The sequence below is a fragment of the Neodiprion lecontei genome, chromosome 4, assembly GCF_021901455.1.
Source record: "Neodiprion lecontei isolate iyNeoLeco1 chromosome 4, iyNeoLeco1.1, whole genome shotgun sequence".
Lineage (NCBI taxonomy): Eukaryota > Metazoa > Arthropoda > Insecta > Hymenoptera > Diprionidae > Neodiprion > Neodiprion lecontei.
Window position 1 is genome coordinate 25341665 of NC_060263.1, and position 204069 is coordinate 25545733.

The 204069-nt window shown below is 37.0% G+C and overlaps 7 protein-coding genes and 2 long non-coding RNA genes across 20 annotated transcripts; 7 read left to right on the forward strand and 2 right to left on the reverse strand.

Annotated features, from left to right (window-relative positions):
* Positions 1 to 739: 739 nt before the first annotated feature.
* On the forward strand, positions 740 to 15937 carry LOC107220888 (mitochondrial folate transporter/carrier). Its single transcript, XM_015659661.2, has 6 exons — positions 740 to 1155; positions 3998 to 4151; positions 5962 to 6214; positions 7418 to 7531; positions 8817 to 8962; positions 14653 to 15937. The coding sequence occupies exons 1-6, from the start codon at positions 1002 to 1004 to the stop codon at positions 14852 to 14854; spliced, it is 1023 nt and encodes a 340-aa protein (XP_015515147.1). The 5' UTR covers positions 740 to 1001; the 3' UTR covers positions 14855 to 15937.
* Positions 15938 to 18873: 2936 nt separating this feature from the next.
* LOC107220889 (ras-related protein Rab-32) lies at positions 18874 to 53198 on the forward strand. Of its 7 annotated transcripts, none has more exons than XM_046736717.1 (6): positions 38512 to 39367; positions 40303 to 40740; positions 41618 to 42195; positions 47665 to 47893; positions 50173 to 50498; positions 51495 to 53198. In XM_046736717.1, the coding sequence occupies exons 1-6, from the start codon at positions 39037 to 39039 to the stop codon at positions 51606 to 51608; spliced, it is 2016 nt and encodes a 671-aa protein (XP_046592673.1). In that variant the 5' UTR covers positions 38512 to 39036; the 3' UTR covers positions 51609 to 53198. The 7 variants fall into 7 exon arrangements, with proteins under 7 accessions (XP_015515148.1, XP_046592677.1, XP_046592673.1 ...); XM_046736718.1 differs by having other exon boundaries at positions 41621 to 42195; XM_046736720.1 differs by having other exon boundaries at positions 39122 to 39367; positions 40407 to 40740.
* LOC124293886 lies at positions 19634 to 19978 on the reverse strand. Its single transcript, XR_006903760.1, has 2 exons — positions 19934 to 19978; positions 19634 to 19733 (listed from the first exon to the last, which is right to left on the reverse strand). It is a non-coding gene; the product is annotated as an uncharacterized LOC124293886 (long non-coding RNA).
* On the reverse strand, positions 45934 to 47071 carry LOC124293885. Its single transcript, XR_006903759.1, has 3 exons — positions 46751 to 47071; positions 46406 to 46508; positions 45934 to 46255 (listed from the first exon to the last, which is right to left on the reverse strand). It is a non-coding gene; the product is annotated as an uncharacterized LOC124293885 (long non-coding RNA).
* A 127-nt stretch (positions 53199 to 53325) lies between the features above and the next one.
* Positions 53326 to 61070, forward strand: LOC124294021 (protein scarlet-like). The gene is made up of 11 exons (XM_046737523.1): positions 53326 to 54523; positions 55235 to 55283; positions 56344 to 56524; positions 56593 to 56791; positions 57864 to 58056; positions 58322 to 58534; positions 59017 to 59122; positions 59231 to 59452; positions 59926 to 60167; positions 60413 to 60513; positions 60617 to 61070. Exons 1-11 carry the CDS (start codon positions 54241 to 54243, stop codon positions 60796 to 60798), a joined length of 1971 nt encoding a protein of 656 aa, XP_046593479.1. The 5' UTR covers positions 53326 to 54240; the 3' UTR covers positions 60799 to 61070.
* Positions 61071 to 61136: 66 nt separating this feature from the next.
* On the forward strand, positions 61137 to 63746 carry LOC107220885. Its single transcript, XM_015659657.2, has 3 exons — positions 61137 to 61592; positions 62326 to 62716; positions 63450 to 63746. Exons 1-3 carry the CDS (start codon positions 61308 to 61310, stop codon positions 63692 to 63694), a joined length of 921 nt encoding a protein of 306 aa, XP_015515143.2. The 5' UTR covers positions 61137 to 61307; the 3' UTR covers positions 63695 to 63746.
* A 1773-nt stretch (positions 63747 to 65519) lies between these two features.
* On the forward strand, positions 65520 to 68147 carry LOC124293978 (ATPase inhibitor mai-2, mitochondrial-like). Of its 3 annotated transcripts, none has more exons than XM_046737156.1 (4): positions 66021 to 66049; positions 66130 to 66195; positions 66545 to 66677; positions 67621 to 68147. In XM_046737156.1, the coding sequence occupies exons 1-4, from the start codon at positions 66036 to 66038 to the stop codon at positions 67747 to 67749; spliced, it is 342 nt and encodes a 113-aa protein (XP_046593112.1). In that variant the 5' UTR covers positions 66021 to 66035; the 3' UTR covers positions 67750 to 68147. The 3 variants fall into 3 exon arrangements, with proteins under 3 accessions (XP_046593114.1, XP_046593112.1, XP_046593113.1); XM_046737157.1 differs by having other exon boundaries at positions 66025 to 66049; positions 66130 to 66190; XM_046737158.1 differs by lacking the exons at positions 66021 to 66049; positions 66130 to 66195 and adding an exon at positions 65520 to 65681.
* A 524-nt stretch (positions 68148 to 68671) lies between these two features.
* On the forward strand, positions 68672 to 170570 carry LOC107220886 (syndecan). Of its 3 annotated transcripts, XM_015659658.2 has the most exons (5): positions 68672 to 68915; positions 161328 to 161526; positions 164823 to 164911; positions 166142 to 166307; positions 167384 to 170570. In XM_015659658.2, the coding sequence occupies exons 1-5, from the start codon at positions 68841 to 68843 to the stop codon at positions 167563 to 167565; spliced, it is 711 nt and encodes a 236-aa protein (XP_015515144.2). In that variant the 5' UTR covers positions 68672 to 68840; the 3' UTR covers positions 167566 to 170570. The 3 variants fall into 3 exon arrangements, with proteins under 3 accessions (XP_015515144.2, XP_046592250.1, XP_046592251.1); XM_046736294.1 differs by lacking the exon at positions 161328 to 161526; XM_046736295.1 differs by lacking the exons at positions 68672 to 68915; positions 161328 to 161526 and adding an exon at positions 163671 to 163800.
* A 2490-nt stretch (positions 170571 to 173060) lies between these two features.
* Positions 173061 to 194399, forward strand: LOC107220887 (LHFPL tetraspan subfamily member 2a protein). 2 transcript variants are annotated; one of them, XM_046736296.1, is made up of 5 exons: positions 173061 to 173197; positions 191303 to 191512; positions 191599 to 191829; positions 192612 to 192725; positions 193790 to 194399. In XM_046736296.1, exons 2-5 carry the CDS (start codon positions 191383 to 191385, stop codon positions 193930 to 193932), a joined length of 618 nt encoding a protein of 205 aa, XP_046592252.1. In that variant the 5' UTR covers positions 173061 to 173197; positions 191303 to 191382; the 3' UTR covers positions 193933 to 194399. The 2 variants fall into 2 exon arrangements, with proteins under 2 accessions (XP_046592252.1, XP_015515145.1); XM_015659659.2 differs by lacking the exon at positions 173061 to 173197 and adding an exon at positions 173514 to 175295 and having other exon boundaries at positions 193790 to 194398.
* Positions 194400 to 204069: the final 9670 nt, after the last annotated feature.

Consider the following 204069-nt stretch of genomic DNA (forward strand, 5'->3'; position numbering starts at 1 on the left):
TATGAATATCAATGTTATGGAATACGTCAAGCGCGTGTCGAATAGAATCCCATTTCGAAATGAATAATTCTTCTATTTTCATATTATAGCCATATTATTGTAGATAATTTAGTTTGTCTCCTGGAAAATTATCAAATTTACAGTATGCATGACGTATTAATCGTAAATGGATCACATATATTAATATCGTACATGGACCGCATATACATATACACGTTTTGGTCTCTGCATTATTATGACATCTGATCATCATTATATATCATCCATGTATACATACTTTTCCCGGGTATCTATACTTTGATTACATCACGTTTTTGCTACGAATATTGGATGAAATTGATTCTCATTATTAATTTCTTGAATCGCTGACGATTCGGTAACGTTATAAGTCGGTAAATACGCACAAGCTAAATATTGACTTGGGCATACCTTACGAAGATTGTGTTACTCGGAGGTTATTGCAACCAACATCACGTGATCGGTAACCCTCTGATGCTCTGCAATAAGTTCCCAACTCTGCTGCTGGAATACCGCAGAGAGCGCCAGCGAGCGACGAATTTCGGTTTTCACACCAAAGCCCATAAGGGTAACTGCCTTTATAGTCTTCAGTCAACGACTCCGGTCTCCGTGCCACTCACTCTGAACTCAATTTGTCCAAGAACGTCTCCCCTTGCCGACGTCACACGACCGTCGTATCCGCATGCGCGGAACGTCTGCGCGTCGATGTGTGCAATGGAAGTGAAAACTCTGTTTCAGTATGGCGGCGTGTAAGCGCAAGGAAGCATCGTATTTTGTTACGTAAGCCATATACCTCGTGATATATCAGTTTCTCGATTGTTTCGAGAATAACGGTGACTACGACGAGTCAAAAGAAATGTTCCGAGGCGGACGGTGGTGTTGTCATTGCTGGAAACAATGATTGTGATACGACTGTTGGAAATCTGCGACCCGAACACGATAGAATCGAGAATTCAGTAACGCACGAAGAGTCCACACGCAACATGTCTACGATAAAAACCACAGGGACGGGAACCACGCGAGTTCTCCCGGTGTTCAGTCATGTCAAATATGAACATCTGATCGCTGGTCTGTCCGGCGGGGTCTTGTCGACCTTGATGCTGCATCCCTTGGACCTGATAAAAATCAGATTTGCCGGTAAGTAGACGACAATTTAACACCGCCAGAGCAAGTGTCGAACCTTCGGACTCGTTCAGCTGTCATTGCTTCGAGTGTCCCCTTGCGGTGCACGTGGTCTGTACCCTCGAACCTCACCGAAACGTCATGCCGGAACGGTTTTGAGCGTTCTTTTTGCCAATTTATGAATTTATGAATTTTTGAAATTGGTTATTTTTTTTTCTCGCCGATAAGATTTCCTGCATAATATGATGCAACACGTCTACTGAGTTACCACGTGTATGCAAAGTAGGTATGCGTAGCTATCGCATCGCCGGTTCGTGTCTCTTTCGTATATATAATATTCATAGTTAATTAGCGATCGGCGTCGTCAGGCTACAATTCATCGCTCTTTGTCCCGTTAGCGAGTTATCACTGAGCAAGCAACGCGCGTCATGGCAGACATTGATACTTTCCTAGTACTGTTACCATTCAGGGTTCGTACGCACAGGGAAAATAACACTTGAACTGTTTTCTATTAGGCATGCATTTTGTTTCTTTATCCATCCGTACATGAAGAACAAAAGATATGAACAGCTTATCCTGAATTCCCTAGCCTGAAATTTTCTAAATACATAGTTCTTAAATTTACATGGTTGAAATGAGTGACGTTAACCTAACAAAACATTGAGTTAAAATTACTGTTTCACAAATTTAAAATGCCTTTAAATAACATATGTTTGTGGAATATGAGCTTTGTTTGCATATTTTACGCCTTAATGATTTGTAGACAAACATAAAATTTGTGAACTAGCGATTTGCAATGAAAATACATCGTTACGTCAGTCTTACAAACTTCAACCCTGACGAAATTTTTCACGTAAATTTTGTTGGACACTTACTAACATAAACATCATTGATCCATGTTTGTGGCTAATCCAACGATTAAACACATTGTACATATTTCACAGTCCAGTTGATCTGTTGTTCTTGTGCCAATATAGATTGTGCCACAATAGAAACTTATATTTCAAAGTACATATGAATCATTCATACACTGCAAATTCTGTCTATGTACGAAGTTCAAGTTGATAATAATAAGCAACGAAACAGTGAATTAAAAATCATTGTTTTGTAGTTTCAGAATAATTTTAAAGGAGTTGGTTTTCCAAAATATTGTTTGTCATCTTATTTATTAATATATATTTGAAACCAAATATCTTTAATTTTTCCTCACAACAAGTTGATATGTCAAAACAAAACTGTCTAATTCGAGTTAAAGAAGGTCCGTTACATATGCGATTAAAACTTTTCCTTGTACGATTTTCAAAAATAACTCAGCTTGTGAAGGTTTACACTCACATCTTCAATCTCACACGTTCTAATGCAACTGGTAAAATTTCTCATGTTTCTGGTAAGGGGCCAGCACATTTTACGACGGATATTGCCTCTTATATATTACCAAGCTGTTCTTTACTTCTACTAATTGCACCTCTGTAATTTACAAAATCGTTTACCTCAGCATCTGATTGTGTTTGTTTTTTCTTTTTTTGCGTACTATATTTTGGATTGTGTGGCTTTACCTTATATCCAACTATCAATGAATCTCGCCGACAAACTTACGCCATTATCGTGACTACTCTCCAATACTTTAATTCATAATCAGTAGGAATGTTTTTTTAGGTGTATCTTTATAGGTAAAAAGCGAGTTGAATAGTGTAACGGTAATCTTTGGTACTCTATAATTAATTGAAAAATTCAGTACAGAATGTTCAACAAGCTTTCACCTCGTAACATTCGTGTTTTCAAAATTTTGGCTGTGACAATTTTTGAATAAATAAAGCTGCTGGCTTTAGTCCATGCTGGCATAATATAATGCAGGAGAAGAAAAATAGCAATCTGATCACGAAAGTGAATACATCAGATTTTCGTCCTAATTCGTTGTTCATAAAATGTACAAAATTATGGATAATAAATGTTTCAAAAATATATCTTCCGCAATATGGAAGAGATATATATTTCATTAAAACAATTAGTTATATTCACCGTATTACTGATCTACAAGCCCAGATTAAGGCTGATCACATTCTTTTCTTTTTTTTTTCTTTTGTTAATGTTACAGCCGTATCATAGAAAATAAATTTTCAATTTACATATTTCCAAAACAAAGAAACAGCACAAATTTTTCATGCTTATTTTTTCACAAATTATTACTTCAGATAAATTAATATGAATCTGGCATTGATGCGATTTTTTTTAAAACCATTATGATATGTTCCAATGAACATGTGGTAAAATCCCAACGTTTTCTTCAGTTTGATGATGTATTGTATACCGGATGAAAAACTGAGTTTCAGATTAGAAAATTCAGAAGATTCAAGTTTGTGATGTTGACTTAACGAAATATTAGATCAAAAGTGACTATTTTTTTCCAACACATCAGTATGTCTTTTTGTATCATGGATCAATGAATTTTTCAGACACTCCTCAAGATTGATTTTTTCTAATAATCCATGAATGCAATGACATTGTCCGATATCAAATTACAAAAATTCCACCCACATCGCGAATCCAGTTTGACGGGTCAAAATAACAATGTTAATTAAACTTATAACGATTCCCTATTTTTGTATAGAATAATCTTCCAAACAAAAGTCTTAGGTTTTAGGGGAGCGACATGAGATGATGCTACGCTGCTATCAACAACTTTCAATTTTAACGCGTCTCAGTGTCAATGATGAAATGTTGTAAAATGTAAGGCTTATGTATCAATAAGTCATAACTTAGCTGTTCAACAGTTCTCGACATGCGCTCTGGTCGCAAATCATAATATGAACACCAGATTCCGTACTTTTATTACAAGACTAATGTTTTCCATTTGCAGTTAACGATGGCATCACACATTCTACTCCACAGTACAGTGGTCTTCGGGGTGCCTTTGTAGAAATCCACAGGACAGAGGGACTGAGAGGCCTCTACAGAGGGGTAGTACCAAATATTCTGGGCTCAGGCAGCTCTTGGGGATTCTATTTTTTCTTGTAAGTGGTCAAATTGTTTGCCTTTTCTCTACTGCCAATAGTTATTCATGATTTCCTTCTTTGCTATACGTAAAAATAAAAAAAGGAAGAAATTCTTGTACAACTGTGTGTACAATTTCCCTGAATTTCAAGAAACTTTTCATCGTTACGTAGCTTCCTAGTGTCAACTTCACAGAGATAACACTAACTTGCTTGGTTGTGTAAAAATAGAATATTGTAATTGTGTTGTGAATATCAGCAGCAACATAAAAAAGATAACGAGTTCTTTAAAGTTTGTTCTACACCGGGTAAAAAATTAAATCTGTTTTACTTTCAAACTGATCTTCTACGACAAAGCAATCCCGTTTCGGTTAGATCTAATGGAATAACCAACAATACATCTCCATGTGTTTATCTGCGTAAAATCTAATCAGCCAATATCTTCTTCGTTGTCCTGTATTTAACTATACACTTTTAGGACATTACACTCCCATATTCTATTCAGTATAATTCTATAAATAGTATGAGAAAGTGTAGTGAGTAATAGAGTTGAAAGGAAAATTTACAACGGTCATAACTCTGTGATATCTCGTGGAACGTATCAAGAAGTTTTGAGCATGGGATCATGTGACCGATTTAGGAGCAACTACTTATATCATTACCTTTTGTATTGTCATCATCAAAGATTTATCTTCTTTTTTTTTTTTATTTGCATATCTAATATTCCAAACAACATTTTTATGGAGAAATTTTCTTTCTCCTGATTCAATTATATTTTTGTCATTTCCAATCAAATTTCGCCGATATCCGCCTATGAGCATTAAATTCTTTAACATTGGTATGAAAAAAACTATTGCCGTCAATGTTCTTATCATTTATTACAACTTATTTAATAAATGTAACAATACAGTAGAGAGCATAAAAGTCTGTATTCAGTAATAATAATTCTCCCATTCTCATCTGCAGTTGTACGAATTAATTATACATAATTAATTAATTTTATATCAGATTCACTTTCCCAATTTTTTCAACTTCCTTTATTTTTTCTTAGGTTTCTGACCCTTGTGATCGTGTGATCTCTATCTGGCCAAATTTTTTTCAACTGACCAGTAACTAATAAGAGCCCTAAATCTTGTATGTATTTAACTCGTAACAGTGAGGCGTCATCCCATTTTCAAACTAATTCGAACCGATTATTTATAAAATCCCTCAATGACATGATGCACAGAAAAAAATTTATTGACCCAACCAATTCAGTAATTGCCTTGTGCGTTATTAAAAATCGATTCCATTAAAAAATACTTAAATCATCTCTACTGGGCATTACCAGGAACTATGATGGGCTTAGTTCAATGAACTTGTATTTGATTCATTGCCATACACATTTTGTAGATCACTGAGCAACTACTGAATCAAAAACAGCACATGATTCCTTGTAATCATTATTCGGTTTTGTATTTACCTATTTATTTTTTAAGATAATATTTTTAATTTAGGGAATGTATATGTAAACATTATTTGTGTTCAACTTTTTGCACTATCTGATCTACAGTATAATATACGGGAGTATAATAAGCAGTGTATTAATCGCATATTGGTTGTTTGTAAATAGTGTACACTGTGATGCTAGCAACTTAAAAATATTTACCATCTCTAGAAATGAGATGATTGATTAATTGTTGATCAATTTTTGAAACACTTTTGTAGTAACTACATCTTGCTAAATCCATGAACCCGGTTAAGGGAAAGTAAAATGAATGCACCTATAATTATAGTGTTGCACGATTGTCGTTTCATTCCTCGTGCTAATATCTATTTCCATTTTTTATAGCTATAACACAATAAAAACATGGATTCAAGGTGGAAATGCAAAGAAGCCTGTGGGCCCAGTAATGCACATGTTGGCTGCAGCCGACGCTGGGATTATGACACTGTTAATAACGAATCCAATCTGGGTAGTTAAGACGCGGCTTTGCCTTCAATATACAAGTGATGTAAATCTTGCAGAAAGCAAAAGGTACTCCGGCTTGGTTGATGCTCTCACCAAAATATATAAAACAGAGGGTATTCGAGGACTCTACAAGGTAATTTTCACTGTGTAAAATAAAAAAGTAAAAGACAAAGAGCCCTTTTGTATGAAACTAGAATGAAGTATAATACAGTACAAAATATTTCTTGCACTGATCAACCATTCTCGTAACCGTCAATGTGTCTTTTGCAAGCACATTTATTCTTAAAGGGGTGGTCGTCCTTTCACACTTAATTTTCAAGTTAATTCTGAATAACTGCTATAGATACAGTCGCAAATAATCACCGATTGTATGGCTGAAAGATGGTAGTTTCATCTTTATTTCAACCTCTAAAATTTTACAAATGGCTTATAGTTTTTTAACATTGCACTCATTTTATTCGAAACAATGTTATTGAACTCTTTTCGTATGGTAATTTCCAAATCGTTCATATGATTTTTATAAAATTTTTCACATTCCATTCCGATACGTTGTTTTTACGGGAACTAAAATGATCCATGCTCAAACTAGACTGGGAATTGTAGTTTACAAATGTGTTGAAATTTCATAAAAATACGGAAAACGTATCAAAAATAAAAAGTACAGTGACAATATCGAAATTTTTAATTCCAACTATAACTATAAGTGTTTTGAAATTAAGAGTATACAGATTTTTTGTTTCACATAATGAACAACATCATGAGGTGAAAGGTATAGGTTTAACAAGAATCCTGCTAGCTGTTGATGATGTCATAACTTGATAAATTGTAGACAATCTTTCTACTTTTGAAGCTTAGAATAAAGATCAAACTAGTATCTCTCAAACACGTAATTGTTAGTTATTTACGAAACTTTCTGTACGAATAGCTGTTTTTCAAAGATTATGGATCTGCTAATCAAGCACAAAAAAATTTACCACCCCCCTTGAGCAACTTCAGAATGTTGAAAAATTATCGCTTCAACTTCTTTGCGTTATTTCTTTAACGTGGTATAGATGTTTTATTTTCACAACGTTTTGCTCAATGCAACAGAGAATCTGGCCGAAACCTGACTAGGTAATAAAATTTGAGGACAACCTCAAACAATGGCGAAACATCACCATTGATGAATTTTTTTTCGATCTTATCCCAGGGAAAAGCCTTCCCCTGTAAACAGAATGGCCAAGAATTTTGTGCCTCTGAAAATGGGCTCTTTTTGCATTCAAATCTGAAATCCGAATTGCAATACTTTCTACACATTGAAATTTCTGAAATTTTAATCGCACTTCTTTTCGAATAGGGTCTTGTTCCTGGAATGTTCGGTGTCTCGCACGGCGCGCTTCAGTTTATGACGTATGAGGAAATGAAGAATAGCTATAATGACTACCGAGGATTACCCATAGACACAAAACTGGTAAGTAGTATTTGAAAAAAAAAAAAAAAATAGAATGCTGCTAGTTATCCTTCAAGTCTAAGTGTAATTTTGAAAATAGATCTACAATAGATATAGCATAAACCGCATGCATTATGTTCCTTGTTAAATTCATTTCTAAATACAGGTATTGTACGATCTGTCACCCTTTATTAACATATTACTCTGATGTGTAATCGCAAATTACGTTAGTTTTGCTAAAATTTTGTGCAGTTTAAAGCTAAGTTTGAAGTGAAACAAATCCTCGATTGTGTAGCTAATTTTCTAAGCTCTCAAATTCTGATCAAAGTAAACTGTGGCCACATATATCTAGTTGACAATTGAAACAAAAACTATTTTGCGATATGATTAATTTTTACCATGATATTGAACGGTCTATTTGGTCAGCGTGTGAAGACGCTAGCAAAGCTTCTTGCTCCGCACTTGGTCATGACAATAAGTTACTTTCAACCAAATTTCTACCCCTTACCTCCATTATTAGTTAACTGCTCTACACTCGAGAACGTAACTTTAATTTTAAGTTTTCTTTTTATCTCAATATTCATCTAAAACAGCTCAACTAAAAAAAGAACTCCCTGCAAGGAGGTATTTTAAGTAAGAATACTAAAAAATTTATACTCATTTCGGCAGAAGAAATTTTGTTTGCGAAAAAAAATTTTGAAGAAAACCCAAATTAACTTTTTCGATTTCTAAATTAGAAGACATTTCCAAACGTTCCGATCCTCTCATTTTTTATTCGCTAAATTTACAGACATGCACTATATTAAAAAGAAATACGAAAAATACCGAATTGAACTTCCCACTTGAGTCACTTGCCTATATAAGAATACATACATTCTTCAACTAAAACTCTCTGTTTTGCACTTTGACCTATTAGGTCATTTTCATACCCAAGTCAAACCTCCAAGAGAGACCCAGCCATTGATTGTAAGATCCTTATCCATATAATAGACATATATCATATAACAGCAGTACCTTGTACTCATGATAATATACTGAATTATAATAATGATAATATACAACAAATTAAAAACGGCATAACGACCACAAAGTTCATTTATGGAATCCGGAAGTAGTTTGAAATGAATTAAGAATACCATTACTGGAAATATGAAATATGAACGGGAAGAAGAGACCGACGATGAATTAGGAATAACTCAAAGCTCTTAATTATCAGCTATTATGACTGGCAACATTTCTCACGTGTATATTAATCTTAAAAAATGATTTTAATTCTGTGTTAACATTTCCTCTCATTTCTTTGCAGAGTACAACGGATTATATTGGTTTTGCCGCCTTATCAAAATTGTTCGCTGCTATGGCGACGTATCCGTATCAAGTAGTGAGGGCTCGACTTCAGGATCACCATCACGACTACAGAGGAACTTGGCATTGTATTCAACTAACATGGAGGTTAGAAAAAGCTAGGGGATTTTATAAAGGGTTTACACCCTACCTGTTACACGTTTTGCCAAACATTTGTCTGGTTATGCTGATTTATGAAAAATTTGCAAACTAAGTCCCTCACTTACACCTACGATGAGATTCAATCAGTCAAAACGATATAAGTGATTCTAGATAATTGATTTCACATATAATTTTAATGACTTTAGATAATTTTTATTATCATTTTATAAAAATGATATTAGTTAGATACAATGCAAGTGGTTGAATTTAAATTTAAATTCATTACTTGGCTTAGGAACTCTTATTTGCGCAGTAACTCGAAGTTAAGCCTTATATTTCACGTGATGTTACACATTCGTTACTTCAATCCCATGCTTGTGACAGAATAGCGAATTCGACCTACAATTCTTATGTACTTGTCCATACACGTGTACTGCAATACTATCTAGGAAAGTAATTCATTATTCTTTTACATAGGTATTGCCAAATTCTATCATGAATTCCCTTGCGAGAAATGTTACTTTTTTTTTTTTTTTTTTATTGCTAATTATGCTTTTCACTGAGAAGAAGAATACAAAATATGTCTGACAAAGAAAAGTCATGAAATTTTAAAGATTAGATTACCCAGTATTAAATTGTATAATTCTTTTCACTAGGTGGACAGTTGTGTTTTTGACGCATATGAGCGGCAAACATTGAAAGGGTTAATAACGTGTAAAATGTACGGGCAATACCTATAATAATTTATTTCATCTTATATTATGTCTAGCGGATAATGGATTGCTAAAAGATGAATCTGAATTGCAGTTATACTAGATCCTCTCTACATCTTTTTTCTTTTCTTTTTTTTCGTGATATATTTCAAATCACTTCAGTTGGCAAATGTTGGTTTCTGCTCATATGATATTTCAAGATAAGCTCATGTGAAATTGCAATAGAAATAGATCAATATTGAAGTGAACTTTCACTTCTGACTTATGTAGTATGTTTTACTGTTTCTTTTCCTTTTCTTACTCGATATCCTTTACATATATTTTACTTTTACAAGCGCAGTGATTACTTGGAAACATTTAGTCATATAATTTCTAATACGCTGAAATACAATGAACGTATATGTATTTATTTGAATGAAACTTTAAATCCAAAAGAAGACATTTGAATTGAAGTACGTTTGAAAAGGAGAGTTAAAAAAGCTGTTTGTTAGTACCTTTTTTTTTTCTATATTTGTAATTTTTTCAGTAGAAAGTATGTATGTGCCGAGACCAATGTTTTCTAAAGAACGAAAATTATTTTCAAAAATTGACACAGCCTTTTTTAATAATCCTCTTCATAATCGGTTGAGAGTGATCAAGCATTGTCAAAATATTGATGAATATTTTTTCGAGAATACGTAACAAAATTGAAGGACCTACGTCAAGGTGTGAATTAGATAATGAACTTCTCAAAGATACAGTTAATAAATGTCTAATTGGTGTTTGAAATTATGCCGCATTGATCTGTTATTGAATAGTTGAAAACTGATGATACAATTATTGTTTGTGACCACGAATGTGGTTAGGTGGTATTGAAAAAATTTCCGAGAGTAACAGTAGATTATTGCTGTGACGATAAAAAATATTCGATAAATATTTATATAACATTTGGATCAATTTATGGCACATAAAATCTCAGCAACTAATAAATCATGACAGTTTGATTATGACTGCTTGATAAGTAACAGTTATGAATATATATCGTCGCAATCTGTAAATATTAGTACAATTTATTTATGTTAGCCATGAAAATGAACATCTCTCTTTAAAACTCTTTATTCTTAGATCGCTTGGAAAACATGAAAGAAAAAAAAAAAAAAGTACCGTATAGAAAAGAATTTAAGAGACAAAATAATCTATAAGTTATTATATAATGTTAATATTATCTATACATGAATTTCTTAAACAAATATAAATATTAATCTGTATCTTGGAAGGTTTTATTTTCGAACTATTATTCATAAGATAAGCTCATAACACACTTTCGTGCCATCAAATAATTATCAACCTTGTCCATTATAAAAACCATGACCTCGACCATTGTCGAAGTCATGTGCTCAACATCTACAAAGTCTAACTAATTTTAACCAAAGCCTTGCATTGCGCTGATAGTTATCAAACTTATTTTCATGATATATCATTAATATCGATAATATTATCTTTGACATTACCAATTTAGTTGCAATTTTATTTTCTTTCTCTGTGTGCTGTATGTGATAGTCTCTTTTTGCTAACCAATTTTATTATCATTACTATGATTTTTATTGTGATTATTCTTATCACTGATCTTATTAGTAATATTCAAAATTAAGTGTCATCTTATGGTTAACTCAAAATATTCTACATTTTACTGCATTGCTTATCGTCACAACAGTTTTCTCTACTTAGCGGGATTATTCATAAACAATCTGAACATCATTTAGTTACGATTACTTTTCTATTTGTTGGGATGTTTCTTTAATGGGATAACATTCATTCCGCATGAGAACTTTTTATTTTCTTCATAATTCACGAAAGTAAATTTAAGCTGACACATCAAAGATGTCGAAAAGTATTTGAACTGCGACAAACCGTTTTTAACCACTTCTAGTGAGCACAGAGTTCCGATAATCCCTCGATTCTTAGACATCCAGTTTTCTGAAAGTCACCGTTTATGAGAATCCTGCCTATTTATGTTGGAACTAAAAGGGGATTACATTTCTTTCTCGAATTTGTACCGGGTGCGTTCCGTTTGGAATGAAAATGAACAACAGTGATATGTACGTGATAAATTTCACTCTCAGAATTTAATATTATTTTTCGAAGTAATTGCCAAAAATAAAAGTTTATTCTGTTATTCAAATAGCAATTTTTTTCTCGTTCAACAATGTTAATTTACATGCAAAACAGTACGAGTACACAAATTCAAGAACAGAACTCGATGCATTCTAAATTCGCAGACATTGCGTAAATATTAGGTTCTTGAGGTTTAACCCTTTGGAAGGGAGGGGGATTATCTTTATGTCCACTGGAAGTGATAAAAATTACAGTCAAATCAACATCGTGGACCCTAGATTGTTGACCAATAATTTGTAGGGTAATCAACGTATAAGTAATTGATTTTTTCTCTGCAGTTCAAATCCTTCATATGATATCGTATGTGCAGTAATGTGCTAACATGTCAAGACAAAATGTGTGTTTGCACATTTAGAAAGATGTCGATGAGTACTTTCCGAACTAGCTGAAAACGCCCTTAATTCAACACTTCATGGCTTTGTACCTAATTCAAGGCACTTTCTCCAATTTCATTCATTATGCCGCAGTTTCATTCGGAATGAAAAACTCACGTACATGCTCATTCGTATTACATTTTTCATTCATATACGTACTGCTTTGGAAAATGGTTGCATTCCAAATTATTTAACCGCAGGCAAGAATCGAAGGAATCTAGATCATTATACCGAAATACTAGTATTACAGTAACACGGACCGCCCAATCTCACAATACCCGAAGTCCATACAAAGTGTCATGGCTTGAACTTTTTTGTTTTATGCTGATCATGTCATTTTTCTTCTATGGGTTTATTTGATTATGTATTGCAATGGAAACTGAGATACAGGGTGCTTTGAATCCCAAAACTACATTTTCATTCGTCATTTATATTCTGATCCGTTGACAGTTTGCTTCAAAAGCGATCAGAATTTTAATAAGAATTATAAAAACGAGAATAAGCGTTACGTTTTTAATGAAGTAATCGATCTAATACTTTGATGAAAAAATTTATCGAATTAATTTTGCAATATATTTTTTATCCAGATATTGTATAATTGTAGATTGATTCGCAAAAAATTGTCTTGTATCTTTCAAACTTTGCTCCAAACAAACTGGATCTTTTTAAATAATCGATTTACAAGCTTAATTTACATTCTTAACCATACTTTCAGTACACATATTGAATGTTTCAGATAGTGAAAAACATTGAAAGACTAATTCTTCAATTTTGTTGCACCTAGGTTTATGAGTATGAAGATAACAAATTATGATTAAGAGTTTCAAGCTTTCGGATCAAATGCTTCAAATTCTAAACTGTATCACCATTCAAAAATGAAACTGATTTAACAATGAAATGTAGGTTTTAACTAAATATAATTCTTCAATGTGTACGATCATGTATGTGTCGCGAAAAAAAGAAAAGAAAAAAAATGTATCGTAAACTTAGTTGGTCTGTAATTCCTCACCAATGATGTCATGCCAGTGAAAATGTACGCACGTGAGTTTTCATTTGGACGGTGCTGCACATTTGTAAATTGCAGGTAAATTCGTCATGTTGAGAAAAAACGTATTTGCATCTGCGATCGACTATAGCTGAATCGATATCTTCCTTCATATTTTGAAAAGATTATTTATCTTTAGTGTGTAAACTTGACTTGATTCACCCGATACAATGCAATCAACTGTTCTACTCGTACGTCTAGATGTACGAACGGTAAGTGCATAGGTTAAACCTAGGTGAACCACCAGCAGTACGATTTTTAATCCAATCATGTGTTCTCAAACGACTGGTATAACGAAAACATAGCGCGTATAATAATACCGACACCGATCAGATTGTCAACTTCATTTACTGCAATTTGAATCGAACACATAACTTTTTTATTCGCTCTCAACTTTGTCACCGACTTATTACTCGCATTGCGATTACCTGACGCAGTTAACTGGAACTATTCCGATCGATTGCAGAAGAGGTTATAAAGTATTTCAGCACTGAATGCAAAGCTTTGGGACAAAATTTTGTTGGCAATGAAATAACTCTAATAACTCTTTGGTATTTTGTCACTCGAGTCGTTGGTGTGAAAGATAAGAAAACTTGCAAGATTCAGATGGTAAAAAAATTTAACTTTGTCCAAGAAAAAAAATATGTCCGAACAATTGTAGTTGTTATAATATTTTGGAAGCCAGTATAGCCGTGGTATAACGAAGGAATTGACTACGAAAAGAAAAATGTAAAATATTTGTGTCGTACTGCTTTGAAGTACCTGCAATGAAAACCACTAGCAGCAGACTTTTGCTATGTACAGATGTGTAGGTATCTCGTTATGTGTGCAGTGGATAATTCATGGAACGTAATCGTAATTTGCGATATCATTGCCATGTTTGATTTATGCAGCATGTGCTCTTGCAAACCAAACAAATTTATATCGTATCTTATTCGTGTGCTTATCTGTTGGAGATTTGTTTATTTCGTGTTTATGTTTCTTCTTTTTTTTTTTTTTTGTCTGCGGTATGTGAAGTGGCTAATATTTTATTCAAAATTTGTTTTAAATAAAATGACACCTTGACGATTACTTTGTTTATATATTGTTGAACGAGCACCAAGATGAAAATGTAAATACTCGAGAATTACATGCAATTCAAATCAAAAACGTAAATACTTATTTGAATAAAGTTTCATGATTCCGTTCCCTCGTACGTGTTACTTCTTTTTAATTCGCGTGCTTAGTGCGCCCAAGTTTTATCGCAAAATGGGGTCTGATTTGCGTCAATAATCGTACGTGAAACTAATACCAAACGTTGAGAGACGCGTTGAGATATTCTCGGCGATGTGTAAAAGAACGTAATTTTTTAAGAACCGGAATTTATTGCTGAAATCCATTAGTGAAATAAAGTATTGCTGGTGGTTACAGGGGTGAAGGTTGGCGTGGCTTTTACAAGGGGTTAGGCCCTAATCTTGTCAGAGTGACGCCCGCGACTATCATCACATTCGTCACCTATGAGAACGTTTCCTACAAACTGCTACGCGCCAAGTCATCCCGCACGGAGGATTTACCGGCAACTACCGCTGTCGCTATATTGAACACGTCAAAAACTGAGGTAACAGCGAATTGAGTCCACCTCCCCGCAGAACCGACCCATTCGGAAGTTATCCATATAATTCAAAGACTGTTCAAGATATTCGGACGGTGAAGAGCAATGACTGAAAGGTTCACCATTGCATGTTTTTATGTTCCAAAACAGACTATGTACTGAATTTCGTTACTTGCAAGTGTAACTATAAGTTGTTAATGTTAAATTTGAATTTTGTAAAGATAGGAGTATTTGAATGTTCCTGCCATTATAATCCTTTCATCAGACTCGGCATTTTATTGTAACCAGTTCGTTTAATTGAAAGATAACAACTAGTACATTATGGAAAATACAATCTTCTTTTCAAAATACTACAATGAATTGCATAGTAAATTCTTCAAAACACCCGATACACATTTTAGTTGGTAGAATTTAAATCCATGCTCGAGGTCGCGAGTAGGTCCAGGTATGTGCAAGAATTTATTGAGGACAAAATACTACATGAACAACAAATTTTCATTATCACATGCTTGGATACGTCGGCGTACTATGTTTCATTTTGCGTCTATTTTCCTTCGCATTTCCTTTGTCTTACTTTTTGGCTTGCAAGGAATATAAGCATACGAATATTTCCAAACATCTTGTATTTACTTTTAAGCTTTCGATGCGCGGGCGTATCATTCTAATCCTTCGTTCAGTGCACAAGTTGTATATTTCGTTCAATAGACGTGCATATTTCGTTTAAACGCACTCTTTAAGTATTGAACATTAATTATTGTTACAGAATCCAGTAAATTATTGTATTTATTGTATATCTACGCAATCTACTTCAATATTGTTCCGAATATAATTTGACCCCACATGTAAGTTGAGTTCGGTAATTATTATATAAATATATCTATAATAAAGCCAATTCTGCATATAATTCGGTACATATTTTCTGATTCACGTACAAGCATAAAAAATCTCGACTTATATTCGGAACGACATGGCAATAATGTTGAAAACTCAACTCTGAGGATGTGCTAGGTAGTAATAAGTAATAAAAAGCTGTAACAATCGAAAAGAACCTTGGTCAACGTGTAGCAAGGTAATGTAGTCAAAAATAAACTGTGGGAAAATGGATCGCGTCCCTCTAATTCATTTATTTTACTGCCCTGTGTCATTCTACCAGTAGAATTAGCTAATACATACATCTTCTTTTCTGCAACGGCATAGAAATACGGAAGATGAATGAATTGTAATCACATGGTGATGTAATAATTGATTTTAAGAGGCCGTAGGAATTAAAAAAGTCTGATTAACCAAATTCTTTTCTCTTCAAACCTCCGTTTTTCCATTTTCCGCGAAGGGGGAAATTATTATAATCGTTTCTAACGAATAGTTCGGTTTTCACGTTTTTTGATCCCTACAATATCCAACCTCCTATCGTTTTCAGATAAACGTTTGCGGTGTGATTGATTTTTCGACCGTAAATTTTTGTTATTAAAAAACTAGTCTCAATGAACGGATTAGTTGGCATGGAATAGCCCGTGCGTTAATTACATAAATCGTAGCAAAGTAAAGTAAAAATAATTTTATCTACTTGTGAGATGACGTAAAACTGTTAAACTTGTCACGCCACTTTCAAAGCGCAAACAAAAATCGTTCGTATTTGCACGGGTGTAAAGCGACACTGTCCTAATCCTGTTTAGTCATAAATTGAGATGCTTACGATGTCCTTTGGCTTCACCGTGAAAGTTCTTCATTCGGTCAGGACTGTCCGCCGTGCGGTTAACCTCTACCATTTCTATGCGAATACCGGTTTGCATCGCATATTGGCGATATTTCAGCAGCAGTGCTGTTCTCATGATGAAAATATTCTCGAACATTATTTGAAAGATTTCGGTAACCACAACGCGTTGCAATTGTGCAAACCGCTTTTGATTCGTACTCTTTTGCAATGAAATTTTGAAAACCAGTATATGTGTGTACAATGTACATACATACGATTAGATTTGCAGCTTGAACGGAAATCGCGGCATTATTCACGCCTATTAAGGTTGCAACGTTGACTTCTCCATTTGAATTCGTACTCGATCTTCGATGCAACAGTAATTTTATTCGTGACGGAAATTTATTTAGCTGTAGTTTTCCGATCGATGTTTGGTGACCGGCCATAAAGATAATCGGCATACACTAATGAGATTGATTTTGAGCATATAGTCTTGAGCCATTTTAATCATGTGACAAAGATGGATATCGTGGATACATTCAGTGCAGTTGGGCATTGCGAGCGAGACCGTTAAATTTCTGCCACTGAATCACAATTACAGGGGAATTTGATAAAAATATGTTTTTTTTCCAAGTATTGCGAAATATTGATACCATCAATATTGTATATTTAGAATATGTTAGCAAATACGTACATAAAGCTCTTGCACTTTGGGAAACACTGGTTTAACTTTTCATCGCCGGATTAGAAAGTTTAGAGAGACGAGCGCTTATTCTGCATGCCTAGAACTCTAGATTCTATATTACAGAAGTGAAATTATACAGGCACTAACTACTTACTTGTAAATACGTGAGAGATTTCACATACAAATAATGAACGACAAAAGGTAACGAATCTTAGTACTTAGATTAATTATCTTTTTGTGTCACGCATAATGATGCACTTTTTACCCGTTCTGGATTCTTTCGACGAAGCAAACCGTTACTCAATGTATATGCTTAATTATCGAAGCGAATGTTTGTTTACTTCTGTATTGTTTCGACGAATAATATATTACCAACATGTAAATTTAGTATAATGAAACCATCTTCCAAATTATACGATGTCTTCGCGTGACGGTGTGACGTGTTCAATCCAAGTATTCAGTAAAAATACAGTTGTCAATTTAGATTTTTTTCTCTCACCGTACTTATACCGAATTCAGAGAAACTTCAAAATTATTGGGGAAATAGTTGAAATGTTTCATACAAACAATTACCTGATTTGTCGTGTAAATAATCTACACCAACGACAAACAGATGGAGTGAAGCTTACGAATAAAATAACGCTGAGTAAATTACAAACAATTCAGAGTGCCCGCGTAAAAAAGCGACGAGGCGATGCAAATTTCTTAAACAGTATGTATAGTAAGTAATTTCTTCAAGGGTAGAAGTCTCATAAAAAATCTACGAGATGATTAGAACTAAGAAACCACGCTTCAAACTTTAATAAGAATTTTTCCGATGATATGGCATTTTTGAGTTTTGTAAAAATAACTTCAAGACATTCTTAGCATAAAACAATGATCGGTTCAAAATAATATTACGTAACAATAATTTATGTTGGAGTGAGTGAACATTCAGAATACTAATTTAAACCTGTCGAACATGACATTTCAATTTTATGGTTTTCAAAGTCTGTCACGTTAGAGAAAACCCTCATACATACAACTGTAGCATAGTTTCAAGGAATTTTGTGAATTCGTTGCAAAAAAAATATAGTATAAAGTTGGCAACAGCATCCAAAGGATTGAAAGTCCGGCGATGTTCAAGTTGGTACGAACTTTCCCATAGACAATGAATTGCCACAAAAATCATTATTCTAGATTCAAAACAAACAATGGTAAGAACATTCGAACACGATAAAATAAACCCAGTTCGATAATTATGAAAGCTTTTCTCGAATCCTCGTTATCTTACGATCAGCTTGTTCTCACTGTTATTGGCGCAAATAACATCGTTGGAGTTTTTCGCAACGGTTTTTTCCTCTTTTCGTAACTTTTGATTCAGTCCGTGAGGCCCGAACGTTCATACTTGATAATCCGATTGTGAAATAATTGAAAGTACTTAAGTCGTGCCAACCACAGTTTCGAACTGGCAAGCTTTCCAAGAATTCCATGCTCGGGTCGAGAAAAAGTGACAAAGAGTTCGGAGAGAATGTTTAATTTATTTATTATACAGGCGCTCTAGCAGCGGTGATCGATTGTTGCGGACACATCGGAAACTAAATTGAGCGCGCGTTGCGCAAGCCGGGTTTCGTAGCTAGAGCCTGCCGGCGGTGCGTAATCGCGTCATCTTACAGCCCGTCTTACGACAAGTACCGCGGCAAACAAGATGGCCGAATGGGCTCAGCTGTGGTCAGATCGACCGTGAGACGCTCGCGTTTTTCTGTGACAAAAAAGCAACGATACGAGGCAGATTTTGTCCGGGGAACAGAGGAAACACGCAGCGATAGTTCCGGTCAACAAATGGTGAGTAACGCATCGCTAGCACGGCCAATGGCCGTTCGCTTGCAGTTAAATTTGCCCCGACGCTCGATTCGCGCGCTGTTTTTGAAAGTCTAGCAGACTACAGAGAGGTTCTCATTTTCTCAACGAGGTCCCGTCCTCTTAGCGCGTTGTGCCGTACGCGCCCGAACACGTGCTTACAATTGTGCGAATGCACGTCTATGCGTCAACACTTGAAACTCGGATTTCAAACGGCGTCGAGATATTTCGTGAGCCGCGTGAATTCGTTGAATGAAAAATTGACGCCGTTTTGAAAATACATGATTTGTTGCATGCGCACCGAGGTGTAGATAGCGTTCTATGCTCGTCTGTCTTATCTAATCGTGTGAAAACAATATTGTTTCTGAAATATTCCGACGTGATGGAAGCAACGTTGGATTCGCGCCTCGTTGCATTTATCAAATGTTGGAAATATTCAGCAGGATATTTCGATTCTGGAAAGTTTCGTTCCTCTGGTTAAAACGTCAAGTAGTCATTTCTCTCACGATCACTATGACAGTGTCATCGATTTTTTGGCACGTGCGGATTTACTACGATGTCCGTCGTATTTTTTCGTCCTTGGTCGTGACCTTCGTAGAAAATCGTTGTCGGTTTTATTCGTGAAAGTAAAAGGCTACGGAGACGCGTTCCGGTTCGATACACTCCGTCGAATCCACTCGCACCTGGAATTTGAAAAATGAAACGATCGATTAAGCAAAGTAACTCGTCGTCGACGTTCGAAGCAGGTAGAAAAATTACCCTGCCGTGTTCTCTTTACGCAAATGCCGTCGAGCATCGCTCGCTTCAACGAGATACGATTGTTAAATTGTTACGTAAAATGCGAGTAAAGGTTGCAGGTAGGTAGATCGCTGAATTGACTCACCGCGCCAACTGTTATCTCCGTTGTCTCCCTGAGACTGTCACCGTTGCCTCGTGTCAACCATTTCACGCGTATCTGCGTGTAATACGTACGCTGAGAAAAATACGTAGTAATCGTGGCGTTGATATAATTGAGGTTTTATCGAGCCGAAAGAATTACTATCCACCGCAGATCGGTAAAGATGATGCGATGCGTCGTTTGATCGATCCACTTAACCGGACGCCTATTATCGATATAATTGACTTCCAAATAAGTCTGCACGTTTCATTGGCATGATTGCAGCGTGTGTACATGTGTGTGAAGTATCGTGTAATTATCGATATGAGTAGGTAAACGAATCATCGTTTCAACACACCGAACCATTTCTAATTACTCGAGTCGCAGGGGATCGGAAGGCGCCGATTCGCGGTAGTAGGTTTAGTTGCAAGGTACGGAACAGGCTGAACTGAGGTATACCTATATGAATAAGAAAGTTGTTTGTCCTGGATTGTTTTCTCAATCGCGGCTATTAATATACCCACTACCTCGTAACTCGTCGTTATAACCTTGTATAATGAGGAACTCTCTTGGATCACCCATTCGCGGATTGACGGCGTGGGTGACACATGCGTATGAAGTGCGACAAACTATATGTGTTATTATACTACTCGATATGTTAATTAGCAATAAAGATGTGTCGTGCGTACAGTCGAGACAAGTACGAAAGTAGGCGGCGGAACAACCGAATGGTTCAACCGAGGTTCAGAAGCTGTGACTAAAGTTAATCGAGGAGAATTTCATTCGAACAATGCATGCCTGTGGAAGTTGTAAAAATTTAAGATTTTTTCAATCTAGACTAAATATCACGATTACAGATTATTGTATACGCAGTGCATCATTTTTTTAAGCCAAAAATTAATCGATCCTTCTGTTGCTATGAGATATAAAATTAATTCTCTACAAGTCGTGTGACAAGGATAATCTTCCGATGATTCAGCGCCGATATATTTGCCATACTTTTATCCTTTTATTTGCATTTTGTGAGATTAGAATACGCAATCCATCAAACCGCTTGCCTCTAAATTCAGCATATCTATTGATGTAGATTATCAATGCCAATAATCTTATTTAGTTTTCAATCGTTAAAATTGCTATCCGAATGAGAGAATCTGAATAGTTAAGAGGATTCTGTAGTCAGTCGATACCGACACCGAGTAAGATGTCACACTTATTTTTACTGTCACATCGAAATGAAAATGCCTTAGATAGCGCAATTCCTTATCCTACCATGAACAGAATTGTCTAAAAACTTTTATATTTCATGCGAGAATACCGATGTAAAATATATGCCCTTAATTGGTTCTAATTCAATTATCGGAATATTTTTTGGCATAATTTTTGTGTAGAGAAAAGATTTTCTTTAGTTAACCTTTTCGTTTGGCATATCATGTAGAATCGCTACTGCTGCAACTTTTTCAGGGTAACAATGCATAATAGGCTCCGATAATAATGAGAATAAGTGACTTTTAATGCGGTTGATAAAGAACGATTGTCGCATACTCTTACAAACCATGTAACATTCCTACCGCTACTGATCGAATCATCTCATCCCTCGAATCTCGACGGTGCAACATTATTTTCTCATCATAGAATTCGGAAAAGACATTTATATTCGAAGATGATCAAAAATGTATATGGATCTCGGACTGATGCAATGATTGTATGCATACGTGAGGAACTTTTTTCCAATATGAGATGTAACAATATTTTCAGGCAATGAAGACTACGATTTAATTTGATTTTATGCATAAAAAGGGATTATCTGGGCTATTTCGTTAAACATTAAGCGCCACTTACCATGATTTGGCAACAAAAAGAACCAAAAATATCTACAAAAATAGTCTAAATTTTAGCTTTCTTTTTTACGACATCAAAATAGTGCTTTTAGTTTTCGCTTTTAGACCGTCAAATCATTTTCTTGATTGATTAATTTTATCCTGAACTGTACTGCTGATACATCCTTAAGCCTGTACAACTGCGGTTATGAGTAATATGTGCACTTATGTAGGTCTGAAATATCCATAATAAGGTTGAATTATTCAATGTCACGACATCCACTGCGAAAAATGTACGCTCGTAATAGTTTGCTTTGAATGAATGAACTATGGTCCCTTGAGGTACATTCAATACTTTGTTCAGTTACGAGAACTGCACAGTACCTACCCACCTAATTACAGTAATCCAGACTATTTACTACGCATCAAGGTGCATCATATTCACCACGGTATAATATGTACTGCATCAATACCATATCAGAGTGTTTACAAGAATTTTTTTATTCAAAATAATGTTGGTATTATTATACTTGTAACACAATCACACCATTTTCCCGATTTTTAGAACACATTAATTCTTCAAAAGTGATAAAATCTGTAAATTAAAGACGCTGATTTATAGTTGCAGTCATCAATGTCATAATCCTTCAAACACTTGTATATTATGTATAAATAAAAAGTACTACAATTTTGGCGGGGAAAATAGCTTACGAGTTTTATTGTAACCCGTTCAAAAACTATCCACAAACAAAGTGAAGAAGTTCAAAAAAAAAAAAACACATGTAGCCAATTTAATTGGCAATTCCAGATTTGAGAGAAACCAAATAAAATGTGGCTACAGCGTTAAAAACAATTAATCGGAAGTACAATTGGTCGCAGGGCGCATAGTTTAATACAGTGAGAGTTAACACGCATGTGATGGAAAAGAAATCCGAGGGCTGGTGCAATCGTTATTTATCGCGTATCGATATTTGATTTGTATTCTCTTCGATTACGCATGTGGCAACACCTGGGAACGAGCTGAAACACGTGTAAAATTTTCATTCAGACGGTACTGTACGAGTAAAAATTCACCTGCATTGTACTACACCGTGTAACCAAGTCGACAATGCTTCTGAACTTGAGGCATTCTACGCATGTGGCTGAATGAGACACAAGGTGTAGGCTGACTGTCTGTTAAGAGTCGCAACGGCGTGTCGTCAAAGATAGGCGCAGTATTCGACCCATCTCCATCCAAATGGGCTCTCAATTATATTACAATAATTTTTACAAAGTCACTTATCGCCTGGCAATATCAGTGTCAGGGCCAGAGATTATACTTTGCGCGACACAGAGACGGATTTACCAAAATGCAAATTGTCCGCGAGCCGAAGAGGAGTATTGCAAGATAAGGACTTTGCCTCCTTTGTGCACACGACACTTTGTATAACAAAAAGTGTGGTTCGCAACTTTTTTTTTTTTTTTTTTTTTTTTAACACAAAAATGAGAAGTTTTTAGTAGGTACTTTGATGCTTTTTTGTACCGTCGGAGAAACGATTAAGTACTTTGAGTACGAAATGAATCGTTTGATTTGTAACTGGATACTCGATGAATCAACTGAAATGAATTTCGAACAAAGTTAATGTGCTTCGTATAACGAAGCACAGATTTATCAACAATAATTTAATGTTTTCATAATAAATGACCAGGGGACTTACGGGAAAAAAGTATTTTCAATCAAATACACAGCGGAGTTTTGTTTTACGAACAAAATCACTTATAATTCGTAAAAATTTGATGAACGGTACCTTTTTGTTATTGAAAATTATCGCACAGCTGGGCTTTTTTTCACCGTCAAAATATTTGAGTTTAATTATTTTTATTCGGGAGATATTTTTTTTAAATCAAATTCAACTTCGTTGACTGTAATTGCAGCCTCTGAACCTCCGATGTGACGTTTCTCTCTTTCTATACTTTCACGTTTAGACTGTACGTCTGATACATCCGTAATTCCATTACCTGTTGATTAACTTATCATTCCTCTTCTGATGATTCACAACCGATAATGCCTATTGACTTCAATGAAGTAAGACATTGAACGGATTCTAATAGTCTTTAAATTCTGAAATAGGAACATACAATAAAGAGAAGGAAAATATTGCGTTGAACTTCTAAGATGAAATTTTGTTCAAACACAAAAGGGAACTTGTTCGGATTTTTTCCTCATTGTCCACTTGTATTAATCAATTGGAAAATATTCGCTTGTATTAGATTACGTTTGTATTATGTTGTAAAAACAGGAATACTATTTTAGCACTGACAGTTGAAAAAACATTCATGCTCGCTTGAAAGAATCAGTCAATTGACGTTATATAAGCTTTTTTGTCATTGTGACGTTTTTAGTATGACGGTTATTAATAAATTACAGTTTTTTAATAGCAATTCAAAAATAAAAGTGCTCGTAACAATCCATTAAAATCATACATAAATATTAAATACCGCACGTTTTTATTCATCGGAACAATGTCAAAATTTCACAGCAAATCCCTTCAATAGATGCTTGAATTGTGTAATGTGGTAAAATAATCAAGAGGGGTCAGGAAAATCGGGTATTCGTTTCAACCTGCGGAAAGCGCTATTTGCATAACCTGATTCTGGCAAAAAGTTTCGGGTATATTAATTTTTGATGTAACCGAAGTGTCATGGAACGCCTCATGTGTTTTCTAACAGATTGCACATTTACCGCGTAATAAGACGCCATTCGTTTTATTGAAATATATACGCTGTTCTCGATCTGTGTAATGATGCGATAATGCGCCTCGTAAGTTATAACTGGTTATTTGTGTCACTCGATTATACGATTTTAATTCATGAATGTCTCTAAAAATTCTGGTATAGATGGCGACGTTCATTGACACGGCGCACTCTTGACCTCTGTTCTCACTCTCGAGCTCTAATTGCTCTTTGATGTGATTCGCTAATTAAAGCGAAGCACTGTCGAATTGATACACGAAGGCTTTTTTGTGCCCATTAAATTGCTAGTCCTCCAAAATAATCACGAGTGTTTATATTTCATAACTCGATTATGATCACTTTTTATAAATATGTTACACTTGCTCGTTACATGTATGGGTATATCTGATACTTTTTCAGATGATTTATTTCAATACACGATACAATTAATTTGTGATGGTTAGTTTTGGCACATCTAATGGCAAACAATAACCATTCAAGAACGAATCATAAATTTATAATAATTTTCCTCATCAAAATCATTTCACCAGTATACATTATTTCGATTAATATTCTTCAACAAAAATAACAGTACGTCTTTTTTAAAGTTAATCCGAATATTCTAAGAGTTCACACGTGGAGTATAAAACTTTAATCGTAAATAATTAAACAATAGCGGCGAGTGGGCGAGGCGTCCTAAGAAAAATATTTATATATATATGTATATAGTTCAGGTTGATGTAAATATATTCCGAACTTCAGACACTCTGTGCGCAATAAAGTGTTCGATTGTGCAAAGTGTTTAATTTGTCAACTGTGACCTCAAATATTAAACGACGTTGTCGCTTGTTTTAAAAAATATGAAATTTGGTCGCCATGAAAAAAATGCAATTTTTATTAATTATTGGTTTAACTAGTAATCCGAATTAAAAATTATATCAGCAAAAAATGTCGAGTTTTGACAGGATTGTTTATTTTTTTATTTGATACCTTTTTCTCAAATCCCGCTTTCTGCCCGTAGACAATAGTTTTACCGAATTTCACGCGGAAAGGCTCAATTATTATTAAAAGTAACTAGAAATTCGCGACAGCATAAAAAAGACAATTTGAATCAGAAATATGTTTTAAATGTAAAGAGACAGAATGTATTGTTGAATATTTTCAAGTGCTATTTACAAACACAATTACCGTTGGAAAGCATGACAAGGTAAATTCAAGGTTAATTCAATTGCACGTATCCAAAACCCGTCCGTGTGTAGAATTGCAGTAATTGTTCTTTCATCACGAGACTTTGTGAAAGTATTTTATTTCAGACACCTTTCGATCGTAAACTTTGACTTACCGCTTATTATTTCACTCGAATTAAGCAACGGCCCGATATTTCTATACGCAATTTTACGACCCACTTTGAAGGAAAGTGATGTTGAAAATGATAAGTTTGGTCGGTGCGAGGCATTTGAAGGATAAAAATTGAAACTCCTCGCTTAGCGAGACTTTAATTTATAACTCCCAGTTTTATCTTGCCAGCGCGTTCGGAGTTCTATCAGGAACGCAATTCAACAATTTTCACATATAATTGACAAAAGCTTGACCTACGAGTATTCGGCGATTTGTTTCGTATTATTTGCGACGCTAATCTTCCGTGAAGTCGCGTATCTTCGTTTCCACTGGAATAATCTTGTAAGAATTTCTATTAACGTCGACGATTATTTTTTCGAGGATGAACTAACCTCCGAAAGATATTTCATTTTTCAGAGGCCATGTCTCAACTCCCCTGTACGTATATACTTTGGCAATTAGGTGACCTAGATTCGCTCAATTTACTCCGATAAGAACACGTATACATCAGGATTGGGTCATCGCGTTGTAAGACTGGCTTGAAATTTTTATCGTTCGTGAAAAAATGTCCGCGAAGTTTAAAAACATAACTAAAGAACGCTTCTTGCTGCCGACTGTCCGAATCTTAGACGAAAAACAAATGCGGCAATTATTCATTGGAATATGTTGGAACCGATGTTATTTCTCACGAGTGATACGGTCAGAGTGGATTCGTTTGGCCGGCCGCCAGAACAAATAATAGTTTGCCTCAACCGACTTGATGCTAGAATATTCGATCAATCTTCAACGATTTATCTTTGACATGCTACATTAATTGTAACCAAACAAGCAATGTATTTTCCCTTATTTTCACGCGGGTGGCACTTCTTCGTTACAGTGATTTATTATACGAAGTTTATATTACATGTAAGAGCAATTGACAAACACACGAATTTGATGTGTCTAGAAATTTTTAGGACGTCTACGGAGTCCAAGAAAATCTTCAATCACGTACCTATGTCAAATGTTTTTTTATCAAAAATTTTCAACTCATTTTCACGTGCTTCCGTGTTCTTGACAGTATAAAAATTTAAACACTTCAGAGTAAATTGACGTACTGAAAAAATAGTAGTGTACTATAAAATGAGTATAAATCGTTGGCAGCTGAGGCATGTTGAAGATTTTTATTTTATTTTTTTATGCTACGGCGATTGGTAACTGCAATTGATTTAACTGTATACTTTATATACGATTGTTTTAACATCTCAGCAGGTTTTTAGAGCGCAAATGTCGTATTTCATTCGCTAAACATAGGGTAGATGAAATAACACTTTATTACATGTTTCAAGTATAATAAAAATGCAAAGCTCATGAAGCTTCTAATTCGAAGGGTCGTTTTGTGTTTGATTTTCTACAATAGAGCTCTCGAAAATATTCAAATGCTCGACTGTGATCAATAAAATCATGGTAATCCAAATGCTTTTTCTATTGGACTTGCGAAAATCTGTTTAAACATAATAAATTCGAACAGGATTCTCACTTGCATTGTTATTCTATTCTATCGGAGAATGAATATGCCATTATGACAAATAATTGCAAGTGAATTTTCTGCTGCATACGCGTGTTTAAAAATTATGATCTTTGGTTATGTGACATTCGATTTGCATATAGCTTTGGCATGTTGGTGATAATAATGATGAACTTCAAATTATTATCTATTTATCCTGCGTATGACCCGTATGCATTACGAATTGACGTAAAAATAAACATGCCATGCCTGAGTGTAGGTGCGGTGCATGTGGATAAGAAATGGTGCGAACGCTCGTTAATTATATTGCTGGCTAATTAACAGCTGCTAGTTACTTATTAATCACTTTGTACTTTAATCTTCTTCTTGTATAATTTTAGCAACGTATAATTTGAATTTTTTTGTGGGCTTAACATTTTTTTTATACCCTTTAAAAGCGATATCATCAATTCGCATTATTCCACAATCTCCAAATACCTAAATAAGCGTTTTTAGAAAGCAGACTGCACATGGTCAATGTATATATATATAGGTAGCTAGATCAGTGCGCACGCGAATTTGGCCCGTTTTTTCATTCTCAAAATGTTACGAGATATATAATTTTCCACATGCAAAAAATGTGTATTTTTCGTTTACAAAAATGAATATCTTATTCGTTAAACGAGTATCGTAAATCGCCGGAAAGCTACTTACGAACGTTTATAAATCATGTTCCGAGAATTGAAGCATGTGAACGTTATCTTTGATAAAAAAAAATATGAGCAATTGGTATATTACAACTTTTCACAGCCCACGGTAATCAACAATAAAGTACCCAGGCAAATAATGACGAATAGACTCGATTCCAAGGTATTTTTCCGTTTCACTCATTATCCTGTAATTACGTCTTCGGTAAAATCTTGCACGAACCTTCATCCATCCATTTTTCAACGCGTAACGGAAGATATCGTCTTTTCTTCTGATCGTACCTTCAACAATTGCGCCTCGAATTCTGTTCGTCTTGAAAATCCATCACTTCGTTCCAGAAAATTATAGCGTCGTGGAACTGAACAAGGTCTTAGACTTGCGCGACGAGAATTGAAGCTTTTCGAAAAATACAGCACATAAATTCGAATCGTAGTTTCCGGCCATGCAGAATGAACAACACAAAAATACTCTCCGTATTTTACGGATTGCTTCATTCGTTCTTTCGGAGACCATCAGTGCCGGTGTGTCTCAGATCGTTCCGAACTGTGTGTCATCCGTCAAAACCGAATCAACTTTATAAACTTTATGGACAAAGAAGTGGAACTTTTTAGTTTATCTTTTGCGTAATGTACACCAGAGAAGTAAAGAAGATAGATGTAGAGGCACAACGACACGTGGTTATGTATTTAATGTTCTTGCGCGGGATGCGACACGTCGCGTAGACAACGAATTGAGTCACGGACTCCCTTGTAATTTCTAGGATTTTTAGTTCATTGCACTTGCGCTGATAACAGTCGGGGAGGCTGTAAAGTGTGACAAAGAAAAGTGACGGGAAATTAATCCGTAGCCTGACATGATTAAACACCGTGATGAACCTCATCGCATGGTTTTCAATTTTTGTGTAATTAATTTTCAAACTAAAATTTCGGCTACGCTTACGATTCGAACCACATCGATCGATGCATTTGATTGTCTCTTTACACATTTCTACTTTGAATAAGATTATCATAATAAAAAAATGAATAACGTTACGAACTGTAATCAATGACATTATTCACATTCAAGTTATGTTTATTGATAATTTAATGATTTTGAAATGGGTTTTCCTAGTCACCAGTTGACGATTTGGCAGAATAGTTGAGTTCTGTAATTGAAAGAAAAACTCAACTTTCTATAAGTATCGATTAAGATTTTCTTTTTCAATATGATTATAAATAATAACAGGAATCGCTGTAAATTCAAAGACGAATATACCATCCTTGAACCTCGAGTACTCAATTTTTACCTGTAAGTTAAACGCATTATTCTTTATAAATTTTTACCATTTCGTTGCTTGACGCGCTCTTTATTCGTGCGATCTTATCCTTTCTATGCCAAGAAAATTCGACTGAACTCGTATTTTGGACGTGGAATACTCTCTTCCGAAGCATGGTGGAACCGATGATTCACCTTGAAAATAAAATAGTATCATAGTTGAGTCTTTACTGACCGTGTATAATTTTACTAATTTCGTTTATTATTCGGCCTTACACATCTCTGACTGACAAAAAATCATACGAAAACTTTCTAGGCTTTGTACGAAAATAATCCCGCAAAATGCAATATCCCTGCAATTAGTGGTAATCTAATTGAGACCACCGAAAACCCTGGTGTATAGGATACGATTTGACTCAAGTCATTTAGGAAATATTCGGCGTCGTATGTTTAGGAAAAGATGGACTTTAATCCCCCGCTCGCTTCCCAACAATAACTAGGATAATTCTACTTCAATTGCATGCTTAATATATTACAAGAATAATACCATTTAAGAAACATTGTTGAACAATTAACTAATAATCTTATTAACACTCTCGGTGTAAACGGAAAGATTTCATAATATATACACAGAAACTTCTCGCCGATTATAATTATCAAGGAATAAACAATGAATTCTTCACAAAATCAAATTGAATTCTTTGTAAATAAATTTTCACTGTAATGTGAATTCGTCACAAATGTCTTGCGAATTCAATTCACGTGTCAGAGGATGTTATGTCAAGGAGCTTAATGCGAACTCTTTCTTGATTATTTCTGTAGCAAACTTGTATGTATAGTACAAAATGAGTTCACAGGAAAAAAATAAGTAAGTAAGTAAGATCTGGAATCACGTGTCGATTTGATTGTCGGCATGTGAGAAAAGACTATGATTGTACTTCTTTATGCTCTTAATAAAAAATTTAATATTTCCGTCGATATAATTCAGTCGAGACATAGTTGTTCGTTAGATTTTTGTTTTCAAGATAAACAAGTTACGAGCTTACACGAGCTTGATAATATTGTAAACCTATACGAATCGCTAAACCTCGTATATCATATTTGCGACATTTGTGCAATGTACACTTTGTGAGATGCGAGTGTCTAACAAGATTTACATGACAATAACAACGCTTTTGTTGTTGTCGGAACAATTGACGCTCTTATTGGACGATTGCGCCTCAATTCGAGTTGGCATTCCTGGTGTGTCATATTTTGGCGCAGGCCCGATGAAATTACAAACCATCCACCCGAATCCTGACTCCTGAGTCGGATTACTCAATTCATTGTCACGTACTTGTCGCCCCAAATCGGTAGACTCTGCAGACTTTTATTATAGGCGTGTTATGCGGCATATCGTGTTATATCGTACCGATTACGTAATCGGCAAATTCAGCTGTATGCGTTACGTTTCGACTTGTTACGATTCGAAAATCATACCGTGTCTCTCTTAGATGACTGTCGTGATAAAACAACCGTGATTTCACGGTCGTAGATTTGAATAACTGTAAATGAAAATCAGACGAAATACGTGCAATAATGGTTTACAATTTGAGAACATTGAATATCTTCGACAATACCGTAGATCCCACTTTTTCGGTTAATGCAACTAATTGTAAATGGCAGAGCTTCCACCTCAATTTATGGATTAACTTTTCCATGGGTTAAGCCGACAAACGAAATTGTGCGTCATATTGACTCGCGGTGGTTGTCGGTCATCGGTAAGTTGGCAAAAGAAGTGCTCCAAGCATTGTCGAATCACTGAATCAACTACGCATTCGAGATTTATTCGAGCAAGGAAATATTTCATCACAAGCGTAACCTCCGCAAACCAAGTTTGACAACTAAAGCTATAAGGTGGTCAGCGTGTATGAAAAGACAAAGAAAGATCGCGCATGCGTAGTAGACCGCTCAATCTGCCAAGTTTCACCGTATAAAGCTCCGTCGGTGCAAAAAATTTGGAAATAAAAAAATAGACGTCAGACTACACTCCGAAATTGCAGTGCACTCTAGAGAAGGTTCGCGCAGTCGTCAGATTCAGCTTGCGCCATTCGTCTCCCTTGTAGTTATTGCCATGCGTTAAGAAGGGGACGTGACTGTACGCGAGTTGAATGAAAACTCGTAATAAAAAATGGGAAAAACACGATGTACACAAAACCAGAGAGCGCGAGAAGATGTAAACACGAGCTTTCCAGTAAACGGCGTGTAACACGTTATAACATACGTATTACAAAGCCGAGTTGGTGCATTGAACTTCTCGCCCACTCTTGGCCATTCGATATAACAGTCGAGCGTCACTGTTAATTAATCGGTATATAAAATGCAGTTTTTGTCGCACGGCGTCCCGAGTCGAGCGATGCGACACTCTGACGTCAAACTGACACTCCGAGTCGACCCTTCTGCTCGCGGCTTCGAGTCATCTTCGGCTCTCTTGGCGGCGTGCACCATAGGGGGAAGAAGCGGGTGCGTGGCTGGCGCCTCAATTTTTCCATGTCGATAAAGAACTTGCGATAACGGAGCCGGCCGACCAATATATACGAGGACTTTGCACCGTCAAACCACATTCTACCAGATTCTGTGAGAATTTCGTGTCCTCAAATCGCGTGGCGCCAAAACCGCGAGAAAGATAGTAAATAAAGCAATCGTCACCCACCCACCTATCCATTCATCCGCAACAACGGGTATACGGTAAAAACGCAACAACTCTTATACCGAGAAGAGCATCGAGTGATTCGAAACTGTTCACATCTGTCGGATCGACGTTGGCTTTTTCCTAACAAGTTTCCAAATCCTCGCGAGGTTGGAAGAAAGGGAGCTACTACAGTTTTACGTTTGTGCTCCGAAACTACAGTGACGAGACGGGACGGAAGCTTGATTTAGTGAATTTCACGAGGAGTGTATATTGTTGCCAAATATTCACTCGGTACACGCTCGATACCTTGGGCAAAGTGAACGTAGTACCGATAAAGACAAGTATCGACTTGTTGAACAAATCACCTTTCTATGAAAATTCTACCGTAATCGGTGAACACGCGTCCAGGCAGTCATGAAATGGAATCTTGAAATTGTCGAACGCTGTTATATGCTGAAATTTTATTGATCGTGCTTAAGAGCCGATAAACTGAAGAAACTGTTCTCGAATTCCTTTACTTGCTTGCAAGTCCTGACTCGCGATCGGTGTGTCGAAAATGGCTTCCATGCCCTAGATGTGAGAGAAAGTATAAGACGAACACGACGACAACAACAACAACAACAATAATAATAATAATAATAATCATAATCGTAATCATAATCGTAGACATAATATTCGTTAAAAAAAAATTTGTACCAGAAGTATTAAATCACTGCTCAAGAAATTATTAAACGATAATTAACACGGCAATCGCGCTGATAACGTAGGATCGAATTTCCAAACCAGTCTTTAAGAATTGTCAAAATTGAGGAAATGCTAGGGCGTAACGTGATGCTGGTTCTACGTACCAGGCAAGAACGCACCGAGAGACGTATGAGGCACAAAAAGGAAGCTAACCCTCCGCCGATGGAACCTCCGCCGCAGCTTGTCAACAATAACCATTTGTATCTAGACCTGAACATGAACTTCAGTGAAAACAGTAAACAGGAAGACGCCAGGCGGCAGAGAAAGGTACGTCCGATGTTTAATTTTTATAAATAACGACATCCTCTTGGGGAATATTTATGGTTCGATTCGTCGTCACTTTGAGGAAAACTCGTTCTTATAATTAATTGCTCACTTGTACATGCTATCAAAGCTGCGGGGTGAACGGTTATTTGATTTTTTTACCTTATCTCTTTTTGTTTTCGTTATTAGATATAATCTGTCGCTTGAAGTAAAAAATAATTAAAAAGAAAGAAAAAAAAATTGTTTTCCCTGTAATTTTATAATTAATTGATTTATAGTAACGCTTCAAAAATATGACATTAACTTTTCACGGGTTGTGCAAGACTGTAAGAGATTAGTTAGGTTCGTCTCGTATACTTTTTAATCACTTAAGTATATGGTGCTCGTTAAAAATAATGTCAATGTACGATGTCACACTGATTGTGATTCAAACCCGTTGCGAATACAGAACCATGTCACTCGGAACGCGTATGATGTGCGATAAGACCCATGCACAGTAAACGTGGCTACAGGAAAAAAAATAATTAATTTTCACGAATTATTCGTACGACGTTTTGGGCACACCTCAATAACATTCGGAACAACTTCCCTAAGCTTGTTTTTCCCATTTTAATTCTAACTTACCCAAGAGTTTGAAATTATGCTGTTTTACACACGCGAAATCGTGAGTTTTTTCTGACTCTTGTATCCGATTTTTATTACTTCATATCACGACCGCGTGGTTTTACACCAAATTTACAACCAAATATTTTAACGACAAAAAATTAGAACAAACGGAGTAGGTACATACTTTGAAAGAAAAACATAGCGATGCTGGTGCTCAACATTTGTTTGAGATGAAGATATGTTGTTACAAGTACCAAATTTTTTATACATCAAGCCACTCATGCACTATATTTATGCTTATTAGTGCAGTAAATGCAATGTAAACAAGGAAGAATGATTCATTCGTCTGGCAGGACGAGTGCCGTTAATTTTCGTTGCTTCATGCTTCGAAATTTATACATATTATTTTTGTTATTATCTATCTTACGCTCTATTTAATCCCGTCTCAGTCTTAATCGAACCGTAATATTGATATCACTCACAGCAATATACGCACAATTAAGCGTCCCGTAATTCTCGGCAAGGTCCTCGTCTGTAATAATAATACTTATACTTCTTATCGGCATGCAAACTTTGCCAAAAGTTCTCCGTTCAGCCATTAAATTGGAAATAAAAAATTCCCCACGAAATAAAATTTTGGACACAGTTATTGCACGCAAGGTTTTCGACACACGGTCAGAAAGCCGGAGAGATGACTTAGGACTGTTCTCCGCTGTCATTCGATCCCTCAGGCAACGCGGATGAGAAGCCGCGCATAAAGGGAGGACTCAATTTTCAGGGTCTCTTCTTCACCTGCACTGAGAGAAATTTTTACTTCCGGTTACCACAAAGTCTAGCCTATCCGTTACTATTCTTTCTCATTAAGATCAGTGTTGCTATATTTTCTTGCAACTGTTGCGAAAATTTAAAGCTTCGATTGTCTCAAACCATAAATGAGTTTGGACGCTACACGCGCTTCTGTAACTTAACCACGTTCAATATTTCAAGTTTTCCCAGGTTCTTATCGAGAATTGAAATGCTTACATTACATACTGAATTATTTCGTAAAACGTCCGGCTATTGCATCAGATACAAATGTGCTTAGCGTTGTGGAATTGCAACGGAGCGCACGTGCCGATATTTTATTATCATACAAAAAAGAAATCGCACAATTTTATTGTGATAATTCGCGGGCGAGTATCGAGCGTCAAGTTTTCGGCGACCTACACGGGTCGACGTTAATTCAATTATGATCGTACTAAGCTCGTCAGAATTTTGCGGATTTTCGCCAGCTACACATATACGTCATCTTTGATTAGGTGAACAGAAATAAGCCGTATGTATAGGTATCCATTCGTGAGATATTTGATATCGGGGCGAAAAAAGATTGGCGAGTTCTGACTTGACCTTTTCAGAATCGAATGGAACTTGGTAGATTCTTTATCAACTACAATTGTCTGGAGTATTCTCAATTTTTTTTTTTTTTTTTTTTTTTTGTTTTTTGCGCAGACCAATAAGGCTTGAAACGCTCTTTAATATCATCTGAGTCTTCTTTGAATCGGTTGAGCGTTGCAGTCCGAAAATAGCTGCTGACATAAAAAGTTCCATAGGTCAATCGGTTCGTCACTTTGTTTAATTTGCAAATTTTTAATAGTTTTCTCAATATCTTATATAAATACCCTGACAAGAGCAATATGGAAACTGAAACCGTTTAGGCAATACAAATTTTTATGAACCTATAAAGATAAAGCCTATCCGCGAAATGCGCGTTGATCTTGAACTCTGATGGAGTCAAATATTCGTCGTCGTTTTACACTTTACACGAATCTTTTGTCACGTGTTCAACTCGCAAGGAAATAAAACGCGAACTTAGGAAATCAAATTTTTAAGTTTTTAATATAAGTTCAAATTTGAAACCCACGCGCACACTCTGTTTCTTATAATCTGTTTAATATAAATTTATATAAGATAATACTTATTTTACAAAAACTTTACCGTGCCTGATCTGATTGGTCGACTTGTTTGGAAATATATTTCGCGTTGACTATCGCAAATTTGAATAAAATATAGTTACAATAAATCAGTTCTCCAATCTTCAAAACGAACCTCTGACGAAATATATTGATACGAAATCAATCTTTACCCCAAGGTAGTAATTGTAGAAAAAAAAAGAAAAAATACCGTTCTATAAATATTGCAACTGACACATTTTTGTGTCTCATGACGAAATAACCTTCGCGTAATTTGTTGCTTCAAAATATGATGAAAACTGATGAAAGAATTGCGTAAGAATTCAATCACCAACTTATGAACAATCGAGAACTACCAGAAAAACAGCTTGAATGATCTCATTTGAAATGTCCCGTAGCATGACACTGATGCTGCGATACGCTACCGGTTATACTAACAATAAGTATGCTCGATGATTTCATTACGTAACTGTTTCTAAACTGCTCGTCTAATATCAAATTCTAATGCATAATTTTCCGGCTCATGACCACGGTCAGTTTTCTTGTAACATGACAGCTCCTTCATCCAGCACAGAGTACCAAGCCATTTTTGTGCCTCACGGTCATCGATCTTTACGAACTTCTATCATTCGTTGTGATTCTCGTTTACGGTTTATGCAAATATACCAATTAGCAGTTCAACCGTCACACGTTTTCGTAGAAATTTACCAGAAGCATCGCATTGTGTTTGGTTGATTTTATACGGGCGAAAAAGTTGAAAATTTCAGCTATCAAATTTTGCACAAAAGTGGTTTTAGAGTTACTTTTGTTATAACTTTTAGCACAGCAAAATTATTCCCAAGTTTATACGTCGTGTTCAACTTGTCAGCTACACGTCTTCTTGGTTTTAATCATTTTTACTTATCATCTCTCTATATCATAATTCATTGTTCACATGGCAACCTGCATATTACCTCCTTCCTGTCCTTGTATTTCCATTCGCTAGAAAACGTAATCAGCCAGGCATGGAGAATCACGTAACACTTTCCTTATGCTTGTATCTCATGCACCTCTCTAATTTTAAATCGATTATCGAACCAGTATTTACACGAAATGGTGTATTTTGGGAATCTTGAATCTTGTGTGCTCAAATTCGAAAGTATTCGTTTATCGTTAACGATGGTAGTTTGAATTATTTTTTCTCTAAAATTTTTAGCGATAGCGAAGATTTTTTATGTTGGCCATTTTTTTTCTATAATAAGCCATTTGTCAAAAAAGAATTTGAATTCGTGTTAACTGACAATTCTTTGACACGTTGCAAAATCTATTATTCGAAATGAATGGAGAAAAAACACGCTTCAGAGAATAATTTGACAGTGAAAAACCAGCCCGATTCATGTGTACCTCTCAGATGTTGATGCCAATTTATTTTTTATTACAAATTGTTGATAAATGAAGCCTATTTTGAAACGAGAGCTTGATCTTCACTAGCGCGAAGTTAGAAACTTTTACAAATACTTGATATCTCTTGACCAAATATTTATTACGCCATTAAATCGAAAAATAGGTTTTTTGGTAAAGAACTACGTTGTCTTGTCATTTTAGTAAAAAAAAATTCCAAGACTTTTTTTAAATCTTTCCACGAGAACCTGAAAGTTTCTTCTTTTAACCTCAATTGGTTTCGTTCTCGTTTCTGGGATTTCGAGTCACAATCTTTGTGAGTCTAAAAATGATGCGTAAATAAGGCATATCCATTCACTTGACAATGTGTATAAAGTTTAAGTAAATTTTTCCTCGCAATGTTGACATCCTTTTGGGTAAACAAGTATGTAATTTTAATCACGCACGAAGGTATTAAGATCAGCGTGATGAAAGTCAGCTAATCTTCTTTAAAGCATCAAATTGCACCCGCTGTAAGTCTCTTAAAGTTATTGAATTATGGTGCTAGATTATTTTTACCATCATGCGCAGTGTTGAATTTAGAATACGTGGTAGTTAGGAGCATCTCTTATTTCATCAGTTCAACCTAATTGTTTCAATGCTTGCATTAAAAATGTCATACTGTTCCAAACTTCCACAATGATATTCTCATCAGAGAAAAAAAAGTACAACCAACTTCAAATAAATAATCACTCCAGCCTCGCGTCTTCATCTTCACCATAAAACATTTAAATGACATTTGAACAATTAACGATGTTCCTACACGAATGACACTCCAATAAAGATTTGCAAAGAGCTGTTAAGAAGTGCGACGAAATCAATTTGTTCAAGTTCAATTTCTTTTATTGGAAATTGACGAGAAATGTGACTTGTTGAGAATGAAGCGCCAAAGCCAATGATAATAATATTTCTCTCGAAACTCTCATAAGAATATATACGCTAAAATCGTCATCGACATTTTTTACGTCATGTTTTTTTTTTTTGTTTTCTCCAAGGTGAATTATAATTTTTTAGTTTGATCACCAGGTTATCAATATTATTTTTTTTTAATCATAGTAACGTTAAGACATTTAATCAAAAGTGTTCTCATCCTCTGCTATAGAATTAAACACCCCCCCAAACATGCGCGACTCATCCTCAGTTCAAAATAATGACAAATATCATGAAGCCCGCGAGCTGAATTTTCCCCGTAAATCAAAATGGAACAAGCATAGATTTGCAAGATTTTGACGATTTTGACGTTGACATTTTTTCGAACGATGGCTGCCATGTTGAATGCATTCTCCTCAATCAGTTTCAAAGATACTCATATAATCATCCCTACGTCGCTGTGACTTCCATTCGCATCGTAAAATTTTACCCCCGCTCAAACCGAGCCACCGGATCGCTTCTCGGGCCGTTCTCTGTTTCTCGAGCACAACCTCCTAGGTATAGACGCAGTGATGTAACTTGCGGTGTGGTTTTCAGGGTGGGGCAAAGAGGTAAAGATACACCGTGTATCGTCGTAAATATAGGAAGGTTCGAGAGTGTAAGACCGACGAGAGGGGGGGAATCCCCGCCCGTGCGACCCTTGGTCTGTAAATTTTTATGTCAACGCATTTAGTGCATAACAAGAGTCTGCTAGTTCAGCAGTGACTTTCTGGTTCTCCACATACTTGCGGGTTGCCCGAATATTGTTTGGGAAAAGAAAAAAGAAGCACATGAGATAGAAATCGACGACCCAAAGAAACGATAATTGTGCTTTTTCATTTACCGCATCAGCGAATCGTTGGAGAATTGCAGAATTCCCTTCACGTTAGCCAGAAAAATAAAAATCTCTGGCGACGGTCGGGTCTTGACGAATCTCGGAGAAATATCACACCGATGAGAAAGATTTCCAACGAACAGTCTCGGCTGAAATTATAAAGAAAAATCGTATCAGCGATAAAAGAAATACAATAAAAATAAAAACAAGCCATGATCTGCTACTGGCGAGTAAAACCCTAGTCGCTTATTCGACAAAAAGTCCGAGTCCTCCGAAACGGCGGCTCGGAGCGTCGAAAGCATCGACCAGTTTGGCCGTTTCTAGGGTTTCCGCGAGGAAGCCAAATTCGACAAATTAAAGGCACGCCGAGCACCGTCTGCGGAGACAGTTTCTTAGGATGGATCACGGCGACAGCGCGAACGAGGGCGAAAGCTCGGTGGACACCGTCATTGCCCGGTCGTCGCTCGAGGAAGAGGATCCAAAGGAGGAACCGGAACGAGCGTCGACGGATCGCGTTGCCGTCGCGGGGGAGAGTAACTCGAGTCTGGATACAGTGGCGAGCAAGGATGAGAAGAAACGCGGCCGTTTTGGCGCCCTGAAAAAGAGCTTTCGGAAGGATGGGGGTCTTTTCAAAATCAAGAAAAAATCACCAGGGGATCGCACTTTCGGCCGAGGCTCCGACGCCTCGCTCCCGGAGCTCGCACTCAGAGACGAAGACGGTCCCAAAGGTTATCGATAATTGTGTAACACGGTAAAACTTCACTGCACCGCCGCACTCTCGTCTGATTCACTTCGAAAAATTCATGGGAATTGAATGGACTGTGAGTCGGATGGTTAATCGCTTGGTAATACCTGTAGAGTTCGATTGATTTACGACATTGCTTCTTCGACTCTCTCATGGAACAGGACTGAACAGTTGACTGTATTAACATTAGTTCAATGAACAGTAAATTTGATTGACTGGTTTGCGATCGCATATCTTGTATCAAGTATCGTCAGTTATAGACTCAGGTATTTAAGAACGCCAATTGAAAGTGGCGTTAAAAAAAGAGAACCTGAATTCGTTAACGGCTAGGATTCGTGTGCAGAGCTTTTTGCTGAGAAGAATGTTCTGATATTGTTGAAATATTCACAAGACATTTTTATAGACATACGATATTCTCAGTTGTTACAGCTGGTTTAAATCGGTTGGGTTAAAATTTTAAAGAGCAGTCTTTTACGACCCAGTAACGCTTTGATTGAGTTCGTCGTTTTCATCGGGTCTAATTCCGTTATTGCAATAAGATTTTTTTTTCATCTAAAATTATATAGAATTGGTGCACCGAATCAATGTCTACCTAGGCAACAATTTTTGACTCGACGAAAACCAAACTGACAGAGTAAATTTTCTAATAATTTCATTCACAGTCTTCGGCCACAGCCAACAAGTAAGCGTTCTCGACAGTTTATTGTTGATATGGAAAAAAAAACTTTCGTATTTCGACAGAAATAGTAGATTAAAAACATCTAGACTTGAAACAATTAATTGACAAAATTCGTAGTCATCGAGTCGTGCAGACTGTCGAACATCTCATGGCTCAGGTATTACCAAGCTAGGCAATGACGAGGAATGTAAGAATTAGTCGAATCAAACATATTTCATCTCCTGCATAACTCCGTGTAGGGGGCGTGCGAAAGAAAGTGGAAAAATTGAAGAAAGAGAAGAAGTCTAATTCACTCGTCCGTAAGCTCAGTTTGAACAAGTTCAAATTATCGGGATCGGAACAGGAAACGAGACGTACACCGGAAGGTGGGGACAGAAGCCGTTCGCAGAGCCAATCGTCCCAAGAGTCTCAGAGCCAATCGGACAGCCCTTGCAAGCTGGGCGTCACCCTACGGAAGGGGGCCGGAGACTTGGAAAAGGAAAATATCGAAAAGGAAAGGCTTGTCGCCGAGGGACACCTCCGAGAGGAGGGAGAGCAGAGATCGAAGAAGCCGACGCGATCGACGAGGCTCGATAGCCTGGAGAAACCTGTAAGCACCGTCACGGTTGTGCAGCGCAGGTCACCGTCTCTGACCATTAGAAGCATACCGAATCGAGAAGTATTGACGAAAATTTACGGTGAGCCAAAAGTTGTCGCTTTTTCATATTACACGCGTCTGCGCAAGGCCGACTTCAATCTGCAAGCACATGATATCGTTAAGCCGACTTAATTCGCTGTTATTGTTCACCTTCTTCCGGTAAGAATTATACCTATTTTCAATGCCAGAATTGAATCTTCGTTCTAGAGCAGATGTGTAAACAGTTCCTTGATCGTCTCAACGATTTCTAAGATGCATTGCTTCTTTTTTCAAATTTGGAACACAGCGTCACGGGATTTGTGAGGTTATTTGAAAAGCACTTGGAAGAGATCGAGATTTTCGGTTCGGAATGCATTTCTTTGCAAAATAATATCTGCTTTGGTTATATTGCCTTGTTATTTTTCCGGTGAAAGAATGGAATGATGTTTGAAAAATGGAGCATGAAGTTTTTAAAATTCATGTGTAAGATCGAAATCTATTTTAATTAGAAAATCGTTCGAAAGTTCAAGCTTCAATGTAGCTTCTATTAGTTTCTCCGGGTGATCAACCGTTACCTGAATTTTTATAAAAATTGAATCGCACAATTTACGTACAGCAGAAAGGACTTTGATTCAGCAGCATTACATGACAAGCTGCGTCACAGAATATTCACCTTTCAATTCTGAGCTTTTGCAATTCCAGGCACTCGTTTTAACAACCTTGTACCTAGTTTTACATCGTAAAACTTTACAACCCAACAACAAGTGCATGGTTTCGATTGCATTCAAGTCGAATGGACAAATAACCGGTTAAGGAATACAAATTTTGCTACACTTTTTTTCATTCTGCAAACTTGATTCTCTCAGCGTATGAATATTGATAACATTGCGCATCTCGGGTTCCGAGTTCTTCACTGGCTTATCATAAAAAATTCGTAGCAGAAACGCAGAGCGCTGAAAAAGTGACACAAACGAGCGACTCACCCGAGAAAACCCATCGCGTGGTTTCAACACTCCCCTACGCAATATCGAAATGGTCCGATGGTCCAGAGTACGGGAATCCTGAGATCCGGAGACCGAAGCTGTCCCTAAAATCAGACTCCGAATCGGCGATACATCCCGCGAAAACTCCACCGCTTGAGCTTCGCCGCAAGTTGTCGCTCCTCGATGAGAAGCGAGCAGTTTTTCGACGCCGAAGGTTCGACACTTCCGAAGAATCATCTGCGGACACGGTAATTCCGGCGAGAAGTCAGATCGATTCGAAGGCTCAGACTTGCACTGGGAATATCCGGGGCCCAGCGCGGCACATAAGCGTGCAAAAGTTCGACACCTTTTCAACCTTCGAAGGAACATTCGACGAGGAAACCGGCCTGGGATATCTCCAAGGAATCGAAGAGGATCGCGCGGAGAACTTCGATCAACAAGTCACGGGACGCGCGAGTCTCAGGACGATGAGCAACGCGCCGACGATTGCGGACATAATGGATAAATCTCGATCGACTAGTCAAGAAAGCGCGGTGAGATAACCAGGATTACTTTTACTCAATTATTTCTACTCCGACTGTTAAGTTCTCTTAGGATTTTCGTTTTCGTTGCTTTTAATCTCGTTTCTGTATTGGGTTGTATGATTCGATAGTGTTGGCGGTTGATTAGAGCGCACAGACCATGTTCCATTGGGAAAGTTTATGTGGAAATTTTTACACACAGAGACTCTCTCGAGTGCGTGACAATCGACTTTTGATCCAGGCTTTCATAAGCGTGTAAAATGATTTTCTGATGGCTCTACACAACCAAGTTCAAAATTAGACCCCCAATTTCGTCGAAACAGTTCATGGACCAACGTTACAGTCAATTGATGATCAACTTCGATATCCCTTAAAATACAAAAAACATTTTTTATGTCCCAGTAAAGCGCGATTTTAATCCTGGAATTTTTGTTCTATAAGCTTACCTATAAGCATTAATAGAGCAAATATTATAATCAGCAATCATACGTGTGAATATTAATACAGATATTAGAATTTTGTTTTTCGTTGTTGCAAATTTCTGGAAGTTCACTTCGTACATTTTCCTGCATCAATATTCAATGGTTTTGAATTTATCGTTGATATATATGTTGATGGAATCGAGACTTCGACCACAGATAATAGTAGCTAAATGAAAAACATTTTAGCTGTAACATTTAAGTCATTTCTCTATTAACGCGCACCAATCAACCTACAAATACATGGCGCAAATGTACCATTAAAAAAAAATCAATACTAGTTTACTTATTATTTTGGTACATTGGCTAGTGTTTGAGTAACAGAGGAGACGACTTTTTGATTGAAAAAGTCCAACGTATGACAATAACCTTCCAGGGCTGTAACCAAAACCAACCAATTTTTTTTGTGAGAATCTTTTATCTTCTTTCTCTATTCTACGATTATTCATTCAGGTAAGTGTACCAGTTATTGACTCTGTCCCAATTATCGACCTTTTCTGCTTGTATCTGTTCGATCCATGCTTCTGAAATTACCAAAAAATAAATTTGTAGTGTCTAACTCTCTAGCAATTTGTTGTAGTCATCATGAAATTCACAGTTCGTGCCGTCCATTTATAATTTTGGAAAATAAAAGGGTCAATGATTGCGTCTAAACGTGTCAATAACTGGTGCACTTACCTCACTACTTATTTCGAGCACCGCAAGCTTGCGCGTGATGCTGGAAGGCTGTCCTTAGACTTCCCAAGACTCCAGAGAAAGGTTATACCTTCTTGTAGAAAAGTCTCTATAATGTGGCGTGTCGGTTTGCGTGATTCCCGAGGGTTAACGAAACCCAACTGCTCCAGCGGGGCTTCGGGTAAAGGACCTTTGCGTGGAACACGGAATGGCGTATACCGTGACAGTTGCAGGAAACTGAACACCCAAGTGTGCATGCGCCTCGACTGTCGTCTGCTTAGACAGGCTGGCCAACTTTTTTCTAATTGGGACCTATCTATACGCGCAATCGTTTCGAGATTGTTTTCACTCGAATCCAGACCCATCAAATTTTTGCTAATCTCAAATTCTCAAGGCAACATAACTTCGAAACGCGTGCAAATTTGGACAGCTGTTAACGTCTGGCTGCAGCGTACAATCGGTTGGTCAACCTGTCAAGCGGACTGAAAATTTCGCTCAAATTAGTTGAATCTACCAATCGAATCACGTGATTTGGCGCACGCGCATTCGGGTGTTTAGTTTTCTGATAATCTCACTAAACGTACGCAGCTGTTCACCGGTACAATTGTGAGCTGGAATGAGATATCCTTCCACGTCTCAAGCTTGCGTAATTTATAATGAAAACTGACTGTTATCCCAACGTCAAGGAAATTTTTCATGCGCAATGATTATCCCACATATGGACGTATTCACTGACATACTATACGCACACCATTTATATACGCAGTCACTCGGCTACATGCTTTCGTGACACAGATCGATAGTAACTCTCTGTGGTCTGAGCTGTGGTCGACGGCTGTCGAGACGCATTCACGGGTTTCAAGTTTCACCCTGCTCGGTAAGGGTGACAGACTTCCCTACTATCGTTCACACACTCGCTCCCTCGTTCGCTCGTTATGCGTCCATGGAGTGAAGCGACTGAAAAATATACCTTGTCCGATACGATTGCCTGAAATATAGAAGGTGCAGGACGTGAAATCCTTACGACAATTGCGCCATCAGGTGTTAAACCGACGTTCACGCTTCGCGAGATATTTTGCTTCGGTCAAATCGATTGTTAATCGAAGGAAACTGACAATTTCTCACATTCGTTTAAACTGAACTGGAATCGACGTATCTTCAGCGATACCTGCACTCCTTTGCAATATTTTACCAACGGTTATGAAAAGTACCATATACACTGTGTTTTTGTTTTTTCAATAAATTAAATTAACGTATTTAATGGAATACAGATGATTACAATTAAAACAAAAAGTAGTGAAACGAAGGTTTATAAATTGCAACTAAAGTCAATCAAGCTGAATTGAAAACGACGACTCTCCCGAATGAAAGATTTATCAAATACACGAATTTCAAACTTCGGACCAATTACATTATTGTATCGTTTTACCAAAAACGTATCCGTTCGTCCAGTTTCAATGAATTCCGGGTAATTGTGCTCGTTATAAATTAATTCTCTATAAATCACGTGTAATGATTTTTTTTCTGAGACGCTTCGAAAAAACATCGTACAAAAATCATTCACACACACACACATCTCTTCTATAGATGAGTTTTAATATTACAAAATAGAGCAATAATACAAAGCTTTTGAACTCGCAAATAACTAAACTTCTTTCTGGGCACTTGTGCCGCATTGAATTTTTTTTTTCTCGTCAAAAAGAGATTATTAATCGACTTCGGTTCAATTTTCCTGATCCCGATTTCAATACTTTTTCGTTACATCGATTCTTTTACTTCAATTTACGCTCGATACTTACTTTTTTTAATCTTCACGTTGAACCGCATATCCTGAAGATTATACGTAGACGGGGGATTTTAATCTTATCGGACGCACGAACCCTCAATGGTCGTGATGTTTACACATCAGACCAGGGTGAACGACCATCGGTTGACCCATCAGCAGAAATTATTTCATTCGACACAATACTCGTCCTCATTCTGTACCAATCTACACCTACCCTCGATTCGTTAACACGTCAAACAATGGTCATAACAATTATTCTAGAGCTTTCAGCAAACGGCAGCAATACTAATCTTGTAATTTTTAATATTTCATGTTATGATCTTTTAAGATTGTTGAAATATTCCTGTGAATCTTGAACGATTTCTCATAACTACCAACGATTACTCTGATGATTACCAATGCTGAACTTTATTTGAATATTTCGAAAATTACGAAATGATTTCAAATGATATTGATCAAAAAAATTAAATAGATATCTAAAAGGAAAACGAGCTGTAGACAAACGGATCGTACGTTCGTGATTTTTTTTATGTCCATAAGGTTTTCACTATCGCAAACTTGAACAAAATTCTATTGAAATTCAAACACGTCTTAGAGAGATTCGAGACCTTTTCATATTGAAATCCGCATACTTTCGAGTAAATAGAAATAACCATCTGACATTGAAGTGTTATTGAAAAAAACCGCAATCTAAAACCTTTAAATACTTGTAAAGACAAATGAGATGCAAAAAAAAAAAAAAAACAAATTTGGAAATTGTTAGATATGCTCTTCATAATATTTATTAACTCGCTTTTGATTACGTTTGTTGTGACAGAACCCGTCAACATTCATCGAACAGTGTTTCAGATGATATGCACTAGTATCTGACTTATAAAATATACAGTCGTACTTGAAACTTTGAACAACGACGTTAAATCATTACAGACGTAGTATTTCACACTAATATTATTTTAATCTATCTACGCGTTGACTCAACCAGTTGCTGACAGGTAATTACCGATCTCAAGGTCAACACGGCACATACAGCATTATGGATGATCGAATAACACGATGAACGACAATTCTCGGATAACACGATAAGACTTATCCATTCCATGAAATTTAATCCTTCAAGTGTTCCGATGTGGTTCTGCAATAATCGATACAAATTTCATTACAGCATCACAAGTTGCTTAGATACCTACTTCGTTCAGCGAATATAAGACTATAAGACACGGATGAGTGTCACGGCACAAATTCGTTCTGACGGCGTATCCAAACGCTGAAAGATAAGACGTACCTGTACTCGTACACTCCGTGACACTTTTTCAAGGTGTTTCATTCCGCCGTTCCCCTACCGCTTCGTTATACCCGACTGTACAAAATCGTGTCTACCCTTCGCACTAGAAATTAATACCGTTCGTTGTCACTTGACAAAAAGTAACGATTTTGCAAATGGCAACCACAGGTAGTTGTGACAGGATAATCAACTTTCTTTAACAATTAACAGTCTCCTCAAAGCTAAACCCCAAGGGGTCTAAGCCTCATAAATTTAAGGCAGTATAGAATAAAAGACCGAATTATCGGCAGTGCATACCCGGTATACCTGACTCTGATTTGATTTACCTCTTTGCAATGTACTCACCGTCGGCTATTGCGGGGCAAAAATGTGTTCGCCAGTTGCGTGGCTGCCGGCGACTACCGATTTTCGCAGAGAACGCACGGTATTTTGGGATGATTGCTTGAAAGGTGGATTAGTCCGACAATTGGTGTTAATTGTCTTCATTTGAACTTGTCATTGAGAATTAGTCGTTCTCACGGTTAAAGTTTATCCTGCAGATTTTTATGTAAAAGGGTAGGTAAAAACATTTGAACAAGCGGTGAAACAATTTCTGTAAGTACCGAATCAGGACGGGTAAGTCCGGATGCAAATTTTCCGAAATTCTGTTTCAAGCAAACACCAGTAATTCCGTCGGCTTCGTTGTATCGCTCGTTGTCAGCCCGAACTGCATTGGCGCTTGTTATTACCCACTCCATTCGACCGGCGCAAAACCAATATAAAAACCAGACAGCCAACAGTGAAACGGGGTTATTAATATTCGTTATCTGACGATGCACTCGTTGCCACGTTTGGATTCATATTCAGTTGGGTGGCCGGTTGTCCACGGTAGAACCGGAGTGTCTTGTTCCTTGGTAACTTTCATACCACAAACTCTCAGATGGAACTTACTTTTTGGCGAAATTTGGCTGCTTTGGATTTTTTCAGATGGAAGGTAACGCGGTGTTCTATTTCAGTCTTTTAGCTGTAAAATCATTTAAAAAAAAAAGTGCCGTGTCAGAAAGCAATTGCCGCGTATCGCTCGAACGGTTCAGTCAGTCGGTGGATAGCGTAACCCGCAAAATATCAGTACGACGTTTATATTTATAAAGTTATAGCTGAAAAACATCAGCGGTATTTCTCTTCGCGTCGTTTAATGCTCGACTTCGTTTTCAACCTGAAGGAAATTATGACTCGCCTAACCGGAGTTAAAAATATTTGGTTATTTCCTTTTGTTGCAGACATCTCAGAACAGTGGACCGACCGCGGGTGTTGGTGAAAAGCGGGAACACCTGTACAAAATACTCGTGATAGGTGAACTGGGCGCAGGCAAGACCTCAATTATAAAAAGATACGTTCATCAATTCTTTTCTCAGCACTACAGAGCCACCATAGGGGTGGACTTTGCCCTAAAGGTTCTCAACTGGGACCAGCATACAATAATAAGGCTACAGCTCTGGGACATCGCAGGTTAGTCAAGTTCACAACGATCCCGATAAAAGAGGAATAATAGGATGCTATTATACATATTTTTTTCATGGTTGAAATAATTAATTGCTGAATCTTTATCGGCCAATCAACGCGTGTTACGCGTGAAGAATTCCATGCGGTTTCACCTAGAGTCAGATGTTGTTGCAATTTGGCCTAGAATTATTCGTAACTCGGAAAATGTACAAGCTTAGGTCGTAAGTACCTAATTCATGACTTCCGAGTCAATGAAAATATGATTTTCTGCAAAGTTTTAAAAGTTGCCTCAAACTTAAAAGTTTTCTGGCATTTAACTTTGAAACGGTAAGTGATATCAAGAAACGAGAAAAAAGGGTGGTTTTATTTGAGAGTATAACCATATAACGAAGTTACAACAAAGTTTGGAACGATCTCCGGCACTAGGTGAAACAGCACGGAATTTCCCGTATAAGTATATACGTTGAGAGAAATTTTTAGTTCCGGTTACCGCTCAGTCCTTAACTATTTTCATTTTTTACCAAAATCGAAAAATGTAGTTCTAGGTAGAAAATGAAAATTAGTTTTCTAGCTGTTACCAGAAAGTCTAGTATCCGTTGCTATTCTTTCTCATTACGATCACTGTTACTATATTTTCTCGTAACTGTTGCGAAAATTTAATGCTTGTGCAAGAATAAATTGACGTTAAAGCCTTGTTTAACTAAGAAAGTAGAGTAAACCGAACAAACTGATTTTGCGTTGCAATTACCAAAACATGATCGACAATAGCGCAAAATGGTTCGGTGTACCTCGTTTTTCGTTATTCCAACAACATTCAAACAGGTTTTTTAACGATACCGGTTTTACTGAATTCTTCTAATTACTATAACCAATGAAATTTTTCTCAGCGTGTATTGTTTATGCACACGTAATGCCTATACGAAGAATCTCACCGTCCGCACTTATCGGATTGTCCAGTCTCGCTATATATTTATGAGTAGTTCTCTGTTTGTGAGATTCACATATCGTTATCGGACACACATGCATCGACGTTTGAAATCCTCTTTAGAATTTGCATTGCAGTGTAGCAGACCGACGCATAATTTACTCTGGCCTAAAATTTTATACCGGGACATTCCAACACCTCGTCATCGCAACTGTTGGATAAGTCGTTAACGATCTTCTTACACTTTTCAAGTACTATCCTTCTTTCTTTACTACACAAATAATCCGCGAGAAAATTCACATCACCTATTAGAGATCATTGAAGGTAACACACTGACGAAAAAAAAAGTGTCAAGATCATGCCCACTTCGGCCCACTTCTGGTAACAGAAACACCGACTGGGTGTTCTACTGTATATTCATTGCATAAATAGCCTTATGTCTATTGATAGCTCCAGTCAATCAGTCTGCAAATATGAGCACGTGTCGTTTTCACGTCTGCCTAGGTGAGCAAGAATCAGACATTTCCAGTGTTGTTGCATCACGTGGATATGTTTCTCTGTACAGAAGTTATTTCACGCTCTATATTTCATCTCGATAACATCGTGAGCGAATAAATGTGGTCTAACCCTTTCAGTCACAGAAGCTAATGTAGTGAGCACCGTTTATTTATTTTATTTTTTTTTTCGTCATTTCTTTTATATTTCATGTAAAATATTGATTTTTTTTATATTTTCAGGTAAAAAATACTTAAACTTTGTAATAATTAGGATTTTTGTGAATCCATAATTGTTCGTAAATATTATGAATAAACAAATTCAAATAAAAACGTATTTTAATTAGATGGCCATTAGATTTCCACAATTCAATGCATAGGGGTAGTTTTCACCCTTCTTATGGGTGCATATAGATAGTCTTGGGGCTTGCACCAATTCATGGTTTAAAATCGTACTGTGTCAAGATAAATATTCATATAAATCTCATTCAAGATCACTGTCTAAAGCAATGCTGTTAATTCACCCCGTTTTCACCCCATTTTAAGGGTTTTTTTTTTCAATAAATTCTTACATAATATTATTATTCAGCGTCGTAAATACTGCGGTTGAAAATCTTTTACAAATTTGTAAATAAAATGAGAGGTTGTTTAATTCCAAGTTAAAATGCACAGGAAAGGTAGAATCGCACTTCCATGCCAAAAAAAGGAGAATGGCTCGAGTGAAAGGGTTAAAGTGATGTACGTTATAATTTGAGGAATCAGGAAAGATTGATAGTCGCGTATACCCTGACCACCGCAACCTAATCGCCTCGGTAGAATGACGTTCTCATATTTTACTGGGATCAAAATGAATTCGAATTTTCCAGGTCAGGAGAGATTTGGAAATATGACGAGGGTCTACTACAAAGAGGCGGTAGGTGCTTTCATAGTTTTCGACGTAACGAGAAGCGCCACCCTCGACGCGGTAGTCAAGTGGAAACAGGACCTGGATTCAAAGGTCCAGCTCCCCGATGGGTCAGCCATTCCATGTGTTCTTTTGGCCAATAAATGTGACCAGCAAAAGGAAGGCCTCGTCAATTCTCCGAATAAAATGGACGAGTATTGTAAAGATAAAAACTTTTCTGGCTGGTTTGAGACCTCGGCGAAGGAAAACATTAACATTGAGGAGGCGGCGAGGTTTCTCGTCAACAAGGTAGTGCATACAGTCTTTGCAAGCTTCTTCAAAATGAACAGTTCGATTAGTTAGGTTCCCAACAGTTGGAGTGCTTCGGGGGCAATTTTACAAAACGCGGTTCTCTTACAGAAATTTACAGTTGCGTAAAGTCTTCTGAAATTGAACCATGGTAAGAATTACAAATCGGAGAGCGTGCCTAACTGCTACTTGAACTTTCGATCTGAAAGTCTCTTTTCATTTGTGAACTGTTATTATATTGGATGAAATAATTCTAGCATAGACGATAACTTGTAGCATCAGCTGGATGCTCTTTTGGAATTTGTCGAATTTCAATTGATCGTACTTCTCGACATTGCCCTCAAAACACTTGACGCAATCAAGTGTAGACTTCCTTTTTGAAATATCAGAGACTGGAATTTCTTTGATTTCTCTCAGCAAGTGATGAACGCATAAAATAGATATTGCATTTGATCCTGCTGCTGAAAAATACTGCTGAACTATCGTTCGACGGAAGTACGTCGTTACGAAATTTATGGGCGATGACCCAATTCTGTAAAATATATCCACTACCAAGTTTAATATTTCTTCAAAAACAGTACAATCAACTCGGTACTAAAGATGCAAATAACAATTAAAAATTATTCATAGACAGTCTATAAGAACTTTGGATCTTAAACTTTCTTTTAAGGGACCTTGAGTAGGAATGATTAAAAAAATTTAAGTCGCTCACTTGTACCGACGAATAGTTACAACACTGACTATTTACTGCGATTATATTCCCAAGCAGAAATTACTTTTTTGTGTTTTCAAATCTTCAGCTGTGGAAATGCAGCTCGTTTTATCTTTAACTCGTCGAAAGCTAATCCGTTTGCAAGAATTAACGAAATATAAATAAATTTGAATGATAGACTTCTGCACTTCTACCGGATATCGAGTATTATACAAAAACTTGTCGTTGCCGCGTAATTCACCAGCTATTGAATATTGTGATTGAATTTCATTTGTTGTTGACAGATTCTTCAGAACGATCAAATCATAAAGGGAAACGGTGCGCAAGAGCAATCAGACGGCGAAAGATTCGCTCTGAATCAGTCACCGACCAACACAAAGAAGTCCTGCTCCTGCTGACATCATTTTTCACGTCTAAGGCACTACGCCGCCAGGACAGTCCTGCACTTACTTTGACCAATTGAAAGAAATTAAGCACGCCCGCTGTTTTTACGACAAGGTTCACCCTGCGGACTTCAAGCCACTCGAAGACTTAGGTTTCAGGGCTACGCGAACCAAAACTCTACCGCAAAGTCGCCCATTCATTCATTAATCCATCCAGTCGCAGACCGTCTCACGAAGTGTCGTGACGCATTTATTCCTCCCACATCTGCACACCTCCTAATACACGGACTCGCAATATAGTGATAACTTGGCGTAAACATTCCTCTCAGTGTGTAAATTTGTTACTTTCCCGCACGTGAGTATCGTTTTTATTGCACGCATATTTACATCACGATCATCCGAGTAATTTATTAAATTACTTAATTACTATTGAATAAGCGTTGAGAATTAAAAGAAATTAAATGAAATAAAATTACGAAATGCCTTAAAGTTCGGTAGAATTTTTAATCACATATTGTATTTTATGTATAGCGATTATATTCGATAATTCTCTTTGAGTAAGTTCCTTTCTCGCGTAAGTTACCCGTAAGTACGTACCGAACATTTTTATCGAATAAAGTATAATCATGGGTATTGATAAGCTGTACTAAAGAAAAGTGCCATTTCATTTGAATAAAATTCAAACGCCGTTGTACGTAACACGTAAACACACGCAAAGTTGCATAAGTACGTATTATACATTGATGTATCGCCTCTGATAACTTTCAAGACCTGTTTCGCTTCAAATACGTTAATCCGAAAAAAAGAATACCAACCACACGTTCGATCTCTATGAAAAATAATTCACCATCATTACACGGGTCTTTGCAAGCAAAAGAAGAAACGAAACCTTGAAGTAAATTTTTAACATTCTATCCATTTTAGCTCGGATGAATTCAAATAAAATTTATTAAAATTCAATTTCACCGATTTTTCAATTCGAAGCTATTCCATAGTCTGTAAGAAAGCCTACATGTATAGGCTTGTATTCGTAACGAAATACTGTCTCGAAACGTGCGTGTAAAACTCAATCCAAAATCTTGATTGGCTAACTATATGTATTCAATAAGTCAAATAAGAAATTATAGTTATGATTAGTTCGATAGCGTTCGCTTCGAGATAAGTTACGTTTTGAATATCGGCCAATTTCGATGTACAATGATAATTGTACACGCCTTCCAATATTAAAGTGCCAAAAAATTCTTTGCTCGTTGAAAGTAAATTATTGTATTAATAATTGTACATAGAAATACAAATGCATGTATATAATAAAGTATACAGAATCCGGTTGAAAAAGAATAATCATAACTAAAAATAGCAACGATGATAAAATCAGGCGTTGTAGAAGGAGAAAATTTCTCATTGACATAGACTTTGGCAAGTTTGCACTTTTATACACAACCGACTGTATAATTAATACGTAGCTTCAGGAATATGCAAACAAAGACACAAATGTTCCAACAGTATCTGTAACTCGATTATAACGGTTTACTTGTACTCCATTCTCCATTTACTTTCTTATGTATGTTTTTGACCGAGATATTATTAAATTATATTCATTTGTTATTTATCGACTCTTTCTACCCTTACTTCCTACACAACGCCTTCCCCTGCGACATCTCTTAATGTTCTGTAAAAACTTGGCGTATTTGTGAGTTGAACGGAAAGTTATCTATTTCCATGTCAGTGAAAATAATTTTGATAAATTTAGAATGGTACCAATGCTAGGATATGATTCACATAACTTTCACTATCCTGTCTACAAGGTGACCATGCTCGTTCGGCAAAATTCACTTTCTCTTTCTTTTTTTTTTTCCATACCGCAACAGCGTAGTTTTCTATTGATTTTGTTCACAATCAATTGAATTGAATGTTTCGTCAGGCCCTTTAGCTTATAACGTTCCATTTTACTGAAGTTAGCGTACGTATTGTATAAGAATATCAAAGGTTTCGTATGACTAGAACCTATACTCAGCCGAAAGATAATCACTTTTAATATTTAAAGATCGCACTTAACTAACTCTCCTGAGATTGGTGAATTGTGACAAAACAGTATAGCAGTTTTAAGAATACAAAAAACCCCGTTTCTCGGGCTGATGTGCTGCACAAAAAAAAAAAACTATAGAATATAATCTAGACTGAGAGCAATCCTTAGCTGATGTTGAAAACGAGCATTTGTTGAGTACTCTAAGTCTAGTGAATCTGAAAGCTTAAAAGAAATGTCAATATACTTGTTACACATCTATTTTATGATATTAGTTGGGATAGAATTCATTAAGGAATAATGTCAAACAGTAAGATAGTGTCGAGGCACACTTCTTCTGCTAAACGTAATGAAACTACTTTTTCATAATGTAAAAATCTTGAGTCGAGGTTTTTCGATGCCTTGGAATAGGCGTATTGACAAATAATAATTTGACTCATTACTCCCCGTTTCAATGACGAAGAAACCCTAGTTAAGATATAAGTGAAAAAGTCCATTCCAGAGTACAATGCAGTGGATGATGACAAAGTATCACAATTTATGTAACGTATACATTTCACGTACGCGGTTATTAGATAACTTGGTTAAACAGCAAAATGATAAGCACCCGGGGGAGTGAAAACGATGCGTGTACGTTGCGTTCATTGTGCCGTGAACTCTGAAGGCGACAAGACAGTGGGACCCGAATCGGATATCGTGTATCTCGGAATTCTGTGTTACAAAATGTTTCTCAAAGACGTCGAATCGGAGTCTTATTCCCCACCTCCCGAACTTCCAATATCTATTTCCTGGGAAAATATTACCGTTCATGTCCGACGCAAGCCTGATTTTTTTATCAAAAGTATCGCAAAGAAGATTTTTGGATATTCCACTCGCGATGACAAACCGGTCAAGATACTTGACTCAGGTATGATGGAACTAACTCGACTCTACTCCGTACATCATAACAGTGCCAGAAAAAATTGTACTTTACCCAATTTGAGATCACACGACACTTGGAAGACTATAGCCTTTTAAAGGCTGAAAAATTTTGAAATATTTGGCAAAGGTACCGGGAGTCTCACTAAAAATATGAAAGAATTATTTCACTACGTAAAATTTCAACATATTCAAAACTGGTCATTAATCAGCAATGCTTTTTGATAGTGTACATATTCCAATGTCTAATAGCAATAAATTTTGATTACCAACAAATGTACTGTAAAATATCTTTTTCATAAAATTAAATTATTCACCGGTTTTTTTGTTCTTCAGAAAATGAATACATTTAATATCTAGTATCAGTCGTTATGTTCTTAAGTAAATTAGAACGACTTTTATCATTTCAGAATGTTGCGAAACCTAGTTTGTATTGTATTATACCCATTCTTGGGATTGATAAGTAGATTTAATTCACTCACTGTGGACAGGTAAATTTATACTTCTACCACTGACTTCACTGATTTTCTGATTGATCGAGAAATAAAGTTTTCAATTTACAAGATTACAGTTTGACAGAACTATAGTGATTGTTGTAAATCTATAATAATATAATAGTTGAACCACTGCTTTGAATTCATTCGGCATGCCACTCATAAATATCGTTCGAACGAAATTTTAATAAACATTTTTGAAATAGTCACTGGCCATGCGGATTCTAGCAGTTTGGTAGCGGTCATGGGTCCCAGGTAAGAAATATATTTTAAATGATAAGCGTCAAATAATTTCAGTTTACCGAAGCAGATCGAACTCATTGTTAGACGAATACAGTAACATTAATAAATTCATTGTGAGACTCAATAAAGCTGTTGGATGCAAGAAGAACCGAACTCGAGTCAAGTTGTATCCGCTTATACGTACATAATCATATTTTACGGGCATTCGTACTGAAGCATATTGAATTTTAACATATTCCTCACAATGTTTTTATATTATTTCAAATATTTTCCGCGCGCATGTGCGTGACATTTGAACCGATGCGAAGACGATCACAACATGTACACGTCATACATGAACTCAGATAGCGATAACGATAAGGGTGTAAACTGTAAGTTTCTAAAATGAAAATTGAAGACATTGGACTGTCTGTTTTTATACACACAACTTTATTAGGTACTGAAATATCATGCGCACACAGATAACGAAAAAAAGACCGATTTCGATTTTCTCTGTCTTAAAATATTTTATCAAAGTGGTGCCAAATGTCGAACAGGAAAAATGTACATCACCGGCCCGGAAAATAATTCACCAATACTTTTCATAAAAAAATATACTTTATATACTTTATATATATATATAGATAGATAATAGGTGTATTTATTTACAATTGCATCGCTTCGACCATTATTTGATGATGGATGTCAACTAATTGTAGTAGCAAACAATTGTAAGCTCGGGGAACATTGTCTGTTTAAATAAATGCCCTCTATCAGTATAGTTTATGTTAAGCACAAGGCACGTGCTATATAATATATATATATGAGGTTTTAGATTTACTCGGTCTCGTAGTTTTAATGTTATTCAAACAAGAAGATAAAAAAAATTTCATACAACAATATTTTTTCTGATCTCCAAACACACCTCCTTACTTCTGGTGTAGAACGACATGAAACATCGCGGATAAAATCGAGAATAGTGGAGATTGAAACGAGTAAATTTGACACGGTGGAAAACGAAGACATATAATCCTTTTATCGTTTTGTCAAATACCCAGTGTAAACGAAGTTAATTTGTTGCTCAACCATTTAGCGGTGCAGGTAAAACGACGCTCTTGGCCGCACTGGCGAGAAAAATTGAACTGCATTCTGGGTGCATCAGACTAAATGGATGCAGCGTGTCGAGAGACTTGATGTCCAAGATAGCAGGCTTCGTACCTCAATTCTGCGCCTTGCCACCTGCACTAACAGCAATGGAATACATGATATTCACGGTACATGCCTCAGAATAAATATTGACAAGCAGAAATCGCTTAAACGTTGGGTGAATATTTGATTGCAGTGCGCTTTGAGGCTGGACAAAGGAATGTCGGCGAAGGACAGAAACACTTTGGCGGTGAACATCCTCACGGACCTCGGAATACTGAAGCATAGAGACACTCGGATCTCGAAGTTGTCAGGTGGTGAGGTGAAGAGGCTGTCGCTGGCAGTCGAAATGGTTACGAAACCGAAAATACTTTTCCTGGACGAGCCCACATCTGGTAAATATGGATCGATAATTTGATTTGATAATTATGATTGATTGGCTAACGGTTAATTGTTTGTTTTTCTAATTGCAAGACTTGGTTATGGAAAGCTTTGTCCGGGAACTCGGTGATTTTCAATTTTCATTGGCCTTACGGAAGTTTATTAAAGTTTCTCAATTTGTAACACTGGTCAAAAAGAATTTCCGTCAATTATTTCATATTTTCGAAACCGATCGTTCGAAAAATATTCTTTTCTTGAGTAAATATTTTTATACCTTGACAAATGTTAACTCTCGAGAGATCTTCATAAGTTACAGTTTCCTATTAAGTTTAGAAAAAGAAAATGTTCACTATTTCACCGACTTTAGAAATGTAGGTTAATTGTCCGTTGAAAAATATTGTTCGACACTCATTTGTTTCTTAAACTCTACCAACACCTTATATTTTTCTGACGAACTTAGAACTTCTTTGGGCATAAAGCGTGAATTCTATTTGAGAAAAGGTAGTCAGAGTGGCATTGATTAGAGTTCTGGAAAGCAAACCTAGTCGTTCTACGAAATTCGGTAACCTTTATTTCTGATCGCCAAATGGTTCGCGGTAGAAGAAAAGTCCTTAAAAGTGTTCGCGTTGGTGAATAATAAGATTGAAATGCTTCCCAGGAATTTTCTGCATATTTGTTGAGAAATCTTCATTAGTTTCAAATACGACTGAACTCAATCAAATCTCGTAAAGAGCGTTTGCTTCTCGCGCCCGTACTTTATTCTCTTTTATACTCTAGGGTGTTGGACAAAAAAATAATTTGCGAATTTCCACCGTGACACGAGCGGTGTAAGTTACATTTAAGATGGTGCTTAATTGATTTTTCAATTTTCCTGAAAAAAGTAACATAGAACGCTCATCTTTGGAGAGAATCTTCCTTTCAACCCAAAAAAACTTTTCAGAGGGTGTCACCATGGAAATTTGCAAATTTTTTTTTTTTTTTTGTGGAACACCCCAATATACTCAGAGGTTATAGACACTTGAACTTCGTGCTCACCGAATCGTTACATTTCTACAATGAAACGATGCCAATTTCCGGTATTCATAGGTTTGGATACGTGGACAGCGATGCGAGTAATTGAATCAGCAAAGGCTGCGACCAGATCAGGAACAATCGTGTTCTGCTCGGTTCATCAGCCTGCAATGGATCTCTACAAAATGTTCAGTCACGTTGTATATCTGGCTAATGGAAGAACAGCGTACTATGGAACATTGGTAAATGCAAGGAAATTCTTCAACAGGTAGGTACGTCATGCTCTAGTCAATTTTTCGCTGGTCAAGTAATTGAGCCTAAATGGCTGATCGAAACGGATAATTGGGTAGGATTGTGAAGTCGTACCTACACAAAAAAAAAAAAAACGATAAAAAAACAATTCTATAACATTTAATGGTTACCTCAAAATTGCTACTACAACAGAGTATCTGATACTACCAGCTAGATGAGAACTTACAAAATATTTCATATAACATTAGCAGTGGACAATAATCTCGCGTTATTTTCATTAGCGAAGGATTTCATTGCCCGGAATCGTTCAACGAGGCGGAATTTTACGTCAAAATTGTGTCAAATATGAATCTGGCTGATTCCCTGAACGCTACAGATTCATTTCTCCTTTCTGAACGTCTAGCAAAGATTTGCAGCTCCTTTACTCGTTCAACGTACTACAACCCACCAGAAGTCCCTGCGGGGAATGGTTCGATAGAATTCAAATCTCAAACGTGAGTAAACTTTTCAATTGCTTAAGGGGTACATCAATGTACAGCTGATTTTGCGAAACAATGAAGATCAAAAAGAACTAGCCGGACAAACGAAAAGCTTTGCTTTTCTGCCACGAGCACGACTGCGTGATCACCTCTGCGGTAATCTGCAGAGCTTGGTTTAGGTACTTCGTTAAATGTTTAAACATTAACTTCACGTTCATTTTTTCAATAATGCATGCTCTTGAATTTTCGAACAAATTCTTACATCATTTCGTAGGTGACTTTTCGCATGTAACTTCTAGGTAGCGTATCAATTTGTTTAGAATTTTTATCCAAGTACTTGACTCAGCATTCCCGTTAACAATTTTTTCGAAAATTACGGAAGCTGCCATTTTATAACCGAATTGCCCGTAATATTGAAAAAAATATTATCAATCTCCGGCGAATACATGATTCTTTAGTAAAATTTCGTTCAAGTAAATCGTCAATTCTTCTTCTAGGCTTAAACCCAATCAATTAGTACAATTTTACTGGCTCATGTGGAGAATATCAATACAGATGCGAAGGACAGTGTTCCACGAGGCGGGCCATTATTATCCTTTTTTAGTGAGTATAATACGATCCAGAGCCAAAGCTACATGATCCTAATAAATTATTCGGGTACCATGATCGGTAAATAATATCTACATACATATATTCGGTATTAAATTTCAGGTATCATCGATACTCATCAGTTGGTTTTACTTCGGTGTGAATTCGCACACACAGGTTGGCGTTCAGGATATGCGGGGTGCTCTTTACCTTATTAGTGCTGAGATCATCTTTTCGTCAACTTATTCGAACGCTTGCGTACTGTCTGAACAATTACCTCTATACTTGCAGGAAAATTCAATGTACACGCCGGCAGTTTATTACATCGCAACTGTTATCAGCTGGGTAATTTTCATGGAACTGATATAAAAACAAAACTAGTAGCCGCTAAAATAAAATGGCTTTGCTTTCATACCGGGGGTACGATTGCATTGAGGTTCATTCAAGCTGTTAATATTTCCAAAGTTGATAAAAACTACACTGGCATTTCCAAAGTAAAAAGAAGGGTTGTTGCTCCTTGTGATTCATCACAAACATAATTTACCAGATATTGAATTAGGTTGAATTTAATTGAAAAATTGAACATGAAAATGACTTGACGTACAGTAAGAATTGAAAACAACTCATAATTAACAATGTCAGAGAAATTACATTATTTCAACTTCTTTCACCGATAAAACCCTACTGTTTATCCGAATGTGATAAACAATATAGCACTTCATTTTGCGATCGTGCCAGTTTTACTTGAATTATTTTTTTTTTCGTTCTTTCCTATCAAGCTGGTGTAAGTAACGGAGTGTTTCTTTTCCTTTCATCAGATTCCCAAGATTGTTTGCCATTGCATTCTATTTTTTTTAATAATGCTCGTTTCTCTGGATATGGATATCAACTTCTTTGTTATCACGCAATTCGTTACCTGCATCATATTGGCTGCTTTAACGAGTTCAGCTTACGGCTCAATGATGTCAAGTTGGATTGAGAACCCCGATATTATGATGAGCATTATGGGACCGATCGACCTTGTTGGTTATCTGATGTCTGGAGTTTACTACAATATCAGGTATCTCAAGGGGTCAAAATCCCCCCAATCTTCCTTCTTCAACTTAGCAATTCATCTCCACGGCGATCATTCGCTATAAACGTACTTACATCGTTACATGGTCAAAAAACTGTACACCCAAATGCGCACGCATCAAATCACGTGACTCCGTTGCTAGATTCACCCAATCGGCGTTGAGTTTTTGGCTGCTCGCAGGTTGGCCAACGAAAATCTTCAAAGTGTTCATTGATAAATTTTCTGTTTAGAGCCATGCCTCCATACTTGTCATGGGTGAAATACTTGTCGATTTTTTACTACGCGAACGAAGCCCTGGCGATCATCCATTGGACAACCGTAGATAGTATTGGTAAGAAACCGATCATTGTTTTAGCTCGACAAGACAGACAGAGTACTTTTTACTGCCCAAAAAAAAACAAAAATTAAAATGTTTTAATACAAACCCATTTCAGAGTGTTACCCGGACAAAGACTTGCCGTGTTATAGAAATGGGCGAGAAGTTTTGACTGAATATGGATACGGTGAAGATAATTTAAAGATAGACCTATGCGGGCTTCTTTTGCTTACCTTCGGCATGCACTTTGTAGGATATCTCGGGGTGAGGAGGCTCAGAATTGTAAGAGCGATGTACTGATTATAAAATTTTCCTGCGCAACCGGAATAATATCACGTACGCGTATCGATGAATCCCAAAATTGATCCCTCGTTTGTTTCGTATTGTGCAACGTATTTCACTGTGAAAGTATTTTACTAATTTTATTACTAAACTGTACGCCCAATACATATCCTTAGTCTAACGGTTATGCATATGTACTTATTATAATTATTATATACGCGTTTCCTAATAAAATACAAAATTTCTGGGTCACCCAATATTTGGGCTGTGTCAGAAAGGCGATATTCCGACAATCTCTTATTTTTTGTAAACAAATGAAAATGTCCGTCAGCTGATATTCCGTTAGACGGTGAACCGCTGAGATACGTAGACAAATGACTACCCTAACCACGCTTAAACAAAATAACAGTAAACGACATCGGGCTAGTCAACAAATTCGGCTAACTGCAAATCGTTGATTTTACAAAGTAAATTGTGGCAGAATATCGATAGCGTAAGCGTTAATATTTCACTAGTTTATTGAGAGCATGTCTTCGTCAATGACGGTTGTCGTCAAGAAACGGGAACGCACACAGAATTGGATACCGGAAGAAAAAAACGCCCTGTTTTCCCTTATAAAACTCCACGCACGAGCCATTGAGAACAAGAAAATTGACGCTACGGCATCCGCCATGAAAACCCTTGCCTGGCAGCAAATTCACTCCGTTTTTCGGGGTAGATTTTCAACGGACAGAGATATCGTCAGAATGCGTGAACAGTGGCGGCGTATGAAGGCGCAGGCCAGACTCGAAATTTACTCCTTCGCCGAAAAGGTCTGTGTATATGTATACCTACTTGAAATTTTAATGATTTCAAAACAAAAACATGATGAAACGAAGATACGTATCAAGAGTGCAGCTGAAGCTAATCAAGTTGAACTTAATTTGAAAACTTCCCGTGACTTAGAAATCAGAGTTTAGATACTGAATTTCAACTGTGAATACCTGTATTATTAACAACAGAGCAATATTATTGTTCTACTGCCTTTTCAACACAAAATTCATGTATAAGGTTTGAATTTTGAATTTTGATTAGAATTTTTTACAAACCGTCTTACGCATATTTTTTTCTTGAGCTCGTTAATTGCTGAGAAACATCAGTCTTGAACTCCAATTAGACATTTACAAGTAAATTATTATATCGTTCGTGTGAACCAAGTAAAAATGGTCACACAAATAATAATTAATGAACAAATGGCATCAAATTATCAATGTTAAATGTTTATACGTGCATATTGATAAGATCGGAATCGAACAAACTTGGACAGATATATAATAGATCTACACGCCGTGAAGACTCGAACTCAAGAAATCATCCTGTTTTTTTTCCTTCATTCCTTGCCTTTTATTTTTGTCACCGTACATTCTAAATTGTGTAGATAACTCTCTCTCTCTCTCTCGTTTCGCTCACTTTCGCGTCAAAATCCATAATTTTATTTGATTTTGGTGCCGCTTATACTATAATACTTATACTACTGACACGGGTCGACGGCGCAACTTCCAACAGGTTCGAACACTTGGACCGGAAGAAGCGTCGAAGAATCAGCCCTCGACTCTTTCGATCGAAGTATGGCGATTGATGGAAAGATCAAGAAACCATAACGACGAAACTGGATTGTCGAACGGCAGTGATCGAGATGAGAAGGCTGTTAGACCAGAAGGTTTTCAAAGACTGCTAGACAACATGACAAATTCATCGACCCCGACAGTATCGGTGCACGAAATGAAAGTCGAAGCCAACAGCGATGGATTTAATGAACACAATGATGAACAGCCGAGAAACTCGACAGAGCAATTATTCCAACAGCCGGAAAGCGAAAATGGACAATTGGAGACAACGGCAACAAATCAAAAGAGGACCAAGATGAACGAGGATTCGCTCATGAATATCGAACAAGGTGAATATTTCTACATGTTTCGAATATTTTATGGAAGATTTTTTTTCAAGAAGCACATATATCTGATATGAAAACTTTTGCAAATTGAAATTTTCGAAAATTATATATTTTTGAAGTTGGTAATTTCGTAACTTTCATCGGTCGCTGTACATCTATGAACTGACTTCACGGATCTAAGTGATTCGAAGCAGAATATATGTTTCTCGTGCAGAAAGTTCTTCAAACTAACACAATAAAAATTACCGTTTTGTACAACAATTCAGGTTGTTTTTTTCACCGAAGTTTACAATTATGTTTTTAAAACAGTCGATTATTGATACATAATGCGTTGCCTTGAAGGACTTTTAGAATGAAAAGCAATTTTCCGGAGATGCCAGTGAATTTTCGATGTTTCAGAGATTCCTTTTGAAATTTAACTGTCACGTGGTTCAGATTTTCAGTTGAATTTTAACGTCTCCGATACCTTTTTTCATTACGAACATCACTACTCTGAAATGCTTCTCTTGTATTTATACCGTATAAAATGTGAAAAAAATGTGTTCAAAGAACAAAAAAAAACACTTCAAGCTGCCTCCTCATGCCTTTAGTTTTCATAACACCAAACCCATTCACTAACTTCGGAAATATCGATGTCCGCGTAATGTGAAAATTGAAGAGGTGGGCCAACAAGTGTCCGAGTACGCTGCTCCAATTTCGACCAAGGTTTTCAATTTATCTATTTTTTTTTAACCAGGCGGGAGTGGAGAATGCAGCAGTGATGTGTTTTCTCAGCTTTATCAAGAGTGCCAGCACAGCGATGTGCAGAAAGCAATTTGGATTTTCGAAGCGACGCAGCAACAGCACAACTTGAAACTTGAAATGCTCCATCTCGAGCTGCAAAGAGCTGAACTTCAAAGACAGGCTGCTCTTAATGAGCTCAAAATTTCGGAGCTCAAAAAACATCTGATCGAAAATCAAGCTGCTGAATTTCACAGGTAAATTCGTACGTCTGGAATGAATACACGAGACGTTGCGCGATCGTGTCTCACAATTTCTGGTTTTTTTAACTAAGTGCTTATCTTGTAAATATTTTTCATAAAAAAATTTCAATCATAGTGCCTGGACTCAATGCATATACTGTGAAATATCTTTTTTATTTGCTTCTGCCTGTAGACTGTATTGTACATGAAGTTTCTGATACTAGCAAGTTTGAACAATTTCTGTTATTAATTCTGATCGCATATAATATAAACAAAATAGTTATCTGTTTTGGATTTGGCCTGAAATGATTTTTGATCGCAGAATTTTTGAGAATTTCTTTGGGAAATTTCACAAATGGCGTTTGTTTTGACTTTAAAAATTTATAAAAAAAGAATGGTCGGATATAAAAATCTCATATAATTCAGGAGTGCTGTTTAGAGTTATGACAATCGTATAAAAAATTATGGACAAAATTAAAGCTGGTGAGGGAAAGTTAATTGTTGAGTTGACGTGGAATATAACTTCTGTAAGTAATGACACTTCTATTAAGACTATTAAAATAAAATAGTATATTCATTCCTCACTAGCTCTTCCAAAACATAATTTTTCGCCCTATAATTAATTGCAAGTGTTTCAGCCCCTTTGGAGCTACTTTTTGCACATTATTTTGTTAATGTTGATCACGTAAGATTCGCCAGAAAATTTTTTGCGAATGAATTCTCGAATGTTATAAAATAACACTCTGAAATTATACACAGCTGTGAATACAGGCTTGCACAGCCATAACACCTGCAGGTAAGTCAAAGCTGTGACAGTTGAGTATTTAATATATTGTACATATTCCCTTGAATATTCATGAAATTTTAAATTTTTGGGAGCTGAAAACCCTTCGTTGTCTACACTAATCGAGGAAGTTCGAAATTTATGCGTCAAGAATCCCTTGCCAAAATAATCACTTCAAGCACGTGATATCACGGATTCTCATGAAAGCTGAATGTTAAACATTCTTATTCACTGTGTATATATAAGAAGAAAAATTATACAATCCTTGGTCTACCGTTTTTCATTTTTATCAACGAATCCCAAAGTTATCGAGAAAATAAGTAATTTTTCATTAATTTATAACATTTTATTAATTTCACACGTATCACCGAAATAATTTGAAAGATTTAGTTTGCATTGCACCCCTGAATCAAATTTGCGATAAAGAAAGAAATTGTAAACTCAAAATAGCATAACTGTACAAAAATTGCAATTGCTACAAAAATCGGGGTTACTTGCATAAGTATAAATCGAATCGCGTAGAGACCGACCATAAGACTGACTTGTCTTCATGCTTTTACGAAGCTTCATAGACGATCTAATTGTAAACTTAAAATATTTTCAATATATCGAGTAGGTGACGATCTGCCAACAACCTTACAGAATATTTTTGGAGTCAAAAATTCAAAGATTGTACTGAAAGTTATGCCGTTTTTACACATTACGAAGATATACATATAAGGATTGGTAATCTTATGTAAAGGTATAGTAAGGAGAGTCAAAAAAGACCGGCGGGAAATTGCAGTATTTTGCTTTGCCGACTCGATTTAACATTCGAATCTCACAAGATGGGTCGGTAAGTGCAGAGCAATAGAATTACCTACGGATCCACCCAGATGGTGGAAATATTAGCTCACAGCTGAAGGTCTTTATATATCATCAGTCAACGGATTCGGTGGTTCGATTTCTGAATACATGGTGCAATTTTCATGTATTTGCTTATTGTCATCGTAGCCTGCAGTGCTGCCACCGCTTATGACGGGTAATTTTGTAACTAACGGTCGTGTCCAGTTCGTGGACATTCCTCGGCAGTCAGTATTCTTCCTTCACTCATAACCCACGTTTCGAACATAATTTCATAAATCTGTGAAAATTCATCGTAGTGTTGCACAGTGTTTCTGAATTCCTGATCGAACATGCAGCGTATACCAACTGTCTTATCGCGGAACATGGCGTTTCTCAGGTACTAAAAAATACACAATATTTTATTATGATTACCGTACCAAAGATCGACAGATCGAAATTATTCTCCCGGCACAACGGTGCGTAACCGGCTCACCCTGCGCTATTTTCGCTGCTCTAGCTCTTTAGCCGTCTGCTACTAGTTGCTGGCTGATTGTCAAGCAATTTACGCTACGGAATGCAAAACTTGTGCACATACGTTGCTCGTTTGTCGCAATGTTCGACAAGACAGACAGTTTCGTTAATGATAAATCGAATCACATGCATAATCCGTAGTCAACTCAAATTTATAGTATTACATAACCCAGTCATCCAAATAAAGCAGGTATAACGACCTTACGCAACCCAATGAGAAATGCATGTACATAGGTGTGTATTTACCCGACACCTACCAAAATGCGTCACCCCCAAGTGCGTTGTTGGTAGAATTTATTTGCGTCCTATTGCAGACAAAGTACGTCGTTGGCCAGAAGTGGTGGGGGCCAAACCCAGACTAGGCATACTCCAAGTGTATGGTGATTTATTAACCCTTCAAGTCTGACACACTCTTCGATTCAAAATAAAAAATTTTGTTTCAACTGGTGAACATTTCTTTGGGTTAAAATACACGAAGACTGGGAGTTTTGAAACAGTTTGTTTTTCGATATCTGTAGCCAAGTAGATATACTGTATAATATACTTTGACAAATTTTTTGAGAATTTTCTGATCGAAATGTACAAACATATTCAATAAATAGCCATTACCCTACCATGTCAAGTATACCCATCACTAAAGAATTAATAAACTGCATGCAATTATCCACGTAGGCTATCATCCCTCGTTACAAGATTTTCCACGATGATTGTATCCTGCTATTTTTTCAGCCACATGAGAATGTCTGGTGAACCAGGTAGTGGCGCAGGAAAGGGTGGTGGTGGCGGTGGCAGCATCAGGGAAGCTGGTGGAAGTTTTGGCAAGATGGAAGCAGCACGCGAAGACCAATACTTCTACAATCAGGTATAACGCTAGCATAGGATAGGATAGGTGTTTAAGCAGTCCTCAACACTATTCTTCATTAACTTGAGAAATGAAAAGTTAGTAGGAGTTTGTCAAGTTGAAATAAATTCAGAGTTTTGTAACCTTGAAATGATTATAAAAGAAATAAGATTGCAAAAAGTGAACATATTCTTTTATTTGTTACATTTTCTTACAAGCAAAGAACGTAAAATGAAAAAATAACAGCTCTTCCTAAAAAAAAATAAAAATTATTCTTAACGTTGATGTGGTGATCTTCAACCTTATATGTCACTATCAATGTTTGATTTTATAAAATTAATGACTTTTTAAGATATATTTCATGATACTCCTATTAACTGAGGAAAATTTTTTTTCTCAACTTTGTCATTATGTTTCAACAATTAGTTTATGCAATTGTTGCAAAATTGACTGATAGATATGTTGATTGTTTCCATGGAGACACTGCTTGGAATGAATAGAAAAAATATATATTTTACTATTGCTGAATTATGTTAGCAAAGATACTTCGAAGCTGTCTCAAATAATTTACTGAATGACTTGAACTTTTGGAATGGCAAAACCAAATAACGAAGTTGAAATCAGTAATGTTGACGTAACGACAGATCAAACAAAAAATTTATATATTTCAACTCTCGTATTAATTTGAAAGAGTTGAGTTTGCAAACCGTGAATGTGTTTTTCCTTATTATGCCTCACCAAATGTTATATAATCCCAAAATTGGGCAGTAAGCAGACTTTTTATAATTGCAACATTGTATAAATGTTACAAAATTCATTTTCACAAGATATATGTGAGTAATTACCAAGATCAAAAAGTTAAATTTCAATAGCCAACATAAGAGGTTGCGTCATATTTGTATTCCATAGGATAATTCTCACGCACTTTAATATGCAGTCACTGAATTTTCTTTTTCTGTTCTAGCAAAAGGAGCAGTTGAAAAATCTGCGTGACGGTCTTCATGATGAGATCTCTTTTCACGAGGAACAGATAAAGCGTCATCAGGAGGCCATAGAGCGCCACAAGGCTCGAATTGGAAAGATGGAGAAGTAAAAATGTATGCAGGATTTGACGAATAGCTGAACCGCCATACATCAAATTAAATCATTGTATTTTTAATGTCAATGATAGTCAATGACATCTTGAATGGAATTTTTTTTTTTTAAACTATTAAATCTTTAAATATTATGTAGAAATAAAGTATACAGCTTTTCATAGTTAAAAAAGTTGTACGAACTCATATTTCATCATCCAAAACTATGTTGTAATTAAGCTTTGAGCTATTGCACACTTAGCATACTAGCTCCCAGCTTTAACTGAACTAATTCAACGATGCAATTCTTTTCTATTTCTAATATTTTTGGTTTTGTAAGTTCCAATTGCTAGTATAATACTATCTGTATCTGAGGTTTTATCACATTGTCACGTTATAAAAATGGGAATTCCACTTGTTTGACTTTCTTTCATTTTGTACGATATTGCTTCGGTAGCCTAAATACTGTAAAAATGCAGTTCAAAAATCATTGTCAGGCAGATATGCAATACCGTTTTGAACTATTTTACTTCAAAGTACACTCGCGTAACTTTACGAGCGTACAAAATAAAAATGATCGTTGAATACGCGGCTATTCTGTGCAAAGTAAAAAAAATATAAATTCATTTCGAAAAACAACTGAAACTTCTTATCCCTGTTAAGGTGTTAACAGTGATGAATATCAGTTGAAAATGACTGTAACCCAAGTTCAAATCTCGACAATACGAGTCGAATAATATTAGCCTCAGTCAACGACGCATCTGATAAATAATCTGCTAACGTTATAGGGGTTTGTCATAATATCGCCACGGACCTACCCTATCATAGTCACGCATCGATCGAACTTCTGCCGACACGAGAGCTTCGCCGTAAATCCGCACAGGTGGCACTACCGGTGGCAAGATGGCGCGAAATACAGAAGAAGCGGGGACGACCGTCGCGCCCTCAGTGTCGTAGGATTCATTGATCAGTGTGGTGTGTTCGCATTGTTGCTCTCGAGTTTTGGTGGTTTTTCGGTTGTATTTGATTAGTTTTGTATTTAACGAAACAAAGTGAAACTCTCGGGCTCAGTCCAGGGCCCTCCCCCTCCCTCGCGAAGGAATAAACAAAAATGCACCCAAGGATATACCTGTTTCTGGCGTTCGGAGGCGTTATTTTATCGGGATGCAACGCTGCTGCATCAGAGGTAAGTGAACGTCTGTCACTTTTCATTTTCCCTCGGTCCTCACCCCGTCTAGTCTCTCGCATCCCGAGTCATTCCACTCGAAGCATTTCGATTCATTTTTCATCACGAATAATACCTGCGAAGCTTACCTCGCTCGTCCGTGTTCGTTGAATATTTTTTCGACACCTTTCATCCCTACGAGCAGTTCGAAAACTGGCTAACGCGGCAGACGACGCGATCAATTGACCGACCCTCGCGTTACGGGGGAAAATGCATCGCTTATATACGGATGTGGCTCTAGGAAATCTCCGCGAGAACGGAGAACCATGTGTGACGGACGCGTCCTATAAGCGGAGCGACGAACCTCCCCGCCAACCCCCTCGTGCCCTCTGATGCCCTGGTAAAGAATATTTCCAGACCCGATGACGGGATATTACATCGCGTAAGCAGAGTCGATTTAATTCAATACAATCCTGGTCTACGTCCCCGTGATTGAAAACCGGCAGAAATTGATAACAACGATAGCGAAAGGCCATGGTTAAATGATAATATATGCTCGATTGTAAAAACAAACGAATAAGGAACGAGGCAACGCGCGTCGAGATGTAAACAATCGCGTCAATGAAACACCGGGGAGAGATGTTTGCAATCTGGAAAACCAGGAGGAAGGTCAAGAAAGTCAGGGAGCTTGATTACAAAAGTCGCATTTCAAATCTGAATACCCGGTAATCCTAGTTTCTTTCTTACTTTTTCATATCGAAGCTACATTACCGCGACGGAAAATGATTTCTGGGAAATGCTTGCGCTAAATCATTCATATTTACTCGACAAATTACAAATCTTTTTATATCTCACTTAAGGCTGTTTATGGACTGTACAAACGATGGGTTTTGTATTTAACTATTTTAAATTACATATAATGTGGAAAGCGATGAATTTTGTAAACTGCTTTTTGCACGAACTCTGTTGATGCACTGTTAGAAATGCGGTGTTATATGTAACAACGAAAATATTCTATAGAAGTTCACACCATTTTAGTGTTGATTTTAAAACCACTTGGTGACCAGAATCGAACGATTTACATCGATGATGTTTAATTTTACACTAATCAGTGTGGACTTATATTGACACCGTTATTTTTCTCACAGTGTGAACGGTAGCGTTTTATCAAAACCGAAAATATGTTCCATATCTGAACGTGCAAATTGCAATATGGCACAACAAAAAACTCGACGTTTTTAACCGCGATGTTCAAAGAAACGAATAAAAGTGAATTTTATATTTTTTCACACATTTCATTACGAGGTTTAAATTCGTAACGTTGACTTGAGGAAAATTTTTCATGTTAATCGCCTCTTTGATGCAGTCAACTGTAAACGAAGCTTGAAATTAGGAATTTGACTAAGCAAAGCCTGTCACTTATATTTTGTGAGACGTAGTTGTTAGTTTGCTATGCTTCGATATTTTAACTTTATACACTTAAACCCCGTAAAATAACCCATTCTTAGTTTGTATTTGTATTAGTAGTTTGTATATTTGCGTACCAATGAAAGATGGTTTTGTTTCTATTACTTTTTCACCATGGGAGAAAAAATGTTACGAAAACGTTATGGGTTATAAAATAAATAAATGACGGTTGTATCAGACCAGATTAGACTCGCCAGAAAATTGCGGTAACTTCCGTAAATATTAAAGAATTTCGTTATTCTATTAAAGGGAAGTTTTCTACTTGACTGCCGTCAAGGAATATATTTCCAGCCAGCTACATAAGCGTTCGGAAACGCGCGTATACAAGAATGCATCGTTGCATAATCCATTTTTCAGAACATATTACATTCCAATCATGATTTTTACCTCAGTTATGGTGTTGCTGTAGCTTCTGACTAATTAGAAAAACACGGAATCGCAAAGTGGTCAGGCAATTTATGGAAAGGACAAAACATTTTGTAATTAGTGAGGGAATTTTATAGTGGCATGATAGAAAAGTAGAGACTAGACAAGAAAAATATTTTCCCTCACGTGCTCATTTTCATGACCCTTAAATATATGGATACACGGATTTTTGACAACTGATTAGTTCGGAGTTTTATTTATTCGATACTCCAATTCGTACTACTAGTTGGAATTTTACCCAAGAGAAATTCATAATTTGGTGAGGGAAAATCGGGGAATTTAAGAAAAAATATTTATAGTGGGTATTATTGAAAACCTTGAATTTGCAATCGCACAGAACGGTACTTTTTATGCAGACTATAATAATAAAGCAAAATACTTGACTAGAAATAGGACAAAAAGTTGATAATCTGTTTGCAATTCGTTCATGTGGAAAAGTGCCTCCGAATTTTATAAATTTTGACTATCAGAAAATGTTCCAGGTGGGTGAGCGAACATGAGTTAAAGAACACAAATGATTATACAAAAGGGTCGAGAAGTGCTCTTGCAAACGAGTGAACATCACACATCATACATCATACATAGTATTAAAGTTGAAAACCATAGTTTGGATGTTCGGATGTTCAGAAAGTGACGTCATCCAAAATTTTTTTTTCTCTCGACGTCATCCATCTATAGTAATCGTAACGACGAAAATCAGCTAGCCGAATTCCTCAGTCTCGAAACAATCGCGCAGTAAAGCGGACGGATGAGAATCGCGCTCGGCAGATTTCGAGTACCGGATTCTCTCTCTACCTCCTGGACCCTGCGCTGCGGGTCCGCTATCCGGTGAAACTTGACTTCCAGAACAAGCGCTCCGTAGTTCTGGCCGCCCAGGTCCTTGACCTGGTGATTTTTAACCTTCAGGACTAATTTTCGTAGTTCTGGCTGTCCAGGTCCTCCACCCGGTGGATTTTGACATCCAGGAAAAGCGCTCCGTAGTTCTGGCCGTCCAGGTTCTTGACCTGATGACTTTTGACCTTCTAGACTAATTTTCAAGTTTACAAGTTTGATTATTGAAAACGTCATGTTTTGTACCATCAATCCGATATGCTTGCTTCAGATAACATTTTGAATTGGAAAAGAAAACCGAACGACCAGGATTAACAAACTGCGATTGGAGAGTAGTTCGAAATAATAAAACAACGAATTTGTTTTTCCATTTACACATCTTGCAATTCATTCACCATCGTTTAGAATTTAGTGTAATCAATGAATCACGTACGTACTTGGCATACTAACAGGTAAAAGCGACGAACTTGTTTAATGTCGTCAAAATCCTAGTAAAAGATGGAATTTCCAGTCAGTCAAATTTTTCTTTCTTTCGATACTCAAAGTGCGTTTTTGGCACAGGGGCTAAAGAGGCGAGGGGCAATTATTCATAAAAACTATAAGGATGCAAGCAAAGTCTTTCGGTGTAATATTCGATGGAACAGACTTTCATCACGCGCGTGATGATTGCTTTACGTAAATCATGGATGGGGGGATATTCGTTTTGCTCGCGAGGGTTGCGGACACGAAGACACCCCTCACGTGATTCACTCGGTTTTTGCATAGGGTGCAAAGTGCGTGTGTTAGTGCCTGTGAGAGGTGATTCGTTCGTTGGCTGGTTTGGCAGTGGCGTATTTATAAAAACGTAGATCTGGCGTACAAACCAAACACGAAAGTATCCAAATAAAAATGTGTTACAACGACGAAGGTTGAAAGTAAATAGCTACCAAGGTCGATCGATTTGAATTCAATTTAAGTTTCGTTGCTTCACGTTTTTTCAACTACGCAAAGTCCGCTTATCAACAAGAATCTTAGGTACGAGTGATTTTGTTCGTTCCAAAGTTAATTCTTAACAAATTGACCGAGATCGATTTTCATCGTCGGTCTTCAATTTGTGTAATAAAACCAATTTACGCAAGACGGTATAGGCTATGATTAACGAACTTATGTTTCAATAAAAAAAAGCATATTGAGACGTTATTTTAAATTTATTTCTGGTTATCTCCTTAGAGTATCCCCCGTACTTATACGTACGAAATTAGCCCTGCTATTAATCCATAACAAAGAAACAACACGAGCATGGCATTCCAAACAAGAAAACAATAAAAAGATATCTTTGTAAGGTCATTAATATGAATAGATTTTTTTTTTCAAGTTTAATTTGCAGTGTTTTTCTTTTTCACAATGATTTTATTTCAAAGAAGAGACATAGTTCTCACATACAATTCAATTTATATTAATCAAATTGGGTCCCACCTTTGAAACCCTGATTTTCATATTCAACTGTTTCATAATTTTTTCACTCGACTGTACGTCTGCAGAGATGCAGCCTTAAGCGGTTGGGCCAACCCACATGGAATAGTATAAGATTCAATGGAAACGATTGTCGTACTAATGTGAGGGATCCCTCTCGCCAGAAGCCCACGCCGACTGTAATTACACCATTTTAACCTCGCTAATGCCGGATCTTTGCCGCTATAACGAAATTGCGTTTGTATCTCCTCAATCGCTGGCTTGTCGCGGCGACGCGGTGTACTTAGACTGGGAATTATAGAGAAAGGAAAAAGAAGAAGAGGACAGACGGAGAGAAAGCGAGAGAAGAAGAGTTGGAAGGAAATTCATATATCTTTTCAATTACCTGCGACCTCCTTGCCCCGCGATTCCGATTCCCTGTAGGTGTAATTATATTTCACTTGTATAAGTTTGCAGGGAATTGGACTGCGAGAATTTTTTTTTTCCCGTTATACAACCTCACCAACTCACTCATATCTATGCATTAATTCTTTTACTTTTTTCTTCATATATTTTTCTCGTTACTCGCCCCTTTGTGGATTTCCGTACTTTCAATTAATCGCACGACTTGTTCGTTCTACGACCCACTCCAAAGTTTCCCTCATCAATCGCATAATGTCAAGTGCAACGTGCAGTGCGGTGCGCCAGAACTAACAATATGCAAGGGCGAGTTCAGCCCTGCACAACCTGCAGCTTGACTCGACTCGATCGATAAAAACGAAGAGCGTATAACCCGTGAATATAATTATAACGACCGGAGCCCTCACAATGAATTTTTGTTTGAAGTTAATCGTTCATTTCCGTTCACAGATTCTTCACCCATGTTTCATTCCCGCGTTTCTTTATCCAGCAGCCAGCCAAATTATCCTCCCTGAACGCTGTCAACTGTATAACAAACTACGATATGATGTCGTATTACGATGTACAAAAAACATGTGTATCAAAGCTGTAAGATCATGTCGAGAAATACGATGAGATGTTTGAGGTATTTCGTGTAGCGTCCATTACGCAGATAAAGAAAGAGAAGAAAGATATCCTTTACAGTTTCTTGGGTGAGGTAAAAAGAACCTATCCCTGCTGCACGTCCGGTCCTCGTTGACCCTCCTCGGTGTCGCGGATCGATTGCTCGTCGCAAACCTTTCTAACAGTGTAAATATGTACTCGATCTCGTAGCTAAGTTGTGTCCGCAGCCACGGCTTATCCCGTAACTTCTCTATGCTTTTCAAATCTTTTTTTTCTTTTTTTTTTAAGAGGATGAAAATACTTCGAGCAATTTGAGTTTGAGGGCTTTTATTATTTATAGTTGCAAGAACATTTTTGAATTTTTCAATAGAGATTAATAACAAAATAGCAGCATGGCGGAAAATTCTACCGTTTTTTTTTAAATTAGTCGTACAGCAAAAAATGGTGAAATGAAGCCAAAAATTTCAGTGGACCTGATGGGACATTTTTTTTTTTTTCGAACTGATTAGTATATCATGGACATCTATTAGACGAAAACTGTAGTAGCGGACTTGCAGAAATCAGAAATTTTTTATGGTGTGGTTTGATTCATACGCTAAAATATTGATTAATAGTTAATAAAATAACCAAATCTCACTGACTTCGTGTTCAGTGACAGTAAACAAAAACACAATGATTAACGTATCACAAACATGTGACGAATACAACCCAATTTTACCAGGTTTTACAGTGAAAAAAAAAAAAAACGAATTTTGTCTACTTTGACGAATTCCGAAACATCGAAACGATTTTATCGCCCAGGGAACAAAGCGCGAATACAATTTACTGAATTTTTTTGTAAAACTACGAAATTTTGCCATCGTTTTTCAACGCACCTAATTTCAATGGTTTCTGCTAAAGGATCAAATAATCAGAAATAAAGTTTGCTCCTCGGGAATTGTCAACTCAATATTAGATGTTCTAAAAAATCATCGATCAATTCTCCTTGCGACCTTCGCCGTTCACATCTACAACTCTAACATTCAGTTGGCGAACTTGACGAGCAGACAAAAATTTTGGCGCCGCTCAGTTTGACGAATCAATGAAATCGAATTATATATTCGACGCAAACGCCCTTAAATGTGTAGTTTTCTCAAGCTGTCACGGTATGTGACGTATGATAATTATGCTACACACATACCTATTATGTACCTAAATCTATATATACCCGGTTGAAGGAACGGACCAATAAGTTGTACACCGTCCCTGCGGTGCTGTTTATTATCGCACTATCGAGTGTCTGTTATCTCACAACTCTGCTCTCTGCCCCTCGCTTTAACATTCCGTTTCCAATCGTAACCCAAAATTATTCAAACATCGTTAATCTACGTTTTATGCCTTGTATATATATGTATATGTATAAAAGTGTCACTCCTTAAGGAGAGGTCAACGTGTCGACGAAGTGAGCAAATTGTATTTTCAATTCTATTGCTCTTCAAACTTTCGCAAATGATGGTTTGCACTATCACTTGGGTGCGATTGTCTCAAAAAAGTTTTGAAATTGATGTGAAAATGCCGAAAATATATATGGGGATTCAGATATAACTAACTTACCATAATCTCGAAGTGAGTGAGAATCTGTTGCAAAAATTTTCGAAACTTCTCTGATGTAACAACATACAAGTACAAATGCCAACTATCGTTTCATTGAGTTCGAAGCAATTTCTTTATTCTGGAGATGAGGAAATTGTAAAATACGATCTGATCACTTCGACGCCACTTCGATCTCCTCTTAACTCGGATAGTCAGTGGGTGGTTATAAATGGAAAATAAGGATAGCAGGTAACGTATACGTAAATACCGCTTCTGTATCGCGTATTGTATTGACCAAGCTACAATGATACAACAATTTTGGCTACTTAGGGTAATTTGGGGAAATTTGACCAATTGCGAATTATGCTGTCCGAAAATAACCGTGAATGATGCCACCCAGCATCAGGCATTCGTAAGATTAGTAAGCGTTTTGCTTTGAATTTAAGCGAAAGTTATCATTCTTGCCTGCTGTTCGTAACGATGTAACTAACAACAAGACACATCAATTTTTGGTTTATTGAGTTATAATTTTTCCTTTGAGTTTTCGTTCTTGCTTTATTGTAAGAAATGATTGGTTGGTATTTGACTCTAGCAATTGAGACAGCAAAATGCAAACCAAAATTCGTATCACCCCGTGATTGTCAAACACTTATTGTACTTTATCCATTTAGTCATTTGTTTTTCGTATGTTGCTTCATGTTTGCTGTATACCATTTGTTCCTCGAAGTATTTCACTAGAAGTGGTTGAAATGATATACAATTATAACATATGATTCAAATTTCTTGGTCGTGGGGAACGCGATGTTATCTAAGACCGTAAAGAGAATTAACATACATAACAATAATTAACGACCTCAAATATGTCAATCAGAGGATAGTGTGAAAAATATATCCGTCAAATGGATAAATAGCGACATTTTTTTTCCTCATAGTTTCGGCGATATGCTCGACATAGAAATTTCACTTGAACTTTACTATCCTCCTCGGTTTTCACGTGAAAGATCGCTACGGGTTTACTGCTCGCAAGTTACGACTTACAGCTGTCGTATAACAGAGGAGAACTTCCGAAAAGTTCAAAACAAGGAAATGAAGTCAAAAAAAAAAAATCTACGTGTCATATTTATTTTTGTGGCTTTATTATGGTTGAGGTGTTTTGTCTTACGGCTTTAACAATACGTGAAATAGTTGTTTTATCGTGTTTCAGTAGTTACGTCATATCATAGGCGATAAGGTGAATCATTACACATCGTTCTTCATTTGCTGTGTTTCGAAGCGTTCCCAATATTCAGTAATGGTTGTTTGAAAAATATAGAACTGACGATTTGTAATGAACGTAGAATTTCAGTTGATAGAAGCTCCTGCTTTTTTTTTTTTTTTTTTTATCTACGAACCACTCAGTTTTTGTCATTTCTCTGTATCAAATGAATTCAGGCATGCTTTGGTAATTCGGTTGTTTAAACGTTATTACATATACTTCACATTACCGTATGACTCACAATGGACAATCATGTTTGTCCGAGGTTTGAACGTAATAATATTGTTAGTATCTGTAATTTACTTGAATATACTTAATTACTTAACTCACCTTCGTTACCGCAGCATTGTAAAAACTTGGACGAGGAGAATGAAGCGTAATTGACATAGCAGAACGAAGAACTGTTTGAATATTATTATTCTTGTCAATTATTTCATTCGTTGTTGTTCAAGAATTCTCAATTATGTACATTTAATGGTAAAATAATCCAGCCAATATCGACGAGACAACAATTTATACTGTCAAAGTAAAAATGCGGCGCTGCTTGATCGATGTTGCGTCAATTACGCCACTTTGGAATAGACGCGATGTGTAACAATTGTTATCTCGTCAACGAAATTGTCTCAACGACCACCGGGTCCCTTATCAAACAACCTCTGTGTACCTACGCCCCGAAATGTCCCAGCTGAGGGTCAACGTTTCGACATTATATATGCTTAACCTCTTATAACCCGGTTTTCATATTCCATGTAAACGTTTGGTTATTCTGTTGACCATGATTAACGATAGAAATGTGGAAAGTTTGAAAACTCTTGAAATGTTAGCGAAATAAGGGAGGGATCTATAATTTGGAAACAATGCTTGAGAATTGTAAAATGGCTTCATTCGGTACTGACGTAGCGGTGATCCTTACCGAAACGTTAACATTTTATCAAAGTTTCTAACAAAGCATGTAGTGAATATACGCGTATCGCATGATCAAATAGACAATGAAATACTCTTCTGTAAAATTTTCATCGAAACACGTACGAAACAATCTGTTTGATTTACATGCACGTTATTTGGAATAAAAATGACAGGTAAAATGATGATATTTGGAAGCTATAAAAATTCTTTAATTGTTCAATAATAGAAAATACTAGAAATATAAGAAAAAGCTTGCGCGTATCGATGCTTCGTTTCAAATTGCTTCGATACTGTTGAAAATATTGTAAATCTGTTGGATTTCAAAGACTATTTTCTGAAAATTCACGGGTGATTTTTGTTTTTATTGTGTTGACGTCGTTTAAAATTGAATCCGACAATGTTGCATAGATGTTATTGATTATAATCAACAAACGCCAGTATTGAATTAACTGCTGTAAAAATGAGAAAATCTGTCGTACAATCAGTAACTTTATGGAAAATAGTTATATCCGAATAAAATCAGCCATTGTAGAGCGAAATTGAAGGAATTTGCAAAATTTTTAGCAATTTTGACACGATTTGATAATAAGATCGAAGTTAGTAAGGTCAGCGTAGCAATGTTGGTTGTAACGAATTTTTTTGAAAAATGTTTTTTCATAACTTATAGGATTGTCTGAAATCTAGTAAACCGTAACAGAGACATCCTCATACTTTGAATACCCAACTTCTTGAAAGCCGTTCTAAAGTTTCAAAGTATCGATTTTTTATTTCATAATTTTCCGCCACTTTAACATTACTAACTTCAGCCTCTTATTTGATACGAAGTATTGATGTCTAAGCGTTCGTCTATGTATACATACAAATTTCAGTCTCTTCTATTCTGCGCATTCATAAAAAAAATCTCCCTCGCTTACGAATGTAATAATTTTTTAAACACATGATTCCGAACAAAAACACTCCAATCCATTCTCATTTGACAGAGTAATTAAGAAATGGCTGAGATTCAACGAAATTGCAATATTAAATTCGTAGACATCGTAGCGTTTCTTTACTTCTGCGTCAAACGAAAACGCATTGGAGACTGCTTTTGTTCCGAATCGTCTGTAGAACGGGGCTGTCGAGCCTTTTTTCGCCTTTGAGATAAGCGGACTTTGAATCGGTACGCGTAGATAAGAAGCCCGAGTTTCGCGATGAAGAAATTGGTTAACCTAAATGACCGGCCGCCAGGTTCGACGAATAACGTAATCCTTACCCGTGAGCGGAACGCACGTTATACGCAATTACTGGGTGTGGGTGTAACGTAGGTGAATGCGCGAACGGATGCAGCGCGTACAAGTCCAAGCATCGCCTTACTTGGCTGCTAGCCCGGTGCGGAGGAATGCGCGAGAAGAATCTTGAGCTCCGAACACCTGGCCGTGAGAGCTGATACGAATGTCAATACGAAGGGGTGCCGACAAACCTGCACGCCGGCATGCGGTAATTAATCAGGCTTCCAAGCGGTCTTCTACGAGCCTTCAAATCTCAGGGCACGGTCGAGGATTTTATACGATTTTTCTGGACTTGAGAAAAACTTTCTCGCAAGTTTTTAAAACATTTTTCTTTTTTTTTTTTTCATATCATTCGCACGAGGGGGAAATAACTCGAGATACGGGTAAGACGATGATTTTTTTTATTTTAATTAATTTAAATTAATTTAAGCAAATCAACTTGACTTTTTTTTCAATCGGATCAGTTTCTTTAATTCAACTTGATTCGTTTCAATTTTTTTTTTTTTTTTTTCGATAATTCATTCAAATTCAATCGAGTTTCAAAAATTATTGATTTGTTTTTTTTTTTTCCATCCAACGGAATTTTTTTTTTCCCGTAAACTAATTACATTCCGGCACGATTCCAAACTAATTCAAATCAACTTGAGTCAATCTTCCATAATTCAGTTATTTCTCAGTCGATTCTTAATAATTTAATCAATTCTCATTGAGTCAGGTGAATTATAATCAATTCACAAACCCATTGACACGTTAAATCAGTGAGTTATTTCCCCCTTGCTTGCTACGTTCCCACACCGAAAATAATTTTTTAATTGTATAAAAATTTTTTCATTGCAATGCGTGTTAGCGTGAAAACACGCTTACACCGTTTACTATAAACAATGTGAGTCAACTAATTTTAATTATATAATTATACAATGGTCTTGGACCGGTTATATAAAATAACTGGCGGCATTACACGTCGAGGAAGAAAGTTTCGACGAATTGTGAAAGCCACAGGTTATTCACGTGGGGCGCGTCAAGTTGTCGTTGAGTATAATTGAGGGAGGCAGGTATATAATATATAGACACTAAAAGTGTAACACTCGTTTTGTCAGGGTGTAAGGCTCGAAATAAAACGCTGGAATTATGAGCTACTAACAATAAAACTCACCCTTTCTCTTTCTCACTCGACGCGTTGCAAACCCGGGCCGGATGTTAATCGTGACTGGAATACGACATTTTAATGAAAAGTGGGGTATAATTCGGCGTTATGTAACGACTGTGTTGCAAATTTTCGCATTAAACAATTCCGTGCCGTTCTCGTACCGATGGAAATAAAACCATGTTATTGCTGATAAATTTTACTCCCTGTTTCAGAAAAGTTATGTGAAAATTAAGCGTAACGATAAAGATCTCGAGTTACTTTTCAGTTCGTTGATGACGTGACTGACGATTAGTATTAGTTGCGTTAAAATTTATAAATGTAAAAACGATTCAATTTTACCAACACCTCGTTGAGAAAAATATCATTTGTTACAGTTGCCAGAGAATTCTAGTGAAACGACATTTGTTGCAATGATGGTTCGAATATTATTTGGATTACAAGATAGTGTGGTAAAATCAGTTACTAATCAGTGTAATTAAAGTTGCTACTATTACATTTTCCGATTACAGCAATCTTAAGTCTGCTCGTTTAGTTGGTGACATTATTTTGGTCAGGTCAGATCTAGACATCAATTTATCGTTGCACCAATATCAAATTATCGCTACAGTAGGAAGAAAATATGTGGTGCCAGTGAGCATAACTGAAAAGACCAGTAAGACACGTACCCTACTAGATTATCTGGCTACAGGTGAAAAACTAATTTTCATTTTGTAACAGCGAGACTATATTTTTCGGTTATAATGAAAAAATGAAAATAATTAAGAACCCTAACAATAACCGCAAGTAGAAACTTCTCTCTGGGGGGTTTGCCGCAGTGCAGCTGGCAGGATCCCATCGCTGTGTTGAAAACCCAGTTTTCCACAACTCGGGTTCGCTGGACGAATAATCGAAAAGCATATATCAGGTGAACCGTTTGTGTCGAAATTTATTACACTCAACCCCGGAGCTCCGAACTGCTGCCAGCCAATCCGGCAGTCGTGGCAGTGACCGATTGCGTCACTAGCCATAATAAAAATGAAATAGATTCGCACGTCTGATGTGCGATCGAAACATATTGATATCCCTTGTATCACATTATACCTTTTTATTATAATTAATTTTCAATAACTCTCCGACCTGACAGCTTTCGGTCTATACTTTACTTTTCCCGTGTCTCGTGATAGGTTGGTACTATAGCAGTCAGTTTCCACGTAATTATTCCCAGACTGGGATTATTGATTTCCCGTATTTAGGTTCGGTGTAATTGAGCTGATTATTATTTGACGCGTTTATACGTCTTCAGCGCTACAGAATTTCTCCGTCGGTATATTCACTTCTTTTCAATCTCAGGTTTCAAATTAATCGTAGAATTGATTTGTTCAATCATCCAGGATTTTTGCTTCCTTGAGGATGTTTGGGCTCCGTGGCAATCGAAAATTATCCAAAGAGAAGAAAAAAAAAATGTGAAAAAAATCTACAGCAATCTTATTCACGCCAAAGGTAGTCAATACGAAAGAAAGAACAGTCCTACCGTGTCACAGAAATTAATCTAAGCAAATTCGAGTAACACAAGTCGTGAGACATATCCGATTGAAAAAAAAAATTCACCATTGGAATCTTAAAAATTATTCAACTCCGGTAATTTTGACACGATTCTAATTTTTTATTTTGATACCATTGTCATGCAAGGCCGAAAGAAACTGTCGAAAAACTTTTTGGTTTCATGCGAAAATAATCGCGTCGAGCGTGCCCACTTTTCTAAGAAGATAGTATTCCGGGGTGTTTGGAGACGCTGATTATAAATTTGAAATCAAATTTAAAAAATTCAAGACGGCGGATTCAACATGGTGGATCGAATATGGTCAAGAAACTCTGTGTCGGGGTTTTCGAGGTCGCTGATTGGATTCGCCATGCTGAATTCTTAAAATCTGATTTCACATTCGTAATCAGCGACCCCAAAAACCCCTGACAAAGTTTTTTCCTCGAATTCGATCGAATTTCAGATTTTCGTCCGCCATATCGAACCCACTATCTTGAATTTTTTAAATTCGATTTTAGATTCGTCATCAGTGACCTCAAAAATTTATAATTGATGTAAAACACGTGTATATATATATAGATAACTTTTTACTCATGTAACCTTCTCGGAAACGAATTATTGCTTCGATTTTCACGATTTTTTTCGATCAATTTTTTTCTAGCACTAATAATTTACATCACATCGCAATAATTACTCTCGATTACTGACAACCTATTAATAGATATACGATAAGAAATAGAAAAAAAACCGCGAAGAGGTATGTTTTCAAAGTTCTCTAAATATACAAAAAATGGATATAAAATAGGTAGCTGAGCGTGACGCAGTTGGGTTCCACCAACTAGGGATTGATTTTTTTTTTCCATTTGGATTATATTGTTTCTACCGTCCCTTTCCTTTCCGCTCTTAAGTACTCGAAACTCCAAAGCGGGTTCGCAGAGACTCGCGCGTTGTAAGCATTGCTCCGTAACGCAAAGTAGGCATAACGCGATCAGAGCATCTTGCCGGATGGCGAGGATAAACTTATCTTATACACCGTTTTCGTTTTGAGAAACGGATGCGTTAGTGGGTGTCGTATTCTTCGCTTCACGCACACAGCACGGCTTTTTATCCCGCTCGATTCAGGCCTCGGATAACCGGACCAAGACGGAGAAAAGGGAGGCTCCCTTTTGAAGGATGTGGTATTCGAACGAAGCATTACGCAACCTAAGGCAGATTACGCACCCTGATCCGTATCTTTGCCCTTCCCTGCGCACTGACGATTTAACTACGCCTGATAAAAATATTCGCAGAATTCTTTTCTTCTTTGTCCCCGTGACGAAGTTATTTTTATACGTGGTATAAGTAATGCAAACACATTTTGAACATTTGAAAGCAACATCGATGGTTGAGAAAACAATTGCAAATTCGATTTTTCCACTATGGATATGGAAATTTTGTACTTTGACGCTGTCGCAAATTGAGTCAGTGATTTTTGAAATAATCTTTGACAATTCAACATCTTCATGGTATACCTAGAAAAATTGTTTGTCTTGAAAATTCAATTCCTGAAAAACTATGCCTATACATTTTGTAAATACATGAGTAAAAAGGTTGATGCAAGAGTCTTGGAAACCTTGTGCTTGCTGTTTTTTTTTTCTTTTTAATCAGTTTCAGCCTATTGGTGGCTACCCATCACCAAATGCATCAACAGATTCTACTTATTGTTAGCATACACTGGAAAGCAATAACAAGACAAGAATCGAAAACGAGAGACCGCGAGAGACAATATAAATGCAAAACAAGAATTAACGATAACTTGTGAACTGTGCGTCCCATGGTCGGAGATCTGGTAAGGTCACAGTAATTAATGGACATCAATCACTAATCGCTCGTCTCGCGATCGGTGTAGAATTATTATTATTATTGCAACTTGCGCGCACTTAATCCATTCAGAAGTCATCTTTCTCCTGACTTCGGTCATGTTCTAGTTAGCTTCTGCAGCGATAAATTGCATTATTCAGTTTGACGTAAAGATAAAAATTAGGGATCATTACGTGCTTGACCTGACTGAAACTCACTATTCAGCAATTAATAATTGCTAAATAGTTTAATGAAAAATATGGGATATTGTTTTTAAAATCGCATAGCTTTGAAAGGTAGAATTTGTGACTTGCTTGATTTCTTTACATTTTATTCTATTCGTCGAAAGGAGAGTTCGTGATTGAATTCAAATTTTTTCTTCAATCTGTTCACTGTTTAAGAAATCTCGAAAATTTCAACTTTGAAGTTTCGAAACGAATTTTGTAACTCTCGGAAAAAATAAGATATTTACGAAAGTATATACACAGTTCTCCACCTCGTATCCGAAATTCCGGAAATGATTACTAAAGAATTATGTCCGATGAGAATTAATAATTTTTTCAAAAAAAGAAAACCAAAAATTTTCCATCAAAGTCTGGCAATATTTTTTTATTTTATTTCACACGAAATGTTAATAAAACTGACATCAGTTCTTCTATGAATTTCAAGCCAAGTACTGTAATCAATATGAGTCGATAAGTCTAATTGTATTTTTAACAATATACAACTTAATTAGAATATTGTCAATGTTTTCTCAAAAAGAAAAAAAAAAGATCATTCCTCTTCAGATGAGATGTTCGTTTCATCAAATTTGCATCATTTTCGAACAGAATTAAAATATCTTTGTCAGTAATTTTTTTTTTTTTTGTAAAATCTTTCCGGTTGATCAATCGTAGGACGATGAATTTTTGCTCACCTGCTACAGAGATTTCGCAGAAATTGTATAAAAATGAAACCAAAGTTGAATTTGACGTCTTGAAAGAAAATCGCATCTACGTGTGAAAAAGGTCGATTTTACGGATTTTGAAAAGCTGGGGAATCGTTATGAACTAGACGTGTTTGGTTAGAGCGATAAAAAATGAAATTCATTCATCTCACCGAGAGAATGTAAAGTAAAGTTCAAGAAAAGTTACATAATCGTTTACAGGCTTTATACTTGCTCTGCCTCAGCCCGGCCGTTCATTGATTTTACCTTTCTTCACTTTTCTCTTGTCGACGCTCCGCTTCTATTCTTTTGTCGTCTCTTCCCTTCGTATCTGACGATCTTAGCTTTGATCCAGGCAAATCAAATTTACCATCCTTTGACGAAAATCCCTTTGACAATTTTTATCCCCCCAGTCTTTGTCTGTTTCGCTCGTTTTTCCTCGTTTTCGCTTCGACCCAACTAGCTGCTAATCATCAGTAAGCCGACAAACTAGTAAAATGACATTTAATGACTAGAATCATGTTTTGATCGATGCCAAAGTCAAAGTTTTCCACTTTCTCGAACAGAACTTACATAAGTTTCACGTTCTTTCCATGGAGTGGTAAATGTTTTATAATTTCTTCTATATACCTGAAAAGTTAGACATTAGTTCCATGATAAAACTAATTTTAAAAAGATCTGAACTGCAAGAAATGTAATTTTTGACATTGGTTCAAGAATTTGGAAAATATCGTAACTTTGAAAAAATACGAATGTTTGTAACTGAAAAGTGATTGAATTAAGTATTCAATATAAAAGTTTGAACAAAAGTAAAAAATGGCGAGGGTTAAAATCAGTCATAACGTAAGAAAATTTACTTTTTCAGATTCATGTGGCGAATCGTTGAATTTCATTCATTGTTTTTTCCTCCAAACATGGCCCAAAAACTACAAGTCCTAGAAACTTTCCAGTGAAACTTGACCGAAATCGGTCCAGTAAAACTCAAGATATCGCTGCTGAACGTAGCTTAGGATATGTAAAAAAATGACCTAACCTTTGACCCTATATTCCGTCAATATCGTTAACTTTATGTAACTAAAAAAATTTGTTTCACAATATTCGAACCATCAGCAAATGGAAAGGAATGTGCAAAGGAATTTTTTTTACTGGCATCAATTTGCTGCTAATTAATTTCCGAAGAGATAGTTCATTTTCGATCGCTTCGACGCTCTAGTCCCTTTTAAACCTGTAGCAGAATCCGGGAAAAAAAATTGAAAATTTGTTATTTCAACAGTTTTTTACGGTAACCTTTCATCGGCTCACATCCCTCCACCTTGAGAAACACCGTTCATATTTTCCATCGGCGGATGTTTCTTCGTCCCCGGCAAAGCCCGCGTCTCCTTCCTCCTCCTCCTCCTCCTCCTCCTCCTCCACCTCCACCGGCGTCGGGAAGCCCCAGGAATTAGACGCTGAATCCCAAGCTTGCGTCGCGGGTATTGGCAGAGGAATGCAGGCAAAGCCTCTGGGTAGCTGTGCATGTGGTATTGGACCACCAGCAGCAGCAGCAGCAACGGCGGTTATTGGCAAAACGTGCCTCTCAATATTGCAGTCTATAATTGAAAGCCATTGCCACCGTTGACGGAAATAGAATAGAAATTGGTATGGAAATGGCCGCCTCGTCGGCGTTTCCTATCACCAACGCAAAACCCTCCACGGCATTCCCATTCAACCACGGATCGAAGATCTCTGTACCGCCGGTTGTCTCTGCACTCTGACCAATGAACCGAGAGCTTATTCCCTACTCGTTTGCAAATTTCTGCTCCAAGCGATATCATTTTTCCATTTAAAATACCGAACGAATTAACGAACAAATGAAGATGACTGGATAATGGTTTTCAGGACGAATACAGAGAGAATAATTGTGTGTGGTGAGTTTAGGGATCTCAACCTCGATTCACGGTTTGACGTATCAAACATATAATATGGTACTTAGTTTTAACTATTCTTATACATCTGCACGATGACATTTATTGATTGGTTTATCTTGACCTCGGATGAAGGTTGACGATATTTTTTCACTGTACTTTTCTTTCTTATAATATACGACAGCGAACGATTACCTTCACCTTACTTTCGAACTAGGGTTATTAATAATCTCACACTGTGAAGTTTCATTCGTTTTTTAGTGCGAAAATGCTTGTCACTGCTAAGAAATTTGTCCGACATGGGATGCGAGTGAACTTTGAAACTTTCCTCTTGTTTGTTTTAAAATTCAGTTGTCTGTATAATGTTGCAGTAGATTTTTCTGATTTGACAAGAGAAATATTCGAAAACAAAATATATATTTTGATTTCCGTAATAAAATGTCTTGACCATTTTTATAATTTTGCTCTGACATAACCTTTCTTTTCTCTTTGTTGCAGGTAAGGTCGCACTTCACTCTACTCGTTTGAATCCGTTACTTGCGTTACTTCGTTATAATCAACTGACATCACTGCAAAAAGAAACATCTAGGCATTTACTCCGAATGAAAATTAAGTATATGCAGAAATTTTCGTAATATCCTTACATATCAAGCTTGGTCTTTATCCAGTGATTGATTAATTTTATTCTGCTTAAAGGCAGGTATATTACAATTAGTTTTTGAATTTCAAATTTAAATCGAAGCACCTACTAAAAAAACTCTCGGAGACCAGATTTCGTAAAATTCTATTGATAAATTTGAAAAATTGCATTTCTGCGAAACAAGTTCTTACGTTGGCACTTTTCGTGAAACTAACGATGCTTATTTTTTCGGAACGGCTAAACATGCAGGAGTAATAGTCGAAGTCTGGCGCTATGAAGACGTTTCCATGGTTTCCCATGAGTCTTAATTGAAAGAAGTTACGTTGTACCATGTAGCCATGGCCTTCAATCCGATACTTAAAAAAGAAACGAGAAGTATTCAGCTTTACTGCTCGGTCATGTTGGAAAATTAAGTTCGTGCAGTACGTAACTTTGCGAAATAAATCACGTGGAATTTGGCAAGGTGTGACATTCTTTCATCGTTTTACTTGTGATCAGGCCTTGCAGTTTAGGTAGATAGACATATTATCATACGGGCACTGTTATCTTCCAATCAATTTCTCCTGCATTTTATTTTTCGAGCACGAAGCTGGTGCACCGGTGCGGACCATCGGTTAGCAAAATTCACCTGAAACTTTTCGCTATCCTGTGGTACAATAAATCCTTAAGCGATGCGCAATTTCGATTGTAATTCCAGATCTTCCGACAGAACGCTTTTTGATTGAATATAATTTCGCGCAGTTTTGAATCCGACAAGCAAAGTACGTGCCGAAGAAAAGAACCCCGATTCTCGTATACGACGTTGCATATTATTCTTTCAAAAATACTTTTGGCACCTCGCAACCTCTATATACGATTATGGAGAAGGAGGGACTGCCGTGATGGATAGTTTGAATTTCGTGGGAATAGGTATCCACTCTTTGCCTGAAAATTTTATTATAGCACTAGTAGTAAATCGATATCATCGTTTTTCACCTTTTTATTCGTTTTTCTAGTTGAAGAATACCGATAAATCTGTATAACTTACAGTAATTCTCGAAAGTTACATTTCCCCCTTTTACTCATTCGTTATTTTTCATGATATACGGAAAAATTGGGCTTTGCGAAATCATATTTTTCTATTATTAACCGCAGCCATGAATCTGAAGTGCTCCTACCAATATCGGAATACTTTTGTTAATCTCCTGTACGCGGCTATTATTAAGATTGAAAAAACCGATCGTTGACGTCGAAAACCAAGAACTCAGCTGTACGAATGTTACATCACATCTCAATTTTAAGAAATTCACACTTTGTCACGTGATGATTGTTTCACTCCAATCCGAAGATAAACTTGTTACCAAAAATTTTCCCACTGACAAGGAAACCGTAACATATCACATAATTTATCATCCCTTTACAGTTTTTTCTGCCAATTTTCAAGGTGAAAATCGATATTCAATAACATCGTTCCTTCGTCGCAATTAATATTGTTCCGCTTTTAAATTTCGTACCGGATGTTCATCTAGCCAAACAGAGTTACTGTGTTCAGCAGTAGTGCCCACCACCAATTACATGTTATAATTAACGGCGTTGCAACTGTAATTTGTAGTTAAATTTCTGTTACTTACAAAGTACACGGTACACAGTATACAGTTGTAATTATTAATTAAAAAAAAAAATCGATACTAATTATCTTGTAATTGGGAGAATAGATCCGTATTGACTACGATTAAGTTTCTGTCTTTCGATTAAGAAAATTAAAATTATTCGAATGCGATTTTCATCGGTGAATCAAAAAAAAAAAAAAATTCAGTCTTCTTTTCAAACATAAATCTCCACAATGCTTTACTGTACCTATACATATTATAAGTACCGAGGTGTCTCTGATCGCGAATCGAAATGAACGTGGGCGAATATTTTAATGAAAATGAAAATGTAAAGCAAGCATTCCATCCACTTTGAGAAATGGCTACCCTTAGTTTCTCAAATTTCACGAGCATGAAATATGGGGTTACCGAGGAGCCGCGCTGGAAATTGGAGCGGAAAACTCGTTGCGATTTCGCGGTGGTGCGGAAGGTGGACGGAATTAGTAATAAGGCTCATTTGGCGGTCGTTAGCGAAACAACTGAAACTCGCAAGGGTGGGGAAAGGAAAGAGGAAAGAAGTAAAACTGACCCGCCTCCGGGGGTTGATTTTTTTTCCTTTTTTTTTTTTTTTCTTCTACACACATGAGCAGGCTGCGTGCTGGAAAAAAGTTAATCCCCTAATTGGTCATTGGTTTGCCTGTTAATTGAGAAGGAATAATATTATCCCTGGACTTGGTTGACAGAGAATAACAAACACCGGATTATCTTGCAGTTGACTCGTAGAAATGTGTGTTGAAGATGGGAAATGGGAGGGATTGGTGAGAAATTTAAGTTAGCGCTGTCGGATTAACAACGCGTACTTTGTTTCGCGTGCGAGAGGATCTGAATTATATGAATTCTCTTGGAAGAATATCTTTTTTGAGAAATAAAATTACTCGGATGCGCCAAAAGAAGAGTGTCAAGAAATATCATCGGTAAACCTTGTTGATATTTATGTCTTAGAAAATAAAAGAATCGCGGTTAGATTTGTTTAATTTTCTCAGTATCTATCAGCCACTAATAAAAATACGGCTGAAGAAGAAGAACATTTAATACAACGCAAGAAAGACAAGACTAAAGCAATACTTACATATGTATATATTTTTAGACACTCGACTATACCAAAATTTTTAAACAAATCTAATATAGTGATTTTTGTTTAAATATTTCGTCCCGTTAACGTTATGCACTGAAATTGATACATTTGTTACCTAAAAGAGTAAATAATGCTTATTAATTTATACTGAACAACTTTTTCCAGAGAAGTAATTTGAAAATTATTTTCTTGCCTCAAACGTTGCAACTATCCAACTTTTTTTCTTTTATTACATATTAAATGCCTTTTTCACGCCATTCGGTGCCCTAATATTTTTCTATGAAATTTGAAATTTTCACGAAATCCATAACGTGAGCCTTGTTTACTTTTCGTTTTTTTCGTGATACAAATTTTTAGGAATTCGTTTGTTATTTAACCTGAATCTATCGAGTATAGTTCTCCCATAGTACATCCTGTGTAAAAATCATGATTTCATTTTCTTTTTTCTTTGTATTATTCAGTCGGTGACTTGATTTAAGGTTTTCCATATTAAAAAATATAATAGTGAGTGTTAATTTTGTCGAATTGTGATTAAAAAAAATTCCGAATTCACGCGAATATAAAGAAATGGCGTGAAAACTAAGAAATCGTGTTAATTTGCCGTTTTTATTTCAAATAAAGCATCCCCTTTATTCAAACTACAAACGAAGCTTAGCCTGTTCGGCCAGTCGGAGCCCTGATTCTTCTCTCAAGATTGACGATTATTTCCTACGCGCATTTCGCCCAACTCGCCAGCTCCATCCGCGTTAAACCCTGTTGGGATTTACGGCACGTCTGCCGGTGCAGGGTGTGTAGTGTGTCCGGTCTGCAGGTACACAAGACGGATGTGTTACAGTCGAGCTACGCGTTCGCCAAGACTGATGTGACACGGTGGACTTTGTTATACCGACCGAGGACCGCGAAACGTCTCCCAAAACTTCCACTTTTCGCATTACTGTGCTTTTTGCAGGGATGGAAAGATTTATCGAAAAATGTCGATTCTTCATTCCGATTATAATTAATTTTAATTTGGAAAATTACAATTATCCATTAGGTTAATATTTATAAAATAATTTTTTGTAAAACACTTTTCTTTTTTTATAGAACCATTCTATCGTGGAACAATTTATGCAGGATTATTCTTTATGCGAATCTCGAATTCCATTCCGTAGAACATATTCTGTAGAATCGATCCGCCTCCGTTGAGAGTGTGTTAATTGACTATCGGGTCTTGAAATCGGTAAATTGATGGGGGAAGGACTGATTCTGACGCTTAATCTAAAAGTTTTAATGAACTATCAAAACACCGAGCTGCCGTCCTCGGCGAAACTTTTTTACATAAACATAATTTTTGATTCCTCCTTTGACAACCGGCAAAACATCGGGTGCCGATGGTTTCAAATCAAGGTGAGTTATTTGACCGTTCGATACACTCGACGCGATGGTTTTATTCCCAGCTAACTTCATTTCTACTTCTCTCAAATAGTAATTAACGCTCGACTCGGGGTCAAGTACAAACGTATAAGCCGCCTGATACCCTGAACCCGATCTAATCCGCTGAATGAAGATAATGTGATTCAACATTTTTATGCTAATTTTAATAGTGAAGATGCTCGTCTAGCTTTAAGCTACATTCATTTAACACTGCATAACTTGTTGTTCTTTTTTTGGTTATTGCAACATCTAATCTGTTCGTTTAGTTTATTAAATTTTTTTAGTTAGATAAGACCGTAAATCTTCGCAACAGTTACAAGAAAATATCGAGCAAGTAACCATAACCAGACAGAATAGTCACGCGTACTAGATTTTCTGGTTACAACTACAAAAATCATTCTCATTATACACTCATAAGGAACATCAGTTGTAGAACATTGAAAACTGGAAGGTACATACCTTTTTTTTATCGGCGAAATAACTGTTTAAACGAGTGAAAACTATCCCCAAAATTGGGCAGCCAACCAGGTGATTTTTTGATGCGCTCAATGTATGTTAATGAAACCAACGATGAAATGTTTCTACTGGTATAAACGAAACATTTCTGCGTTGGTTTCATTCAAACATCCCATTGAGCAACCATATTTGGGAGTCGTTTTCGCCCCTTTGAATCGTTTTACCGCCGATAAAAAAATACATCCCTCACTTGGAGAAATTCTTAGTTCCGGTTGCCGCTCAGAACTGAACTATTTTCATTTTTTACCACAATCGAAAAATGTATTTCTATGTACAAAATGAAAATTAGTTTTCTAGCTGTTACCAGAAAGTCTAATATCCGTTGCTATTCTTTCTCATTATTATTATATTTTCATTGTGTACAATGTTCTACTCAACATACATGAATCGCAACGAAATCGGACGAGGGAACTAAACCGACGTTACAGTAACGGTGGAAAATTGAATAGAGTCAACGACTAGTAACCACAATTATAGAAATCTCTCGATGTGTGGAAAAGCAAAACGACGTAATGTCCTTCAGAAATCGTGTAACCTACTCGACTTGGTGTTCGCTAATGGTCGATAGCGGCACTTGAGAGACGAAAAAGTGCGGTATTGAGCTGGTGCAGAACGGCTTTTGAGAACGCGACGTCGAGAAGTCGTTAACTCGCTAATTAAGAGCGTCGCTAATCACTCTGTGCGAGCTCGAGTTGCCGAAGGCTCGTTTTATCGTTGTGTGACATCCACCTCCTCTGTTGGCTGGCTCCTGCTTGTATAAACGACCTACGCGATCTGATCAGGGTTTCCTTTTCGTTTGCGAACAACAACCACCAACGAGAGGAATCTTTTGGTCTCTCGAGTTTTTGCAACACTCGTTTCGCCTCGCTAGGATGCAATGCCAGTGACACAAGAGAAGACAATGGTTAAAACACGCGATCAGAAAACGCTGATTGAGTTTTTTTCCCTTTGACGGTACTCTCTTTTCCTTTTCTTCTTACGCTTTTTTTCCCTTATTTACACGCATGAAACTCGTCGCGTGGATTTAGCGGAACACGGGTGCAGATCAAAGAGTCTCGTGCTTGTTGCGAGGAAAAATATACCCACCTATTACGTTAATTGGATGATTCCTTCATTTTTTTTTTTTTTTTTTCCAAGGTATGAATACAGTGCAGTGGTGGTTTATTCCAGGAGGAATTCAAATTCACTCATGGGTGATTTTTTTCCGAGTAGAAGGATTGCAATTTTTTTCCATCAAGTGAAATTCTGCTATTTGTTTCTTTTCCTTACGTGTTGTATGTGTGTAAAAGTAACGGAGTTGTGGCGATAACTGTTATATATAAAAAGTAACGCAAATCTGCAAAGAATAATCCGGTAATGTGATACCTTCTTTGTTATCATTATGGTCTTGATTAGATTGAATGAAAACGCAGGAAAGAGATATAGAATTAAGATTTCTTCGAAATCCATGACATGAATTTAAAAAGAAAATGAACGAAGATGTATATATTACAACGAATAATACATTCAGGAGTATGGATTTATTTCATTTCCTCATCCCCAACAGATGGAAAATGGTTCCAATTTATAATGCTCAAGATGGATGTTCCCTCTCAATACCTTCGCGCGATGGAAATCGACGCGACGTTAAGATAATTTTTTCTCTAAAATCGAGACAAGCTTTGTGCTGTAGGGTAACTGAATTTTCCGGATAGATATTGTATATTCCTCGGTGGTGTCGGGCTTTTTGTATGGCTTTGAAAGCACTTTGTAAATCTGAGGACGATGAGAAAGAGTAGAATTCTCATTGAATTTCTTATGGTTTTCGCAGGCAGCTATAAGCGTTACATAAACCTCACCTCGAAATACTTCGACGATACTGCGGGCAGTTTGCGGAATAACTGAGATACGATGAGTGAGCATCCTCATTCATCCATCAACTCTTCTCGATCTATCAATTTATAGATGGATAAATTTGGACGGAGTCCAGAGGTCCGTTTGAATAGTATTTCCTGTTTAGATATTTTTAGGTGAACACCCCACGAGCAAGAAGTGATGACGGCTTTTAACTTACGAAACAACAGGCAATATTTTAAAATATCATAACTCGAAACAAGAAAAATGTTGAAGATTTCGTTACTCTTTTCTCGCATTCGATTCGCTGTACACTCAATTCTACAATTATTATTAAACAAATGTATGAATCAATTTTTACGGTATTTTAATGGTTGAGTAAAAGTGTTGAAAAGTTTATAACTACATTTTAAAAGATGAAGGTAGATTTTTTCATATATTGTAGACAGATTTACATCATCTTTTTAATCAGAGATGGGAAAAATTTTTCAATCCATTTGACGGAAAAATAGTTTCCCAATATGTAAAATAGTATAACTAAAAAACAATCGAATCATTGATCTATTTCACATGGGATGTTGGGTTTATACATTTTTCATTATGTGCGATTAGATAATACCCACAAAATTCATAAATTTCTAATATACTCCAATGGCTATTACAAATTTGTAAAGCACAAGGTTTGCAATTCGTTCTTTTCTGTACGATACTTGACACTCGCCATCGACTGTAAAGGGAACGAGAAATATTGGGAAAACATTGGGAACTTATCGCGCATCGGTGGTATTACGAATTCACGACTAACCCACTTCCATCGGTGTCCATGTATACATATGATGTAAATGTGTACGGAGAATAAGTGGATGATTTGATCCGAGGGGTTATCGCGTTTCAAATGTATTGAGAGTGCAGAAACTCTCACCGAGTATTCGGGAAACAAATCGAATAACAGCACAGATATCGATCATTCTGCGTGTTTGTTTTTCATTATGATAACACATTCAATGCTGCTAATGTCTTACCGGAGTGAGTCAAAATTAGTAAAAACATTACATGGGTGTCATTTTTTACCATCTACGTACTTAGGTACAAATCTAGGAAAATCCTTATTTTTTTAAACAAACCTTGCAGTTCAAGGATTATCGTATATGCATTTTACATTGAAATTAATGAAACAAACTATAATGCTCAGGAATCGTTGCAATTCTCGTTTCTCTGGTTTGATCTCTTCCTTTGCTTATTGTTTATTTACAACATATTCGCGACAATTTTTGACGGGAAATTTTTTCCATTTAATAAGAACACCGAACTGCGTTTCGATTGCGTTTAATAAACGTCAAAAGCAGGTTATGTGTAGTATTTCAACACTTTTTATTTTGTTTATGTTATTCACATGTTCAATTTGTCTCTGGCCTTATACAATATAAACCTGTTCCATATTCATTTCATCTGTTTATTTCCAATTGCGCGGAGTTATATAAATTAAATGCATGATAAATGTCACTCGAATCTCTATTCGGATGATCTCTGACCCAGAGATTAGAGGAAACAAATTTTTGTATCTTGTCAAGTTCAGACTCCAATCTACGTAAGTAGGTACTTAATAGCTCCCACAAATTTTAATTTGCCTTATAAAATGTACAGATAAAATATACCAGGAATATCACATACTTATACCGTTCCGAATCGATACAAGTAACATTTAAACAAGTGAACGTAAGTGATTATGCGAAATTTGAAGCTATAAAGAAATTTCGACAGCGATCGTGGCAGTTTTTCCTGTTATTCGTAATAGTCGCGCATATTATAATGATGGCGATAAGTTTTTTCCTTGAAAGATCACCTTACAGAAACTACGGTATTTGGACTCCGATTTGAACCGTCCAACAACAAGGTTATAACTGTTTTGTTAAAAAATGTTAAATACACTGTTAGAAATTTCTGCACGGAATCTCCTACACTGTATTGAAAGTTTTATTCGGATACGGAATACTGTATTCACCATACATTTATTGTTTATCCAATTTACAATTATGTACAATAAATTTTCTACACAATTAAGTAAATTGAAATTACTTTTTTGCGTTATTCCTATAAATCTCAGTAAAATCAAAACTTTTCACTGTAAATTTAAGACAAATACATAGTAATTCACGTCGCTGCACCGAGTTTGTAAATTCGCAACCCCATTTCGTAAATCGACCACTCTTTTGTACAACAAATGTCCAGTAAATTCTCTATGATTTTTGACAGTGATAACATCAGACAATTGTACACAGCGGAGGCAGGATGAACGAAGTTTGACCGACTACTGCATTTCATGACAAAGTCGATAATCTATTATTATTGCTAGGGGGAAAAAAAAGTATGATTTTTGCGGCATCGCAGGTTGGGTTTGGGAAATTGAATCAGTGCCGCCGGTGGCGGAAGTAGGCGAAAAAGGGCGGTGAGCGAAGCCTGCAACGCGGTCGCGATGGTAATTCGTTATCGGTTCGCAAACTCAATCCTTTGAGGGCGTCGATTGAGTTCAACTTTTTCGTCGGGGATGATGCGAGGCGTTCACTGCCTCTCGGCTCTGGATTATACTTTCCAAAGGTTGGGGGGATTATTTTCATCCCGAAAGTCTCTGATCCACTCAATTACTTATACTTTCTCGCCTTGATCCGCTATCCGAACTAACTATCCGCTCCGAGTGAAATATACAGAGTTTAATTGTCACCTTCAATTCGAATTTCGTCGAAAAATTTATCAAATATCACATAACCACTCTGAGTCGTCGGTAGGTAGGTGATTAATACATTTCAGCAAACAGAGGTGCCTATTTTTCCAGTTATCGATAAAAAAAAAAAATACCACGTGGTATAAATTTGAAGAAAAACGTGTTACAAGAAAGGTTACAAGAACGGTTGAACAAAGCAGCAGGTCGGTTTTTACGAGTTTAATTTTTACTCTCACTTGGCCAATCGAAACTGTTACACTAAAAATCGTCTAACGCAAGGTGGGTGAAAATCAAAAAATTCTAAATAATCAAAATTACAAAATCTATCTAAAATCTAAAATCTTTTATATCTGTTACTAAGTGAAGATTCAGTTTCAACTATTTTCCAATATAACCTTACGCGTTTGGAATTGAAAAATTCTATTTACATGTGTTGTAATTTTCTTGTTGAAGTTATCGACAATAGCGTTATGATCCAGGAATTGATCATTTTAACAAATGACCGATACTGGATCTGAAAACTCGAAAAAAATTTTAATTGGACTTGAAAAGTTTCGCAGGAAAAATTTTTAAGCCAGCCTATATACGGTTTCAAGTCTTTACGGGGTTTCGAAAGGTTTTATAAGCCTTGAGAAAATTTCATGGAATGGATTCTAAAAGCTTTCAGTACTATTAAAAAACTGCCTTGATATTTCGCAGGATTTTCTTGGATTCTATCGGGGCGTATCGAGAGGCGTATCATAAGGCTTTATCGGATTTCATAAGATTTCATCGGAACTCGAATTATTCAGGCGATTTTATGTCCAAGTAAATTACTTACTGAATTATCATAATTGCAGGTTTCCGTATTATTCTTGAACAGAGCAATTTGATAGAATCTTCTTTTATTATTCAACAATTTAGACTTTGTGGAATGGCGCTTGCTAATCATATTACACGTATAGATTTGCATCTACAAACAATTTTTTTTCACCGTATTACCAACAGAGCGAGCATGTTTATTCAAATTTTAATTATTTCCAATAGTAAACGCCATTTTGTTCATTATAATTGCAAATTTTTGTAAGCTAGAAAAAAAATCTGTTCTACAACTTCGTTCACGCGTAAATTGAAAACTGGCATCTAGGCATTCGGCTAATTAAATATGACTATAGCATCTAATTAACCCTGTAGTTAAAATCGATTTTACTCCTGACACCTGCAATTTTTTTGCAGATAAGGAGCACGTTCCGTCAATTCGCGATTTTTTTTCCTTGACATCGTATTCGAAGTGCGATGCTCTAAAAAAAAAAAATTCTCCAACCATTGGGTTCGATAGGTTAAGCACGTGTCACGATTGCGTTCACTGATTACGATTACAAAAATTACAAATATATTACAGAGATTGCAGGTATTGCAAAGAGATTGCAGATATTACAGAAAAATTACAGAGATTACAAAATGATAATGGATGTCACACAAAGTACAGAAATTACAGCGACTGCAAGATTGCTAAGATTGAAACAAAGTTACATGGATGGTAAACAGAGTACAACAATTACAGAGACGACAAAGATTGCGAGGATTAAAAATATTATGGAGGTCAGAAACAGATTGCAAAAATCACAGGGGCTTACGAGGATTACGAAGAATATAAAAATTTTAATGAATTACAAATAATTACAAGAAATTAAAGATGTTACAAGTGATGACATATGCATGAGAAATTCAACGAAAATATAAAATATTACAAGTCGTTGCAAAGATTGCTAGAATTTCGAGGATTATGATAGCATTGTTAAGAATATGAAGGAAATATAGAATATTGCAAGTCATTACAAAGATTGAAACAATTTTGAGAATTACAAGGATAATACGAAGAATACCAAGGAACACAAAATATTACAATCAATTACAAATATTACAAGTCATTACAAATATTGAAGGAATTTCAAGGATTATAAAAGTAATGTTAGGAATATAAAGGAAGTACAGAAAATTGATTAAAAATCATTACAAAAATCGAAAGAATATCAAGGATCATATATAAGCGGGAGTACAGAAAAACACAAGGGATTACAAAAGATTGCAGTAATTACAAGTATTTAATGAAATTCCGAGAAACGAGGATTCCATGAGATTCAAAAGTTACGTAAATTTACAGAGCGTAGTAAAACATGGTCAAAAAACAGCGCCGCCCGCTTGTCTCCACTCGAGTAGAGAGTCTGGTCACATCCTCGAGGATGAGTATTGCTCTTTATCAACGCCGGCTGAATCCCATAACTCCAGACACTGTTCTGGGCATAGTAGGTGAAAGAGAAATGGTTAAACACCGTCTGTCAAATTGCTAATACTATCGTCCGTTGAACTCCGGCGACGATGTCTGCAGTCGCTGCAGCAGGGAAGACTCGATACGTAGTTGCGCTTCCAACGTCTCTCTTTCGGAGGGTCCGGCGAACGCTCTCCTCTTCTCTCCTCTCCTCTCCTCTCCTCTCCTCTCCTCTCCTCTCCTCTCCTGACCGCGCCAAGTCGCGTCTCGTCTCGTCTCGTCTCGTCTCCTTACCTTCTTCCTGCGTCCTCCGGACACCCACGTTCAGTTCTTGAGGGAATGCCCTCGATTTTATCGAGCTCTCTACCGCACGACGGGCCTTCCAGCGGTTGCCTTGGCCTGCGGTGCTTCCCGTATTCCCGGCTCCCCTTGTTTCCCGGCGCCCCGCTTCCACTCGGATGCCGCTTTGAAACCGGTTCTGCAACGCCGTGTGTCCAACGAGTAAACGAAAGCCCCTCGATGCAGGACCGAGATTGGATCCTGCTGAATGATTTCAGGGGGAAAATCGCTCATTTTTCAATGAAGTTGGTATCAGAGGGACTCGGAGCTTGATTTAAAGAGAATTGCGAAATCGTGCGACGGTTTTTCACTTCACCTAACGGGGGTGGTCAATCTTTTCGTACTCAACTTTTAACGGAATGCTGTATAGGCAGTCTTTAACGACCAAGTAAAATGTCAACTATTTTCGCTATTAATCCCATACACTTGCGCATCACTCAAGCTAAAATGCTGCAGATAGCGCCATTCTACATGGCAAGCAAAACGAATATAGTAATAAACTTTTTGATTTCATGCGAGAACAAAGCCAGGAAATGTATTCCTGCAATAAGTGGCAATTTAATTACAGGAATACATTGTTTGGCTTTATTGCTACGCGAAGCAAAACTTTCTTTTAAATATTTGAACTCTGCGTTGCATGCGGTATATTGCTATCCGAAGTTTTTTCATTTGAGCAATGCGTAAGCGTGGGTAATGATTAAAATGAATAAAGTTTTACTCGGTTGGTAAAGTAAAGTCGGTTAAGTTAACTTTGAAAAACGCCTGTTGATACCGGTTGGTGCGCAAATAACCAAAGATTATACGACTGAAAGACACTACTTTTTATCTTCATTTTAAAATTCTGAAATTTGAAAATTGGTCGACAATTCTTCAATTAGTTATGACGCCTTTGGCAAATAACGGAACTCTCGACGAACTTTCTGAACTTCGAACAATCGAGAAATTTCCTGAAATTGGAAAAAATTTTAGGAATGCTAGGCATTTTAGCTTATCGCCAGGAAATTGTACTCAATAATTTGTACGTTTTGATATTCAATTATTAACAATGATCAGGATTGTACGTTGGAAAAACTGGAAAAGTGGAAGGTTTTTATATTGGAATTTAAATTCTACAAAAATGAATACAGCGTATTATAGACAAAGCAAATTTTTCAGTTTCATTGTCAAGATTGTCGGGGATTATTGCAATTCAACTTTTTTCCAAGTTTACTGTTCCTTGTTTTTTGGTAGGTACAGTTCTTTTTATTTCTCAGTTCACAGTTCTACAATCAGTTTTCAGGTACTTTTAAATTCCGCAGGTTCTGGGGTGAAATAAAAAACAAGTATAATTGTGTTAACAGAGTTTCACTCGATGATTTTAATACTATGGATAATGCAGTGATTGTATTACATGTGAGATACCAGCAAGTCAGTCGAAAAAAATTAAATTGGATTCAGAAAGTTGAAATCGAATTGCAAAAAAATCAAGATATAATACGGTCGCCCTATCGAATTTTTAAAGATGCCAAAAATCTATTTTATAGAATTTCATAATGTCGAAAGTCGAAATATAGAAAAATCACAATGTAAAAGGGTCTAAAAAATAGAAAGCCAAAATATCGAATCGTTGAAATGAATAAGCATAAATCATACCAAAATAAGAAACTACATTTAAAATCTTTATACAACAGAATTTCACATTTTTGAAAATTCGATACTATGACTTTTTTATTTTCCAAATTTTTTGCATTTTTACCGCCAAAGGTCAACAAAAGAAGAAAAAGATTTAGCGTCGCGTTGGGATTTAGCGGTACGCGTTCAAATCTACCGAAGAATTTCCTCTCCGTTAATCATTCTTGATCCCCTTTGCTCATCATTCAAATTTCTTGCATTCCATTGATTTGCTCGTATTTCTCGAATTAAATGCACGCCATCTTTGCAGCATCAGGCTTAAATTGTTGATTTTTTACGTGTAATTTACTGTATTTAAATTTCACAATAGAAGAGGATTTACAACTCGCCCTGTACATATAATATTTAGATACCTGGTGTTATGCATGCTTTATTTTGTCTACGCGACGTATCATCTGTTTTCTTGTCTAAATTGACTGGCCTAAATGGCGAGAGATAATTCATTATTCATTTTCAGAGATATGAGATTGGACACAGTAACGATGGAAAGGAATTTGTTTTTATTAAAACTATTTTCAGAATTAGTCGATGGTGTTTATCGACCGGAAGTCGTGGGTTTGAACAGCTTACGTTGGCCGGTTAGCTGCACATAACTAACTATACGAGTTCTTGGACAGTTCCTACGTACATTATACACGAGCGCATAACTGTGGAGGTTGCATCACGAATTTAATTCACACTGTACCTTGTACGAAGTACAAGAAGAAGTAAAAGCAGTTGTGGGACAAACCTACCGTAATTCCCTGGCTCAGAATAAAAAATGAGAATTTAAAAGAGCGGCGGGCCAAAACGGATCACCGAAACAAAGATATATACGAAGCAAATTGTCAACACTGAAAAAAAATAAGAGTTCTTGATTAAACGAAACATTTTCTTGCCGTGAACAATTTTTTGTTAATGCAACGAAAGACTTGGCGAAGCCAAGCAAAATATCTTTCATAAATTCTCAAGTATTTAGCAAAAAATTTTTCAAATTTTACAGAGAACAGAAAAATTCATAATAAATCCTCCGAGAATTCGATCCTTTATAGAAATTAGTTGAAAATTTATTGGTTCTTTTACTTGATAAACTTTCAGAGAGAAGTAGGCTAATTTCTTTTAATCGTTGCTATTTATTTTCCTAAGGTTCGATTGGAGAACTGTTCGATAGAATCTGTCGAGGATTTTACAAAAAATCTAGAGAGATCTACAATAAAAAGTATTCACGAGGGAACAAGTTATACACTCTCTAGTAGCTGATTCGGTTTTCAATTTTCCTGGGGAACTGAAACCTTGATGAAGACTTCTGTTGAATCGGGTTTATTAATGTAAAATGATATAACGGAATATATCCGAAAAATATATAATAGGTGGCCGAAAAATTGTTGAACCTTCGCAACTGTCAACGTGACACGAAGTGTTGTCATTTCTTTGCCGATACGATTTGCTGCGACCGTTTTTGTCGCTTGTCAATACATCCACAATTCGTTGAATTTCCAAGCGAAAAACATTTAACTTTATCACCCAATAGACTCTGTATAAGTGTTTTCGCATGACATTTTTTTTTTTTTTTTTTGCCACAATAATTGATTCCTCATTCAGCTGCCGCGTCAGCTTGGAATAAAGTTGGAATTAATCGGCTCGTTTTCAATATAAATTGCCAGTAAAAACCACCTTCTGTATCATTGGAAGAATATATTCATTAGCACTCGTTGTTCGTCCGGATTTCAAAATTTTCTATAAAGAATATCCTGATGAGTATAATATATACATGATACGTAATCGCTAATTTAACTATTGAAAAAATTTGTTGTCCTGAACTCAATAATATTGGAAGTTAGAGAAAAGCTTGTCTAGCAAAATGCATTGAATTTTGTTTCCAAAAGTGTGAATAAAATAGAAACTGTTCCGTTGATCGACTCGTTTATCTATATATATATATATCGTTCACCTCTTTCCGACCAAGCCTGATCGATAAAAATTTCAAGCCGGTAAACGGATCTCGCATATTTTTTCCCTCGAAGGATCTCCAGAAACCTCGCGTTAATCTTTTCTTTGGCCGGTAAAAATAAACTCCAGAACTGTTATGTAAAATTGAAGAACCTCGTCGAACCCTCCATTCGTCCCGGGTCCTTTCCTCTCCACTCGAAGTCCTCGACTCGGAGCGAGAAGCCCGAGGCAGCCACGCGGTCGTCGTACAGCAACCAACGAAGAAGACTTCGCCCCGCGTCGACTCGGCTGTTGACGGACGTTTCGGCCGACCAAGTTCTCCAAATCCTACACGCGTTGAAGAAGGTGGGTCACCTGCCCCGAGGCCGATTACACTCGTGGGTTCAGCCTACGTTCCGAGCCCACGACTTGGATCGCGTCCCGGGATAGTAAAAATCCTGTTACACAGCGCAGTTAACGAACAGTCGCCAGCTTTCCCGGCTCGTGGGCCAACTTTTACGCCGGAATAATCTAGTTGGTTTCTATTCGACCGGGGTGGGCGGGTGGCTGAATGAATGTTCGGGCATCCGAGCGTACGTTGACTTTGATGTGGAAGGATGTGCACGCACGCACGTTGTTTACGGACAACGTTTGGAAAATATCGGGAGAACGGCGCAGAGTCGAATGGACGATGCGTTTGTCAAACGGAGCAGCGTTAGCCGAATTTTGACATTTCATAGGAGAAATGATGGTCGCTGAATCGGTGACGTTATAGCGAACGTGTGCGGATTTTGTGTCGGTCTGATTGTAAATCCCCTTTCGTTTCTTTGACTTCGCTAATTTCGAGGGCCGATAACTTGCGCAGAAAAAATTCGAAGACTTTTCAATCAATGTTTTACTGTTGATACTGTATCACGCTCAATCCTAAACTATTTTCATTTTCTACCATGATCGAAAAATATAGTCCGAGGTAGAAAATGAAAATTAGTTTCGTAGCTGTTACCAGAAAGTCTAGTATCCGTTACTGTTCTTTCTCATTACGATCACTGTTGCTATATTTTCTTGTAACTGTTGCGAAAATTTAATACTTGTGCAACGATGAATTGACGTTGAAGCCTTGTTTAGCTAAAAAAGTAGAGTAAACCGAAGAAACTTATTTTGCGTTGCAATTACCAAAAAAGGACCGACGATAGAGCGAAATGGTTAGGCGTACCTCGTTTTTCGTAATTCCAACAATATTCAAACAGTTTTTTTAACGATACCTGTTTTACTGAATTTTTCCAGTTACTGTAACAAATGAAATTTTTCTCAGTACAGCAATATTAGATTCTTCCATCATAATTTGTATGACGGAAATATGGTTTTTGACATTGAAACTGATATTTCACGAGAGTGTTTCAATAGTAGGATTCGTTTACCGAAGACTCTTAAAGACGGTCACCTTAATGGGATTGCCTGTTGAATGGTCCTGTCAGTAAGGAAATTAATGCATTGTTTAATACGGCTTCCTGTAGTCCTAGGCCCACTTGCGAAAATTTGACAAGGTTAACCGTCTTGAAAGTCTTCAGTCAACGTACTCGCAGTTGCTGTAAAATAATTCGCCACATTAACCGCGGGGAACATCAAAGTGGAAGACGAACTTTGATTTTATAATGAATACGCCTCGACTAGCAAAGGATACACTTCAAGTAGATGATGAGTACGAATTCACAAGCCATTGCAATATTTTGCAATCCGGTGGTAAAGCGAGGTTAACGAATTTATTCTAAATGGATTTATGATTAGGAACGTTCGTGACCGCGAAAGAATGTCTGTGGTATCTCTTTCCATGCATCTTTCGCTTTCTCGATTTTCCTTCATCTAATCGTAAGTCGCTCCTTCGCCCGTCTACTCCTTTCATAAATTTTCTCACCGTTGGCCCGTAGCGGCATGTAGACATGATTTTTAGACTATAAAAATTCTTTTCTTCGCGTTACCGTCCCGACATATCTTGAAGAATATAACCTCTGAGAATCTTCTCGAACTCGAATACGTTGGTACTCAAATATTTGACTCCGCTTCTTGAAAGGGATGTAAAAAATATCGTGGGATATAAAAATCGTCTACCGATGTGTTTTACACCCGACTGACTCGGAAGACTAGCAAATGGACTTTATTTCTTGTTAAACCGAGAAGAAAGACCCCGAATTTGATCCCATATTTTCAGGTCAACTGTTCAAACAATTTTTCATTTTCAGCGAGGTAATATGATACTGATTTGACAGACGAGCATAGCTCGTTTTTAAAACTGTTATACAGGGAAGCTGTATTTGTTCTGACCTTTGGTAAAACATTTTATAATTTTCAGTATAAATACAATATTCGACAAAAACGAAGATTCGGAACTTGATTTCATTGCTAAAAATGTTACGTTTTATCAATATAATTAATATAGAAATTAGCAAAGATATCGTGGACGTGTCTATTGGATAGTGAGAACAACTATACTACGTTATACGATACGCAATGGCTTTGGATAAACGGGCATCTGTGTCCCTGTAATTTTCCATGGCGAACAGATACAGCTTTGTTGTGCATTGAACGATGTTGGTATATGTAATGAAACCCTCGTTATTGTATCAACTCGAATATTTGGTGTTATAACTGATACTCTCGTCAAGTTGTATTCGATGCGTTGAACGCCGGTTGAACGCTTCACACAGTACAGCTATGCATTTTTGCACATTACCTCTTTATTTCCGCAAGATTCTTCAGGCGCGGAGAATTTTCAAGGTGGTCAAACGGACATGTTGTATAAAAAAAATAGAAAAAAACTACGCACTGCGACTCCGTTTCACTGTTTGAAACGTATTTACACAAGTGTAGAGAAATGTTACTTCGCTGCGGTGGAAAGTCGAGTGTTTCAATCCTGTGCGCGTATCTACTTATGCGTATATATTTCACGTTGCGTACCATGTTCGTGGTTAATTGATTGGCAGTACGCAATAGTGAAATAAGTCGATCGGTATTATCCATATGAGATATCATCTATTTTAATAAATTTTTTCCACGAGGTTCTTTTTTTCTATGGTATGTAGAAAATTCCAAAATTGGAAAATTGTATTTCTTCATATTGATATATTCGCCATATCAATTCCCGAGGATTATTAAACTGTAACAACGAAATGAATTTAGGAAAACCAGAACCTTCTGATTACGTCTACCATTCTTATCCTGTTAGTCTCCAAGAATTGTAAGTTTACATGTATAGAGAAATAATTGCAACATCGCCGAAATGAATATTTTCTCGGTTTGTAAAAACTGACTTAAACGGGCAAGCAAATTTTTCCGACATAAAATATGTTCACAGACTTCCAATTAATATGACCTTGGTCTTTTTACGGATGCATAACACATGGGAAAATTAACGTGGATCAACGAATCGATATTGGTTGGCTCAGAAGCGGAAAGCTCTCGCAGTGGAAATTATTCATGTCTCTGCCGAAGAGCCAAGTCGATAAAAAGCTTGGCAGAAAATCCGGTGCCAATCACTTACATATATAGATTTCTATACGCTGTGAACGTCGTCAGTTGTTACCACGTTGCGGAAGTCGGACGGCTTTCCGGCAGTTTGTGTTCGAAAGCAGATTATACCTCGTGCGTGAAAAGAAATTAATTTTACGAATGAAAAGTAATCAATCTTGAAACATTTACAAACACATCAGAACTTGGAAGCTTTGTACAGGACTTTGATGTTCCTTTCTTTACTACCAGTAGATACAGAATAGATATACAAATTCACGCTTTATTCGAGAGGGTTTTTCATAAAGGTTCATTTGGGTATTCCAGGCATGAAGTTGAATCTTTTAAATGAACTAGCATCGAAAGACTACATTTTAAAAATCTCTAGTGCAGAACTTTTCATGAGATTTGTTTTCCAGGATACTTTGTAACAGAGATAGCAAGCTCCAGTTGATTTTGTAGTAACGGATACCAGACTTTCTGGTAACAGTTAGAAAACTAATTTTCATTTTCTACCTAGAACTATATTTTTCGATTGTGGTCTGATAAAAAATGAAAATAGTTAAGGACCGAGCGGTAACCGGAACTAAAAATTTTTCTCAATATATTTTGCAACATGGCAAACTAGCTATAATAAATCAGATGAAACTGAAATCCAAACACGACCGCGTGCTACGGGAAATAAATTCAAAATAACGTTCATTCCTGCAAGGCATCGCCTGACCGTCCTCTTTGGTACTACGTGATATTGATGGTTTGTTTAAGTCTGGGACGGAACGCGGCGCAGCGGCTCCAAGATGCAGTCTCGTCTTGCACACCAAGACGACTCGCGTCAACGGACCCAGCACTGCTCGAATTTCATTCCAGCGTGTTAGATTTAACGATCGACTTATTTGATAAACTACCTTATGCTCTGCACCTGGTAGAATATTGTACCAAATACCAACAAATAGATTTCATTGATCGAATTAAATAATTATTCAGATCGTGGTGTCCTATGGATTCAGAGATTTCAGATGATACATATTGTTCAAATTTCAGGGAATTTCAAATGATTTTATAAGACACGAGTGATGTCTGCCAAATTTCGAATCTGGCCAAACCTTCCGGATGGAAAAAGTTGTATACTGTATACATTTTCCATTTAGCAGCGTTTTCTGCAAAGTTACTCGCGTGTATTTCGTCTTATCGTAAATTATACGTGTACGCACTCGGGATGATCAATGATATTCTTTCGTTCTTCCGCGATACGTCCATCTTCTCTTTCTGCTGCCCCATGCTTTTTATCGTTCCTTGACTTTGTTGCGCTCAAAATATACCGAAATCAAGCCACGAGTCTCAGTGATATTATAGAATCCATTAAACATTGATTTTGTCCGTACTATCAGCCATCATAATTGAAGTATCGTCATCGAAGTTACGAGACTAGTTTAATTTTTATTTCTCATTCTGTCCCAAAATTGGTATAATATCACAACCACGTTACAGCTCAAATACAAATAAAGTCACACGTGTGCCAGTCGGAAGTCCACATGTGCCAGTATGAATTTTATTCTATCTATAATTTCAAACTGGCGATTAATTATTGATGGTTGATATATGTTCCTACTCGAATATAATTTCCATTCAACGAACTTGAAAGAACATTCAATCATATAATCAACGAATAGGCTCTTTTCCTTCATTTTCTTCTGTTATCTTGAAAGCAAGATTCTTTACGATGAGGTAGTCTCTAATCATTTTTTCTACACCAGCTTTAAAACGGTCAAGTTCCGACGTAAACTTGTGTACCTAGTCTTGTCTGTTCCAAGGATCGCCGACTATGCCCATTTCCCTTGGCTACCTGTACGGCGTTTGAGTGAGAAGTCCGAATGGGTCGCCAATTCGCACTTCCAACCTTGCAACGTCTATTGTCCTGGGACGAATTTCCCTCGACAGTAATTTCGCAGAAAATTTTCCCCTTTTCTTCTTATTTCGCAAATAAGTATGTATGTATATGTATAATATACACAACTCGCCGAGTTTTTTCCCCGAGTCGCACAAATTCACCTTATCCCAACGGGCAACGTTCGTCCGCCTGAATGGGATGCTTTTCGCCAGCGTTTAGAAAACGGGTTCAAGGATGGACCGGCCAGGACTGTGTGAACAAAAAATTTTAGGAAAAGTAAATTTTACTCGCGCCAATGATAGTGATTCCATAAAACAACATTCTACTATAATGTGATAGAAATGAATATGAAAAGGTTTTACAATCGGAATATTCAAAATGATTTAAATTTCGTTTTTGCAATCCGATTCTAATTGTTTAGGCTAGTTTTGCTCGCTGATCAAATACCGACAACATTCGACAAATCAAACATGATGGTATAGTTTTAACACTGGAATTTAATTGTCGACAAACATCTTCTGTTACGTAGGTACTCGTAGGCAAATATATTTTTATTCGGCCTATATATATAACTATTGGTACCTACAAATTTTTCAAAACCATCTTTGAAGAATGCGGAACAAAATAATCTGAAATCATCAAAATCTGATGAGAATACCAGGGTTTCAATCATGTTGAATGCTCTGGTTACGTTTCGTAGTATTGATATCGCATTTTTCTTTACATTTCCATTACACGATAAAGACGTTTTTTTTATTCTTATTCACTTTCATCAGCGTCAACATCACCGATACTTAAATTTCGTATCAATTTTGCATACGTTGAATATTTCTGACGAAATTCAAGCACAGCGTTCACAAGTTTTCAGTAACTGATAAGCTCTTGAGAAGAACTCAAGACCCGTGATAACCTTTTGCTGTATCAATTGCGACAAGTTAATGTTGTAAACAAGATTTTATATTCATTTCTACGAATTGATGTTGCAAAAAGTTCCGTATCGGCAAATATAATTGCAATTTACCAAACTGCCAGAGATCCGTTAGTTTTCAGTGTCGTCGGTTATTGGCATAGCTGAAATAAAAATTCATAGGTACGTTTTGTTTTGTTTATTTATTTTATTTTTCGCTCATTTTCTTCGCCATCGCCGAATAATTTTCACTTGTTATCTACTCTTATTCCGAATATTCCGTGTTGGTTTTGTCCACGGACATTACGAGTTATTTCTGTAGCTGCCCTCGATAATCTAGCCTAGAACTGTGCCAATTATATTTTTGACCCAACAAGTATAACCGCGGAGATACGCCGCTGATCCAGTCATCAGATTTCAGGAAAATTTGACACATCTGGGTCGAAAGTTCATTTTAATAATTATAAGTCATGTATTATTCGCAAAAATATTATTTTTCTACAACGGTGACGTTGATATTTGCAATTTAACGACTAACGATCAGTCATCAAAAAAAAAAAAAGAAGAAAAATAATACCCATCAACTTGGAAGCTGTTCACATTTAAACCCGTGAAGTGAAAGTGAAATTATTCGCTTACGAGATATCAACTGTTTCCACCTCAACACCGGCTTGAATATTTTGCGGTAACCGAGTCGTGACTGGAATGTAAATTTCTTCCGCCATCGAGGTGTGTCCCTTTTTCATGAATGGGCTCCATTCATAAACTAGCGTAAGGTTAACGGTGACATTCACTAACCATCGACACGTTTAATAGTTACGTAACACGTGGATTAGGACACATGCGTTTCGCATATTATTTACTTCTTGGATGTTTGTCTTATGGTTGATCTCTTCGGGCGTTTACGAAAAATACTAGTCTTCAAATTGACTAATTGTAAGTATAATAGCAAGCGAAGTAAACGATCAGTATTCATACGCCCATGCATAAGTTTTTATCGCGGAAAATTTAGATAAAATTAAAGAAAGATTTAGTCACCTTCTAGTATAATAAGCAGATTTCCTACGCTTACGATTATTTGCGCTATCGGTTTGCGGACTACACTGAGAAAAATTTCATTTGTCATAGTAAATAGAAAAATTCAATAAAACAGGTATCGTTAAAAAAACTGTCTGAACATTGTTGGAATTACGAAAAACGAGGTACGCCTAAACATTTTGCGCTGTTGTCGATCCTTTTTCGGTAATTGCAACGAAAAATCAGTTTGTTCGGTTTACTCTACTTTTTTAGTCAAACAAGGCTTTAACGTCAATTTATTGTTGCACAAGCATTAAATTTTCGCAACAGTTACAAGAAAATATAGCAACAGTGATCATAATGAGAAAGAATAGTAACAGCTAGAAAACTAATTTTCATTTTGTACCTAGAATTATATTTTTCAATTGTGGTAAAAAATCAATATGGTTAAAGACTGAGCGGTAACCTGAACTAAAAATTTCTCTCAGTGTAATCCTCAGTACTCGGCGATACCTATAATGGCTCGTTTTATTAGCCGCTGATTTTTTTTCAACCAGTGTGTCAAGCGATCTGAAAAAAAACAGCAAATTTTTTTAAATGTCGTGATATATCGTGAAATGTTACTAATGAACCTAAAACTTTTATTGTTAGATCAATTGGTAACTCAGATTTCAGCAATATACGAAACATTGATACTTTTTTACATTTTTTTTTTTTTAATTTTGAGTTTAATTTAAAGAAGATGTGATTTTTTTTCTTCCCATATACGGAACGTATTTTAATACTTACTGCTCGTATTGCAAAGGTTTGTAACATAGTTGCGGATCGGCAAAAAGTTCGTGAAAACCCTTATTTTGTTTCTGAAAAAACCTCGAATGTCGTCGAAAAAATTAGACACCATGTCGAATCGTCCTGTTTTGCGCAGCCATATAAAGCTACCAATTTCGTCACATCGGGTGACGACTGGTATAATACGCGTATGCGTATGGTGCTGGACCGCAGAATGACACAGATGCAATTTGTAATTCTGCCAACTTTGATTGATAATTGAGAAATTGCAGAAATTAGGCCGTGACGTCAGACCGAGGATATTACTGTGATTGAGCACTTACTTCGCACCGCTTTGCGAAGAGTCCGGTGAAGGTCATGCATCTGGTTTCTACACGGACCGGGACGACGTGTGTGCAGCTATGAAACATCATTCGCATGTGTTGCACCATTAGACACGTAGGAACATACTATGGCATATATGGTCCGGAGCCATATCGAGTTACCCGTCCATGTCTCAGCCATGCTTGACATCATTTTAGTCGTGGACTTTGCTGCCGTGTCACAAGAAATGCCAAGTCGATACTCTTGCTGTTCGTTTTTCTCCACGTCTTCTCAAAGTTTGTCTATTAAGTCAAACTGTAACCTATTACGTGTGGGCTTCTTTGACGACAAAGATACGTTGGCAATGATGATCCAAAAGTATGTAGATGACTTGTCTGATAGAATTCCTCTTTGGGTACGTTGGACTTTGTTGGAATTTTAATACTCGACGATGTGAGACGTGAAACCGAATTAGCTGCAAACACGGTTTATCCAGATGAGGTGGGAGCAAGTATTCATACACCGGCGATTTTGTGGTTCTAAGAATTTTTAAAAGGGAACTTTGACTGTTGAAAATGTTTTCCTAGAAGCTGCTAAGAGTTGGCTGTTCGGTCGATGATGCAACGAAACCGAATCGGATGTTAATATATTTCCCTCGAAAGTCAGCTAAGAAAAAAATACGATTAGCGATTCTCCTAATCTCGATGATACATAAAACAGGACGAATAATTTTTAAGTTCGTAAATCATATCAATTTGTCACTAATCACAGTATTTTTCAGGAATTGTTGGATTTTTTTTTTTTTTTTTTTTATAATTACAATATCCAGAAAATTTATAACTTTTATCATCTCAAACATATCGGTTTCCATATTACGATGGCATCCTTCGAAACGATTCAGTTAAGAGCCAGCCATATCAATGTCTGTTTACAATACATCTACACATGACGTAGAAGTAATTTTAAAATTCTAAACTAAATTCTTGGAAATAAATAACATATTTATCAAATATTTGATATTAAACTGGTGAAATTAAAAAAAAATTGTTATGACGGCCTGAAAGATTACCGAAGAAAAATGGAACTGGGAAGCGTGAAAATTACAAGGTTAGAAAAAAAAGTGTCCCAGCAGATCCAGTCAAATTTTTTGCTTGATTTACTAACAGAAAAGTAAGAAATGGCACGCATATAAAGTGAACCTGCTGTGATATTGTGTTCAGCTTAATTTTTCTAACAGATCGCAATTACGTTTATTTCGAAAAAGTTTCTTTGTTTATGCATAGTTGGTTTTCACTTTTGAGAACTCTGAAACAGGTAACGAAATTCTTATTCAGTTTTACAGAGAACGTACTCGAAGATTCGAGTTACGTCTTTCCTTAACTATTTGGAATCGGGTGGGATGTCTTGAAACGAAACTTGAGCGAGAACCGCAAAGTTTCCACATCGGAATATAAGTTTAAACACTAATTCTGTAGTCTAGAACCTAATCCTTTTGGATACATGCCAGGTATCGCGATGAATACTTTTCTTTCTGTAATACAATCTAACATCGATAGTATCGATGTTTGAAAATTACAACAGCGTAAGAGAGATCGGTATATATTCGAATAGATATTCGATTGTCGCCCAACTAATTGTAAGTAAGTGAATCAAACACTGTTTTCTCATAAATAACAACGCCGTGAAGTCACGCCCTCCACTAATCGCGTTATCGTCTGACCTCTGAACTATAATATTCATCGTATTACGCGTTTTACGAAATGATCAATTATAAATATACGTTTCCCCGGATGAGTGTCAGGGATCGAGCTGATCACAGATTCGCGTTAATTAACAGCGACGTCTTCGTACGACCTTCGGTCCGTGACGGTCTCTGCTGTAAATAAGATTAGCTGACACGTAGATCTCGCTAAACCGCACGAAGTGGATCTCCTTCTTGCTGACAGAGTACCGTCGAATTTTCCGATGAAAAAAATCACGAACGTACTTTCGGGATAACCACGATTGACGGTGACGCTGGTTCCAGTCCGACGTGAAAAGTCTATTTGGAAAACTGGATCGTGAACATTGATAACACAAGTCTGTTCAAGGCCTCCTCAAATGTGTAAATACAATAGAACGCATCAGTTTTATAGCTGAAACAATTGCGTATGCGACAAATTTTGTTCCGAAAATGTCGTTGGGAGTGTTTTGATAGTTGTAATTTCCGTGATCAAATAATCATTGTATCATTTCGTGCACATGGAGAGGAGAAAAAGAATAGATTTTGCTGAAAACTGTACTAAAAGAGGGACACGTCAGGGTTTTTGGTAAAAAAATAATACCCATGTCAACCATATTTTTTACTTTAAATGTTTTCACTGCAGGGTGTTAGTCATTTCAACATTCAAACTTTCGTAAATAAGAGTTTTTGCAATTTTGCTTATATGGTCTTCGAGCTGATACTTGGACCCTATATTTTTTTTCTTGTTCCTCAATCGCCACAAAAGCATAAAAAATAACACGGTATCGTTATTCAAAATTTGAAACAATCTCACTTTTGAGGAGAAAAAAATGCGTAAAATACATGCTGCTTACTCGGTCGTAGCAACGGCATCGCAGTACACTGAGCGAAATTTTTAGTTCCGGTTACCGCTCAGTCCCTAACTATTTTCATTTTTTACCACAATCGAAAAATATGGTTCTAGGTAGAAAATGAAAATTAGTCTTCTAGCTGTTACCAGAAAGTCTAATATCCGTTACTGTTCTTTCACATTACGATCACTGTCACTATATTTTCTTGTAACTGTTGCGAAAATTTAATGCTTGTGCAACAATAAATTGACGTTAAAGCCTTGTTTAACTAAGAAAGTAGAGTAAACCGAAGAAACTTATTTTGCGTTGCAATTACCAAAAAAGGACCGACGATAGCGGAAATGGTTACGCGCACCTCGTTTTTCGTAATTCCAACAATATTCAAACTGTTTTTTAACGATCCCTGTTTTACTGAATTTTTCTAGTTACTATAACAAATGAAATTTTTCTCAATGTACAAGTGGTATCGATATAGATACACATATCATGTGTTGTATAACCATTTGCACAATTCATGCGAGAACTTGCTATTCTATTTTGATTTCGTACAGCCTGCTCAGCTCGCAATCCCTACATAAAACACTCTTTTCTACTTCGCGAATTTTCCCCCGCAAAATCTTCCCGCGTGTTGCGAGCCTCGATTTTTTTACCCTCCTTGTGACATCCTTATTTCATACTTGAGTTCCGGAGAACTGTAGTGCGGATTTCGTTTCACCTAACCCTGAACCTTGAGTCTCATATTCCCTCGACACTTTACCCTGTACGTTATCATTCACATCTCATGGGTACACTGAAACCTTGTCACAAAGTTTGTCTGAGATAAGGGGGTCGTCCATAAATTACCATATCGTCTCACGTGCAGGATAAAGAAAAAGGGGACCGTGAGGTTTAGTCATCGACGGAAGATTACGCGCTTGAACTCGGGCAAAGGTCTTTCGGGACTGGCAAAACGCCGTCGATGATAAAAGTCACTATAATAGAAAGGATTGAGGCGACAAAAAAAAAATAAAAAAAATTAACGCAATCGCGATGACCTTTATATCGGTATCGGAAGTCACTCACGAGATTTTTTGTCAGACTAACAATAGGGTGGACTTCCAGGATGTCGAGTCAGTGCTTGTATCTAAATATCTTTCTTGTTACAGCATTTTTCAAACTTGACGAATAGGGAAGTTGATATGTGACTAAAGTTTCTTCACGTGAATTTGCAGGCTTCATTTTTTTATTATTAACGAGAGCTTCTTTAAGTGAAATTCGATCAAATTAAATCGACTTTTGACTTTTGAATACTGATTGTCATATTTTTTTGTTTGCTAATTGCATCAAACCGTATCCCAGTACATTCTTAACACATATCCTTTATCTAAGCGATTATCCAGCGACTAAACCTGTAACTTCTATATCCTTTGTCCTTAATAATCTATACTCATTATTTAACAAATTTTTCGGGATTTCTTTTGTTTTTCGAAAATCTCAACGTAGCACCCAATTACATCGATATCCTCGTCTGTTTCAAGCTCTGCACCAACGTACTCGGTCTACTTTCCATTCGTTGGCGAGACGCGAACTCGAGACAAGTTATTTACAAAGCAACGACGACTAAGCAATCGAGGGAAAAGGCACCGAGGTTCCGAGTGTTTTATGTATAATGCATGGCAGACAGGCGCCAGCAAACCCGGCCTCCGTAGGGGCAGCTCGACGCAGGTGATGCAGAATCAGCATCTTTTATGGGGCACTGTACCTGTATTTCTAACTCTTCGAGGACTCCTTGCACGTTCGATAAACTGGCGAAAAGTTCATTTCTCAACTTCACAATACGCTATTCGCAGGTGGAGATTGTTCCTCCGTGATTTACTATCCGAAGTTGAAAAGGCTCGCCGTTATTCGTAACTCGTGGTTCAGTCCTGTAAAGCAAATTTTCTCTTACTCCGTGATAATTTTCAAAATAGATGAACAAAGGTTCATGGTTCCAAATATAAACGGGCGATGCTTGGAAGTTTGAAAGCTTTCAAATACTTCAAACCATGCGGAATTAAGAAATGAAAAATTTTATTTTCACAAGCATTTCTTGATACATACACACTTGAATACCTTTATCTTTTATACACATTCAGTAACGAGTAAAATGGAGAAAGATAAACGTTACACTACGACGTCTGAACATTGCTAGATTTTTCTGTACGTGGTTTTCTCTCATTCGAACATTTAGACGAACTAATTTATTGGTCGAGAAGAATCGGACTGAAAGAACAAACCTTACGTTACAGGCAGAACCCCATGTTGAAATTTTATTTTTACGGTATATTTCGACAATTTTTCGTACAACTTCGATAATATTGACTAGTGTAAACTTTCGTGCACGAAGAGTAAAACATTGCGCTTTGATTACTGCGATCGTTATGAGTCACAATTCTCTCTAATCGCAAGCCCGACATTTATATTTTTTCCTTATGCACGTATCGAATTTCGTCAGTACTCGAACAGACGAGTATAAATGTATTGCTGCGTTTCTATATTCCCTCCGGAATTGACAGGGGTCGATGACTTCGGCTATAGGATATCACGAGGGTTAAACGACCGTTTCCTGGAAGAAAACCCGAGCATTGATTGGTTCTTGCTTCGTGTAAGGAAGAATTGATCCCTTGCGTTCAAAACCTAAGCAGATATTACACGGCTCGGAGTGCATCGAAGTATTTCTAATGGAATTACATATTTTAGACCACGTTGTACTCGGTAATTTCTATGATTGAAAGGTATTTAATGACTATTGTAATGGAATGTCTAACCCCAAACTTTGAATTTGAATATAACAACAAAATTCATAATAAAACTGAAGACTTACCCTGTGTCACCCTTATCTTCAACCTCAGGGGGTGGCAAATTCTAAAAATAAATACCGAAATGAAATCAGGGACCCAAAAAAACCCCGGATATCAGTTTTGGCACGAAAACTGGAAAAAACCGTTGTACTCAACTGGTTAAACGGTTTCATTTCCCTTCCTATTTTACGAGTCAGTCGAACCGGCCGATCCATTCTCAGTCACGTGTTGAAGTTATTCATCCCCTGAGATGAACGCTAATTAAATTGTCGCAGAGAAGAAAAGAATAAATAACGAAAATTACTTTCTCTGCAGATTTTTTCATTCATTTCAGTCTCCCGACGAAGGCAATCTGCTTACCACCTCAGCTTATCTTCCACTCAATCCGCTATACTTAGGAATAAAAAGTTCTTATCACGAACGAGTCCGCCGGAGGTATTGGAAAATTTTCAATCGATACAATTCATCTTCGCGTCTCTGGGATTTACCTACAACGACGAATCTACCGAAGAAGTTTATTTCATGCCGCAACGGCAGAGTAACAAGGGTAGCCGAGTCGTCCTTTCGTATCTCGGGTACAACGGTCTCCGCTATTATCAGAATAATAACTTACATTTCTATATGTAGGACGAATAGATTTGTCCGTGCTTCGGTCTGATTTATGAAGGGATGCTAAGTCTGTCTACTCTCATTTGAATTGAAAATGAAAAATGTAGAGAAACGGAAGTAAACGGAAATAAACGACTCGTCCTATACGTACAGTCCTCCTCGACTGCAGAGCGATAATATTCAATGTACAACGTCGTCGTCGTACGCAGGAGCAACAGCAGTCCCACTTGGCATTCTCCTCGCCTCAGCTCTTTGGAATAACTTAGAGCCCCGCGGTATTCAGAGTTTCTACTTTAATTAAGTTAATGGTATTGTCTGCAGCCGTGTTGCTTGCCCTAATTGCGAATGTAGTCCGGCTTCTGCACATTTCTCTCTGCGGGTGGAATTCCGGATAACCGCGATATCATCGCACGCAGTCCTCTTGATCCTGTCGAAACTTTTCGGCTAGCTAATTTTTAATCTCGTTCTTTCGACCGGACATGCAAGTAAACATGCATTCCGAGAAAAATTTCATTCGTTACAGTAAGTAGAAAAATTCAGTACGACAGGTATCGTTAAAAAAAACTGTTTGAATATTGTTGGAATTACGAAAAATGAGGTACGCCTGACCATTTTGCGCTATTGTCGATCCTTTTTTGGTAATTGCCACGCAAAATCAGTTTGTGAGGTTTACTCTACTTTTTTAGCTAAACAAGGCTTTAACGTCAATTTATTGTTGCACCAGCAATCAATTCTCGCAACAGTTACAAGAAAACATAGTAACAGTGATCGTAATGTGAAAGAACAGTAACGGATACTAGACTTCCTGGTAACAGCTAGAAAACTAATTATCATTTTCGTACCTACAACTATATTTTTCGATTGTGATAAAAATGAAAATAGTCAAGGACTGAGCGGTAACCGAAACTAAAAATTTCTCTCGGTGATGCGGTTCTACAGTTCACGGCCATTTAACGCCGATGTTGATTTCACCGAGGACCGTTTCTCACCCCGCAAATATCGTCTTCCACTTCCTTATTGATTGAAACACCTCAGTCAGCTCCGGCTCGGACGTGACTTCGTGCTCATTGGTGATTTTCACCGATAGCCTTGACGTCCATGTGCAGAGTGACCTTATTATAACCCATACAGTGCTGGGGCGAAGTGAAAATTTAAATTATACATTTTTCAAGGGGTACAGGAATTATGAAGTACAAGGCAGAATCACGCCGAAGCGAAATTCGTGAATATTTTCAATCCGCAAATTTAAATGGCTTCGTGTAGTTGTCGTTTCGTCGATGAACTTGTATCGAAATTAAATACTATCATCTGATGAATATCGGACATAACGCAAATGATTAACTTCGTGAAATCTTTATTCAATACACTTCGCTTACATTTGAATTCATGTCTATTGATGGAACAATCGACCAGTGATTGGTACATGAAACGTTAGGACACAAGTCACGACTGAAAAATCAGCCTTGATCAACATACAACAAGCGCTAACGATCGGAATAAAAGACTTGTGGGTTGCATTACAGTATTGTTCAACAAAATTGTATTTAAATAATTTTTATAACCGATTGGAATCTAGTAGGTGTCTAGCTATGTTGATAACCGTTATAGGTGCAAGATATTGAAAGCAAAATGGAGTTTCATTGCGGTTTAAACGGATCAGTGTTGGTTTATTTTGACGAGTGATATAAATTGATATTGTTGAAACATCAGGCTTATGAAACTATCGCGAATAATATTCATGTCAGTTTTCAGAAAACCATTACAATGTTATTGTGAATTTTTATTTCTCCCATTTGAAAAAATAAAAATTGAAAAATCTAGTTCCTGTTGATCAGTGTTGATGGTAAGAAGTTGCTGTCAAAATCTTATAACAATCAGGAGACTCGTTTGCTAGTAAATAAAATTCAAAATTCGTCACAAGGTAACCCCAGAAATTCTCTGCTATTATAAGAACATATATAGTATTTATTTTGAAACTTCAATAACTACCGAATGAGTTTGACAAGTTCTCGGAGATTCTCAGTGACATACAATAGCAAAACTTTTTTTTTTTTTTGTGGATTCTGCATGAAATTTAAACGAATCATTTAGTAACTTGACTACTATAACACCACATTATTAAAATTCATTTTACTGTCTTAAACACGGTTATTTTATTACACAAGGCGTCGTTTTGATGTTATTTCTCAAAAATTTACGATGGGCTAGGAGCATATATATATATATATATGCTATATATATATATATATATATATATAGCTGTTATAGAAAGAGGGGGAAAGAAACAAGTGGAAGCATCAAAGCCGCAAGACGAAAAATTTTTAAATTCAAAAGTATCGGAGAGACGATTTTACGAATTGTAGCAGACCTCTTTCAAGGCTATAATATTCCCTCCTCAATTCAGGGGTGTGGAAACGAATCCCCTCTCAGTAAAACGTGACGGATCTTTCATTCTCAGCGAAAATTTTCTCCCCCTTTCTTTTTTCCCCAAAGAGCCGTTCGCTGGTCCCACGGCGATAAGATACCCCTGGAAAAATCACGCTTTTCGTTAATTTCGAGAAATATTTCCTGGTATCAAACGTCCATAGAAGCGTGAATCGAACCCGTCTACACTCGTTATTTCGGCCTGGTAGGTACAGTATATACTTGAAAAGGCTTTGATTACTAAAAACAATGCAATTTCTATGACATTCGATAAACCATGCTCGAAGTTTAACTTCAAAGTTCATTCACATCATTGTTTTCATCAACCGTGAAATAAAACCAATGAAATAAAGAGGGAGAGAGAATCTTCCTGTTTCCCTCCTTTCTCAATAGGATCGCTGTTTGCTTAATATTCAACTTTTGTTGTTCACTCAACAGCTCTTTCCTACGGTCATCCGACTCACGTGTAATTTATTTTTATCGATGAACGAGACCGTCGTCAGTTCTGCTATAGTCAATATATGCATTCTTTGAAGAGTAATAAGACCGAACTATTGGACGAACTTGTCTCAAATGAAGTTGAATGAATATTAGAACAAAATATCTTTGCTTATCCAAAAGATTTTCAAGTTCTCAGCAGCATTATTTAAATCCTACGTCTTCTTGCGCTTTGAGTTTTGTGTCTCGAGTACCTACCGCAGATATGCCTTTAAAAAATCGGTTGCTTTTCGACTTGTTTCTTGTACTCGATGACACGAGGGAGATCGTCGATGTACAGCAGTCTGTGATTTTCTTAAGGACTTTGTAAAAACAAAAGTTTCGAATAACATTTACACATTCTTCGTTCTCACTTTCATGGACAATTCTGCACTTCGTAGAGGGTGTTACTTACATGTGACGATAGTTTCATTCGGTAATGGATTTGGATGTTAGAATAATTGTTTAATGTACCATTTTTCGTGGAACTCTTTAGTGGAATTTTTCCTTAGTAATTTTCCTGCCATCAGGATTGTGCCGGGGAATGAGAAAAGAGGTCATCCGGGAAAAAGAGCTAAACATAAAATAAATTGGTTTACTAATTACCAACGCCTCGAACTGCGTTCGAATAAATCCGTTGACTTAATCAATTTTAATCACGTGAATTAAGCTTGTTATTTATCACCGAATACGAAGAGATTCATAGTCACCAATGTGAAAAACCGTGAGCAAACAGGAGGTGAAAATAAAAAATTTTCAAATTCAAAAAACAGAGTAGAACCGCAGATCGGATATCCAATTCCAAACTGACCCTTGATCGACTTGCGGCATTGTTTTATATTCCTTTTGATCTTTCGAAATTGAAGCTGGGAGAGGAGATAAATTTTTCCCCACTTTCCATTCGACTTACATTTTTTTTTTTTTTGACTCTCATATTGAAATCAACACCTATGTGCGTTATTATTTATGCGTATAAAATTTCCATAACACCTGGGTCACAATTCAATTCTGCTTCCCAGCAGTTTTACTTTTTCTTTTTTTTTCTTTTTTTTTTTCAAGCGTGTTTCGCTTCTTTTCCAGTTTTTCTCTCGATTTAATATTTACCACTAGGAATGATTTACGACGTCATTTCTTCTTATCTGTATCTGGCACTCCATCTCCATGTTGTCAACTCGCGTGTTCAGTTCTCCCTTTATCAGTGTCGAACCGTCGTTTCGCAGCTGGGTACAAAAATGAACGTGGCGAGGGAGAGAGTCGAAATCGAATTTTCCGTGATAAATGAAAAATTCCGTGAAAAATTTAGTTCTCACATCTGCGCAATGGCGGAGGCAGCTGCGGAGATCAAATCGTTCGCTGCTCTCCGTATGCCGATGATTTACAAAATACTGCCTTTCGGCTTCGTGTTATCGCTACCCGCCAACGACGCGACGCATCAGCAAATTAACGATGTATCGAACGGACCGTCTGAATCAAAAGTTAGGAAAAGAGAAAAAAAACACCGTTAAATAACTCTCCAGAAATGTTATTTGAACCAGTGATAGTGAAGTTGAAATCGCCACGAAATGAATGAAAAACATTCAAATAACTTTATGTCATGGTATAGCTGTATGGTATACTTGTTGACAAACGTCTGTTGTACCGTACATATAGATTTTTATCCACTTCGGAAATAAGTCGCCGGAAGTCTTGAGGTGAATAAAATAAGCCCAAAAATATTATAATCGGATCACAATTGCCAGAGTTTAATCATTTTGAACGTAGTGTGATTATAATACATTTCCTTATATTGTCGATACAATACCTTGTGTAATTCGAATTTGTTTAGAGTTATCTCTTTTATGCAGTAGGTACGTTGTTTTATTCGTCAGCACCATCAATGTGAGCAAATAACATCGCTGGAGATTTATCCAACGGTTTATTTCTCGTTTCATAAGTTTTAATTCATCCTGAAACTCTTTGTCACGCTTCGAATTACTTATGCCTATGCTTCGTAAGCCATCAGATTCATTTGCAGACGAATCGGTACGTGCTAAACTTGTTTTCTATATAATTTTACACGAGATATATATATATACATACATACACACGCAGAGGAAGTCAGGTATATTTGCATACGTACACATACGTACAGTTGACACATAGCTGCGAAGGTCGGAAATGAAAGAGTCGAGCCGGAACCTCTCTCTTAACGAATAAGCACGCTCAACTTTGGATGTAATGGAATACCTCGGAATTAGTACTTTTGGAGTAGAAATTAGAATATTAGAATTCCTCGCTCTCTAGATTATTCCTCATTACGTCAGCCGAAAGATTAAAAATTCTACGGAGCATGGCAAACAAGAACAAACGCATATATCAGCAGAAAACGATGTGCAAAGAGCTGTGAAATCGAGGTATTTAGGTAAGAACGTCACGTGTTGTTTCAAAATCCTGCGTCGTTTAGTCGAACTTTTGAATCAGTGAAATATTGATAAATCACTTAAAAATGTATACTGGCTAAGGTCGAGTGTGAGAATAAGCATTTATACTTTCGATTAACAGCCAGAGTAATTATTTAATATCACTAATGACATTACGACTACAAAGTCTTGCAGTGGATGTGAATAACAGTTATCGAATGTTGTCACTCGCAATCTATCCGGTTCCTTCCTGGCACTCCGCGTCGTTTTGATATCTCTTGGAATAACCCTAGCATTTGCCAATAAGTATACTCCCAATCCATAAATTCGACTTACTACTCCAAGGTCTCGCAGCAGTTATTTTTCCCATTTCTTACGATTTATTGGAGATACTCTAAATCTGTTACAGCTGTACGATAATTACTTTGATATTCACGGTAATCACTTTTTCCGTTCATTTTTAATTTCCAGTTCACTGATTGGTAAGCGACTCGATTGCTACACTGAGAAAAATTTCATTTGTTACAGTAACGAGAAGAATTCAGTAAAACAGATATCGTTAAAAAAACTGTTTGTATATTGTTAGAATTACGAAAAAAGAGGTACGCGTAACCATTTCGCGCTATTGTCGGTCCTTTTTTGGTAATTGCAACGCAAAATCAGTTCGTTCGGTTTACTCTACGTTTTTAGTTAAACAAGGCTTTAACGTCAATTAATTGTTGCACAAGCATTAAATTTTCGCAACAGTTACAAGAAAATATAGTGACAGTGATCGTAACGAGAAAGAATAGCAACGGATACTAGACTTTCTGGTAACAGCTGCAAAACTAAGTTTCATTTTATACCTAGAAGTAGAGAAACGAGTATGTCTGATATTGTTTTCGCGCTGTTCGTCGTTCCAGAAACAAATCGTTTTATCTCTTTTTTCATCCAGTTTTCTTTTAGATCATTTTGTCTTTCCTGATGTTGAACGTGACTCTTGAATCAGGAACAGCCTGTTATACGTGTACAAATGGTGTTTGAAAATTTACCGTACAAGATTATACGTAATTGCTATCGTAGAAATTTTTATCACTCCCATTTTTCCCAACAACCGTTTTCTGCATTCCCAACTGATCGGTGAAAAATAATCCATTCTTCCGTTTGTTACAGGTGAGATTTCTTCTTCGCGGCACTATCCGGGGTTAATTTAAGAAACTTCGATGCGAACTATGCAAGGTGGTAAGCGTTGCGGAGAAAACCTTTTTCATGTTCTTCATTGAAGATGATATTTTACTTTGATAAAACGAAACGGAACATTTAACGAGTTACTTAATCCATCCACTAAAGACACTCGTAAGACTCGAAAACTTTATCTACCTGTATTATCTATAAAGATCAGCGGTTTAAAATGAGTACAGAGAATTTCTTACCAGCAACTTGAAAGTAAAATAAATAAAATCACTCTCTAACCACTTAACAATAAGTTACAATGAAATAAGCACTTCATATTGATTGTCGTCTATAGCTGTGCATACGTCTAAGTCAGGTTATGTCCACACGACGAAATTGAAACCACCTCAATTCGAATGGGTCTTGGAAGGCTGTATGTACGAGAACTTTTGACGTTTTCTTAGTTCATTTCCCCCCCTCCCTTATCTCTCTTTCTCTCTATCTTTGAATACGAAATCCCCGAGGTTAAGTACAAGTAAGCCGGCTTACGCGAAGTAAATTCCCGAAGGATTTCGTCCGCGTTCCTCTTTTCCGTCTCCGTTTATTTTATACCCATACCTTCATCCAGGCACTACGGTCTCTTCAAAGAAGCCAAAAAATCAAACCGCTTTTACGTGAGGCATGAAATCGTTGTGTCTAAATTTAAGTTTTTTTGTATTTTTGAAATCGAACGAACGTCTTAAAAGCGAGGAATTTCTTTTATCTTTATTTTTTTTTAGCCAAGTTTCATCCAAATGTAAATCAGTGGATGTTCAAGCACCAGGTAATAATCACTAATATCAGCAAATATGCACTAATTTGTATTCAGAAAGAAAACTCATTTCGCATGTTCTAAATTGTTACATTTTTCACATTCGTTCCTTACATCATGGCGTACGAGTGAGATATCAGATCTCTATAGATCGTGGATTCTGCTAAAACTTTTTGGATCGTTTTCATGAGATAAAATACGAAGCCTCTGATATGTAGTTACGTCTAACAGGCCTTTGTTCATTCGTTAAAAATATAAGTGAATTGCTATTAGAAATGAAACCGGTTGTGTATTTTTGGTTACAATATTAATTCTTCTTGTCCTCCGTTGTTGTTTCGATGGCAGGATCATATATATTCAAGTATGAATGACAATAAAAACTGCAAAGAGCAAAAACTATAGTGCTACAAAAGATGGTATACAAAGAAAAAAAAATAAAAAATAAAAGGGAATCTTTGTCTCAACGTCTAGCAGAAATAAATAAATACCTTCCGATTTAATTATTTAATTATATAGTCTAAACCTTCTGCAATGAAGTACATCCAATTTTACCGACGAATGACTTCGTTCTTTTACCCCTGCAAAACATGATAATTCCTTGAACTTTCTTTTACAAAACTAGGATTACACGTATGAGAAAAAATTCGACATTGAATCATTCGGATTCGAGCGGATGCTTTTATCACATTTCCGAGGATGATAACTGATTGTATGATATGAAAAGGCTAAGAATAGAGAGACATGTTAATAGACGGTTTCCGGATGGGTCTGCATTCGACGGTGTGTCACACAGTGCATAAAACATGATAGTATAATTAATCCGCAGAGACACCGTCCTCCCGCAGTTGCGCTGCAATCGCAAGGCTCAAATTGGGTCAGAGAATGTTAATCCTCGCTCTTGTACCGAGAGTAATACGTTACGTTACGCGAACTATTAATAGGGTCAAAACTGCATATCCTATGGAATTCGCATTTCAAGTGACAATGTAAATTCGTAATCGACGCACGTATACGAGTCGCTGCTGGCTGCTATTTTGATTGCACCTCACTCGCGATCAGCTCGTTGCAGAATTTTCGATAACGGTCACTAGGCAATTAAACCGTCGAAATGTAAACGACGCATCAGGCAACTGAAAAACAGATTATTTGCCGCAAATACGAAACCGAATAGATTGTTTTCGATTGGGACAATATTTGTTTATGCATTTTTTTTTTCTCTCTCTCTGGAACAAATTCTAAACATTGTTTTTGCCCTACAACAAATCCTTCTGATGTTTTCCAAAATTAGAGTTCAAAAGTTATTAGAATTAATTAACGTGGTGTCAATTTAACGATATACTTGTAGTAATAAATCATTCAATTCGCTGTGTATTTATTGCTTCGCTTTTAACGCCACCATTGAATCGATGATTTTCACATCATCTTTGATTTTCGAATATCTTGAAAAATCCAGACTACCGTAAGAATTGCATAATCATTCGTTTGCTCGATATCTTGAAATTTCGCTGCTTGGTATATAATAATTAAATTTCATCCGAGGTAAATAATGAAATGTTGTAAAAATCGTTGATTTATTTTTTTTTTTTAGAAAAATTCAAACTCACTTAAATAAATACCTTTTTTTCGTCGCGCAGTATATCCATATTTTTTTTTCTTAAACATCTCTGCCTTCAGAGTTACTTGGACAACTTTCAGCTCGAAATATTGAAAATTCAGTGAGTCCTGACTTTTTGCGCAAAATGATCCATTCTCCTGTTTTTCATTGTATTATGATATTTTTTTTTCATATTCAAAATTTAATTTTGCTGTGGATAAATAATTTGCCTGCAAATATCACAGTTAACGAGTATCCCAGAATTTTTTCAAGTTCTTCGAATCGACATCTTCGTTTCTACGCAATCATTTTTTATGCGGGGTCTCCAGCGACCCCGGCGTGACACCAGTGTTATATAAGAGTTAATTTGAACAAACCTCGTGCATTTGCCAACGAACAATTCGTGAATTATTTCATCTTTAGAACGAATCTGCAGACATTGCACGCGTATCGTAGCTCAATATTCTACGAGCATGATGTATCATTGTTTATGCGATATGATAGAGCGCTAAATTGCACACGTGATAAGAGAGAATTCGTGACGAGAGAGGGAATTTACGAAATACGACGGGATTCGTACGTGGGCTTGGAAAAAGTTTCTCAGGTTTTTCTCTTTCTCTCTCTCTCTTCGTATTTCTGCAGTCTTTAGTTTATGACAAACGGAAAGCTCACTCCCCGCAGAAGATTGTTTCATCATCCTTTTCCCTGGCATCTTTCTACGCGTTATACGCCGTATTTTATACGCTCACGTGGGCACCCCACTGCTATTTTAGGGACCCGTTCCCCCCATGACAAAACTTGCCTGCACTGACCCAAATTTAGAGATCACGATCTATCGCCGTTCCCTTCCCTTTTATTTCGCTTCCGGTTTCTGCTCATCTGTAGTTATATAAATTATCCTAATATCTTGGAAATGATGTGTTTTCTAACTAATTTCGTCTCTGTGGGGTCTGAAAGAAGGAACAAATTGTTCTATTGTTGAAAAGGAAAAGGTTAGATTGCCTCGTTTTTCAGAAAGTTTTATTCTACTCGTCGAATGAAGAGAGTATACGATTTTTTTTTTTTTTTTATGTGTTTACCTGAACTCGTTTCGAGTTTATCCTTTTTTGAACAATATCAACTTGACGCCTTTCGAGTCGATCAAATCCATAATAATATTTGTTGATATCTCACTTCGTTCAATTGTGAGAGTGATATTCGTGAGAAAAGTTTGAAGTTTAAATTTTTGCAAAAACCACAACTTGGGAACGAATCAAGGTAAAGACTCAAAAAAATCATGAACGCTTCCTGTGACAGGTATAATGAAATATATTTGAAATCGCGTAAATAAAAAAAGACGCGGCTGAATGGTACCTGTTATTAAAAACCTGGAAGTTGACAATCGCTTCGCTGGATTCTTTTAAAAAAAATGAGAACAAAAGAAAGAGGGAGAGAGAAAGAGGAAGAAGCTGCTGGGAGTGCCTTTCATCATTTTGAAATCGTGTCAATATTGTCGGTAGAAATTTTCGAATGACCTAGCTGCTCCTGTGTCAACAGCTCGATAAGGGTTAGCGGCATTTCGCGAAGAGAGGGGTCGAAGGGCGAAGAAAAGGCGCGAGCAGCGATGTCAATATTTGAATACCGCGCTGCAGCCTGGCCAATAAACCTATATCTTCACCGAGATCACAGACGCACGCGACAGACCGGAAAACTTGCGTACGATTCAATATTCAATATTACACTGAGAAAGATTTCATTTGTTACGGTAACTAGAAAAATTCAGTGAAACAGGTATCGTTAAAAAAACTGTTTGAACATTGTTGGAATTACGAAAAACGAGGTACGCCTAACCATTTTGCGCTGTTGTCGATCCTTTTTTAGTTATTTCCACGCAAAATCAGTTTGTGAGGTTTACTGGACTTTTTTAGTTACACAAGGCTCTAACGTCAATTTATTGTTGCACAAGCATTAAATTTTCGCAACAGTTACAAGAAAATATAGCAACAGTGATCGTAATGAGAAAGAATAGTAACGGATACTAGACTTTCTGGTAACAGTTACAAAACTAATTTTCATTTTGTACCCAGAACTATATTTTTCGGTTATGGTAAAAAATGAAAATAGTTAAGAACTGAGCGGTAACCGGAACTAAAAATTTCTCGCAGTATGAGTACGCTGGTTTCACCAAAATTTTCTACACTCTCTTCGATTTTATTGCGAAATAGTCGTTCACTGATTACTCAATTTTAGTCGCCTTATGCAAGCGTCTCTGTACGTTTTGCCTCTGACCTAAAAATATTGAATTTATTACGTCGAATCATTGGTTACAGTCAGAAACATATCGCAATACGCGAAAATAAAAGAAATTGAAAAGCGTTCTCAAGAAAATAAGAGTAAAAGCAATAACAGTCTCCTTGTACTTTATAGTTCTCGCGTATAAAATGTTCATATTTTGCGGTATTGATAATATGTTATTGTAAAGAAAAATATCGGGGAACAATGGCATTTTTAATTTAAAATTTCTAATCTAGGTAATTCACATTCCGTAGATTTGATTTAATATTCATCTCTACTCTCTTCCGTATCTACCATTGAAATATCAATATTCAGAACGAGATTGGCAGTCGAAATGGTGGGCGGAAAGCAATATTTCATCCGATTTGCATGATAATTTATTTCAGACGTTTAAAATCTCTACCGTGGTTCCAAAGCCTCGCCTTTCTGCCTACAGTTTGTTTCTTTAGTCGAATTACCTCCGAGCTCCTCGGCGCTTGATCTCAAACGGCATTTCAACCCGCTGTGCATCCTGCAGCAATTTCATTTATTCAAGTACTCCACCGAGTTCCACTGTCCGTGATTTTTTTACGCCATCCGCTTTTGTCGGACGCCTATTGCTGAATGAATTTATGCCTTGATTGTATCCTATCGATAATTACAGATTCCAGATCACGTGGATGGAAAATTTTTAATTTTAATTAAAAAACCAACCGATCTCTTCTTCGTGGTTATTCTTAAAAGTATGGCAATGTTGTAACACCTGAACATTCAGAAGAAAAACTTGTAAACACTTTCTGACTGAAATCACATGAGATCATTCACTAGTCGACGAGACGCAGAGACAGCGAAAATTGCTCAAAATACCATTTCACGAATATTAACAAACTACTGGTGGAACTTCCGGAATCGACAAATTTGAAAAAGTTGTCAAACTGCCAAATTATTTATTAACCATCACACATTCGCCGTGTCGCAGCAAGTTTTCGAACGTTAGTTAATGTTTTTCAATATTCAACTTGGTCGTTCGTCACGTGGTGTTATCTGGAATAAATAGCAAAATAAAGCGTAGCTTCGCGGTGAAAATAACAAAATAATCTCTGTGCTTTGCTGTCTGTCGAAATGTGGAAACGTTTTACGTTTCGTTAAATTCGTCGCAAGCGGTGAAGCGGTTACTGTATTCCGCGTATACTCGTCTCGGAATGTAATCAGCCCGGCCTCCCTTCCAATCCGACGATAAGTGAGGAGATAATGACAATTTATTGTAAGTACGTACTCGTTGTCTATGCGCGAGGATAGGAAGGTCCCTCGATTTGTTGCTTAAATTTATATTAAATTGTCGTTTACGTGCGTTTATCTTACAAACGACTCATGACTCATGATTCACTCACTTTCCGAGCTGATAATATGCAACTCGCCTCGACTATGTGGCTTCTAATCTGTCGACGCGGAGTGAATCAAATACCCAACTTAACTCAATTCACTTTTATTGTCTGCTATGCGTTACCAAATCATTTATTTCATCACATTAGCCAACCTTGCGAGCGTGCGAATTTCTTACGTTTCAAATTCGCGGACAGAAATGTCTGTTAGGTGATATACCGGTCAAATATTGTTCATAATATTAGAAAATACAGTAGAATCAACTATTGGGCATGTGTACGGGTTTATAAACTTGCTGTTGCTGAGCGATGTAAAGTTTGAAATTGCTCTTAAAATACACGGATTCTAAAACCATGCTGCGACCTTTTAATATATGTTATGTGCAAAATGTTTCTTGACTTCGAAGTTGCTGTTCAAAATGACGTTCCAGCATTATTTTTAAAAACAGTATCGTTCGACATCACTTCGCATTCGTAAAAAAAAAAAAATAAAAATGCGATCGAAGAGCGTCGACTGATTTCTTCAAGTAAAGAGGTAAAACTTTTGCCGAACAGAGTAAACAACCTCTCGCTGTTGACTGAAAGTTGAAATATCCGCCTCTTTGACGAATAATTTCTCCTTTGAACTCAAAATCGGCGTAGCGTTAATTCGTTATTGAATTAAGATTTAATATTCCTTCTGGTATGTCGTTACCAACGGTAATGAACCGTTGTAATGTTTGAAAGATGAATTTGTCTTCCATCAAATTTTGTCAGTTCGATGATTCTTGAAAGTTCCATCAATAGTCAAGTTCTATTCGTAAAATGTAAATTTTAACGATTGAAAATATCTTGGAGAGACTTGATCAAGAATTATTCCAAGTGATTCAAATCCGGAAAGTTTCAACCATTATCCACAACGAGATTTCTGGGATTTCAACTACATTTTTAAAATCTGTAAAAAGAAGATGAGATCAATTAATTTGACAAACTTTATTAATGAATTTACAATCCAATACCTCCAATACGTCTGTGATATTATTTTTTTTACTTACAACAATTTCTCCCACAAGTAAGAATAAGATTCAAGTACGAGAACTAGTTTGTCTTTTCATATAAATGAGGAACACGAAATTGATCGTCATTCGACAGAGAATTTCAGTTAGTAAACGTAACGTAGAGAAGAAACCTGTGAGTTGATTGACTCTCCTTCCACCACAATGAAATATTTTCTTCCACAAAGAAGCATTTCCCTGAGAGATAATTATAAGAATAAAATGAAGTCTACTAATCCATTCCTATAGGTTAGATAAAAAAAAGAAAAACAACAACAGAGAATTGGATTCTCTAGTTCAATTCTTTGGGTTGCTCGTTACGTGGTCAGTTCTTCAGCTTTCTTGAAAAGAGATTGAAGCATCGTTATGTCGTCGAAATATCCCCAAGTGAAATGAGATTGGGAGGAAATACAGCGAAGATCGCCGTCACGCTCCTTGTGATTCGATCCTTCGTAAAAAAAAAGCGCTAGATTAATTTTTCCTTTCTTCGTCGCTAATAACGCAATTATAATTAAAGCAGGCATCCTCCCTCACCAAATGATTAATGCCTAGTTGTTTATACCGGCTTTACTCTTTCGTCGTCCATCACGACCTTCCCGTAACCGTCAGTGTCGACACACTTTGTCTAAATTTAACGCAAAAATCTTTTGTCCCTCAAGGGATAAGCTGCAACATGGAAGGTGGATTCGTCCTTTCATTTTTATTTGTTTCCTCCTCAGTTTTCGTGATTTCTTTTTTTCTTTCACCTGCCATTAATTCCACGGATATTATCAGCCTCAAGGTTATTACTTTAGGAGTCTGAAATATCGAGGAAATTCCAGTGATAATTTAATGAAAAGTACAGTAGTTACTCTTTGTCATTGTGACGAATGTATGTTGAATTCTGAGAGTATCTAATCATCACCATCGTCCAGTCCCAGCCGGATTGTGTAATTTTTCGTTATTTGTTTGTCAATTACTTCTTATACATGATCGCCTTATAAAAGCGGCTTCGATATCGGTACATCGCAGAATTTTTTTTATTGCTGATATTCTAGTTCTTCAGATTCATCTAATATGGATTTAGTCTCGCGGATCGGGCGAATGAAATACCGATCTTTTCTTCGCCCCTCTCATCCCAAAAATACACACACACATCTTGAAAATTACTCCTATAACTAACCTAAACCTTTCTGCTTAAACCCAATCTCGTCCAATTTTCAAACCATGAGACTTTGACAAACCTGAATTGTAAAGAAAGATGTCCCAAACTCCTGGACCTCGCAACGTGAAATTTGGGAAATATATTCCTTTTATGACGTAAGCATCGACTAAGAAGAGAGTTTTATAAATTCGATTTCTCGGGGGTTGGAAAAGCGTAGAATGTGTTTTCACGTTTCGCTTCACATCTCTTAGGCCCAATGCGCTATCGATTTGGTTTTTGCTTCTAAACTTTTTACGGATGTCAAAATGTAATACGCATTCCTTCACGCCTTATGAATTGGCGATCAACGCGCACAGAGACGAAGCATTTGCTGTAGTATATGACAAAAATGCGTAATTTGGATTATGACGAGGAGGATTAATTAACTCTTTCAACGACAACAGTCGGCTTGACTTTCTTCTTCGTTTTCGTCATCTTCGCGACTTTACCCTATCTTGTATCTTCTTCTACCCCGGAAAGGCCGAAACTTGCAGAATCCTCTAATGAAAGTTTAAAATAAATCGCGGTAGCTATACTCGACTCCTAACTTAAAGTCCGTGAAATGAGGATTTCAGCTGGCTGCTGGCGGGTGGAGAGCGCAACCCACGCGTCTAATTACATAGTTAGACATTCTTTGCGGCACAGAATAAACTACACCCGTTTCGGTAGTCATGCTCCGTTGTTTCAGACTACAAAGATCGAAAGCTCGTTTCGTTGTAACTTGTAGGTCAACCTGCTTTACTGCAAAAGACCAAAGTCTTTCCAAGATCCAAGAAACAGCTAGAAAACTAATTTTTATTTTGTGCCTAGAATTATATTTTTCGATTGTGGTAAAAAATGAAAATCGTTAGGGACTGGGCGGTAACCGGAACTTAAAATTTCTCTCAGTGAAATCAAACTCCCTAAAGTCAACATCGTATTTTAACGTAACGTACCAACTTCGCAAACGCTTTTGTGAGTGGTACGAAACACGGAAACAAACATTTCTCAAACAATCTCAGCAGTCTATAATACGAATACTTTACGAAGGTATCATACCCAGCAATAGTTCGAGCAAAATACCGAGTGTAACCTCTGCTAACATTCTCCATTACACCGTATTGATTTATCGCCTATCGTGCCGGGTGTTTTTTCATAGCTGTAGATATAACTTATCGTTAGACCCTACGTGGGTATCCCAAGGGCCGAACTAAAACGATATTCGTAACTTTTTTTTTTTTTTTTTTACTCTCCTTAAATCCCAAGAACATCTTTCATCGTGAACCGTGCGGACAAATTTATCAGCTCTAACGTCCCGCGGCCCAAAAGTATGGAGGTAAGTTTTTCCTACGATAAAATAAAACTCGAGGTACACACGAAAAGGGGATTTTTTTAATCTACCGAAACGAAATTGAGTCGAAATATTTTCAATTTCAAGTAAACATGCGTCCAATTTCAATTCACAATAATTAATTACTATTCGGATAGTTGCTCGTTTCGTAATAGTTGGCTCATTCTCAGCCAATGCTGCTCTATAACCTCTTTATTGAGACTGAATAACGTCGAAACAATCGATTTGGCGAACTCGGGATTCCATGTAGCGCCATCGCCATTCAGCAAAACTTTGATTAACGACAATTGTCACAACTGGCGAGACTCCATCCATGCATATAAACGTTACCTGATACCTACATCTGCTGTGGATTCCGAAACAATCGCTTTTGTTTCGCCAGTCAACCCCATGGATCATGGAAATGATTATTGACGAACCAGACTCCAGTTGACAGAATCTTTATTGCGTACTCAGTATAGCGAGAATTGGGAAGATGGTATGTTTCAAATTCATTTTCCAAAAATTGGTTCACTCCGTTTTTTGGTTGGCAATTCTTTTTTTAATTTCAAATCCGACTGTTCTCGATCTTCATTCTCCTTTTGAGATCTGTGCTGTATGCATGTACCGAAGCAAAGGAGAGAATTGTTTCATTTGCATGAAGCTCCGAGGAATATTAATATTTTCACGGACAGAGAGTGGCTCGGATTAGCAAGAGAAATCCAGGTAATACGGAAAACAATATTATTTATGGTACATGCGCAGTGATGAAATTTCGCAAACAAATTAAGATGGATCTCTCACGTCAATCCGTTACAACCTGTTTCATTACAAATGCACCCTTTCCGGGAATATATCGACGTCTGACGAATTCTCCTTTTCACGTTATATCTCACTCAGCTCGACTACCTAATTGTGAAGGAATCGTGTTATTCATTAAACTCTCGTAATTCTCAGATCTTATTAACGTCAAATTCGCCAGGTTGTATACAGCTTCTTAAAATTCATTAACACGGGCCTTCATAATGGGGAGTGCTTGCAACGCAAGGTCGTATAATAGTAGTCGGAGTCAAGTGTTGTACGAAGAACGGCAGCGTAAATTCGTATGCAGGTAAAACTTCCTTATATAATATACGAATGGCTGAAAAAAGTTTGTCTTACTTTTATCCTTGTAATTATAAAAAATAGGAATGTTTTTAAGCCAGTGATTGGAAAAGGTTTTACAGCTATAATATGATTTTCATAAAAATTACTTTCTACTCCCGAACCTCCGGTCGTTGAAGAAATTATTCTTTGCGGACATGTCTTTGGTTTCACCAAGAAACGCATACTCGACTTGTTATTGAACTCTAGCAAAACTTTGATTTGATCCCTATACGAATAAACATTATCAAAAACCAATGCATCAAGGGTGAAGAAACTAAATTATAACGGATATTTTGGTCCTACAAGTCTTATTCTTATGCTTCCTTCAGAAGGCTACGTTATTTTCAGAAATGTCCTAATTCACGAATCTTCTATAAAATAAATATACGTATGAAAAAGACTTGAAAATGAAAATGAAAAGAAAACTAGGCGATACCCACGGTTTCCTCGGAATTTTTTGCAATTTGGTTGCTCAGAATAATTTATCGAAAATCGTATCCGGCAAAAAATACGGGGTTTCGATCTTGGATGGCTGCCAAGTATGTCATGAAATACTCAGATCTCTATCTACAAACGTTCGGAGATAACGAAACCCATTCGTCTGGCGGATAGTGCGATAGACATTTCGCTTTGAAGTAATGAAAACTAATGATTCAGAATTTCACAAAAATCTCTCTAGCGATAACTTCAGAGATGCTCGAAGTAGTTTTGGAATTATTAGCTCGCTGTAATTCAAATCTAACGCGTAATCAGTTCCTGATCCATCCACCCCCGACCAATATCCAAGCAAATTGCGTGGCTACAGCTGCACAAACTCGTTCGATCGCCGGGTAACGGCTGCCAAAGATCCGCCCGGTACCCGGGAGTCATTAAATCCGTGATCCTTCCCGGTGCTCAATCAGCTCCGTTCAAACCGTGGATTTCTATTCACGAAGGGTAACGAATAAATCCCACTTTCGGTGTTCCCGATAGCGGAAAACAAACGGGCGGAAATTCGGCATTGTGTTCCCGCGGATCCTCGCCTCGAGTCCGTTTTCCTCCGTTCAGGTTCGACTAGTCGGTACTACGGACGTATAAGGTACCCGTGCTGCAACCAACCCGCCAAGAACCTCCAGGAAAATACACAGAAGAGGCCTGAAATTTACGAGTCTCGCCGGAGTTATCGGGAAAGTGATAAAGTCGGAGCCGCTTCGCTTCTACGGCCTCCGATATACCGGCAGAACGGTCCGAGGACGTGGAGATCCGAACATTATCCACACACGTATTATGCCTTGGTACATGCACAGCAGGGTGCGAGACCAAGTGGCGCATATACGCTGGGCGAGCGAACACAACAGCTGTTGGGGTGCTTACCCACTTCACCCTGGAAGAACTGGAAGGAGACGACGAGCCCAAGTCCCTGGCCTACATACGAAATATGGCAGTTTGACGGGATTTGCCGGATTCCATTCTGACGTTCCACACCGCCTGCAGCCCTCAATTTCCATATTCTCTCAGCTCTCCTATAAGCGTATATATTTATAGGGTCTTCGTACCTCAGCGTTCGCTTTCCCTCGGCTTTGGAAAAGTGATCTTTAAACCCTCTCGATCGTTGAATTGATTGTAAGTCATTGAATCTCCGAACGTGAGGATAAAGGCGCGTAGTTATCTTGGTTTATAATTTAATTAGGTTACCTTCCTTCGTGTTCTTCCGCGCACTTTGCACATACGTACTGACTTGAAGGGATTTTTTTCGTACCAGAAAAGACGAGCTTGATGTGATCGTGAGTTTAAACGGACCACTTTCCGAAACTTTAAGAATTAGATGAGGGTGAGAAGATGATCACGGTGGTTGACCTGAATTGGCAGACGTGACCTGGTTCCCCGACGAGGGTCGATTAACATTCCCGATCCTTGCACGGATACTTATACGTACACGCCTACGTCTGCACATCGAATTCCCAACGGCGGAAGGCTAGGATTGCAAACAAAGAAAAGTATCGCATACAGATAAGGAAAAAATCGAAGAACAGAATAGTTATTCCACTTGAAAGTATTCGTTCTTCGGTCAAAGTCATATCCAATTCCATAGCGAGTCAACCTGCGTCCTTCATGTTGACATTAAGTAACGTGTAGCGATGTAGCGTTCCTCGAGGCTGTCCAATCCACGCTCGAATAAATTTTCAGTGTCACCAATCTAAATCAACGAACTTATCAGTTACCGGACGCTCGGCTATTCACGGATGACAGAGAAGAGGGTTTCACTGCTCGGACGCAGGGTCCATGCAATGAAATGAAATCGGACGATAAAGGATATATTGTGATATAGCTCGGTGGTCAGCTTAATTCGCGTTTATACGTGTCCCTGGATTTTCCAAATCATTTAATATATTCAATATGAAACGGTATGCAAGAACTTTCGTACCTCAGTAGTTAAAATGCAGTTCTGATCGTTTTATTTTTTAGAGTAAGTTGATACTATCCAAGACGAGAGATAGTTGACCACGTTGGAATGAAATGCGAAAAAAGAAACCATGTGAATCTAAAAAACTCGAGCGAAATCTGCTGGGTACACACTGTTAGCAAAAATTTAACTAATCGTAATGTCCCAGCAGATTCACTATTTTATATTTGTGTTGTTTGTTACATTTCTGTCAGTGAATGTGGAGCACATTTTTGTAATATCAACGTTTAAAGTGTCGTACCAACATTTAATTTGACATTTTACTTTTTTTTCACTTACACTGAGAGAAATTTTCAGTTCCGGTTATCGCTTAGTCCTAAACTATTTTCATTCTTTAGCACAATCGAAAAATATAGTTCTAGGTACAAAATGAAAATTCGTTTCGTAGCTGTTACCAGAAAGTCTAGTATCCGTTACTGTTCTTTCTCATTACGATCACTGTTACTATATTTTCTAGTCACTGTTGCGAAAATTTAATTTTGCGTGTACCTCGTTTTTCGTAACGCCAACAATATTCAAACAGTTTTTTTAACGATATCTGTTTTACTAAATTTTTCTAGTTACTATAACAAATAGAACTTTTCTCAGTGTAGTAATACATTAAAAAATGGTTGAATCAACTAAAAAATTTTAGTGGACCTGCTGGGACATTTTGTTTCTAACCGTGTATTATGCAATAAGATTGTATATCTATTTTGATTTCATAGTGTAACCTTCAGGTTCTGATGAAGTTTCGGCATTGTGTTAATGGACAGATGTTTTTTTACTGCGGGAAAGTAATTGAAATTGGTTTCGAAGGGTTGGCTACTTATGGGGTGAAATGTAACAAAGGTAATTTAGGTAACTATAAAACCGTCACGTAACGTTGTCTGCGATGGTCTTACCTAAAAGTCCTTCAGAGTTGAAGCCTAGAAATCACGAATTGTAATTATAAGTCCATAATTGATGGCTACATGGAAATATAGTGAGGCGCGTTTACCGCGGCCTAATTTTCATCTAATGGACGTTGGATCGCTTGCGGAAAGATATGCAATTTTCACTCGTCAGTGATTTCAGTTAAAACGTACAGCACTGCGCGTCTTCTAATCGTGAACATTGCAACCCAGTGATCATAAATGAAATCTTCTTTTCACCTTGCAAATTATTTTGCTGGCTTTCGAAATAGGGTTTCTGCATGCAGAGAATAACCCTGCGCTGTTTTAATAAACGCAATAATATTCCGCAGTAAATGTGCAATATTTGCTGTTTATCCGTTAGTCACTGGTCAGTCACGTTTAACGTAGCAAGGAAATTCCGAGGGAATTCTGACAATTCTATATTTTTATTTTCTACACATCACCTATATGGGTTTTGGCTTTTCTATATCAAGGCATTCTACAATTAATTCCATAAAATCTAGATAAACTTTTGTATTTCTTTAAATTCGATATTGATAATCATCTGTTTTCTAATCTTTCTAAATTTTTACACCCATTTAGTGCTTTGACCATTCGCAATTTTCAGTGTTCGTCGTTTTGACCATTTGAAATTTTGACTAATCAGTAGAATTGTCTGTCTGAGTCTTGACAGTTCGGAACTTTGACCCGCATCTGAAATCTTGACTTTCTTCACATACCAATAATCGGCTGTCGGATAAATGGCGTAGAACCATCTCGTAATCAGCGCTATAATCCCTCTCTTCGCCTGAATGATTGACAAAAATCTATCAGCCGTATCATTGACAATCAAGCCAGCCGCTTTCTAAGGACAGGCTGCCCTGTCCGAAGGGAACAAGTAAATCCCCGAGGGAAAAAGATACGTCCTTGGAGAACTTTGCGCGGTACCCCTCGCATATATCATAAATTACTCACGTCACGGGATCCTATCGTTTCGAGAATGGAAGCGTATGAGGCTTCGGAGGACGATAAATTGAGCTTAATTAGGACAGCTGATCCCTTGCTAAATAGAACTTGGCTCCGCCAGATAAATTACTCAATCCCGCGGGTATAATGAACCAATCAGAATACGCCAGCGTTCTAATGTAATCAAATTGTTCGTTCAGCCTATGGTACACTGAGAAAAATTTCATTTGTTACGGTAATTAGAAAAATTGAGTAAAACAGGTATCGTTAAAAAAAAAACTATTCTAATATTGTCGGAATAACGAAAAACGAGGTACGCCTAACCATTTTGCGCTATTGTCGATCCTTTTTCGGTAATTGCAACGTAAAATCAGTTTGTTCGATTTACTCTACCTGTTTAGTCAAATAAGGCTTTAACGTCAATTTATTGTTGCGCAAGCATTAAATTTTCGCAACAGTTATAAGAAAATATAGTAACTATAGTAAAATAAAAGTACGATTCGTAAAGGGAATGAATCCAAGTACGATAATCTCACGCACGCTGCAGCGAGTGGTCAACAAGACAATACAGTCCAAAGTTCTCAAAATCCCCGCGAGAGCGAGCGAGACGAAAATTTGGAGAAGAATCCAAAACCAGATCAGATCAGTATTAGTCGAAAATCGGAAGAGATAACACGTGAGTCTTATTGACAGTAGCTCGTTATGTGTGAGAGAGTGATACAGTGAACCGTGTGAACATGGGGCTATCAACTCCACGAATCGAGGCTCATAACGATCGATTTTATTATTAAATGACGTTGGATCGTGTTTCTAACGAACTTGTGATCGAGTAATTAGATGCGAGAGCAGAACTGGGCAGAGCCGATTGGAGATTCTCGCGCTGGCCTTCCCGGGGCCTCATGGTTGAGGTTTTGACCCGGGGTGGTTGACACGTTGGGAAACCAACGTGGTTATTACAGTCCGCGGATCAAGAACACTTGAAAATAAATAACAAATCACACAAATTTGGTGCAGCCACATTGCTGGCCTTGCCAGGGTGGTTTCCGTGTTGCGAAACCGGCGCGGCTTGCAACCCCCGGTTAAAACAGTACGGGTACTACTTCGCCTCGAAATCGAAATGATCGAGCCCCAACGGGCCAGCGTTAAGTGGTATGACTAAGTTTTAGTTTTCAAAAACCTCTGCAAAGTTTGACATTGAATTGGGATTACCAGCAGAATATTTACGTACCTGATTTCGAGGGCTCAGGTATCCCATGAGTTTTTGAATAATCCAGATATCACATGACTTTATCGAACTTGCGGAAGATTTAAATAATTTTAAAAATGTTCAATCCCTCGTCCAATATTAATCCGTATTTGTTCATTCTATAGCTCTGCTTTTCTGCTTACGAAAATTAATGACATTTTCCTTCACGTGAGCGGACGGAATTTGTGCTGACAGAGAGCCACGATAATTCGGTCAGTTCCATTGATGCAGCGATTACATATTTGAAGATGGCCATAGTGTATTTTTTTTTTTTTTTTGCACTTTTGCTGACGAAGCTGTTGCTGAAATCTGGCCGAAAACCGACATCATCAACGACTCTTGGATCGTTCGTATATTCCGGTACACGTACTTCTAATTAGCTTTTCTTCGGCATAATTTCGTGACCCTCGGTCTTCTATCCGTGAGTTTGATTAAAGTCGACACCCCGACTATTTGTCATTTCGCTGACATTCATCAATAGAAGTAAATGTGGTGAAAAAAATAACTGCGCCAACAATACGTATAAAGTATAGCCAAGCTATCATTCAGCCATAATTATTACAGTAACGGGAAGAACTTCAATCAATCAACCATACAAAATGGAAGTTCTTTGCTTTTCTTTCAGCGCCGTAAACATATTATACGTTCTATAAATACAAGATCTTAACGTGAAAGATTTCTTCATTGAAACAACATGTTCTTATAAAAACGTAAAATGATAATGTTGTAATTCAATGTCGACTAGCCGCTCGAGTAAATGAGCGCCACCAACTTGTATTGGGCTCTTGATTGAACAAATCGTCTGGAATTTCTCAAGGTAGTCTGAAACTAGACGCTTGATGGTCGACTTGGTATAAATTCACGAATGAGTTTCCGCTGGTCCCGCATTCGATTCCCGCGATCGTCCGTTAATTTTTTTCATCGACAAGTTTTCTCTGCTCTTTAATTCATAAAATTTAAAAAATCTGAGAAAAAACGACACACCTAATCGTTGTTAAATAAACTCGTGTAATAGGTTGAGGTATGCAATACAAACCATGCTTCGTATTGGTTACAAAAAGTATACAAAAAGCATTACCAAAGTATTGCAATCGCCGAAAGTTTTATCAGTCGCAGACCACACCGCTCCCTGTTCATTCTCTCTCTCTCCTTCTTTCTCTCTACTTCTCCTTCTTTTTTTTTTTCTCTCTGGGAAAGAGAGAAATTCGCGCGATTACAAACACGCCTGTTGGTGAACCAAGCCTATCTTGCGCCGTCTAGTTTTCCACCTTATCAACTCGTTAAATGGGGTTAGATTAATGAACCGGACTCCCATTTGCTTTGTCAACGCTTATACGACCGCGGATCGTACTCCAGACAACGATTTACCTCAGCGATGGGAGAGACCGTTCTACAAATCCACATCCTGGCCACCGACTCGTTTGGCGACTGTCGTCGCTTTTTCTATCCGAAATCTCACTCCAGATATTCGAGGTTATCACAACGCCATAGACGGACTCCTTTGGGTCGCGAGGGTCGCTGAGGGGTAAAGGATATAGCTCAACATGCGCTTTTCTTCCCCGAAGAGAGAAAGAGAGACGAGAGAATCCATGGCCAACCCCCTTAACAAAGACAGGTCGTAAACGCTATCAAAGATGGCCGCTCTGCCGCACAGAAATTGATGGGGTGCATATTTCTGCTCGATTTTACCTCGAGGTAATAAAGTTTTCCGGTCCATATGCATTTCCATATTATATCTAACGCTCACGTATATATACACCTGCATTTTTAGAAATAATTGTAAATTTACTGCACATTTATTGTAAAAAAGGGTTGTCGATTTACGAAATCAGATTGCAAATTTACAGTCGATCCAGCTAAGTCTTAAATTTACAACGAAAATTTTTGATTTTACTACAATTTATAGGAAAAGCACAAACAAGTAATTTCAATTTACTTAATTGTGTAGTAAATTTATTGTATTTGCAAATTGAATAGACAGTAAATATGCGGCGAATTCACTATTGTGTATCTGAATAAAACTTCCGATACAGTGTAGGAAGATCCATACATAAATTTTTAACAGTGTTTGCATTTGTCCTTCATTTTGGCCGAGTGACTCGTTATATATTATACGAAGCATTCCTCGTTAACGCTGTCATTTTTCGCTTTGATTACACGTGAAATTCGTTTAATTAGGTTAAAAAAAAATATTTTCCACGCATTTGGATTTAAAAATCTCAATCAATGCGCAGTATTTTCAACTGGTGCTAAAAACTGGCATTGTTTTAGAAAATTTCGCGTGGTAATCGAAAAAAAGTGGTCCAGCTCATGGAGAATACTTGTTACGTGAACTGATAAAACCTTTCGCAGAACGTTCGAGTTGAAAACGTGTAAAAACTACATTCGTGCAAATCGACACTAACAAAACTGGTTCGTCCCACGTGCCTGAGTGATGAGATTAAATTTATACCCTCTCACTGATCGATACGATCCGATCCATTAACCAGTAAAGTCTACACCCCCCTTTTCTCCGAATTATTCCCTTTAACACGAGCGAATCGAAATAACTAAATTGACGTACATTACACACGCTTCTAGGTATCTATTAGCCGTCCGTCGTATATAGAATCAACCAAATTTACCGACGGAATGTCGATTACAGGCATGAGATAACGACCTATATGATACATGATCGAAACGTTCTCTGAAAACTTTTACACAACAGTTGACGTTTCGCCACTTGAATACAAAAACTTTCCGCTCAGGCTCCGGTATTTGGATTGTTGTTAAAATCTTGATAGCAAAAGCATTGTACGCTTGATACTTGCGGTACAATGCGCGCGAGTATATATATATATATATACGCACACACACGGGATGCCTGAACGCTTTTGCGCCCTCGTGGGTGAATGTTAACCCGGGTGAAGACACACCGCCATTCGTGTCGTGACGGTGGTGGTGGTTGTATGGTGGGGATAACCGGAGGGTTGCTTGCCCTTGTATTGATTCACAACCCCTATTCCCACTATTCCCACCTCCGGAGGTTGGGAGGCGGGAGGCGGATAAAGAGGGCCGAAGCAGCGCCCCGCTCACCACTGGCGCAGGCCTCGGAATTTCCGAGTAAAAATTCCTGAATGCGGGAGCGAAATACCACGGAGAATTGGAAAAGGGTTCGGTGATGACGGTTGTGGGGATTTGCGCCGGGCTCCAGAGGTCGAAGAGCACGGGGGTCTGAGGGGCCTACGTGACTCGGTGACTATACCGTCCAGACGGATGGAAGGAAATGGAAAATGCGGAGGATGGCTCGCTGGTATTATTGGAAATGGAATTTATAAGTAATTCTTAGCTCCTCTTTCGGCTCCACTCATGCCGATACGCCCGATGGAATGTTGGGATTCTCTATTCAGAAACGGAACCCTTCGATGTTCCGTCGCGTTGCTTTTATATCGGATATTCAAGAATAATCATGAGTTAGAACCTGTGCGAGGATTTCAAAGTAATAGAAAAATTAATAGGACAATGATTTCATAGCCTACCTTTTTTCTCCGGCCGTTTTTTTTTTTTTTTTTCTTCTTTCTTTTTTTTCCCTCTATTCGTTCATCATCCGTAACGAAGAAAGCGTGCAATTCTCTGAATGCGTACGTTGAGTGTAAGATTTCGCATCGGATCAAAATTTGGCGAATAAAAAACCGTGGGAAACATACGTCCCTGTGGTAAATATTACCAAAGTTATTTCCCGTTGTACCTAATGATCGGTGGACCTGGAATTTTGATCGGTCAGTATCGAATCCATTGATTCAAAGGTAGAACTTTTCTACGCCAAAAGTCTATTCTTTCAATCAATCTTTAACGCATATTCTCTTTCTTGAACCGAATCTAACGGTGTTGAATAATCGATATGTCCATAAATTTAAAGTTGTGGAAGTTCGCAAGAGTGGATGCCTGTGCCGTCGTCGTTGGATGTATCATGTCAAATTCATGTCTATGCGAATTACATTAAAAGTTTCTTTATAGCGTGATTTTCACTTCAAGTATCGTTATTGTTTGAATATCTTTTTCCCATGCATAGCTATTTTTTCCTTAGAATGCATGGTTTCAGTCGGAAGAACGTAACTTCATCAGGTCTGTGGGTGAATTTCGGTAGGTAGAGTATTTTCAAACGTATAAACATCTTCATGTTCAACTCTTTTCGATAACAGATACGCAGCAAATAAAGCAGATGTGCAAAATCAAAATCATCGAGTGCAAATTGTAAATCACTCTAAAGGTGCCGAATGTGGAGAAAGCAAAAAGCTCTGCAAAGTCGAGTGAGGCTGAAGCGGGAAGGAGAAAAAAGGGTCGAGGATAAATGGCGGAGGAAAATCACGGAGCCGAATGACACCTCGGTTGTACTTGCTCTAAGCTTTTCACAGAGTGAAACTTGTTAGCTTTATTGAAAACTTGAGGAGCATCTTCGACGCTCTGGCATACCAATCCGCGATAGAATTACACGTCAAAGAATCCAATTTGTTAGCATTATAGTCGACGTTTATTTATCTGGTCGCTTTTTGAGTCTTATAGTTTGAATATTTTATACGAATTATTTGCGTTCATTAGTTGCAGCATCTATAATTTGTTCATCTTCAGCCTTACAGGGAATTCGAAATCGGTTTTCAAGAATTTTCGTAATCTTGCGTGAAATTTTCGCGTCAGAAATAGTAAATCCGAAGATACTGAATAATTTACGTAACACCTTTTACTCAATTAGGTTTTTATCTTTTTCTGACAAAAGTTTATAACTCTATTATTATTATTATTCAATATTGCAGTATCTTATTTTTCTTCCAAGCTCTCTAGCAAGCTTTGACAAAAATTGAGTGGTAGCTGTAAAAGAGGTGAAATAACTCGCAACTTGTGCATGTACTATTTTCAAAAATAATAAACTGTCCGTATATTTTTATTGACTAACCAAAAAAAAAAAAACAAAAGCCATAGGTTCGACGGCAGTACCTCGTTCTATTTTTATTCTCGGTACAATTTCACGGAGCTGTAAGTATTGCAGGGTTTATAAAACACTTCTATCCAATCGACGCGGCGTTGAGAACCGTGGCGTTCCCTAGGAATTATTTTATTTCACTTAACGCAATTCGTTTCTGGGACTCCCGTTGATGGAATAGAGTCGTTAAAATTTAATAGAAAAACAAAGACTAACTAAGTGAATCTCCAATATTCGTGGTTATAATCAACCGTTCAACAATTTTCATGTATAAGACTGTAAAATTGAACATGAAATTCCCCATTCGAATACTTGTTGAAAAACAAACGAAATTGGAATATTTTTAATTAACAGTATTTATACGAGCTCGGATACAGTTTTTGCTATCATCGATAAATGCCTTACAATACCAAGTACACGTTTAATTTCACTCGTTCGAGCTCTTTAATTTCATCGCAGAGCTAATACTGGAACGAATTTGTTACAATTAATGAAATTAACTGTGATACGTATTGTTGGTAAATAGATTAAGGTCGAAGCATCGTGGAGATAATCAGTTGAATTTATAGGCAGACCTTAAGTCTAATTGACAGGTTTGATTTAGAGTATACCCGCCTTATACGGGTTTTGCATCAGCTACTGGGATCTAAAACACATTTATCAAAGATCTCTGGTGTTGGCTTATTATATATGTTTGGCAATGCCGTTGTTAATAGGATGTCAATAAGTAATTAATCACTGGGCCAGAAGTGCTCTTTTGAAACTTGTTTACGACAACGATTGGAAACGCCTACTATAAAAGGGTATAACAACAGTGAGTACAATACTTAAACCATAAAATTGTAAGGCGTTTATTACACAGCACAACGGAATGTTTTATATCGAAATGATATAACCTGTACAGATTATCTTTGAGAAGCTATCAATTTCAGAGGCATCTGAATAAGATCATCCATCAATAAATCGATTGTTACTATTTCCGTTAAAGCCTACTACAATACATTCAACATCAATTAATTACCAACCGCTTTGGATGACTTTGATTGATTGATTAACGAACGTCAAACTTGTGATTATTTTCATGTCATTTACGATTGCCAAGGTTAAATTGGTAAAAGTATCGCTCCGACATCATCATTCGAGAGGTTTTTCTTTAGGCCAAGCTGTTCTGCTTGACCGGCATTTACACTGAACAAACTTTGCGCGAAAACCAAACTTCGGATCGTATTTTTCCCGGGAAAACGGTCAGTTATACGATAATGAAGAGCGGCTGGGTCGAAGATTGCGGACTCGAATCACCTCCGGTCTCCGAATTGGGACGGCGATCTCATCTCGGGTTTACTAACGCGAATCCCACGTGTATCGAAAGATTTTTGAGTCCATACACTGATTTTAGAATGTAACAGATGGACCTACTGTATATAATTTTTGAACTACTGGTAAATTCGAAAAATTAACGACGGAGCCAGGAATCGAACCTGGTATCTAGCGATGCTTTACCGGAGCCTTACTCCACTAGACCACCTAGCCGCCCTGAGGGCTAGGCCCTAGGCCCTAATTATATACGTTTCACAAAATGAAAATTGCCTCGTGATTAATATTAATATTGATGATGCATATCCGCATTACAATATTAGACGGTCATTGACCGTCTTACGAGCTTCGCACCAAGAAGCGTAAGATTCCAAAATGTAAACACTTACAGACATTCTTACAAATTTGTGTCTCGAAGAGGAAGAACACTTTCTATATTCACAGATGGACCTACTGATTCATGCAAAAACGTCAATGTGGTTAATTTTTATTTAAACGACGCTGACCTTTATCTCCGCGTCTTATTTTCCCTTTAACGAATACGCTTGCTGCAAATTGTAATTTTCGTAAGCATACGCTCGACAACCGAAGACAAATTGCTGGACTTTATATTGATACTTTTGCTCAAGTATCGGCACCTACCCGCCGATTAGGGGTTATTGACGACCCGAATGCAAGCCAGTCAACCAAAGCCGTATGGTGCCCTCGAATCCCTTGTGGTAATGGCGTCGTGACGTAACGCAATCGCTAAATTTTCCATGCCTAACGCCTGTCCGTCTTATATCCTTCCGAAAGTTTGTTCCCCCGCATACATTTCATCCTCTTTCGGAGAATCGATACGTCTGCTTTCATCCAAACGTCATGTCTGCGCCGCTTCCACCGAGCCATCTTTACATTAGCTTTCCGTCGCCCGTAAAGCCTGGCTTAGCAATTCCTGCGGTCCCTTTTATATTTCCATACAGAAACAGGATTACCCCGAATCTTACGTTTCATTCGAAATTCTTACTACAGACAAAGGCGTATAATGGGTCGAATGAGGAACTTTAAGTGCTAGGCAAATGCTGTAAATAAGTCAAACGACTGTTACTCGTTTTCTGTTGACCAGATTTTTCCAAATTGACTTGAATATATTTTTAAAAATATTAAATTGCAGTACAATCACAAAGTGCAAATATAATTGTTGACAAACATTCTTCACTCGTACTACCGTGATAACACAAATCTACTTACATCCACTTTGGAAGTAACTTTTGACAACTATTTCTGCAAATCTTTTTAGATTATGTCTGGAGATCTCTATGGTGACTAAAGTGAGCCCAAAGACATTAGATTCGGATGAGAATAACAGCGGAATTTAATCATTTCAAATGTTTCAATTATACGTAGCGTTTCTTAAATTCTTTATATCACAGCTTGTGTTATTCGAGTTTGGTCGGATTCACTTTTGTTACATAAGAAGGGATTATGCGTTTCATTCGTGTTTAGTATCATTGGCGCAAATAACATTGTCTTTTTAACTTTTTATTCATACGGTCTTGGCCGTTCATCCTTATAAGCTTGGGAAGGACCGACACCTGATCCTTTGATGAAAATAACGTTTATGTAAAAAGTGTTGTACCTACGTTTGGATTATTCGAGACATTATACATGATTCGTGGAAGAACGCTCGGATCTTGACAAGAAGAGTAAAAAGCGCTGAATAAAAAGCTAATACAAGGACCCTTTCAGTCTTGGATACACGTGATATATTCTTCCAGCAAAAAACAAGTTTGTCGCATCACTTTCCAAGCCCACGGCGAAATATTGCCGTTTTATCACGTTACAGAGACATTTGGAAGATCCGCGACGAAGTGTAATATCGCAGTCTATTTCCAGAGCGAGAAGAGGAAACTGTTAATAGCCGCGGTGCGGGAAAGGTCATATCAACCTCTGCTGGATTCCTTGAGAGGCCAATTTTCCAGCGAATTTCCCACTGTAATGTGACCCTTATCCATGAGCTGGGCGAATTACTTAGCGAAATTCTGTAAGATTCAGCGAGGCGCTGCTCGAGATCCGGTTCCGTACTACAAAGCAACGTGTGCCGCTCCTAAGATGATAATAAAGTCAGTTTGGTTGGCTTAACTCGAGTTGAGTTAGGTTAGGCCGTGATTCCATCCTCCGGTTAGCCACGCCTAGTGTTCCTAATGACGTTAGTGTCTAATTTTGTTTCCAGACAGTCGACAGCCGGCAAAATCTCTATTACGCGACCCTAGAAGTCAATCCGAGACATGATCAGATATTTCATGGTGGCTATCGGCCGGCGGAAGTCGTTGATTTATACTTGACCATCGCGTTCGATTCGCGGCATTTCACAAAGTTTCGATCAAGATTGGAAGGTCGCGTTGCAAATCTGCTCCGAAGATATAGAAACACTTATCGGAAAAGAAATCTCTATTTTTCAACAACTTTTTAAATCGATCCTTTCTGAGATGTGGCTTTGAATTTTCTGTTTGAAAATTTTTAAAAATCTAGTCAAATTAATTTTCAAGTTACAGCTTTGAATAGCTGCTATTGACACGGTAAGGTTCGCCAAAAAAACAACAACAATTACCCGACTGAAAGTTACTAGTTTTATTTTCGTTCTAAGCTTGGCAATTTGAAAAATGCTTTATCATTGTTTGAGTTATGACACATTACACTTTTAGCAGGCAACGGAATTCTCGAAGAGCTTGCACTATTTACGTCGTAATAATGTTGTTCATTATGCGAAACAAAAAAGTAAAGTATTCTCAGATTCACCACCCGCCTAGTTGTCACCGGACCTAAAAACTGTGACTTCATCGTGATACTCATATTTCGACACGTTTTTCCTCATTTTAGCAAACTTTAACACGTCTTTACAATTCGTAGTGTCAAACAAACATAACGGTGGTATCCTTCAGCGAAATAATTCTGTAACTGCAGTGTCAACATGTTAAAGCCAAAAAATAAAAAAAAATGGTTGATTCTAATATCGCAGAACGTAACCCCGTAGAATCGGAGTTCAACGCCTTTCCTAATTGACGCTGCAACTAACTATTCGCTATGAAATCGGTGTATTTAACAAAACTCGTTACTATTGCTATCGTAATATTAACCCTACGTGTGTACATTTGTTTTTTAAACCTTTAGTCCGTACGCTTTTTCGAAGACTTTTAAGCTTTCAGTAAATCGGAAAAATCAGGGTTTCTTCTCAAAGTGTCTGCTACATTATCCGAAAGTTGGCAGACACGAAAGTTTTGAAGTATCGTTGATAAAAATTGATATTCAGAAAACGTCTGTTCCTTGAAAGACCCGGTGTATAGACGGAGGGATAATTTTGTTCTCCGTTTTTTTCATCAACCTTACCTGTTGAAATTACGAACGGCAAGGTACGACCCATAGAAATATTTAAATGTGTAAAATAAAGGAGTGGGCCAATTTTTATACTTCTATTATTATTTGGCAATAAAAATCTGGCTAATGTTTGCTTACTCGATTTCTCATCTTGGCATAACACAGGATGAGATGTGGCCTGAATGATACATGACACAGAGTTTTATCCCTAATATTCTAACATTCCACCTTATCAAATATCGTTATGTTATTGTAACGTCGAATATTGGTTCGCCGTTATAAAATCGTTACAAATACAAATCGATTTTATTTATAAAGTCTTCAAACTCGAATATTTCTCACATTTGTTAAATTATAACTTTGAAAGTCTTATTTTGTCCTGTGAATTCCATTCGCTAAGCAATTTGGAATTCCCAGAAAATTCCAGACTTTATGAACAAGAATCCTTTTCAGAATCTGGAATCGTTTGCTTTATTTTCATCGACAATACAGACTAGAAATAAACTTCTTTGCACTCGTTACTAACCAAGTTTTATTTATACCGAAGCATTTCATTGTTACATATTTCAATTATACATATCATTTCATAGCAAACTAGCGACGATATCTTCGATTGCATAATATCAACATTCAAAATTATTTTTAACTGGAACGTTTACGTTGAACAGGTTTTATTTGATTCGTTCAGCCAAATTCTATGGAATTCAGATTCTTCCGGAGGCGAAAGATTTCTTTATAACTAAACCCATTCGGTAATTCCAGAAAATTCTTTCTCCACTTGCTCATAATTGTAATGCAATATAAAATGCATGTCGAATGCGAACTGATCTTTAAAAAAAAATCCTACAATTTTACTTCAAACACCTTATTATAAAATCCAATTCAACTTATGGCTCCGAAAAATAACCATTTTATTAAACTATACATAAGTATACTTTAACGAGCTACATTAAAATTGGAATTTCCGTTTACTTAAAAGGAAAGTAGACCATGAACGACGGTACGTAAGGTCGGTCGTGTAACAACTAAACATGATTTCGTTATGATATAGTGAAGGATAAAGCGAGACGTGTGTCAATTCAGTCTTTTCACAGACTGACCCGTCGGACGCTGACCCATGTATGTGGGTGGGAGAAGGAAGTGTCAGGCATGTATGTGCTGTACATACCGTGTACAGTACGACTTCCTGCTTCATTCGTTTTGACACCTGGACACCACATTTCGTTACATGCACACGAATGCGTCACTATTCATATCCGTTTGTCTCCGCTGATTGCGAATGAAATAATTATATTCCAACTAAAAAATTCAGCGAGATTTCGTGACGACCGTTCAACGCAATTGGATTGACTCTCAATACTCCTGTACGTTTAGCCCAATTTTCAGGTCGGATGCAGACCAAATTTTTGTACGAGACTCGTTGTTCCATCGTTGAAAATGGTATTAGCGAAGTATCTGCTTATTTATGGGGTATTCCGTGCAATTCAATTTCTTTAAACTTTTTTAAGTGATAATAACATCTGTAAAGTCTCCAACTTACTTCTTTTTTTTTTCAAATTTATCGAATCACTTTTAAGATACAAATATTCGCATCTTCTCGAAGTTTTATCTTCTCTGGAAATTTTGTTTGAAGTTATATCCATGACTTGTAAGCACCGTTTTAGCAACTCATCCCTGTCCCATTCTTCGTAGATAGGCTTTATCATTTTCTCCACGTCTTCGCGACAGGATTAAGGCTTATCCGTAAAATCATTCGTTGTTAAGGATCCCCCCTTTATTGCACGTTTCATACCGTTGACGGAATTATCAATATTTCGTCTCGCTAATCGATAGTATTTAGCAAGTTCATTTTCTTCTTTCGACGATCCCGACTCGTCCAATATTAAATCCCCGTCTTGTTGATAAAATCGAGGTTACAGACGAAGCGAAATATGCTTCGTTTTAGCAAACCTTGTTCGAATATTCTTTTCCTAACACATCGTTGCGGCATAAAATCGTGAGTGCCGGTTTAGGAATATAAAATTTGCGCTATTACGTCTTGTCTTTCTCTTTTAGGTAAAAAATACATATCGCTTTAAATATTTTCTTCGACGAAGATTGTTGTCGACGCTGCCTTCTGCTGCATGAAGGCAACAACAGCTGTAGTGTTGGGTCGAAAACCCTGAACAATTTATCACCGAGACCAAGCTGCGGCATGCGGATCGGAAACATTGCTGTCTAACTGCGGTCCGGTAATTGTTCTATCTTGCTGAAACCTCGTGGGCATTTTATGGAAACCAACTGCTATTATAACACGCCTGGGGAATACATACATCATGCTACATCAACTGCAAATTCGACCGCAGGATACGGAGGACGCGTTTTGGCATCCCTGTTTGAATAATAATTGAATGATGAATTTATCACGGAAATCAGCCCTGCGAAGCGTTCTAATTATCTTTGAATTACATATCCTTGGGCCTGCATAGAACTGCGTCATCTATGCGTTAACTTTAATCCGTAAGAATGCGTGGATCGCGTTTCATCGAGTTGTTATAAAATCGGTAGAGGTATTTACACGCAAACCGCACGTATGTTATTTTATTTGTCTTCAATTCGGGTTCGCACGAATTTTAGAATTGTTGATCGTTACAATGTAGTCATGTCAATAAACTTCAACGTTTCAAACAAACACTCGGTTGGTTTTCTTTGGGTGCGAGAACACGGTATATTCCTAAAATGAGACAGGATAATACAGTATATGCAAAAATTTTTGTGCGGAAGACTTCTGTAGACTGTAATTTGGTGTCAATCCAACGCTTGGCGATTAAAATTGTACCACAGTTGTCTACAACGGCCAATTCTAACACGATATTTTTTACACATCTTGGAAAAATAGTGTTTCTGATGAGTTTAAGACAAAATTCATTTTGGTTCGTTTATTAAACTTAAAAAAAGTAAAAGTATTTTTATGTAACGCGAGCATGTTTTACGTGTTTTCTCATCCGTGCTTTTCGTACAGACGATACCCATTTCTACGACCGAAAATTGATTGTTAGTCTTTGGCTCGTAGGCGTGCTCACCTACGACTTATATTTCAAACTTACGCTCGCCACTAAAAGACGCGAGTTTGCCTCCTTGTTACACTATACATATACTATTTTCACGATTCGTGTAAATTTTCAACAAATTTCCCATCAGTTGTCATCGTTATCCCAGTGTTTTTTGAATTGTGTTGGATTGAATGAGGGAATGTTTGCAGCAAACCAAAAACTCGAAGTACTGTAAGACGGAGTCCTGCATCTGAAAAATCGCCACGTGAGAATGTGGAATAACGTAAAACATAGCGGGCGGAATTGTGAATGGCGACGATTCAAATACGTAAATTCCCGATAAGTATACCTTAATAATAGGTATACCTTAAATCCTAATGACACTCCAATTGGATATTTTCTTACCGTAAAACATCCTTTCGTGCTTGTGCGACCGTATATATAAGCTGAGTGAAAAATCCAACGCACTTTTTGAACTTACAAACGAATTACCAATAAATATTGTTGATCGATCGTGATGATGTTACATAAAAGGGATCGTTACAGCGACACCAAGATGGTTAATAGCAGCTAACGAATGCCTTGAAATTTTTGGTTGAATCATCGTCGATTAAACACCACGGACAATGCTATGCCAATGATTAATTGAGGCGCATCGTGGCACAGAATGGTGGTATAACGCATACGTATAGGAACAATAATTCCAGTTTACGTAACAACGAATGTACAAGGTAAATTATGTACGACAGATTAGAGCGCGTTTGTATTATATTGAAACGATAATATTAGTGGCTTTGGTTATAACGATAACGATCGTTATTTTCGCTGTTGAAAAATTGCTTGACATAAATTCTCTAGTCATATTTCTTTCGGCGTAAAATCTTTATCTTGTATTATACCGTGAAAAAGGGAAATCGGCGTTCCACAAATCACGTCATAGCTCACATCAGTTACCGGGAATTTCCATCGGGGTCATAAAACTTGCAAAGTTGAGCAGTAGGCTGAAAAATATATTCATAAGCGTTTGAGTACCTACGTGAATCGTAAATCCTCGCTTTAAATCCGATATGAAGAATCCTTCCATATTCAGATTCGTACATTATAGCAAACCGTTTGAATTTCATTACTTTTCTCGTATTAGATTTGATAAAAATACTTATGTCCAATAACTGCTGTGACAATTATTATTTCTTCATTTCCGTATAGTAGAGTAATCGGAACTCTTTCAATTCACGAGACCAAAAATATATCCACCCAAATTGCAACTAGACTTTTATAAATAAAAGTATTCAATTTCGTACGTTCGAAGTATTCGACCGTAAAATAAGAATTTCAGAGTCAGATTCAATTGTTATTCTTTATAAGTCAAGTTCTGTACGTGTAAGAGTGACATTTATTCATGAAAATTCATTTCAGAAATGCGTCATACGATCTTTGACTGAATAAAATTGAAAAACCGACTTTGCGAACCGTTTGGAGAGAATGAAACTATAATCAGAAACATGGCAATAACTATCTCTAAAACTCGATATGCCTCATACACTGAGAGAAATTTTTACTTCCGATTACAGCTCAGTCCTTAACTATTTTCATTTTTTTACCAAAATCGAAAAATATTGTTCTAGTTCCAAAATGAACATTAATTTCGTAGCTGTTACCAGAAAGTCTAGTATCCGTTGCTATTCTTTCTCGTCACGATCGCTGTTACCGTATTTTCTTGTGTCTGTTGCGAAAATTTAATGCTCGTGCAACAATAAATTGACGTTGTCGCCTTATTTAACTAAAAAAGTATAGTAAACCTCACAAACTGATTTCGCGTTGCAATTACCAAAAAAAGGATCGACAATAGCTCAAAATGGTTCGGTGTACCTCGTTTTTCGTTATTCCAACAATATTCAAACAGTTTTTTTAACGATACCTGTTTTACTGAATTTTTCTCAGTGTATTCCTCCCGCGACACGAAATTGCATGACCCAAAATTTGACAACGCCGTATCGATCATGCAAGGCCGCAAGACAGCCTTTTCACCGACCGAGCTTTTTCACCCCCGTTTCAAAGATCCCCGAATACCTACGCCATTGGCTTTGGCTGGGGGTTGCCGAGGGTTGGTCGCTACCAGACTTGCTGCCGGCTGTCCGCGCCGCTTTGCGGCACGTCTTCGTACTAGAGCGGCGCAGTCAGAACCCGGCCTAAAGCGATGGTAGACCATCCGAATCCTCCCTCCTTCGACACCAAGGCACTAGGTCACCCACAAAAGCATCTTAGCTAAGTTGTAAGTAGATACAGCCTGTCCTGCATGTCGCCTTCTCCTAGACACGCGTCGGAGACTCAGCCTGTAACTTATTTGCGACACCTGAAATTCGCCCACGAGCAAAGTCAGCCGCCCTTGCAAGCTCTTCAATTTTTTAACTCGCATGAATATTTCACCGACCTTTCCGTCCAGCTTCCTCCCTGGTTCCCCGTGTTTCCTTTTCGAGAAATCAGCAGCTCGCAGCTTGCAGCGTGAAGCTGTTTGGTTACAGCCGCCTACGCTTGTGTAAATTTAAACATATATCACACACCCTAGACTCGCTGCCTAAACACCCAAGTCACAAACAGCTAACGATGTAATTTATCTACGAGAGGCAATTTTGGTCAGTTTTGACTTGCCGACAGCTTTATCGACAGCTTGTTGCTATGTGACAACCACCGATTGTGCGCAATCGTTGAACATCTTCTCGTCTCACGGCAACCGCCCAATTCTACTACCGACCGACGGAGAATAGAACTGCTTGACTACTCTCAATTTTACTGCTCTTCAAATTTATTCCCTCGTTGTTTTCACGGATGGCTCGTACAGCTGCTGTCACGTTCCGAAAGCTTTACTTCTAATTTTCTAAATTTATTTTACTTACGCCACAGCGGGCTTTGCGCCGAAGCATTACAAGTTACGAAAATCTACGAATATTGTAAGGGTTCCTAATCTGAGAAGACGTGATATGTATAATACATCGACGATACACTAGCTCACGCTATTATCAATTAGCTCGACTCGATACGCGGTAATTAGTTCGAATTGTTATTGCTGTTGTTGTTGTTGTTATTATGATTATTTTCATGATTTAATTATTATGTTCTGTAAATTATAATCAAATTTTTTGACAACCTTCGTTTCCTTTTTCTCAAACTAACAATAATTATAAGAGCTATCGGCCTTAAACTTAATTCCGACTTTCTTGAAACAGTCGCCTTCAAATCACTACACCTCTAATAATTTTTTTTTCTGCCAATACCGAAGGATCTCATTGTCAGACGTGTCGTGTTTGTTCGTTTCTCATTTTCAGATGCAGTAAGCTTGCTTTCGAAAAGAGAGCATAAAGTCAAATGTGGAACATTTATAGTAGAAACTTACACCCATTTGGGTCACCTGTATAAAAGTAGGCTCGAGAAATTCGGTTGAAATTTTTACAACCAGTCAATATCAATATTCTCTAGTATGTTTCAAATTGTGGTTTGTCGTGGTCATCGAATTCTAAGGAACAAGAAATTTAGTTAATTTTTTTTTTTTTTTTTCAATCATAACACGAATTTTAATTCGATCCAATCGTTAATACACAATTCTATCGCTATATATTCCTAACCGATTCTTTTGCACGAGGTTAAATTCGTTTGGAATAAAGTTTCTTAGGTAGAGTCATTCAATTTTTATTCATTCGTTTCTATTTCAATACCGCAGCGATTTTCTGTAGAATTTTTTTCAGAGCAAGTAAGTCAATCGCTGTAAATTTGATTCCTTCCAGCCATTTATTAATGCGCGAAGAAGTATATTCAACTAGTCATTCATGCTGTTATTTTCAATTGTAATTGTAGGATCAGAAAAACAGATAAGCCAGATTTAAACTTTCTATCGTTTCCAATTATTTACAATCTTTCCTCGCTTACTGGATTAGGCCAAACCTAATCGGGATCGGTTGAAACATTTTCTGGAAAATCACTGTTATCAACTATAATTTCAACAATCAGAATTAAAACAATCGTAACTGACATAGCAGCAAGAAAAATACTTACTTTTGTACACGAAATCACATTAAACGAGCACGTTCCAACACGAAAGCCGCTTCTTTCCCTTCTTACCCCCCTCCCCCGCACTATCACTATTACTTTTTGAGCTATTAGCGTTGTTTCAACCGACCCCGGTCTCCTCTATCCTCAGTTAATGACAACCTCGCATCTTTTACGAGTCACACGTTTTTTTCATTCAAAAGGATTCTTGCGGCATGTAATTTCTTTATAAATCGGTTCATGATAGCAACCACAACAGCATTGAGAGAAATTTTTAGTTCTGGTGACCGCTCAGTTTTTAGCCATTTTGATTTTTTTACCACAATTGAAAAATATAATTCTAGGTACAAAATGAAAATTAGTTTTCTAGCTGTTACCAGAATGTCTAGCATCCGTTGCTATTATTTCTCATTACGATCACTGTTGCTATATTTTCTTGCGAACTGTTGCGAAAATTTTATTCTTGAGCAACAACAAATTTACGTTAAAGTCTTATTTAACTAAAAAGGCAGAGTAAATCGAACAAACTGATTTCGCGTTGCAATTACCAAAAAAGGATCGACAATAGCGCAAAATGGTTAGGCGTACCTCGTATTTCGTAATTCCAACAATATTCAAACAGTTTTTTCAACGATACCTGTTTTACTGAATTTTCCTACTTACTGTAACAAATGAAATTTTTCTCTATGAGTATGTACAGGTATATACTTATTCTATAGCCCAGCCAAATCAGCTATTCTTAATTTAACAAGACTGAATCTCACAATACTGGTTCTATTGTTGCCCCCAGATAATAAACATCAGTCTCCGGATGTGTCTGTAAGAATTTATTACACCGTCGTTTACAAAAATTTTAGCACACTCGCGTAACGCTCAAGTGCTTTTTTCTTTGTTCGGGAAGATCGATTTCGCGTAAAATTTCTGACCCCTTCAACACGTTGACTCTTTCACCGATTCCTCGCTCTCACGACAAAAGTTCGTGACTCGTTCTCTCGGCACCCAGCGATACGATCCTGCGGTAAATTGAATTACTTTAAAGGCACGACGCAGGAAAGCCCAAAAGAGAGAGAGAGTATAGCTGTAGAGTCACGATTCAAGTCGTTTATAGAAACCAAATAAAACCCATCGCGCACCCACCAAAGCCGCTTACTCTTCTTACAGCTTATACGAAGATTAAATCGATCCTCGTGATTTTACACCCTGCGTTTCCGTGAAAGACTCGACCTCACCGCCAGCTGATAGGAAACCGAAGCTTATACTTTTTTGGTCTATTCAGCCATATCTAAAAAGATATTCGTATCTCACTGATCGAGTCTGCGTCGGCTGCAAAATAAATATTTTCAGAAATTGCGGTACAAACCTAAAATTGAACTTCAAATTCATATCGGCTGACGTTGATACTGAAGCTTTTATCGTAAACGCGTACTCTGTGACACTGGTCTTTATACCCACATTATTGACAACAATAGAAGAAATCGATTTGCAATAGTGACAAATCAATGAAATCAAATTTGATTTTGCACTTACTGCATATGCATATTCCTACGACTTATCTTTGCCAACTTCAAAAAAAGGTAGAGCTTGCACTGTGTACCTGGTTCGGATACCCACTTGTACAAAAAATCATTGCTTTTGATGCCAAGTTGTTTGTAGACGTATAAGATTCTTTTTCACACGTCATTATCATCATCCGACGTTCTTGTCTTGGTTTATCTCTTCAATGGTTACAGTAATGGCGTTCCAATAACATGAGAGATAATTCCTTAGTAAAAACAAAAGCTATAAATAAGGTGATTATTTAATAAATACACAAGTCATGCAAGTCAAAGGTTCAGCCATACCGATACCGAGAAAAACGCTTTGTTAGGATCCAACACCGTTGGTAGAATTTGAAAGTTTTAAAAATACATGATATATTTTCAGTAAAACTAATAACGAAACCCCTGATGTTCGGAAAGGTCAAAGTCAGTATACCACTGATCCCCAGATCCTTCTATCAACACGAGTCCCCACAGGCAGCCTGCGGTTCAAGAAGTTTAGTCTAGTGATACAAAAAGAAGACTGTAGTAACGAAAGAGTAAAACGGAATGTTACTCATACAGGATTCGTCTGCCCCAACCACAGAGTCGTGAACTGACTCGAAAAGAAACAATCACAATTACTTGGAGCCTTAATATCTTCATTACAGTTTCCTTCGTTACTCGGAAACGAAAATTTAAACTAGGTTGTTCTCGCAATGGTTCATGCACAAAATTAAGACTGCTGGATGCCAAAAAATGCTGTGTCAAACCGAGAAGAGATGCCTACTGCTATTACCAAAATATCTAACGTCGCGTTGCGTGGATGAAATTACTCGTATTCATATGATTTGTGTAATATCTTCCCAGTTATTCTCAAAAATCATGATCATCAACGGGAAGAAGAACAATCAACTGCTCGTTTTCATTCAGCAATCAGCTTTCTAGAAAAAGAACTTCCACAATTCAATCTTCCTACCAAATTTTCTGCAATGCGATATCAGTCTAGGCGACTTTAGTTTCTGAATTTTATACACTGAGAAAAATTTCATTTGTTACAGTAACTAGAAAAATTCAGTAAAATAGGTATCGTTAAAAAAAACTGTTTGAATATTGTTGGAATTACGAAAAATGAGGTACGCGTAACCATTTTGCGCTATTGTCGATCCTTTTTTGGTAATTGCAACGCGAAATCAGTTTGTGAGGTTTACTCTACTTTTTTAGTTAAACAAGCCTTTAACGTCAATTTATTGTTGCACAAGCATTCAATTTTCGCAACAGTTACAAGAAAATATAGCAACAGTGATCGTAATGAGAAAGAATAGCAACGGATGCTAGACTTTCCGGTAACAGCTAGAAAACTAATTTTCATTTTCTACGTAGAACTATATTTTTCGATTGTGGTAAAAAATGAAAATAGTCAAGGACTGAGCGGTAACCGGAAATAAAAATTTCTCTCAGTGTACGAATGTCTTCGCTGCCATGTGCGAAGACAAATGCCAAGGCTCACAAGATCGTTGTAGGCCCGGTTTGCCCTTCTTCACCACAAACCCACATGTGACACACCCTGACTCGCGCCCCTTGTTCCGAAGACTAAAAATACAATTCAAACAAATCAACAAACTTGCGCTCGGACCGAACTCGGTCACGAGTCTAACGGCGCCACGATCGTAATTAAAGCACCCAGACCACTTGACCTCCGGTGAACCCTGGTCAGCCACGGTTGGTACTTGTCGTTAGGGTCGAGTTTATACTGGCAAAAACCGTTTCTGTGCAGTTCTGAACCCAGTCTCACCACTACTTCACTACTAACTCGATTTTCGAATAACAGGTAGTAATCTACGATCATTTATTTGCTTTACAGTCCTTTCGCTGTATGTATTTAGTTTCACTTGAAGTCCCGTGCAATGCTAGCGAGTCTATAATTCGCAAGATGATTTTTGCAACGATGTTTTCGACTTCAATTAAGTAGATACTCGTAAATCCTTACGGTCGAAGTTTAGAAAGAAACTTGGGTGTACTCGAATCCTCACGCTTGAACAGCCGAATGTCCTCGACTTTATCCTATCAGACACGAAGACCATCAGAGTCTGCGACGCTCGTTTGTCCGAGACCCTTTTTTGCCACTGTGATAATGTAAGTCGAAGAAATGGAGAACATTAATCCAAATTACATAGCTTCTGTCGGTGACTCGAAGCCGTTTGCTGAACAAATTAACAAAAAGTTTATATATAGCGCAACGGATCCCTTCTCCCCGGGACCTTTCATTAGGAAAAATTTTATAATCTCGAAATTCTTCCGAATAATGCCACGGACTGATGAAATATTTAATGTGAATTATACTTAAATATTGACAAGTTATACAAGTACGAAATAATATGTTATTATGTTGCAGAAACATTGTTGCGATATAATTATGCTCATCATGTACCGAAAAACTTTGGTGGGCGTAATTTGTTTATACGTCCAAAGAAGGGTTCTTTTAACAAAGATGGAAACCTGTTTTATGTTGCGACAGTTATCGCAGTCGTCTTGCTTGACTGATATATGCGGTGGTTATATACCGAGAATTGATTGCTTCTTGAATGAGTTCACGACTTATTTTTACCTTGACCCTCACCGATACAAATGCTTCTGTTTTGCGGTATCATCGATAATAAGATAACCTTTTCTTTTTATTTAACGAATGTCATATACATGATGCAGTCAGTCGGATTTACAATTCATCTGAGTATTTATAGTATTGTGATTACCAGTTTCATCACTTTATTGCTAGCCATTAACAGGATAATTCAACTTGAATAAAAATTCTTGAGGGGTTTTAATCCACATGCGAGTTCTAATTAAGTGGCGTGTAATTCGGCGATACTGTAAAAGCCTTGCTATCATAACTTAGAATTCTATTCACGATTTCGAATTTCAGAATTTCACGACCAAATTTGAATTCAGTAACCCATTGAACCCTCGGAAGCCAGATTTCACGGTTATTATTTCGCGTGTAATTCACGCTGTATTCACATTAATCGACTTCCAAAATTCATTTTTTACGACTCAATTTTTATTCGCTAATGTTTTCACTCCTCAACTTAATGTGCTGGCATTCTATGCTATTCTTTAAAGGTTCCTAAAAATTTATAGCGCGAATAATTTTTGCGCTCCTGTGAACATTTTGTTTCGAGGATCATGAATGTTTGGCGTGACATATTTTAAATAGTATTTGCTTTTTCTCGCAGGTCACCAAAATTTAGGTTATATAATCTAACAATGAAGATATAAGTTTATTAGGAACAACTTTCCGATGCATATTTTTCATACAATCCCTATAGGTATTGACATCTTTTGTGTCTCACAAATACATCAGATGTGGTGACTTATGTAGTAATATAACTATTGACCATTCATTTTTCCACGTAATAGTACAAATTACAGCTATGTAAGCACTCGTGAGAAATTGTCCCTTGTTCGTAAGAAGAGAAAACAATTCTCAATAATAAAAGTTCATTCATAATATCTTCTCTTAGTATATTTTAGCCGACAGGTATTTTATACCTGGCGCATTCTGAAGGATCCCTTCGGATATCTATATTTTTGACTTTTTTTCTTTTCCCGTACAGAAGGATCAACAACAGCAGAGCAGCAAAGAAAGGTCGGCGGGGAGCGTGTCGTACAATTCATACCTAGACGACGACATTTACTTGGAAGATCAAGGGGAATTCGAAGGATCAGGTCGCGGGGGCGGTGAAGTTCGCGACGATCTCGAAGCCTCCGGAAGTGGGCTTGGTCCTGACGATGAGGATGGTGAAGACGGCAGATGTAAGACTTGGGCCTTGAACCCTTTTAGCCCACTCATATGCTTTGAAGATAGCTGAAATAGCGTCGATTTCTCTGTCTCATTTCGAAGTTGAAGGTCTTATTTTTATCGAGACTTGGGATAAGATATGCAAATTTTTTCTTCGTTACGATAAAAATTTAGTATCAAATGCAGTCCATATTTGCTTGGTGTTAAAGGCGAAGGTAAATACGTTTCAAATATAGTCTTTCACCTTTGAAGCGATGCTATACTAGATTTCGACATGGACTTAGTTATCCCTGAAAGAAATGAGGATACATATTGAAGTACAATTTTCACTGTGATGATGGTTGATTGACGAAACTATAATGCAGCAAATCTCGCTCGCCCATTTGGGTATTTCTAAGATCACTATATTTATATGATGCTGAACTAAAAATTTGGTAACGTGAAATAGCGGATCCAGTACGGGAGACGAAAATGGAAAGAGTCAATTGATTTGGATGAAACTCGATTATACGCGAAAGTTTTTTGAGTGGTTGATTGCGTGTTTGAACTCGAAATTAAAAAATTCAAAATAGCAGATATACAAAATCAGCCATTTCGAATTTACAAACTAAGATTTCGGATTCGTAATGAGTGACGTCAGAAACTCCGAGGGCATAATCGACTTTCATTAAAATAAATTGACTTCTTGTATTTTCATCCACCATATTGAATTTCTAGTTCAGAATCACAACATCGCTCAACACGAATTTTGAGTCTCGGTTCTAGATTTCAGATTTTGATTTCTGTCACGTAACTAATAGACGAAAAAAATAGATTTATTAAATAAGGTTTGCTTTTTATTTCAACGTGCTGCTACCTGCTGTTTATGCTATCAACCAAAAACTCCAAGACTTATTTATCTACGGAAAAAAGACAAAAGCAAACTTTATAAGTAATAAATGAAGATTTTGATTATTATTCGATGTACAGAATCAAAATTTATTCATTTAAAGATAAGCTCCAAAAAAATTTTTTTTACTTGACCTCCGTAATCGGCAACCTACGAAACCCCCGATTTCCAAGTTTTGCGTCAATCCGAACCAAGGAGAAATTTATGTATATCCCAAATCAGTAAATTTGCAAGCTTTGTTGCATCATGACTTTGTCAAGATGGATGACACAGAAATTTCACATATAGGTATATATGATGATCTTCATTTTTTACGCAGAACACTGCCAAACGGACTTACCATCCGCGAGTTACGAGGCACGATGTGTATGGCACGCTTTGGTCGAGCGTGAGATGCCGCAAAGCTCTTTACCGACCGAGCGATTTTCGTGCAGCCACAATAGCCATAGCTGAAGGACTTTCCGAAATTTTATAAGTAATGAAGAGTAAAATTTCATAGCACTATTCTCAAGAAATATTTATGCCAGTAAAGTTAAAGTATTAGAGCTGTGAATGTCAGTCATAATTTAGAACACAGTTTACTTACCGTAACTTTTGCATAAAAATAGTGCTGTGATGCGTATAATTAAACTCGGAATTACTTATTACAAGGTCCGGAAAAGTCTCCCAGGTATGAAATATTGCTCGGAAGTGAGTATGATACAAAAGTCCCTCGGCCCGTAAAAATAGGACGGTTTATACATAATTTTAACTGGTCTTTGTCAAATTCCTCATATTTAATGTAATAAAGTCCAGTCGAGATAGACATTCGAATTTCCATTTAAGGCTATTTTTATGTCTATCCCGACTGGACTATTTATTTGAATTTGCATTTTCTAAATTTTGTTTACATGAAGAAGAAACTTTTTAATAAAATTCAATTGGCCCAAGTTCAACTTTCTAACTCTGATTTCATTGTTTTCTTATTCGACCAACTTTTTCACTAGACTGTACAAACCAGCATCCTTAACTGCGACGTACTGTAAATTGAAATACAATTTCAACGCTTTTCCGTACTCGGCATTCACGCCTAAATAAGTGGCATTATAAAAGGAATACCATCCAGCCGATGATCTTATAAAGTTATAACGTTAATTACATATCTTGGAATGCTTCCTGTAAACGTTACGATCTTCCGTTCGACTCATTACATACCGAGAAATAACTCAGCCAGCATGGACCGGCGCACATGTTGACTCAACAGCTGAGAAGTACGTGGACAGGAAAACGTGGCTAATGACGAATGCGAGCGGACTGATACGGAATCATATCGTGTCGCGAATCTGAAGTATACGAGACACAATTGAAACCGATATTAACGGAAAGGAGGAGCAAAAGTGCAAAGAAAATTCCTGATTTGGTATTCATCTTTTTACTCGTTGTCAGGAATTTGTGTGCCGTAATCCAACAAATTTTTCGTAGTTTTTCGAGACTTTTGTTCTATAATTGCCTAAACCCAACAGATCTAGAGACATCGAGTCGTAACAAAATGAGTGTGTGTGTGCACTTTTTTTAAACTGTATAGGCACTGACAATGAGTTTGCACTGTTTCAATATTTTTCTCAAATTACAAAATCGCAGCTTTCAACATTCAACCAAAATTTAAATCGCAAAGTTCTACCGAAATTACACTATAATTATTGTCAAGAATGGATAAGTATCACTCATTTTTACTGGTATCAAAGCCTACTTCACGCACTGATGTGAAAAATACTGAGTAGCAAAATTCCACGTGCAAAGAATGTCTTATTTGACACACCAATAACACCACAAAATGTATTCCCACAGTTGTTGATAGTTGAAGTACATAAATGCATTCTCTGGCGTTGTTGTTGCGTGAAACTAAAAATTCTTTGGATGATTGTATTTGGTATTCTACGTAAAATTGCGCTACCGTCGATTTTTTTCGCGTCAGTAATATGTAAGCTTTGATTATATGATTATATCAAAGTAAGTGACACTTTACGCGATCGGTAAAAACTAGTCATATTTGTATTATGTACGTATTCTTAGAATTAATAAGGAGTAAAATGACGTATCACTAAATTCTTATTTTTTTACGCAATATTCACGTCTGAATAAGTGTAATAAGAATCACATACACAAGCGGACTAGTTTACTTAACATGAAAATTTCATTGAAATACTGCTGTTATGTGCATTGAAATCGTTGCAAATTTTTGGGTAAAACTTTATGTAGGCTGATTTTTCTTCGTTGCACTGAGAAATTCGATATTTTCTTCTAAAGCCTATGCATATCGATATAAACCTAATAATATCATAAGATATACCATGAGTATTTTGGTACAACATATAAAGTTGCTTATCGTCAAGCCAATTTTTAAAATTGATATCGTGTTGAATCAAAGTTTATACATTTCAGCATTCATCCCACCGAGAAAAGAAACAGTGCCAAAGAAGGTTGAAACAAAGGCCCCTTACATCGAAGATACCATCGTCAAAACAAATCAGGTGAGTTATTCAACTTGACAATTGAGTTCAAAAGCTGCACATTACTTTCTCTGTAAAGGCATGGCAGATATAGATGTATGTGTAGTAGGTTGTTGTTTTTTTTTTTTAATTTTTTTTTTTTTTTTTTATAATTTAATTTTTGTTGTACTTGCTGTATAAAAAGTAAGTTTCAATCTCTCAGACAGACCACATCTGGCTGAAATAGTTATTATAATGTCAAACTATAATATATTGAAATATCTCGGCAATAATATCGTCTTTGATTAATTTTTCCTCCATGACACCTGAATGAATGATTAAATCGTCACATATTGAATAATTAAAGGGGAAAAAAAAACCCGGATAGTCTGTAATTAGTTATGTAAAATTTCATGGTAGTTAATTGATTAAATATTTATGTTACTGCAATTGGAATGTAATATACGATAATTCTGAACGATTTGGAAACTACATTATTTTGTCTCTACATTTTTTGTTGAATCAGTCTTATACTTTTCGATCAAAGTTAATCCTCTCTTTGCAATGTCGTGAACAACCTACAGAGTTTTTAATGAGTCTGAACATCTGAAATAACTCTCGTATATTTCCCACTAATTAGAGTTGATGTTGAGAAAATGAAATGAATCTTCAATAAGTTAATCGTCAATATCGTTTATTATCTTTAATAATATAACAATTTGATCATTTATTCAGGCTTTGCGAAGATCTATCATTCAAAGAAGGCATGCTTGTCAAGATATTTTCATGTATTGAAGTTCAATATTAAATTGATTATTCCATCACGGTGGCAGATACAAAATCGCTGTGCGACACCTCTTAGATTTCGTTCGCAGACCTATTCTTCGACGTAGCCTTTCTGGGAGACCAAGCTTTACTGCGTTTCTGGCGGGATCTCGGAAAAAAATTTTAAAAAACAAATTTGAAATAGTCTAGTGTGTTAGATTTATACTTGCATCTGTGAGTATTGAATGAAAACTTTCGTATGAAACCAAAATATTACGTTACAAGTGATCAATAGCCGACTCTTGACGAAATAAAAATTTTCTGTTGCTGCAGATTCGTGACAGCAATTCTTTAAGTATAGATATTTCAAATTTTGGAGCCTTTGAATAACCTGTGTCTACACGTAGATACTTTACATATCTTTAGCCCAAACGTACTATTTATTATACACTTTTTTCATATGCTACCAATACTAAATATACGCTTTAAATTTTATTCCCCTTTCAGCCTGTCATTGAGACAGTAAACAAACCAGATACCGGAGTTGATGTGAATGAGCCTGCGGGCGAATACGACCACGACGAAGACACCGGAGACAGTAGCGGCCCTGACATGAATCCTAAGCAGGAAGACCGTGCAAGTTCCTTCTTTGCACAACCTGGCGTCTTGGCTGGTAAGCTTTTGCAATTATTACCATCTTTTACGGTTTCCTCATATCAAGATTCTCACGTATGATGTGTTACAACACAAAAAACTGTTTGACCCACCGCTCATTACCTGGTGAATTCAAGACTTCGGAGGAGAGTTGTCGAGAAAAAAGTTTTCAAAATCACTTCGCTTGTTATATTTTATACATCATATATTTCTGTATTTGAGTGAATGCTTACGGTTATTAGGGAGAGTATTCTTTAAATGCCAGTATTTTGAGGTAAAATATCTCTGTTTTTACTCCGAAGGTGTGATAATTTCACTGCACTGTATTTGGTGAAAACGCCCAGATCAAGTTCATCCTAATATCAAAAATAGTTAACAACGATCCTTAGAAATTTCCTTGAAAAAGACATAAGGAGAAGAGTTTTGGACTTACAAGATACTAATTGAAAATGTAATTACGAAACAGCAGTGTCTGAATGAAAATGCCTGAGGTACTAAAAATGCAACATTATTTATTGAAATCAAAACTTGGAAAGCAGTCAATGCATACTGTGAAATGGTCTCATAAAAGAATGCAGCAAATTTAAAGGGTAATTAATGATTAGGAGCAGTGCTTCTATCTCACACTATACTTACTTAGAGCGCAAGAATCACAGACTTATTTCGGTAAGATATTACCTAACTTATCTAATCTAGCCTAAATGACACTCAAGACGAGACGTGCAGAGTGCTTAGTTGCCTGAATCACAGGCTATTGTACCTGTCGAACGACGCATTGTACTGTGATATATAAAATGTCTGGTTAGTGATTTAATATTCATATACTTACTGATCGTTGAATGATCAACAATAGCCACTTATGACGAAATTGGTGTGAACATAGTGCGAACAAATTGCGTCAAAGACAATACACCTAAGTTAGTTATGATAGAAGTTGAAGTATGGATATAGTAGCCTTTATTGTAAGAAGATGCTGGTATTACATTAAAAAAATTGCAGTATTTAATTCATTAAAGAAGCAAAAGAGAAGAAAACTAAAAGTAACAAGTATCGAAGACATTGTCTTATTTTCTGATTGAATTTTCTTTGTTACAGCTGTTATTGGAGGCGCAGTTGTTGGACTACTTTGCGCAATCTTAGTGGTAATGTTCATTGTATACAGAATGCGTAAGAAGGACGAAGGATCTTACGCTCTGGATGAACCGCGTCGATCTCCCGCAGCCCAAGCATATCCAAAACCAGGAGCACCACACCATAACCGAGAGTTTTATGCTTAGAGCACTGGTTGTCTAGAAACTGATTCATACCCTTTACAGCCTCAAGATAGATACTGACTAATTGGCAATTACACTCGTCAGTACGTAAAACAATCTTGACACTGTATCAACAAAAAATTCATAATTGGAAGTTCCAAACTATTCCAATGCTCGTTGAGACAGCGCGCTTATGTTAGGGATGGAGTTAAACAATTATAAATTGAAATTTTCTTTCATTTATGTAACTAATCCAAAATTTTTGACGCCTATTTGAACAATAATAGATTCCTCTTGGCAATGGCTACATTCACGTACAAGCAGTGTTCAATAGACTTGACACGATATACGAATTTCTTCTTCAAGAGTATCAAATCTTGAATTCACACGTAAAAATGATTTTCATGCCTTTAAAAAAGAGTATGTAGCCATCGAAAAGAGCGTTCAAAGTTACGAATTTGAGTCCAAATTTATTTGTTCAAATATTTATGAAATGATTGGTCAATTTTTACTATGAGTATTGCAATGACTTTAAAGAAATTGGCATACATAATATTTTTTTGTGCAATTTGCTATCGAAACACCATGGCTAAAAGTATGTAACCGCAGTTAATATTTCTATTTTATTTGAATACTAATCCAGATTGGAGAATGAATGAAATTTGTATATTTCAGTTTCAAGTATTTTGCTGTAGATACAATACTTCAATCATCACAGTTATATACTGTCAGCTGCATGAACAAATTCTACTGTAAATCAAGATGTATAGAATTTGGTTTTGTTACGTTCCCTATATTTTTATGTAATTTTCTCATAATGCATACTCCGTATCGAGCAATTGAACTACATTCTTAGTATGATTATGGTATCAAATAATTTTTATTAGTTTGCCTTTCAATGCCAAACAATGATGTAGGAACAAATTAATCAGCGTATGGTGACGAACAGATTTTTAAGTATCAATCTTTTTTATAATTTGTACATAAATAATCACATATGTCGTACAAGTATACTGATTGTCGTTTTAACAATTCCAAATCCATCATGCCAGACACAAATTGATCAATTTCAAACTACCCCAGACGCGTTGAAAGTGTATAATTAATGCATACGTTATTCGTTTCCCAAGAAGATCAACAAATCTACACATTATGTGGCGTACATCTTGTACAACTCATACCTTAGCTATTTTTGACCATGAGATTAACCGTAAAATCCATTCTAAATCGTTAGACAACTAATTATTGCATTAGACAATATAATAAATATTGAAAGTGAGCGAATTTAACAGTGATAAATGAAGATGTGTTTTGTCACAGTTCATGCTGTCATGTTACGTAATGCAAGTGCTATCAGTCATAAAATTCAGCTAAATTCGCATTCGGCTGTAGCCCGATTTACAAAAATATTTGCCAACCACCAGTAACAGCAAAACGTGTAGTACACATATAGAAATTAATATATAAAGAGAGATGCATTTAATTATTATTGTCCAATAGTGAAACGCATTCGCGACTAACAATGTCAATGACGCAGTTCAGAGTCACCTACATTTTAATATCTGTATGAGACATACAAGCTTAGAAGTGAAAAACGCTGAACTGAACCGTTGATAGTACCTTAGCGTAACAGAACCAAATATACTTCTTAAATTGTGTCTACCGCACAAGCGAAAACGTGAAAGATACTTTAGTATTTACTATGAAAACACTGTAATGACCAATGGAATGTAATCTCATCAAAAGAAACATGTGAATGAATAAATCACATGAAGAGCCACTTAGACTAGCTGGAAAAATGGCAACTGACTAAACTTATCTACTTTCCGACTCCTCTTCTGACATTCGTACCTCTAATAAAGTTAACCAACAACTGAAATAAATAAAGAACGATATGTTCGTTGAAGAATGTTTAGAATATCTCGAAATATTTGTGAATGTCCCGACGGGTCAGTACAATTGATATAAAAATAAGTAATTACGATTGTTTTGTGTTCGAAACTGGATGAGAAATGTTTTCCAATCGATGACTAAAATATTCATGATAATTCATATGTAACAAGCAACCGTAAGACGCTCTAGACAAGCTAACAGCGCACATAATTATAATCAAGGAAAGAACACGTGTTGCCATAAGTTTTAATTATGTTACAACTATTATTACTGTATGTAATTAATTACTAAAAATTTATCAAGTAACTGAACTATTTATTGATTTTAGGACTAACTAACTTGTACACACATTTTTCCTTCTCAGTTCGGCTGCGATGGCTACCAATATCGGTAGGACATCGTTTTATATCTACGTATAATTATTGTGTAATATTTAATGTTAACACTTGATCACCGATATTTGCTTGTGTTGAATTTTTCTTCATTCGGTGGTAATACAAAAATTTTTTTTTTTTTGTTTCGTATTTAAAAAATCTGACATTCGGTTAGAAAATATGGAACTGAAAAAATATCATGCCGATACTGCCATATTACGTAAGGAAAGCAATTTGGTACAAAGCCAGAATTTCATGAGGTTATCGAAATGACATATTTTAATTTGGTTGACTGAAAGCAGAACAAATTCATCTTTATCTTATTTACCTTTATTTTACAAGTGAAAAATTATGCTTACATTCACTTGGCTAGGTACCAAAATATTGATGGTTTAAGAATTCTCAAATTCAACAGTTTTTTATTGTTAAATGTCCAATATAATAATAATAATAAATTAATTAATAATAAATAAATAATAATAACTAATAATAATGCGTAATTATAAATAGCTGAATAATGTTAGAAATGGCAAACATAATGTTACCTATATAACATTTTTTTTTGTTTAATTCCGAATCAACAATATTTGAATCAAGCGAAAATTTACTAATAACCAGCTACATAGTTTCGAAATAAAAATGTCATGGTAGAAATAGCTTTTCGTCGCATTGAAAATTGCTATCTCGACAAAAGCTAATTGTAAACCTACTATTTGAAATCGTGCGAGTGTGTTCCTATGAGTAAATTTTTATACTCCAACAGATCTCGTAATAGATTCCTTACTATCGTCCTCTCTTTTCCTTGAAGCGTATAACATCTTCTTTGTCTCACCGATTCGACTGAATTTTCGCAGAAACTCAGCTCTCGCATTTACGCTAATTGCGTACTAGAGTTCAATCATAATGAATATTGATTCCCAGGTCCATTAGAAGATACGCGTAGTCAGTAGAAAATACGCTCTTCTCAATCAATTAGAAAAATTCGTGCTTTGAAGTTTGGTACGCTTCTATAGACGAAGAACAAAATTCATTGATGCAAAGAAGGGAATGAATAAATACGCACCAGTCATCTTCGTTTGAAATATTTGCCGTATACGTTGATAACGGTCGGAACTATGAAACCATATTTCGCGACTACGAATTTTATTGTTGCTGAAGTTGTAAAAAAAAATGTTTTTTCTAGCATCACAGAACCGACTGAACTTGATAATACGAATTCTCCCAAATGACTGAGATGTACGTATTTTTCAGTAACTGCATTTATTTGTCTTCTTAAAGTACTGCAATATCGGTCAGATCAGTGTTGTAAAGCAAAATTTATTAGTACACTTCCTGTGCTCATTGGATAAAAAATCGTTCAAATATTTTTTAGCTGGAAATCTATAAGTGATTGCAAAAGCAAATGAATACTCGAATGGCATTTTTGTATATTCCATATATTCGTACATGACATTACACGGATACATGACACTGACGCGTTTATGTAAAGCTTATCTTGAAGGAAAAAATTTTCGTGTGAAGATGAATTTTCAGAGAAATATCTAGTACACAAACACCATTCACCAAATAAGTTCTCATTTCGTATATTTTCATTTCGAATGATATTTCGACGTTTGCAAGATGTTTAAAGTTAATGATCAAGATAGCATTTTTGCATCAAATTCTACACTGTTACCATGTCTCTACCCAGATTTCTGGGTAATTTAATTTTATTATATCGAAAGACTATGAAAATTTTGCCCGTATTGAGGCATGGATTATTATTACACGATGTAAACATAATTTAAATTAATCGTCAAACAGAGTTAGATAGTGATTGATTATTCATCTGAAATTAAATCAAATAAATGCCCCATGAAGTAGCTAGAGATAAACTTGCATTTTGTTCTAATTTTAAAAGTAAGAAAGTAAGTACAAGTTGAATACTTCGTATCGATACGTATATCGTAAAGTTTTAATAAATAACAACCTTAACCCTTATCGCTGCTAATTTCCAATCGATTAGGTGTACTTTCTCAGACATTATACAAAAGATTTATAACGAAAGTAAAAAATTGGAGAATTAAATGTTGTCTTTTGAATCTATGCAAAGTAGAAATTGTCCCCAATAAAAATGACAAGGTCGGTAATTTTGCTAACATTATTTGTAGATTCGCATGTAATACTAAAACCAAATCGATACAAACATATAGGAGAATAAAATTTGCACCACCAATTATTTATTTGGTAGATTATCATATTCATACAGAAATTAGACAACTATTTACATTAAACTCTGTTCATTAAGAGTGATTGTAGAAAATGTATAATTACAATTTCGCCAACATGTTAAAACCGTGATTTTCAATATTGCTGTCCATTTTCTTCCAATCAGTCTTGACTAATCATCGCGAATTGCTTCTGGGGCATTTATCTTATTTTCAAATGCAGGTAAATAATTTCAAGCGGTACTATCTAGTTCTGTATGTAACATGATTTTAATGAAATCATATTTTATAAGGAGATATATTCCATAATGGATAATATTATAGTAACTATGAAGTGTCTATTAGACGACTATAGGCCAGGTGGACGAATGAATAATAATTTTAAATCATAACAATAATTATTATAAAAATAGTAGTAACAACATTAATAATAAAATAGTAATATTTAATTATAACGACTCAGAATATTATTTTTTAAGTGTGAGTATCGTTTCTATGGTGTACATATATCCATACTTTGGAATTAAAAGATGGTAGTTCCACTTGGGGACTGAATTGATGAAATTTTTGGTCAGAAAATAGTGCGAACAATCGAGTGAGTCTAGGAAAAGTGGAGTTTATATCTTTTGTGTCTAGAGCATAGATATTAGTAATTAAATATCGTTAATTAACAACAATTAATAATAATTGCACTTATAAATACATACATATATTATATATTATAACAAACAAAAAAAAAAAAAAAACAATACTATATGTCATCGCTCCTATTCTGTAAATAAATACTGTAATGTATAAGATACATATTTCAAGGGCTTTCACTTTCAGGAATAATCCTCTCTAACACCCGCACACGATCCTGCAATCTACAGTCAACGAGGCGCCAAAGTCTTTTAAGGAAGGTGCGTAAAGAGCATTTTATCAGACTTGCTTCTGCGCTGATCTTTTATTCCCTATATCTTATAATAAACCCCTGCACATTTTGTTTGAGCTTCTATAATTTCTTATAAATTTCTAGGAAAATTTCCGTGTCTGATCCAATGGGAAAATAGGATGATATCAGTCTCCTGTACTTACAATCTGAGAAAATGATGTATTCTTCACCGAGTCGATAATTGCAAATGATTACAGTGTCATCCATCCCCGTCACCTGCTATCGCTCATCAAAAATTCTACAGATCTGTACGTAACATCGGAGATACATTGACTGAAGATACGTACATATTTTTAGTAGACAACACATATTAAAAAAAAAACTTACCAGCTCCATACCAATTTGCATAATTCATAGATTCAGTATCTTATTTGAGCTACTTTTCTATTTCTGAATTGTTTGAGAAAACAAAAATTAGACAGCCGTTGAAATATTCGAGTTAATTATCCGAAGTAAATTAAACTTCTCTCATAGTGAGTCGTTTTTTTTTTTTCAGAAATTGTCATCACAATATAATAGATAAATATTTGTTTCTGCAGAAAAATATCAAATTTGAGCTGATATAACTTATAACTATTCGTATTACAACAAATGTTCAAATAATTGAAATTTTTCAAATTTTGCGTAAAATTTTCTGTAATTATGTCATAATTTTAAAAATGGGCCAAAAATTCGAAAATTAGCGACTCTACGTTCGGAACGGTGAGAAATGTGAAAAAGAAAAATACGGCTGGTTGTGGGTATCTTTCAGAGTACTAACGTTGAAAAACGTCGTTCATAGGAAGATGAATGCAAAGATAAACAATGATGGATGAATTTTTGTAAATTCAAATCTTGAAAGGAACGAAAAACTAATATTTTCCAGCTGTATGATCGTTAGCTATTTGTAAACCTTCCTTATAGTGTCGGAGCGACTGATAAAAGCTAGCTTAAAAATCAAGCGAGATCAAGGGTAGTCATTTCATTTTGTATAGTACAATAATTTGATGAAACTAATACGAAAAAAGTGGTTAATTTGGGTGCCCTTAATCAGCCAGCTTAAAAAGTTCGCGCTCGTATTGCGTTTCGAATTCATAAAACATTATCAAATGATGTCTCTTTTTAATTTCGTTTCTCAAATAGTTCGAGAACTACTCGACCATTGAATACAAAATTACGTGTATGCATTTATTAATGAGCAATAAAAATAACGGACGTACGCGGAATCACTTATTTATACTACTCATAATGAGTAGCAAACATTTACCGACAGTTTTCGTACAAGAAACAGTCCAACAATCGGGCAATTATCGCAAGATTGTCACTTCCTACGGCTGCCAGATATAAAAAAAAATCGATGAAACTAGATACCTAAAAAGTAGTGACTGCATCGAATCGTATGAAGGGAGTCCACCAAGGGTTGATGCATATAAGGGGTGCCGGGCTCTTGGGTAAATGGGTAACAGTTTTCGGAGGGTCGTTTTTATAACAGGGGTTGAAAAGTAGGCAGGGTAAAAAGCATTAGTTCAAGGAAATGGGGGACAACGCGATACTCACCTATATCAACTACGTACGTTGTAAAATATAAAGTCTTCGGATTTCTCCTATTCCACATAATTGTCTTTTCTTCAAAACTCAATTCAGCTTTGACAAGATATTGCTTATTTTAGAAAAAAATACCACAAACTAGATAAACCCGGTCCTCTCAGAAACAATTCCCCATAAATTGCTTAGTAAACGTCTTATTCGTCAATGCACCTGCGGTTTGTTCAAACACTGGTGAATGCCATTTTTTCAGTTCGATAGTTAAAAAAGAATTCAAATTAATTCAACAAAAATGATTCAAAAAATATGTTAGCCGGTAAGCTCGGCTTCTAATCCTCGTGAAAGGTTCTGAAAAGATCCAGAAATTTGACGCGTTGTAAGTAATAAAAATTTGTAACCCAAGGCGAATTTACAATGGCAGTGCCTTCAGCCCCGTGTAATTTTTTGTATGTTTGACTATCGCATGCGTCTCCCCTCTCCGATTATTCTCTAACGCGCCAGTTGCCATCCACCATGCATTCCCCATACATTCCCCATGCATTCGACGGCAGTCTCGTCTCTGCAGGTCGCGAGCTAGTTGAACGTGAGTCGAGCTCTGCACGGTTTGAGAGTCTTCAGTCTTAGGCGACAGTTTGTCGGCGCCGGTAATTCACCCTGTGCTCGATTAGCCGCGTTACACATCGTTAATTGTTCGACGTGCCGACATTTATTACAGTGCGTTAGCCTCCGTTCCAAGGGAGAAGTTTAAATTTAATCGGAGTATACGGCGAATATTGAAGTTCCAAATTCTGCTGCAAATATAATTGATACAAGCTCTTGAATGTGAGTAGATAGAATTTATAATCCACATAGATTATGTACTTATTGTGTTTGTGAACCATTTCCTGTGACTCATTCCGTCGGTACATATTATAAACTTTATTTCAAACGAGTTCACGCGCCTCTCATAACGCTGCACTGTTATGAATGAAACATTTCTCAATCATTGACAGGTTTGAATATCTACCCTTACTTTTGAATCTTACGTACATTCTATACATACATCTGTATTATTATATACTTTTTTATATATATTTTGCGTGAATATAAAATTAATTATTATTTTTACCCGAAGAATTCTGCTCCACTAATTTATGCGTTAATTTCTTTATTTTTCAATTGTATGACATACGATTCTTATTCGAAATTTGAATGTGTAAAATGGGTACGCTAAGTATCGGCGACTTTCGATCGATCAAGGTTGGTCAAAAATCTACAATAATAACGTCTTAAAGAGTAAATGAAACTTGATTGGTTATCGAAAAATGCAAAATGATAGCCTTGGGAATAAATATCGCGTTGATGTGTATTCGTTGATTATCAAAACTTTGGAAAAGTGTAAACTTTAGGTTCAGATAAATAGCTTGTGGTTAAATTGCAATATATTGCCTATAATTAGTGCTTACAATCGAAAATAATCCATGTAAATCGAATCGGCGTGCAAACAATCCGAAAATCGTAAAGTTCCAATGCACTGAGTTCCCGTATCGACATCTTACAGATATAATCCCATATGAATGTTTAACATCTAGCTAATTTTATCAGATTGAAGTTAGTATAACGTTAGCGTGACGATGCATACTCAGGAAAAGCTGTCTTTCTGCAACTTTCAGATCATCTGAAATTTGTAAAACCTCAGTAACGCAGAACGTGCTGATATTTTAACAACAAACTCCTTCGAATTCATTCTAAAATTGCAAATTAATGATTTTTTTCGTAATATTTAATCAGATTAACGTTACCAACTTCAACCTTGTCTATTTTGTGTGTCGAGTTCCTTACAACGCTTCGTTTGAATCTCTTGCAAGTACCCAGTTCTAGCTATAATATACATATCCACATACCCCTCGTGCATTTACACATAAGTTATACGCGTCTATATTTTTTTTCCCTAATGTAATCAACCTCAATGTATATACTTTCTCCATTTTCTAGTACGTAAATGAATACCGTGCCGGTAGATATTATTCTTCACCCTTACAATTCAATTGCTACAAGTGATTTGAAACGTCACATTTTCTTTGTCTATTTATTCTTGACCAGTTAGCTCATTGTCGGTCGCGTTCGCATTTTACCGACCAGCCGCAAGAGTCGATCGTGCGAAATGTTCTGTAGCCACCAAGAAATGACGCGATGAAATTACTCGTTATCAATTAAGAACGATGCTTCGCCGCAACCGCATTGCAGGTACCGAATACAACGTCTTCATCGTTATGTCATTTATAATTCACCGCACCCATGACGTCATTTAACACTCTGTTTGATTTAGGAGCTTGTAGGCATAATAATTGATAATCGATACTTTTTTGATCATCTTATATTACGAGACGATCGCGTGTCGAGTGCAGTTATTAAATTAACACGTTCGTAAGCTACAGTAATTTTCCTAGAAATGCAAAAATGAAGAGTGAAGTTAGAAAATGAGCTGCGTTATCGATTTTTTATTTCTAACCACTTTAGAAAGGTGAAAAACTTTGTAATCTTGTTTAAATTCACTTTACGACGGATTGACCGGTTTGGAAACTTGTTTCTTACCAAATTCATCGTAACAGTGTTTTTTTTCTCTCAATAGTCAATTCAATATTTCTATTTGTTGATCAAAATCAATGTCGGTGCAATGTCTTGGTAAATTGAATATTCGACGATATTAACGTGATGAAAATTAATTGTCGGGTTGGAATTCTAGGCAATTGTCTTCTGAATCAAATTACTCGTTGCAGATTGAAATCGAATGGGCATATCGGATTTTTCACCATGTTAAAACGATCGGGGATAAAAAAATCGTGGTCTGAGCCACTGTTCATACTTTTAACCTCGCTTTCTTTTTTCCATTCCTATAATAATCATCGTAGATTACAAACGTATTGATTTTCATTTAACGCACCCACTAACCGATTGCTTTTTCATGCCAAGCGTACCTCGCGTGCATTATGGGGTTTAGGTTTAATTGAATCTACCGAAGTGCATAATGCTAGGAGTCATGGCACTCATCACACGGATGGATATTGTATATGCGGCAAGCCCATCCCAGGAGGAATGGAGCATTTATTTTACAGGATGACGGTGGCGTTCGTGTTCATATTCATTCATTCATTCAACCGAAAGTTACCGTTTTACTCCGCATCTCTTTTATACACTCGACAAAGCATCAAAGATGTGGCCTTAGTGTATTCGAGTCTACATTTATCTAAACGCAACATGCCTTTATTTGAGTAAACCAACACTTTTTGGACGGTTTAGAGATATTTTGGAAATGTTTCAGAAATTGAGTTTTATTTTCAAAATTTGCGTTCTTCCTACAACGTGAGAATGATTCTACAAAATGCATAGCAGCAATCGATTTGTCATAAAATTTTACTCCTATTTCATACATCTGACGATTATTTAATATGCACTATATCACGAGAAAATTGTAGAAATCGAAAATCAAAACTGTACACTATAGTGTACAAAAAAAGGGAATGGGTTAAAGTCGGAAATTTTTCTAAGACTTCAGCAGTAGCAAACGATGTTATATTGGTTGTGAGTTATAGGGATATGTAGAGGAAAATATTTCACTGAGCGGTAACAATTAATGAATCTCATATTTGATAATGAAAGAGTACATTAAATATAAGAAACACGTGCGAGACTTGAATCCATGTACAATATTGTATTCTTCGAGCTTAGCGCAGGTACCGACTCAATTTGCTCCTCCCTAATCTCATCATCACTACCTTTGTGAATGACTATAATTATCTAACAAGCAATTTTGTATTTACTCAACGCGTCGAGAACGTTTTCAACCAGGCTGGTATTATGTACGTGCATGACTGTAAGTATAGCCCCGTATTTGGTCAGGCCCACTGGGCAAGATTATGGGGAGACTGTAACATCATGCCATAAATATGTCGTGGCACAGGTATGGGGTACATAAATACCATGATACCTTACCCCGTAAACGTGAGTATATCTATAATGACAAATAAACGTCTACCCACATAAAACATAAAATACTCGCAGGACATGTGTAAAATTACGTGTATACATTGCACCTTGCATAGTGGAAATTTTTTTTTGAAATGAGTCGGATTAGAGAAGTCGTAAAGTGATATAGAGTGGCCATAAAAACTAGGTTTTGGGATTTTAAGGTAGGTTTCGCAAAACCACTATTAAATTCTTCGATAAGCTGCATTATAGTGACAGTTATGATCGGATGTAAAAATCAAATCCATAGGTTTTGTGCAGAAGTTATTCGGAGGCTGTAACTTCGAGCTTCAAAATATGATTAGCCATTTTTCGAAAGATGATAGTATGTGGTACGCTTTCTAAGCTGTATCGTACACTGATTGTGAGAGAAATTTTTACTTCCAGTTACCGCTCAGTCCTTGACTATTTTCATTTATTACCACAATCGAAAAATATAATTCTAGGCACAAAATAAAAATTAGTTTTCTAGCTGTTACCGGAAAGTCTAGCACCCGCTGCTATTCTTTCTCATTACGATCACTGTTGCTATATTTTCTTGTAACTGTTGCGAAAATTTAATGCTTGTGCAACAATAAATTGACGTTAAAGGCTTGTTTAACTAAAAAAGTAGAGTAAACCTCACAAACTGATTTCGCTTTGCAATTACCAAAAAAGGATCGACAATAGCGCAAAATGGTTACGCGTACCTCGTTTTTCGTAATTCCAACAATATTCAAACAGTTTTTTTTAACGACACCTATTTTACTGAATTTTTCTAGTTACTATAACAAATGAAATTTTCAGTTCCTGTTCAAGGTTCCCCCAGCTTTTGAAAAGACCTCGGACTGAAATCTTATTATTATGCGTGCGACGTCAGTTGGGGGGTGAGTTTGAGTAATGCAACTAACTGCTTTGCAAATTTAAGACCGAAACACGAAGCAGTTTGAAAGTTCGATACAAAAGTAAGCACTGTTCATCGCGTTTAACTTATTGGATAAGAAACGAGCCATAAATGAAATACCTTTACGATAACCAGTTCGACTGGAAATGTAAAAAAATGCGTTCAGCACCGCACGTGTCCCGTAAATCCCCTCCCATTCCCAAAGCCCACCCTTCCAGGCCATAAAAATTTCATTTCTTTTTCTTTTGCCCGGTCAGAGGAATGGTAACTAAAGTCGGCGAGGAAATTTAGCGCACATGTAGATAACAAGAATGAGATTTTACGGAGTCCAATTACGAGAAGCATTCACACACATGCCATGCAAATGATTTTTCGCCACAGCGAAGGCAATGCCACATGAAATGCCGTTAAATTCATTTAACAAAATAATTTTCACAACATCTTCAATTATACATACATCATAAAATAACGTTACAAATCCTGTGCTACGTAAGTGTAGATTCTCGTCGTCATATTACACACGAGTAATCCGTACAACGCGTAGCGTCTTTCTCTCTCCCACGAATTCCTGTAAATTTCACGTCACTTCCTTCAGTGAGATGTCATCCTGACACGAAGACGTAAATCTATAACATCTGTATACCTATATACGTATGTACACTGTACGTAAATTCTAGCGTATGCGAGGGATGTAGACATTCCTAGTTTCCACAACGTCAAACGGAAGGATGTTACAGGAAATAAACAAAAACGTGGAGGTCAAGATACGTGACGTTTCCGCACTCTACGGCGGGTATAATTTTCTTTGTTTGTTACGAATATATGGGCCAGAAGCAGGGCGAACGGGGGGGGGGGGGGGGGGGAGTCGTCGTCCGTGTACGTATAACGCATTCCCTATTTTCTCTTTGTCCCACACGCTGTTGGTTGTCGTTATTATTTTTTTTTTATTTTTTTTTTCCTTATTTTTTCCTCTCCTCGTGAATAAGCCGAATATGCGTGGGGCCGGCAGGGCAGCGAGTCTGCAGGCACGCGTGCTTCTTTTATCCTCTTTTTTCCTCTCTTGTCTTCCTCGTGTCTTTTTTGTGTCCTCGGCACCTCCTCGCCCCCTTCCTCGATCCCAGTCGAGACGCGACTCGGCCGCACGCAGCCCATTCTAATTACATTAAATACAGGCGTTAAATAATTCGGCATCACGCTCGCGCATCTACAGCGTATCTTTGTGTGTGCGCCTCGAATGCTACTCCGTTTCTATCCTAGTTCGACTGCGGTGGATACGTGATAATGAGGAGCCAACGTTAGCGCGTCTTCGGCTGGCTAGGAAAATATCGACTCGTTTGATCGGATGTCGAAATGGAACCGGTGGATGTGTATTCACTATACGTACACAGGGTGTCCCGTTATTCGCGTATATACAAGCTATAATAGTGGTGCTGGCATGAGAAATGACGTTGGGAAAGTATAAATGTTATTTCCTTAGTGCGCCTGTATAATAGCCTAGGTAATTATTTACCCATTCGAGATGATATCGTGAAAGTCACAGGAAACTAAACACCCAAATGCGCGTACGCCAAATCGTGTGATTCCATTAGTAGATTCACCGAATTCGTGCCGAATCTTTCGTCTGCTGGTCAAGTTGACCATCTCAGTTACGGCCAGACGGTCGATATCGAATTTGGAAGGCATCTTGAGGTTAATTTTTTGTTTTCAGAATTTGAAATTGTCAAAATGTGACGGATTCGTACTAATCTCGAAACGCTTTCGCATACAAAGTTGGCTGGCCTCTAGAAATAAACGGAAAACTTGACGCATGTACGCTCGTCGGGTGTTCAGTTGCCTGAGATTATCGTCGTATAAATTATAAATTTCCTTGATTACGATTCTGAACAAAAAATTTGTCGGGCTAAATTGTGAGAAACTAGTAAATCTGGATGAAACCTGCTATCCGGGAATTTTTGAAAACAACGATTACGCGTCTGGAACGGAAATTCAAAAATTCACAGTAACGGTAAAAAAAAAGCCAGCTATTTTAGATTTCTCAATTTTTACTTCACTTCAAATTCGCAATCGGTGACTTCGGACACCTCCGGGCATCAAGATACAATCAATTAAATAACCTCTTGCATTTTCATCCTCCAAATTGAATCCGCTATTTTTTAAATCCAAATTTTGAGTTCAGGTTCGTAATCAACGACCTTATAATCAGAGTTAGAAAAATATACATCGCACCGCAAACGTAGAAATAGCCTAGTTCTCGTGTAGCGTCTGAGCTTCGTTAATATGTGCCATAGAGATATTTCACGTATACTATTGCACTTTACCACGCTCATATTTCAAGCACAACACCGCTACAGGCGTATTATATTGCGGGAGTTATGGGACACTTTGTATACTACACGAATAAGCTTTTAACTTCTGTCAGGCATAACGTAGGTAAAGAAAATACTCATTTTCAAAGGAAAAGATTATAAGATACAGGGTACCGATTAAAACCAATCGACTCAATCCTAATTCCCGCTGATGCGTTCGGATCGATCAGAGTTCAAAGTTAGGAGCAAGGCATAGATAATGCTGAATCTAACCGCCGATATCGAGCCAACGATTTATAAAAAGTTCTTACACGCAGTGATTTTTGCACATAAGCTAAAAAGTCTTGAATAGTTATGGGCAGAAACAGTTGCGATATAGGATATAAATAATAGTCGCAGAAGAATGTAAGATAGATTTTTCTCGTCGTTTTCAAACAATTGGAGAAATTATCGTACATAGCTTAGTCTCCGAGGAGTTTATAAATAATGCACAAAGGCATCGTATCCGATTTTACGAACCTATGCATGAATTAAGTTTAGCTCACACCAACTGCATACTAATGTCTGCATCGTTTCCGGTCACGGCTGTGTTTCTACCGTCGCAAAAATAAGTTAACACGCAGAATGTAGCCGCGCAGTCTGCTACAATAACTATACGTCTGCGGTATCGTGTGGATATTTTACCTACATGGATCGTTTCACCAACTATCAGGCAGTTGCAGTTCTTCAGGGTTAACATTTCGATGGCACTACTATTGGCTGTTTCTATCAAAAAATTTTATACCAGTTCCTATGAATCAATGAAACCAAAAGTAATCAGGTCACGTTTGTTAGGATGCAATTGACTCTCATAGTAATAATCACGTACGCGAAACGAAATTTTTAGTTAAGTTAATACCGTGAATTGATATTTCGTTATTTACTCACAAGCAAAACGTCCCAATTTATTAAAGGGGACTTGCGAATTCTGATTTGGAGAAATTATATATTTTTTTCCAATCTGATGACTGTCTCCAACAAATATATATATTTCACTTTGCTATGTATCTGAAATGTCAAATCAGATGACCGAATGTCAAAACTTGACTTGGCTCGTATCCAAATGTACTTTTTGAACAAAGAAAATTTGAAATACGTGTAAGATATTCATGACAAAAATTATTTCTCAAGAAGTGTGACATTTTTAACTTTTGTAAGAAAATTTATTAATTTCAAACTTCAATTTTGTCATTATTTTCACAAAATCTCTACTTTCTACTCGCATTTTGATACGTTATTGTCGTAGCAAACAATATTCCAATATTCTTATTGAAGATTCGAAGAATTTCACTTCTTCTTATGTACTCCGTCATACACATGCATAAATTAGTTGTCTAAGCAATAACAGAAATCAGTTACATTGAAGTTCATATCTTTAACTGTAAATTGCGTTAATCAGTACATCACGTAATCTTTATTACCCTGTCAAAAATAAATATTCCGGCGGTAATGTTCTCCACAAAACTCAGCTCATAATTCAATTGGTGTGTTTTGTAGTTCTCCATAAATGAAAGTAAAGAAAAATTCCGAAAACTGTTAATCCCACAACACTATTCAATTGTAAACTAATCAAAATATTGACCCCAAAAAGCTGCCTGATCGTTGGTAGAATGAAATCAAATATATAAACCCAGTAAACTTAATCAAGTCGAAACTAACTGAAATTTTTATTTCTGTTAGAAAACAAATTTTCCTAAAATACGAATCACGTGAATTTTACTATCTCGAAAATGACGATCAAAGTAATATGAAAGTGAAGGCAATGAAAAACGGAAATGTGGACGTCATTATGTGGGAGACTGCGGAAAGCAAGTAAAAAATAAAAATAAGTAAAAGTAGCGAGAATGAACTACAGAACTGCACCTGCCTTATACAGCTGCCGCAACTGCAGTTCAACTCTTATGGTGATCATTGCGCGTAGCGTGTGCATTATATTATGTATTATGCATACGTATGATGTATGCACACTGTACATGCATGCCTACAGCAAGAGTGCAGGGTGCGCCTTTGTGCTGTCGCCAGTTGCGGTAAGACTCAACCCACGCAACCCAAACATGGATGAGCCGGATCGACTGAATCAAAAATTTGTAAAAAGAGAAAATCCCGTTGATAAAGTCCCCAGCAGTGTGACTTACGCCGTTGAAAGTGAAGGCAGAAAAAAAAAACAAAATCACTATTATATAATGGAGATAAATCTGAGCAAATACGATTAATTAACACAAGCTAACGACAAGGTATCAACAATTTGAGAAACGGTTAACCATAACCACAACGTTTAAGATTGCACTGATGTCGATCACTGATATCGATCGATTCGGATCAACAAATAGTAATACTGAATTGACTATAGAGAGAAAACAAATTTGATATCTATGCTTAGTTTATGGAAAAAAAAACATTCACACGAAATGAGCCATCGTGAAATGAAATTGAAGGATTCTAATAAATTTCCCACCGTTTTTAATTAGTATAAAATAAAAAATGCATATTCAAGCTCTTGTTGATAATTTAGTCTGTTTCTTTTTTGCATCTCTAGGCTGAATACCGTAGTTTAACATTACAATAATTTGATAAATACTTGGGCTACGATCAGCTTGTAATAAATTATCAGAAAAGTACGGATTTTCAACTCTAGAATCTCTTTGATTCCAAAACAAATTCATTCAATTTACTGTGACATCCAGACTGAGTTGAAGGAATTTTTTTTGTTCAACCACTAAAAATTTTTTCGGGTCGAAATTTTCGAAAACAATCGCTTCTGAAACATTCGCATTTCATTTTTTTTTTTTTCTTTGGCCTCAAAACTTTTTTGGCACGTTGAAATTAGCAATTACAATAGTAAACTCATTCAAAGAAATAACCTTGTCAACTACAACATAGCAAAATAATTGCTATATGCGATGGACACTATAAGGGTTTGGAATCCAAATTCTACACGAAGACCATCATTCTTACATCTCTTTAGGATAAACTGTATTGATACCATTATCTGTCACCGACTTATTAACAATTTGTAATGGGTTATATTTTAATTACACATCACGTGTGTAAGTTCTTCCCAATTACAAAATACGAATGTAATTTATATTTTATTTACATCGACTTACAACCTACAAATGTATTTCGTATTTCACTTGTTCCAAAATACGAAATGCGAATATAATTTGTATTTTGTAGTCGTCTCATTATCGAAATATGTTTTGTAATTTGTAATATATAAGTGACTAATTACCATTTTCCTCATCACTAGTTCTACCGTAAAAAGACCAACACTTCATGTAACATATTCGACCAATATCTGACCGTCACCCCTTTCGTATCTTCCCTAATTTGTTATTACATTACTTGGCACAAATTTAATGCCATCTAGAAAATAGTCCAGCGATAATAGTTGAAGTCAAAGTAGCATCTGGATATGCGAAACACGGACAATTCTACCCGTACTCAGAGGCGTGGGTTCTGTGATATAAATGCTTACGTACATGCATGTATGTTGGTACATATGTACATATCGTGGGTGCATATTTAGATATGTGCAGGGTTTGTATCACAGCGAGCGAGAAGTAGTTCTTTCTGACTCCTACACGGAAGATTCACGCTGACGGTCGATTGATTCATGAATATATGTATGCGCATGTGAAGCAAATCTTTCTGTGTCATACTTACGTGGGCGTCCATTACAGGGTCACTGACTGACGGACTGTCTTGTCTTACCCTTCGATTGGAAATGACAAAGAAAATTTTTAGTCGAGTGACGTGCTTCGATTTTCTATCTGATATCATGTCACTAGTTGTGTTTATTTTAATTTCAATATTACTTATAAATAATTGAATATTCAGTAATAAAGTTTGAATTCAATTCACTTCGATTCTTGGCAACTTATACTTGACAAATTTTGTCGCTTTTATAAATCGGATCGTATTTTCACGCAGATCAGATCGCCACCGATATTAGGTATCGATAACGGGTGACTTATAATTTACTTATATACTGGCGGCATCGGAAAACTTGAGTCATTTCGGATGAGCTTTATTTACGCCTAGACTTACAACCTATCCTACATGCATATCCAAATAGTAATTGGACTTGGTTGTGCTTACAGCATCGATACATCATAATTGACGACGGACACGGTGCGATGCTTTCTCTCCTATGTACATACATGGACATGGCATGCGTAGCGATGCGACTGAAATTATGTTTTATATTTACCCAACGAGCAACGTATAACTAATGTGAATTGATTGACGCGTCGAAAAACGAATGAAAATAACTTTGATCGTATCCATTCGTCTATCAGGATGTGTATAAATAAGGTATAGGTATTCCTGACGATTCCTAACGCACTGCAACACTGTCATGAAGTTTTATCATGTACAGGTATATTCAGGATACGGTTCGTTGTGGGCTAAAAAGGACTCGTCAGTTACTATCCAAATTTTATCTATTGATATGAAACGTGAAATGTCACAAAAAAAACTTGACAAAGCAAGTATTTTCCTGTCTATTTCCAGATGTATTTAAGTGAAATTATCTCGGAAATTGATTTCCTTCAAATGTCTTCTCACTCACTTTTTATCATAAAAGTTTCAAATAATCGTACACCTGGTCCTGTCCCGATATTCAGATAAATTTTCAATTCAAAAAAGTTTCATGATGAGAAATAACTTGGATGTTGAATATTAAACATGTTTTTCCAACATCTGCTTGGAAAGTTCGATTTTCGATTTCTCTATCCTACCAGAAAAGCTATCAACTTACCGTTTCAAGAAAGTTATTATCGATAGAATTTTCGTATTAACCAATGAACTTCACAATTTTACTGACGTATCTCATTGGTTCATGTACCTTAAATTTCGATCGATCAAGCTTGATCTGAAACTCCAAGAATAAGGTCCTCAGAAGTAAATGAAATTTGATAAGATATCCAAAATCAAAAATTGATAAACTAGAGTATGCTGATGTATATCCGTTCATTACTAGAATTGAAAATTGATGTGAACTTCAGATTTCGATCAAGCTTGATTGATCCGAACTTCAGAAACATCGATCCAAAATTGGCATCTACATCAATACAAAAAATGAGGCTCTCGGTACTTTAACATTACCTATAACGTACGTTTAATAGAACGCTTTGCATTCCGGGAACAAAGAGCAAAACTATATATAAAACAACGGGATGATGGTACATAATTGCAGAAAAAATAATCAAGGCTTGGTCGCTTTAACGTACATCAGCGCGTTATGAGTCTTCCATTTCATTGATGGTGAAATTGTTTCTGTATTCAAAATATTGCACAACTGATTGTTCACGCTTTGCAGTCGACGCTGTGTGTCTTATTCCGCATTGCGCTAGCCTCGATTTGTAATCGAATATTAAATACTTTTTAATTAAACCAAGTGCCTCGTCTTCGCCCTTCTCTCATGGTGCCGCTGTACTTATTCTTGGTGGTGAGTCACTTGTGCCGATAAAGGTCTACACGTAAAGCGTGCGCTCACAGACAGAACGGGATAAGACAAGCGTGAACGACTGACCCCTTATATACGTATAGCCAATCTCATCGCGGTCATTGATTACATATCAAATGATCAATACCGACGTCAGAAGGGACCTACGTCATGCAATTCCCAAGATGATCTGATCTTGTTTTACTTGCAAGCAACTAAATTTTTCTGCTGGTATTTCTAGCCTTTCAGTTTGATGATTCACTCATAGAGGAACCTTGCTAATTATAAGAGCTAATTATATGTTACAACAAAAACTGGAATTCAAACAAATCTTGATTTTGTTTCTTCTTCCAGTAATCGGTGTTTCCAAACTCAAAGAAAATTTGTCAATTTTTTCATTCTTTTTTTATTCTTTTTTTTTGCAACAAAGCGACACACAACGCAAAACAAAAATGTATACTGTTTTCTGTAAGTAATGAGCAATTTTTATGCGCAAAATAAAGTATCTTCAAAAAATAAAATTCAAGTATCTTGTAGGATCGAAGAATTACTCATTGCGCTTCCTGTGAATAATGCAGCGACGCATATGGCTCACAAATCCAACAATAATTAAGTCGATCGACGAGAACTTTTGAACGCTGCGGCAAGATCAAAACGACCCTGGATATAGCAGACCGAGAAAGAGATTACGATTGCAGTTTTAGAGATAGCAAGAATAAACGAAAACCATATGCCTGTTACGTGCAGCGGTGCTGACTGAATGGTCGAATCGTCCAACGGCCACGAGGAAAGGACTCGGAGTAACACAACAACTAAACCGAACCAACCGCCCACGGCACGATCTAAACTTAGAAAAATATAACGCACCCTGCACCAAAGCAAGTCGGGATCGCTATCCTCTCGAAGTATACGAGTATACTGCCCTATTAAGGATCCCCTTGAGTCAAGGGCCCCATAAGTGCATCGTTTCTCCTCACGCGCTATGAGCGCAGAAGAGATAGGCAATAAATAATGATATCTTGGTCGAAACTCGTTCTAAGTTGAAAGAATCTCATCACATCTCTAATCTCCATCTATGGATTATTACGTTATATATACGTACATGTGTGTGTATATAAATACATGATATATGTATATATATATAATATATATATAGATCTACAACACGACGAAGAGCGCTTATTATTGAAGGCGATGTTCGTCCGCGTACAAATGTACGAGCGTCTGTGAAAAAAACTAATTAATTAGATATAGATTACAGTTTGAAATTGACAGACGCACAAAGTTTACACATTTTTATACGACGTTACGGATGCGTAACGCAAAGATGTCTTGAGCTGGAGTTCAAGTTGACGTGAGATACAGGTATGAAAATATAAAATGTAGGGTCATTGTTTAAGAAAAATCCGCGAAATTTTGCCTGATCTGGTACGAACAGCCATTTTTCACGATTTCGTTATTGGGTATTGTAGGGATTAGTCAAGTTGACGGTGAAATTTTCTTCTCTTCTGAACAGATGACAATTACACCTGTAATTAGTCGTTACAGTTTCATCGTAACGTGATCATAGCCATATTGTGACGTTCGTAATTGATGAGTAAACTTCAAAATACTTTACCTCTGACAATATTTCAGCTGTCGAGAGAAATACAATTTTGCAATCGAATTTGACGGTAATCTGACGTAGCATATAACGTAAATTTTTAAAGAATTTATAGTCAAATTTCTGTGGAATGGGGGTCTTTGTAATTGTCATCGTTGAGGGATATTGTACTGATCGCGTTTGAGTAATTTTTGGTACTTGTCAAACTCAAATAACGGTATATCGGTACGAAACCGAGAAGTACTGCTTTAGAGGATTATAAAATCAACACTGTAATTGCTGTATTTGAACTCTCCGTTGAAACGGTAGCTTGCAGCGTATAATTATTTGATGCGATACTAGCTGATTCTCAACGTAAGTAGTGCAAGAGAGATACGTCGAGGGTGATTGTCATTGTTGTAAAACAGAAGCGAACGAGCAATCACGGATGTGCGATAAACGTCGTGGAAGCAAAGATTAAAAAAATGCGATGCCCTACTTTACAGATTGCTGTATAAAGTATAGACACAAGGGGCCATACTTGAATTATCGTAAGTTCGATTATAGCAGTTTTGAAGCTTCTTCCCCTGCACAAGGATCCGCAAGATATCTTACTTCCCCTTTCCTTTGCCTAATTTTTATGCATTCCTCTTGCCGTACCTTCATTCTGTTAAATTTTCTTCTGTCATATTTCGCTTTCTTATTCGAAATACTGTGAAAGAAACCCGAAGTCGGAAAGCCCCCTTTGTAATATAAATGAAAATTATTCCTGACTTTAGCCTCGTTACAATATACGATAATACGGTGTCTTAAAATATTCAGTACAATAAAAATACGAACACGAGAGTCGCGTATTAAAAAATTGTCATAAACAAAGCATCGAGTACAATAACTTCTTTTTATTAAAATTAATCGAGGGAAATTGGTTTTTTTGAATTTCGACGTCTCTTTCAACAGACGGTATGAATATACCGAACGCTACTTTCTTTCGGTGCGATCGAGTTTGCTATACAAGCTGGAGACCACACAGAAACATGTGGCGACTCCGGGGGTCTTCTTTAACGGAGATGGTAGGGCCGTATACATCATACATGCTTATACATAGGCATATTGTACCCTACCGAAGTATAATCGTTCTCGAAAATGGCCCAGCCTCGACGATTTTAGATAAGAAAATGAGGTAATTAATAATAAGATCCGTGAACAACGATTGATATCAGGTATTTCGATGTATAACCAACAATAACCTGTACCAAATCTTTTAAAGTGGCTCTTCACGAAAGTAAATTATCACGTTCGAATAGTTTTCACCTAAACAGTTAAATACCTGTATCACGATCGCTTTCGTTGTGCGCAAAGCTTAGGCAGGTGGAAATCCATAGGACGATATTCCCGTATGGAAGAGATGCACGCATGATGATTATATCCGACCTTTGTCTGTTATGTCTTACTTACCCATTTCATCGTTAATAATTGCAGTTTAAAGTGAAAGAAAAAATTGTCCCGTATACCTTGTCTACTTATCACGACGACCGTTGACGTGTAATAATAATATTTCCCATCAAGTCGAATATGGGTATACGCAGTGTGTTATATCACAGCCCAATTTAAATTCTGTACAATTCATTCTTCCTGCCGGGATACACGCTTATGGCTCCATATCCTGCGTAGGTTCGATTTGTTTCACGTGTCACGTTGCGGCGACACTCGTTACAAATGAATCGTAAACATGACGGGAGCTGGACAGATTTCGACGAGATGTCCCCGTCGTATAAAACTGTTCTTTTACAATATACATCCCATCGTCGCATGTGTTTGCGTTAGGGGGTCCTATGCCTCGCCATCTTGAATCTATTTATTTCGACACCCGCGTAATGCCGTACGTGCGATGCTTATACGTCTCGTGACCCGGCCACCATGGCAATTCGAACTGTACAACAGTAATGTGGTTATTCCATGAAATCTAACTGAAAATTATAAACACTGCGGTATATCGTAACGTTGATAATCGCTCGTTTATACCGGCTACTGCCGCGCTTTATCGCGCGCTTTTTGCGATACGACGATGACGGAATGTACTTGTGCTGTTTTCTGCGGCTCTCGGAATTGGCAAAACAAAGAGTCATCTAAACCGGAAATGTCGATTAAAAAAATTGATCTTTGTAACTAAGTGTGCATACTTTCGTAACCGATGGCGTGATTTACGGTCGTATTTTCTGCTGGTACTAGTAAATTATCCATCGATAATTAACTGTAGAATGCAAGTGGAAGCAATAATTTAAGATAATTGATTAGGAATCATGCATTTTTCTATGCAGAGGGGCTCTTCAAGCAGGTCTTAGCATATAGGTTCAAGAGAGCTAGTCATAAAGAAAAAAACTTTTATCATTCAGAGAAAAAAAAATTAACAGACATACACTGAAAACGCGTTTTAACCGCCATTTTCTGCTTCTATAGTCAAATTCAAATTTATTCAGGCATAGGGAAACCTTAATAATTGGAATGTGACTGATGAACAACGTCTATAATAATACAATATATATACATGCTCTATTTGTGTTTCAGGAAAGAAAATTTGCTATAAATCGAAGAAAAATGGCAGTCTGCGTCGCCATAATTTAAAATGCTATCAACCACTTGGAACAATGTGCTACGTAATAGTAACCGGTCGCAGTCTCTTTTGGACATTAATGTCCCTGAGTGCTGTGTTAGCTATGTTCTCGGCATTGATGACTCCAAGATGGCTGGCAGGGCCCCCGACTAGTGAAGATATCGGTGAGACTTTCCGAACTGTTTCAATCATAACGAACCATTATATGCAATAATGCCGAAAATACAGTGCCGTTTTTGATTTCACGTAGAAAATGGTACCGCACTTCATGGCAAACCAAATTGGGAAGATTTTAATTTTGATGGTCTTGCGACACTTTCCTCGACATCTCCTGACTGTTGGAAAGCCGCATTCTTCTTCCTGGCACTTGGATTGGCCGTAATGACAGCCACGGTAGTAGCCGCATTGATAGGTTGCTGCGTCCAGAGTATTGGCAAGAAGAGTATTTTCGACTTAGCTGGCGTTGCACAATCGATTGCGGGTAGGTGAAAAAAGATATTGAGAAAAAAAATGTACTATATTTCACGGGATATTGGTATGTAAGTAATTGGCTGAAAAAGTGGATGATTTTTGTGACGGCTCCATATTTTAGGCCTACACCTTACTTCCATTCCAGAAAATCGTATAACGTCACGTAATACGGACTAAAATCTGCGTGGAAAGGCACTGAATAATTTTAAAAACCTGCGTTTGGATTCGTTTCTTAGTTTTGGATTCTTTGCAGAACAGAATAAACAGCCAGAAAGACAACATAAAATCCCCTATAACCTTTTCACCATGGACGTGAATTTATTCGTTATTCTCGTGAAAATCATCGATGCTGATCCGTTCCGTCATTATGAGCCATCGGCTATCAAAATCCGCTTAGGTTTAAGATAGCTACAGGCATATAAGGGAAATTGTTTATTTTTCCTGCAAATGAGATTAGCATATACGTATATATAACGCTTGTCAACTGAAAGAGAAAGTATAAATGAATCAAATTGTAAGAATTCATTTTCAGCAGATTTTTTACCGTTAAGAAATAAACGGCTGCAAAAGATATAGACATGAGCTGACTCTTCTCAAAAATCCACAATAGTCGAATTTCGTTCATTCGGTTCATTTTGAGGCTTGACTAACGATAAGATAGATTTCGGTAAGAAAATCATTTTTCGTAATTAGAAAAAAAAAACTTTTGATTCGAATATTGTGCCCAAATATGATTTTCCCTACTACATTAAAACCCATTCCTAATCTGTAATTTACTTCAATTGTTTTAAGGTATCATGTATCTCCTTGGAATGATTTTGTACGTTGCGGGTTGGGGCTCAAGCAAAATTCAAGGGCTTTGCGGTGATGAAGCAGTGCCTTTTTACCTGGGAAACTGCAGTCTTGGTAAGATATACCTGCGTGTATAATTGCATATTTAGTGATTGTGTGTAGCAGATAATCCTAAATCTTTGTGATTTTTTGCTAACCTATATATAATACAGTTTATCCACTCGGTCTAGTCACACCCTTCGCAATAATTTTTGGATAATATCAAATTTTTAATATCATGATGAAAACAATGGGCTTGATCCTTTATTTTCGCTGTGACATTACTTTCTATGACGTATGAGATACTGCTAAACCAAATAGACAAACTGTACACCAACTGATTTGCGATAAACTTCTTGATGGAACGTTACGTCAAATTCGCAGTACACGAAAAAAATCAAAATATACTGAGACAGATTCGACTTGATGTCTGCCAATTCGAATGTTAAGATAAAACTAAATGATTGATAACTCAAATCTATCCGAATTAATCGTTTTATTGTCTCGAATATCACGTGCCTGTGGATTTGGGTTTGTTCAATTTGTTCAAGTTTGCATTCTACGTTACGCAATTTCAATTCACTCCAATCTGTAATATGCAATTCCGTCTCTAACCATTCATATTCTGCGAAAAAACACATTGAACCAGTCGTGCAAGCTTGTTAGCGATTACATGTAACTTTGCTATCGAAAAACAGTTTCAACTGGATTCAAGTTTTCTGCTGTTTTTAGACCGTACTCCCCCCTAATAACACAAAACAACTATGAACAATTTTAGATCTCTAACTATCAACTAAATTCTAAAAACTGCAAAGTGTTCACCTCGCCAAATTCACTTCTATGTGTGTTACCCAAAATATAACATCACATAAAAGAACCAATCACCGTTGTGCTTTACTTGAAAGTACCAAACACCCACTATTATAATTTTGATGTGCCGAAAGTTCCGATCAATCAAACATGATAGAAACAATACTTCAGTTGCCACTAGTACTGAGTTCCAATGATTTTTGGAGAGTGAATAAAACCTGAATGCACACTTAAATTTGAGACTCAAAATAACTCGATTCTGGGCAAATCTGAGGCACATAAATTATAAGCGATGCGCTGTCAATTTCTTGAAATTCATGTATTTTCAGGCTGGGCATCCTACTTGGCTGTGCTAGGAGTACTCCTGACATTTGCGTCTGCGGTTTTCAGCAGCCAGGCTGAAAAATCAACGGCCAGTGATAAAGTACAGGACCAGATAAACGAAGGGAAGACTCTTATTTGCCTAGCCTAGTTTGTAAGATTAGAGCCCAAGCCTAGCCGGCGTGATAGATTTGAAACGTCAGTTTGAAAATATTATCCGAAATCATCATGTACGTTGATTATAGATGTAACATTTTACATGTAAGCTAACGAATACTTATTTACCACAAACGGCTGATATTGCTACTCCTTTAAGGAATTATGGCTTTGTGAGGATAATGCAGTGACATGTTGTGAGTGATGCTGAGAAAAATTTTTAAACATACACGTACAATTCAAAAACTTTACGCAGTCAATTTTTTTTTGCGCTTTTCCGAATTAGATTGATACATAATCATGAATATGACACGTGATTGAATATGGAGAAAATGTTGATACTGAAAAAGTTGCACCTGAAACGAGGGTTTGACTTCTCATGTATGCATAAAATAAGATAATTAAGAATATAAGACGTATGTTTTGTTTCCCATTACACACTGTAATTTCAAAGATTATATACAAATATATTCTGATTATACAAATAAACAAACGACCTAATTATTGTTTCCTGGACTACCAAGTTCGAAATTAGAACATACATTCATCGCCATCTTCCGTCTCCGTCTAAATACCTGAGCTATCTCTGTTCAGTCTGTGTGCATTATTTACGTGGTGAAAATTGTACTTTCGATTCATGTGACCCCTTCCCGACTAATTGGAAACCCAGCAACGCGAAAAACACAGCGAAGAGAGCGTCGAATCAACAGAAGAGAGAATACGAAGGAAAGAACACCTGCTGAGGAATGTCGAAAACACTAGTTCTCGTTTTTTGGCTGTAACTTATGATGCGTTGGTCGCAGCGTATCGGGACTGCGCTAAATCGATTCGTCTCGCAAAATTGCGTCCGAATAGTGCCAGAAAAAATTTATGCCAGCACTTATTAAATATTAATCCTCACGTAATATTTTTGATATGTTCTGATACTAAAAATATTTATTGCTATTCCAGGTACAACCCGAGGTGGTTATCGGTGGTTGTTCGAGGTGGTTAGCGATTGTTGGAGGTGGTCGGAGGTGGACGAGGAGGAGGACGAACTGAACTGAGTCTCAAAGCCCTGTTGACATAAAAGCAGCTATTCGACAGAAATTATAGTTTATAGTTTACACAGCCCATTGCATGATATTTCATTACAAATACATATGTTTCAATGTGTTTAGAAATAATTTATAAAATATACGATAAAATTGATGCACCGGATCATCTTCGACTTTAACTTTTGAAATGTCCTACCATTTTCGAACACCTCCTACCTCCCCCTGCCACCTCCGACCATCAAAGGCCACTTTCGACCACCCCCTATCACCTTCTGCCAGCACCGACCACCTCCTAACATTTCCGAACACCTCCAACCATCCTATTTAGCTATATTAGCAGATTAGCTATGATATGAAAAGAGAAGAATTATTCATTTCGAAATGGGATTCTATTCGACGCGCGCTCGATGTATTCCATAACATTAGTATTCATAATTATTCCAACAACTTTTCATTTGCTCTCTCGATCTTGAATTTTCATAGGCATAGAATCGAAACGTTGTTTTAGCTGGTCGCAAGTGAAGTATCTGCGTTGGGTAGAGGAGCAGAATTGTTTTTCGAAAAGTATTCGGATGGAAAAAAATTCAGAGTAACTGTAATACATCACGGATGCGCTAATTTTGAACGAGATGAAATGGATGCTTCGTATATGAGACGGTATTTAACGCTGCGTAGTGGTTTAAAGACCTAGAAAGGTGATAGGGAGAGAAAGAACGACGCTTCTTAACACTTCGAGTGTATTTTAACACACATTTGAAAGATGCGAGCGAAATTTTTCATCATCCAACTGTCGCAGAACGGCAGCGTTATTAGCCGACCCGTATCTTCAGTCAACGGCTGACCATCGAAGGGCCTGGCCGCTTGAGTCTGGAATCGGCAGGAGAGATAAAGTGCGTATTTCTTGTATGAAATGTGAAAGCTAAAATCATTATACATCATATCATATCATCATACCTCATACATCATACCTCATACATCATACATCATACATCGTACATCATACATCATCATACATAGTATCAAAGTTCGAAACCATAGTTTGGATGTCGGACGTTCAGAAAGTGACGTCACCAATTCAAAATCAGCTAGCCGAATTCCTCAGTCTGGAAACAACCGCGCAGTAGAGCGGACGGATGAGAGGCGCGCTCCGCAAATTTCGAGTACCGGGTTCTCAACCTCCCGGATCCCGCGCTTCAGGTTCGCTACGTATTTCGAGTCCCGGGTTCTCAACCTCCCGGATCTCGCGCTTCGGGTCCGCTACGCGGTGAAACTCGACTTCCAGGATAAGCGCTCCGTGGTTCCTGGTTCACGATTACAATAAATTATTTCAATTCGTTTTTCGCGCAAGCCGAAATTCAGTAGCTATCGGTCCGCTAATAAAATTTCTCGACTTCCAGGATAAGCGCTCCGTGGTTCCTGGTTCACGTTTACAATAAATTATTTCAATTCGTTTTTCGCGCAACCCCAAATTCGGTGGCTGTCAGTCCGCTAATAAAATTTCTCGACTTCCAGGATAAGCGCTCCGTGGTTCCTGGTTCATGTTTACAATAAATTATTTCAATTCGTTTTTCGCGCAAGCCGAAATTCAGTAGCTGTCGGTCCGCTAATAAAATTTCTCGACTTCCAGGATAAGCGCTCCGTGGTTCCTGGTTCACGTTTACAATAAATTATTTCAATTCGTTTTTCGCGCAACCCCAAATTCAGTAGCTATCGGTCCGCTAATAAAATTTCTCGACTTCCAGGATAAGCGCTCCGTGGTTCCTGGTTCACGTTTACAATAAATTATTTCAATTCGTTTTTCGCGCAACCCCAAATTCGGTGGCTGTCAGTCCGCTAATAAAATTTCTCGACTTCCAGGATAAGCGCTCCGTGGTTCCTGGTTCATGTTTACAATAAATTATTTCAATTCGTTTTTCGCGCAAGCCGAAATTCAGTAGCTGTCGGTCCGCTAATAAAATTTCTCGACTTCCAGGATAAGCGCTCCGTGGTTCCTGGTTCACGTTTACAATAAATTATTTCAATTCGTTTTTCGCGCAACCCCAAATTCGGTGGCTGTCAGTCCGCTAATAAAATTTCTCGACTTCCAGGATAAGCGCTCCGTGGTTCCTGGTTCATGTTTACAATAAATTATTTCAATTCGTTTTTCGCGCAAGCCGAAATTCAGTAGCTGTCGGTCCGCTAATAAAATTTCTCGACTTCCAGGATAAGCGCTCCGTGGTTCCTGGTTCATGTTTACAATAAATTATTTCAATTCGTTTTTCGCGCAAGCCGAAATTCAGTAGCTGTCGGTCCGCTAATAAAATTTCTCGACTTCCAGGATAAGCGCTCCGTGGTTCCTGGTTCATGTTTACAATAAATTATTTCAATTCGTTTTTCGCGCAAGCCGAAATTCAGTAGCTGTCGGTCCGCTAATAAAATTTCTCGACTTCCAGGATAAGCGCTCCGTGGTTCCTGGTTCACGTTTACAATAAATTATTTCAATTCGTTTTTCGCGCAACCCCAAATTCGGTGGCTGTCAGTCCGCTAATAAAATTTCTCGACTTCCAGGATAAGCGTTCCGTGGTTCCTGGTTCATGTTTACAATAAATTATTTCAATTCGTTTTTCGCGCAAGCCGAAATTCAGTAGCTGTCGGTCCGCTAATAAAATTTCTCGACTTCCAGGATAAGCGCTCCGTGGTTCCTGGTTCATGTTTACAATAAATTATTTCAATTCGTTTTTCGCGCAAGCCGAAATTCAGTAGCTGTCGGTCCGCTAATAAAATTTCTCGACTTCCAGGATAAGCGCTCCGTGGTTCCTGGTTCACGTTTACAATAAATTATTTCAATTCGTTTTTCGCGCAACCCCAAATTCGGTGGCTGTCAGTCCGCTAATAAAATTTCTCGACTTCCAGGATAAGGTTGCTGGGTGAGTAAAACACTTTTATAATATTTGATGGCAATTGTAATTATATTTCATCTGAAATATTACAAACTTGTCACGTTTACAATAAATTATTTCAATTCATTTTTCGTGCAAGCACATATTCAGTAGCTATAAATAATCTTATACAATTTATTATATTAATAATTAATTAATTAATATTCTTATAATATTTAATGGCAATTGTAATTATATTTCATCTGAAATATTACAAACTTGTCACGTTTACAATAAATTATTTCAATTCATTTTTCGTGCAAGCACATATTCAGTAGCTATGAATAATCTTGTACAATTTATTATATTATCAATTAATTGATTAATTACATTAATCCTTACACAATATTTTTGATGTGTTCCTATACTAAAAATATTTATCACTATTCCAGGTATTACCCGAGGTGGTCGGAGGTGGACGAGGAGGAGGACCAGGTGGACGAGGAGGAGGACGAGGTGGACGAGGAGGAGGCGGGGTGGGTCGTGGGAGAGGACCTCTCCTCTCCTCAGAGGAGGGGAGGGGGAGGGGCAGGGAACGGGGCGTGGCGGGCGGGGAGGGGGAACGGACGGGAAGGGAAGGGAAGGGAAGGGAGGGGAGGGGGAGGGAGGGGGAGGGGGCCGGGAGGGGGAGGGGAGGGGGAGGAGGGAGGGAGGGAGGGCGGGAGGGAGGGAGGGCGGGAGGGAGGGTGGGAGGGCGGGAGGGAGGGAGGGAGGGAGTGGACGACGGATGTCAGTGCAAGTCCCCCACACGCCCACCCACCCGCCCGGCCCTTCCCTCTCCCTCCCTCCCTCCCGCCCTCCCTCCCTCCCTCCCGCCCTCCCTCCCTCCCTCCTTCCACCCTCCCCCTCCCCTCCCCCGCCCCTCCCCCTCCCCTCCCCATCCCCCTCCCTCCCCCTCCCTTCCCTTCCCTTCCCTTCCCTTCCCTTCCCTTCCCTTCCCTTCCCTTCCCGTCCCTTCCCCCTCCCCGCCCGCCTCGCCCCGTTCCCTGCCCCTCCCCCTCCCCTCCTCTGAGGAGAGGAGAGGTCCTCTCCCACGACCCACCCCGCCTCCTCCTCGTCCACCTCGTCCTCCTCCTCGTCCACCTGGTCCTCCTCCTCGTCCACCTCCGACCACCTCGGGTAATACCTGGAATAGTAATAAATATTTTTAGTATAGGAACACATCAAAAATATTGTGTAAGGATTAATGTAATTAATCAATTAATTGATAATATAATAAATTGTACAAGATTATTCATAGCTACTGAATATGTGCTTGCACGAAAATTGAATTGAAATAATTTATTGTAAACGTGACAAGTTTGTAATATTTCAGATGAAATATAATTACAATTGCCATTAAATATTATAAGAATATTAATTAATTAATTAATAATATAATAAATTGTATAAGATTATTTATAGCTACTGAATATGTGCTTGCACGAAAAATGAATTGAAATAATTTATTGTAAACGTGACAAGTTTGTAATATTTCAGATGAAATATAATTACAATTGCCATCAAATATTATAAAAGTGTTTTACTCACCCAGCACAAATCCTCGTCCTCCTCGTCCTCCTCCTCGTCCACCGCCGACCACCTTCAACCACCTCAGGTTATACCTTGAATAGTAATAAATATTTTCAGTATAAGAACACATCGAAAATATTGTGTAAGGATTATTATAATTGAGTAATTGATTAAATAATTAATTAATAATATAATAAATTGTATAAGCTTATTCGTAGCAACTGAATTTGTGCTTGCACGAAAAATGAATTGAAATAATTTATTGTAAAGGTGACAAGTTTGTAATATTTCTGATGAAATATAATTACAATTGCCATGAAATATTAAAAAAGTGTTTTACTCACCGAGCACAAATCCTCGTCCTTCTCCTCCTGAATCACCGAGATTACCCGCAACCACCCCTAACTACCTCCAACGAAAACCGCCAACCACCTCGAGTTATACCTCGAATACTAATAAATATTTTCAGCGTGAGAACAAATCAAAAATAATGTGTAAGGTTTGATATAATTTTTTTATCGACATATTTTACCAAAAAGATTATGAGAAGATTGTAAAGTTATAGGAATTTGATTAGCGCACTGACAGCTACTGAATTTGGGCTTGCGCGAAAAACGAATTGAAATAATTTGTTGTAAACATGAACCAGGAACCACGGAGCGCTTATCCTGGAAGTCGAGAAATTTTATTAGCGGACCGACAGCTACTGAATTTCGGCTTGCGCGAAAAACGAATTGAAATAATTTATTGTAAACATGAACCAGGAACCACGTAGCGCTTATCCTGGAAGTCGAGAAATTTTATTAGCGGACCGACAGCTACTGAATTTCGGCTTGCGCGAAAAACGAATTGAAATAATTTATTGTAAACATGAACCAGGAACCACGGAGCGCTTATCCTGGAAGTCGAGAAATTTTATTAGCGGACCGACAGCTACTGAATTTCGGCTTGCGCGAAAAACGAATTGAAATAATTTATTGTAAACATGAACCAGGAACCACGGAGCGCTTATCCTTGAAGTCGAGAAATTTTATTAGCGGACCGACAGCTACTGAATTTCGGCTTGCGCGAAAAACGAATTGAAATAATTTATTGTAAACATGAACCAGGAACCACGGAGCGCTTATCCTGGAAGTCGAGAAATTTTATTAGCGGACCGACAGCTACTGAATTTCGGCTTGCGCGAAAAACGAATTGAAATAATTTATTGTAAACATGAACCAGGAACCACGGAGCGCTTATCCTGGAAGTCGAGAAATTTTATTAGCGGACCGACAGCTACTGAATTTCGGCTTGCGCGAAAAACGAATTGAAATAATTTATTGTAAACATGAACCAGGAACCACGGAGCGCTTATCCTTGAAGTCGAGAAATTTTATTAGCGGACCGACAGCTACTGAATTTCGGCTTGCGCGAAAAACGAATTGAAATAATTTATTGTAAACATGAACCAGGAACCACGGAGCGCTTATCCTGGAAGTCGAGAAATTTTATTAGCGGACCGACAGCTACTGAATTTCGGCTTGCGCGAAAAACGAATTGAAATAATTTATTGTAAACATGAACCAGGAACCACGGAGCGCTTATCCTGGAAGTCGAGAAATTTTATTAGCGGACCGACAGCTACTGAATTTCGGCTTGCGCGAAAAACGAATTGAAATAATTTATTGTAAACATGAACCAGGAACCACGGAGCGCTTATCCTTGAAGTCGAGAAATTTTATTAGCGGACCGACAGCTACTGAATTTCGGCTTGCGCGAAAAACGAATTGAAATAATTTATTGTAAACATGAACCAGGAACCACGGAGCGCTTATCCTGGAAGTCGAGAAATTTTATTAGCGGACCGACAGCTACTGAATTTCGGCTTGCGCGAAAAACGAATTGAAATAATTTATTGTAAACATGAACCAGGAACCACGTAGCGCTTATCCTGGAAGTCGAGAAATTTTATTAGCGGACCGACAGCTACTGAATTTCGGCTTGCGCGAAAAACGAATTGAAATAATTTATTGTAAACATGAACCAGGAACCACGGAGCGCTTATCCTGGAAGTCGAGAAATTTTATTAGCGGACCGACAGCTACTGAATTTCGGCTTGCGCGAAAAACGAATTGAAATAATTTATTGTAAACGTGAACCAGGAACCACGGAGCGCTTATCCTGGAAGTCGAGAAATTTTATTAGCGGACTGACAGCCACCGAATTTGGGGTTGCGCGAAAAACGAATTGAAATAATTTATTGTAAACGTGAACCAGGAACCACGGAGCGCTTATCCTGGAAGTCGAGAAATTTTATTAGCGGACCGATAGCTACTGAATTTCGGCTTGCGCGAAAAACGAATTGAAATAATTTATTGTAATCGTGAACCAGGAACCACGGAGCGCTTATCCTGGAAGTCGAGAAATTTTATTAGCGGACCGACAGCTACTGAATTTCGGCTTGCGCGAAAAACGAATTGAAATAATTTATTGTAAACATGAACCAGGAACCACGGAGCGCTTATCCTGGAAGTCGAGTTTCACCGCGTAGCGGACCCGAAGCGCGAGATCCGGGAGGTTGAGAACCCGGGACTCGAAATACGTAGCGAACTGAAGCGCGGGATCCGGGAGGTTGAGAACCCGGTACTCGAAATTTGCGGAGCGCGCCTCTCATCCGTCCGCTCTACTGCGCGGTTGTTTCCAGACTGAGGAATTCGGCTAGCTGATTTTGAATTGGTGACGTCACTTTCTGAACGTCCGACATCCAAACTATGGTTTCGAACTTTGATACTATGTATGATGATGTATGATGTACGATGTATGATGTATGATGTATGAGGTATGATGTATGAGGTATGATGATATGATATGATGTATAATGATTTTAGCTTTCACATTTCATACAAGAAATACGCACTTTATCTCTCCTGCCGATTCCAGACTCAAGCGGCCAGGCCCTTCGATGGTCAGCCGTTGACTGAAGATACGGGTCGGCTAATAACGCTGCCGTTCTGCGACAGTTGGATGATGAAAAATTTCGCTCGTATCTTTCAAATGTGTGTTAAAATACACTCGAAGTGTTAAGAAGCGTCGTTCTTTCTCTCCCTATCACCTTTCTAGGTCTTTACACCACTACGCAGCGTTAAATACCGTCTCATATACGAAGCATCCATTTCATCTCGTTCAAAATTAGCGCATCCGTGATGTATTACAGTTACTCTGAATTTTTTTCCATCCGAATACTTTTCGAAAAACAATTCTGCTCCTCTACCCAACGCAGATACTTCACTTGCGACCAGCTAAAACAACGTTTCGATTCTATGCCTATGAAAATTCAAGATCGAGAGAGCAAATGAAAAGTTGTTGGAATAATTATGAATACTAATGTTATGGAATACATCGAGCGCGCGTCGAATAGAATCCCATTTCGAAATGAATAATTCTTCTCTTTTCATATCATAGCTAATCTGCTAATATAGCTAAATAGGATGGTCGGAGGTGTTCGGAAATGTTAGGAGGTGGTCGGTGCTGGCAGAAGGTGATAGGGGGTGGTCGAAAGTGGCCATTGATGGTCGGAGGTGGCAGGGGGAGGTAGGAGGTGTTCGAAAATGGTAGGACATTTCAAAAGTTAAAGTCGACGATGATCCGGTGCATCAATTTTATCGTTACAGATTTTCGTTTCCCGTGAGGCGTAGTGTATTCAACAACGATAATGCAGTCCTTAAAATTCATCATTCATCTCTGACTGGAAAGCTAATTCGCAAGGCGTGGTATTCTATTCTATTTGCATTATTAGAAAAATACCCGTACTCTACATACACTGTTTCTAATCTTTTGCTACCTTTGGTTCAATCCCCATGCTTCCACAGCACGATTAGTCGGAAATGTTTTTGATTATCCATAATACAATAAAAGAAGTAACAAAGCCTAAATTTATTGTTAAAGCTCTAATAAATACATCAAACTGCGGTCGAATTCATTTATTATTTGCACATGACCTCTGTATATTTGATAAATTATTCCTAAATACATTGAAACATATGTACTTATAATGAAATATCATGCAATGGGCTGTGTAAACTATAAACTATAATTTCTATCGAATAGCTGCTTTTATGTCAACAGGGCTTTGAGACTCAGTTCAGTTCGTCCTCCTCCTCGTCCACCTCCGACCACCTCCAACAATCGCCAACCACCTCGAACAACCACCGATAACCACCTCGGGTTGTACCTGGAATAGCAATAAATATTTTCAGTATAAGAACACATCAAAAACATTACGTAAGGATTCATATAATCACAGGTTTTGTTTTTTGGCTGTAACTTTTGATTCGCTGCTCGCAGCGTATTCGGACTGCGCCCAATCGATTTCTCTCGCAAAATTACGTCGACATAGTGCATGAAAGAATTTATTCCAGCACTTTTCGAAATCGCGAAAATTTTCACCAAAAACACAAAGGGGTTAGCCTTACTTTTTTTTGGGCAAAAAACTTTTGGTCTCAGATTCGATTCAAATGACCCTTATCTGACCAATTGGACCCTCAGGAACTCAGAAATCGCGGCGAAAAGAGCGTAGGACCAACAGGAGAGAAATGGCGAGCGAAAAAGCACCTGCTGAAGAATGTCGAAAATTCAGGTTCTGGTTTTTTGGCTGTAACTTTTGACCCACCGCTCGCAGCCTGT

Excerpts from the sequence above, each read along its gene's own strand:
- LOC107220886 (XM_015659658.2), top strand. The coding sequence starts at position 68,841 with ATGCACCCAAGGATATACCTGTTTCTGGCGTTCGGAGGCGTTATTTTA. Across the intron at positions 68,916-161,327 it reads GCAACGCTGCTGCATCAGAG|AAGGATCAACAACAGCAGAG; the intron begins GTAAGTGAACGT and ends TTTCCCGTACAG. Across the intron at positions 166,308-167,383 it reads ACAACCTGGCGTCTTGGCTG|CTGTTATTGGAGGCGCAGTT; the intron begins GTAAGCTTTTGC and ends TCTTTGTTACAG.
- LOC107220889 (XM_046736717.1), top strand. The coding sequence starts at position 39,037 with ATGGATCACGGCGACAGCGCGAACGAGGGCGAAAGCTCGGTGGACACC. Across the intron at positions 39,368-40,302 it reads AGACGAAGACGGTCCCAAAG|GGGGCGTGCGAAAGAAAGTG; the intron begins GTTATCGATAAT and ends AACTCCGTGTAG. Across the intron at positions 50,499-51,494 it reads CGAGGTTTCTCGTCAACAAG|ATTCTTCAGAACGATCAAAT; the intron begins GTAGTGCATACA and ends TGTTGTTGACAG.
- LOC107220887 (XM_046736296.1), top strand. The coding sequence starts at position 191,383 with ATGTGCTACGTAATAGTAACCGGTCGCAGTCTCTTTTGGACATTAATG. Across the intron at positions 191,513-191,598 it reads CCCGACTAGTGAAGATATCG|AAAATGGTACCGCACTTCAT; the intron begins GTGAGACTTTCC and ends GATTTCACGTAG. Across the intron at positions 191,830-192,611 it reads CGTTGCACAATCGATTGCGG|GTATCATGTATCTCCTTGGA; the intron begins GTAGGTGAAAAA and ends AATTGTTTTAAG.
- LOC107220885 (XM_015659657.2), top strand. The coding sequence starts at position 61,308 with ATGTCTTCGTCAATGACGGTTGTCGTCAAGAAACGGGAACGCACACAG. Across the intron at positions 61,593-62,325 it reads TTTACTCCTTCGCCGAAAAG|GTTCGAACACTTGGACCGGA; the intron begins GTCTGTGTATAT and ends AACTTCCAACAG. Across the intron at positions 62,717-63,449 it reads GCTCATGAATATCGAACAAG|GCGGGAGTGGAGAATGCAGC; the intron begins GTGAATATTTCT and ends TTTTTTAACCAG.
- LOC107220888 (XM_015659661.2), top strand. The coding sequence starts at position 1,002 with ATGTCTACGATAAAAACCACAGGGACGGGAACCACGCGAGTTCTCCCG. Across the intron at positions 1,156-3,997 it reads GATAAAAATCAGATTTGCCG|TTAACGATGGCATCACACAT; the intron begins GTAAGTAGACGA and ends TTCCATTTGCAG. Across the intron at positions 7,532-8,816 it reads TACCCATAGACACAAAACTG|AGTACAACGGATTATATTGG; the intron begins GTAAGTAGTATT and ends ATTTCTTTGCAG.
- LOC124293978 (XM_046737156.1), top strand. Across the intron at positions 66,196-66,544 it reads AGGCATACTCCAAGTGTATG|CCACATGAGAATGTCTGGTG; the intron begins GTGATTTATTAA and ends CTATTTTTTCAG. Across the intron at positions 66,678-67,620 it reads ACCAATACTTCTACAATCAG|CAAAAGGAGCAGTTGAAAAA; the intron begins GTATAACGCTAG and ends TTTCTGTTCTAG.
- LOC124294021 (XM_046737523.1), top strand. The coding sequence starts at position 54,241 with ATGCGTGTACGTTGCGTTCATTGTGCCGTGAACTCTGAAGGCGACAAG. Across the intron at positions 58,535-59,016 it reads ATAGAATTCAAATCTCAAAC|GCTTAAACCCAATCAATTAG; the intron begins GTGAGTAAACTT and ends TTCTTCTTCTAG. Across the intron at positions 60,514-60,616 it reads GACAACCGTAGATAGTATTG|AGTGTTACCCGGACAAAGAC; the intron begins GTAAGAAACCGA and ends AACCCATTTCAG.